General features: G+C 44.1%; 42 protein-coding genes, 1 non-coding gene and 4 pseudogenes across 68 annotated transcripts in view; 27 read left to right on the forward strand and 20 right to left on the reverse strand.

Moving 5' to 3' along the window:
• Nucleotides 1-4,074: 4,074 nt before the first annotated feature.
• Nucleotides 4,075-7,893, forward strand: LOC127784094 (leucine-rich repeat receptor-like serine/threonine-protein kinase RGI4). The gene is made up of 2 exons (XM_052311283.1): nt 4,075-7,020; nt 7,140-7,893. Exons 1-2 carry the CDS (start codon nt 4,146-4,148, stop codon nt 7,616-7,618), a joined length of 3,354 nt encoding a protein of 1,117 aa, XP_052167243.1. The 5' UTR covers nt 4,075-4,145; the 3' UTR covers nt 7,619-7,893.
• Nucleotides 7,894-9,453: 1,560 nt separating this feature from the next.
• LOC127784043 (heavy metal-associated isoprenylated plant protein 41-like) lies at nt 9,454-13,354 on the forward strand. The gene is given in 4 exon segments (XM_052311223.1): nt 9,454-9,823; nt 11,416-11,614; nt 12,143-12,293; nt 12,296-13,354. Coding segments are annotated over 4 exon segments (1,410 nt in total). The 5' UTR covers nt 9,454-9,471; the 3' UTR covers nt 13,004-13,354.
• A 3,953-nt stretch (nt 13,355-17,307) lies between these two features.
• LOC127785382 (uncharacterized) lies at nt 17,308-21,407 on the forward strand. The gene is made up of 3 exons (XM_052312817.1): nt 17,308-18,043; nt 19,486-19,684; nt 20,356-21,407. The coding sequence occupies exons 1-3, from the start codon at nt 17,365-17,367 to the stop codon at nt 21,191-21,193; spliced, it is 1,716 nt and encodes a 571-aa protein (XP_052168777.1). The 5' UTR covers nt 17,308-17,364; the 3' UTR covers nt 21,194-21,407.
• Nucleotides 21,408-21,763: 356 nt separating this feature from the next.
• Nucleotides 21,764-27,811, reverse strand: LOC127785381 (disease resistance protein RPM1-like). 5 transcript variants are annotated; one of them, XR_008019728.1, is made up of 6 exons: nt 27,278-27,811; nt 26,180-26,278; nt 25,854-25,977; nt 22,863-25,732; nt 22,221-22,500; nt 21,764-22,071 (listed from the first exon to the last, which is right to left on the reverse strand). XR_008019728.1 is itself a non-coding variant. In XM_052312815.1 (4 exons), the coding sequence occupies exons 3-4, from the start codon at nt 25,633-25,635 to the stop codon at nt 22,391-22,393; spliced, it is 2,883 nt and encodes a 960-aa protein (XP_052168775.1). In that variant the 5' UTR covers nt 25,636-25,732; nt 25,854-25,977; nt 26,180-27,811; the 3' UTR covers nt 21,764-22,390. The 5 variants fall into 5 exon arrangements, 1 of the variants encoding a protein (XP_052168775.1); XR_008019729.1 differs by having other exon boundaries at nt 26,180-26,281; XR_008019731.1 differs by lacking the exon at nt 26,180-26,278.
• Nucleotides 27,812-32,404: 4,593 nt separating this feature from the next.
• On the reverse strand, nt 32,405-38,318 carry LOC127785423 (disease resistance protein RPM1-like). Of its 4 annotated transcripts, none has more exons than XM_052312867.1 (6): nt 38,017-38,318; nt 37,809-37,929; nt 36,687-36,733; nt 36,321-36,440; nt 33,342-36,206; nt 32,405-33,038 (listed from the first exon to the last, which is right to left on the reverse strand). In XM_052312867.1, the coding sequence occupies exons 5-6, from the start codon at nt 36,109-36,111 to the stop codon at nt 32,947-32,949; spliced, it is 2,862 nt and encodes a 953-aa protein (XP_052168827.1). In that variant the 5' UTR covers nt 36,112-36,206; nt 36,321-36,440; nt 36,687-36,733; nt 37,809-37,929; nt 38,017-38,318; the 3' UTR covers nt 32,405-32,946. The 4 variants fall into 4 exon arrangements, with proteins under 4 accessions (XP_052168827.1, XP_052168826.1, XP_052168828.1 ...); XM_052312866.1 differs by having other exon boundaries at nt 36,677-36,733; XM_052312868.1 differs by having other exon boundaries at nt 33,379-36,206; nt 36,321-37,929.
• Nucleotides 38,319-41,869: 3,551 nt separating this feature from the next.
• LOC127785274 (ATP-dependent 6-phosphofructokinase 2-like) lies at nt 41,870-43,267 on the forward strand. Its single transcript, XM_052312709.1, has one exon. It carries the CDS (start codon nt 41,870-41,872, stop codon nt 43,265-43,267), a length of 1,398 nt encoding a protein of 465 aa, XP_052168669.1.
• Nucleotides 43,268-44,496: 1,229 nt separating this feature from the next.
• On the forward strand, nt 44,497-53,239 carry LOC127785445 (subtilisin-like protease SBT5.3). The gene is made up of 11 exons (XM_052312897.1): nt 44,497-44,648; nt 44,731-44,846; nt 44,938-45,035; nt 45,136-45,300; nt 46,983-47,097; nt 50,120-50,651; nt 50,725-50,822; nt 50,915-51,160; nt 51,505-51,619; nt 51,734-51,947; nt 52,099-53,239. The coding sequence occupies exons 1-11, from the start codon at nt 44,544-44,546 to the stop codon at nt 52,710-52,712; spliced, it is 2,418 nt and encodes an 805-aa protein (XP_052168857.1). The 5' UTR covers nt 44,497-44,543; the 3' UTR covers nt 52,713-53,239.
• Nucleotides 51,257-51,330, forward strand: TRNAI-AAU (transfer RNA isoleucine (anticodon AAU)). Its single transcript has one exon. It is a non-coding gene; the product is annotated as a tRNA-Ile (tRNA).
• A 4,376-nt stretch (nt 53,240-57,615) lies between the features above and the next one.
• On the forward strand, nt 57,616-58,524 carry LOC127785460 (uncharacterized). The gene has a single exon (XM_052312912.1). The coding sequence runs from the start codon at nt 57,616-57,618 to the stop codon at nt 58,102-58,104; it is 489 nt and encodes a 162-aa protein (XP_052168872.1). The 3' UTR covers nt 58,105-58,524.
• Nucleotides 58,525-64,073: 5,549 nt separating this feature from the next.
• On the forward strand, nt 64,074-66,284 carry LOC127783868 (uncharacterized; annotated as a pseudogene).
• Nucleotides 66,285-71,975: 5,691 nt separating this feature from the next.
• On the forward strand, nt 71,976-76,101 carry LOC127785345 (probable galacturonosyltransferase 4). Its single transcript, XM_052312777.1, has 7 exons — nt 71,976-72,274; nt 72,398-72,472; nt 72,670-73,082; nt 73,634-73,929; nt 74,074-74,431; nt 74,534-75,109; nt 75,578-76,101. The coding sequence occupies exons 1-7, from the start codon at nt 72,145-72,147 to the stop codon at nt 75,851-75,853; spliced, it is 2,124 nt and encodes a 707-aa protein (XP_052168737.1). The 5' UTR covers nt 71,976-72,144; the 3' UTR covers nt 75,854-76,101.
• Nucleotides 76,102-76,222: 121 nt separating this feature from the next.
• Nucleotides 76,223-77,164, forward strand: LOC127785346 (uncharacterized; annotated as a pseudogene).
• A 2,204-nt stretch (nt 77,165-79,368) lies between these two features.
• LOC127784201 (uncharacterized) lies at nt 79,369-80,125 on the forward strand. Its single transcript, XM_052311391.1, has one exon. It carries the CDS (start codon nt 79,422-79,424, stop codon nt 79,707-79,709), a length of 288 nt encoding a protein of 95 aa, XP_052167351.1. The 5' UTR covers nt 79,369-79,421; the 3' UTR covers nt 79,710-80,125.
• Nucleotides 80,126-82,534: 2,409 nt separating this feature from the next.
• On the forward strand, nt 82,535-83,664 carry LOC127783518 (nuclear transcription factor Y subunit C-6-like). The gene has a single exon (XM_052310705.1). It carries the CDS (start codon nt 82,644-82,646, stop codon nt 83,247-83,249), a length of 606 nt encoding a protein of 201 aa, XP_052166665.1. The 5' UTR covers nt 82,535-82,643; the 3' UTR covers nt 83,250-83,664.
• Nucleotides 83,665-87,749: 4,085 nt separating this feature from the next.
• On the forward strand, nt 87,750-89,592 carry LOC127784224 (BURP domain-containing protein 15). Of its 2 annotated transcripts, none has more exons than XM_052311411.1 (3): nt 87,750-87,901; nt 88,042-88,174; nt 88,756-89,592. In XM_052311411.1, exons 1-3 carry the CDS (start codon nt 87,854-87,856, stop codon nt 89,364-89,366), a joined length of 792 nt encoding a protein of 263 aa, XP_052167371.1. In that variant the 5' UTR covers nt 87,750-87,853; the 3' UTR covers nt 89,367-89,592. The 2 variants fall into 2 exon arrangements, with proteins under 2 accessions (XP_052167371.1, XP_052167372.1); XM_052311412.1 differs by having other exon boundaries at nt 87,765-87,901; nt 88,774-89,592.
• Nucleotides 89,593-95,235: 5,643 nt separating this feature from the next.
• LOC127784021 (phosphatidylinositol/phosphatidylcholine transfer protein SFH6-like) lies at nt 95,236-99,962 on the forward strand. 2 transcript variants are annotated; one of them, XM_052311198.1, is made up of 15 exons: nt 95,236-95,366; nt 95,765-95,803; nt 95,897-96,182; nt 96,270-96,369; nt 96,477-96,743; nt 96,882-96,959; nt 97,040-97,141; nt 97,224-97,273; nt 97,389-97,485; nt 97,639-97,740; nt 97,845-97,958; nt 98,092-98,263; nt 98,462-98,814; nt 99,409-99,495; nt 99,578-99,962. In XM_052311198.1, exons 2-15 carry the CDS (start codon nt 95,797-95,799, stop codon nt 99,596-99,598), a joined length of 1,836 nt encoding a protein of 611 aa, XP_052167158.1. In that variant the 5' UTR covers nt 95,236-95,366; nt 95,765-95,796; the 3' UTR covers nt 99,599-99,962. The 2 variants fall into 2 exon arrangements, with proteins under 2 accessions (XP_052167158.1, XP_052167159.1); XM_052311199.1 differs by lacking the exons at nt 98,092-98,263; nt 98,462-98,814; nt 99,409-99,495; nt 99,578-99,962 and having other exon boundaries at nt 97,639-97,745.
• Nucleotides 99,963-100,667: 705 nt separating this feature from the next.
• On the forward strand, nt 100,668-101,342 carry LOC127784024 (photosystem I reaction center subunit V, chloroplastic). Its single transcript, XM_052311201.1, has one exon. The coding sequence runs from the start codon at nt 100,741-100,743 to the stop codon at nt 101,164-101,166; it is 426 nt and encodes a 141-aa protein (XP_052167161.1). The 5' UTR covers nt 100,668-100,740; the 3' UTR covers nt 101,167-101,342.
• Nucleotides 101,343-101,512: 170 nt separating this feature from the next.
• On the reverse strand, nt 101,513-104,901 carry LOC127784022 (WPP domain-interacting protein 2). The gene is made up of 2 exons (XM_052311200.1): nt 103,579-104,901; nt 101,513-102,425 (listed from the first exon to the last, which is right to left on the reverse strand). The coding sequence occupies exons 1-2, from the start codon at nt 104,642-104,644 to the stop codon at nt 101,779-101,781; spliced, it is 1,713 nt and encodes a 570-aa protein (XP_052167160.1). The 5' UTR covers nt 104,645-104,901; the 3' UTR covers nt 101,513-101,778.
• Nucleotides 104,902-105,775: 874 nt separating this feature from the next.
• Nucleotides 105,776-107,164, reverse strand: LOC127784829 (probable caffeoyl-CoA O-methyltransferase At4g26220). Of its 4 annotated transcripts, none has more exons than XM_052312222.1 (5): nt 107,001-107,164; nt 106,823-106,902; nt 106,557-106,701; nt 106,396-106,476; nt 105,778-106,266 (listed from the first exon to the last, which is right to left on the reverse strand). In XM_052312222.1, exons 1-5 carry the CDS (start codon nt 107,109-107,111, stop codon nt 105,961-105,963), a joined length of 723 nt encoding a protein of 240 aa, XP_052168182.1. In that variant the 5' UTR covers nt 107,112-107,164; the 3' UTR covers nt 105,778-105,960. The 4 variants fall into 4 exon arrangements, with proteins under 4 accessions (XP_052168184.1, XP_052168182.1, XP_052168180.1 ...); XM_052312220.1 differs by having other exon boundaries at nt 106,342-106,476; XM_052312221.1 differs by having other exon boundaries at nt 105,779-106,266; nt 106,366-106,476.
• A 6,661-nt stretch (nt 107,165-113,825) lies between these two features.
• Nucleotides 113,826-118,329, forward strand: LOC127785183 (uncharacterized). 2 transcript variants are annotated; one of them, XM_052312609.1, is made up of 2 exons: nt 113,826-114,432; nt 114,597-118,329. In XM_052312609.1, the coding sequence occupies exon 2, from the start codon at nt 114,671-114,673 to the stop codon at nt 117,656-117,658; it is 2,988 nt and encodes a 995-aa protein (XP_052168569.1). In that variant the 5' UTR covers nt 113,826-114,432; nt 114,597-114,670; the 3' UTR covers nt 117,659-118,329. The 2 variants fall into 2 exon arrangements, with proteins under 2 accessions (XP_052168569.1, XP_052168568.1); XM_052312608.1 differs by having other exon boundaries at nt 113,827-114,432; nt 114,588-118,328.
• Nucleotides 118,330-118,773: 444 nt separating this feature from the next.
• LOC127784029 (uncharacterized) lies at nt 118,774-119,453 on the forward strand. Its single transcript, XM_052311206.1, has one exon. The coding sequence runs from the start codon at nt 118,774-118,776 to the stop codon at nt 119,350-119,352; it is 579 nt and encodes a 192-aa protein (XP_052167166.1). The 3' UTR covers nt 119,353-119,453.
• A 455-nt stretch (nt 119,454-119,908) lies between these two features.
• On the reverse strand, nt 119,909-124,318 carry LOC127784795 (probable WRKY transcription factor 2). 2 transcript variants are annotated; one of them, XM_052312171.1, is made up of 6 exons: nt 123,591-124,318; nt 122,408-122,885; nt 121,819-121,989; nt 121,121-121,659; nt 120,846-121,040; nt 119,909-120,725 (listed from the first exon to the last, which is right to left on the reverse strand). In XM_052312171.1, the coding sequence occupies exons 2-6, from the start codon at nt 122,861-122,863 to the stop codon at nt 120,185-120,187; spliced, it is 1,902 nt and encodes a 633-aa protein (XP_052168131.1). In that variant the 5' UTR covers nt 122,864-122,885; nt 123,591-124,318; the 3' UTR covers nt 119,909-120,184. The 2 variants fall into 2 exon arrangements, with proteins under 2 accessions (XP_052168131.1, XP_052168132.1); XM_052312172.1 differs by lacking the exon at nt 123,591-124,318 and adding an exon at nt 123,332-123,515.
• Nucleotides 124,319-130,944: 6,626 nt separating this feature from the next.
• LOC127784914 (uncharacterized) lies at nt 130,945-133,810 on the reverse strand. 4 transcript variants are annotated; one of them, XR_008019618.1, is made up of 6 exons: nt 133,522-133,810; nt 133,361-133,397; nt 133,150-133,271; nt 132,840-132,903; nt 131,405-131,543; nt 130,945-131,266 (listed from the first exon to the last, which is right to left on the reverse strand). XR_008019618.1 is itself a non-coding variant. In XM_052312330.1 (5 exons), exons 1-4 carry the CDS (start codon nt 133,762-133,764, stop codon nt 132,841-132,843), a joined length of 465 nt encoding a protein of 154 aa, XP_052168290.1. In that variant the 5' UTR covers nt 133,765-133,810; the 3' UTR covers nt 130,945-131,266; nt 132,840. The 4 variants fall into 4 exon arrangements, 3 of the variants coding, with proteins under 3 accessions (XP_052168290.1, XP_052168291.1, XP_052168289.1); XM_052312330.1 differs by lacking the exon at nt 131,405-131,543; XM_052312331.1 differs by lacking the exon at nt 130,945-131,266 and having other exon boundaries at nt 131,287-131,543.
• A 524-nt stretch (nt 133,811-134,334) lies between these two features.
• Nucleotides 134,335-137,601, reverse strand: LOC127783891 (plant UBX domain-containing protein 10-like). The gene is made up of 4 exons (XM_052311040.1): nt 136,731-137,601; nt 135,691-135,906; nt 135,412-135,594; nt 134,335-135,077 (listed from the first exon to the last, which is right to left on the reverse strand). The coding sequence occupies exons 1-4, from the start codon at nt 137,298-137,300 to the stop codon at nt 134,847-134,849; spliced, it is 1,200 nt and encodes a 399-aa protein (XP_052167000.1). The 5' UTR covers nt 137,301-137,601; the 3' UTR covers nt 134,335-134,846.
• Nucleotides 137,602-137,797: 196 nt separating this feature from the next.
• LOC127783888 (heat shock protein 81-2) lies at nt 137,798-152,842 on the reverse strand. Of its 3 annotated transcripts, none has more exons than XM_052311038.1 (3): nt 152,616-152,841; nt 140,602-141,024; nt 137,798-139,555 (listed from the first exon to the last, which is right to left on the reverse strand). In XM_052311038.1, exons 1-3 carry the CDS (start codon nt 152,739-152,741, stop codon nt 138,005-138,007), a joined length of 2,100 nt encoding a protein of 699 aa, XP_052166998.1. In that variant the 5' UTR covers nt 152,742-152,841; the 3' UTR covers nt 137,798-138,004. The 3 variants fall into 3 exon arrangements, with proteins under 3 accessions (XP_052166998.1, XP_052166997.1, XP_052166996.1); XM_052311037.1 differs by lacking the exon at nt 152,616-152,841 and adding an exon at nt 141,424-141,668; XM_052311036.1 differs by lacking the exons at nt 137,798-139,555; nt 140,602-141,024 and adding exons at nt 148,978-150,745; nt 151,794-152,216 and having other exon boundaries at nt 152,616-152,842.
• Nucleotides 144,971-147,386, forward strand: LOC127783890 (aspartyl protease family protein At5g10770-like). Its single transcript, XM_052311039.1, has 2 exons — nt 144,971-145,243; nt 145,953-147,386. Exons 1-2 carry the CDS (start codon nt 145,054-145,056, stop codon nt 147,218-147,220), a joined length of 1,458 nt encoding a protein of 485 aa, XP_052166999.1. The 5' UTR covers nt 144,971-145,053; the 3' UTR covers nt 147,221-147,386.
• LOC127783892 (uncharacterized) lies at nt 147,210-148,135 on the reverse strand. Its single transcript, XM_052311041.1, has one exon. It carries the CDS (start codon nt 148,012-148,014, stop codon nt 147,676-147,678), a length of 339 nt encoding a protein of 112 aa, XP_052167001.1. The 5' UTR covers nt 148,015-148,135; the 3' UTR covers nt 147,210-147,675.
• Nucleotides 152,843-154,603: 1,761 nt separating the features above from the next.
• Nucleotides 154,604-160,757, reverse strand: LOC127784974 (sodium/hydrogen exchanger 6-like). Its single transcript, XM_052312404.1, has 22 exons — nt 160,412-160,757; nt 159,628-159,679; nt 159,462-159,521; nt 159,358-159,382; nt 159,170-159,255; nt 158,967-159,078; nt 158,826-158,888; nt 158,707-158,726; nt 158,532-158,626; nt 158,333-158,361; nt 157,592-157,623; nt 157,470-157,517; nt 157,331-157,391; nt 157,116-157,213; nt 156,972-157,047; nt 156,847-156,866; nt 156,599-156,696; nt 156,406-156,515; nt 156,188-156,274; nt 155,527-155,630; nt 155,205-155,302; nt 154,604-155,036 (listed from the first exon to the last, which is right to left on the reverse strand). Exons 1-22 carry the CDS (start codon nt 160,755-160,757, stop codon nt 155,008-155,010), a joined length of 1,749 nt encoding a protein of 582 aa, XP_052168364.1. The 3' UTR covers nt 154,604-155,007.
• Nucleotides 160,758-162,384: 1,627 nt separating this feature from the next.
• Nucleotides 162,385-165,547, forward strand: LOC127784293 (wall-associated receptor kinase 2-like). Its single transcript, XM_052311496.1, has 3 exons — nt 162,385-163,318; nt 164,015-164,149; nt 164,260-165,547. The coding sequence occupies exons 1-3, from the start codon at nt 162,394-162,396 to the stop codon at nt 165,210-165,212; spliced, it is 2,013 nt and encodes a 670-aa protein (XP_052167456.1). The 5' UTR covers nt 162,385-162,393; the 3' UTR covers nt 165,213-165,547.
• Nucleotides 165,548-169,883: 4,336 nt separating this feature from the next.
• Nucleotides 169,884-175,359, reverse strand: LOC127784291 (CO(2)-response secreted protease-like). 2 transcript variants are annotated; one of them, XM_052311495.1, is made up of 6 exons: nt 175,061-175,359; nt 173,243-173,674; nt 172,241-172,775; nt 171,894-171,997; nt 171,545-171,772; nt 169,884-170,928 (listed from the first exon to the last, which is right to left on the reverse strand). In XM_052311495.1, the coding sequence occupies exons 1-6, from the start codon at nt 175,270-175,272 to the stop codon at nt 170,025-170,027; spliced, it is 2,415 nt and encodes an 804-aa protein (XP_052167455.1). In that variant the 5' UTR covers nt 175,273-175,359; the 3' UTR covers nt 169,884-170,024. The 2 variants fall into 2 exon arrangements, with proteins under 2 accessions (XP_052167455.1, XP_052167454.1); XM_052311494.1 differs by having other exon boundaries at nt 171,527-171,772.
• Nucleotides 175,360-176,060: 701 nt separating this feature from the next.
• Nucleotides 176,061-180,629, reverse strand: LOC127784294 (tRNase Z TRZ2, chloroplastic-like). 5 transcript variants are annotated; one of them, XM_052311500.1, is made up of 9 exons: nt 180,138-180,629; nt 179,405-179,567; nt 179,257-179,327; nt 179,038-179,133; nt 178,854-178,967; nt 178,147-178,215; nt 177,936-178,010; nt 177,733-177,835; nt 176,061-176,939 (listed from the first exon to the last, which is right to left on the reverse strand). In XM_052311500.1, the coding sequence occupies exons 1-8, from the start codon at nt 180,555-180,557 to the stop codon at nt 177,746-177,748; spliced, it is 1,098 nt and encodes a 365-aa protein (XP_052167460.1). In that variant the 5' UTR covers nt 180,558-180,629; the 3' UTR covers nt 176,061-176,939; nt 177,733-177,745. The 5 variants fall into 5 exon arrangements, with proteins under 5 accessions (XP_052167460.1, XP_052167458.1, XP_052167461.1 ...); XM_052311498.1 differs by having other exon boundaries at nt 176,062-176,939; nt 177,737-177,835; XM_052311501.1 differs by having other exon boundaries at nt 176,064-176,846; nt 177,737-177,835.
• Nucleotides 180,630-180,878: 249 nt separating this feature from the next.
• Nucleotides 180,879-185,646, reverse strand: LOC127783595 (putative BPI/LBP family protein At1g04970). The gene is made up of 6 exons (XM_052310784.1): nt 185,036-185,646; nt 184,216-184,355; nt 183,209-183,563; nt 182,322-182,570; nt 181,857-181,982; nt 180,879-181,502 (listed from the first exon to the last, which is right to left on the reverse strand). Exons 1-6 carry the CDS (start codon nt 185,438-185,440, stop codon nt 181,311-181,313), a joined length of 1,467 nt encoding a protein of 488 aa, XP_052166744.1. The 5' UTR covers nt 185,441-185,646; the 3' UTR covers nt 180,879-181,310.
• A 3,002-nt stretch (nt 185,647-188,648) lies between these two features.
• Nucleotides 188,649-192,948, forward strand: LOC127783498 (uncharacterized). The gene is made up of 12 exons (XM_052310685.1): nt 188,649-188,843; nt 188,984-189,045; nt 189,454-189,522; nt 189,668-189,749; nt 190,230-190,300; nt 190,905-191,006; nt 191,096-191,185; nt 191,825-191,899; nt 191,995-192,027; nt 192,102-192,182; nt 192,319-192,378; nt 192,471-192,948. Exons 1-12 carry the CDS (start codon nt 188,789-188,791, stop codon nt 192,645-192,647), a joined length of 957 nt encoding a protein of 318 aa, XP_052166645.1. The 5' UTR covers nt 188,649-188,788; the 3' UTR covers nt 192,648-192,948.
• A 16,792-nt stretch (nt 192,949-209,740) lies between these two features.
• LOC127784080 (fasciclin-like arabinogalactan protein 7) lies at nt 209,741-211,627 on the reverse strand. The gene is made up of 2 exons (XM_052311267.1): nt 211,415-211,627; nt 209,741-210,821 (listed from the first exon to the last, which is right to left on the reverse strand). Exon 2 carries the CDS (start codon nt 210,793-210,795, stop codon nt 209,992-209,994), a length of 804 nt encoding a protein of 267 aa, XP_052167227.1. The 5' UTR covers nt 210,796-210,821; nt 211,415-211,627; the 3' UTR covers nt 209,741-209,991.
• A 4,917-nt stretch (nt 211,628-216,544) lies between these two features.
• LOC127785371 (uncharacterized) lies at nt 216,545-217,259 on the forward strand. The gene has a single exon (XM_052312801.1). It carries the CDS (start codon nt 216,622-216,624, stop codon nt 217,033-217,035), a length of 414 nt encoding a protein of 137 aa, XP_052168761.1. The 5' UTR covers nt 216,545-216,621; the 3' UTR covers nt 217,036-217,259.
• An 8-nt stretch (nt 217,260-217,267) lies between these two features.
• On the reverse strand, nt 217,268-220,202 carry LOC127783806 (UDP-glycosyltransferase 88F3-like; annotated as a pseudogene).
• Nucleotides 220,203-223,822: 3,620 nt separating this feature from the next.
• On the forward strand, nt 223,823-224,773 carry LOC127785372 (uncharacterized). The gene has a single exon (XM_052312803.1). It carries the CDS (start codon nt 224,157-224,159, stop codon nt 224,568-224,570), a length of 414 nt encoding a protein of 137 aa, XP_052168763.1. The 5' UTR covers nt 223,823-224,156; the 3' UTR covers nt 224,571-224,773.
• A 46-nt stretch (nt 224,774-224,819) lies between these two features.
• On the reverse strand, nt 224,820-226,487 carry LOC127785370 (UDP-glycosyltransferase 88B1-like). Its single transcript, XM_052312800.1, has one exon. It carries the CDS (start codon nt 226,370-226,372, stop codon nt 224,963-224,965), a length of 1,410 nt encoding a protein of 469 aa, XP_052168760.1. The 5' UTR covers nt 226,373-226,487; the 3' UTR covers nt 224,820-224,962.
• Nucleotides 226,488-239,844: 13,357 nt separating this feature from the next.
• Nucleotides 239,845-241,618, reverse strand: LOC127784822 (UDP-glycosyltransferase 88B1-like). The gene has a single exon (XM_052312214.1). It carries the CDS (start codon nt 241,502-241,504, stop codon nt 240,071-240,073), a length of 1,434 nt encoding a protein of 477 aa, XP_052168174.1. The 5' UTR covers nt 241,505-241,618; the 3' UTR covers nt 239,845-240,070.
• A 3,688-nt stretch (nt 241,619-245,306) lies between these two features.
• On the forward strand, nt 245,307-245,878 carry LOC127784825 (uncharacterized). Its single transcript, XM_052312217.1, has one exon. The coding sequence runs from the start codon at nt 245,343-245,345 to the stop codon at nt 245,757-245,759; it is 417 nt and encodes a 138-aa protein (XP_052168177.1). The 5' UTR covers nt 245,307-245,342; the 3' UTR covers nt 245,760-245,878.
• Nucleotides 245,879-246,540: 662 nt separating this feature from the next.
• On the forward strand, nt 246,541-253,350 carry LOC127783807 (uncharacterized). The gene is made up of 10 exons (XM_052310965.1): nt 246,541-246,649; nt 247,268-247,475; nt 247,643-247,709; nt 248,081-248,113; nt 250,075-250,446; nt 250,857-250,948; nt 251,055-251,359; nt 252,189-252,396; nt 252,514-252,580; nt 252,988-253,350. Exons 1-10 carry the CDS (start codon nt 246,547-246,549, stop codon nt 253,030-253,032), a joined length of 1,500 nt encoding a protein of 499 aa, XP_052166925.1. The 5' UTR covers nt 246,541-246,546; the 3' UTR covers nt 253,033-253,350.
• Nucleotides 249,984-250,735, forward strand: LOC127784824 (uncharacterized). Its single transcript, XM_052312216.1, has one exon. It carries the CDS (start codon nt 250,063-250,065, stop codon nt 250,483-250,485), a length of 423 nt encoding a protein of 140 aa, XP_052168176.1. The 5' UTR covers nt 249,984-250,062; the 3' UTR covers nt 250,486-250,735.
• A 717-nt stretch (nt 253,351-254,067) lies between the features above and the next one.
• LOC127784826 (uncharacterized) lies at nt 254,068-254,481 on the forward strand. Its single transcript, XM_052312218.1, has one exon. It carries the CDS (start codon nt 254,068-254,070, stop codon nt 254,479-254,481), a length of 414 nt encoding a protein of 137 aa, XP_052168178.1.
• Nucleotides 254,150-256,944, reverse strand: LOC127784823 (lysine-specific demethylase JMJ32). Its single transcript, XM_052312215.1, has 2 exons — nt 254,942-256,944; nt 254,150-254,477 (listed from the first exon to the last, which is right to left on the reverse strand). The coding sequence occupies exon 1, from the start codon at nt 256,404-256,406 to the stop codon at nt 255,327-255,329; it is 1,080 nt and encodes a 359-aa protein (XP_052168175.1). The 5' UTR covers nt 256,407-256,944; the 3' UTR covers nt 254,150-254,477; nt 254,942-255,326.
• LOC127783808 (zinc finger protein ZAT3-like) lies at nt 256,757-257,753 on the reverse strand (annotated as a pseudogene).
• Nucleotides 257,754-267,455: 9,702 nt separating this feature from the next.
• On the forward strand, nt 267,456-268,580 carry LOC127783592 (uncharacterized). Its single transcript, XM_052310779.1, has 2 exons — nt 267,456-267,619; nt 267,766-268,580. Exons 1-2 carry the CDS (start codon nt 267,605-267,607, stop codon nt 268,201-268,203), a joined length of 453 nt encoding a protein of 150 aa, XP_052166739.1. The 5' UTR covers nt 267,456-267,604; the 3' UTR covers nt 268,204-268,580.
• Nucleotides 268,581-269,531: 951 nt separating this feature from the next.
• The window catches only part of LOC127783590 (E3 ubiquitin-protein ligase UPL5), a 6,490-nt gene continuing 2,661 nt past the window's right edge, over nt 269,532-273,360 (reverse strand). Inside the window, exons 2-3 of one of the 2 annotated variants that reach the window (XM_052310778.1) lie at nt 272,036-272,574; nt 269,532-270,777 (exon numbers count right to left, since the gene is read on the reverse strand). In XM_052310778.1, coding sequence (XP_052166738.1) covers nt 270,514-270,777; nt 272,036-272,574 — 803 coding nt within the window. In that variant the 3' untranslated portion in view covers nt 269,532-270,513. Of the gene's footprint in view, nt 270,778-272,035; nt 272,620-273,360 lie in introns of both variants that reach the window. The other variant, XM_052310777.1, reaches the window with a different exon arrangement.

Genomic DNA, 273,360 nt, shown 5'->3' on the forward strand with positions numbered 1-273,360 from the left:
ATACCTAAAACCATAAAGATAAAGGCCATGGATGTGTGCATTAAGAGGAACAAAATCCTGAAATTAAGGACTGAAGCATCATCTCCAGCCAATAGGCGTTTGTGCGTACGTAGGGAGCACTGAAATGACCCAAGAAAGTGAGAGCAAATTAAACAGATTAAAGCTCTGCAATTTGCAACCAGTAGTAGCAGGTAGCATCAACAGATCACACTGTTCTTGCTTCTTGGCATCCACTCTGCATAATAATAATAATAAAGTTTCAATCTTGCAATGCAAACATGTAAAGTTCAGGCAGTGATACAGATGGGGCCTCCTCTTGTGAGCTCTGAACTCTGATGTTTGTGTGGGACAAGTCGATCACTTTGCAACGTTTTCTCCGGGAAAAACACCAAACATGGGGTAGTGCCACCTGAACTACCCCAAGTCCACATCTTGCTGATAGCACAGATGCATCATAGTAGTATTGTTTATGATAATGTGATCATAATTTAGGACAAGAGAAATGTGAAATGTCCTGTTCCTTTCTGATTGAATCAAGGCATCAGATTGATCCATGCCAGTGTCACATAAAGATTCAGGTCAAATATCTTGTTCTGTGTAAGCATCAGCTGACATGAAGTGAAGAGCTACAAATTAATCTTCAGGATTCGTGACAGATGCATCTTGTTCTTATCTTGATTTCTATGACCACTAATTTGAACTGAATCTGTTGCATTCTTACCATGGAGTAGGCAGCTCTAGGCTACAATTGGAGCTAGTAGCAAATTACTAGGACAGACTATGAAGGCCCAGAGAGGCAGACAGATGCTCCGAGCTCATAAATTTGTGCTCAGCTTTGTTCAGGCTAGAAAAAATTGCACGGCTATCAGGCTATGTCTAGCATTTCATAGGTTGGCACCACACATTACAGAGTAACAGTAACTGGATGAAAGAACCTAGAAGAAGTTAAAAATTCCATTCTTCTGCCATTTTTAACTGTTGCAGTGGTAACAGGATGTTCTTATCTGACAGAAACCAGCCTGCTTGTGGTAGTAAAAGAGTACTGCTAGTCTGCTACACATACTTTTTTTTTTACAAAAAAAAAAGAGTATTTACAAACAAAGCTTTCAACCGTTTGATTTACAAACAAAACACATACTACCAGTAACCACCACTAGGAGACTAGGAGCATTGCTTGTGGTAATTTGGCTTTCTTGATCTATGATTGTAGGTACCCTCAAAGAGGTGACAAAATGTGAGACACTCATTTTTACCCCCTGTTCATAGATGTCTTAACTGTTTTGATTTCGGAGAATGTGACTAAAATAGCTATATATAATAGTGAATTAGTAGCTTTAACAATGTACAATAGCTTAGCTTAGCTAGATGCTTCAATATTTTGGTGGCTACTCCTAGCATTCCATAGGCACTGCCTTTTGCAAACAGGAAATGACTGAATGTGAAAACTGAAGTAAAAAAGACGCATTATGTCTGAAGCAACATTTTTTTTAACTGTTTCAACCTTTCGGTGACAGAATATTCTTAACCGACAATCAATTCTAATTACCTTTTGACAGTGCATCCAGATGCATTCTCCGATTGGATCTATCCGCGTAAGCTCGATGCAACTGTGAAAAGAAATTAGAAAAAAAAAGTTGTTGAAGTAACAGACGGCATATGATCAGATCTTGGCGGCAACTGCAACCAGGCCTGAGAAATGTCATAATTTGTCAGAGAACTAACGGAAGAATTAGCTGTGAAAGAACTGCATCGCAGTCACAGGTACAGGTTTTATCTTAGTTAATCAGGTGATAAGTCCACCTAAACTTAACCATGTGCTGCATATGCCTCCGTATTGTCCTCACACCCTTGATGGGATCTGAATTCTGAATCGAAATCATCCTCATATATATTCCCCTGCTGTTACCATCTCCAATATTACTCAAACATTATCAACCATGTGTGACACCTAACATGTCTCCTCATCACCCATGTGACCGCATTCTAACCTCAAGTTAGGCGCGAGTGATGGTGGATTAGTGAGAATTATTTATCTGTTTATACTTTACATCGGTACGAAACATAAAAAAAGTTAATTCGAATAGTTGACTTGAACTTCAGGCAATGTGCTATGTTGTTGCTGCTGCTGCTTCTTGATTGTAATTTTTCAGTTTTGTAAAAACCATCCGCAAGGAAATTTCGAAGTGTAATTTGGTTCAAATTAACAGATAGAAAAATAGTTAAAAGTGCAGCAATTGATTGAAACCACAATGCAGAGAAGATGGTGAAATAATTGGATCCACCAAGCAGGGGTGAGAAAAAAACTTTTTTTTTTCAAGAATTGTGCTTTGGATTATAAAGTTGTAACTTTGATGTTGAAATGGTAATCACTCAAACCCCACAGAGATCTACCAGCCGTAGTGATGGTGCTAGGTCGAGATCGACCGATCAATTTAACTAATGACAAAAGTAAAGGATTTTGACAAATGGGTATTAAACTGAACAAATGTTATCTTAAATATCTTATTCCTCATTGTCCCTTCCACTCAAAGACATGTACATGTTCTTGCTGAAAATTTTTCAGTTTTTTTTATCAGCTAGCATCTAATCTTTCTAGGTTACTTTCCAGCGGTTTGCCAACTATTCACATGGGTAAGTTGCTAAATTTTTTTTGACATGAGTATGGCACTAACCTTCACCTCCCTTTACTGTCATGTGCAACATAAGGTTCCTCTCTTATTCCCCTCTGCGTTGCTGCTTTAATTTAACCAGGAAGCCTCTCTCTGACGCCCATGATGAGTTCACAGCAAGTAATTAGGACTGATTACCTGTTCTTGTATCATCCTAGTGTTCTTTTTCAGAAACTTAGCCATGTGACATGAGCATGCTTTCTGAACCTGAACACACCTATTAGGAAGCTGCAGAAAGAATAATTTCGGATCAGAGGACGGATTGGTGGTGAACATTAACTGAAAAAGCACTTGAAATTTTGAATTAAAGAAGCGCCTAAACATTAACTGAAATCTTGTACATGTGAAATGAGTTAGTTTTGTCAAAGTAAGTAACCTAAATTGTCACATACTAGCATAATCATATATTTTATGGTGGAATTCTGAGCAAGAGAACTAAATGAATTTTGAAGAAGAGAAAATACTTATGCTGAATTGGCAGTAAGGTAAGTATGTTTATTTTCTTGTTGGTGTAGCGCTAATGGGGCAGCACTACAATTCAACTTGCACTTTTTTACAGTTGTACTTACCTCACTGTCACTGTAAAGTACTAGTAGTTAATCTTCAGTACCACCGTCTTGCAAAGATAGAGCCGTAAAGCAACACTGAAACATTCAGAAGGTTTACACGCAGAAAAGAAGCATGCATGCATGCATGCAAAAAAGATTAAAAGAGCAGTAACAGCCACTGTCAACCCCTGGAGCATAAAACACAGCAGCACAAAGGAACGAGGTTTAACTTAACTGACACTGAAAATGCTCTCTTCCATCTAAACAGTGGATAAAAAGTTGGATTACCGAGAGAATTAGCAGCCTGTTTTCTCACAGAACACGAGAAAGAACCAGAGATGTTTTCATCTCCAAGACAGGAATAGTAGCTAATTAACTAATCAAGAGACACTGTAATGGCAGCAGTAATAAGTACTCCAACTTGGGATAAACATGTGCAGTAGTACTAATGCAGATGATGGCAGCAACCACACCACCTTCCTTTCAGCTTCTCATCACTTAAAAAATCAATATAACTTGCATTATCCTCCTCTGAATAAAACCTCCAATAACCAATTTTTATTTTGTTTTGCTCAAGCCAAGATCAGATCAGAGATCATCAGACTGATCAGTGCTATACTTAGTGCACACACCAACACTGCAACAACCAAATCTGTTCTTTGTACAAAAAAAATACAAATAAATAATGTTTTTTTAAAAAAAATTGCAGTAGCCATTAGCCATTAGCAGCTTGATTAGTGGTCATTTGGATCCAGATCTCCTAAACTTTTCCTGTATAAACAAATCATGGGGTCTCCCCCTCTACAATCCCAAGGCTTTGCTTAGTTAGCAGCAGCAGACGCCACCGCCGCCACATCACCAACACATCCACCGCATTGCCACCCTCGCCTCGCCGTCGCCGTCCACCTCGCCGTGGCGCGCGCCGCCAATGCCGCCGCCGCCGCCGCCGCCCGTCGCAGCAGCAGCAGCAGCAGCGAGGCACGCGCTTCTGCTCGCGTCCGTCGCCGTCGCCGTCGCGCTGCTGCTGGTGTCGCCGTGCCACGGCGTGAGCGAGCAGGGGCAGGCGCTGCTCCGATGGAAGGCGTCGCTGCGGCCGTCGGGCGGCGCGCTGGACTCGTGGCGGGCGTCGGACGCGACGCCGTGCCGGTGGCTCGGCGTGTCGTGCGACGCGCGCACGGGCGACGTCGTGGGGGTCACCGTCACGTCGGTCGACCTGCAGGGCCCGCTCCCGGCGGCGAGCCTGCTGCCGCTGGCGAGGTCGCTGAGGACGCTGGTGCTCTCGGGCACCAACCTCACCGGCGAGATCCCGCCGGAGCTCGGCGAATACGGCGAGCTCGCCACGCTTGACGTCAGCAAGAACCAGCTCACCGGCGCGATCCCGCCCGAGCTCTGCCGGCTGTCCAAGCTCGAGTCGCTGTCCCTCAACTCCAACTCGCTCCGCGGCGCCATCCCCGACGACATCGGCAACCTCACCGCGCTCGCCTACCTGACGCTCTACGACAACGAGCTGAGCGGCGCGATCCCGGCGAGCATCGGCAACCTGAAGCGGCTGCAGGTGCTCCGCGCCGGCGGGAACCAGGGGTTGAAGGGCCCGCTCCCGCCGGAGATCGGCGGCTGCGCCAACCTCACCATGCTCGGCCTCGCCGAGACCGGCATGTCCGGCAGCTTGCCGGACACGATCGGGCAGCTCAGCCGCATCCAGACCATCGCCATCTACACCACCCTCCTCTCCGGCCGCATCCCGGCCTCCATCGGCAACTGCACCGAGCTCACCAGCCTCTACCTCTACCAGAACTCCCTCTCCGGCCCCATCCCGCCGCAGCTCGGCCGCCTCGCCAAGCTCCAGACGCTGCTCCTATGGCAGAACCAGCTCGTCGGCGCCATCCCACCGGAGCTCGGCCGGTGCAGGCAGCTCACCCTCATCGACCTCTCGCTCAACTCCCTCACCGGCAGCATCCCGGCCACCCTCGGCGACCTCCCCAATCTCCAGCAGCTCCAGCTCAGCACGAACCAGCTCACCGGCGCCATCCCGCCGGAGCTCTCCAACTGCACGTCGCTCACCGACGTCGAGGTCGACAACAACCAGCTCACCGGCGCGATCGCCGTCGACTTCCCGCGGCTGCGCAACCTCACCTTGTTCTACGCGTGGAGGAATCGTCTCACCGGCGGCGTTCCGGCGAGCCTCGCCGAGTGCCCGAGCCTCCAGGCCGTCGACCTCTCGTACAACAACCTCACCGGCGTGATCCCGAAGCAGCTGTTCGCCCTGCAGAACTTGACGAAGCTGCTGCTGATCAGCAACGAGCTGTCCGGGCCCATCCCGCCGGAGATCGGCGGCTGCGGCAACCTCTACCGTCTCCGGCTCAGCGGCAACCGCCTCTCCGGCACGATCCCGGCGGAGATCGGCGGCCTGAAGAGCCTCAACTTCCTCGACATCAGCGACAACCACCTCGTCGGCGCCGTGCCATCGGCGATCTCCGGGTGCAGCAGCCTCGAGTTCCTTGACCTCCACTCCAATGCTCTCTCCGGCTCGCTGCCGGAGACGCTGCCGCGTAGCCTCCAGCTCATCGACGTCTCCGACAACCAGCTCGCCGGCGCGTTGAGCTCCAGCATCGGGTTGATGCCGGAGTTGACGAAGCTTTACTTGGGGAAGAACCGGCTCGCCGGCGGGATACCGCCGGAGATCGGTTCTTGCCAGAAGCTCCAGTTGCTTGACCTCGGCGATAATGCGTTCTCCGGCGGCATCCCGCCGGAGATCGGGACGCTCCCGTCGTTGGAGATTTCGCTTAACCTCAGCTGCAACCGGCTCTCCGGCGAGATACCGTCGCAGTTCGCCGGACTTGACAAGCTCGGCAGCCTCGACCTGTCGCACAACGAGCTCTCTGGTGGCCTCGACTCGCTGGCGGCGCTGCAGAATCTCGTCACGCTGAACATCTCCTACAATGCCTTCTCCGGCGAGCTCCCGGACACCCCGTTCTTCCAGAGGCTTCCCCTCAGCGACCTCGCCGGCAACCGCCACCTCATCGTCGGGGACGGCTCCGACGAGTCCTCCCGGCGCGGGGCCATCTCGTCGCTGAAGGTGGCCATGTCCGTCCTCGCCGCGGTCAGCGCGGCGCTCCTGGTCGCCGCCACGTACCTGCTCGCCCGCATGCGCCGTGGCGGCGGCGCCGGTGGCGGCGGCAGGGTCGTCCACGGCGAGGGCGCGTGGGAGGTGACGCTGTACCAGAAGCTCGACATCTCCATGGACGACGTGCTGCGCGGGCTGACGTCGGCGAACGTGATCGGGACCGGGAGCTCCGGCGTGGTGTACAAGGTGGACACCCCCAACGGCTACACCTTCGCCGTCAAGAAGATGTGGTCGACGGACGAGACGACCACCGCCGCGTTCCGGAGCGAGATCGCCGCGCTGGGCTCCATCCGCCACCGCAACATAGTGCGCCTCCTCGGCTGGGCGGCGAACGGCGGCGCCAGGCTGCTGTTCTACGGCTACCTCCCCAACGGCAACCTGAGCGGCCTCCTCCACGGCGGCGGCGCCGCCGCCGGCAAGGGCGGCGCGCCCGCCTCCGACTCCGAGTGGGGCGCGCGCTACGACGTCGCGCTCGGCGTCGCCCACGCCGTGGCGTACCTCCACCACGACTGCGTCCCGGCCATCCTCCACGGCGACATCAAGGCCATGAACGTGCTCCTCGGCGCCGCCTACGAGCCGTACCTCGCCGACTTCGGCCTCGCCCGCGTCCTCTCCAAGCTCGACTCCGCCATGCCGGCGCCGCCGCGCATCGCCGGATCGTACGGCTACATGGCACCAGGTGGGGTCCAAATCACACCAAAAATTCTCGTTACATTTCCCGCGCTTTTTCACAAATCCATCATTATTTCGATGTATTTTTCTGAATTTTTTGTCTGAATTTCTTTTTCTTTTTTTCAGAGTACGCGTCGATGCAGCGGATCACGGAGAAGAGCGACGTGTACAGCTTCGGCGTGGTGATGCTGGAGATGCTGACGGGGCGGCACCCGCTGGACCCCACGCTGCCAGGCGGGGCCCACCTGGTGCAGTGGGTGCGGGACCACCTGCAGGCGAAGCGCGACGCCGCGGAGCTCCTCGACGCGCGGCTCAGGGGCGCCGCCGCCGCCGCCGACGCCGACGTGCACGAGATGCGGCAGGCGATGTCCGTGGCCGCGCTCTGCGTGGCGCGCCGCGCCGACGACCGCCCCGCCATGAAGGACGTCGTCGCGCTGCTCAAGGAGATCCGGCGCCCCGCGCCGTCCGCCGCCGGCGACGACGCCAAGCCACCGCCGCCGCCGCAGCCCACGCCGCCGCCGTCATTGCCCACCACCGTCACCGCGACGCCGGCATCGCCGGTGTCGAGCTGCTCCTTCGCCGCCGTCACCGACTACTCCGTCTGAAATTTTTGCAAAGCTTAGTAAAAACTAGCGAGCAGTAATTAGTTAATTACCCTCCCATAATCTGTTGATTAGCCAAGAAATCATCAGCAGCAGCAACTCTGTACTTAGGTGTAATTTTCCCCCACTGTACATTAATCCAAGAAATGCCATTAGCAGCAGTAGAAGAACTCTGGGCATTCTGATTGCTGAAGATTACATCTCGAATTTGTGGATGAGGCGGCGTCGTTGTCGGATCACGAACAGAAAAAAAATGAACAAACAAAGCGATCGATGATCTGTATACCCAATCATTTGATGGTCTGTGAATGATGCAGATTGATGGGGGCTGAGCCAGGTGACATGCTCCTGATCATGTGTGTGTCTCATTGTGTGCGTCTCGTTCTCGGAGACAGGTCACACGTCCATCTCACGCCGACGAGGTGAGGTGATAATTGATTGGATCTTTTGTTGTCCAACCGAGTTGCCATTCTGCATGCTCTACTATTGAAGCTAAACTCTTTTTTCGCAAGCGCACAAAAAGTTTGCACGTCAATATATTAGAATAAAACATAGTTTCATGGGCAAAATTCAGATTTCACAAGTTCAGTTTACACGCAAAATAAAATTTTAAAAGAAGGCATTGCAGTATATGAAATAGTGTCATGGTAATTCGATCGAAAGAAAATACATAGTAGGGAATGTGATGAGCAATTGAGCATAACTAACTACAACTAGTTAGGTTTACTTCCATTTGTTACATATTGAAAAGGATATGAGGGTTCAGCTGAGTGCTAAAGCACTTTTTTTTGAAAGACTTTGCTGGACAGAAGCAAATGCTGGTCGTTAAGCAGATTTATTTTTCAGATAATGTGTTAAGCAGACTTGACGAACAAATTGCATTGTGCAAGATAAATAAATCCTAAATAACAAATTTCGGTCAGCACAGCAGTCTTTAAAATTCTAGGAAAACATGGCAGTATATGCAGCAAAAGATCGTGAAAGCAAACTGGAGTAGCTCCAAACCAAGAATACGTAGGCCCACCAGTTGTGGCCCACGTACGTGGCAATCCCTTCAGGCCCACCTATTATGGGCCTGGCCGCAAATCCCCGTCCAGCCCATAAATAATGGGCCTCATGTTTAGCCCCGATTTCCGATATGGCCCAACTTGTGCCGGCCCAGTGATGGTGCCGTGAGCCTCCTGCCAAGTGGACCCCATGCGGCAGAGGCTCGCCCTGAATTTATCACGTTTTGATCATTTTAGAAATTTTTATTACCTAAAAAAGTTTATTCAGAATACGATCTTTTCGAGACGCTAGTGTCATGCCTGGTTTTTCTGGCGAAAATTTTGAGTTTGATCGTAACATCGCATATACAGACACATATTTAAAGTATTAAACGTAGTATAATAATAAAATAAATTACATATTCCGTCAGATAAGTGCAAGACAAATTTATTAAGCCTAATTAATCTATTATTAGTAAATTTTTACTATAGCACCACATTAATAAATAATGGTGCAATTAGGCATAAAAATTCATCCTGTAATTTTCTGTCGAACTGTGTAATTTGTTTTTTTCCACATTTAATATTTCATACATATGTCCAACATTCGATGTGAAGAGTGAAAAATTTTTATTTTAGAAACTAAACCGGGTCTCATTGACGCCGTGATCTAATATAATGGTAAACGTTGACGCCCTGAAAAAGAATAAGTTTTTTTTATAGGATTTATATGTAAAATAAACTTTTTAAAAGGAGCAAAGGGTGAAAAATCCAGGAGCCTCCGCCACGCGTCGAGCTGGTTTGAAATGGGTTGGACTTGACCAATGGACATGGACTAGCGTTGCGGACGAGGCGACGAAACGGACACACATGGCGGTGGCGCCGCCGGAGGTAGGGCACGCCGCGGCGGCGGCGGTCGCCGGCGGGAAGAAGGAGGTGCGCGCATTGGATGGAGCGTCGGCGATCAGTGAAGAAGAGGAGGTGGAGGTGGAGGTGGAGGAAGAGGAAGAAGCGGAGGAAGAGAGAGAGGATGAAGAGGAGGGGGAGGAGGATGGGGGCGATGAAGAAGAGGAGGAGGAGGAGGGGGTGAAGTGGCTGAAGCATTACTCCTCGATGCAAAGCATCTTGGTCGTCGGCGACGGGGATTTCTCCTTCTCGCGGGCGCTCGCCGTCGCATTCTGCTCCGGCGAGAGCCTCGTCTCCACGTCTCTTGATTCCTATGGTATCTTCGATTGCTTCTTCTCTCAACTCTAGCCTCTCACTTCCCCTTACTCAATTGATTCGGATTTTGTTGCGGATGCCGCCATTTTTCCGCGCTTAGTAGGATATTGACAGTACCTTTTCTAGAGAATGTCAATAAATTCCAAAATCCATTTCGTCGCCCAGTAGCTACAACCGTTTTTTTAATCGGTACTGCAGTAGCTCTTTGGTTAGGTATTGGAGCAACATTACCCATTGAAAAATCCTTAACTTTAGGTCTTTTTTAGGGATTTTTCAGTTTGATTCATTCAATCGTGAAGTACCGTGCATAGGTATCTAGGAAATAGTTACTTCCAAGTGAATCTTCCCTAGATACCTATAATCTATTTTATTATGATCCATTTCGCGAAAATATAGATTGTCCCAAAGATGCAAAATTGTTTTCTTTTTTCTTTTTATTCTAACTCGAAAAAGAAGAAGAGGAAAAAATTGCAATGGATTTAAAACTAGAACTTATTCTTAGGTAAATCCATTGGGAGATGCTTCTCTAGAGTGTCCCATATCTGTTTTCCATCTTGCATACGAAAACTGTCAATTCTCATCAGATCTTCTTCCATCTTACTCAAAAGATAGTACACTACTATGAGTGCGATATGCCTTTCTTGCCTTGTATGCCTTGAGATTTTGGCCTGATAAAAAAAAAAGAAGGCGAACTTTACTCCATCAAGAACTTAGTTTACCTTAAATTGGTGCGTGTGCAAACGTAGGAATAACAATTTTAGCAGGCTAGATAATACTAGGGTATACCTGTATGAAATTTATGTGTCGACATCCACAAACATGGGGTTGTCCTAAACCTTTTGCCCCAAAACCTAGGTTCCTTGAGAAGAACCCGGGTTTTCCGTTAAACTTGGGGTTCTATGAAATGTATTCATTCTGTTAATTATTTGTGGGATACCTTCATGTGTTCTTGGTTTTGGAAATAAGCTTTGCTAGTTGGTACATTTTACTGAGGATAATTATAAAGAAAAATGTTCTCTACTGTTAGAGTTGCATGTTATTGAAGGAACACTCATATTGAGCACACTATTTCTATCTTCAAGGTATTCTGCTCTCTGTTGTTGTTGGAACACAAACACTATAAAATTGTGACTTACAGCCGTATGGTTCAAAAGTTCTAGGTCGGATTATCATTTCATATTGGTAATGGCGTCCATTTATTTTATTTTTTTTGACGCAAGCGTCCATTTATCTGTTTCTCTGATCAGTTTTTAGGTGTAATCTCTATGTTACCTTCATATATCATTTTTGCGCCTGCCAGCACGATATTATTATGTTGTGTTTAATCATCATCTTTGTTTCAAGTTTGCTTTAAGGTACAGACATCAAAGCAATCGCTAAGGGGCTAAATGGAAACATATGTGAACCAGTTAAAACATTGTTATTCAACAGAGAAAATATATCAGGAATAGGATGTTTCATAATTCTTTTTTTTTAAAAAAAATGTATGCATTGAGCTGCCACTGCTTACCCGCTTACATTACATGCCAAAAGGGACTTTATTGTTTGATTTTTGTGCTCATTTGTACTTCATGTGAGTACCCTGTTGTCCAGAGGCTTTGAGGGGGAAGTGTGCCAATGCAGAGTCAAATATAATGGTACTGAAATTGATGGGGGCCACAACTTTGCATGGTGTTGATGCAAAAACAATGAAGCATCACACTGACCTAAAGATGAGACGGTTTGATCGAATTGTCTTTAATTTGCCTCATGCTGGATTCAAAGCAAAAGAGGGCGATATGCATATGATCAAGTATGTGATCCCTCTTGTCATGATTATCTTTGTTACCGTCAATGTTTGATTGTTCCTAGATCAAGGAAGCTTGTGTTGTTTGCCATATGAATCAGTCGTTTCACAATTTGTGTTATAGAGAAAGTGTATATGTCTTGTACGGCAGTACAAGGAGTTATGCTGTTATGTTGATTTTGTTGAGAAGAAGTATTCACGGATGCAAATGGCTTTAGATATAATCTCTAGGAAGCAGTTCTCTTTTCCAAGTTTAATTCTAGTCAGTTTTGCTCACTGCTAATAGCATAAACCATAAAAACACTGGAATGGATCTTAGCCTCTTAGGTTGTAGTTATGATGTGTGGGAGGCTCTGGCCAGCAAAATAACCTTTTCATATATGATGGTCATTATTTTTTTAGCTGATGGCCTTCTTGTTGCATTTGGTGAAGGCAGGAACCTGTTTAGAATGTCGTAATGCTTAAACAGGCTGCTGCTTTTGGATATTCTGTTTATTGGTTAACTTTTTATTAACCATTTTCTCTGACTGTTAGCTTGCACAAGGATCTGGTCAGAGGATTCTTCCGCAATGCAAGATGCCTGCTTCGGCCTTCCGGTGAAATCCATGTTAGTCACAAGAGAGGAAAGGTGTATGAAAACTGGGAGATCGAGAAACTAGCCTCTGAATCTTCACTTATTATGGTTGAGAAAAAGTTGATTTCCATATAGAAGACTATCCTGGTTATAACCACAAGAGAGGAGATGGTCCAAGGTGCGACGAACCTTTCCCTCTAGGTCCTTGTTGCACTTTCAAATTCTCCATCAGAAACCATAAGAAGCAGAAGAAATGTCATTCAAAGAAGATTGGTTCAATCCCATCCCTTGGAGGCAGCCATGTCCATCCTGAAATATTGGCAAGTGACTGGAGTCCATCTCAGCCGCTTCGACCAGTCAATGCAGTTAACATGCCAGTAACTTTCGACCCATACTCACTCAGAATTGCTCAAAGCCATCAACCGGGTTTTCCTGTCAATTTTGTTGGCTTATGGACAGCGGCTGCCTGTTCTCTTCAGCATTGCAATATCCACCCAATGCTCAACATTGTAAGGCCATCGCTTCATCTTTTGCCCATTGCGTCCATCATTGCTCCACAAATGGGCAGAATAAGTACCAGTCTCTTTGCACCTCAGGAGCAGCCGAAACCTGTTCTTAGGCCATTGCAAAGCGTTAGCAGCTACGACCTTGCCAGGGAACACCAAATGAATCTGCGGAGGGAGTTTGAGATGAGAGGACAAACAATGCCTGCAGGAACCAGCTTGGATTACTTCGAGTTCCTGGAATATCTCTTCAGGGATCCTGCTGAGAAGGAGAAGTGGCTGCAAACTATGATTACGTTGCACGCTACACGGTGGTGATCAATGATCGTTGGTTGGTGACTTGGTGTGTATCTTTTTGAGAATTTGACCTGCTAAGTGCTAAAAGGATCAGCATTTCTCTAGGATAGAAGAACTTGGCATTTCATTTCAAGAGGTGCTGTGTTAGATGGATGATGTCGAAAATGTACAGGTAGGATCGTTTTGTGTCTCAAAACTCTGACTGACCACAACAGCCAAGTTCCTTTTTTGTAATGCAGGTGCCGTTTGGGACTGAAAAAACCCTGGTTATCTTGGCTTTACTACAGTTGTAAGCCCAATCTGAGGGCTGGTTCTACTGAAACACTGATTTCTACTACTACTTGACATTCTTGCTGTCGCATAAAATATTGCTTGCTGGCATAAAATAAGTCCAATCCTAGAGGTGAATCCTGAGAATTAGTTTTTCTTTTTATAGAGAACGTATATGCGATCCAAGATTTGCATGTGTATGTTGCATTGATTGGGCATTCAGTTGGATGAATATGGGCTTATAGTTAGCCTTACTATTTTCATTTATCTTCATTTAACTCTAATAATATGGACTTATAGCTAGTCCAATCTTAGAGCCAACACTCCTTAATTTTTTTTGGCTGCATTTGTTGCATAAGTTCCCAAACCCCTCCCGTGTTTTCTACGTGCACGTTTTGCAAACAGCTAAATGGTGCGTTTTTTTTAAAAAAAAGTTTCTATATGAAAGTTGCTGAAAAAATCAAATTAATCAAAAATAGCTAATACTTAATTAATCACGTGCTAATGAACCGCTCCGTTTTCCGTACAAAGAGGATGGTTTCCAATCCCAACAATCGAACACAGCCAAAAGTCTCTCTCCTAGTACATACTATATGTGCCTATCCTTCTTGCTTGCTATTACACTTGCTCTCATGCAAGCAAATAGGAGTACAGTAGTACCTGTTGATCTTATCCTGAGCCAGCCATATACTCCCATATGGAGTATAACTTCGAATTTTTGAAATAATTTCACGAATTTTGAAATTGTTTCAGAAGCAGAAAAAAAAAAAGATGTGTGCCTTCTTCCCTCTGCCCTTCCGAAAGCATTGTTGCTCCATTCCCTACATGGACTGATTCCCTCTCTCTTCCTGTGTGTGTTGCTTGGTGCTGAGAGCAGATGGCTGCTCTCCCGTGTCCGACTCCAGAAGCAGCTTGCTGCTACTGTGACCTGCCACTACTGTCTACTGTACACCTTTGAAAAAAAGGCTGAATACTTTCTCCTTCCCAATGGTGAATTTAGATGATCAGTTGTTCAGATTCATACTCGATTCATTTTTTATAGAGGGAATACTGTCAGGGCCGTGCGCCCGTGCGATCGTATAGGGCCTCCAAATTTCCAGGGCCTAAAAAAATCAACCCAACCGAAGAAGGCCCATGTATTCGTGTGAGGCTAGAGCGCCAGAACCCTGTTCGAGTCCGCCCATATCTCCGCGTGGCGACTTTGCGTGTGTGTCGCTTCGTATTCTCAACTTCGAGCCCTGAGGCCCCACGGTGTTTTGCATTCTCTTTCGTTTTCATATCTGTGACTTATTCATTTTGTCTCGAGTCTCAACGTCTTGTCTCCTCCGAGCACTAGGCCGCCAGCCGGCTTATCCAATTTCACATTTTCATTCAACCAGCGAATAGCAACTTAGGAAGCAACCAACAAGTAATGCACTAGGCAGCAAGCCAACAAAAACAACGAACATTCTCCGTTTCCAGTTTGACAGTTTCTGATTATGCAAAACAAGAGTTAAAAAATATACTATTCTTAATATATCGCATTTGCTCTGCGGTATATACATTATTTTAGCTATATTTGGTACTTGATTTAGGTCTCGCTTAGAGCCTTATATAGGGCCTACAAATTTGACGCACGGCGAATACTGTACTGGAGTACTCAACACCCAGCAGGGTATGCCCCGTTGCATCATGAGTTCATGACTTCTAGCTCTGCTACTAGCTCCCGGTTCGCAATAGATTGTGGAGGATGGATGGTAGATTATTCTGATTTTATGGTAATTATTGTTAACCATTGTTAATAAGAACAATATTATCTGTGGGCTAGTACGTATTGAATACTACATCTGTTCTAAAATATAACAACCTAATATTAGACGAGACATTATTACGAATCTAAACAGGGGTTGAAGGTAGTAGCTAAAACTGAAGTATTAATTTGTGAAAAGTATAGTTTATTTCAAGACAAAATTTAAAATAAACAAAGTGATTTATATTTTATATTTATTTTGAAGTTGTTTTTCATCGGTCGGCTCTTTTCACGCTAGGCCGACGTGTCAACAGTTCTAGGTGTCCCCCCTCTATAAAAAAATAACTTATTTATTTTTAACTCCTCTTATTTGTTCTAAAATAAGTATCATTTGATATTTGTTCTAAAATAAGTATCATTTGATAAAGTAGAGGTATTATAGTATTTTTACTTTTATTGATATGCTTGAAGTGGGTAAAAAGCAAACTTATTTTGAAACGAAGAGGGTATACTTAAAATTTATCGCTCGCTTTCGTTTTACATTCCACATTCCTTTCCTACTATTGAGAGGATATTTTAGTATTTATTCCTCGCTACTACATTCACTAACCGAGAAAATTTATCCGTTATATATTTCTTATTTCATCCTATCCAAAATATAAGAACCTATAACCAGATGTGATGTTGTTTTGTAGTAGTACAATGTATCCAAATATGTTGTACTGAAAAATATTTTTATTCTCCTAGTTCTTATATTTTGTGACGGATGTAATACGTATTATAACAATATGTGGCTATGAAATTTAGAAAATGAGCGTAAAAGCAGGCTGTTTACCTGAGAGACGTGACCGTCCATCACCGTGCAGGTCGTGCACGTTCTCCGGTAAACTCTCCTAGCCTGAAGGCCCTGAGTGAACGTTGCCTGCACGCAACCTCTCCCATTGGTTTCTCCTGCTTTTTCCCTTTTTCTTTTACGTGCCATTTTGGTTGGCTACAAAACAAACAATGAGGGGGTGGAGTGTACCTACTGGTATGTGCTCCAGTGCACGGCGTGATGCAACAGCGTTTGTGCTACACCGCCTCACGTTGAGAAATCAACACGAGTATAAATTGATATATAACGCACTTGATTTTTTTACCAACATCTAATCATTCGTCTTATTTAAAACTTTTATATAAATAAAAAATATTTATGTCATTCTTAAAACATCTAATGATAAATTAAGTCCTAATAAAAAATAAATGATAATTATATAAAATTTTTAATAAAGATAAATAGTTAAACATATATTAAAAAGTCAATAGGGAGGGAGCACTACTACTACTCGACAACCAACACGAGCAGTAGTAGTATTAACTAATGTAAATTTAAGTCGGGTTTTTTTTTTGAAACACAAGCACTCCAATTTGGAGGGTTTTACGTACTCTCGTCGCGTTTAAAAAATAAAAAAAAGTGTTCAGAAATCAAAATAAATGCAAAATCTATCGAAAAGATTGCACTCGCACCTCCTCATCTTTTCGCTTATGCTTATACTTATCAGCTAAAATTTAAATTTTTAACCTTAAATTTAGAGTTGATTTTGAGGTTTTTTTTCATCGAAGTTTATTTTTTAGTCTTTGCTCATAGATCGCTAAGAACATGTATATAAAATCCAGTCCATCCAACTGATTTTGCTTTTTTGCTTTTAAATTTGGAGCGAAGTGAGCGTAGATCAACTGATTAAGTTTCTTGTGGTGGAATCAGCCTACCCCCGGTTAAAACACTAGATCATGAGTGCTTGCATTTACAGCTAATTATTCTTTCAGTTATAGGCGATGTACCCGTCAACAACAAGACGCCCATAAAGACAGGGTGTGAGGGTGCTCGTATTTGCGGCTAATTATTCTTTTAGTGGCAGGCGACGGCCCATAAGGACAGGGTATGAGTGTGCTCGTATTTACGGCTAATTATTCTTTCAGTGATAGACGACGTACTCATCGACAGCGAGACATCTATAGGGTGTAAGTGTGCACATGTTGTGAGCGCTTGCGTTTGTGCGTTGTTTTTTTTAAATATAAGTTTTATTTATAAATTGCTATTTATTTATAAATTACGTCATATTTACAAACAAATAATAATTTATAAATAAAACATATTTTTTTAATAAAAGCACGGTATAAACGTAGATGCTCATACTACTAGTGCATGCCCTCGTGTCACTGCATGTGGGACCCACCCCTTCCTCGGGAATCCCGCGAGTTTTTTCCTCCGGGAGGTCAAAAGCATCCTCTCGCCTCCGCCGCCGCGTCCTGCTCCTCCTCATCCTCACGCGCGGAAACTGTTTGTACTCGAGCCCACTCCAACTCCACTCCACTACGCCGATCGTGTCACACGCACGCGCGCATGGCGGCGGTCGCGCTGCTCTCGCCAGCGGCGGCTGCGGCGGTGGTGACAGAGGGTGAGGAGAAGCCGCCGCTGGAGGAGGTGGAGGTGGTGGTGCGGGCGATCGTGGCCGACGGCGACGGGAGGGAGGCGAATGCGGCGGCGCCGGGGGCGAATGGGTGCGGGGAGGAGGAGGTGCCGGCGCATGCAGCGGAGGGGGGCACGGTCGCCGCGATGGTGGACGAGAATGCGGCGGCGCCTGCAGCGGAGGGGGACACGGTGGCCGCGGCGAAGGGGGAGGCGCCTGCAGCGGAGGGGGACATGGTGGTCGCCGCGAAGGGGGCGGCGCATGCAGCGACGGAGGGGGACACGGTGGCGGCGGCGGCGGTAGCGGGCGAGAACGAGGCGGCGCATGCACCAGCAGCGGGGGGGAACACGGTGGCCGCGGCTGCGGATGTCAAGGGCGAGGCGCTTCAAGCGATTCCGGTGGCCGACGAGGCGGCGGCCGTGGCGGAGGGGGTTAACGCGATCGCCGCGGCGGAGCGGGAGGAGGACGACGAGGGGGTGAAGTGGCTGAAGCACTACTCCTCCCTCCAGAGCATACTCACCGTCGGGGACGGGGACTTCTCCTTCTCGCTGGCGCTCGCCACCGCGTTCGGCTCCGGCGACAACCTCGTCGCCACCTCGCTGGACACCATTGGTTCGACCCTCTCTGTGCTTCCTCTCTGCTTCTCGTCAATAATGGTGCAGATTTTATGGGCGCAATTAGCATTTTGGTAGGGTTCTTCTCGCCTTGGATATGGGAATCCATAAATGGAACAAACAATGGGGGTGCATGCATGAATCCATGTGCCAATTTTTGTAGATCCTAGGATAATTTGGTAAATAGATCTGGTGCATTTTACCCTGTTAAGATCAAGGTGTTATATTAAAAAAGGGGGTTCATTTTGAGTGTTAAAAATGCCACAAAATGAGGAGAAAGGAATATCACATATACATTCAGATATATTACTACTGGTATCGTTAATGATTTATATGTGATCTCTTTATGGAACACTATTCTCCTGCATATATTGAAAATAAATAATTGTTCCAATACATGAATGCTGGGATTGGGAATGCTATAGCTAAATCCTGTGAAGGATTTATTTTGATACGGAGAGACTATTTGTGGCATATTGTTTCTCACTACTAACATGTAGTATGTCATGGAAGGAACATGCATGCTGAGTAAGCATTACTGCCACCTTTAGCATTTTTTTTCTGCATTTTGCATTGATAGGACCTGTCGGCCTGAACAATGTAAATTTGCTAATTTGCTAAGCTCAACCTATTTATGGACCTTGTTGGTAGTACAGTTCAATTGGCCTAGCCGACTAGGTTGGGTACCCAGTGTTGTCTTTTGACAATGATTTTGGGCGAGATGGTTTGATGATCATCAGTTTGGCATGGCCTCGCCTCTTTGCTTTCTTATAGTTTGCTTTTTGAAGCTCAACGTGGCAATATGTTCTTACAATATTTAGCAAATTTGTTATGATATGGTTGACTCAAGAGTCAGTACAGCCAGTAAAGAATTTAGGATCTGAAAAGGATTTCCTTAGAAGATAAAGGACAGAATTCACAGTTAGAGCTTTAACACACAACAATAAAAAACTAACTCACAGAGTTACCCTGATTTAACTCCATGTCTCCATGTAACGATGGCTGTTTGTCGGTTTCTATAGATTTTTTTTTAACTCTCAATAGTCTCCATGTTTCCTATTTGCTTCATTTCTAATTCTTACTTGAGACCTCCACATGCATCAAACTTCCCCTGTATATCTTACAACCTCAAACCTATAATACTGTTGGTAAGTAGTAACTTCCAAATTCAGAGAAACCCTGGATTAAAAGGGGCAATCCTGAGCCAAATCCGTGTTTTAAGAAAACAAGCGGTTCTTGAATTAGAATCCAAAGGAAAAGTATAGGTGCAGAGACTCAATGGAAACTCTTCTAACGAATCAAGTTAATAACATTGTGTTGATAGTGGAACTCCTTCTAAATTAGAGAAAGAAGGGCAATTGATAGATTATAGATAATTGTTAGCTGTGTTTATCCATTTTCTCTGCAATATGCTAATATTTGTGCATTACTTGTGAACAGAGGACCTGAGGGGCAAATACAGCAAAGCAGAATCAAATATAATGGAGCTGAAAAGGATGGGGGCCACTGTTTTGCATGGCATCGATGCAAAAAGGATGAAGGATCACACCAGCCTGAAGCTGAGACAGTTTGATCGAATTATCTTCAATTTTCCTCATGCTGGATTCAAAGGAAAAGAGGATGATTTGCGTATGATCAAGTATTACCTCTCTCAGTTTTTTTCCTCTGTTGCTTTTGTTGCAGTCACTTGATTTTGTGTTCATCCTTATTACCGTTCATTATTATTGCAATACGAATAGCCATGATGTTAGATATTATATTACACAGTTAATAGCTATCTGTGCTGCATAAATGGTTTTAGACTTCTGCACAATAATTAAGAAAACAACTCAAATCACTTTGTTGCCCTTCATTTATACTGCATTGGAAAAGATAAAAGGTAAAACAATGGAAGAGAAGATGAAAAGGTGCCTAGAAGTTTCGAAACGACTTACATTTAGGAAAGAGTCAAGAAGCCTAAAACGATTTATATTTAGAATCGGAAGGGGTATCAAATAACCAAAAGTGGACCCCTCTGGCAACCTTTAGTGCAGGAAGAATAAACTAATAACATTTTGAATTGGGTTTCTGGACCCTTGGATAAGCATCTTTTTGCTGCACTAGTGAACTCCTTTTCTAACAACTTTTCTGTATCTAATCTCTACTAACAAAAGGCATTTCAATTACAGCATTAAATTATTCTTTTAACTTGTAAGCATAAGACTTTTCCATCTGTAGGTTAATGAGTGGCTGTAAAGTAGTTAGCTGGTGGTTTATTATTGCAGTTAGTTAACTTGCTAACTTATTACATCCTTTTGCTATGACCTTTAGTTTGCACAGGGAGTTGGTATGGGGTTTTTTTCAGAATGCAAGACACCTGCTTCGACCCTATGGTGAAATTCATGTTAGCCACAAGATAGGATTGCCATATGACAGGTGGTGTATCGAGCATCTAGCATATGAGTCTTCTCTTACAATGATTGCTAAAGTTGATTTCAGAAAAGAGGACTACCCAGGTTACAACCAAAAGAGAGGAGACAGTGCAAAGTGTGATCAACCTTTTGAACTAGGTGCTTGCTGCACTTTCATGTTCATGAGAGATTTGACGAGGCTGAAAAGGGCACGTCGGAACAGGATCGATGCATCTTCACTGGGAATCCAAGCCCAACATGACATGCCATTTCACCCACGTCCGCTTGTTCCAGCATATCCTCAGCCACATTTCCCTTCACAAGTCAATGCAGCTCACAGGCAAGTTCCTCCAGAGCATTACCCCCTCGGAATTGCTCATGGGCAAGAGCCAGGTTTTCTAGATAACTTTGGTGGCATAGAGAGGTATCCTTACCAGCGTGGCGCTATCGGGACAGTGATCGGCATGCCAGGCACTCCTTCACCAATGCGCGGAATAACCAGAAGTAGCTTCCCTGCACCTCAGGAGCAGCCTTGGCGTCAAGAGAGATATATTATGGATCCAGAAGTAAGAGATGATCACTACCATTTTGCCCGGGAATACCCGAGGAATCTGCAGGAGTATGAAATGGAGAGGCAGGTGATGCCAGGAGGAACCAGGTTGAGGTACGTCGATTTCCTGGAAAATCGTTACGAGGAATCTGTTCGGAGGCAGGAGCACCTGCGAAGGCTGATTGCAGAGTATGGTGGATACGACTGATGGTCTTCAGTGTATGGGTGTATCTTTTATCTGCTTGTAGAACAGATGAACTCGCCCTTTCAAGATGTGATATGCTAGGTCTGATATGGGTATTGAAAGATGCTTTTGGGTTGAAGCTGTACAGGTAGAGGCATTTTGTGTGGCAAAGTATCGTCTAGCCACAAAAACATAGCAGCATAAGGAAATGCTCTTTAGTGTAAGAAATCCTATACTTTCAGGCAATAGTTGCTACCTGCAACAAGCCAACAACTATCTTCAGCGCCATTCCTTTGTTTTTTTTTCCTTTTTCTGATGTCATTTACTTCTATGTTTATGCTGGAGAAGCCTGTTTGCAAGAGAATTATGCACCTTTCTTTTGCAAGAAAAATTGCAGTAACGTTGCTTCCAGTATTTTTATGGATCGTTTATGATTTGCTCACAATAGCTCCTCACAGTGACACGAAAAGGAAAGCAAATATCAGCCATTGTAATATTTTGATTTGACGTACAGTCCAAACATGACCAGCTACGTAAATTATTTCAGATAAACACCAAATGGTTCAGTTCATTTTGGTGAGTGAATGGTGATAGACTGATGCATCTACAAATATGGGTAGTCCATTTCGGACGCTACACTTCGTATCGCATAATCATCTTGACCAGCAAATGGTCGGAGCGAAAAAAAAAAAGAGCGAGAACGTTATTTGCAATGCTAAATATGGGATAATAACACGATAATTTTCTGAATGTATCAATCTTCTATTTAGTAGTTATCTTCCTGTAAATCGGCATGCAGCAGGTAGCGTGATCTCTTCTTGCAACAATCATCTGGAATTCTTGATGCTACCATCCAGTGGAGGAAACAAGGCGTGGTCGCAGAAAGAAGTTTCTGAGTTGCTCTGACAATGGAGGAGCAGCTTTCAGTATACATGGCCACGGAATGACAAAATGCCACTGGCTCTTCAAGTTACTTCAAAAATTGCAGAGAATCTGACACTGTTCTGTTGTGCCAAGAGAAAGAAAGGATGGTGATGGAGACATAGCTTACCAGAAAGCTTTGCTTCCAAATACTAAATCAGAGTGGAAGTGCAGCACCGATTCAGCTCCAGTGTTTACTTCAGTGAACCAGGTGTACACAAACATTGCAGCAGAGGGAAATGGTTATGCACTGTTGTCAGGTCGAAGTGTCGAACCAGCAACCTAGCTCCGCAAATTGGATTAGATGAAAACCCAGCCTGATCCACCTAAGATGCGCCATTCTGGGTTTGTGTTGGTCATGTTGGATGCTCCAGGCAGATTAGCAAGTCCAGTGAGATCCGTGGACACCCCTGCAATTTATGTAGAAAAATGAAGCATACTATGAAGATGCACACGATCTTGGATGCAAAACTCTGGTATCTGTACACTTCGTGTCAATAAAAATGTACTACCTCCGTCCCAAAATATAACAACTTTTGGCTACGAATCTGGATACACAGTTGTCCAGATTCATAGCTAAAAATGTCTATATTTTGGGACGGAGGGAGTATTTGTTATGCTTACTTACAAAGTGAATTCATGATTGCGCACAAAACTACTTGCAGGTGAGTAATTTTCAGTTATAAACAGGTTATGTTTGTAACTGGTTAACATTGTGGAAGACATGCGAAATCTAAGCAATGTATGGGTTGAGAGAGTGATCAAAACTCACCTTGTGTTGACCAGTGGACCTTCGGGATATGGCTTATCTTTCCTGTTCGTAAATTCCTTACAAAATCAGAATGCATCCTGGTAAAATACGCCTCTTTCACTGAACTGAGAAACTCAATACCGACAGGGATGTCACGTAGTTCCATGAGGCTATCGATGTGAAGATAATGCAGGTTGGCCAGAGCTCCCTCCTGTATAAATATTTGCTTCACTTGCTGCAAATCCCACAAGACGGCTTTCTTTAATTTCGGGAACCAGTTTGCAGGAAAGTACAGCCAAGGCCCAGTGTACACCCTTGTAAGACGTAACTCGGTTAAATCCGAGAACTCTGCAAGGCGGGCCACTGGATTCACTGTGAGCTTACACCATGAAAGTTCAATTTGCAGGAGTTTATATCCATGAATAGAGAAAAAGGGAGATTCCAAGGTTCCTTCTGACAACTGGCCTACCAGTTCAAGCTTTTCGAGAGGGTTTGACAATGTGAAATCATCCAGCAAGAGCAGCTCATCTTCATTGCGTGCTCTTATGTTTAATCTTGTGAGATGTTGCATCTTTGATAAAGAGTTGCACGATTGCACACAGTGACTACTCCTTACATAAGTAATGCAGAGGCTCCTCAGCTGGGATAAATTTCCTAGATTTGAAACAAAGGCTTTAGTTGCACGAACCTCATTCAAATATTGCAATTCCTTCAAGTCCCACAAGCCCTCAAATGGCTCCATAGATTCCCAGTTATTCAGACTTTTGTATGTAGCATCTACTAACTTCCAAACAAGCAGATGGCGCAATTTCTTTAGATTTGAAAACCCTCGTGGGAAATTCAACAACTGGGTACGTTCAAGGCTCAATGTTTGTAAATTGCTAAGCTTCGTAACAGATTTTGGGAATTCCTTCACATTGGTGTCGTTGAGACACAAAAACCGAAGGTTAAACAGCTCCCCAACTGAATATGGAATAATCTCAATAGGCAAGCCTGACAAGTCTAATACATTAAGGTACTTAGATTCTGAGAAAATGAAAGAAGACCATGAAGATAATGCCATGGTGGTGTCAAATGCTATGAAGGTGTGAAGCCTGGATGGATCTATGCTTGATCTAATATCATTGTTGCATCGAAGCACCGAGACACGACGAGAGTCTAATCCCACTTGTGCCACTCCATGAGTGTCATCATAAATTGTACAGAAACTTTCTTTCTTCGATTGGAAAATGGCTAATTCACGCACAATGTCATGCATTCGAAGACACTGAACCCTATCAAAACTGTTACATGCTACAACTTGAAGCATGCTTCGTTGGACAAGCTCTGCTAGGTAACCTTCAGCGACATCTTCTAAGCTGCATGCTCCTTTTTGTTCTATAAATCCTTCACTGATCCACAGTCTAATTAATCTCTTTCTGTGAATCAGATAATCTTCTGGGAACATAGCACAATATAAGAAACAATACTTCAGATGGTTTGGCAGGTGCTTGTAGCTTAGATTTAGAATTTTCTCCACCCGGTTTAAGTTCTCATTATTGTGTACCTCTGAAATAAGTTGATTGTAGAAAAGCCTCCAATCTTTATTATTCTTTGATTTGAAGGACAATAAACTCCCTATTGCCACAAGAGCTAAAGGCAAACCGTCACATTTATCGATAATGTCCATACCACACTGCTCTAATTCTGGAGGGCATATATGATCTTCAATTTTTGGAAATGCTTTCCTACAGAAGAGAAGCCATGCATCATGGTTATCTAGAGGCTCTAAACTGATCTTACAACCATTCTCAGCTATGGAAGCAACTTCCTCAATTCTTGTTGTGATTATTACTCTGCTTCCTAGGCCATTATCAACAAGAACCTCTCTAATCTTTAAAAAATCTGTAGCCAACCAGACATCATCCAATATGATCAAGTACCGCTTTTGATCCAGAATTTTAGTTAATTCCACTTTTAGTTCTGTACTGCTCATATTTTCAGCATCAAACTCTCTGCTTTCTTTTCCACAGAGCTCTTTCAGCATGTTTCGCCAAATATCAAGTACTCTACATGACTGAGAGATAGAAAGCCATGCACGGTAATTGAAATTGGATACTGTTGCTTCATTTTTGTAGACATTGTTGACAAGAGTGCTTTTCCCAAGGCCACCCATGCCCCAGACAGCAATGATCCGAAGAGAACAATCTTCCAAACACAATGATTCAATCAAGGTTTGTCTATTTTTATCAATTCCTACAAGCTCAGCATCAGTAATTGAATAATCATGTCCAGGTAGATACAACTGTTGTTGTTCAGTGTCATATTTTGTTGCAGGAATACTACCCCCACTCAATATCGGTTGGGTCCAACGTCCTAGTCTTTTAGAAAGCTCCATAAGCTGTCTGTTTATCCTATCTGCTTTAGTAGCAATTTCATCAAGTGAAAATAAAGGTTTAGGTTTCTTGATAATTTTCTTCACATAAGCTCGTGACTCTCTCTCTTTGTTTTTGCCAATAACATACATAAACTCATCCACAACATCTTCCATATCATGCGCCAACCTCCGTACTTGCCTTACCCAAGTTTCTACAACTTCACCTTTGCATCCATTCATGCCAAGTTCCTTCAGAAATGCATTGATAACCTCAAGTTCATCTTTTATCAGTTTCATGTTAACTGGAAGTGCTGTTACTAGCTCAGCTTTCTTTAACTCGGTTTTGTTTGCAAGCAAGGGTTTAGCTAGCTTCAGTGTTTCACCTGCCACGGCTATTCCTATCTTTTTTATGACAAAAAGAACGATAATTTCTGCCATTTCTCTTTGTGCGGTTTGACTTCAGTATTTCAGTGAAGTATAGTTGTAATAATCAAAGATCGATCTTCTGTACCAATCCAATTCTTGTATATCAAATCTATGGGGAAAAAAGAAACTCTTTTATCAGACAGGAAATCCTAACTAATGAGCAAATATGTAGTGGTTAAAGGGCTAATTTATACAATTCACATCTGCTAACAAGATTGTTGCTGAAATACCTGCAGTGTTGCTGATTTTTTTAAATGCACCTTATGCTTGGATCAAAGGAACTTGCTGGAGATAAAGATGGATCATTAATAAAGACCGAAGTGGATGGTATCCATAGCCATGTTGCTCCTTTATCTGTCATAGTGATTTACGAAGGGGTGGGAAATGGAGGAATTGTGTCAGTTAAAGATAAAAGTACCGGCAAAACAATTGAACTGTTTTTCAAATTGGGAAAATGATAGTATATTAAAGAAAAGCAACATACTAAATTTCCAAGTTATCTTTTTTTCCCTTAACAAACTAGTGAAGAAATCACATGTAACTGTATCATACTTACATTGTAAATTGGTTAACGTATTGCTCCGAGACAAGTGAAGGAGCTAAAGGTGAAGAGAGCTTGCAACTTTACACATTTCATCAGACTCTCTTCATCATCCTGCTGGTGTGAATAAATATTTAGAGTTCCCAAGTGTGCAGAATGGGAAGGTTGAGGGAAGGCAAGAATACAGAAGCACTACTGCACTAGTGAGGCAGTGGCCTTCTCCTTTTTAAACTCAAAGGCTGGAGAATTTTTCTTCTATTACTATAGAGGTACATCATCATTCATCAACACGAAATCTAAGACCAAAGGTCCAGTTGACTTGACTAGTTGACTCCTAGAAAGTAGAAAGTGTCATCCTAATTCCTTAGTTACTCATACACGTTTCCTAAACACATGAGGTTAAATAATTACATAATCATTTTTTTTGGATGAAAATTACACATTCAGTGTGACTCATATTAATTTGAATGGGAACTATACACCCAATGCGGCTCAAATATTTTCAAAGAAATTGCGCAGCCAATGTGGAGACAGATTTATGACTTGGTCCATTCAAATACATGAACTATGACAGCTTTTTGTCTGGCTTAGTTTACAATTTTCGTTTTATAGTCTATTAGTTTTCAAGAAGGCAAAATATCATGGTTGTACATTAACCAATTTGCAGGCCTACTATAAATTCTCACGGAAGCAATATTTTTTGGAGTTCTCCTTTTTAAACTGGTATAGAGGTAGCATGAACAGTGTTAATGTGTTATACAGTAGGTGCATCTTGCACTAGGGACAACAATTATACGCATAGATATAGAAAGGAGGGCATCAGAGCCATTGGGGGGGGGGGGGTGATTTAATAACTGAATTTCCTTTCACTAAAGAAATGGTGAAGTCTCTTATGCAGCATAGGAGTACTTCCGGCATGAAGAAACAGTCAAAATGTGGACAGATTGATACACCGACTGAAGCAACTAAGTTAGGAAAGAAATGAGCTTGAATAATCAGTAAGCTGAAGGATGTGTTGTTTGCAACTTGCAAGTTGACCCTTTTACTTGATTTTCTCCATCCAATGGATTTTCTTTTACCGGGTTTGCTTAAGTCAAAGAAATCGAGATATACCTTCTTCTAGACAGGCGCGATGGCGAATATTCCATCAGAAAGAGGAGGAGGAGGTGACCTCCGGCGACGGTGCTTGTCGGCGCATCACACGGCCATTACATCGAACAGCTCACGTGCAGCACCGGAGATTGAGCGCACGAGAGCGGAAAGCCCGGTGACGGCGGCGCCCACATCTCGACGGTTGCGGCGGCCACCGCCGCCGCCGCCGCTAGCTTCTGCCACGGCGAAGGCCAGGGTGCCCCCCGCGTCATCTTCCCGTTCGCCGGTGAGGCGGTGATCGCCGGTACAGGAGAAGGGGGAAAGACGAGAAGACATATTTGCGGACAGGTCTCTGGAAAATCACATAATTTCCTCTATCGGACAGATGAATCGTGACAGCGTTTTTCCTTTCTTTGTTTCTTTTTTATTTTTGAGATTACATTTACACGACATACGCACACACACCACTACACTCACACCTCCGCGAATGCGTCACCTAACACATGCTCTAAGAGACGGAAACCAGTGGCACATTCATGCGCTTCTCTTGTTGAAAGCCCCCACATGACCACTACACTCACACCTCTGCGAAATGACCACCACACTCACACCTCTGCGAATGCGTCACCTAACACATGCTATAAGAGACACCTCCGCGAAATGACCACTACACTCACACCTCCCAGGGGCGTCCTTAGACCCGTGCGGGCTGTTCGACCGAACAGGGCCCCTAAATTTTAAGGGCCTCTAAAATATTAACTATGTCCTATATATATAATAATATTAGAGGTTTTAATTTTGTTAATTTTTAGTCCAAATAGTAGTAAAACAAGGCCCAAAACGCTGCAGAAAGTGAACTCTTTCATCGTACTCCTGTCCAGGCATCCGCGTCGTCGCGTATCGCCGAAGTCCCGGCGCCGCAGCCGCTTTGTCTCCTCTCCCCAATCCCCTCCGGCCTCCGCTTCTACTTCATCACTGATGATCGGCTGATCGCTACATCCTTTTTAAATTTTACTATAAAAAATTACTAGACTACTAGGGCCCCATTTTAATATTTTGCACGGGGACCCGATTTAATCGGGACGCCCCTGCACCTCCGCGAATGCGTCACCTAACACATGCTCTAAGAGCGGAGGTTGACGCATTAACACATGCTCTAAGAGACACCTCCGCGAAATGACCACTACACTCACACCTCCGCGAATGCGTCACCTAACACATGCTCTAAGAGCCGGAAACAAGTGACATATTCATGCGCTTCTCTTGTTCTCTACGAATGCGTCAACCTCCGCGAATGTGTCACCTAACACATGCTCTAAGAGACGGAAACCAGTGGCACATGCTCTAAGAGACGGAAACCAGTGGCACATTCATGCGCTTCTCTTGTTGAAAACCCACCTGCATGTGTGTAATATTTATGGGCACCAGGATTTGAACCCTGGTGGATAGAGTCATGCACCTACGACTCTACCACCACACCCCTAGTGTTTCCCCCGTTTCTTTATTTCTTCCCACGCAAAAGAAAAAAAAACATCAAACGCGAGAAAATTCATGCTAATGTCCTTATCCATTCTTATGATGAACAAACACATTCTCTCTCCTGAGATGTTAAGTATGTAATAGTTTGTATAGGTGAGGCGTTTTCTATATGATTGAAAGAAAATCTCTCTTTTGAACAAACGAAACTAAATTAGAAAGAGACCTACTCCGGTGCCCTCTACTTGAAGTAAAAAATAATCTGAACCGTTGATCTCATTTGATCATAGGGTTCAGATCTATTTCTACTACCATCACACTTAATGGTTGTAGAATTGTGGAGGGATATTTTTGTTAAAAAAAAATATTTGCGGAGGGATATTTTTGTCTTTCCCGGGCTTCAGCTGCCGCCGCCCCGCGTGCTGCTCCTCCTGCTGGCCATCCATGGCGCCACCGCCACCCGCTCGCCACCGCGACGACTCGCAAGGGGAAGCCTTTGTGGACTGGATTGTTGGAATGGGTTTCACGCAGAATTCCAACGAGATGGGCCTATTCACGTTACATTAGCTTGGGTAAAGAGGAAGCAAAGCACAAATTTCTAGTGCTTTGTTTGATACAGCTCTAGCTTATACTTAATTCTCGAGGATCACTGAAGAACTATACAAAAATATCTATCCTCTTCTATTTGAGATCGATTAGAATCAAAATTCTTATGAGTTACCAATTCAATTTGGTCAGCAGAAGTCGTAACAATTTAATGTAAAGCATGAGCTTTAGCTGACGATGACTTTTATAAATGTGACGTACCAACCTGATGATGAAGGCAACCTTGAAATTGCACAATCTGTCCTCATGATCATAACCAATGCTCACTGTAGACCCTCTTGATAAATGCACCATCAACATCGATTTTCACTAAAGAGAATTGACCTTACTGATTATGTTTAGTTTTGACCTTACTGATTATGCTTTACGGTAGCACCTACATAATTTTCAATGTGTCCTTGGACTTGAGGACAAGAAATCATTGACCTTAAAAAAGAGAATTGACATTACTGATTATGTTTAGTTTTGAATCTTTTTTAATAAAATTTGAAAGATAAAACTTCCAGTAAGTTCAATTTTATAAAGGTTCATTTAATAACTTACTAGCTTTTTTTGCATTTTATAAAAATAACAACAATGTTAAAATTTTTACACATAAATTATTATTACGTAGAATTCCAACCTACCATTGAAAAGGATGTAGTTTTATGACGAAAATAGAGTTGTTTTTTTTTTCTGTGTGTGATGGATTAAGAGTGTACCATGTAAGGCGCGACATCAATAATTGTTACGCTGAAGGGACAACGGACAAGCTAGTATGCCAAAACATGGGTTTATGGTTTTGTCATAGAGTAGATGAGATGATCCAGTGTATTTCTACACATAAAAATAACTTATGTTGAATAGACTTTATCTTCTTTTACTTGATTAAATTTACCTTTTATATTTGAATTTTTAATGTAGGGCTGCAATTGCTTGAAAATTGTGACAATACTTTTAATACTCATCTCCTCTAAAAAGAATGTATAGTAACATTGCATCTAAAATATACACAAATGTAAGGTCAGAGTCCAGAAGACCAGCTCAAAGTGTGCACTTAGTGAATTTAATTAATTCGGAGGCATAACGTCAACCTAATATATGGTCCTCTGAATTTCAAAGTAAACATAAATTGAATAATGTGTCAACTTCAACTTAAATATGTACCCACTGGTTTTCAAAGTAAACATTAGACTTACATCAAATATTTTGCCTACTGCTTTTCAAGGTACACGTGCATTGAACTGTACGAGAAAGTATGATGTGCATATGAATCCTGCGCTTTCCTTCCCAAAATGTAGTACAAACAGTCATGAAAAGAAATCATGAATGACATTAATACAAAATTTAAACTCCAAACTTGATCTTAAAAAGAGAAGTTCTACACAAATCGGAATCCGGAAACAATACCGACAAATGAATGTTTTAAAAAGAGAAGTTAGAGAGCTGCCGTCTAAAAAATAAGTTGATTTCTAAAGTTCAAATTTTATCCCAAAATAAAATCAAAAAGTTTCATCCCTTCAATACACATTACTTTGAGCATTTTGGTATTTTTTCCCCCTCCCTTATTTTAGTAGAAGAGGGAGCACTTGTTAAAAAAGAGAAGAAGAAGCAGAGAGAGAGAGCTACTGCTTATTTAAATCCACCCTTTCTTTTGCTATGTCCTATATTAATTAGGTCACATCTCAACATCGAGCAGCAACTGATATGCAGGTATAAACTCGTTTTCCCTCAGTCAAATCCGTGTTTACTTGAACTCTTGAAAACTTGAAGTCTTGAAGTCTTGTGGTGATGACACATTACATATATAATTTCCTCTTCTTCAGAGGAAGTACTGTACTTAATTAGTCTGATTAATGCAAGCACCCAATTGTCGTCATCGTGAGTTCATGTCTCAGACTTTCAGTCCTACCATATGCATACACACCTGCAAAGGTCAAAGAGACAAGCTACAACAACCTACAAGAATTATCAGACTTTAGCTCAGAACAATTAAGTAGCTTGACGCGTACTGACCGAGCAAAGTGTCAACGTGCATTACATCAACCGATAGATGGCTCTTAATTCTCCCTTTGTTTTTTTTTAACATTTCGTTTCAAAACTAGAGTGGGTGTGCGTTTTTATTGTGTACATTTTAGTTATATATATACCGGGAGACAAGAGTATTCTCAATATGATTGTATCTTTTATTATAAAAAGGTAAGTTGTACTAGTAAACAGCGGCAGCTGGAGGACAAAGATGACCGTGCCTTCATCATCTGCTCTATCATTGGTTGAGAGGCTGCAGCATATAGAGTAGTACTCCCTTCATCCTAGAAAAAAAAAACTACTCCTAGCACTGAATATTGACATAGCATAAAACCAGATTTGTAGCGATGAGTTTTCTTTTTTTTTTTTGTGGGAAGGGAGTAGGGTAGTAGCAGCTTGCAGGGACTCCCTTTAAAAATTGGCATGCAAACCAAACATGACCATTGTCATATAAAAGTTCTAGACAAAATTTAGGTGGTTCAGTTCATCAACAAAACAGATGAAGAGCAGTTCATTTCACACGCTATTATATGCTTCATTGTGTCAAAACATCTTGATCAATAACTGGATACTGTCAAATATATAGCACCGAAACCCCGCAAATATCTAATGCACAAAATCACTCAAATTTTTCAAATTTTTTAAATTGTGAGTATATACCTAGTTATAATAATTTGATTCATACCTATACTTATCAACAAAACAACTCAAATTTAAATTTATTTTACAATCCATGATTACATACCTAACTAATTATATGTATGGATGCTATATATCTAGAATCAAAATCTAACAAAAACAAGTTCAAATTCAGTTCAAACTTGCTTTAAACTAGTTAGTAAAATAGTTAATGTTAATACCTAAGTAATTGAAAAAGTTTCATACTCATTTGAATTGGGTATATACTCAATTTCAACAATGGTGCCTGGGCACCATGGAGCACCAAACAAATATATATATATAGTAAATTTGTTTGGTGCTCCATGGTGCCCGGGCACCATTGTTGAAATTGAGTATATATATATATATATATATATATATATATATAGCACCGAAAGAAACTGAGAACATAGTAAATTTGTATTGCTAAAGCACGGGACAGCAACATTGACATTTTTCAGAATATATATTGCTTAGTTATCCTCCTCTAGATCCATATGGAGGTAGTATGATCTTCAGGTTCTAGACTTCTAGTCAGGGTCAGGTAGCAGCTGCAAATCCAGTGAACGCTGGAACATTGTTTCTGAGAGTTCTGACAAAAGGGGACTGAGGGGAGCTGCTTCTGGTCAAGATGCCCATGGAGGAAAATTGTTCCTCATGAAGTTTACCGTGATAAATCCCAATTGACATTATAGTTACCTTCCCAGTGAAATAATGTAGAGAAGTTGCCACTTGCCAGTATTTTGTTGTGGCACCAGAAACAAAAGATGGTGACCAAGTACCTTGCCAAAAGCTCCATTCGCAAAGAAACCGGAGGGAATGTACACTATCGATTCACAATCTCCAATTCAGTGAGCCAAAGATGAACACCGTTTCAGTAACGGGAGTAGATTCTGAAGTTTTTGTCACAGTGAACCAACCAGGATCCTCTGCAAACTGGGTTAGATGAAAACCCAACCTGACCCTCCTAACATGCGCCATTGTGGGTTGGTGCTGGATTCTCCAGGCAGGTTAGCAGGTTCCGCAGACACCCCTGCATTTTATGTAGAACATGTGCATGAAACATTTTTCGAACAAAGGCATTTTATGTAAAAAAGGAGTTATAAATAGAGATGCACATAATCTCAGGATGCGAAGTGGCCTATGGTGAAGTATTTTGATCCTTTCTTATATACAGAAAATTGCGCAAAAACTGTGTCAGAAAGTAGATTGATGGTTGCACTCAATCCATTTGCAGGTACGTAAATTTCACTTGTACAAAGGTGATTGACAACATTGCAGGAAAAAAAGTAAAGTGTGACCATAATCTATTGACTGACAGGTGATTGAAACTTGCCTTGTGTTGACCAGTAGACCTTCGGGATATGATTTACCTTTCCTGTTCGAAGGTTCCTTACGAAATCAGAATGCATCATAGTAAAATATGCCTCTTTGACTGATCTTAGAAATTCAATGCCGGTGGGCACATCCCGAAGTTCCATGAGGCTATCAATGTGGAGATACTGCAGGCTGGACAAAGCTCCCTCCTGTATATATATTTGATTGACTTGCTGCAAATCCCACAGGAGTGCTTTCTTCAAATTTGGGAAGCAATTTGCATGAAAGCTTAGCTGTTGTCCAGTGTACACCCTTGTAAGACGTAACTCTGTTAAATTTGACAACTTAGAGAGCCATGCTACAAGATTCACTGTAAGCTGACACCTCGATAGTTCCAATTGCAGAAGTTCATTTCCATGAGTAGTGAAAAAAGGAGATTCTAAAGTTCCTTTTGACAATTGTCCTAGCAAATCGAGCTTCTCAAGAGGGTTCGGCAACATCAAATCATCCAGCAGGAGCACTTCATCTTCATTCATTGCTCTTATATGTAATCTTGTGAGATGTTGCATCTTTGATAAAGAGTTGCACAGTTGTGCACAGTGGCTACTCCTTACATAAGTAATGCAAAGGCTCCTCAGCTGGGATAGATTTCCTAATTTGGAAACAAAGTCTCTAGTTGCACGAACTTCACATAAAGATTGCAATTCCTTCAAGTTCCACAAGCCCTCAAATGGCTCCAAAGATTCCCAATTATTCAGACTTTTGTATGTAGCATCAACTAATTTCCAAACAAGTAAATGACGCAATTTTTTCAGATTTGAAAACCCTCTCGGAAAATTCAGCAATTGTGTACGTTCAAGACTCAATGTTTGTAAATTGAGAAGCTTTGTAATAGATTTTGGGAATTCTTTCACATTGGTATCATTGAGGCATAAATACCGAAGGTTAAATAGCTCCCCAACTGAATATGGAATGGTCTCGATAGGCAAGCCGGATAATTCTAACACAGCAAGGTACTTGGATTCTGAGAAAATGAAATAAGAAGCTGAAGATAATGCCATGCTAGTGTCAAATGCTAGGAAGGTACGTAGCCTGGATGGATCTACAGTTGATCGAATTTCACTGTTGCATTGGAGCACAGAGACGCGGCGAGAGTCTGATCCCACTTGTACCACCCCATGCGTGTCATCATAAACTGTAGAGAAACTTTCTTTCTTTGATTGGAAAATGGCTAGTTCTCGCAAAATATCATGCATTCGAAGACACTGAATCCTATTAAAACTATTCCTTGCTACGACTTGAATCATGCTTCGTCGGACAAGCTCTGTTAGGTAACCTTCAGCAACATCTTCTAAGCTGCATGTTCCTTTCTGTTCAATAAATCCTTCAGCTATCCACAATCTAATTAATCTCTTTCTCTGGATAATGTAGTCTTCTGGGAACATAGCACAGTATAAAAAGCAATTCTTCAAATAGTTTGGCAAGTGTTTGTAGCTTAGATTTAGAATTTTCTCCACCCGGTTTAAGTTTTCATTATTGTGCACCTCTGAAATAAGTTGGTTGTAGAAAAGCCTCCATTCTTTTTTATTCCTTGGTTTGAGGGACAGTAAACTCCCTATTGTAACAAGAGCTAAAGGCAAACCACCACATTTGTTCACTATGTCCATACCACACTGATGTAGTTCTGGAGGGCACATATGATTTTCAGTTTTGGGGAATGCCTTCCTGCAGAATAGAAGCCATGCATCATGGTTATTTAGAGGCTCTAAACGGATCTTACAACCATCCTCAGCTATTGAAGCTACTTCCTCAATTCTTGTTGTAATTATTACTCTGCTTCCTAGGCCATTATCAACAAGAACCTCCCGAATCTTTAAAAGATCTGCAGCCAACCAGACATCATCTAGTATGATCAAGTACCGCTTCTGACGCAAAATTTTTGCCAGTTCCAGTCTTAGTTCTCTATTGTTCATATTTTCAGCATCAACCCCTCGGTTGTCTTCTCCACAAAGTTCTTTTAGCATGTTTTGCCAAATATCATGCATTTTAGATGATTGAGAGATACATAGCCATGCATGGCAATTAAAATTGGATACTATTGCTTCATTTTTGTAGATATCATTGACAAGAGTGCTTTTCCCAAGGCCACCCATACCCCAGACAGCAATGATCCGAAGAGAACAATCTTCCAAACGCAATGATTCAATCAAGGTTTGCCTATTTTTATCAATCCCTACAAGCTCATTGTCATTGATTGAATAATCATATCCAGGCAAATACAACTGTTGCTCGCTATTATAATTTGTTGGAGGAACATAAATCCCACTCGATAATGGTCGGGTCCAACGATCTAGTCTTTTGGAAAGCTCCGCAAGCTCTGTGTTTATCATATCTGCTTTAGTGGCGATTTCATCAAGTGAAAATAAAGGTTTAGGTTTCTTGATAATTTTCTTCACACAAGCCCATGATTTCTTGTGTTTGTTTTTGCCAACAACATACATAAATTCATCCACAACATCTTCCATATCATGTGCCAACCTCCGAACTTGCCTTATCCAAGTTTCTACAACTTCACCTTTGTACCCATTCATGCCAAGTTCTTTAAGAAATGCATTGATAATTTCAAGTTCCTTTTTTATTTGTCTCATGTTAACTGGAAGTGCTGTTACTAGCTCAACTTTCTTTAACTCGGTCTTTTTTGCAAAGAGGGGTATAGCTAACTTTAGTGTATCTCCTGCCACAGCTATTCCTATCTTTTTTATGACAAAAAGAACGGCAATTTCAGCCATTTCTATTAGTGCAGTTACTTCAATATTTCAGTGAAATGCAGTTGCAATGATGAACAATCAGTCCTAAGTACCAATTCCACCCTTGTACATCATATCTACAGGGAAAAAACTTATTCATCAAACAGGAAATTCTAACTGCCGAACAAGTTGCAATGGTTAAAGCAGCAATTATAGAAGTGCAATCTGCTAAAAAGATTGTTGCTGAATACCTTCAGTATTGCTGAAAATTGTTGAAATTATTTTTTTCTTGAAGTACACCCGCTTGATGGAGAAAAAGGAGAGATGAATAATAACACAGGAGGACACGTGTGTGTATAGCCGTGCTGTTCCTGTATATGTCACAACAATTTGGCAGGGGAGGGAAATGGAAGAATTTGTCAGTTAAAGATATAAGTACTGGGAAACAATTAGATTGTTTTCAAACTGAGAAAATAATGCAAAAAAATATATTGTGCTTGAGTAACACATTCATTTTCCATGTTAGCTATATCACGCTTACAGTGTAAATTAGTAAAAAGCACTACTCTGAAACCGTAAAAGGAAGAAAAGGAGAAGAGAGCATTACAACTTTATACATTTGATCAAATTTTCTTCATCATCATGCTGATGTGAATAATCTTCCCTGTTGAGCAAGAAGGCAGCATCATCAAAATTGCCGAGTGACAGAATGGCAAAGCTGAAGGAATACAGAAGTAAAGAAGCAGCAGTGACCTTTTATTTTGAAACTCAAAGGCCAGAGACATTTTTTTAGTAATATAGATATACACATCAACAAGAAATCTAAGAAGGGTCCAGTTGACTTTGTTGACTCCTAGAAAGAGCTATCCAAATGCCTTATTACTCAAGTAAAGCTATAAATAATTATCTGATGACAATGTTGACATCCTAATACATGTATGCTCAACACATAGGGTAAATAATTATAAACTCAAATGTTTTGGATGGAAATTTCACTCATTGTAGCTCAAAGTATGTTCATGGGAATTTCACTCCACTACACAGTCAGTGTTGTGGTGTCACAGTCAGGTTGGGCTGTAGCTAGTAGGCCCAATCAGTAAGAGAGGATGTTAGGTAAAATGTGTGGCATCTCTACTATACTTATCGAACTGGAAATACACAAATAACCCATTCGTGGGTCCAGTATTTTTTTCCGTTTGCTTCCTGTCAGAGCTCCACGGTTGTCTTTCATTAGCAAATTTAATAATTAAGATGTACCAAAAGTATGCAGAATTGCCTAACAGCTAGTTGATGGTTTCTTCAGAACAAATTGCAGCTGTCTGAACCTTTGAATTAAGAAGTTGAAAATAACTTTGGTAGATTTACGCAGTTGATGATATTATCATCTAGACTTCTCTCATGATGCAATGCCATAAAAGCAAATCACAGCAGGCTGAACCATAAATCAGTTGAGAAACCAAACCCTGTATTGGTATAAGTAAGCATACAACTGAAAATTTCAATTTTAACCAAAAATGAGAGTAATAAAGCAATGAAGTATATCCTGAATGAGTCTAAATTTTTTTTTTGTAGGTAATTATGTTTTGGTGCTTTCCTTTCTAAATCGACATAGAGGTAGCATGATTCTCAGCTCTAGTTTGTTCAGACTCTGTTATACGCAATGTTACGCGGTAGGAACATTTCGCTCTACCACAGATTTCTTTTAGGATGATTGTTATTGCTTTTGCTGGATCTTCTACCTTCCATCCTCCATCTTCATCGGGGCATTTAACTTTTTGCCAAAGTCAGTACCCCTAATTGTCCAAATATCTCTCCATCTTCTACTGAAATGAACTCTGCTTCCCCATGAATCCTATCATGCTGGAACATCAATCAATCAATTACTAGCAAGCAAAGCATAACAGCAAACAATGAGGAATCGATTGGAGGCTCGAAGTCGAAATGTACCTCCGCGGAACGGGGCGGCGTAATGGCGAAGGCCGCGGGTGGAGGAGGGAGGGGCTTCCGGCGAGGGCACTCGCGCCGCCGATGGCGCCTGCGCCTGTACAGTCCACCCTGCCTCGCGCATGCCGCGCACGGCCGTGTCAGCGAGCAGAGCGCGCCGGCGGCGTGAAGGTGGCCGGCCGGTGGCGGCGGCGGCGGTTGTCGCCTGCTGCTGCAGCCTCGGCGAAAGCCTGGGTGGTCGCCGGTCATCCTCCGGCTAGCCGCGGAAGGGGTCGAGGTGGGAACACGGCCGCAGAGGGAGACGGCGACGGCGACGGCGAGCTAGCAAATGTGCAGAGAAGCCCCTGCGAAATTACACAAACTTCTAAAGGTCCTTACTAGGGGCCGTTTGAGTTCACGCCATTAGCACAAGACTAAGGCCCTGTTTGTTTCAGCTTATGATTATTATAATCTAGATTATTAAGCCAGATTATAATAAGCTAGATTATAATAAGTTGACATATAATAAGCTATGAGTTGTTTGTTTGTCTGGATTATTGGAGGTATGGATTATTGGGTTTGAAAGGCTAAAGTCTATAATGCCCTTAGCTATCTGTTCGGTTGATGGCATAGGTGGGTAATTTTTCTCAAGTATGTAGGGGTAGTGGGTCTTTAGCTACTCAATAATCTGAAAAAAACTCCTCTAGAGCAGTTTATTAGATTATAATAATCTGGCTTATAGATTATAATAAATCTTCTATAATAATCTACTTGTTTGTTTCAGCTTACTACTAATAAGCTAGATTATAATAATCCTAAGCTGAATCAAACAGGGCCTAAATGAATTTTAATTATTCCAAACTTAATAGGGTTGTGTCATATAGGTCCCTAAACTCTCAAAATACATATCTAGATCCCAGAACTTGTTAAAGTGTATCATCTAGGTCCCAAATCGACACATCCCCTCTAGGATCTACGTGGCGCTGATGTGGCATGCCACATGGACGTTACGTGTCCTTTTCATTTTTTTCTTCTTTTCTTTTTCTTTTTCTTTTTCTTTTTTGTTTTCTTCTCATTCTACTTTTTTTCCTTTCTTCTGCTCGGGTCACAGAGAAAGAAGAAGAAAGGGAAAAAAAGAGAAGAAAAAAGAAAAAGAAAAAATTTTAAATGGATCCCATTTGTCAATCAAAATGATGCCATGTCATGTCCGTGTGGCAATGCCACATCAACGCCACGTAGAATACTGAAGAGGTTGTGGCGATTTAGGACCTAGATGACACACTATGACAAGTTTTGGGACTTAGATATGCATTTTGAGAGTTTAGGGACCTAAATGACATACCCCTATAAGTTTAAGGACCGCCCGTACACTTTACTCATAGATTTGTCTGATAGCAGTTTTTATATAAAAATTTTATCGTACGAAACGCACCGTTTAGTAGTGTGAAAAACGTGCTAATAAACACCCAGGTAAAATCTGCATCTTAATCAGAAAAGAATGTTGAGTGGTATGACAAACAAAAATCAGTTTTGAAATAGTAGATTACAGCAAGTTTATTTCAAATTTTTATTATTGTTTTTAAAATAAAATTCCAAATATATACAGCAAAATGATCATGATTTTTTCTATAATATAGTTGTGTTTATTGGTGCTACATGAGGTGAAGTGTAAGTAAAGAGTAGCACAATTTTAACGAGATGAAAAGGTAAGTGAAGGTTTCTAACAATGTGTCATGTATCTATAAACTTACAGTGAGATAGAGTAAGAACTTTCAATGAAGCTTCTAGCCAATTCCTCAGTTCCAAATGCTACCATGGATGAAAATAAAAACCCGCATAGTAGTGGTTTTTCATCTCTTGGGTTTCCTTGGAAATTCCACCATAATGTGCATGCTCTAAGGATGGAGTAGAGATGAGATGAGCCAATGGTTAATAAGAAAAAAACACTGTGAGTTGAATCAACTGTATTTTCCAACCAATTGATCTTGCGTAATTAAATTTTTGAAGAGGTAAATAGCTGCACTTGCTTGTCAATTGTGTATTTATGTGCAATTGACATAAATATTTGACATTTTGGGCAAGATTTAATTAAAACTTTGATATTTGCTATTTATCGAATGCTTAATTAAAAAGGCATATATTCCTTGGAAACAACTCTCTCGTAATATCATGGAATTATTAGATTTTTTTAAAAAAAAATGTCCTAATATAAAAATGAAAGATCAAAATTTCACAGGTTTGACTATTTTTTTTAAATATTTATAATCGGAGGTCACCTAAAGCACACCAACAAGATCAAAGGTCCAGAAGACCAACACAGAAAATACTGAGTGGACAAGGTATATCTGTCCATTGTCTTAAAGTAAAGACTGAGTGCATTATTCATCAACATTAACCTGATAATTACTCCGATCAGTGTTGCCAATTATAAAGTCATCCGCATACACACATGCTAGGTCAAATAGACCACAATTGACCAGCTAGACAGCTAGTTAAGAGTATCCACTGACAAAACAAGTGTTAACATCAAATTGGTGATACTACTACAAAGACACTCAACACAAAGAGAAAACTTGACCACAGATGGAGTAAAAGAGGAGATATGATGATCTGATAATTAATTACACACGCTCTGTATAATCTTACAAAAATATCTCGATCCGCGTTGAACAGACATACAGATTTCTTTCACCAATCAATATGTGATCGATCTGTTGTTATTTAACTTCTTAATTAAGTAGGTCTGCAATTGCCTATCAATTTGGTGCTAATTTCTGTATCAGACATGCACTACCACAAGAAGCACTCGAAAGGGCAGTTAGTCAGAGTGAGAAGACTAACTGAAGTTTACTGATTGCATTGTGCAGTGTCAACGATCGATCGGCTAAATTTATTAAACAATGCCAAATAAATGTTTACACACTTGAAGTAAGTAAGTAGAGTAGCAGTTGCGAGTTGCTCAGCAACTTGTAGCATTGACCAGTAACCTCAATGAAAGATGCATGGTATCAGAGACCACAAGACCAGCTTAATTAGAGGCTTGGAGCTAGTAAACACTAACAATGTAACATAAAAACACGTGTTAGCATCAGCCTAACACCTGCCCATTTCGTCCCTTTTTTTTTTTTTGTTATTGTGTTGCGTTTCCTCCTAGTAAACAGTGTATTCTACTTAGTAATTTACTTGGCTTGAATTTTTTTTCTGTTCTTTTGAGTCAAATGACTTGGTGTGTGACCGTGTGAATCAACAGGACCAAGCAGGGTTCGTCTTTCCAATTGAATGGTAGATACCGACCCTATCAGTATGACATTTTCTGCCAAATTTCAACAAAATTTATTATTCCAAAGTTGGGCTCTCGAAAACCATTTTAAATTTCACTCACAGTATACTTCTGTCCTACATTGAAACATCGAAATTTCGTCGTTTTTAATCCGCTTTCATCGAAAACATAAATCTGTGGGACCAAGAGAGTCGGCTAGTAACTGACGACCAGACGAATTGCGATTGCGAGCAGCCTTCCGGCCCACACAATAGTCCACACCGGCCATAAACGCGAGCCCACTAAAAGACTCGGTCCATTACTATACTAGCCCAAGCAAAAGACTCGGCCCATGGATAGCCCAAGTAACCAACGCGTATGCTTGGAAGGCCCATCAAAATCGGCCCAGCAGGCGAGCGTGACGTGGACCGGTCGTTTCGCGCGCGAAACGTGGCGCCTCACATGCTCGCGGTCGCCGCCGCGCGCCACGTCGCGCCTTCACCAACACGTAGCTCGGGACACGGCGGCGCGCGCCGCCGCTGCACGCGTCCACAAAAACCCCACCTCGCCGGCGGCCGCACATGACCACCACCACCGCAGCAACGCTCGTCGACGGCCATGGACGACGACGGCGAGACGCCGATGCCGTCGCTCGAGCTCCACAAGCTCCCCACCCTCGCCGGCGCCGCCATCCCGAACCCGATCGCGCGCCACCCGCTGTACCACCCGTCGCCGAGCTTCTTCATCTCCCCCACCGACGTCGTCCTCCGCGACATCCTCTTCGACGCCTCGCCGGCGTCGGCCGCCGGTGAGCGGCGGCGGCGGCATGTCGCGGCGTACCACCGCGCGGGCCCTCGCCGCGAGGTCGCGTTCGACCCGGCGACGGTGCGCGCGGCCATCTTCACCTGCGGCGGGCTCTGCCCCGGGACGAACACCGTCGTGCGGGAGCTCGTCGTCGGGCTGTCCGAGCTCTACGGCGTGCGCGGCGGCGTGTTCGGCGTGCGGAACGGGTACCGCGGCTTCTACTCCGACGAGGTCGTCCCGCTCGACCCGGCGGCGGTGGAGCACTGGCACAAGGCCGGCGGGGCGGCGCTCGGCACGTCGCGCGGCGGGTTCGACCTCGCCAGGATCGTGGACGCCATCGAGCGGCACGGGTTCAACCAGGTGTACGCCGTCGGCGGCGACGGCACGATGCGCGGCGCGGCGAGGATCCACCGCGAGGTCCGGCGGCGGGGGCGGCTCGCCGTGGCGGTGGCGGGGATCCCGAAGACGGTGGACAACGACGTCGGCGTCGTCGACTGGTCGTTCGGGTTCCACACGGCGGTGGAGGCGGCGCAGCAGGCGATCGCCGCCGGGCACGTGGAGGCCGAGAGCGCGGCGAACGGCGTCGGCCTCGTCAAGCTCATGGGCCGGAGCGCCGGGCACATCGCGCTCCACGCCACGCTCAGCAGCCGCGACGTCGACTGCTGCCTCATCCCGGAGGAGGACTTCTACCTCCGCGGCGCCGGCGGCCTCTTCGACTTCCTCTACCGCCGCATCAAGGACAACGGCCACGCCGTCGTCGTCGTCGCCGAGGGCGCCGGCCAGCGTCTCATCCCAAGAACCACCACCACCTCGGCCTCCGGCGCTGGCGCCGGCGCCGACGAGTCGGGGAACGAGACGTTCCTGGACGTGGGGGCGTGGCTGAAGGCGGAGATGAGGGCGTGGTGGGAGGAGGAGCACGCCGGCGAGGTGTTCACGGTGAAGTACATCGACCCGACGTACATGATCCGCGCCGTGCCGGCGAACGCCGGCGACAACCTGTACTGCACGCTGCTGGCGCACGCGGCGATCCACGGCGCCATGGCCGGGTACACCGGCTTCGTCTCCGGCACGATCAACGGCAACTACGCCTACATCCCCATGGACGAGGTAGCCGAGGCGAAGAACCCCGTGGACACCAAGGACCACAAGTGGGCTTGGGTCAGGTCCATCACCAATCAGCCCGACTTTATCCGGGCCGGTCCGACGAGCTAGCCCAACAGCCCACCGTATCTACTTAATCTTTTTGGTTTGGGTTGAACCAGTCAATAATTAGCACTCAATATGTATACTATCTTATATATTATTCCTTCCGATAAAAAAAATCCAATCTATGGTTAAAATGGGATATAATTTAGTACAACGAATTTAAATGGGAGTCTGTCCAGATTCATTGTACTACCCCTATTTTAAAATATAACAAGTTTTAGCTATGAATCTAGACATAGTTGTCCAGATTCATAGCTTAAAATGCTTACTTTGGATTTTATGGTAGTACGGAGGGAGTAATTTTATGCTTACTTTGAAGGCTACCTAATTTGGCTTTGCAAGAAGAACAATGCTTTCAAGTTTGAAAGAATGAAAGATGATTGGTGTTTAGGCCATAAATGATAAATCAATGCGTAAGAACAAACCCAGTTGAAACATGTAGAGCGAATTCTGAAAGTTCTGTTTTAGTGATGATTCTAGGGGGAAATCATGAAGATACAATTTGTGGATCATATATGTATAAGAGAAGAAAACCCTGAACCCAAAGATAGTCTGCATTGTTAAAAAAAAAAATTGAACATGACTACATAACTGAAAGTTTCAGTTGCAGATCAGCAAATCTGTCACCACATGGTGCATGACGCCATTGACAGAAACTAAAATGCGAACCTTTAGTCTGAACTTGGAACAAAACAATTCTCTCTACACTCCACTGAAAAAGAAAACTCTGGAGAAATGTAATCTCAAAGAGATAGTCACAGGTAGTAGAAGTGATTATGCAGAAACAAATCCACACTTCCTCCTTGAAACAAAAAGAAAAACCTAGTATTTCCAATGGGTCTGCAATGTGCATGCAGATCAACACGTTTTATCATTGACTAAAACACCATCATATCTCCAGTTGAAAGCGGCCACACTCCCAAAAAGAAAATCCCCATTCTTCAGTCCAAAACTGAAAACGTTTTTCACCATATGCCTGGGCCAAGGGTGGGGAAATAACTGAAAGGCACGCTTCTTTTCCCCCACAGAGAAAAAAAAGTGTCTTTTGGGAAACAGAAAGCCTCCACTACTTTCTGTTAGGCCAGGAGACAGTCAGACACACACACACCCATCTCTACACCTATAAAATACCAACAGTGCCCAAGCACATTCAGAAATTCACCTTCTCTGAACTCTGAAGAATCCATCACCCATTCCATCCACTCCAAATCCCCCCCCCCCCCCCCCCTCTAGCATTTGACCACTAATCCATAGAACAATCTGAGTAGACTCTGTGTGTAACATGTGTTCCTCTCTGAAGAATCATCCCCCTGCTCCTCTTCTTGCTCTGGCTCTACTGATCGGTAGCCTTGTGCTCCTGCAGAGACCAGCCTATGCTGAGAAGAAGGCAAGTGGTTTCTTGATCGTTTCTGTTGCTGGATTGGGTTTTTCTCTTTGTATTTGGTGGTGAAAACTTGCTTTCTTTGCAGTCGTTTGTTGTCTACCTCGGCGGCCACTCGCATGGAAGGGGAGGAGCCGCCTTGGCCTCCAGCCAAGAACGCGCCAAGAACTCCCACCACGAGTTCTTGGGCTCTTTCCTGGGAAGGTAAAGGACCACCTATCCTGCTGTTTAATCTGAATATGAAATCTGCTGCAAATGCAAGTGAATCTTACGATTTGGTTGTGTTTGAATGCAGCAAGGAGAAGGCGAGAGATGCGATCTTCTACTCCTACACCAAGTACATCAATGGCTTCGCTGCTACTCTGGAGGAGGAGGAAGCAATGGAGATATCAAGTACTAGTCTAATAGTCTTGTAATTCTTTCTCTTTATTTCTTGTGTGATTTTTGTACGATTTTTTCTTGGTTTGGTGATTCGTCTGGTTCTCTATCGCAGAGCATCCAAGTGTCATCTCGGTTTTCCCAAACAGAGGGCATAGGTTGCACACCACCCGTTCATGGGAGTTTCTTGGGATGGAGAAGGATGGCCGGATTAGGGCCAACTCCATCTGGGCCAAGGCGAGATTTGGAGAAGGCGTCATCATTGGCAATCTAGACACTGGTAATCTCACTTCTGCATAATCTTTCCAGTTACAATTTTCAGATTTTACCATCCCTTTTGTTCAGAGAAGTTGGAAAAAAAACAACTATCCAATCCACCTGAACCTGCTCATAGGTCACAATAACATTCAGATTTCAGACATAGTGATCGCTCTAATTTGCTTAAGCATGTGTATCACATACGATATTTCAGAGTGGTGTGTTGATAGGACCAAAACACAAGTCCAAATTATGCTTCTCTAAAAAGAGAAGAGAGTCCAAATCCTGCTGCCTCGCAGCTGGAGAAGGCAGCAGCTGATGATGATTCTGTTGGCTTGTGAGGCCAGTGCAGAGTTCGAGTGAGCTCGCTGCAATTGGTTAGGATGTATCTGTCGAGACGCGAGCGTTGGTTTGCAGCCAGCCTCGATCGAATGAATCAAACCCTGAGCATTTTGCAGCAGCTGAGGATTAATTGTCCCTTGCGCTTCGCGTCGTCGGTTTTTATGGCTGTTGGGACTTGGAACTATATGCGATCCAAATTCCAAACATCCAAGCTCATTTTTAGTAGGGCTGTGTTTAGGTGGTGTTTGGATCCAGGGGCTTAACTTTAGTCCATGTATTTAGACACTAATTTAGAGTATTAAATATAAACTACTTACAAAACTAATTCAATAAATAAAAGCTAATTCGCGACACAAATTTTTTAAGCCTAATTAATCTATAATTAGAGAATGTTTATTGTAGCATCACATAGGCTAATCATGGATTAATTAGGCTCAATAGATTCATCTCGCGAATTAGTCCAAGATTATGGATGGGTTTTATTAATAGTCTACGTTTAATATTTATAATTAGTGTCTAAACATCCGATGTGATAGGGAATTAGAAGTTTTAGTCCCATCCAAACAGGGCCTAGATCCAAAGTTTGGATCTAAACTTCAGTCCTTTTCCATCACATCAATCTGTCATACACACATAACTTTTCAGTCACATCATCTCTAATTTTAACAAAAAATCTAAATTTTGCGTTGAACTAAACACAGCCTAGGCCTGTTTGGATCGTAGCAGGATTCAGCCAGAAATGGTTGCAGTAGCACGTACATAGAGCATAGAAACCTCACAATGTTATTTGACCAATGCTAGCACAACTGCAGCATTACAGCTTGATACACCGTCCTAGACAAGTACGGAGTACAGAAGTAAACCAAAAAATAAAAAAGCACAGTAGCACTATCTCGTTGTACGTTTGCTCAATGACCTGAATGTAATTTTTTTCCCCCACTGGTTGTTACATTAGCAATGGAAGCTAAACCTTTTTCTTTTTAGCAAGATTACCCCGTTTCTCGTCTTACTACAGAAACAATAAGATTAGTAGCAGCAGGAGTAGTAGCACTAGCACTCTACTAGCAGGCTAGCAGCACAGTTCATGAGCTGTGTGAGCAGTGGCGTTCGTTCAAAGCATCAAAGGAGAGGCAGCTTTCCTACGCCTGCAGGCTGCGGCTGCTGCAATGCAGCCTGACGCCTGTGGCCGCCGTACGTGTGCACCGGCGGCGACAGGGAATCCCCGAATGTAGAGTCAAATCCCTCATCGGCGCCATTGCCATTGCCTCTTGGTTGGTTTACAGTATTCGCAGGGCCATGCTCTCGCGTGCCTGTGAGCATGTGAAATTAACAAGGATTTGTTGCTCGCGCGCGTGCTTGCAGGGGTGTGGCCGGAGGCCGGCAGCTTCAGCGACGACGGGATGGGACCCGCGCCGGCACGGTGGCGGGGAATCTGCCAGGACCAGGCCTCTGACGACGCCCAGGTTCCTTGCAACAGGTCTTTCTCAGCCTCGTCTTTTTAGCTTATGCTTATACTCCCATCGTAAATATAGTTATAGATTTCTATATCTAACGTTTAACCATTCGTCTTATTTAAAAAATAAAAAATAATAAGTCACACATAAAGTATTATTCACGTTTTATTATCTAATAACAATAAAAATATTAATAAAAAAATAAATAAGACGGAGGGTCAAACGTTAGATATAGAAACCCACGACTGCACTTGAAATTGGACGGATGGAGTACTTATCAGTCAAAAATTTGAATTTTCAACTTTAAATTTGAAGTTTATTCGAGGTTTTTTTTCATCGTAGTTTATTTTATCCTTTGCTTTTAGATCGCTAAGAACACGTATATAAAATTTTTATTCATACTTTTTTTCATTTGCAAATATATCATTTCGCTTTTTACAAATGTGTCTCTCCCTCTCTCCTTTTTACCGTCTCGTCGTTCGCTCTATACAAAATCAGTTGCTGCTAAAATTTAAATTTTCAGTTTAATTTCAGTATTTTTTTGAATGTAGTTTTTTTAATGTTGATTTTTAAGTCAATAATAAAGTTTTATTTGTAAGTACTAAATTATGTCTTCTCTCTCGGTCTCGGACGCTGTGCTGTGTCCTTAACCTGCGTGCCTTCTTCGTCTGATCGGCTCACGAGGGGGAGGTTTATCCTGCGTGATGGGGGAGGGTTTGTCGTTGCTGATCGTGTTGTTTATACTGCGTGCCTTGTTTACTGCTTTTGTTTAATCCCTAAGCAATAGGCGTGCATCTTGACTCTCCTGTGTTTCTTGTGTCGCATTGAAGAGTGTAAACTAGAGTTTTCACAACTACTGCACTTTTGTTTAGAACAACGAGGGATGGCTACAAATGCCTACGGAGCAGTCAGAGCTGGACTTTGGTTCCAGAGGCGTGTCTGGTCTTGCTAACTTGGATTTGTTCTTCAGAGAGATGGGCTTTGTCTGGACTTGATTAGTTTAACTTGGTGCTTAGTGCTATCTGGATAACTCTCCTTGGAAGCTATGCATATATAATGCCAAGCTTACATGACTGAGAGCTCTTTTTTTTTTCTTTTTTTAACTAAGTAGTAGTGTAAAACAACTAATCGAGCCAAAAACTAGTTCTAATTGAGAAAAGAAAAGGAGAACTCTAGCAATTGTTTCTATTTGTTCTGAATTTTGTAGCATATGTGACTCTGAAAATCCTTTAATCCTTCCCTTTCATTTGATAAAAAAAAAAGTTTTATAGCGTTAGCAATGTGTGTTGTAATAAGACATAATTTTTTAGCAGAATAATCAAAACTGCATTTAAAAAAGTATGTATAACTTTTTTTTCAAAAAAAGACAAAAGATTGGGAAAAAAAGTAAGTAGAATTAGGTTCAAGATAAAGAAAGTTACTAGGGCAAATATCACAAATGTATGATGTCAGCACTTTAGCGTTTCCTATTAAAATGTGATAAATGAACTGCTCTGCCTTGCAAGGTTGAGATAATTAGAGATTAGAAGAAAAAAGAAAGAGCTTTCTATCATGGGAGAAAAAGAAGAAATAGTGGTAGGTCGACTATTATAAATCATGAAATCTTATGGAGTAAAAACATTCAGAGACTAGCTCATTTATATAGATGTAAAACAAAATGTAAAATGGATAAAAAGAACAGAATGTGAAATCTCTGTAGAGTGTAGTAGACTTTTGTCCCCCTTGCCTTTTAGCTCTGGATCTCTCATTCTCTCTCTCACTCTCCCTCCCTACCGGCCAATCCATCCAGTCCACGCAGTGAATCATGTGATGAGAGATCAGATGACCAGAGCTCATCCTCACCTCACCGGCCGGTCAGTCACTGGAGCATTTCTTTCTCTCTTTCTTTCTTTCTTTCTTTATTAATTTCTTTCGCTGTTGCTGTTCTTGGCGCCACACAGATTGCTGCCATGATTCCGCAGAGATTAGAGCCCAAAATCCGCCCCCACCCTGGAAAGATTTCCCCTCTCTTTGTCGTCCCCTTTCCCATGATTACATATAATCCCCACACGATGAACCCTACCTCCCTCTCCCCTCGGAGATCGTGCTCTCTGAATTTTACTGTGGCATCACACTATGTGCCAAATTAACCTGCTTGTCCCATGTAGTAGGAGTATGTGTATCCCAGTGTGCACTGTGCAGTGAGCTGTTTGTTTGCTTGCTTGCTTGCAGCTTGTGGATTCATTCACATTCAGATATCGACAAGCAGCAAGCGGCTAGAACAGCACAGTGCAGTGTGTGTGTGTGTGTGTGTGTGTGTGTTTTATCTGAAGAAAAGGTCAAAAAATGTGCGAGTTTTGGATGGATGGATGGATGGGTCTCCATGAAGCCATGGGCCATGGCTGTCTTGCTCAAGGCAGCAGCATGGTGCAATGCAGTGCAGCACAGTGGTACAGTCAAAACCTGAAGAAATGCATTCAGGGAGAGATGAGATGGGATGAGAGATCAGACAGACTGGTTGTCGTCGACCTGTGCATGGACCATTGCTCCCTCCCTTATCCCAAATCTCTGTTTGCTTTCGTCAGGATTCTCTTGGTGCTTTGACCACACCATTAGCTTAAGTGCTTGGCAAGTACTCCATTCATTCTCCAAATAGTTGACACCGTTGACTGCGGTCATCTCACGTTAACCATAAATTAAATAATTAGAAGAGGCACTAATATTCTGGAGCCCATCACTTTGTGGAGCTAGCCAGGAGACTCCTGGGTGTTTCTCATAATACAAAACATTTTCAAGTATTTATAACTTTTGTGAAAAAAAGAAGACAAGCGGTCAAAGTTTAAACTTAATAGTATCACGGTCAATTATTCAGTAACAGAGTGTAGAAATTTACAAGTGTTAATAGTATCACGGTCAATTATTCAGTAACAGAGTGTTGAAAGTTAGTACAACTTTGGTGATGAACTGTTCCTTCTGATCGAGATGCAGAATGGAGAGTTCAGTGTTTCACAGTTCAGAAGTTGATCAGTTGATGAGGTGAATGAAATTTGTACGGATTTGATGCAGGAAGCTGATCGGTGCGAGGTACTTCAACAAGGGGTACCTGTCGACGGTCGGGCAGGCGGCGAACCCGGCGAGCACCAGGGACACCGACGGCCACGGCACGCACACGCTGTCGACGGCGGCGGGCCGGTTCGTCCCCGGCGCCAACCTGTTCGGGTACGGCAACGGCACGGCGAAGGGCGGCGCCCCTGGGGCGCACGTCGCGGCGTACAAGGTGTGCTGGCGCCCCGTGAACGGCAGCGAGTGCTTCGACGCCGACATCATCGCGGCGTTCGACGCGGCCATCCACGACGGCGTGGACGTGCTCTCCGTGTCGCTCGGCGGCGCCCCCGCGGGGTACCTCCGCGACGGCGTCGCCATCGGGTCGTTCCACGCGGTCAGGCGCGGCGTCACCGTGGTGTGCTCCGCCGGGAACTCCGGCCCCGGCGCCGGCACCGTGTCGAACACCGCGCCGTGGCTCGTCACCGTCGGCGCCAGCACCATGGACCGCGAGTTCCCGGCCTACCTCGTCCTCGGCAACAACAAGAAGATCAAAGTAAATCGAATCATCTGTCATCCTACCAATCTTTTTTCAGTCCTGATTACATCAGAATCTCACCGTGTCGCAGGGGCAGAGTCTCTCGCCGGTGCGGCTCGCCGGCGGCAAGAACTACCCGCTGATCAGCTCCGAGCAAGCCAGGGCGGCGAACGCGACGGCGTCACAGGCGTAAAGACGAGCACGAACCAATCCTCGAGCTGAAGCTGCCATGGATGATGCCATCTCATCATCTAAATGCTGTGTGTTCGATGTGTGTGCAGGAGGCTGTGCATGGAGGGGTCGCTGGAGAGGGGGAAGGTGGAGGGGAGGATCGTGGTGTGCATGCGCGGGAAGAACGCGCGGGTGGAGAAGGGCGAGGCAGTGCGGCGCGCCGGCGGGGCCGGGCTCGTGCTGGCGAACGACGAGGCCACCGGGAACGAGATGATCGCCGACGCGCACGTGCTCCCGGCCACGCACGTCACCTACTCCGACGGCGTTGCGCTGCTCGCCTACCTCAACTCCACCAGGTGTGTGCTCCTATTTGAATTTTTTATTTTGAATTATAGTCCTATTTGAATTTAAGTCTTGGTATTTTTGGAAATAGTTTGACGCAGCTACCAACTGGCCTATTAGCTCAGCTGGTTAGAGCGTCGTGCTAATAACGCGAAGGTCGCAGGTTCGAGACCTGCATGGGCCAATTCTAATTTTTTTTATATTTTTTTCAATATTTTTGGGTACATAATAATTTTTTCTTACATTCTTTTGTTATTATCTAAAAAAATTCTTTTGTACATTAATTTTTTAGAATATCTTAATGTTTTGCCAATCTTTATTAGCACAGTATTTTATAGTTTCCGTCCCAATAACGCAGATCGCCGTCGGGCTTCATCACCGTGCCGGACACCGCGCTGGACACGAAGCCGGCGCCTTTCATGGCGGCCTTCTCCTCCCAGGGCCCCAACACCGTCACCCCTCAGATCCTCAAGGTCCAAACCTTTCTCCCAAATTAATTTCGCAACACACTGTCACTCACTCACTCTCACTGTGTCCATCGTGTCGAGATCGCCGGCGAGCTTGACCTGTGTGTGTGTTTGGTGTAGCCGGACATCACCGCGCCGGGGGTGAGCATCCTGGCGGCGTTCACCGGCCAGGCCGGACCGACGGGGCTCACCTTCGACAGCCGCCGCGTCCTCTTCAACGCCGAGTCCGGCACATCCATGTCGTGCCCCCACGTCGCCGGCGTCGCCGGCCTCCTCAAGGCCCTCCACCCCGACTGGAGCCCCGCCGCCATCAAGTCCGCCATCATGACCACCGGTAAGCGCCCGTTGCAGAGGCCAGAGACGTAAACCATTTTCATTATGGCCGAAGACAAACCATTTCTATTATCTATTTCTGCATTGCAGAGGCCGAAGATGTAAACCATTTCTTCCGTGGAGTAATTTATAAGGTGTTTGTTTGGTTGCAGCGAGGGTGAAGGACAACATGAGGAGGCCGATGAGCAACTCGTCGTTCCTCCGGGCGACGCCGTTCAGCTACGGCGCGGGGCACGTCCAGCCGGGGCGCGCCGCCGACCCGGGCCTCGTCTACGACATGAACGACACGGATTACCTCGGCTTCCTCTGCGCGCTGGGCTACAACTCGTCGGTGATCGCCACGTTCATGGCCTCCGGCTCCGGCGCCCAGCCGCCGTACGCCTGCCCGCCGGCGCGGCGGCCGGAGGACCTCAACTACCCGTCGTTCGCGCTGCCGCACCTGTCGCCGTCCGGCGCCGCGCGCACCGTGACGAGGAGGGTAAGGAACGTCGGCGCCGCGCCGGCGGCGTACGTGGCGAGCGTCGCCGAGCCCCGCGGCGTGTCGGTGGCCGTGCGGCCGAGCCGGCTGGAGTTCACGGCGGCCGGGGAGGAGCTGGAGTTCGCCGTCACGTTCCGGGCCAAGAAAGGGTCGTTCCTGGCCGGGGAGTACGTGTTCGGGCGGCTGGTCTGGTCGGACGCCGCCGCCGGCGGGAGGCACCGCGTCAGGAGCCCGTTGGTGGTGAGGGTCGTGGACAAGAAGGGGAAGAATGGCTTGCCCATCTCTTGATGAGTTCTTGCCATGATTTTTGTAAAATCTTTTTAGATAAGTTCTTAGTTTGCGTGTGTTTTTTTTTTTTGGGTGGGATGGTTTAGCCTGACCAAAGAAGGTTTGGCTAGATTGGTGAACAGACTTACAAATGATAAACTGAAACTTACAAATCGCCCTTCTATCACCCACATACATGTGGATTAAAACTTTTTTTAGAATATTTTGCTGATAGAGTTAGAATAGCAATTCATGTCATCGAAAACGGTGACATTAAATTGGTTATTCATAGTATCGATGACATTTTTTCGCGAAGTCTAGGTGGCATTTACTTCTAATCGGGGTGTAGGATTTATCAGCGGTCTTAAGTGTGTGGGGTTGTTTGGTTTGTACCTTAACATTGGTGGTGCGTAACATATAGTTAAGGGTGGACAAAAAGCTCATGGCTCGGATAAGCTCATAGCGAGCTTGGTTCGGATTGACTCGAACTTGTAGCCTTAATGAGTTGAGCCACACTAGGCTTTCAACTCACGAACTACTCATTTAACCCGTTAGCACAAGAGATCATCATATCTTCGTGTACTTGGTTCTTCTTAACTAATATTTAGTCACTTAATTATATCCAATCTATTTGTATTCAATGACTTGTTTAGTAGTTAGTGTCTATTGTTATGTTTATATATGATAAAATAGTAAATTTAAAATTATTAGAGTTTAATAAGCTCACTAGCCGAGCTAGATTTTTAATTCGTTAAGGTTAATGAGCCGAGCTGAGCTTTAAGATAACGAGTTTAGACGAGTCGAGCTGACTTGTTATCCTCTCGATTCATGGCTAGTTAAGTCTTTTGTGCTGCGTAATCTGCAATTAATTACCTCATGGAGGGTTTGCAGAATTGCAGACGGAGGAGTAGAAAAGATCGCCACTTCTTCCGTGCTTTTTTGGCCGGTTAATTCCACAAACACTTGTGGGGGGCATTCATGGCAACGTCGCCGTTGCAAAGCCAAACGGACGTGCAAGGCAACCAAACCCCAACTTTTCGGTGGATTTCCCACCAATCCATCGGTTGTACTCCAACTGCTGCTTGACCATTCGATCGCAGAATCGCAGCAGCAGCAGCAGCAGCAGCTGTAGTAGGCTAGTAGCATCTGTAGACATCAGTGCACAGCACTTCACCCAAATGGATTCGCGTAAACGTCACTGAATCCCAATCCGGTGGGGAAAGCGCCTGTTGACTAACTCGTGATGGCGTAGTTAGGAGTATTATCTGGTTGGTTAATTGGTTTGGTTCGTGTGTCAAGCCGAACCCACCCACATGCTCCGGTTGCCGTCGCCGGAAGCGGGAGGCAGATGAACGGACAGGCGAGCGACCAACTCCGGCGAGGCCTGGCCGGTCATGTGCGCCGCCTCGCGATTCAGCAACGACGAGATTATGATACAAGATTATTTGCGAGTAATCAATCAAGATGCCCCGGTTTGTCCCGGAGCGCAGGCAGGCACGCCAACCAATCACACATGGCGGTTTTTTTCCCCAAAGAAAAAAACGGACAGGAATGGGAGGAACAAGAGACCAACCATTAATCAATCAATCCATGGATTGCAACCAAAATGCAGGTGGAAATAAAATAAAATCAAATCCGGCGAATTCTTCTTTACAAACGATTAGTACTACTACTACTCCCGGTCTCCCCTACTATCCCCCATGGATAGATCTCGGGAGGGAGAGAAGAGAATAGGAGGAGGGGCTAGCTAGCTAGTACGGCGGCGGCGGCGGCGCGAAGAATTGGTGGGCGCGGAGGGAGCCGGCGGCGGTGGAGGAGGCGTCGTGGATGCTGCTGGTGAGCTTGTGGAAGCCGCGGGTGTAGACGCCGAAGCCGAAGACGATGCCGACGGCGACCAGCACCAGCACGATGAGCGTGCAGATGCAGCACGCCTTGCTCGGGCAGCAGCACATCTCGCCGGCGGCGGAGCACGAGAAAGGCGATGCGCTTTTGCGTGTTTTTTTTTTCTCTTTTTGGTGCGGGAGCTTTTGCCGTGTGGGCGTGCGTGCCCGGGGACGCGCCGCACCGCGCGGCTATAAAGGGTGGTGGCTGGGTTGGGGGATCGCCGAGTCGGGTGCGGACGCCGGTGGGTTGGGTTGGGTTGGGTGGCGGTTTCCGTCTCGGTCCCGTCCCGTAGGGGCGACGCGACTCAGACGCTTTGGCTGGCGGGGGCGGCGCTTGCCTTCCGTTCCCTGCGATGAGAAAAATACTACTCCCTCAGCTTCTCATGTTTATCTTTCTTTTTTAAATATGTTTAACCGATCGTTTGTTTATTTAAAAAATTTAAATAATTATTAATTCTTTTTCTATCATTTAATTTATTGTTAAATATTCTTTTGTGCATACATATAGTTTTACATATTTCACAAAAAATTTTGAATAAGATAGACGTTCAAACATGTTTGAAAAAGTCAACAGTTTCAAATATTTAGAAACGGAGGGAGTAATAATATTTTATGGACGGAACATGGTCTACACCCTACTCGGGTCTAGGGAGGAAACGGCTATGGCAATGTGAAGCAGAGGCAAGGTTGCAAGGACGTGATTCGTTGTCAGATGTGGGCCACCAAGATGTGATTGGTTGTCAGGTGTAGGCCATCGGTTGTAGATGGGCTGGAGCGGGACGGCGACCTAACGTATGGCCGTATGGGTCGTCCTTCTTGAAAGTTGGGCTGGAAGTGGATCGTGAGTTAACGGGAGTGAAGCGATTGGCCTGGAACAGAAAAGGAATAACGCAAAACCTAAACTGCATCCCTTATTTCTTGCTCGTGTTTGAATAGTCATCCATAAAACCGGATCTAACGCCTCCTCCATCTTCTAAAACTGGTGCAAGGTTTTCTGCTGAAAAAAAAGTGGGACCCATGTGTCACCAACCTCTTTCTCCTCCCCTCTTCTCTCTCCCTCCCCCTTCCGGCCATGGCGGCTACTACACGAGCGTACTCGGCATGACGGCTCCTTGCAAGACAGCAACAAGCTCGGCGAGAGGACGAAGAGCCATCCCACCTCCCTCCCTACGCGGCTACGCTGCACCCGTCAGCCTCCTCCCCCACCATGTTGCTACTCCGCGCTCCTCCTCCCGTAACGACAACCTCCATGCCATCACCACCTTCGAGCTCTTCCATTGTCGTCCCTGGTGAGCCTCTCTGAGCTCACCCTGTTGATGGCCTCCATGTCGTGGGGGTCGAGGTGTCGCTGCCTCGTCAAGCTCTGCCTCCGCCTCCTCAAGCTGTCCCCTCCCCAAGCATTGCCGCCTCCTCGAGCTTCCCCCTCCCCAAGTGCCACCGCCGCTTCCCCCTAACTAGTGGTACCACTGCTTCTCCACAACAAGAATCGCCTCCTTTGTCGCGGTGAAAAGAACAAGATAGAGTGAATTCTCTTGGGGGAGATATAGGGGGTGGAAGAAGGAGAAGGGGTTGGCTCCTCCTTCACAACCTAGCCCAGCCATCGCCACCACTACCTGGTTCGTTGCCCAGATATTACTCGGGGCGGCATGATGCGGTCGGTGACTGGCAGCCAGATGCGGAGCTCAGCAGTGGTGAAACCTCGTTGAGTCCCCTAATTTCGAGGATACGAGCGGGACACTATGGCTCACACTGTTGCCGCCGAGGTCCATTGACTCCTCCGTCCAACGAGCACCAATAGTAATGGTGCCAGTGAGCGTGGGCGCGAACAAAGGAGATAGGAATAGAGGCGAAGAGGACAATGCACCGTCGCAGAGGGGCTCGCGGGAGACGACATGGTGGACTTGAGGTGAGCTCGGAGGGGCTTGCTGACCACCCCCGTCATGCCTAGCTTGGTTGGGGAAAAAATAGAAAAGAAAGAGAGAGAAGAAGAAGAAGATAGGAAGCTGACACGTGGGCCCTATAGTTTATTACATTTTTTTTTCTTTGTCACTTACATATGATACCATGTTTACACGTCCGCGAGTCCGACCACGGCCAACCTGCCACATCAGTAGGAACCACTTTCCAAACCATCAAATGAGTTTGTTTGTGTTGGTTTTTAAAGTTAAAGGATGTGATATACTCATTTAATGGTTGAGAGATGCGATATACTTGTTTTACGGTTGAGAGATACGTTTGACGAAAACAATAGTTAAGGGAGGCAAACATAGACTTATTAAAAAAAAACAATGGACCGAATATTCGTTCTCTTGGACCGTGCGAGATGAACAGAGCACTACACCACGTATCGCCGTTCGATGTTTGCGTCCTCCGTGGTCCGGTGCAGTGCTTGGACGATTCACCGAGCCCCCGGGCCAGCGACAAAAATCCTCACGATGCTTAGCTACTCGTACAGCTAGCGCAGGAGAAACTGAAACCGCTCACTTCCCTGACAGCATCGCAGCAAAATCTCCTCTGTACCAGCTAAAATTTGGTTTCGACAGAAGATTCGAGAGCCTTACGCCCTTACGGCCGCCCGCCCAAGTGCACATTTCCTTGATCCCTTGCTAACATTCAGGCATTCAGCATGAAGCCATGAACTTCGGAGCATATAACCAGATATACACAGGCCTCTGTTCTCTCTCTTTCTGAATTCTGTCAGTTGCTCACGCACACCTGACGGCGCCTGAGTCCCGACGGCCACCATATCCTCGCGCGTACGTCCTCCTCGAGAGATATATAGCAGCGATCGATCGATCTTCTCTTCTCGTCTTGATCATCAAGTAGGTAGGTATCCATGCACGTTACGATCCGTGCATGCAAGAAAGGTTTCTTCGGTTCTTTGTTCCTGAATTATTCCACTACTGTTTGCATTTGCATGCCTATCCATCCAAAAGAATTGTGAAATCTGTGGTTCTTGAGGTGATCAGATCAAGAGTTCGGAGGCTGAATCGAATCAATGTTAATCCGTGGGCGTTTGCATGCGTTTCTGTGTAGAGTGCATGGATCGTCGGCGGCGGGGGCAGCCGGAGCGCAAGGCGGCGGCGGCGACGACGAAGAAGCGCGGGAGGGACGAGGAGGTGGCGGCGGCGGCGGCGCCGCCGCCGTGTGGCGCGGTGGATTTCCCGTTCGAGGAGGGGGACGAGGAGGCGGCGGCGGCTGACGTCGTCGGGGATCAGGCACCGGGGGTGTTCCGGTTCCCGTGGCAGAGCTGCCGCGGCGGGCTCGGGGTGGTCGCCGCCGGCGGTGGCGGAGGAGGAGGGTGGGAGATGCGGGACGTGTTCTTCCGCTCCCTCGTGGACGGCGGCGCGGCGGCCATCGGGGTGCCGGGCGACCGCCTCGTCTCCCCGCCGCCGCCGGCCGAGCTGCGGCGCGCGCTCTTCGACGACGTGGGCGCGTGGCTCGCCGCCGCCGGCGACGGCGAGGTGGACCCCGTCTGGCGCTCGGCGCTGCTGATCGAGGGCGAGCCTCCCGCGCCGGCGACCGTGTGACGACGACGACGTGGACGGAGGTGGGCCCCACCTGGCATACACTGCGTAGCAGCATGATGGTGACGTGGCGTCTGGGCGCCGCCACGTGGGGACTCGAGTGCTGACGATTACGATGGAGGATATCTACAAAGCGAACGTCACTCTCGTCTCTCTGTGACAGAGTTACTTCCCCTTAAAAAAAAAAAAGAGTAAAATGCACGGTGGGTCATTAAACTTGTTTAAGTGTGTCATATAGGTCACTCTACTTTTAAAATGCACATTTGAGTCACTAATGTGAGGCAAGTGAGTCACTTACTCATCTAACTATCCACGCGAGCATACTTTGTACACATGGCATGTCATGTAGGATTGAAAAAATTGCATTTGTATATATGCAGGAAACCCCCTATGCATTGTGATTAAATCTAACTCATATATACCAATCCCTAAAAAAAACTGACTCATACCATACGCAATAAACAAATCCCGAATTCAACTGACTCATACCATACGCAAAACAAATCCTGAATTCAGCGCACGGCACGTTCGCAGGAGGCGTGATTTGCATCCTTGCCGGAGAGGCAATACACACCAGATCATAGAGGCATTCTGTGACTCATATGCAGGAGGCGATCTGAACAAAGGAGCACACGTTGTGATCCATGGCGCCGCACATTCGCGTTGCAGGCAGTCCACCTCCAGAGCACAGTGAGTTTCTCTTAAGATCGATATCTTTGTTCTTGAATCGATTTATTTGTTCCATAACTTGTTGTTTTGAAACAAACACAATCAGTAAAAGTGCCACATTTGTAAATCACGTTATGTATTTAGGTCCAAAGGATGGCTTGTTCTCTTTAGAGATTATGCATGGTGGTTTCTTTCAAGGTGAAGGTTCTGACAGGGGCTATATTAGTGGCAATTTGGATTACTTTGATGGATGTGAGGTAGATGCATGGTCAATGCTCTGGATTGAAGATATATTGAAATAACTTGGACATGCAGAGGTAGATGATTTAAAAGTTTTCTGGTTACTTCCTGGGAGGGGATTGGCTAATGGGCTAAGAAGGGTGAAAACTAACGTGCACACAAATAGTATGGCTGCTTTGGCACCTCGATTCAGGACCCTGAGGTTGTATGTTCATAATAATGTCATCACCGAATTTGCTGAGATGGATTCACTCGGAAAACATGAGTTAAATGCAAATATCAACTTTAGAAAGGCTCACATTTCAGAGAACTACCAAGTTGACAATATAAGTGATAATGATGATGAGGGTGCTGAGTTTACTGACAGTGATTATGAAATAGATAAAGGTGATGATGATTTGTTTGAGAAGTGGGTGGACAAGGATGTCGTTGATAAGCTAGTTTCACCAAAGGGCAAACAATTGTCAAGTGCTGGCAAGGAAGATGAAAAATGCCATCTATCTAGTGAGGAAGGTTTGGATCCTTGTGATACTTCTAGTCATGATGAAGAGGCGCAACTAAAATTCAAGAGTTTCATGCCTGAGGACATGACAAATCCACAGTTTCATGCCTGAGGACATGACAAATCCACAGTTCTTTGTTGGCATGGTATTCCCAACAGTGGAAGCACTAAGGGATGCTATAAATGAATACAGTGTCAAGAACAGAGTGGCTATCAAGATGCCTTATAATGACAAAGATAGAATAAGGGCTCATTGTGATAAAACCTGCCCATGGAAGTTAAATGCTTCACATGATAGACGATCAAAATGTTTCATGATCAAGACTTATATCGGCGAACACAGATGCAACAAGAAGTGGGAGCTAAAGACATTCACTGCCAACTATATTGCTAACAAGTATGTGGAAACTTTTAGGGCAGATGATAAGATGACTATAAAAATTTTTGCAAGAACAGTGCAAAAAGACTTTAACCTGACACCATCTAGAAGTAAGCTTGCTAGAGCTAGAAGAATAGCACTCAAGAAGATATATGGTGATGAGATAGCTCAATACAATTAATTATGGGACTACGCTGCTGAGTTGAGAAGGTCTAACCCAGGGAGCTGTTTTTTCTTGAACTTGTCAAATGGACGATTCAATACACTATATGTATCATTAGATGCTTGCAAGAGAGGATTCAAAATCGGTTGTAGGTCACTAATTTGCTTAGATGGTTGCCACATCAAGACAAAGTTTGGGGGACATTTGCTCACAGCTGTTGGAATTGATCCAAATAATTGCATTTTCCCTATTGCCATGGCTGTAGTGGAAGTGGAATCAAGGAGCACATGGACATGGTTTCTTCAGACCCTAAAGGATGATTTACATATAGTTAACACAACTCCATATACAATCATGACTGATAGGCAAAAGGTGAGAATATGCATGTATTATCTCATATACTTTATGTCATACATGATTTAATTTTTACATTCATGTAATCAGTGAAATCCTATTCATTTGTAGGGATTGATACCAGCTGTTGGGGATGTGTTCAATGATGCTGAACACAGGTTTTGTGTGAGACACCTCTACCAGAATTTCCATGTGCTATATAAGGGGGAAACCTCGAAGAATCAACTCTGGGCAATTGCAAGATCAAGCAACGTAATTGAGTGGAACAAAAACATGGAGAAAATGAAAGCTTTAAACGTGCAAGCACATGAGTACCTAGAAGAAATCTGTGACGACCCGCGCCGTCATTACCAAAATGACGTCACTAGTCCATGGATTATTATTCACCATAGCCGCACTCTAGCGAATAATGATCCACATCAGAGATAGCAGCAGAATAATAGCTAGAAGGTTCAGATAACATTACAATACCATACCACGCAGGGCTAAAGTCTGAAACAGGGCCTTACACATTCACCCATTAATAATACAAGTTTCAAGCAGGAGCTAGCAATACTTTGGTCACTAGGTGCTCCAATATTCCAGGTTCACTGACAAAGCTACTAGACCAATCCCCTGCATACATCTACTCATCCCATCCTCCATAATACATGTCATAGTCATAAACAACATCCCCTTGATTTTCAGCACACCAAGGGGCATAGTACTGATCCTCCAACCCACCACTTAACTCACTGGCTTGCCCAGAAATGTTTGCATCTAAACAAGGAGGGTTAATAGCAAGGGTGAGTACAAGTACTCAGCAAGCAATATTAATAGCAAGGATATATGACATGCAATTTCATAAATCATATCAAGTCATCAATTCTCAATTATAATTCCTTTTAAAAAAATGATTCTTGTAAGAAAAGTCCATATTTAATTTATAAGAAAAACAACTAATCACTTGTATAGTGAGAAAGAACCGCAATAGGCTCCCGTAGCCTCTAATCCAAGAGACAGGCGTGAATCACGATTTAGTTGAGCACTGCGCAGGCTTGTATCACTGTACCCATATTCACTCTATATATTACAAGTCGCGTATTTGTAATATTTAGAGTACAACGCACTTCTCTTATTTCAGCACATTACACTCCGCTCCACCACATGTTACTATCTTGATGGGGTTTACATCATCTCCCATTCAAGTACTAACGTTCTATGGGGTTTATATCATCTCCCATCTTACCACTATCTATCATTACGCACCATGCGGAGTGTAACAACTTGATAAGATACAAAACGTTGCTCGCCTTGCGACAAGGATATGGTTGACACGATTTTTATATGGCACACGTATACAAGTGAGAGTGATTTTTAGTCCTTATATTATAGCCATATGTAAAGGGTCCCGCTTCCAGTCAATCTCCATCCATGGGCACCCTCTACCCTTCTAGTAACTTAGTAAGTGTTGGAAGGTCAGTTGCTCCATCAACTGTCCCCTCCCAGCATCTATCATTCTCTCTCTATATATTCCGGCTTATATTTTGTTAAATCAATTTTATGCAAGGCGACAGTATCATGAAGCAAAATAATTCAAATCATCATGATCAAAGGTTCGCTTGCCTGAATCCTCGTAGTTCAAATCGAAACTAGCTGGCACTCTCCCAGGCCGAGCCCACTTACATCTGGTTTACGCAAAATAATTCAAATCATCATGATCAAAGGTTCGCTTGCATGAATCCTCGTAGTTCAAATCGAAACTAGAGGTCATAGACTGCCCTCACAGACTAACACATGTCTTTTCTGCAAGACTTTGTCCTCACTCGTGTGCACCCGGGAAGAATTTCCCGGTCGGTCACCCATCCCAAATTGCTCCAAGCCAAGCACGCTTAACACTGGAGTTTTTTGGAGATTGGCTTCCGGAAAAGAAGTTGCAACTTGTTGATATGAGTATTCTATTAATCTTATTAAGCCCTAGGCCGGGATGTTACACCCTCACCCCCTTAAAAGAGATCGACGCCCCCGTCGATCAACCCCAGGCCAGGAACGTCCTCTCTTGGCCACGTCTGAACGTCCTCTCTTGGCCACGTCCATGTGTTGTCCAGTGCCAGCGCATGTGCCATGTTGTGTAACCACTCCCGATCTACACTAGCCATGCGCACCATGCCTGCGTAACTGCGACACACGCGTCTCTTGGCCACGTCCATGTGTTGTCCAGTGCCAGCGCATGTGCCATGCTGTGTAACCACTCCCGGTCTATGCCTGCGTAACTGCGACACACGCGCCCGTGAAACCGCGAGAGTCGGCTCTGATACCATTTTGTAACGACCCGTCGATCAACCCCAGGCCAGGAACGTCCTCTCTTGGCCACGTCTGAACGTCCTCTAACTGCGACACACGCGCCCGTGAAACCGCGAGAGTCGGCTCTGATACCATTTTGTAACACTTTGTCCTCACTCGTGTGCACCCGAGCACGCTTAACCCTGGAGTTCTTTGGAGATTGGCTTCCGGAAAAGAAGTTACAACTTATTGATATGAGTATTCTATTAATCTTATTAAGCCCTAGGCCGGGATGTTACAACTCCCACTGACCTAACTCCGCCTCTAGTTCTCTTCCTGCATTCCGTCAAACGCGTCAAGATTTAATTAAACTATACGAATAGAAATACAATAATTTACAATTACAAATGTGCTTACAAATTTGTAACCTTTTTATTATACCGAAACTCCAATTGCGATGTGCTAGATAATTTATCTAAAGTATACTTGGACTGCAGATTATTGGGTCCCTATGCTCAAGTTGGTGTTCTGTGTAGCCTACTAATGTGCATCTAGCAATTAGTCCACCTTTCCTTTTCTCCTCTGTTCTCACCTGTACAGACCTCTCCCCTTCTCTCCCCTCTTATGACTCGTACAAGTAAAAGCATCAGCTAGCTAATCCCCTTCTTCCTTCCTCCATTTGCTGCTAGCAGTGGCTATCTTCTCCCTCAAATCCCCACTCTAGTACTGTTGCTGCTGCCACCATGTTGCTCTCGGCAACCTCAATGCCCAGGCTACCAACAAGACCTGCCCTCCTAATCCTCCTCCTTGAGCTCTCCAACCCACAGCTCAAAGAAGTGGACTCCCATGGCTAGAATGGAGTCACGCATGGAGCTCTAAGCCCAGATGCCCTGACCAGTGCCCCATAGAGCTCGACATCACCGTGCAACCATCCCCTAGGTAAGTGCTCCTATTCCTTACTCCTCCATTTTATCTGCTGCTGCTGCTGCTCCTTCTTTCCTATTAAAAACTGAACTAAGGTGCTAGGGAAAACTACACACTGGTGATAGATTGTTTTAAGTTTAATTTACTTGGGAATGTGGTTGTGGTAATATAGGGAAAATCACCTGCTCCTTTCTGTTGGTGGGTGATATTTTCTTGATTGATCCCCCACAAGTTTGCAGCTAATGAGCTTCACTCCTCCCCCTGCAGGTCCAGTTCTTCCCCAAACCGGCAGTCCTCCTTGCTACTCTCCCTGTCCTCCTCCTAGCCGAGCTGATGGTGGTGCTCTACGTCACCATTTTCAGGTTGATTGGCTACAAATCTTGGGAATGGTTGGCAAATGAGGTGAAGGTGGAGAGGGGTTGTGTTGCTCGATGTGTTCACTGGTTGAAGGTGATCGTTGTGCCCCTATCTATCTCACCTACTTCCACCTTCTCTTACTTATTACCAGGAGGTGTTAGGAATGCTGCCCATACTTCTCCCTGTTGATTTTCACTATCATTATGGGTATGTGTCACAAGCTCACTAGGTGAGAGTTTTTATTTACTCTTTGCACTGGGGTCACCTTGACCACCCTTGACTGGATAAAGAAAACATGGCTTCTTTTATGGTGGTACCAATTGTGGCCGCAAGGGTGAAACACAAGTTAGTGGCTAATTCGTTAGTTGAATGATGATACTCAACACTAGCTTAAAGTGTTGATCTATCCTTGATGGCATTGATACCTCTCTGAGTTAGCAGATGAAAGTTGCAGTTTATGGGTGTGACAGCTAATTTGTAGCTAGTATGAACCTCTTATATGCTTATGTATTCAGACCATCTACATTTCTAATTATTTAATCGAATGTACTTCTAGACATGTATTGAAATGCTTTGGGGTTGCTAACCAATATATATGGGATTCTGATTTAATGCATGGGAAACTAAGTTGAGTGCCTACATGTGCACTGCTTGGTTCCTTTTAAAACTATAATTATGTGCATAACTACAGATTTATGATTTAACTAAACTGCGGGTTGTTTCAAAATCCCACCAAATACGTGGTGTAGAGCATTCTTTAGTGATTTTCCGAAGTGTGATATATTGTTGAATAATAGTTGTGAAGTTTTCAACAAGTGAGATATATTTTTCCTAATTGTACATGTGTGCTTTCCAATTAGCATTATCAATAGTATTAACATTTCCTCTTTCAATCTGTAGGTACATTCTTCATGCAAGGGAACTGCCAATATTGAGCATGATTGAGAAAATAAAGACCTAAATCATGACTAGAGTGTACATGAAGCAAAAGGAGGTTGAGGAGAAATGGAGTGGAAATATATGCCCAAAGATAAAACAGAAACTAGAGAAGAATGCCGAGTTAGCCAATACATGCTACACACTGCCTGCTGGGAAGGGTATTTTCCAAGTCACCGACAGAGATCACCAGTTCATAGTTGATATCAATGTGAAGTGTTGTGATTGCAGACGCTGGCAACTCACAGGAATACCATGTAGTCATGCCATATCATGCTTTAGGAATGAAAGGATACAACCTGAGGACATGGTATCTCCATGCTACTCATTAGAGTCATTTCGTGCTGCATACAAATACAACATAGTGCCTTCAAGGGATCAGTCTAAATGGGAAAAAAATGAATGGTGTAAATGTCCAACCTCCTAAATATGAAAAAAAAGTAGGGAGACCAAAGAAAACTAGGAGGAAGCAACCCATTGAATTGGAGGGTGGTACAAGATTGTCCAAGCATGGCATGGTTATTCATTTTAGTTATTGTGATGGGGCTGGACACAATAGGAATAATTGTGAATTACTTGGTACAGCTAAAAAGATGAGACCAAAAAGGAAGAGGAGTGTACAAGTAATGCAAGATGACAAAGATGTTTACATGAATGAGGTATAGTTAACTATATCCTTTATGTACTGTCACCTTCGGCAAGCATTTCTTAATCTTTTATGTCAAATGCAGACCTCGTTTCCAATTGTTCCAGAAGAATTAGTACAAGAGGGCCAACATAGCACTTCAGTGTTGACTACTTTATTAGAACAGGTTAGTTGCATGCATGGTTTAACATTTTTCACTGTCACTATCTGCTACCTACTCATGTTTCATACTAATTTGCTTGTTAGGCAACATCAACTCAATCCTCCATTAACCAGCTAGGCCCTTTACCGGATTCAGTCTTCATTGAAGCCAATAGAAATACACTACCACAGCCAAGAGCGACAACATCTACACACGTGGGCAGAGCAAGGATGAAGAGAAGCAACACAAGATCAACAACGGCCAGATCATCTAGACCACCTAGCCAGAAGAAAAAAAAATAGAAGTTATATGGGTGCTTTCTATCTTGTTTTTTCAATGTTGCAAAATGCAAAATAAAAGGTGCACAATTCAACAATTGGATTTATTCCACTTTTGAAATTTATGGCTTTTGGTTAGTGGAACTTAGTGTTGACTACTCATGGATGTTATCAGTTAATGTAAGATCGTTTTCTATGTGATTTTGAGATGTGGAACATCATTAAGAAATGTTGATTTATGAAAGCCTGTAGTGTCTCTGAAATTAAAAGTAAAAGTACAAGCCACTATGGCAAAACATGCATGCCAACAAATTGGTGAATTCTTATGCCATACAATGGTCTAGTATCCGTTAATTTCCAATGGTCTAACACATCCATTAAAAAATTGATCTCACATATGCATTCAGCGGGAATAAGAATATTGGCAGCCTCCTACGAACGTGTCATGCACTGATTTCAGGATCTGTTTACTAGTCAATTTATTTAGGGAATTGATACGAGACGATTTAATCACAATGCATAGGGGGTTTCCTGCATATTTCCAAATGCAATTTTTTCAATCCTACATGGCATGCCATGTATACAAAGTATACTCGCGTGGATAGTTAGATGGGTAAGTGACTCACTTACCTCACATTAGTGACCCAAATGTGCATTTTAAAAGTAGAGTGACCTATATGACACTTAAACAAGTTTAATGACCCTCCATGCATTTTACTCTAAAAAAAAGGGGAAAATTTAAACCATGCCACACAAATTTTGCAAAATTTGTGATATGCCACCCTGACCGACATATCATTGACTCATGTGGGTCCTACATGTCATTGAGATACGGGTGATATATCTCAAATTTTGCAAAATTAGGGTGGCATGGTTCCAACAAACCCTAAAAAAAATAATCTGCTGTTACTGAAATTTTGCTTCGGTATCTTTTTTAGTTTTTTACTTTTCTTGGTTCAATTTGAACTTTTGTGTAGATCGAGCTGAAATGTGCATGGACTGATTTATATTCTTCTCCTTGACGGCTTGAAACAATATCCCATCTTTTCAGTTTCCCCTTCAAAAGCATGACGAATAAATCATCGACTTGTAAAATGTAACTGTTCTGGAACAGAGAGCAGCACATGGCAGTCAGGCAGTGCCACAAAAATTCACACTTACGCGTGCATATCTCGGCAGTTGCACGTCGCAACAACCAAAATCATACAGTAATTTTGGATGTTCATGCCGCGCGCGTGCTCGCGTGAGGTTCATATGCTCGCGTCAACCGGCACGAGCAGACGACCTGCAGATATACACGATGCATATATGCATATATGTACACCTGCAGCCGCAGATCAGATCAGTTGGATCAGTATTCATCCGAGAGGGCTACGCGTCAGACGTCCGATGCTTTAGGAAAAAATCGGACATTGACGTTAGCGTCCGATTTACGTGCAAAACTACTTTTAAACTGATTTTTCTCTTAAATTACTTATCCAAATCATGATCTGATTATACTATTAAATTCGTTGCAATTAAATCTTCAAAACAAGAACACATGGATATATTCCTATGGAAAAAAATTAGCTTATTATTGAATTTTTTTTAAATATTGCACGATGTTCTACCAGGTATATCGGAATTGTTTCACTAAGTAGATCGAAAATGTTTCACTCGTTTAAATCTAGTGTTGTTTCACCTTATATAAAAACAATGTTTCAACAAATAGCAGAAGAATGTTTCAGTTCACTGCAACATTAGATCTATACATAGTGAAACATTATAAGTATACTAGGTGGAACATTTTTCGGTGAAACAAAAAATGAAACGAATTTCCTTAATAGGAGGTTTCCAAAATATGTGGGTTTTTTGTTGCAATAAAATATTTCAGTTCACTGCAATATTAGATCTATACATAGTGGAACATTGTGAGTGCACTAGGTGAAACATTTTTTGTGGAACAAAAAATAAACCAAATTCCCTTAACAGAGGGTTTCCAAAATATGTGTGTGATTTATTGCAACGGCGCGTTCCACAGCAACATTTGATCCGTACACAGTGAAACATCATAAGTACACTAGCTGAAACATTGTAAAACTACTGGTTGAAACATCAAAAGAGACCACATGCAACATTAAAAAAATCAATAAAAAAAATAAAATATTTTTTTGTCGAAATATAATCATGTGTGGTCTTGTTGTAAGGATTTAATTGTAACGAATTTAGGGGTGCAATCAGATCATAGATTAGATAAATAGTTTACGATAAAAAATCTTTTGAAGAAATAAGAAAAGAAAAGATTATTTGCATGCTGCAGTGGCAGACAGCTGTTAACAGTGAAATTTGGTAAGCCCAAAGGTACCATCGGTTTAGAGTCAGTATCGGCTTCAAAGTTCTAGAATCAGCCGATGGGAGTCAAGTCGCCACGATGTCGTGTTCTTGGTGGAGTCGAATCAATCAAAGGAAGCTTATCTAGAAGAGTTCGAGTTCAAGAAGGATGCGACATGACAGTTATCTATTAATTAGGCATAGTTTGTTAGTTTCTTTTTATCTTTAGGAAAGTGTGTTTAGTGTCCGATAAGGACTTTATCTTTTCCTTTTTAGTTTCTTTCTTGTCCGACGAGGACTAGTATCTCCCTATGGGTATAAATATGTACACCCGGGGTCATTGTAATCTATCAATCTATCGATCAACAATACAATTCGGCGCATCGCCACCCTTTTTACTTCTACTTTTGTTTTTTACGTTCCGGCGGAATTTGGCACCCGACGCGGGGCTGCATCGTCTTCGATCTCCGGCGAAGGGATAAGTCCAATGTTCCGTCGGCCCAGGCAATTGTATCGTCTACATCGGCGTCGTTCAAGGCTGCATCAGTACATTCGACCTCTTGGATTGCTGTGGTTTGGATGATATATTTGCCTACCTATTTATCATATGTCTCTGATAATCCAGTCTTAGCATATCAATTTAGCTCTATTGGCTGTCTCTCGCTTTAGGGTTTCTGCCGGTATCGGCTAAATCGCCTTGCTAGATTAGATTAGCATAGGCATCTACCACCCTGAAAATCAGTCATCGGCTTGATTGTCTAGATATTATGTTTCTTTTCATACTTACTGCTGCATCAGTTAAGTTTGATCTACTAAGTCATGCTTAGAACCATAATCTCTAGCCTGCTTATTGATTGCCAATAAGGGTTTCATCGGGGTTTCAGCCGGTGAGTTATCTGGACGTTGCATCGGCTCATGAGGATTGCATATACATATAAGTTGGATTTAGCCGATGACAACAAAGGTTTCACTGTTTAATTTAATCTTGTGGATTTCATGACATCGGACCTCCAGCCGATGTGTGCTTTAAACTTCGGATCGATGCTTATTTATCATATCATTGCTAGCCGATTGGTTTATACTGGATTATATTATTGCTATATTCTATCATCATCAGCCGATCGCCTTTATATCATTATCTACATTGGACATATAGCCGATTGCTTAAACCCTATCGCTATCGGCTGGTATCGGCATCGGCTATTATCGGCTATCGGCTGGAACCACTCCATTGGCTTGTCAGCCGATCGGTTGTTTTGATCTACTATTTGCATATCTTATTAGTTGCAGGATCAAACTGACTGGCACGCCCGCACCTCACCAAGATTTGGACCTGCACTGGAGCTAAGCAGATCTCTTAGGCCGGTGTGTTCGATTTTTTCGTCAACAACAGCGTCCGATTTTTCTCCATCCCGCGCGGTCGTCCGGGTGTGAGCATTTTCGGTATTCATCATCAGATCTAAAAAATCGATTAGTTGGTATCATAACATGTCTATCGGTGTCATAGTATGTTAATTATGCTTAGATCATAGTGTTATAATATGTGGATAAGCAGTTTCGCTATAGGTTTTGCCCAAAGTCGTCGGTGTCGCTTGACACCGCTCATACTACTGTGTAGATCCGCCCTTGATCATGGAAATCAAGAAAAATGCCAGGGATTGGGCGCCCGACACGCGCTAGAAAAATCGGGCGCTGCGCGCGCTCGCCGCCCACGTGCTGTCCCCACGCCGCACCACGCCCACCATGTGTCTCCACCACACATGCCATTGCAACAAATCACCCACATATTATGGAAACGCCATATTAAGAAAATCCGTTTCATTTTTTGTTACACCAACATGTTTCAGCTAGTGTAGTCATGATGTTTTACTATGTATGGATGAAATGTTGCAGTGAATTGAAATATTCGTTTGCAACAAATCACCCACATATTATAGAAACCCTCTATTAAGAAATCCGTTTCAATTTTTTTTTGTTCTGCCAAAAATGTTTCACCTAGTGTACTCATAATGTTTCACTGTGTATGGATCAAATGTTCCAGTGAATTGAAACATTCTTTCGCTATTTGCTAAAATATTGTTTTTATATAGGGTGAAACAACTCTCGGTTTTTTTGGAACCGTTGTTTCATACATTGTAGCAAAATATTTCATGAGGTGATTTGGTTGCGTTTCAGCTTTTTAAAAGACTGAAACATTTTCGATCTATTTAGTGAAACATGTTCGATCCACTTGTAGCAAAAAAAAATCAGACCCCCGATTTGTAGGCGCCTATCAATGCTTTAGAAAAGCTCATAGTGTTAGTTTTATTAGGCTGCGTTCAGAATACCTGTTCCTATCTTATACTCTAGTGTTTTCACGCACGGGCTTTCCAAACGGTTAAACACTGTGTGTCTCTATAAAATAATATATGATAGTTACTTTAGAAAATCATGTTTATCCATTTTTTAAATCTTTTTAGTTATACCTAATTAATTATTATGTACTGAATAGCTATCCTGTCTTTTTAGGGAAATAGATCATGGACCCTTAAACACAAACACACACTTTAATCGGGAGAGGTCCAGACAAAGAATACATGGAGGATATGGCGGACTAACCGGCGATGAGAGCTTCCTTGGCGAGCCTTGGCACTAGTGATAACCAAACTCCAATGTACATAGAAGGAAGGCTTTAGATGAATGACGGCGGTGGTGGAAGATCGATGATGGGTGAGATCAGCGGTGGAAAACAAAGGCTATGTGATTAAGAGGTGGAGAGCGACGATGATGGATCGAGGTGGGGGGGGGGAGGGGTGAGACAAGGGAAGGAGGTTGGAGATGATAATATTGGTAGCGGTGATGGTGTTGGAGGACGACGATGATGATGATGAGGAAGACGGTGGAGCGGTATCACAATGGTGTGAGACGGGACAAAAAAAAAATAGGAGAGATAAAAAGATCAAGGGCATGTTTGGTGAGAAAGTTCTCAACTTATACTCTCGTTTTTCACACGTGTGCTTCCTGAATTACTAAACTATAATGTTTTCTTTTATATTTTCATATAGTAAGAATTTACATTAAAAATCATATTAATTTATTTTTTAATTATTTTATGCTAATAGTTAACTAGTCATACGCTAATAATTCACACTGCATTCGGTGCTTAGACTGTGTTCTTTTCTATGAGTTGGGAACCCATGTCTTGTGCACGGAAAACGAGATGGTCTATTAGTCCGTGATTAATTAAGTATTAGCTATTTTCTTTAAAAAATAGATCAATAAGAATTTTTAAACAACTTTGTATAGAAACTTTTTGCAAAAAATACACCGTTTAGCAGTTTAAAAAGCGTGCACGCGAAACATGAGGGAGAGGGGTTGGGAACCCTAAGTAAAGAACACAGCCTTAAATATAGAGACCTGCACCAATTTTAAAGCAATTTGGGACAGTTATCAGTTTAGGGACAGCAAATAGATCTACTACTCCAGCTCACACACTATCTGCCCAAATTGGATGGAGAAAAAAAATTTCTACTTGTACTCCACGATATCCTGGGAATCCAGGGTGGAGCAAGCAAATTTAAAGTCGTACACACGCATATATGGGTCGGTCGCTCACGCTCACGCTCACGCCGTCACCCACGCCACGCGCGCCCCGAGATTTCGCATCCCCCCCCCCCCCCCGCGCGCCGCGCGTGCCGACGCCCAAAACCCACACACACACAACACATCTCGCCTCCTCCCAAAAAATAAGCGGCCGCCTCGGCTTTCGCTGCGCCTGCGCCCACCGCAAAACGCGACCGCCATCTCCTCCTCCTCCTCCCGCATCGCTCGGCGCGGCGGCGGCGGCGGCGAGGCGCGCGTGCTCTCCGAAGTGCAGGGAGGCGGCGGGAATTGGGGAGCCCATGGTGGCGGTGGCGCGGGGCCGGCGCTGCAGGGGCGTGGTGCTGCTGCTCCTCCTCGCGTCGGTGCTCGCGCCCCTCGTCCTCTACGGCGGCTCCCCCGTCTCCGTCTCCACCCTCCCGGACTCCACCGGTACGAACGGACGAATGCCTCCCTCCCCCCCCCCCCTCTCTCTCTTCGCCGACAATGTGGGGAGATCCGTGCTTGACGGGTGGTGTTTTTGTTTTTGTTTTTGTTTTTCCTTCTCTTTTGCAGTGGCGAGCGGCGTGCTGGATCGGGATGGCGAGTACGATCTGGTGGTGGCTGCCTCCGACGTCTCCCTCACCAAAGGTGGGGGTGCCTTCCGCTGTTTATCATTTTGCATTTTTTGTACTATCCAGTAGTGCGGATTTACATTCTCACTGTTTGTCTCAGATCGTGGAGGAAATGGTAGGCAGAGTAAGATTCTGTTCACGTTTTTTGTTGCGTCTAAACTGCCGATTGTTGTAGACTCTGTAATGTTAAGTTTGGGTGTGTTGGTGTTGTAGATTTGACGATTGAGAGGCTAGGCGAGCACAAGAACCGGGTGCTATCAGCAACCGAAGATTGGCAAGTGGTTGAGGCGGCGAGTAAGAATCCGGCATTCGAGAAACCCGATGCAAGTGTATCGAGGAAGGACCCAGGATCAGGGGATGCCAATGTGGTGATTACTGAAGGGAATGGTGCTGCTCAGTCGGGACGGGATGGCGTTATCTGGGAGGTTGTCAGCAGGGACAGAGGTGCAGATGGGTTTACTCAACCATGGGAGATCAACGGAGGTGAGGAGCGGGATGGTGAAAGGGTTGATAGGGTAAAGTTGGGTGTTAGTGTGGAAGAACAGAATGATGGAACAGGTGAAACAGGGGTGAACAACATTGCTGGAACGCACACTAGTGGAAACCTGAATCCATCCCTAGAAAAGGTAAAATTGATTACAGATGACCGATTGCATACTTGGCAAGGGTGATAAAGTTTCCTTTTAAGAATCATGGGTAGGGACTACTAACTAGAAAGTAAGACTTTAGACACCTTGTGCCATCAACACCTCGCAGCTATATATATTTACTAGCACCTAAAATAATGCTCATTTTAGGAATCAAGTAAGTGAGTGCTGCCGAGGTGGTGCAGATTTTTCAATGGTTTTTATTTTCTTTAATGAATTTACTATTCTGTTGTTCACCTTTCTTGCATAGTTGCATTCTTGCATAGTTGCATGTATATTACAACTCTATACACTTGAGTAAAAATGCATTTAGATGCCCATTCTTTTTGTGATTTTCCATTTTGTCACCCTTTTCTGAAAGCTGGACTGCTTATTTGGAATAAACATATTGTTTAGTGGTGTTAACATACTGTAACTTGTGTACTCAGTTATCCACAGTCATAGTATATGTGTTCCGTCAACCACTCAACCGTCAGTGATTGTCTTTCAGGTTATGCTATGAACTAACTGTTAATTGTTCAATTGTCCAGGAAAGGAGCACTGGTAGATTGTCTGAACAAGTTACAAAAGCTATTCCCAAAGAGTCTTACACACCAACAACTAACAGTAATTCTGCTCTCCCAACAAGTGTTAGTGCTGGTCATTCCACTACTTCCCCAGACGCTACCATCCGCACAATCAAGGACCAGTTGACGAGAGCAACGACATATCTGAGCCTTGTAGCTTCTAGAGGCAATCATGGTTTTGCAAGGGAGCTTCGTGCACGGATGAGGGATATCCAAAGAGTGCTAGGTGATGCAACCAGTGGTGGCCAGCTTCCTCAGAAGTACTCTCTCTCTCTCTCTCTCTGTGTGTGTGTGTGTGTGTGTGTGTGTGTGTGTGTGTGTGTGTGTGTCATCATGGTGCATTATTGCTTTTGCCGTACCTTTTGTTGAAATTGGACATCTCACCCTTTTTTATTATTATGCAGTGTACTTAGCAAAATAAGAGCAATGGAGCAAACATTGGGAAAGGGAAAGAGAATTCTTGATAGTTGCTCGGGTGCTCTGAACAGGCTCCGTGCAACCCTTCACTCAACAGAGGAGCGACTCCAATCTCATAAAAAGGAAACCAACTATCTAGCACAAGTAGCAGCAAAATCTTTACCAAAAGGACTTCATTGCCTTCCGCTGCGGCTTACAAATGAGTACTACTACACCAACTCCAACAATAAAAAATTCCCACATATAGAAAAGTTGGAAGATCCAAAACTCTATCACTATGCGTTGTTCTCAGATAATGTGTTGGCTGCTGCAGTGGTTGTAAACTCCACTATTATTCATGCTAAGGTACATCATTTGACCTTTGACATTAATCTCTATGAACTAATAGTTCTGCTACCCATTTTTTGTTATATTTAACGAGATGCATACCACTTTATTTAAATGCAGAAACCAGCAGATCATGTCTTCCACATTGTCACGGATAGGCTTAACTATGCTGCAATGAAGATGTGGTTCTTGGCTAATCCCTTGGGTGAAGCAGCCATTCAGGTTCAAAACATTGAAGAGTTTACATGGCTGAATTCTACCTACAGTCCAGTTATGAAGCAGCTAGAATCACAGTCTATGATTGATTACTACTTCAAGAGTGGGCAGGCCAGGCGTGATGAAAATCCCAAGTTCCGGAACCCCAAGTACTTGTCAATGCTCAATCATCTGAGGTTTTATCTCCCTGAAATCTTCCCGAAGCTTAGCAAGGTGTTATTCCTGGATGATGACACTGTAGTACAGCAGGACTTAAGTGCGATTTGGTCCATTGATCTAAAAGGCAAGGTTAATGGTGCTGTTGAGACCTGTGGAGAGACCTTTCATAGGTTTGATAAGTACCTCAACTTCTCAAATCCTCTTATTGCCAGCAATTTTGACCCGCGTGCCTGCGGTTGGGCGTATGGCATGAATGTGTTCGATCTATCTGAGTGGAGAAGACAAAAGATTACTGACGTCTACCACAATTGGCAAAGACTGGTGAGTACTTATGAGCTTACAATCATATTTATTTGTAAAAATATTTGGAGATGGTCTCTCTGCCATCCTACTGCTCCTCCTGCACTTGAACACCAGTAGATGTAAAATATTAAGCCTCAACCAGCAGAGACCATCTTGTCAATCTCGTTGTTGTTTGAAGAAAAGCTGTAGTGGGTCCGTTCAGCTAGTGTAATGAAAACTTGCACTTCTAACCCTGGCTGGAATTGAATTGAAAGCACCTGATCTAATGTTCCATACTTCCAACTAGGAATTGAGCATGTTATATTGTTATGCTTAGAAAAGCTGCTACAGTTAAACCAATGAACAACCTCAAATTCTCAACCGAAAATATGATTTACCATTCTGTAGTGCTGGTTTTTTTTTTCTCGAACGTGCAGGAGAGATGTAGTGTTGGTTTGTCCTATTGTTCTGCTGTTTATTTCACTTATTGATATCTGATTTCTGCAGAACGAAAATAGGATATTGTGGAAGCTAGGTACTCTTCCTGCTGGTCTCGTAACATTTTGGAACCGTACCTTCCCTCTTCATCACTCCTGGCATCAGTTGGGACTTGGGTACAACCCAAACATCAATGAGAAGGATATCCGGAGGGCATCTGTCATACACTACAATGGTAATCTGAAACCCTGGCTTGAGATTGGATTGTCCAGATATCGCAAATACTGGTCAAAATACGTCGATTTCGATCAAGTCTTCCTACGGGACTGCAATATAAATCCCTGAATGACAGAGTGTTGTATTATCCAATTATTTTCTTTTCACCTGGTAGATTAATTCTTTACGCTCTAGGTTTTATTTAAGCTGTCTAGAGCGATATTCTTTTATCTGGGCTCTTCTCTCTTGTAAAGGTTCCAGCAAGTTAGTGGTAGGCTTTAGATCAGAGACATGTTCAATCACAGATCACGAAAGCTGCATCACATTTTGTAGTCACTAATGTTAATATAGTAAATTATTTGATTGTATTATTCCTATGGAAGAGTATTTAGGAGTACCTTTATTAATCTTATGTGGCTCCAGTATTTCAGGTATACTACTTGGTCATTTGTTCACTTGAAAGCCATTTATTAATCTGAACAAAACCAATATTTGCTGACTCGAACACGAATGCATATACATGCCCGATCTCTCTTGAATTGATGTACACTACAAATGCATACATCAGTGCAGTTTTTTTCCTTCAGTAACATGATGATAGTAATACATACATTACTGAAAGAACAAATGCTGTAAGATTAACAGCAGCATCTTTAACACCAATGGAAGAGTTTCCAAATTACATGGCATTCAATCCAGAAAATCACCAGCTCTGTCACAGCACGACACTGCAGTGTGGGAGAAAAAACTATCCACTGTGCCGTCGTTGGGGGCGATGGCTCGGCTGCGACCTCGCCGCCGGCCACCGCTTAGTCCCAAGAACAATGCAGCGTTTGTTCCTTCTTCCTTCTTGGCGGCGGCGTCCTAGCTCTGCACCGCCGTTAAGCAACAGCCGTTCCGGATTCCATGGACAGATCAGATCAAATTCGTTATTATCTCCATCTCAAGAAAAAAATCTTGAGAGCTATATATATATCGCATCGCTCTTGCAGTACATTTTTCCATCCGTTTGCAATGGCGAGAATACTCCTCGCGTTCGCCGGCGACGCCGCGTCGGCGGCGATGGCGACGGCGACCGGCCTCGGGCGGCCGTGGTTCATGGCGTTGTGCATGGTGGTGGTTTGCTCGTTGACCGTCTCGTTCGCCGTCTTCCTCTGCGGCCACAGCTCCGGCGTCCACGACGGCGATCTCCTCAGGAAGAAGAAGCCTATGAAACCACCGCCGCCTTCATCCAAGAAGAAGAAGGTGTCCACGTCGATGTCCGGCACGGTGGTCGACACGACGGGCATGTATACGGCGGCGTACGGCGTCGCCGTCGTCGGTGGACACGGTGGCCATGGCGGCGGCGGGTGCGGTGGCGGCGGCGGTGGTGGAGGCGGTTGCTGCGGCGGCGGCGGCGGCGGCGGCTGTGGTGGTGGTGGCGGCGGCGGCGGCTGTTAGACTTGCCGGATCTTGCGATGGCTTTGCATGGACAGTGATGGCTGCTTGGTCATTGTAAGGTAGTCTTGTGATCTCTCCTGTGTTTGGCCTGATGTTAATCTTAGGAAATTTTTGTTACAAATATTTGTGTCAGTTTGTAGAGATTTTGATCAATGCTAATGGATTTTGACATCTTGTCATCTGTTCATGAGGTCAACAAAAAACAGAATCCTTGTGTAAACTAGGGGCTTAGGGGTTTGTAGTTCTGAATGTGTTCATGAGGTCAACAAAAAACAGAATGCTTGTGTAGGGGCTTAGGGATTTGTAGTTCTGAATGTGTTCGCTAGATTGTGACTTTTAAGTGCTTTACAGTTTGTCGTCAGGATATTTCAAAATGTGACAAATCAGACTTTATCGCTCGTTGAAATACTCACAAATATTCTCGCAAAAAAAAAGAGAATATACTACAATCATAAGATAATTTAATAGTTAGATACTAGATAGACTATCATTGTAGTATGCACTTGCAGTCAACAGTAAACAGCTTTAGTCAATTCGATCGCCCATTTGCCCACACCATTTGTTTCCCTAATATGTCAAACTCAATGCCACTACGAATCAATTGTACTCCAGTGCCAGATTCATAATCAGTGCACAAAGCAGAGACAAAAAGCCTTCACTGGATCACCTCTGCCTTAAATATCGCCTCAATACTTTGAACGACGACGAGCATGTTGAACATGCAGGCACTGCACATGGCAAGCAGGATTCAGTAGGTGAAATTTCGACGACGACGATGATTAATTTTCTAATTTCGAAGCGAACTCTGCTTCATTTAAAAAAACGCTGCACATGGCGGTCAGTGAAGGTAATTCAGAAGGTGAAATTTCGTCTGCAGTGTTGCTCTCTGAATTGTAGAATAATTTTCTCCTTCCAAAGCTTTGCTCCAGTTCATTCAGGATTATCGTACTTTGCAAGTGACTGTTCTTTACTCAATGTCCAAATCACTTTTCTAAGACCACGTTTCAGGCTATTGCTGCAAATGCAGAATGAACATTTTGGGTATAAAGCTGTCCAAAAATTCATCCTAAAATTTGCACACAGTTTTGCCACATCCTCTGAATCTGTAGATGTAAAGTCGTGTGCAGCAAAATAGCAAATTGAATGGCATACTCTGAATCTGACGAGTGAGTGAAAGCTGCAGTAGTCAAGCACGCAGACTTGCAGTCTAACCAGTTTCAGCCTTTCAGGTTTTGCTGATGCCAATAAAACACCTACCTGTTCCTTGCATTCTGACAAAATTTTCTCTGAACTGATCAACAACGAAATCCTTGAACTCCACTTGATCTGTTTAGTACTCCCTCCGTTTCGAAATGTTTGACACCGTTGACTTTTTATCACATGTTTTACCGTTCGTTTTATTCAAAAACTTTTACGAAATATGTAAAATTATATGCCTACATAAAAATATATTTAACAATGAATCAAATGATATGAAAAGAATTAATAATTACTTAAATTTTTTAAATAAGATGAACGGTCAAACATATGCTAAAAAGTCAACGGCGTCAAACATTTTGAAACGGAGGAAGTATTAGTATTTCTCTCGTTCCTTCGTAACTTAATCGTTAAGAAATCAGCAGCAGGTTCAGCACTCGGTCGCCATCACTCCATCAGAAAAATGATCACGATTGAATATGTTAAACCACTACTACTAAGCAAGCCAATCGGCGATTTGATTGCTTAGCTCAAAGTACGCTCAACTAACCGGGAAACCTACACCGTATTGACCCGGCCAAAATCTAGCCGTCTATACATCATTTTATCAGAATAAATTTATTCACATGATTAATTCTCAGAATATTTTGCTTAATTTTTAGCGCGATTCGTGCACAAATTCGTTGAAGTGCAAAGTCAAATGCAGAATCACACATGCAATTTGGCTTTTTTTTTTTTTTGAAGAAAGGAGACGTCGTGAGACCGGTTCTTCCGACGCCGGCCGGGCGGTGTCATCAGAGATGATCTGGGCCGTCCATTTCTGATCCGACGGCTGGTGGCGGCGAGGCGAACGAACACCACCCGCGCTAAGCAAAAGCAAAACCCGTCTCGTTGCGCGCGGCCGCGTCACGCCGTCGCGCGCGCGCGCGCGCGTGGCGCGCGTGGACGTCACGTCACCGAGCCGACCCCGGACGAACACCCCACCCGCCGCGGCTATAAAATCGAATCCGGTGGGCTTTTCGCTTCACCTCACCACGGGGAAAGCGAGAGCGAGAGAGAGATGAGCCCGGCGGCGGAGATGGGAGCACCTTGGCCGGTGGAGTTCATGGGCGCGGCGGAGGGCGGGTTCGGCGGGGAGGCGGTCTACTGCGCCGTCATCCTGTGGCTGTCCGTCGTGGCGTGGATCATCTTCACCTCCGTCGGCGACGGCGACGAGGGCGGCGGCCGCGGCTCGCGCCGCCGCCGCCGCCGCAGCAGCCCGGTGTTCGTCGGCGCCGCCGGCATCTGCGACGGCACCGGCCCCGGGTGCAGCGGCGGGTTCGGCCCCTGCGGCACCTGCGTCGACTAGCGTCGCCATGAGCCTGTGAATTTGCGATGTCGCGAGGCGAGTACTAGTAGCCTTTTAGCTCTAGCTGATGCTGCTGCGAGCCATGGGGATTTTGATTAGGTGTGTGTGAGATCATCAGCTCCCCTTTGTGAAGGCAATAAGAGGGAGCTCGCGTCCAATCCTTTGCTTTAGCCGCTGCAGTAATCAAGCTCTAAGCTTTCTCCTTTTTTTTCTCCCAAATCGATCGATCCTATGTAAATTTCTTGAAATCTTGATCTTTGATGCTCTTGCTTTGAACTCGCGATCATATGTAAATTGATCGATCAAGCTGATGTGCTCTTGGTGTTCTTGAGTATTAGCATGGAAGCTCATCAGTTCCTCTTCGATCAATCCTATGTAAATTCCTTGAAACCTTAATCTTAATGTTCTCTTCCTCACTTGATGCTCGTGCTTTCAACTTGCAATTCTATGTAAATTGATCGATCAAGTAGATGTTCTTGGTGTTCTTGAGTATTATTATAGCATGAAAGTTCATCAGCTCTCCTGAGCTTGTGAACCAATTTGTGTTTTGTTTGTTATCGATTAGTTTGATCATGTCATGTTCAGATTGGTCTGCCACTTTCAGGTGGCAAAGCACACAACTGGTGCAGCAAATATCTATCTCCAATATATCATTTTCAAGTGGGCAATTCGGAGTTGGGAGTTAGTTGGGGGGTAGGCAACTTTATTAGTAGATGAGCAGCTGAGCTCCCCTCTCGTAGTCTGAAGCGACTGCAAAGGTGCAAAGCCGAGCTAACACGCCAACGCACGCAATTCAGGGGAGCAACCCAATCAACTCCCGGAGTCAAAAAACTGGAGCTGCACACTGGATTCTGCGGCTGCAACTTCTTGATTTTCTTGCCTATTTTTCCAATCTATGTACAAAATCAGCCGTGAGTAACAGTGTGAGGAGTGGAATTCTGCAACGTGTATGATCAACTGCACAGCATAAATTGCTTAATTAAAACGTGTGGGGTCAGCTCCGACAAAAATTAGCACATAGAGTGGATATTCTGGGCTAATACTATTTACTTCATCCGTCCCAAAATTTAACTATTTTTAGACTCTGATACGGTCTACAAGATGCTACTTTAACCAACAATTGCCCTATAAAAATAAGATATTCTAAATAAAAAGAGTTACATATTATGATAGTTTTTTTTAATAATAAATCTATAAACATCAATTTTACATTATTGATCTTTTTTTTATTAATAGTCAAAGTTTAAATTGTTTGGCTCGTCACTATGCTAAAAATGCTTATATTTTAGGATGGAGGGAGTATTTTTTTCGCTAAGTGCATAATTTAGAAAATAAATTAGTATATGATTAGTAAAGCTACGGCTAATAACCTATGGAAAAATAAACAAAAGAAATGATATAAGGATAGGATTGGCTGGGTTAAAAAAACAAAACGATGAAAAATCACCTAACTGAAAATTACTAATTTTAGATGCCATTTACAATAAAAAGAAGAAGGGTAAAATCTAGGCAGACGGATGGCCCGGATCCATGCGAAGATTCATGACCCGATAAAAAATCAATGTAGAAAAGAAATTAATGAAAAACAATGCAGACTAGGGGTGAATAGCGAGCCGGCTCAGCTCGGTCTAGCTCGTTAGGATAACGAGCTAGAAACCCAGCTCGGCTCGGCTCGTTTGAAAGCTCGAGCCAGCTCGTTGGACTCGCGAGCCAATCCAACAAGACAGCAAGCTCCGGAGGAGGGGACCTGTGAGTGCGACCTGCGCCTTCTCCGGCGGCGGTGGCAGCGGCCCTAGCGCCGGCTGGGGAAGTGTGGCTGGCGGCGGCGGCGGCTAGGGAAGTGCAACGGCAGCGGCGACTCTAGCGGCGGTGGCCCTAGCGGCGGCGGCCTAGTGCCTGCTGGGGAAGTGCGGTGGCGGTTGGGGAAGTGCGGCTGGCGGCAGCGGCAAGGGCGACGGCCCTAGCGGCTTGCGGCAGCGGCGGCGCGAGCGCCTGGCGACGGCGTCGGCGCAGTCTCGTGCGGCGGAGCGATGCGGATGTGCGGTCTCGACTCTCGTCTCGTACTCTTGTGTGGTGCGGCGGTCGGCGGATGAGGAATAGGAGTGACCGAGTGAGGAGACCAGGAGAGGCCTAGGGTTTTGCTTTTGCTGTTGTCTTGGGCTTGGGCCTTTGCTATTGTATTGGGCTGGGCCTTTGTGGTTGTCTGATGAAGTCCTGGCTCGTTAAGGCTCGCGAGCCGGCTCGAGTCGGCTCGTTATCCCTAACGAGTTAAAATGCCAGCTCGGCTCGTTAAGAAAATCAAATGAGCCGAGCCGAGTCAGTCACGAGCCGAGCGAGCTAACAAGTCACGAGCTTCCTGTCCACCCCTAACGTAGACTATGTTTGTTCTCTTAGTTTGGAGAAAGTTTTGTAGTGCGCGTGAAACGAGAAAACTCAATGCACATAATTAATTAACTATTATAGATTTAAAAATAAATTATTTTTAAACAACTTATATGTAAGAAACTTTTATATAAAATTATACCATTTACCAATTCGAAAAGTATGCTAACGTCCAACGAGAAATTTGAAGTTTGAAATTGTTGAGAAAAACAGCCCTCAATATAAAACTAAGCTTCAAAATCAAATTTCCGGTGACAAATCCTTAGACAAAATTAAATAGACAAATCCATACATGCACTAGACATGTTTGAAGTGTGAACACAGGTGAGTTGAGTTGAGTGGCAAACCACAGAGCCCAAAGGGGATTAACACCACCACCATTTCACAAAGAAAAGGATAATAATAATAATAATAATAATAATAATAATAATAAACACAAAAACAAATCCATCACCCAAACCCAAGTGAAGAGAAGCAGCAAAGAGAGAGCTTTTCCATCCCCAAATCCCCTCCTCCTCCTCAAACCCTAGCTAAGCTCCGCTCGCAGCAGCCATGGATCCCACCAAATCCAGCACGCCGCCGCCGGTGATGGGCGCGCCCGTCGGCTTCCCGCCTGGCGCGTACCCTCCGCCTCCCCCCGCCGGCGCCGCCGCCGCCGCCTACGCGCAGCAGCTCTACGCGCCCCCCGCCGCCGCGGCGGCGCAGCAGGCGGCGGCGGCGCAGCAGCAGCTGCAGATGTTCTGGGCGGAGCAGTACCGCGAGATCGAGGCCACCACCGACTTCAAGAACCACAACCTCCCCCTGGCCCGCATCAAGAAGATCATGAAGGCCGACGAGGACGTCCGCATGATCGCCGCCGAGGCCCCCGTCGTGTTCGCCCGCGCCTGCGAGATGTTCATCCTCGAGCTCACCCACCGCGGCTGGGCGCACGCCGAGGAGAACAAGCGCCGCACGCTGCAGAAGTCCGACATTGCCGCCGCCATCGCGCGCACCGAGGTGTTCGACTTCCTCGTCGACATCGTGCCCCGCGACGACGCCAAGGACGCCGACGCCGCCGCGGCCGCCGCCGCGGCCGCGGCGGCGGCCGGCATCCCCCGCCCCGCCGCCGGTGTGCCGGCCACCGATCCGCTCGCCTACTACTATGTGCCCCAGCAGTAATGTATCTGATTAACCCCTTTCAAGCCTTTTCTAAGCGAAGGATGTGTTGTTGTTTGTTGTTGCTGTTGCTGTTCTTGTTGTTGTTGTTGCCGCGTAATAAGATATGTTGATAATTTATGGCTTCCCCTGAGCTTAAAGAATTTGAGCTTTTGGTTCTAGAATCCGGGTAAAATTGTTGTAATGGGGAAGACTGTATGACTGTATTTGTAGTGCATGTCTTAACTTGTCGGATAGTGTAATCCGATAATTATTATGCGGTTAGCTGGTTACCTCTCATGATTACTGTGCTCATGTGCTGTGCAATTTATGTTCTTTGTTTTGGATGTACAATGTTGTAACCAGAATTTGGTTGTGTAAGGAAACTATTAAAGGTTGTGCGAGGGCAGTGTGGCTATCGCTGCATTTTAGCTTACAAGTCCCTCGTATGCAGTAAGGTTTACGTGTTCAAAGCCAAATGCGGAAGCTTTTCGTCAATGAAGTTGACACACTAAACTTAAGTGCCTTATAGGTTTTTGCTATTATTGATGTGGTTGACATACTTGGTTGATTTGGTTTGTCATTGACAATTTAGCTCTTGTGTTTGGTTTCAAGGAAGGTTCTTTTTTTTGTCAAAACATGAAGAAACAAAATATCAAATATTGCCTCTCCAATCTTATACACCCTCCATCCACAAATATAAAGAATCTAGGTTGTTTAGAAGAGTTTAATGTTCAGGTGAAATTACTTTGATGCCCCTGGGTGTTGATTGGGAAAGATCATTCCTAGTGATGCAACTACTAGTAAGTAATAAATCCAAAATCCCTTATATTCGTGGATAAATTTTGAATCCCAAAATCCCTTATATTTGTGGACGGAGTGAGTATATAGTTACTAAACAATAGTTCCGCATTTCTAATTTTTCACCTATGGTTGTATGGGTTTGCAGAATTATGCAGTTTTCTTTTTGCTATTGTTTCGTAGGGCATAAAGAAGGTAATTAATTCGGTTCTTATTTATTTCCTTTACGCTTCTGTATTTTCAGTCCTCAGTGTGTAGAGTTTAAAGTAGTGATGTCATGTGTAAGTATGGATTTTCTTTTACCACTGAATCCCTCATGCGAACTTGGATATGTGGTCCTTTTCTGCACAGTTAGTTTATCAACACTTCTTGATTATGTAATTTGCAGCTACTCATGTGGAACAACCAGCACTACAAACATGCATTTGCAGTACACATCATTCATCTTAAACTGCTTTATCTATTGGGTTTGGTGATAATTATGGCTTTAAAGTTAGCAATGCCCATTTCATACTGTAACGGTTATTTGCTTCTGAAATCATATTGAAATGTGGCATGTTATGCTTCAGAACATCATTGTTACGTTCCAATTTGTTCATGTGACTTTCATCCTGTTCTATGTGGATCATCTACCCAGGCAGGAGCATTCCATGATACTGCTTGCATTTGATATTTGGAAAAGCTTTTGCTTTTAGCATTTGTTTTCCTCTCTTTGGAATAGCTTCCTCTGACCCAGTATCTGTATATTATTGGACTGCAGTTTATACCTTGTTTCTTCTGATTTTATTGGCTGAGACTATGCTCTTCCTGGAATGAAATGACAAGTAGTTATTACCTCTGAAGGAAAAAGTACACCGGTGGTCTCTCAACTTGTCATTCGGTGGTTTTGACCCTCAACTTCCAAAACTGTTCACTTTAGGTCCTTCGGTGGTTTTGACCCTGGTTTTATCTGACGTGGCGGCTGAGTCAGCGTGGGCCCCACCTATCAGGATGCCACGTGCCACCCTCTCTCTCCTTCCCCTCCTTTCACTTCCTCTCTCTCTCGCTCGCTTTTCTCCTCTACCAGGCCAGCCGGCGGGTCGTAAGGTCGCCGGGGCGAGAAGGGAGAGGAGAAGGCCCGACGGCTGGCGACAGGCGACGAGGCGGCGGCGGCGACGCGGGAGCAGGCCGGTTGGGGAGGAGGCCGGCGACACAGAGGCCGTAGGCCGTGCGGGCCGCCGCCAGGGACATCTCCACGGCCGCCGTCGTCTGGGCGCTCACGCACGTCGTCCAGCACGGCGACACCATCCTGCTCCTCGCCGTCATGCTGCTGCCGCACAGGGCACAACTCTGGTATACATGGCCATGCCTTCCTCTTGAACAGCTTGCCAATTTACAATGCCATTTTTATACTGTATGATTGAGCTCTTTGGATTTGTCTTCATGGATGAACTTTCACTAGTTCAATTACAGTTCTTTTCCTCTCGTTTTCAGGCAAGAAGTTCTGGGAGTTTCCGCTCTTTGCAGGGGGTTGTGCGAGCGGCCACAGGAGCGTGTTGATTCAGAATTCGGATGTCGCTTATTTGTGTAATCAAATGATGCTAAAACTTCGTGATTTTTATGATCCGAGCAAGGTACAAAAAGGAGCGCTGTTGTGTTTTTTCAGTTCAATATTCCAGCACAAGCACAAGCACAACAAAAGCACGATGGCAGTGGTGGGAGACGGCGGGGCGGTGGCCGTCATCGAGCGGCGGCGCCTGGGCTTGTTTTGGACGGGGGAGGGCCGGCGCGGGTAAGCGGTCGGAGGGAGGGAGGTGAGGAGGCGGACGGAGGGAGGGAGGGAGGCGGCCAGGCGGGCGGGGAGGACAGGATGATGCGGCGGAGGAGGGAGCGGAGGAAATCGGAGCCGGAGCCGCCGCCACCTCAGCGTCGGCTGCCATCGCCACCCCAGCATCGGCCGCCGCCGCTGGCTGCCCTCCCTCTCTCTCCCGCCTCGCGTCCGCGGTAGGAGGAGCCGTCGTCTCCCCTTCTCCCGCGTCGGCCATCGCCGGCCGCCGCCACCCCAACATCGGTCGCCCTCCCACCCACCTCGCGCCTGTGCTAGGAGGAGCCATCGTCTCACCTTCTCCCGCGTCGGCCGCCCCGCCGCCGGCCGCCCTCCCTCTCTCTCTCGCCTCACGCCCGCGGGTTCGGCCTGACCAAAGGAGTAACCTAGTAGAGAGGAGGAGAGATGGGAAAAAGGAGTGATGACGTGGACACACTGACATGTGGGCCTCATGCTGACTCAGCAGCCACGTAGGATAAAACCGGGATCAAAACCGCCTAGGGAACTAGCGTGACCGGTTTTGCATAGTTAAGAGACCTCGCATATTCGGTTTTGCGGTTCGAGGACGTTTTTTATCCCGATGACAAGTTGAGGGACCTTCGGTGTACTTTTTCCTTCCCCTGAAACAATGGGAAAAGATGGTAGATAGCCCATCTGGATGGGCCGCAGAGTATGCTTGTTGCTGCATGACATGGGCTTCTGAAATCTGAAATGTTCTATGGCCCTTTTGCTTTCGCGTTTTCGTGGTGAAATGGGACGAGAACTGGGCAAACATTCAGAATCATCTCCAGCCTACAATGTACTCTCTCCCATAATACAAGTGTCTCTATGATTCAAAATTTGTCCTACAATATAAACATTTCCAGCATGAAATCCATACATTAATTTTCAGCTAATCAGATGCTTGGAGGGAAAAATCTAAGCGATTCAATATTCAAAAATTGATCACTGAAGTAACTGAAAGAGAATATCTCGTTTTAACATTAGTGCTAGTATTTATTAAACAACTAAAAAATTGTTTATATTTTAGTACAAATCGAGTAGTAGCAGTAGCAGACGTCAGTGAAGATCGTGTTCCGATCACCTGAGAAACCGTCAGGTGGTTTGTCTGTGCCGTCCAGCCGATCAGAATTCGGAGATCCGCCGTCGTTTCTTTCCTGAAATCTGCAAGTCCCAGCAGCAGCAGCAGAGCAAGAGCAATGGCGTGCAGGGAGTTTGATACTTTGATGCACTAGCTAGCTACTAGGCGTTCGTTCCATGTCGCTCTCACGCCGTGCGAATGTGCCATGATCCTGCATGCATCATCGCCAAGATTATATTCCTCACATTTTTTCTTCCTATCGCTCCTAGTCTTCTAGGGTCTGTTTGAGAGCTTAAGATTCTGAGAAGCAGCTGCTGAGAAGCTAGCTGGTGAGAATCTGAAGAATTTGGGTTCTAATTCATTCTCCAGATTCTATAATTACAGATTCTTAGAATTTAGATAAAAAGCTGGACTGTTTGGAGAGCTTCTGTCAGCCGGAGATTCTGGGAGAAGCTGCAGCTGCTAGAAGCTTCTCCAAGCAGACCCCTAGTTGTACTCCAGCTGATCGATTCACTCTATTTTATATGCACCTTGCTCTCTAGCTTATCAAACGTAGCCAAGACTTGAATTTTAAAGCTTAAATTGATTTTGATGTTCTTTTCATCGTAATTCACTTACCGACCTTAGTCGGCATTTGGATTTTTAAAAATAATTTTTAGAGCTGATTTTGATTTTTTTTCAGCGGAATTTATTTTCACGTATGTAAAAGTTTTACCAATAAATTATTAATTTTCAGCGGAGTAAGCATTAGTGTTATGGATTATAATCATCTGGTATGCTTAAAATCTCTTTACTTGGACTTAGTTGGGACAATTGCTAATGCATTCTCGTGCCCATCTCTATAAATACGGCCTGCTAGCTTTGCTCTTGTATCTGCACACAAGAACTAGCTACAAAGTCCTCAAGGCGAACGGCCTCCATCTTCTCCTTCCAGCTCCTCCCATGGCGTCCCTCGTCGCCATCGCCATCGCCATCGCCATGGCTCTCATGGTGCAGAGGATATCCCAGCCATGGCTGAAATTAACTTGACGCATATCATCTCATCATCACTTGCATTTCAACTTCTGGATTGTGCAGACATGTTTAGCTGATGCAGTAAACGTTGCCTGTTTGAATTGGTCCTTGATCAGGTGGTTCAACCTGGCCGGCAGATGACTGCCTTTGCTGCTCGGACGTCGCCGGCGGCGGCGGCGGAGGCGTTCTGGCGCGCCGCCATGCCCGGCGCTCCCATGCCGGACGCCATCGTCGAGCTCCTCCACCATGGTGAATCCGTGAACTTAATTGTGTACACTACTTTAAATGATACTAGTATTAGTGATGGTCACTACTAGAAAACAAGTTTTTGCAGGCAGCTAGTAAATATTTCGCCGGTAGGCTAAGGCCTGCGAAAGTCGTTGATTTTTGCAGGCGGAGCCTCTATCCGCTTGCGCAGACGGCATCCTTGTATCACCCACTTGCAAAAAGTTTTTGGGGGCAAAAAAGAAAAAGATTAAAAAAAAAAGCAATTTCACTACATGCAAAGCATCCTATTCAAATCAAAATCAGATTCATTCAACAAAGAAACAACATCGAACAGGCAGCTACAATCAGATGCACTAGAATAAACACTATAAGCTGACATGTAAGATCCTCACATATATGAATGCTTTTGCTGTTATATATCTATTTTTTTAACGACGGTTATATATCTAATTAACTAACTATACTATAAACTTATCTTTTGTTTTTTGCTTTTATCTTTTATAATATCCGTTGCAACGCACGAATCTTTAGCTACTGATCATAAAATGAACAGAAATAAGAGATTATGTTTTTATACGTGGGAGCCTCTCTTACATGCGTAGCTGCATGCGTGCATGCAGAGCACGGCGTTGCTAGCGCCGGCGGCGACGGTCCACCGCCGCCGATGAACTTCAACTACGACGACTACAGGGCCCTGCCTCGGAGCGACGCCCCTTCCCCGGATGCATTGAACCGCGTCGCCGCCGTACAGAACGCCGACGAGAACGGCGTGTCCTCGCCGCCGCCGACGGTGTTCTTCCTCGAGGACGCCGTGCGCGTCGGCGAGAGCCTGCCCCTACCGCGACCGGCAGCCGACGCCACCGCCGCCGGCGCAGCGGCGGCCACGGCGTTGCCGCCGCTGCGGCTGTACACCGTCCGGTCGGTGAGGGCAATCGAGGGGTCCAGCTTCGTCGTGTGCCGCGGCGAGACCACGGCGGGCGCCGGCGTGTACGGGTGCCGCGATGCCGCCACCGGCCCGGCGAGGGCGTACGCGGTGGACGCGGCCGGCGGCGGCGGCGGGGACGCGGTGATCGCCGCCGTCGTGTGCCACGCCGACACGTCCCGCTGGGACCCGGACCACGCCGCGTTCCGGCTGCTCGGCGTCAGGCCCGGCGGCGCCGCCGTCTGCCGCGCCGTCGCCGACGCGCACATCCTCCCGACGAACAAGGATTGAGTACTTCTCGCCATGATCGAGGACTCCTCGATCGATTACGTGCTCGATCGATCTTAATCTTATTGCCATGCATAATTAGTGTGTTAATTACGTGCTTAATTGTATGTGTGAAGTGTGCATTAGTCACAGTTTGTAATGTAATAATGTTTCGCTTGTTCAACTGTATGATCTCGATTTGGGTGATATATACGTTGATAAAATAAAGGAAAAAGTTTGTGTTGGTTCATATGCACGATCACTTCTCTCTGATTTGCATGGGAGATCACTTGTTTTTTACATATATCCTGAGCTGTGCTAGGATTGTTCAAGAATTCGTGCTAACACTCCTCTTCGCCGAAATTTCGGCAAAAGGACAAGATATGATCAAATTTTGATTTCTGATCCCTGGTTGACAACCAAAAATTTGATCAAATTTCATTTGAAGTTAAAACTCCTTGTTTTTTTCATTTTGGTTGGAATTTGGTGCAAATTTTGTATATTCTCTTCCTTCTACTACCACTAAGGTCTAAAAAAATTCCAGACCAAATTACATGTCCTTACTCTTGGTGTGACCCCTTTCTACATCTATTTGGACTGAACAACTAGCACACTATATAAAATGTAATCCACCAATCCACAAACATATATATTCTACACTATCGACCACTCATCTTATCATGAACTTGAGGGTCAATTAGTATATCAGTGGTGGAATAACAATAAACACGAACATAAAACATGATAATTTATATAAAAAAACCTCCTCGATATAAGGTAAAAAATCCACATGACTAAATAGTCCACACCAAACTTCCATTATAATCAACAACACTAAAAAAAATCTTCTCTACAACATCTAGGAGTACATCGTAGCAACAGTAACATCATCGAGTTACAAACTTAGCACCATCAACATTAACTATAACAATTAAATTAATGAGAGGTATAGCAACTACAAACAAAGAAATATCAGAATCTATGCCTTCGGTTATGAGATGATATCTCCCAAACCACATAAGCAATCAGTACAAATTTGGTGGAAACAAAAGTCTATAAGTCCCTTCCAAGCTACCAAAAGATAAGCCCAATCAAACACCGTTTACTCTCCCTTATACTGACATTCCACCCAAATTAGGCTCCGTTCGGTAGTACAAGTTCCCAACTCCTCCTCCTCGTTTTCCGCGCGCACGTTTTTCAAACTACTAAATGGTGTGTTTTTTGCAAAAAGTTTATATATGAAAGTTGCTTAAAAAATCATATTAATCTATTTTTGAAAAAAAATTAGCTAAAACTTAATTAATCAAGCACTAAAACGCTGCTTCGTTTTGTGTACCGGAGAGTGAGGGTTCCCAACCCTCACTCCCGAACAGAGCCTTAATCATGCTGAAAATTGTAGTCACTCGAGCTGGCAATCCCTCACTCAAATATGGTGTTCTTAGTCAACCAATCCGACACAATTAAAATGCTTCAAGCAATGAACGAACTCACCAGGTTTGGTATTGATCCAATCATATTTGAGTCTCCAAATCGCAAACTTGATAAAGATCAAGCAAGAGCTACTGGACGGGACGAATTGCACCTCTTTTTCTCCCCTCCTCTCTTCCTCTCTTGAGTTCTCTGGCTGCTTTTTTTTCTCCAATGCTGTTGCACACTCTCTCAAAGGGGGGCTAGAGTTTTCTTTTTCTCACCTTTACTATGTGAGGCAATTCACCATTGATTAAGAAATAAATCAATAGCTCATAAAAGTTAGTTTTTTGGGCTACAGTGGAAGCTCTACGTAGAGGGAATTTAGCCCAACAATTAACATCACACACCATCCTCCAATTAACTAGCATTGTCAAGTTCATCACTCACAAATTACCCAATCCTACCATTTCAGGTGTCTCGTGCCTTTGAGAGGTTGTTTGATTGAAAGCCCTAACTTACCATGTCACACCTTCTTAGTAATGCGTTTGGCTTATTGTCGCAATTATGACTTGTCACACATTCTTAGCGTCTTCGCTCACTTGTCATAGACTCAAATCACTTGTTTAACTTCCCACAATGATGACTTACAATTAGTTTGCCACACGAAGTATGTCAGGCCACACTTGACTGGTGAGTTGTGGCAATGTTACATATAAACACACTGTTGTATTGAACTTAATGGACCGGATTTTTTTTTATTGAAAAAACTGGATGGGAATAACAGAAGTTGTAAAACCTATCCAAAACAGGGAAAGGGGTTTGATGCAGGCCTTTTCTCCTCTTTCCCACAACAATGCAGATCCATGTCTCCACTGTGTGCTGATTAAAATGAGACAGTTAAGAGAGGTTCAGAGACAACTTTTCAGTTTTCAGTCACTAACACTATATCCGCAACCATCCTGCTGAATTTTCTGCTAAACCTCAGTCAAATCAAACCGATCTTTTGGCTGATCACTGGCAATAAATAAACTTGTGGCAGTAAATCAATCAATCAATCAAACTCTCTAAAGCCAGCTTAATTACCTCCTGTATCTGTCAGCTACACGTCCATGGAGCATTCGAGAGTGGGCTGAAACCTGAAAGTTTTCTGAAACTTTCTGAAACTCTGAAGAGCTCGTGGTGGCTTTGCACCGCCATGAATAGGGTTTTGACTGCTTGCGACACCGGGGCATATGGATCCATTAACAAGATGACAAGGTGGTAGTAGAAAAAGCAGCAGAGGCAGGCAGAAAAGGAGAAATCAGAGAGAAAGCTTTCATGTAACTGATGATCTTATGCCTGAATACGGACCTGAAAAGGAGAAGAGGTCACCAACCAAAAGATGCTACTGTGCTTCCTGTCCTTCCAACAGTCGCAACGTGGAGTGTGAAATACTGATGATCCATGATTGATGAATAGCCGCAGTAGCTGCTTTGAAAATTTTCAGATCCTAATTCCGGTTCTTGTAAAATCCTATATTTTTTTCCCATTCATTTAAAAATCTCAGAACTTTTTCCAAGTAGTAGTAGGAGTATGAAGTTTCTGTTCCATAAGAAGCTCGCATATACAATACTTTATTTAGAGAGTGAAAGATCCATTTTTCGCAAGCAGTCAAAACAATAGTTTAATTTCATTATTCATACCGATATTGCTTAGACAACTTTTTCTAGTCCTACTTGTTAGCTTTTACGATACTATTTAATTCGTCCATATGAGTAAATCTTTTTCGCAAACTATCAGTACTCCTTCCGTCCCATAAAAAATCAATCTCGAATCTGGACATAATGTATGTCTAAATTCGTAGTACTGGGTTGTGTCATATCCGGTTCTATATTCGTTTTTTATGGGACGGAGGGAGTAGGCCTTTAGCATGGAGAAAAATAATTAAAAGTCTTTTGCAATGGAGAAAATCTGTGGAAACTTTGTGAAAGAAAGCCCTAACCAAAGAATCGTGATGGCACTGTATCATCGTTGAAGCTAAGATTGGCGCGTAGGGATGGTGAATTTTGTAATGAGGAGTGGAGAGAGAGACGACAGAGAGCACTGTGGCCGTCACGGGAACACGCGGTAACACGACAAAACTCCGGGGACAGAAACCACGTTACAACGCCAGTCCAAAACTACTTACTCCTCCTCCATTAATTTAATCAATCCGAGCTCCCATAAACCCAATAAACCCCTGCAAAATCCGGGCCCAATCTACCCCTAAACCAGGGTGGTCAATGGCGTGAGTCATCACGAACCTGCATCTCTCAGTCTGTGGTCTCTCTTGTTCGTCCTCCTCGTGACAAAGGACAGCATGCGCGGCCATGGCGGCCGGCGACGACGGAGCACGCGTGCGTTTTTTCTTTTTTTTACGGCGAGATGTGGCCGTGGCCAGTGGCGGAGCCAGCAATGTCATCAAGCCTAAACGATTAGAAGTATTTTTCGGTGATCGATTAATTTTTATAAACATTAATGGCTATCGACAGTGAAGATAGCAGCGCGAAGCCCGAGCGATTGTACGGCCGGCATGGAGGTGGCTCCGCGCACTGGCTTCGGCGACCGGCCGGCCATGCATGGTGCTCGATCGCTTTGCTCTGCCTGAGGTCGATGCAGTTTGCTTCTATGCTTTTTGCCTTTTTTTTTTTTGTTTATGTACTAGCTAGCTACTCCCTTCGTTCCATAAAATAGATGTGACATATTATATTATGATGAATATGAATAAACTCCTGCACAGATTTATTATACTATAAACCCAGATTCATTGTACTATAACATATCACATTCAGTCATAGGTTTGTTTTTTATGAAACGGCGGGAGTAGCTGGTTGTGTTACTCCTATATTGGTTGGAAAACATGCATGTAACGATTTATCGTTGATTTTTTAAAAAAAACTATGAGTGAAACTTTTATATACTTCCTCCATAAAAAAACACAAATTATGATAAAAATAGCCTTAAAATCAATTTTAAAATTAAATTTTAAATTAGACAAAGGCAAAGCACAGAGTTCTGCTGTAGTTTGGTTTGGAACAATTTAGAGCTGTGCACATTGCTAGGACTCCATTACAATCTAGACAGAGGACGTGTTTAATCCGATCCTGCTTATTAGGTCTGTTTTGTTTCCACGCAAAAACTTTTCATCCTACTTTTCATCCTGTTACATCGAATGTTTAGACACATGCATGTAGTATTAAATATAGACAAAGAAAAACTAATTACACATATTACGTGTAAATTGCGAGACGAATCTTTTAAACCTAATTGTTTAATGATTTGACAATATATTGCTACAGTAAACATTTGCTAATGACGGATTAATTATGCTTAATAAATTTGTCTCGCAGTTTACAGGCGGAATCTATAATTTGTTTTGTTATTAGTCTATGTTTAATACTTAAAATATGTATCCGTATATTCAATGTGACACGCTAAAACTTTCTACCCCTGGAACTAAACATGGCCTTATATTTTGGAATGGATGTAGTACTCCATCCTTTCCATCATAAAAGGGATTTTGGGTAGACGTGACATATCCTAGTATAATGGATCTGGACAAACCGTTTATCCATATTTATTGTACTACGATGTTTCATCCATCCAAAATCGCTTATATTATGGGAAAGAGTGAGCACCAAACTAGTTGGCTAGTTGCAGTACTGTAGTAACTACAGTTACCTCTTTCTAATCAACTGCAACCCTACAGTTGTTTTGTTCTAATCAACTGCAAACAGTTGGAAGGGAAAATTGACCACATTCATCTGACAGTGGACTGCTTGAGCACTGGGAATGAGTAATCAATCAATTTGCTGCTAAGTCTCCTAAACAAATTAACAATCCTGACATTTGGGTGGAATGGCGTGCCGTGAGCTGCCTAGGTTTTCATACTTCCACGCCTCATGTTCCATCATCGTTTCAACCAAAAAGATGCCATGTTTTTTCAGCCCAAACTACAATGTAGGTGAGGTGATGAACTGCAGAAGTGGTCCTCCTACCGACACATCCGTATATCTACAGGTATATATATATATATACAGAAATATATTCTATACACATAAGTTTTCCGTGTACACTCCGTACATACCAATTAACAAATATCACAAAAATTCTAAAAAATGACACATAATTCCAATAGTATTACACCTACATGCCTCAAAACTGTCAGATTTTTTATTTTTCTTACTACAACTAAAATATAATGAATTTGAATATGAGATTTTGCATATATGTGTAATACCGTTAGTAGTAAATGTCCAATTTTTTATAGAATTTTTCGTGATATTTATTAGTTGGAGTGCACGGAGTGTGTACGGGAAGCTTGTGCGTATAGGATATGTTACCGGTATATACACTGCTCCATACTGTATGCCACGTCACGTAAGAATACATGACATGTGTATCATTCATAATTAAAGAAGTGTTCTACTACTAGTACTATATATGATCAGTTATTTAGTTGATCACCGGCCACTCTTCTTCCTGATCTGCAGAGCTGCAGTCTCAGTCTGTCCTGCCGTCCATACAGCAACAGCAACGCAGGACTACAGGAGAGGTCGTAGCACTCTCGGTTTGTGCCGATTGGATCCAGAAAATGTAAATTTTCGCTCAACTGATCCAATCTCTTGCCGTTTGGATTGCTTTTGTTTCAATGGATTCCTAGCTAAGTCAGAGATTTTGTCCTAGCAAAGAGATGCAGTTTCTTTGGTTGTGAGTTGAGCTGTTCCTATCGGTTCTTGTTTCTTTTCTTTGGGAGATCCTAGGATCGATCCAATGTGGATGTGGTGCCACCTGCAAGTTTTTTTGGATGAGACTCAACAACGACCTTTCTATTCTATTCTCCTTTTTTTTGCCATCAAATCGCAGCAAATTCCTCTCGTTGCTAGAAAACAACTTCTGCTTGATTTATTTTCGTAGCTGTTTGTTGTACTAGAAAACACCATCAGTTTGATTTCTTCTCATAGCGTGAAATCGTCACATCTGTTTGATTTCAGTCAAGATCCAAATTTAATCCGGAAGCGAGACAATGTCAGGTAAGAGAAGCAGTTCTTGGCATTGAAACTTTTCATCTTTCTTTCTTTTTTCTTTGCGTTTGTCGGATGACACGCTCGTTGTGCTCTGCACAGTGAGCCATGGCGAGGAGCTCGAGATATCGCCGTGCGACCCGAACTCCGAGGACGACCGGCGGCGGCGCGGGATGGGGTCGTCGCTGCGGCGGAAGGCCATCCGCGCGCTCCGGAAGCGCGGCGGGCGGCGGCGGCGCCGCCGCGTCGACTTCCGGTACCCGGCCGCCATGTCCATCGAGGACGTCCGCGACGCCGAGGAGGAGCTCGCCGTCGCCGCGTTCCGCGACCGCCTCGCCGCGCACGCCCTCCTCCCCGACAAGCACGACGACTACCACATGATGCTCAGGTGGAGAAATGCCAAGAAAAAAGAAACAGAAAATCTATCATTTTTTCCCCCAAAAAGTTGCTAATGATAACTCCCGTTGTGATTCAGGTTTCTGAAGGCAAGAAAGTTTGATTCGGAGAAGGCGATGCAAATGTGGGCGGAGATGCTGCGATGGAGGAAGGAGTTCGGAGCCGACACGATCTTGGAGGTGATCAGAGATTCAGATAGTAACATTTTCACCTGATAACTTACAGTGTCTGAATAATTTTTGGATTGTTCATTTGTTCTTCATTTCTTGGGTTTCTTGTGGTTTAGGAGTTCGAGTTCGATGAGCTCGACGACGTGCTCCGGTACTACCCTCAGGGCTACCATGGCGTCGATCGGGAAGGCCGGCCGGTGTACATCGAGAGGCTCGGCAAGGTGGATCCCAACAAGCTGATGCAGATCACCTCGGTGGACAGGTACATCAAATACCATGTGCAGGAGTTCGAGAGGGCTTTCAGGGAGAGGTTCCCTGCCTGCACATTGGCGGCCAAGAGGCACATTGATTCCACAACCACCATACTGGATGTCCATGGCGTGGTATGTATGCCAATGACAAAGCTCCAACATTGGGTTTGGATATATGTGTGTTGTGTTGTCTTTAGTGTTGGATTTTTGTCAATCCTTCAGTTTTAATGTTGCTGTTGTTGTGTTGTTTTGTTTTGTTTGTTGTTGCAGGGGCTGAAGAATTTCTCAAAGACTGCAAGGGAGCTTGTTCACCGGATGCAGAAGATAGATAGTGATTACTATCCTGAGGTAATTTTGGATTTCCATGGGTGTGATGTGTGTAGTGTTGGTTAGTGAAGTGCACATTTTAATTGCACATGAATTTGCAGACATTACATCAGATGTATGTAGTGAATGCTGGCAGTGGCTTCAAGCTGATATGGAACAGTGTGAAAGGGTTTCTTGACCCAAAAACTTCTTCAAAGATTCATGTAAGTGACATGTTTGTGATCAATGAGGATTAGCATCTTACTGGTGTGTTAAAATTGGGTCTAAAATTGTTGTTTTGCTTAGGTTCTTGGTACAAACTACCAGAGTAGACTTCTTGAAGTAATTGACAAAAGGTTAGTATCAACTAGCTGCAACTAGCAACCATCGTTGAAACTCAGCTTGTATATATTTATACAGCTATAGCTCTTCAGCTTACCAAGATTTGGAAAATGCTTTGTGATTTCACAGTGAATTGCCAGAGTTTCTTGGCGGTTCATGTACATGCAGTGAAGGTGGTTGCCTTGGTTCTAACAAAGGGCCGTGGAATGATCATGTCATTTTGAAGGTACCTCTCAATTTGTGATCCTGACCATACTTTTGTACAAACAGCCCCAACATTAGAAATGCTGTCCATGGAAGATTACTTGTGAGTTGTGACAGCGTTCTAGAAATGAATATCCCTCTGAAAAGTAAACTAATGTGGAAGTTTCTTTTGTAGCTGATACACAGTATGAGGAGCAGTAGTAGTATGAGGGAAATCAAGCAAGTTTCTGATAGCGAAGACAGGAGCGGATCTTCCCTAAGGGCAGAAAAATTGAAGGCAAGGTTCTGAATGTCTCTTTTCCTTCAACCATTCCAAACTCCAATGAAGTATTGCTTCGTAGTTCCTGATGAACCTTTTGCTATTGTTTCTTCTGGAAGCAGGGGATGATGAGTGATATATCAAATGCTGAATCAGAGTCAGATGTTGATGAGTTCAGTTTATCAGCTGTCCTGAGGAGTACTGACTACAGTTTCCTTACTCCAGTTAGCGAAGAAGTATGTGCTGTGCTTATTTGTTGAACTATCCTTTACTTTAACTAAGATACATTATCTCCAGTTATTTTGATGCCTTGAGCTATGTTCTTGATACATTATATGAACTGACTCGATATCAAAATGCCTGCACTAGGTTAAGGGATCAGATTCTTCAACTTTCTGTAGTTGTGAGTCTTGTGACAGGAAGGGTCTCCCAGATGTAACTCCTGAATCTTCTCAGTCTGTACAACAATCTTCAGAAATGGTGCCAAACCAACTGGTCTCTCATGAACATTCATCCACAACCAGATGGATGAATAATTTAGGTACCTCTTCTTTTTCATAGCAAGTTAGTTGCATTTCAGTACAGTTTCCACTTTAGAACAACAAAAAGTGTATCTTCTGTTCAAATAATTCACCACACCAAATATCTCTTTCAGATTTTATCTTTTCAGCCACAGTCTTATTTTACTGTATAATTATTTATAACCACTTCTTTTGAATACCCATTTTTGCTCTTGCAGGGAACATGGCAATTAGTTTTCATGGCACTCTGACTGGAAGGACTTTGAGCAATTTCGTTAGAGTAGTAGGCACACTCATGATCAAGATACTAGCCGTTTTCAGCCTTTTTGTCAGTAGACGAGGAAACATGCTAGAGAATGTTCATCCTTCTAATGTAGAAGATGAACCTCAGCCTCGAAGTGCAACGGAAGATAACATGAGTGCTTGTTTACAACGTCTTGAAAAACTTGAATCATTATGCAATCATCTCATGAGCAAACCTCCAGATATGCCAAAGGAGAAAGAGTGTCTACTGCTACAATCGTTTGATCGGATAAAAACCATCGAATCGGATCTAGAAAGGACTAAAAGAGTAAGTTAGTTTGCAAACTAATTTGTCATGCAAATTTTTGTTAGTATGTTACTGCACTAAAAAATCCGACTTCAGAGGCAAAATGTGTTTCTCCATTCCCTATGATTGTGTTTTGTCTTCTCTTCTGTTTACTTTGGGTCTGCCCTCTTTTCTCAGCATTCATATTTCTATTTGTCTACGCACTGCATTTTATGACTTTAAGATCTTGGGGACATTTAAAATGGCAAATGGTTCAGAGAAACTAACATTTTTGGTTCCCCATATGCCTGGGAAACAGACAAACAGTAGTAGAGGCCCCTACAGTATATATATTTTATAGAATATATACAGAGTTTATGTACCTACAACAATAGGCCCCATTTTTGGTTCACCATTGTTCAATAGACTGACAAAACATCCTATCCCTTACATACCCTGAACTGGTAAATGTCTTTAGTAGAAGTTTCAGGCTTTTGGCATCCTTCCCTAGACCCCATCAGTGTGTTTTATTATCTCTTTAGATTTGTCCGATCGATCAGTCACACTGAACCATGTTTAATCTCTCTCTTATCAGACATACATTACAGTTCTTTCTCTTGCTGCATTTTCCATCAGGTATTGCATATGACCCTGGTCAAGCAGATGGAGATGATGGAGACCTTGGAAGCTATGCAACATCACCACCAATCTTCCAGTGTCAGGGTGAGTCAATCACAAACCTTCATTTTCATTTATGCATGTTAATAGAACTTGCCTTGTGATATTATCCTGGCTACTTTTGCAGAGGAGATTGTGCTGTTCATAAGTAAAAGACTGCTCTTGTCTGGCTGGCCTTGAGCGACCATGAAGACTGAAGCTGTAGCCTGAAAACCTTCTGCAAGTGCCATTTTTGACTCGGAGATCTTCAGCCCTGTGCAGAGGAAAGATCATCGCTCGCTCAGCTCTGTCGCTGGCTTGCTGCATCGCAGCTTGTGAATCCGTTTTGGTAGCTGTTAATCTCAACAATAATCCCTTTTTTGCCTCCCTGAACATTACCAATAGCAAGATCAGTGATGCATCTGTCAGCTGCTGTAGCTCTCTGCTCTGAATTGGAGGATTGAAGGGAGAATCTGTTGTTACATTGTCTGAATTTTTGTGATCCATATGCTGAAAGGACGTTTCATGGCGGCTGTGCTTCTTCCTTTGCTAATCTCCAGGCAAGTTCTTGTTTTTCTGCAATGGAAATGGAAAGCTCTGTCCTGCCTGAGGAACATAAACTAACATGACGAATTGCCAGGTTAATCTGAATTTCTGAACAAGTTCTTGTTGAGTTCATGCTGTAAAAAGAACATCTTTTTGCAAGCTGAACACTCCCTGAAAATGCAACATTTGCACAGCCACTACATTCACCCTGCCTTCCTAACCAACCATGTAATTTTTTCCTGAGCAACAGAAACTAAAGGTTAATAATCCTTTTTATCTGATGGAGAACGGTAGTTAATCTGAATTCCTGAACAAGTTCTGGTTGATTTCATGCTGTAAAAAGGAAAAAAAATAGCTTTCTGCAAGCTGAACCACTCCTGAACTGAATGCAATGTTGCACAGCCACTACATTTCACCCTGACTTCCTGACCAACCAAGTAACTTTCCAGTAGCAAAAGACAGTGAGATGCATAGCTAAATTACTTGAATTTCAGAAGAGAGTAGAGAGGGGGAGAAAAAAAGAAACAAAATTGCTATGGCTTAGAATATAGATACCTTATCCTGGACCCAACCAATCCCCACAACGCCTCGAAAATCCCCCTCCCCTCCACCACAAACCCTCGCATTCCCCCCGGCCCCACCATATCCGCCACGTCACCTCCCGCTATATACCCAAACCACCATTTACACGAGCTCGCGAGATCAAGAGAGCACCACCACTCGATCGCGGCGAGACCCACCCTCAAGCTCCAAGCTCCAAGAACCATGGCCGCCACCTCGCTGTCGCCGCCGACCGTGGCCGGGCTGCGGCTGGCGCCGTCGCCGCGCGTGCGGTCGCCGTCGGTGGCGTTCAGGGCGGCGCCGGCGAGGAGGAGGTCGGTGGCGGCGAGGGCGGAGCTGAGCCCGTCGCTGGTGATCAGCCTGAGCACCGGCGTCTCCCTGTTCCTGGGGCGGTTCGTGTTCTTCAACTTCCAGCGGGAGAACGTGGCGAAGCAGGTGCCGGAGCAGAACGGCAAGACGCACTTCGACGCCGGCGACGAGCGCGCCAAGGAGTTCGCCGGCCTGCTCCGGTCCAACGACCCCGTCGGCTTCAACCTCGTCGACGTCCTCGCCTGGGGCTCCCTCGGCCACATCGTCGCCTACTACATCCTCGCCACCTGCAGCAACGGATACAACCCAAACTTCTTCTGATCATTCTCATCTTGGATGGATGCAATGTAATCTGAATGGATCTCTGGTGTTTCTACGTGATTATGTATGAGATGGGTAAAAAAGAAAAGAAAAAAGGTTGATTAATTTGGAACAGTAGTGCAATCGCGTGTGTATATTGGCCGCATGAAATTTGTCAGTTTGATGATCTTTCTCTATGCTCATGTGTCAGTTACTTTCAGAGTTTCAGACTTCGTATGTGTGGCACTGGCACTTACCCAGAAACTCAATTACCAGTGCTCCATGATTCATGAATTGCAATCTTGAATTTGCAAATAGAGAGCACCAGGCACAGAAAAGTTTGAAAGTCAGTATGAAAATATGAGACTGATTTTGGAACCTATTTCCAATTTCAATTTATACGGTCTGCAAAGAAATACATTTATATAGGAACTTTTGACATTTACAGAATCCAGATAATCGAGAAGTACATTGGTGATTGAAGTACAGTAAAGATAAGAAGAGATTACTAGCAAAATTGAGTTGATGTTACAGACTTGAAAAATTATAGGGTGACCAATGCTTAGTAAATTACAATAAGGAACTTTTCAAGAATGCCTACACAAAGGCTCATTGGCGCCGGATTTTCTAACCTCAGGTAGGTACAAATTCAGAGGAAGAGGGCCATAGCCGGACGAGGAAGGTTCCGACGGCGATGAACAGCAGAACAAACTGGACGGAGCAAAACAGCGAAGCTCTGCTTGCTCTTGCCTGCAGCTTCAGGATTTCTGAAGTCCTAGCAAGATCTTTGCACTGTGCCTCTAGCTTCTCCACCATCTCCTCTAGCATCAGTGCCCTGTTCTCGGTGTGCCGTAGCTTAGCTTCGAGCTGTTTGTGATCCTCAGGTAGAGATTTCTGAATGTCAAAAATAGCAGCTTGATCCTCAGTCAGGGGATTCCAAGCTTGCGATGCTCTTGTCAGGATGAAGCATTGAGTCTCTGCTTCCATCTTCTCCAGGAACAGTTGATCCATATCAGATTGCAGAGACAGCAGCTCGGTATTGCATAGAACATGCTGCTTTGGTTGTTTGTGGTTGAGCACATCGAGTTCAAGTATTTCTGAATCCTTATCATTGATGAGGGTAGAAGCTTCGTTTAGCCTAGACTCGAGAAGCTTCAACTTCTCACTCAGTTCTTCTGTGGATTCGTCAAAATGGCATGAACTACTCCATTCAGTTTCACTGTGGTTGTTTGCAGAATTTTCACACGTTTCATTTCTCATTTCAATAAACTTCTGGATCTCTGTAACATACAATGAAGCAAATAGTTATTGAAAGAACGCTTTGACTGGGCCAAAAGGAGATTTAATGTTTTAATAGATCATATGAAATACAAATGATGTTATGACCATGCTGAAGTGATAAAGTAACAAGGCACTCAGAACTTCATTACAGGGAGATGGACTAAGGAAACTTCACAGAACATGCTGGGAAAGTATATGTTCTTAATTATGCGATGACATATTCTACTTTGGAAAAAGGCTAGAAGAATACAACAAGTCAACAAATGCTACTTTATTAAAAGGAACCAATTTCAAGAACTAAATGCCATAATGCATACGGTGCTAAACAGAAGATGTCCTTTTCTAACCAATGAGCAAATCAGCAATTTGCACTTTGCAGTAAATAATTGCCACAAAGGCCATAATTGCATAAAACAATTGTTTTATAGGCTGCAATATGTGAAAATGGTACAAGTCATCTAACCACATTTCCCTTTAGCAGTTAGACGCATGCCAGCACTTTAGATCTATTCATCTTACAAGTTACAAGTCAAACAAAAAAAAACATCAGCAAAGACCTTTTTAGCAGGATGTCCACATGTAGTGCGAGTTAATTCTATGCTAAAGATTTTTCATAGGATAAACTCATTCAAAAGTGCTGCCTCAACATAATCACCACTCACCACTTCGTACGAAAGAAGCATGCAACCAGTGTGAATTAATTTTTTTTCAAGAAGTTAGTATCTTAGATCATTTACAAGCATTATCTTGATCCTCTACAGATATTATGTATTTATGCATTGCCCCTTCATTCATTTACCATTATATGTTTAGGGAACTGAACTGATGAATCTCAAAATACAATAATTGAAACAAATATAGGTAGTACTAGCATTATGGAGGTTCTAAACTTCACCCACTAAGATAACAAGAGAATAGGAAGTGTTGACTTCATGCAGATAACACTAATGGATTGATCTAGACTATCAGGTCTTCCATCAAGCAACTAATAATAATTGGAACTATATATTCAATCTTTTGAGAGACTCTCCACAAGGCTGAGTTCAGCAACATATGTCTTCACAACCAAATAGAGAGGACATGAATTAAACTACAATCATGGAGTATTAGTTTTCATGAATAAAACTATGATAAAGGGGAATTCAGTATTACCATTCTCAATTGCTTCTTCGGCTGACCGGAGCATCGCGATCGACTGCACATACGGATCGAGACCCGAATGAATTTCCCCATTCTCACCCTTGCCTATACTCCTCTCATCGTATCCATGATCATCGGCATCGGAATCACTGCTGCCCTTTACCAATCTCCCTACTACACTTCCATTCTCCCTGTAGAAACCTCCTGCTCCAGAGCGCGCCGCCTCCTCGCTCGGAGGCTCGCCGTCACTCTGCTCGGCATCATCATCATCATCGTCATCATCATCATAGAGAACCTTGTGAACGCCATTGCTGCTTATGCCAGCACTGGATTGGCGCGCGTGAGCAGCGGCAGAGCTCCGGAGGTTGGATTCAACGCTGGAGCGCGAGTTCTCCGGCTCCACGATGGAGGGGGTCGGTGTGGCGGCGCGCGCGCCGTGGGCTCCGCGCGTGCGCGCCGTGCGGATGCCCTTGGCGTGCGCGGCGGCGCCTGGGGCGCGGGATCGCGGCCTGTCGCGCTCGCGGCCGAAGCCGCCGCCGAACGAGAAGTCGTGGCGCGGCGCGGCGGCGTTGGTGGAGGACTTGCTGGCCCGGTCGTCGCTGTTGTCCGAGTCGGCGCCGCCGGCGCCCACCGAGAACCCCGCCGAGGCGATCAGGAAGCCGAGATCCGGGTCCAGCTTGGTCTGGACCGGCGGCGACGGTGGCGCCTCCTGCGGCGCGAAGCTGGACTCCACGGAGGCGACGGGGCTCTCGCTCCCCACCTCCTCCACGGCAGCGGCGGCGGCGGCGGCCTCCTCCTTCCCCTTAGGCGCGTCGGCGCCGAGAGGGTGCCGGCGCTTGTGAAGCTGCGCCAAGTCCTCATCCGCGGCAGCGGCCGCAACGCTGCCGCCGCCGCCGCCGCCGCCGGAGCCAGGTGAACCCTCCTCGTGGTGTTCCCGGGGGATACGCCGCCACCGCCGTAGCCCACGCCCCTTGGTGACCGCGGCGGGTGCGGTGGGATTGCTCGCCGGTGAAGCCGGCGCCGGCGACTCCGCCACCGACTCCACCGCAGAATTCACGCTGTTGCCGCCGGAATCCATGGCGTCCAGCCGCCCGCAGCCCACGCAATTCCCGTCAAAACGCGGCGGCTTCGCGAGCCAGATGGGATCAGAGAACCGCCATGGGATCGCGGGACACGAGCTGTCGGGATCGGTGGGCGCGCATGGTGGGGGATCGGCCTCGATCTTGGAGGGATCCGAGGAGGAGGAAGAAATCAAGAAAAGAGAAGTACTAGTGGGAAGGCGAGAGGAAACAGAGTTGTCATCTGCTTGCTTCCCTTATCGTTTTTTTTTTTTTGTAGCTTTTTCTATAATGGCGTCTCATGTGCAGTAACATGATTAACCCTTTTTTTTCTATGAAAATTCAGCTGAAAATTAAGTCACTTGTAAACTTGTTGTCTCCAAAGAAAAGGTTTGTTTATTTTGCAATTTGTAAAAATTGATCATCTCAACATCATGTGGTTGCAACAGTCGCCTGTCTGAACCCTGAACTCTGAGGGAGGCAGTCACTATCCAAGAGGAATGACGAACGGGCTGGTTCAAAGATAGACAACATCACAACAAGATGGAATTTCGAGGCCATCAGAAAGTACAAAGTGTGACCTATTAATTAATTAGCGAGTAGATTATTTACATCTTCTAGAATTGCTCAATGCATTGGCCATTCTGCTCAGAGATAGGCCCTGTTCAGAGAATGGGTTGCATCCTAGGGTGTGTTTAGTTCCTGAAAAAAGTTGAAAGTTTGAGGAAAGTTAAGAGTTTAGAAAAAAAGTTGAAAGTTTATGTGTGTAGATAGAAAATTTTTTAATGTGATATGATGTGATGGAAAGTTGGGAATAGAGAGTTTTTGCTTGTAACGTTTGACCACTCGTCTTATTCAAATTTTTTTTTGCAAATATAAAAAACGAAAAGTTGTGCTTAAAATACTGTGGACAAATAAGGGCCGAAAAAAATTTTGCCCCTGTACGTCACATCGGATATACGGAAACACATTTAAAATATTTAACGTAATCTAATAACAAAACAAATTAAAGATTCCGCAAGAAAATGTGGACAAATTTATTAAGCCTAATTAATCCGTCATTAACAAATGTTAAGATTCATCTTGCAATTTCCTAACGAACCGTGTATTTGTTTTTTTTCTACATTTAACACTTTATATATATATCTTTGATGTGACAATATGAAAAAATTTATTTGAAAACTAAACAGGCTCTAAGGATACTCACATCATCCAAATTTTTATATTTTATGACTAAAAGAGTCCAAGTAGTAGCAACTTTTATTCATTTTTACTTTTACCCAACGCACTTTCTGAAAAGTACATCCATGGAGAGGGGATCGGTGTGTTGTGGTGGTCAGGCCACGCGGCGGCAGAGCATGACGCCGTCGGCGATGGCGAGCTGGCACGGCTTGACGCGGCGGTCGGCGGCGATCGCCGCGTTGAACTCCCTGGCGAGCGCGGCGAGCGAGCGGTCCCGCCCCGACGGCACCGCCTCGTCGGCCGCCGCCGGCGGCGCCGCCACCGAGCCGCCCCACAGCGTGTTGTCGTAGGCGATGAGGCCGCCGACCCTGACCAGCTGCAGCAGCCGCTCGTGGTAGCCGAGGAAGTTCACCTTGTCCGCGTCCACGAACGCGAAGTCGAACCTCCCCTTGTTCCCCTCCTGCACAAAAGAAAAAGAACAAGCAGATTACGAGCGGTAATGGTAATGTCGGCCGGAGGAGACGGTGTAGTGTACTGTAGCGACGAGCTCGTCGAGCACCGGCATGGCGAGGCCGACGCGGAAGTCGACCTTGTGCGCCACGCCGGCCTTGTCGATCACCGGCGCTCCGACCTCGTCGTAGCTCTCCCGGCTCACGTCGATGGCCACGATCTGCCACCATGGACGGACATCAAGAGAACAAGATGATTGCTATTGCTAGCAAAGGAACGAACGGTGGTAGCGATCCTGACCTTGCCGTCGTCAGGGAGCGCGAGGGCGGTGGCGAGCAGCGAGTACCCGGTGAACACGCCGACCTCGATGGCGTTCTTGGCGCCGATCAGCTCGATCAGAAGGCCGAACAGCTGCACCTGATCCGGCGAGGCCGCCATGACCGCCCTGCACGTAAGAAAAAAAAGCACGCGTCGCCCGTACAGACAAAACGTCAAACACGCACCGTGCAAGAACCGCACCAAGACACGAACAAAGCAAACACATCTCCTCGGAATCGGATCCTCACATGGGGTGATTGGCGGTGGCGAGGCGGAGCTCGTGCAGGCAGTCGGGCTCGCGCGGGAACACGGTGGACTCCAGCACGTACTGGCAGAGAGAGAGAGAGAAAGAGAGAGAGGCGTCGCTCGCCGTCGGTGATCAATTGTTTTTTCTTTGTTTGGTTGTTTAGATGGATAATTAATTACCTGGTAGAGCGGCTCGCTCTTGAGGAGGGTCTTACTGTGCAGGCTACCTCCGCCGCCGCCGCCGGCGACGGCGGCCGTCTCCTTGCCTTCTCCAGCGCCGGTGGCCGCCATCTGCTCTTCCTTGTGGTTCGTTGCGCTCGCCACCAGGCACCAGCTATGTGGCAGCTAAGGCATCCATTTCTTTAAAAAGATGCCATTTTTTTTTTAACCTAGGCCGAGTTTAGTTCCATAAATTTTCTTCAAACTTCCAACTTTTTCATCACATCAAAACTTTTCTACACACACAAACTTTCAATTTTTCCGTTACATCTCTTGTTTTAATTTCAACCAAACTTTTAATTTTAACGTGAATTAAACACACCCTAAGATCAAATGTGATATTTCCAAATAGAACGAATAGGACGCATTTAATCACCGGAATTTTCGTGAGTTTTTGTGGGTTGATGCAACAGTGGTAGCAGTAAGTTGGTCTACCATTGCCATCCAGTAGTAGTTGTTCATTCTGTTTTTCCTGCAAACTGTGACAAACATACGTGGCATTGCTTGCCCCGATTCGTCTCTCCAACAGCAATTGAGATCCTACTTACATGTGCAGAACTACTCTATGAGGGCAGTCCCAACCTATAAAACTAGACATGGTTTTTATAAACTCCACATCATCAAGAAACTAGTACTAAACATTACTCTTTCAATGCAAACACCACTATTTCATACTTTAATTTAATGCTACTTATCTCACATGATGTCTTGGATGTTGTGTAGAAACCATATCTCATGCAAGACATGGTTTCCTTCTCTTTCCTTATTTATTCACTTGTCACATCATTTTTTGTTCTAGGTGGCAACTTATTTAATGATATGGACACCATCCTAGTCATTGGGTTGGGAATGCCCTGATATATAGTCCCGAAGGGTTATGAGGCCCACATATAGTACTGCAGACGACATGCATCCCTCCAACAGCTTATTAGGAAGGGCATGGACAGGAAATATGGAGGGTGTGGTACTAACCTCTAGGGAAGGGTGGTTGTCATATGTTATACGTACAGAGCAGTGATTTAAATAGCGAGCTAAGACATTAAACGGTTGGACTTATTAAACAACTATAGTGAGCTAAATAGAGTTATAGTGGATAAATTATACATGAGAGCAATAACTCGACCCTTTCTGAAACATCTATAGTCGGAGATAGCAGCAGCTATAGCCAGAGATTTAAAACTCTGGCACAAAGTCTCCTGTGTGAGCAAAGTAGTCGAAGTAGCGCCTTGATCTTGTTAGCTCCTCCTAATCTTGGTGATGATATAGATCACAAAACCAGCCACTTGCTTATTTGATTAGATTCATATTTACATAAACACCACCCGTCTCATGAAAACAAAACCTCATGAAAATATGTGTGGTATCAATCTCTAGTTTGTTTTCAAACACCACATGTCAGCGAAACCATCCTCTAAAACTGCAGAGGGAGTCAAATTGCACCGGTTTTAATAGTAGGGGGTTGAGATATCCGGTTTGTGGTTCAGGATATGAATCAGATTCGGTCACTAGTTAAGGGAGTCAAAGAGAACTTATTCCTTTTTAAAAAACCACTTTAGCCCTAGTTCTGGCTCTTTTAGGCCCAGGACGGTGTGCCTTATTGGGCCTTCTTTTAGGCCCAGAGATGTGGACCGACAAATACGAAGGCTAACAGCTTTTCTTTTCTTTTTTCGACGAAGGAGATATACATAAGGTTGTCAGTTGCGACAAAAATACCCGGCACGTACTAATCACCATGGCCAACGTGCACTAGCTACTGCACTGCATATATTTATCACACTCTGTCTTTAATCAAGTCCTACTGTTGCTGAGCTTTCCTCTCATCTTTGTTGTATTTTTTGACTGGTGCCTTTGTCATCTGTGTACTACTCACCAATCTAAAAATCCATCAGGAAGTTAACGGTAAACCTGATAATAAAATTCTATTCTCTCCTGTTGATAATATTAAAATTTTAGACAAGGTTACTGACTATAAATAACACCTAAAATATGTCTTATAAAATGAAGACCATAGGTATAGGTTAATCTTTAAAAGTATTTTAATAAAAGTATATATTTATTGATATTTTTATATATTGTGATAAAATTAGTTTCAAAGTTACTTTTTTTAAAAAAATCGTGACATCAAAACGATAAGTAGTATTAATCTGAAGGAAGTAAATGTCACGTTGTATAACAGACCCATATACTCACTAGAATCATCTTCCAATTTGGTGCGCACAAAATAAAGCGAGCGATATAGCATATGGTGCTACATATGCTTATACGTATAAGCTAAAATTTAAATTTTTAAACTTAAATTTAAAGTTGATTTTGATATTTTCTCATTGCAGTTTATTTTTCAGTCTTTACTTTTAAAACGCTAAGAACATATATATATATATATATATATATATATATATATATATATAATTTTTATTCATAAATTACTTTCAGTTTACCATCATGCCGTTGGGTTTCTTCCATGAGTAGTCGGAGTTGAGAATCACTGGCACCACGGACGGATTCCTCCCCGCCGAGACTGAATTGGCGCTCACTGACGTGAGCCTTTCCGTCCCCAGCTCCAGCTCGCTTTGCCTTTGAATTTTGGCTTTACGAGTTCAGTCTTCGCAGTTGGCTGCGATGCATAATTGCGCTCACGCGTTTGAGGGACATTGCCGGCCGGCCGGGCGGTCCCTCGTTTCAGACAATCTTGTCTCATGCGATGGATGGATCGGCCGCAGAGGATCACAGCTCAGATAGGACGCCTCACATGCGATGCAAAGAATCAAAAAAATGTAGGTGGTGTTTAGAGTATTAAACTTAAACTACTTACACAACTAATTATATAAATGGGTACTAATTTGCGAGAAAATTTTTTTAAGCCTAATTAATCCATAATTAGATAATGTTTACTGTAGCATCACATAGGCTAATCATGGATTAATTAGGCTCAATACATTCGTCTCGCGAATTAGTCGAAGATTTGTTGATAGAAAACACGAGGCCTGGAAGATCTGCTTAACTCCAGTGCAGGTCCAAAGCTCGCCTTCGAATGTATGAGCGTGCCAGTTGATTTGATCCTGTAATCAACAAGAAATAGAGACAAAAAAATCGTGGTTAAATCTATAAATGATAGCCGATCGGCTAGGTGCCGATGACATATCATTTATCTTTGAGCCGATGTCATATATGAATCGATCGGCGGTTATAAATAGATAGTAAGGAACTAGAACTATTCGATCGGCTGTAGATATTAACAATATATAGTTCTTATATTAATATATACTTAAATCAAGTGATTGGGATAGATCGGTCACCATGCCGAGACAGTATAAATCACTTAGATCGAAATATATATTAATAACAGAATTATATATGTTTATAGCATAGCCGATCAGATCAGATAGATCTAGCATGTATCGGCTAATACTCCGATACTACTTTATATAAAGATATCAAAACAAATATAATATACCAAACAAAAGCTTAATATACTTAAATGCAATAGGCTCTTGACATAAAGGGCGGATTTAACATGTCATTGAAGCATATAGATCGAATATGGTTAAATCAGATAAGATCGGCTGAAACTCCGATACTACCCTAATCGGCAACCAGAGGACAGGCTAGAGATTGATATTCTAAGCACGACTTAATAGGTTAAACTCAACTGATGCAGCATTAAGTATGAAAAGAAGAACAATATCTAGACAATCAAGCCGTTGGGTGTTTCATAAAGTGGTAGATATCTTATATAATCTAGGACAACGTCACTATTTAACCTAATCAGTTGCCTTCTATTAACAGATGTTAGCCGATTGTAGGTTAGATGACGATATTGCCAAAGATTATGTAAGATATATGATAACTTGACGAATTACATAGATAAGATTAGAGTGTCATAAAGATGGAAGCACTAATCTCGAGAACACAAGTCGTCATAACAAGTTTTACCTCTTGTTGAAGATCGAAACCGATGCAGCTCAACCCGAAAGCAAGAACTCGTCGAAACAAAACTAAAGCAAAAAGGTGGCGATGCGCTGAAATTGTATTGAACGTGTGTGTTAAAAATTACATAGGGCTCGGGGTCTATTTATACCCGAGAATTACAAGATATGTCCATACCGGACACGACCACTATCTCTAACAAATTCTAAGATACCATAAGTCTTTGCGGTAGACTTTTGCCCAAACATATCTCTAAGGAAGTTACATAAAACATCCTAATTAATAGATACAATTGTCTTCTCAGGACTCTATCCATGTGCGGCAATCATATTGAAGCACCTCAATTCAACCCAATGTCATACACCGAATTATATTGTCAGAATCGGCTGCATCGGGTCACTTAGTCCGACTCAGACCCAGCCGATCCTAATTGTAGCCGATCTGGACTTCAGCCGATTCTTGCTCTGTTCTCGGATCAATCTCCGCCTTCGACTCTACCTTGATATAATCTCCTTTTCCAATGCTGATATTACCAAATTTGGTCGTTAACAAGATTATAGATGGATTTTATTAATAGTCTATGTTTAATATTTATAATTAGTGTTCAAACATCCGATATGATAGGGATTTAAAAGTTCTAGTCCCATCTAAACAGGGTTTTAGATGTCTTAGATTCTCAACTTCTCTACAACAATTTAGGTTCTCATATACTAATAGATTATAAGAACGTGTAAGGTAAAATAAATACTAGAAGCTGAAAACCGTCTACTAATCGGTTACTTTTCAGAATCTCGAGCTCGTCGACCAAAAGATTTTGCTTCAGAAGATGGATGGGAAATTGAGAATTTACAACATACTGCGTTTATTTCTCCAACAAGACATGGATTAAATTTTGGATACTCGTGACACGCTTTTCAAACAGTTAAACAGTGCGTTTCGTGCGAAAATTTTCTATGTGAAAGTTGCTCTAAAATATCAGATTAATCCATTTTTCAAGTTTGTAATAATTAAAAATCAATTAACACCACGTTATTATCATCTCGTTTTAAATGAAACACTTAATCTCTATCTTCCTCAAACACCATACAGTCAACGCACCGATCGATCAGCGATCGATCGAGAGTCGTCGTCTTCCCCACAGGAGAGGATTGGGTGATGCCGTGATGGGATTCAGGCGCCGTGCCCCCATCGCTGCAGCTCTGCATGTGCGAGGAGGCAGAGCGAGGGTGCTGTCTCTCTCTGTCTCTGTCCTTGCACGAGCTCTTGAATTCGTCGGCAGTAGCTGCGGAATTTGATGCGAGAGCAGTGCCATTTACTGGTCTCTGATCGAGTCGTCGCTCTCTCCACTAGGCTCCGGGTTTTTTCATTTTCCTGACACAAACCGTGAAAATTCTTTACTGCCTGTTTCTTTCCTGCTAGTAGCATTATTCACCTGCTGCAAGATATACTACGTACCCCTCCATCTCAGAATAAAATCATTTTTATTCCTTCAATAAAATTTTATTTCTAGTATTCATTCCACTAGTGTTTGTAAAAAAGAGGAGATAAATGCATTAGAAGTAGATAAAGAGAATAATAATTACACTGTGATTTGATAAAGTGAAAGTATTCTAGCCTTTTTAGTTTGTATTGGTACATGTGAGATGGGTGACATATACCTGTTGTTGTACTCTATAGTTTGTTGGAGAAATTACTCCATTGCAAATGTTATGGGCTCTGTTCCATTTAATGTTTCTTTTAGGATAACATTAGTAGGACAAATTTTGGTCAATTGGCATAACTTATGTGCTTTAATTGTGCAAATACAAATCAGAAGAAAAAGACATTTTTAAATGGAATTTTCATCAAAATGGTCAACTCATTTTTCCATTTATATACTTAGCCTTAATTAATAATGGTTATGTTGAGAGGAATAAGATTATTTGAAAACTTAAGATACCTCTTAAGATCAAGATTTTTTATGTGGTATTTGTTTAAAGATGTGGTGTTAATAAAAGATAATTTGGTTAGGAGGAATTGGCATGGAAGTATGAGGTGTTCTTTTTTTATGAAAAATGAGACGATACATCATTTGTTTGTGGATTGCCATTTGTAAGATTTCTTTGGAGAGCAATACAATTATCTTTTGGGTTATATTCTCCACATAATATATCTCATATTTTTGAAAATTGGCTTGTGGGTATCAATACAAAGACAAAGAAGCTTATTCTTGTAGTAGCGTCTGTTATATGCTGGGCTCTTTGACTTAGTAGCAATGATATGGTTTTTGATAGATCACCATCAAAATCTTATATGCAGGTACTTTTCAGAGCAACATATTGGCTCCGGTGTTGAACTCAACTACAAAGTTGTGATGACGACATCAAGCTAACAGAGAATGCATGTCGAAGACTTGAGTATACGGTCATGCAGCTCTTTGCCAACTTTAGGTGGAGATTCACAATTAGGATTCAATAAATTGTGGTTTCTTTATTTTTATGTTGGTGCTTATTAGTTTGTGCTTGCATTTTGTTAAATTTTGGTGTGTTCATGTGAACCCTTTGGTGTGCAGTCGTTTTTAAGCGAATTTGTGTAATAATTAATTGTAGCTAGTTGAGCAAAGGCCGGATTTTATTCCATTATAAAAAAATATGAGATGGGTGAAAAATAAATTTATTTTTGGAACAGAGTGAATATCTATCATAGCTCGGTTAAGAAAAAAAAATCCATCTGAGGTGTTCACCAAATTAAGCTTGGAAGTAGATGTGTTAATTGACATGCTTGGGGGGCAGTAAATAGTTATGCACGGCCAGCGATTAATCTATATATGGTCCATCCGACCATGCTGTGGCCATGCACGGTTATTTTCCCGGGACCAGGATGCTCATTCAAGTGAGAATCTGTGAATCACCAGTACAGCTACAGTACTAGTCGCATTTGATCTTTGATTCGATGCTTTTTCAGGGCAAAACACCACGACCACAACGGGCACCTGCCTGAGCTGCCTCTACCTGAATCTCTCTTTACTTTCCATGAGCAATTGACACCCACTGGTTGCATTGGTCTTGGTCACTGGCTTTTTTCACTGCTTTTCTCCTTTCTGAATATTTAGAAATGGCCTTGGTCTTTGCGGTTCTGGGCTTCTAGCACCTGCTCCTTTCTCTTTGCGCCTTTTGATGTCATGTGGTTAGCCACATAATTTGTTCTTTTATCACACCCAATCCCCCATCGTCAAGATTTTCACCTAGAACACTTCAAAGTTCGAACTGTAAAACTTCTTGACAAGTTGACATATAGATAGAGGGGCTCCAAACTCTCTCTCCTCCTCCTTGGGGGCAAGATCATATATAAGATGGTTTGAATAGGAGAAGTTGACCATTTTGAGGGTCCAAATCCAAGCCTTTTCACGCCTGTTTTGAATTTTTTGATACCAAGAAACCTTCTGTGGCATTGGATTCTTGATTGCTGGACTGCTAGTTGACCACTGGTGTGTTCCTCCAATCTGATTCTATTTTATTTTGCTGATGAGCTGTAGATTGATACTACTAAGTTCTTGCGAGCTCAATTTTTTTATGGCAGTTCTTTTTTTGATGAATTGCATGAGTATATGACTTGTGATTTCTGAATTGAATTTGCTGTCAGTTGTGTCAGGAAATGCAGGAGCACATCATGATGTTCTTGTATTAAAAAAACTGAAGATTTCTGAATTCGATTCGTTGTTAGCCATGGAGGGAGAAGAAAAAGTTTCACCATTTCTTGATGTGCCCAAGGATATCCCCATTGCCACCAAGTCCCTCACCATCAAGACGACGAACACCAATGGCGGGCGCGGCGGCGGCGACTGGTCGAACCCCATCTCGCCGGCCATCTCCTTCTCGCCGTACCTCAACTCGCCGTCGCCGCCGTCCTCCGCGTTCGTCTCCGCGCTGCAGTCACCCTACGTCTCCCCTCGCCTCGCCGACCCGCCGCCGCCGCAGCAGCCGCAGCCGCAGACGCCGCGACAGCGGCAGCATCGGGAGACCAAGGCGTCCGATGTCGCCGCGGCCGCCGCGTCGACGCCGACGTCGTGCACCGACGTGTCCCACTCGGAGGACACCGACGCGCCGAGCGCCTCCCGCGGCGGCGGCGGCGGCGCGCCGCCGCGCGGGTCGTTCACCTTCCCGGTGCCGCGCGTCTCGTTCACCCGGGGCATGGTGGCGTCGCCCATGTCCACCACCAAGCTCCGGAGCTGCGACGTCTACATCGGCTTCCATGGCGGCGCGGGCGCGGGCGCGGGCGCGGCGCTCACCAGGTTCTGCAAGTGGCTCAAATCCGAGCTCGAGCTCCAGGGCATCGCCTCGTTCATGGCGGACCGGGCAAGGTACTCCGACGTGCAGAGCCACGAGGTCGCAGACCGGATCATCTGCTCGGTGACCTTCGGCGTCGTGGTGGTCACCATGGCCAGCTTCCTCAACCCGTTCAGCCTCGAGGAGATCCGGTTCTTTGCTCAGAAGAGGAACCTGGTGCCCATCCTGTTCGACACCGAGGTGCTCGACATTGCCGGGCTGTTCGATGATGACAAATTCGAAGGTAACAAGGAAGGTGTGGAAGCATTTGAGGGGCTAATGCGATGTCATGAGTTCAAGCTCGAGACTGATGAGAGCAACTGGAGAGGTTGTGTGTCAAGAACAGCAGCCGTGCTGCAATCGAAGCTCGGCCGAAGGTGCATTGGTGAGAAGGAGAGCCATGGTGTTGAGTGCCTGCCATTTCCGCGGAACAAGCATTTTGTTGGAAGGGAGAAGGAGCTCTCTGAGATTGAGGGCATGTTCTTCGGGCGCGCAGACGATGCCGGAGAAGATTTCGGGTGCCCAAGAGGTGCCATGACTACTGGTGAATCAAGCGTTGGTGCTTCAGATGGTTTTGCTGATGAGGATAGTGACACCGTGAGGACATCCAATGGCAGGTTCATCAGCTTGGATTTGCGCAAGTGCAAGCAACCTATGTTAGAGGCATTTGTTGATCCTGTCATAGGGAAGTTCTCGGGTAAAGGGAGAAGCATTCTGAGGCAGAGATCAAAGAACAAGAAGTCAAGATTCAGGTGTAGCAGCAAGAGCCATGGCAATGCCGGTGTGATCTGCATCAATGGCGTTTCGGGCATCGGCAAGACGGAGCTTGCATTGGAGTTTGCGTACCGATACTCGCAACGATACAAGATGGTGTTGTGGATTGGAGGTGAGGCCAGGTACTTGAGGCAGAATATACTGAATTTGTCGATGTATTTGGGATTGGACATCAGTGCTGAGGCTGAGAAGGAGAGGGGCAGGATCAGGAGCTTCGAGGAGCAAGAACATGATGCATTTCAAAGGGTGAAGCGAGAACTTTTCAGGGATGTTCCTTACCTTCTTATCATCGACAACATCGACAATGAGAGGGATTGGTGGGAAGGGAAGGACCTTCATGACTTCATACCTAGGAACACTGGAGCAAGCCATGTCATTGTGACAACACGACTACCCGTTGTGATGAACATTGAACCAATGCAGCTTCTGCAGCTCTCATTTCCTGAAGCTGTGATCCTGATGAAGAGGAAAATGAAGGAGGACTACCCTTCCGAGGAAATTGAAGTTCTTCGAAAATTCGATGAGCGGTTGGGCGGACCGAGCTTTGGCTTGTGGATTGTCAGTTCTCTGTTGTCCGAGTTGATGATTGCTCCTTCTACGCTGTTTGAGGCTGTTGACCAGATATCGTTGAGCGATACCATGCTCGCTCTTGGTGCCAATGATGAAAGCTTATGGCAGAACAATTTGTTCCTGATTAAGGTACTAGTCTTCTGCTTTGCATTGATGGACAGGGTGAAAGGGGGTAGCCTTGCCTTGAGAATGATCACTGCTGGTTCATGGTTAGCTCCAGCTCCCATGTCATCAACCCTACTAGCTGCCATGGCCAGCAAGCTACCAACAAAAGCCAATAGCATTCAGTTGTGGGGTGAATCCCTCAAGACGGCATTGTTATGCGGCACACACTGCTTCCTAGCTCCACAAGCAAAGAAGGCTGAGGTGGAGTCATCCCTCTTACTAGTAAAACTCGGCTTGGCACGAAGAACAACGCATCACCCGGGCTTCTGGATCCAGTTTCACCCAATCATGCAGCTGTTTGGCAAGATCAGGGGTGGTTTGGCACCTGCAACTGCAGCTGTATCAGGTGTCATAAGGTCTAGAAACATATCTGTGTACTCAGACCACATGTGGGCTAGTGCGTTTCTTGTGTTCGGCTTCAAGTCTGAACCACCTGTTGTTCAGCTCAAGCCGGGTGACATGGTGCTCTTCATCAAGAAGATGGCGCTGCCCCTCGCAATCCAAGCCTTCATGACATTCTCTCGGTGTGGTTCAGCATTGGAGCTTCTTAAGGTGTGCACCAACATCCTCGAGGACGCAGAGAAGTCGCTCGCATCGCGGATACAGGACTTGAAGCAGGGGCCATTGTGCTGGAAGAAGAAGCTGCAGACGAACAGCCATGCCGATGAGTTCATCTGGCAAGAGGTGACACTGCTCAAGGCAACGCTGCTCGAGACAAGGGCGAAGCTGCTGATGCGAGGCGGGTTATTCGACAGCGGCGAGGAGCTCTGTAGAACCTGCATCAGCATCAGGACTGTCATGCTTGGGCATGACCATTCCCAGACACTGGCTGCTCAGGAGACATTGGCAAAGCTGGTTAGATACAGGAGTAAAATCTGAAACAATGCGAAAACCTTTCAGACTTCAGAGTTGAATGGTGGTATAATTCACGACACATTCTGTTGTGGGATCTAAAGAGTAGCGAGTTTTTTGAGATCATATGTAACTTGACTACATTGATCTGTACAGTTGTGCTCTTTGTATTCCACTACTGATTTTGCAGATGAAAAATTCAGGGAAAACATGTTATCAGTGCAGAAGTCTCAGCCCTTGGATATGTTGGGTGATGGCACTCATATGACTAGGATATGTTACCACTCACCAGGAGAAACTACTGCCATTCTATTTGCTGAAAATATATGTTTTTGCTGACCATTATGAAAATGACAGCAGTGCAGCATATTCAGCATTCAGCAAGCATCTGTATTTCCTTGAATGTGTGGTTGTTGCTGTTGAGTCCTCCAGCCGATCTTTTTCCTGTGTGACATTCACTAATGGTACATTCTTTGACTGAATAATGATGCTTTGACTGAAAGAAAAGCATAAACAATCGTTGCTTATGATGGTGCTTGCTTCCGAATCATTGCAACCTTGCACCTCGACTGATGAACTGAATTTTCTTCTTTTGAAGGAATGAATCTTTCTAGTGCTAGGCACATCTGACTTCTCAGCACAAAGCAAATTGCATCTGAGAGTACACAGAAATGCCAAATTGTCCGAGGATTATATATTTTTTTTTTCAAATGTCTGAAAAATAATCAAACAAGAACTGAAGTCATCTCCCCCTAATCAAGCAACATCACAAATCTCTTCTTGCACTGTCCGTCCAAGAAGGCGTATTCCGAGATGCCGCCTTCAGAGGCAGGTAGCAGATTTCAAATGTGGCGGCTTTCAGAGCAGCAAAAGCTGATTTTCCGAAGAGGCCGGTTTCTTCACCTTCGGCTTCCCTGAATTCTCTGTGTTCCATCACAATTTGCTCATGCGATGCTTCTTCCTCGCCGAGTACATCTGCGAAGAATGGCGTGTTCGTCCATGCCATTTCGTGTGAGGAGTCAAGGACAATGGCGGAATGGCCAAGCTGTGAGATATATACGCGCTGCCATGTCCATGTCCATGTCCAAGCTGGGCGCCGCCATTGCTGCACTTGCAGAGTTGCACTGCCTTAGCTACTCGCCATGGATGTGACCTTCGTGTGCGCGGGGGAGGAGAGCTTCAAGATGGAGGTGGGCTTCTTCGACACCGTCCATGACATCAAGCAGAAGCTCCAGAGCCGCAGGGGGTGGCCCGCCGCCGCGGTGTCGCTGTTCCACAACGGCGACGCGCTGGCGGACGCTGGCGGCGGCGAGGCCGCCGGCGGCGGTGCAGAGCGGTACGGCATCGTGGAGGGCTCCGTCATCCACGTCGAGCTCGGCGTCGGCGTCGCCGGCAGGCAGCAGCAGCTGCAGCAGAACGAACACAAGGGCAGGAGCAAGAGGCGGGACGACGGCGGCGGCGCGGCGGCGGTGCGCGTGAACGTGGTGTCGCGGTGCGGGCGGGGGCGGGCGGAGGTCGCGGTGGGCGCGCGGCGCGCGGTGGCGGCGCTGCGGCGGGAGCTGGAGGAGCGGGCGTTCCCGCTGCCGCGCGACGGCGCCTACTTCTTCATCCACCGGCAGAGCGTGATGGACGAGTCCCGGTCGTTCGAGTGGCACGGCGTGGCCGCCGGTGACGAGGTCGTCGTCTTCGAAGGCTCGGTGACCAGACCCCCGACCTACTAGCTCGTTCTCTGCTCTCCATGGACACAAGACAACGCATGCAGCAATCTTCAGGCTTCAGAATGTTCCACCCAAAAAAAATACTCCATCCGTTCCAAAATAAGTAGACGTGGAAATGTGTATCCAACGTTTAAAAAAAGTTTAAAAGATTTTTAAAAAATCTTAAAAAAAGTTAGTCACACATAAAGTACCATTCATATTTTATCATCTAATAACAATAAAATACTAATCATTAAAAATTTTCAAATAAAACGAACGGTCAAAGTTGTACATGAACCATACAAAACTACAAAACTGTACTTACTTATTTTAAGACGGATAGATGGAGTAGAGATTTTTTTGAAAATTCATGGAATCGGATCAGAGTCACAGCTGGTCTTACAAACCCATGCAAAATTGCTTCAAAAAAATAATTCACAGACGGATGGAGTAGAGATTTTTTCGAAAATTCAGAGAGATTTTTTATTTGGCATTGCAACCTGAAGCCAGGTTAGTAGATTACAAGCTGCAACCACTGAGCTCAGAATCTGTGATGTTCAGAGAGTGGAGAACGCATGCATTTCACACAACAGAAATGGTTTTCTTTTTTCACCATCAGCACTTCCAATTGAATGATTTTGCCTTTTGTCCTGAACACTACCACCACCTTTTTTTTCCAATTACAACATAAACAAAACGGGTAACATCTTCTGCATTCTTTGCTTCCAAAAAATAAAAGCCCAAAGAAAAAATAACAGGTAAAAGCTAGAACAACAAAGCTATGTTGTAGCATTGCTACCATGTATAGAAGCTGAAGCACATCTATCATTTTCTTTTCTTTCTTTAATATTATTATTTACATCTGAGGTCCAAATGATGGAGGCCTGTTCATCATCTGTTGGAAGGATGATGAAGATTGGTTTACCGCGGGGAAGCCGAGCTGCGACATGGGCTCTGTCTTCATCTCTCCTTCCGGAATCATGAGCCCCTGGTAGCCCTGCATGGTGGATGGATGACCAGCCATCTTTGCTGGAGCAAGAGACCCTAGAGATGGCATGGGAATCGCCATGCCTGGCGGGACCATCCCAAAGGGGAAATTGCTCGCCGATGGTCCAAATTGGTTTCTTGGTGGGAGAACTAAGGAGCTGAAGGGAGCCGCGCCACCAAACTGGCTGAAGCTGGCTTGCCCTTGTTCTTGCCTGCGCTGAGAGCCGTTAGATTGCGGTGCAGATGGAGCGTTTCCAGATCCAGAGCTCCCATGTCCACTATTTCTGGCAGCTGGAACTTCATGGTTGTGCTTCCCCTCGTACGTCGTGATGACGGATTTTAGATCATGCGATGCTCTCTCCACGTGCTTGCGCACCGAACACCCTTGGTGCGTACATTTGTAATAGCTCCTGCAGACAAATGAAATAATGTTACTCATCTCAGGATGGTACCAAGAATATCAAACATTAATCAAAGGATGCATGCCGCATGATCAATTACTGCAAGAAATGCAGTGACACTAAACTGACCTTGGGTTTGGATTTCCTTTAACAACCTTCTGTCCATACTTGCGCCAGCGGTAACCGTCATCAAGGATGTCAACCTCACTTGTTGTCTGAACAACAACACGAGGCTCCCGGACACCTCTCGATGCCGCAGCTCCCATGTCAATGTTACTGGTGGTGGTAATAGCAGCAGTTGCAGCTGTCAAAGCATCCAGCTTCCTGAAAAAGAACCAGATCCATCAGTGAATTATCATGCATTCATGCCTACATTAAGTAATTAAGTGGTAGATGGCATTAACCTTCTCTTGGAATCAGTCTCATCTCCATCCCCGTTGCACTCTATAGAAGCCGTGCCATGCGTTGCCCTATCATCCTCCTCATTAGATAGTGTTGACGACACATCAACTGCATCTTGGGACTCCATGATAGATGTATCACAATTGGTTGATACTGGAAGACAAGCAGCTGTTCTTGTTTCAATAACTTCACTTTGAACATCTTGAAGGCAGTCATTTTTGGCATTGTCCCACAAGGATGCAGAGTTATGGCATGTCTGTGAACCGCGGTTCTCTAGGACATTCACTTCTGGATCATTGGTATGTGACAGAGGGACACCTGAACGGTGGTTCGGAGGTGGCATAGAGTTTTCTCCATTTTGGTTAGTCTCATCATCTTGTTCATCAGAAGAGTGGTTATCACCAAACATGGAGTCAGATGTCTTTGTTTTAATGTTTTTTTCATCAGTGATATCTTTGACTGCAGTAAAGCTTGACTGAAGACTGGATTCCCGCTGATGGATATTCGACAGCGATTGGTTTTGGTGACAAGCATTGGGACCCTGTACAATAAACACAAAAGGATTAAAAGGAATGAGGTGGGTCATTTTGGCGGTGAAGTTTGCAATAAAAGAACAGAGACAGTATTACATAATACTGGAAGGAATATTACATAATACTGGAAGGAAAACTGAAATGGAGACCGACAGTCAAAGAATCACCTTTTCTGCAGCGGAGAAATTTGGCCGTCTCAACCCTACATGCGGTTGGAAGGAGAAAGTGTCATTGCCAAATGTGCAATCTTCGTCCATCTTGGTAGCTGACGGTATTGTTGACTTAGCATTTGAAGCCATCAAAAATGGCAGTGTGCCAGTGGTTGGAGAAGGCTGTGCCTGTATAGCAAATATCGCAACAGAAGTGCACAAACATATTTGTTAAGTTATGAATTAAAAAATAACTTATGCATAATAAATCACAAGACAAATGTCTAAAATTGTAAGATGTCATAAAATCATTTCTAGTAGTGTTCCTAACAGTAAGCATCATTCAGTACTTACTGTATTTACAAGCTTTGATACTGCCCACAATCATGTTCTACATAATATACATCAATCAATGTCCTCTTTACTGCCAAACCCCATGGTCTGTTCGTTAATAAATAAATAAGAAAAACTCATATGCCTGGTAATTGCAACCTGCAAGTCTTTGATACTAACTCAGTAACTCTAACTATGGCTTATCACAACCTTGCTAGAGACATCTTATCGGGGCATAATGCATAAACAAACAAAATGTGGAAACATGACATACCATTGCGTTGTAAAGGAAAACCGGTGACTCGAGAAGTGTTGTTGGACTAAGACCTGGTGGAATTGCCACGGGCGATCGAATTACTGTGGACGAACCACCACGGGATGTATCGATTTTCGGGACACTGAAACCAGCCCTCGCAGCCCTGCGCTCTGCCAAACCACCATGCGAGTTTGATCTCTGTGTAGGACTGACCAAGCTATGATCCAGGGAAGCATCCCTCTGGAATGCGGGTCTTGCGGATTGGGAAGGCACTTCCTTACTCAAATCCACAAGCTCTCTGCTTCTCTCAAACTGATCCTGGGGTTTGTTGCTCTCATGATCACTGAAAATATTGGAAAATGAACCAGAGACAAAATCTTCATTCAAGAAGCTTGACATGAGTGTTCTCGGGCTGGGTGTGGGTGGTGGCATCCAGTCCTCCATGAGGGATCCATGGTCGCTACTGCTGGCCATGCGACAGAGCAATCAAGTTTAACTGAAACAAGTATCAGGTAATACAGCATTAGTTAGTCCTGATTAAACATGGAATATCTCATAGCATAATTGATAAGAGAAAAAAACTGTTATCTCTACATAAAACACGAAGAAAAGCTTATCAGAATCACAGAAGCACAAGAAGTTAGCAAGAGACCAGACCACAAAGTCATCAATCCTACATGACCAGTACCCAGACAAACATCAGAAGTTCAGAACCAAGATCAGAGTAGGTTTGAACACAATAATGAAGAAAACCAAGGTGAGGAGCTCAAGAAATGAATGCAAAACGTTGGAAGAGTCCATTACAGAGCAAGTTGAAAACTTTGCATTTTTTTTCTAGATAACCATGGATATCCTCTCCATATATGCACGAGAAACTCAAAAGACACGGTTTAATATGAAATGGAGAAACCAATCAACTGAAACAAGAAAAAAATTCCCCACCACAGCAAACCAGGCCGCACGATTTCCCCCAAATCCCCAAACATGAACCCACAAAAGACGCAATTTCGCTCAAAATGGAGACATTCCACCACTGAAACAAGAAAAAATCCCGACCTAAGATGCAAACTTTACCCCCAAAAATCGCCGTTACCACAAAAAAAAAACCTGGTCAAAAAGATGTACCTCAAGTAGTAAGAGATAAGCACAAACCAGCAAAAACAAAAGCACAAAGAAAAGGGGGGAAATTTCCAACTGGTACCTCAAGTGGGCGGGGCCGTCGCCACCGAATGATTGCTTCCTCTCCTCTCTTCCCAAAAAAGCGAAACACCACCACACAAAACGAACAGCAAGTTGGGATGGATGAACTGATACGGACCGCGACAAGGCCCGTCAGAATCAGACACAGATCATGCGTTTGCTCTCTCCCTCTCTCTCCAATCAACAGAGAGAAACCGATATCAAAACCGACGATTTCAGAACCGAAATTCCGGCTTTTCTTGATCCGTTTCCACCAACAAACACCCCCACAAATGAAGGAAAACGAAGATCTTGCCTCAGGTTAGGCCTTCATTCCTCATCCCTCCCAACAACAAAAAACTTCAAAACACAAGAAACACAAGAAAAGGGGAGAGATTCTTCCACTAAGGGTACTAACAACAACTAAAGAGAAACGAGATTTGGCTCCGCCTACTCCCTTTCCTCCACTCTCCGGGTGCTACTAGTACTCTTTTTCTTTCTTTCTTTCTTTCTTTGTTTTTTTTCTCCCTCGGAGCGGAGGATAGGGGAGAGAAGAAAAGGCGGTTTGACCGAGGAGGAGAAGAAGAGGATGAGAAGAAGGTGAAGAGAAGACTAGAAGAGAAGCTGAAGGGAAGGATTTTGTTGGCAGTGATGGGCTCTAAATGGCAAAAGCTGTCCTCTACTGGATACAGCCTCCTCCTCGCTCCTCTCCTCTCCTCTCTTCCTATGGACCATTCATCAGACGTTTTCTTTTGCTCCTGTATCTTTGCTTACTGACAGTCTGGGACTCGTGTGTATGAGTGTATCAGCCTAGCTCGTTATGTCAAACAGCTAAAATAGCAGCTTGGCTCGTTTCAGAAACATAACGAGCGGACTGAGTTAACGAGTCACCAACTTTCCGTCCAGCCCTATGTATCATATGCTATTATTTTGTTATGTCTTATGAGAAATTACTACTTAATTTCCCACGCAATTTTACGTGGAGTTAGGATTTAAATTAGAGCCGGGTATTTATATGTGTTTATCGCTTTACTTACATAAGTTGCTTAGAGCAGGTACAATAGCATAATGTAAGCCAGCTATAAACACATATTGAGGAGATAAAAAAAGGAGAGAAAGGAGCAGCGGGCTACATATTTGTAGCCAACTGTACCACGAACTTCAAGATACAATGTATGTATGACATGTGAGACCATATATTAATAGTGTAATATATTTTTATAGGTAACTATTGTATGAATTGGCTATTAAGTTTACTATAAGTGATTTAGAGCTAGTAGTTGGCTATACTATTAAACTTGCTCTTAGGAGGCCATTGTATATTGCATATCGAGATTTATTTATGGTCATTTATTGCATTATACCCTGCATGCAAGTATTTATTTTGGTTAACTTTTTTTTCGTCGGTGTGTTATCTTATGAGATAGGGCGACTTCCCATGCAATTTTATATAGAGCTAAAATTTAATAATATAAATGGATATTTATATTTGACTGTCGTTTCGGCTTCTATAAACTTGAATTGCTTCTTTCGTTGTGTAGTAGTGTATGTTGCATAGTGAGAAGAGTGAGATATACATCAAGGTTTTATCGAATTATACTAGTAATAAAGTTATTGGATTACCTTTTATTACTGACATTGTGGGGCCCAATCATCAGTTGATGGTGGTGAGGTAGACTCACCGCCATCATCACTGGGAACATTTAAAGGGGTAAAGACAAAGTTATTGGATTTACTTTTTTTATCTAGTGTGTTAATGCATGAGAATTAATGGATTTTCCCACGCAACCATGTATATAGCTAGATTTTAAAAATAGAATCTCATTTTGATATACATTATTCATAAATATAGTTTTGTTTTGTATCAGTCAATCCACACCGTCATGCATGTCATATCTCGCGATCAAAATAGTGTATGTCATGATAATTTCTACACCGAGGAAACGTGGTGGCTCTTTTTCACTCTTTATTCGTAATACGATAGAAGTAGGTATTAAAAAGGAGCTTGATGCCATTTTTAAGTGAGAAGAAATAGAAATCTAAATTGAGCTAAAGAGTTTAAACTACCATGGTAGGTGTGCACACCATATTTCCTACCAACTGTGCTAGGTTCAATTTTCAATCTCCGATGTGTAAATGGTCAACCATTCAGAAAGAGTTTGACTAATAAAATTCTACTTGTCATGTGATGATCTAGATAGATGCTAGTAGAATAGGAAATGACAGAAAGCCATTGAAAAATGAAAACAATATGCATTTTCTGCAATAACCAAGCACAATGCTACAAAAAAATTATGAACAGTAAAACGGATCATTTATGTGATGGACGCACCTTAAACAATATGGACAAATAATTTTTAAGTCATTACACAATTATCTGTCAAATTAAGAATTTTGACGGTTAAAGTCAAAACAATAATAGTCAGTACGGAAAAATATTTGGAAAACCGCGGGGGGGGGGGGGGTATTACTTCGGTACCATCACCTTGCATTAATCAAAACCGTCAGAAACTGTAAGCCAAATATTTCTTTTTTTATGAGCCATCCAAATTAACATGAGCATGGAAAGTTTGATTGTAGGAAAAATAATTATGATGTCGACTGTGCTTCTGTGAATTATCCATGATGTACACAAAAAAAATTACATTGAGATGCCAACATGTGTCATCCAATATCAGCTCAATCATCTAGATATGCCCATTTGAAGTCTGTAGATTTGTGGGTGTGGAGGTCATTTTCAGAATTCAGATAATGTCTTATGTCCAACTGAAAATGGAACTTTTCTGATTCTGCCAGAAGTTTCAACAAATTAGGCCAGAAAAGGGCCTCTTTGGGTCCATGCCTTTCTCTTGTCATGGAAAATATGCCACTTGGCATGAGTGCATTTTTGGTGAATGGGCACCTTTTTTTTTTCCAAGTAGGAGTTCCAGTGTCATATTTTGGGGAAGAAAAGAAAAGGTTAAAGTTGGGTTTCATGATTTGGTAGCAAATAGAATATGTTAGGACTTATGACTTGCTCCTAACATTGGAAGGTTGGCTCTCAATTTCTTTTGCTGGTAGGAAATGCTATTCTAAACAAACATTTTGTTAAGAAAAAAAATTGAAATGTTGTTTAAGCTTCCTTGGATCTGGAGAGGGAACTTTGCAGGGATAAACAAACTGCACCAATTCCTGAAAATCCTAACTAAAACTCTCCGTGCAGAACTTACAGCTCATAGAGAATTTTCTTTTAGAAAAATGTACTATAATTCCCAAGCATCCTCAGGTGAAGCTGAATCAATGGAACAAACCCAAAGCTTGTGTGTACCAAATTTGAGAGAGACAGAGAATATCTCCCATGACACCAATTGTTCTCACTGGATTCGTCACTCCCATCGTCACTACCAGCATTCAGAGTTTATTTTCTATTCTCCAAAAAAAAATGAAGAAAATTGTAACATTCAATAAGAAAGGGACCTAACCAATCCTAAAACATGATCAGCTCCACTTAACTGAATCCAATTTCATCCAAACTTTTTAATTTTTCATGATTGAATTCTTAGAGAGATTTGTGTAACTATATTCAGTTAGAACGATTTTACGGTTCTTAAGGAGATAATGGTAGGTAACATGTTTCTTATTGCAAAATTTGGTACCTCTCCATACCTCTTGTACTTGATTTACACTAAAATTTTTTTGATACCTCTAGATAACTCTAAAGGACCGTAAAATTTCCCGTTCAGTTCAGAGCCTACCCTTGGAGAGAAACATGCAACTCAGACAAAGGCCGAGAAGCAAAAGGAGAAATCCGCACAAAGACAACTATACTACAAGACTCTGAAACAGTGGTCCAAATTCTCCATGCATGCAATGGATGGCAATTCTGCATGTTGCATTCGTCCAAATTAAGCTTCTCCGAAGACAGCAAGCTGGATCGATCAACACTTATTTTTTGGCGCCAACCATGGAGGAGTCTTGAGGACAGTTGGATGTTGGAGCTGAGAATTCCCTTCCATCTGACGCGTATCTCTGCACAAACCAACAGAGATTTGCCCATACCAGGATCCAGAATCCAGGGGTCGATCAAGAACAGCAACTAATTAAATATAAACTAAATTAAAATCCGAATGGATCATTGGCCTTGTAATCTACGTCTGATCTTCCTTGGAGCTACCAATTGATGGATCCCAGGAAGAGATATACAACAGATTGTACCATCAGATAGGGATCCTAGGAAGAGAAAACACGTTACTGAATATTACGCAGCAAAGGAGAAGAAACTTCTAGCTGATCAGCTAGTTTAATCAGGAACCATAAAAATAATTGCCACACGGTTAGTGATCTAACTATATATGATTGCATGAATATCACAGTTTAGTGAAATGATAAGTATAGTATTTGTCTTGTACAAGTCACATGAACACCGGAGGAGGCTAATCTGATGTGAATGCGATGGATTGACGCCGACTGAATATTGATTTACGGTTAAAAGGTCTCCTTAATTTGGTCGGTCCAATTAGCTGCCACACACATGGTGCAAGCGACTGGAGTTAATTTTAGCTCATCATGAACAAATCCTAGGTCACCAAACACTCCGATACCTGCTGAAAACGACACAAAACGTTTCATTTCAAACAAGAAAAAAAAATGCGACGAAAAGAAGCTGAAAATTCAGAGCAAGAGGAAAGAAACTGGACATGGTCAAGATGCAACATGAACAACGCGGATTCTGCGCACGTAAAACAAGCTGCTAGTTGCTGCTACTGCTGTTCTTCTGATCTTAAGATTGCCTCACGTGGGATCACATGAAAGTGTGTTAGATATTTGCAAAGAAATCTGCAATTTGCATCCCCTCTTTGCATTGTTAATCTCCTCGTATAATTGCTTGCGTAGTTCTTCAACCTAGCTACTCCATCCATGGAAAGACCAACGCCTCCTCGTCGTCGTCTTCCTCCTCCAGCTTCCTGATTGATTAATTATTCCCTTCCTTTTGGCCTGACATGGAACCAGATCCTCGCTAATCTGGCCGACAGATTGAGATTAGAATAACTAATTGACCCTGATTATTCAGAAGCAACCTGAGGAGCAGGGCGACCAGTGCACTCTCCTCTTTGCTGCTTTCCATGCAAAAGAAAATCAAGAATTAATCCGGCTCAATGATGTGGTTGGGTTTGCAATCCCAATTCCCAAAAGAAAAAATAAATACAGAAAGAAAGCACAATTTGGAAGCAACTACTCCGTAGTAATACTGTAGTAGTAAGATTAATCAAAGATTCTTTCTTTGAGCAGAGACCACCACCCAAATGATTAGCCATTAGCCCAAACACATCGCTGTAGAACTGTATACTGAATCATGCCCTAACTACCAGTGGCGAACTGATAGGATCATAGGAGGACCACCATTGCAGTAACATTCTGACGAACAATGCGATTGACATGAAAGGTGAGGTGCATTGCACAATGGATGATCCCAAAGAGCGATTGATCATGGCGGTTTGGACTTTGCAACGAAGAATCTGCAAGGTCCTGAGCTGATTATTACTACTGTTAGGGTGTGTTTAGTTCACACCAAAATTAAAAGTTTGGTTGAAATTGAAATAATGTGATGAAAAAGTTAGAATTTTATGTGTAGTAAAGTTTTGATGTGATAGAAAAATTAAAAGTTTGAAGAAAAAATTTAGAGCTAAACTCTGGCCTAGTAGTATGAACTATGAGTACATGTAGTACTACTAGGAGTAGTACTTGCAGTGCATTTGTCTTGTCAGGATTGCAGGACATTTCTGGAGAGTTGGAAGAGAATAGTACTCCCTGTGTTTGTTCAGTCACATGATGATCTGACACTGAGCAGCTGGGGATTTTCAGTTTGGTGTTTGGTGGCTGTCTGTCTCAGTTTAAATCCTTGCTCAGTGGATGCTGGAATTCAGAGTCCAGGAGTATCTGAGTCTCTACAGATAGGAGTACTCTCTCCGACCCATAATATAAGAGATTTTGGACAGACGTGATATATCCTAGGACAATAAATTTAGACGCTCACATACCTCCAAAATCCCTTAGAGCAAGTTCAATAGTATAGCCAAATACTAGCTCCAATTCATCTATGGCCAATTTAATAGCTCATTCATACAATAGTTACATACTATACTATTAATACCTAGTCCCACCTGTCATAGACACACTGCGTCTTGGAGTCCGTGCTACAGCTGGCTACAAATCTGTTGCCCGCTGCTCTTCTCTCTCCTAATTTATCTCCTTAAAATATGTTTGCAGCTGGTTTATAGCCTGCTATTGTACCTGCTCTTATAGTATTATAACACGGAGGGAGTATTTTTTTTAAGATAGGAGTATCACGCATGATCCGTCTTTTTTATTTCAGGCAGTGTCTCAACTAGGAGTAGTATTAGTAAATAGGAGTAACCCGAGTTGTTATAATAGCAGTAACTTAGTGACAAGTACTTAGAAATGGAATACCAGTCTCTGCATCCTCAAATATAAGGGATATAAACATTATGGACCATTTGATTTGGAGAAAAACATAGTAACTTTGAAGGATTTCAATCTTATAGAAAAAAAAAACCTATTGATGCCTTTGAAACAGAGAATCGAATCCCATCCCATCCTATCCTTTGAAAATCCTATAGAATGGACAATCTTATAAAGATTATGGAGGAAATTTAGAAAGAGTTTCAACCTCTTGAAAATTTTTCTTCGAGTCTATTTCTCTCAACCGATTCCTGCGATCCAATTAAATGGTTATTCTTATGTTTTGCAGTCCTCTGTTTTATATTTACATTCCTATCAGAATCTTGTTTTTTTTCTATTCCTTTTTTTTTTATTCCTACAATTCAAATGGGCCCTTAAATTTGTCTCCAAGTATAAGGGACTTGGAGTACTATTGGCCCAATCATTTATCTATTTTCTAATTTTCTTCCAGCCTTACCCCATCCAACTTTTCACTCGCCACACAGCGAGAGGCATTATAGTATTCTATCTTCATCCTTAGCAAGTTTCTCGAAAAAAAAAAAAGAAATCCCTTATATTCAGAGACAGAGTGAGTACTCGTATAAAGGTTTGTTGCTTTATTGGTTCGCACTTTTTTAGTCACGAGCACACTGACAATCGCGGTTGCTAATTCCTCTAAATAGGAGGCGTTGAGAACAAAGAAATTTTTGGAGCTATCATTTTCCTCTAGCATTAATAGATTTTCCTAGTAAAAATGACGTTCATCAAGAGAGACTCAGAGATACTAGCAACGAGTTGATTCGCTGAAAAAAAATCAGTCCAATACGTTGATGGATGAAGGGACATTTGGATAGAGCTTCCGTGCAAAATTCTTTCGGAATTCTTGTTTCTTGCTAGTACTCCACTCTACTGAGGATTAGGCACTGACATGCTTCGTCAAATACGTCCCTTTTTATGATGAAATACTCACCTTTTTCTGGTCTGAAACATGAGAGCAAGTTCAATAGTATAGCCAACTACTAGCTCCAATTTATCTATAGCCAATTTAATAACTCATTCATACAATAATTACATATTACACTATTAATACTTAGTCCCACCTGTTATAGACACACTACGTCTTGGAGTCCGTGCTACAGCTGGCTACAAAATCTGTAGCCCGCTGCTCTTCTCTCTCCTGATTTATCTTCTTAAAATATATTTGCAGCTGGTTTATAGCATGCTATTGTATCTGCTCTGATAGACAAGCCCAACTTCTCCCTGTAATTTGAAAGCAACAGTTTCCAGCATCATCAATTGCACCATCCAATAAGTACATCGGAGTAGGAACCAGAAGTGGCCTCAAACAACTTTTTCTCAAAGGAAAAGAGCGAATATAGTAGTATTTGATTTCAGTACATTTCAGTACAAGATTGTCGAAATGGTTTGTTCCACGGAGCTAGAGCCTAGGGTTGCAAACTGCTTTCTCTTCAGATACTCCTAGTTCATTGCTGCCCAAACATTTGACAGATTGACAAGAGCACTGAAATGGCCACAGCTGCGTTGCCACAACGCAAGATTTAGTGGTTCAGTTTTAGGATAAAAAACATTCCAAGAACCCTATTTAATGAGTTCACAAAACATAAAAAATATGACGCAAATGGGTAAGAACTGAGAAATCAGGATATCAGAATTTCAAATTGAAGAATTTGAATTACCATGACGCTCATTGGATGGATGACCAGTACATTTCGTGAACGAGCAGCCAACTTATACCTCTACCAGAGTACTGTCCACAGGAGCACACTGATGCAGTGGTATTTCAAATGTAACTTACCCCTGTCCAGATTCGTTGTACTAGAATGTGTTCCATCCAGTACAAGGTTGCTATATTTTGGGACGGATGGAGTAAACATCATTCGAAAGAGTGAACACAAATATAGGACTCAGAATAGCAGCACATCATTGCTACACCCTTTTTTTAAATAAACACACATAAAGGTGATACCAACAAGCTCAGAATCAGGAAAAGCGTCTAATAAACCTCTCCGTAAGTAGGTCCCGTCAGTACAGTTTTCAGGTTCTTGCGACTCGTGAGTGCTAGTAAAATAGAATAGTCTCAAATCATACGCATCTCCACAATCAAAATGTAGGGGAATTGGAGATCCCTGAATTTGTGCGATGTTGACCAGAAAAGTAAGGTAGGAATGTAGGATAGTGCATTCCAGCAGACTTGGTTCTTCAGCTTAACTTCAGAAATTCAGGTTTGTGCAATGTGCATTGGAGGGAGCCATTGACTGGTGAATGCCACTGCAATATACAGCTATGTTATGCCCACAGTGACAACCGGCTGAACAGGTAGTTCGTATCGTCATGAATGATACTGCCATACTAACTAGTGCCTCTGTTTTAAAATATAAGTGCATCTACGATTCAAAATTTATACCACAATATAAGCATTTCTGAGGCACTTCCGCACTTATTCCAATGCACGGAAATCTATACATTTTCAACCAATGTGATTTTTGGGAAGGGAGTTCACAATTTATTTATTTATTGAAAGAAGGCAAGAAGAAGCAATTCAAAATTTAACCATTGAAGTTACTGAAAGAGATTTTTTTTTTCTTTCACTCTACCTTGGTTTTTGCTAAAGACCTGGAAATGCTTGTATTTTGGATTGGAGAGAGCAGTAAGTAAAATGTGCATAGTGAATAAAACGGAAGATTTAAATGTGCTTTCAGTTTTCACCACAACTTTTCTAGACCTGAAATTTGTAAGATTTCAAATTTTACTGCATGACAAGATTTAACTACTGAGAGAGTCAGCAGCTACAGTATTCATGTATGGTGGTTACCTCAGAAGGCTGCAGGGCTATCATCAAGCTGCTTCTCATCTTCTATCTCCACTTCCAAGATTTCCTGCCCAAACAATAAATCAATAATCACTTCTCAGTTCTCACTCACTAAATCACTAACCTAACATTCTTAACAAGTCCAAAATACAAAACTTTCTCCAGCTCCACACGCAAGCAGGAGCCAAGAACATGACAGAAGTGAGAAAGATGCAACAGTATTGAGTTGCATATGCACCGACCAATTCAACCCAAAAGCTTAAACTGACGAGGAAAAACAGGCAATTCACTTTATACTCCAACGCATGCTCACCGGGATGCGGTTCTTGAGGTAGTTGCCGATCCGCGCGAGCACGGTGGCGCGGGTGTGCCAGAACTTGCCCTTGAGCCGGAGCTTCACGAACGGCCCGTCCAGCTCCGCGAGATCAACTTGCCCTGCCATCATCAACAGCAACGCAGATTACTCCCGGATTCTTGATCCGTGTTCATCGCAAGCAACGCAGGTTTGGACGATTGGGTTTCACCTGTGATTCCCACCGATGTGTCGAACAGCTGACCCAGCTGAGAGAGCAGGAGCAGAGGCGAATTCGCGCAAAGATTCAGAAAATCAGCAACAATGGCGTTCCAAATTCCAATTGGGGACGAGGCGAGGGAAGAAGAAGAGGAGGGGAGGACTCAAGCTTGCCTCGGCCTTGGCTTCGTCGATGGCGAGGCGGACGTTGTCCTCGTTGAGGTCGAGCGACGCGGCGATGGCGGCGGCGCGCCTCGGCCGCCGCCAGCGCCGGCGCTGTTGGTGCCGAATGCTGAGGCGGGTTCCGGTGACTGTACTGAGGGCACGGAGGCGGGTGCAGGAGGCGGCGGAGCGAAGCGGCGGCGAGGCGGAGGAGGCGGCGGCGGCGAGGCGCGCGTGGACGGCGACGAGCGCCATGGCCGCGGCGGATGTGGAAAGCAGAAACCGTGAGACTGACGGGTGGGGCCCCTATCTGTTCTGAAGGTAAGGTGCGGTTTTATTGGCGGAAAATGTCGACCTCAAATTCGACGGTCGGATCGCGCAGTGGTAGCGGACTAGCGGTCGGCTAGCCGGGGGCTATTTTGAACATACGATTTTGTGTTAGGGTGTTTTCTACAAAGTTGCCGGTCATCCAAATAATGGATACCGGTAACTTGAGAAAATTTTATTTACTTTTTCATCCTCAATGTATTTACTATTTCCTCAATATAGTTATCAGTCATCCACAATGTATTGAAAAAGTATTTACAAAGTTAGGGATTAAAGTATCGCTAGTAGCTAAGATAAATTGAGGAAATAGTAAATACTCTTAACTACTATCAAATCATAAGCTTATTACTAAATTATACTTTTTCCGTTTCATATTATAAGACTTTCTAGCATTACTCACATTCATATATATGTTAATGAATCTAGACATATATGTGTGCCTAGAATCATTAACATCTATATAAATATGGGCAATGTTAGAAAGTCTTATAACCTGAAACGGAGGTAATAGTAAGCATTTTGTAGTGAGTCCTACCTACTTTTTAATTGTGGTATGACTTATGTTTGGCTTTTCTTTTTTTTTTAGATAGTCTCACCTTATTACCCATTCTTCGCATATATGTAGTATGGTGTATCTTCAATCTACTATTACTATTTGGCACGGTTCACTTTACTTCTTGGAGTACTTTTGCAATAATCATTGAGGATGCCCTTACAACTACTACGCTGATCTGAAGCCACTTATATACAATCGGACGGTTCATATGCAGCCCAGGAAATGGAGGGTTGTTTTGAACTTTGAAGTTTCCCAACATGTAACATCATGCTCTGAACTTTGAAGTTTCAGGCCTGTGGCTTTTCCTTTGCAACATACTGTAACTTGTTTCGATGTATGCAAAGTGGCAGTACGCATTCAGTAGAGTTGAATGCAGAAACACATGCACATATGCAGATGTTTGTACGTAATTTGTTACACGAAATTTGCAGTCATCTTCATGGTTACAGCATGTTTACTGAAGCTGTTCAATGTACAGTGTTACACTTGGATAGAAGCCTGCATCTTGGAGACTCATCTCCAGCTGCTGGCGACCATAAGTCTTCCTTGGATAGCTTCTCACGAGCTGATAATTTCCGATGCCTGGTATGCCTAGGGAATCAACATACCTGTAGATTTCCCTGATGGTATCTGTATGATGGAACGCCTGCTGCCTTCTCTCTCCATTGGGAAATCTTATCATTATCTGCATAAAAAGTTATACAATTAATCTGGTCTTAACTCAGGGATGTTCCCATAAAAAGTTCTGCACCAAAGTTCCCATAAAAATCCTTTGCACAATGATACTAGTAGATGGATAACACATTAACACTTGATATTTTTATCACTGTAACCGGAGTTCAGACATCAGAAAAACCTGAATGCATGATCTGAACACTTGTCAACTGAATAACTAAACCCCAGAAATTTTCATGTTAAGTAATTAACTTTTTTTTCCCAAATATTGCTGCTAGCAGTTACAAATGCACTGTACATCTGTACACGAGGACAAGAGATAATCCTTTTTTTTTTGGTCATACCTTGGTATTTGCTTCTGCTCTGTGTGAAGCCACAGTTCCATTCTGATTCTGAGCAGGAGCTCTGGCCTGAGCTGCCTTGTTAGGCTCCCTTGCAGATTGACCAGGGTATCTTGGACGAAGCCCATTGCTCGCCTTTGGTTTCGCAGATCCCTCCTGAACACTCTTCCTGGACCTTTCTTTCTCCTGCATCAATGGAGTCAGTGAGCTCACCCTGATCAACAGGGCATGAACTGATGATGAAGAACACCACCTCAACATGATGAACATGCATGTGTCTACCTGATCCTTTCGAAGTGATTCGAGATAAGCTGCATCCTGCTCCTGTCTTAGCCTTAGAGCTACTGATCTCATCCTCTCTTCTTCATCAGCTCTTGAGGCTCTCACTGCTGCAGCTAGCTGCTCATCAGGCCAAGACTGTCTGGAGGATGCACGTTGCTCATCGATTGTTCTCTGAAGAATGTCCACCAGCTCTGAAGGCGAAACCGGGCCTTCTACCTGAAAGAAGATACAGTTTGTGTCATCTCTTAATCAATACAAAAACTTAAAATGCCAAGATAGATCGATGCAACCAATATGCTGTAGAGTTTAGTGTGCAAATAGGTTGACATAATTGTTAGTATTGTTGCTACTTGCTTTAGCGTTTCAAAATGCGACGATAACCGCTCAGTTATCACGGTTTCGTTGGCCTTGTCTAGCTGGTCTGCATTTAGAAACCGTTCGATAAACCGGCCAAATTAAAAAAAAAATCCTAAAATTCAAAATTTTGGCGCAAAAGAATTCGATTTCACTGGTTTTCGCTCAGTTATGATGGTTATGGATGAAACCACTAGAGACAATACTTGATTATAAGCTGTGATGTTTATTAACGACAAAAAATAGTTTGTGGGCAAATTTTTATTTGCGATTTAAATATTTATAAGTCAATGCTGAAAAATTAAACCAAATAAAAGAAACATCAAAATCAACTCTAAATTAAACTCTAAGTTCTGAAATTCAAATTTTCGTTGTATCTGATAAGATGAAGAAGAAACGATGGAGCAAAATACTCCCTCCATCCCTAAATATTTGCCGCCGTTAACTTTTTTAAATATGTTTGACCGTTCGTCTTATTCAAAAAATTTAAGCAATTATTAATTCTTTTCCTACCATTTGATTCATTGTTAAATATACTTTTATGTATACATATAGTTTTACATATTTCACAAAAGTTTTTAAATAAGACGAACAGTCAAACATGTTTAAAAAGATAAACGGCGTCAAACATTTAGGGAACGTTTTGGATTCTGTTGCTTCTGTAATATTATGGGGTTTTGTACTACCTGTTGCAGGACGACGATGCTCTCGCCGGAGACGGGAGAGACGACGGCGCAGAAGGGGAAGCTGCCGGGCCGCAGCGCCGCCACCATGGCCGCACCTTCCCCTCTCCCGGCGACAGCGCCCCACGACACGAAATTGGCGTCGAGGAACTCCACCACCACGTCGGAGCACAGCGTCCCCGTGCAGAACTGGTCGGCGTAGGGGTTTCCGCCGCCGCCGCCGCCGCCGGCGTCGTGGAGGTAGACGAACACCAGCCTCCCCTCCCGCCGCGCGATCCCCAGCGCCTCGGCTAGCCGGCACCCGTAGAAGAACGGGTGGCGGCCGCCGTACCGCCGCTCGAACTCGGCGAAGAAGAGCTCCTCCGGCAGCAGCGGCGGAGGAAGAGGAGGGTGAGGCTGGGTGTCGCGGGGGCGGCGGCTCCGGCGAGCCATGGACCTGGAGAGGCCGTCCATGATGCTGGCCGGCAGCCGCGCCAGGCTGCGCGCGAAGTCGTGGCAGGAGTTGCGTAGGGTATCGCCGGCGCCGGCGCTCCCCCTGGCCGCTGCCGACGCCGACGAGGTTGGAGACGGCATGATCAAAATGCAGCGGCAAATGGATCGCAGCGACAGGTGAGCATCTCAGTTTGTGTCGTGTGTGTTCTTGGGAGAGTTGGTAAAGCGGCTGCGTGTGGATGGACAGATTGACAGGTTAAGGAATGCGTTATGCTTTGCTTTTGTTAAAGCTGAGAGGCAAAGCGAGGAGCAGATTGGGCTGCTTTGTGCTTTGTTCTCTTAAGCAAATAACATGGAATCCTTCACAGATGTGTTAAGTGATAGGATTTTAGATCAGTCGAGAAGACACGAGCAGTGTACGACAAGCTATTCAGTGCCAACCAAAAGTAATCCAGTGTCAACAAGAAGCTCAGTTCAAAATAGCATATCAAAAAAATTGTATCAAAGATAGATGTACTACTACGATGTAAAGAGATGGGGGCAACAGAGAAAAAAAAAAGGCCCATTCAAGCTAAGAACAAAGTGGAGATAATGCAGAATCAAGAACAAAGAGTTACTATAAAAGGGCTAATGCAGAATAAGAAAATACAGATTCTGGATTAATTAACTAGCATATTTAAATTTAAAACGTAACTGTTTGAGCAAATACCACGAAATGTTCAGGAGCTAAGATACGGCAATACCGATACATCCAGCATAGCAAAAATGGCGAAGAGCACAGAGTCAGATAAAGCTATAGAGAACTAGGGCTCCAGGAGATGGGGGCCGAATGACAACCATGGCGCTTAGTCGACCTCCTCCATCTTGCTCTCGCCGGCGTCGTCCTCCAGCGGCGGCATGTCGGCGTCAGCCTCAGCAGACTCGTCCTCGTCGATGCTCAGGCCGAGCTTGAGCATGCGGTGGATCCTGGTGCCGAAGGTGTTGGGATCCTCAAGGCTGAAGCCAGAGGTCAGGAGGGCAGTCTCGAAGAGCAGCATCACCAGGTCCTTCACAGACTTGTCGTTCTTGTCAGCATCGGCACGCTTGCGGAGCTCATCCATGATGGAATTCTCCGGGTTGATCTCCATGGTCTTCTTGCTAGACATGTAGCCGGCCATGCTGGAGTCCCTCAGAGCCTGGGCCTTCATGATCCTCTCCATGTTAGCAGTCCAGCCATACTCCCCAGTGACTAGACAGCAGGGAGAGTCCACCACACGGTCAGAGACAACAACCTTCTCCACCTTGTCACCGAGCACCTCCTTGATCACCTTGCACAGACCCTCGAACTTCTCCTTGAGTTCCTCCTGCCGCTTCTTCTCGTCCTCACTCTCATCAAGCTTCAGACCTTCCTTGGTGGCAGAGACGAGCTTCTTGCCTTCAAACTCCTTAAGCTGACCAACAGCGTACTCATCAATGGCATCAACCATGTACAGGACCTCATAACCCTTCTTCTTCAGCTTCTCGAGGAAGGGGGAGTTCTCAACAGCCTTCTTGCTCTCACCAGTGATGTAATAGATCTCACTCTGGCCCTCCTTCATCCGGGTTACATAGTCCTTGAGGCTGGTCAACTCATCACCACTCTTGGTGGAGTGATACCTCAGGAGCTCAGCAATCTTGGTCCTGTTGGTGGAATCCTCATGGATGCCAAGCTTGAGATTCTTGGAGAAAGCCTCGTAGAACTTGTTGTAGTCTTCCTTGTTCTCAGCGATCTCAAAGAAGAGCTCCACGCACTTCTTCACAAGGTTCTTGCGGATCACCTTCAGGATCTTGTTCTGCTGGAGCATCTCACGTGAGATGTTGAGGGGAAGGTCTTCAGAATCAACAATGCCCTTGACAAAGCTGAGCCACTCTGGGATCAACTCCTCACAGTTGTCCATGATAAACACCCGGCGTACGTACAGCTTGATGTTGTTTTGCTTCTTCCTGGTGTCAAAGAGGTCAAATGGCGCTCTCTTTGGTACAAACAGGATGGCCTTGAATTCAAGCTGACCCTCCACAGAGAAGTGCTTGACAGCCAGATGTTCCTCCCAGTCGTTTGTCAAGCTCTTGTAGAAAGCAGCGTACTCTTCCTTGGTGATCTCCTCTGGCTTCCTCAACCAAATGGGTTTCTGCTTGTTCATCACGTTCCACTCGTGAGAGACTTCCTTGATCTTCTTCTTTTTCTTCTCTTTCTCTTCCTTCTCCTCATCAACATCCTCAACCTTTCCCTCCTCCGCATCCTTCTTCTCTTCCTCGTCTTCATCATCAGAAATCTCCTTCTCAGTTGTCTTCTCAGTCCATAGGGAGATAGGGTAGCTGATGAACTCAGAATGCTTCTTCACCAGATCCTTGAGGCGACGCTCCTCAAGGTATTCCAGCTGCAAGCAAAAATTGCAGTTGTTTATTAAACAACAAACAGCAAGAGAACACAAGAGACAAGAAACAAAACAAACAATACAAGTATTTATTTCAACAAGGTGTTATGCTGTTATGCATTCTGATAAGAACATTGGGACAAACGATATACTCCCTCCGTTTCGAAATGTTTGACGCCGTTGACTTTTAGCACATGTTTGACTGTTCGTCTTATTCAAAAAAATTAAGTAATTATTAATTCTTTTCCTATCATTTGATTCATTGTTAAATATGTTTTTGTGTAGGCATATAATTTTACATATCTCACAAAAGTTTTTAATAAGACGAACGGTCAAACATGTGCTAAAAAAGTCAACGGTGTCAAACATTTCGAAACGAAGGGAGTATATAAATTGATTAGCAGAATACAACAAAAAAGACAGACCATAACTATGTAACAATGTTAGCATACAAGGAAGTCATAACTACAGCACAAAAGAACAGAGACAAGCTGAAAAGCAGTAAATCTCAAAATTCATTTCATGTTAATGGAAAACAGTAAGATGTATACAACTAAATCTCAAAATTCATTTCATGTTAACGGAAAACAGTAAGATGTATACTACACCAAACATATATTGTTACAACTAACACTATTGTTTAATTAAGTGATTACTACCAAAGAAACCCATATCACTAGTTCAGAATTACGGTTTATCAGCAATGTTGATTTTCAGTAAATGTAACCAAGAGAACAAGATACCACTATTCCAAAAACTGCTGTACACCCCAAATCTATAAAATGAATTTATTGTGCTACAAAATGAGCACCATATCAACAAGACAACCTCTTATTAAAATCGCAAGAATATTTCTTCAGAACATGCTAACAGTCAAGAAAGATCATGTACACTGGTAGCATGCCAACTCAACCATACAGGCCCGAACTCATCCAATTGTCATATGTACAGAACATCTAAAGTTATGACAAAAAAAAACATCACATGACAGCAACATATATCACAGAAGTAATAGGAATTCACAAGAGGAATGTGCTGAATCTTTATACCTGATCATCCTTGAGGTAGAGGGTGATCTTAGTACCCCGTCCAAGCTGCTCACCAGAGGTATCACGTGTAACAGTGAAGGACCCACCGGCCTGGGACTCCCACACATACTGCTCGTCGTCGTTGTGCTTGGTGGTCACAACAACCCTCTCAGCAACGAGGTAGGCGGAGTAGAACCCGACACCAAACTGCCCAATCATGGACACATCAGCACCGGCAGCGAGCGCCTCCATGAACTCCTTGGTCCCCGACCTGGCGATGGTACCGAGGTTGTTGACGAGGTCCGACTTGGTCATGCCGACACCACTGTCGATGATCGACAGGGTGTTGCTAGCCTTGTCGGGGACAATGTGGATGAACAGCTCCGGCTGTGCATCGAGCTTGCTCTTGTCCGTGAGGCTCTCGAACCTAATCTTATCCAATGCCTGCAGAAACCACACACACCCATGTCACATCGAATTCATCACCCAAACACACAGATCTGTAAAAGCATCAGCACACTACCACACTATACAGATTACACGCACGGGTAAACACACAACCCTCGCTGATTTGTAACAAGTTTATGCTAGTGCTCAGATGTGGCCATATTCACATTTCGATGAGTAAAACAAACAAATAAACTAGCACAAACTCTACAAATCACGAGTCAACGCTCACACCTCATTGATTTGAAACAGGTCTACGCCCTATCAGTATATGATCCACAGATGCCGTCACGCTCACAGATCGACGCGTACAACAACAGCAAAGAGCACATAAACAAGCACCGATTTCGATTCCTCGACGAGAGGGGATTAATTTCGGGGGCGGCGCAAACTTACATCGGAGGAGTTGGAGATGAGCTCGCGGAGGAAGATCTCCTTGTTGGAGTAGAAGGTGTTGATGATGAGGGACAGCAGCTGGTTGATCTCGGCCTGGAAGGCGAACGTCTCGGTCTCCGACGCCATGGCCGCGCGCCTTGCGTGCTCCCGATCTCTCGCCGGCGGGAAGAGGAGCTCGCGGGCGGAGGAGACGACGCGCGGCTGCGGCGGCGGCTAGGGTTAGGAGAGGGTTTTGAGAGGGTGAGATCGTGGGGGTGGGAGATGCTTTTATGCGGTCCTCGTTGTTCTCGAACCTTCTACGTGGGCCTAGAAGCCGGCGAGGCCGCAGCGCGTGTTGACTAGTCGTTGCGGGTGGGCCAGGCCGGACCGGCAGTGAGATTTTGCGCGTGATTAGGTGTAGTGGGCGTATAGAAGGCCATAAAATTCTGAAGAAAATGAGGCCCATAAAGCCCATGAAGACAAGTGAGGGTCCAGTGGCCCGTAAAGCCCATGAAAACAAGCTAGGATCAAGTCGCCCATGAAGGCTATGAAAACAAGCTATGAAGCGAATTCAAGACAGTAGAGGGTCCAGTCGCCGGCGAAGCCCATGGAAACAAAGGGAGGGTCAAGAGGAGAGATTTGATAATTTAACCCTTTTTAAAATGGGTTTCGATTATTAGATATTCTAAACCACTTTAATCCACTCATATAGTCCCACGTGAAGCTGGAGATGGATATTTGCAAATAAACCCCTTCTACTATTATGGGCATGTTCAGATTGTAGCCAAAATAAACCTTACCAAGTTTTGGCAATACCAAAATTTTAGCAAGATGGTAATATTTCCAACATTTTGGCAGGATTTCTTATGTATTGACCAAATTTGGTAACAAACTAAACGTATATATTTTTTTTGGCAACTTTGCCAAAAAAAAAGTAATATGGTTGAAAATGGCATCAAAGTGAACAGGCCCTATGTGTTCAAGAGTATTAGTTGGATACTTCCGGCCTCATTGGTTACTCATATTTTCTAATAAGCCATTTTGGTTCATTAGATAATAAAAAACTAATTTATTGGTAAAACTTTTTATACACGTGTTCTTAACGATTTAAAAAAGTCGATGCTGAAAAAAAAACTATGTTGAAAAATATCTTTAAATCAACTTCAAAATTAAGTTTAAAAATTCAAATTTCAGCTTTTGCTTTGGCTTATTAAGGTAACCGATGGGGCTCTTCTTCTTTCTGTACAGAAAACGATATAGTTCATTAGTACATGATTAAATATTAGTAAAAGAATAAAAATAGATAATATGATTTTAAAAATTCAACTTTTCTATAGTAATTTTTTTTAAGAAAAACACAATGTTTAGTAGTTGAAAAAATATGCATGAAAAACAAGGGAGTAAAAAGTGGAAAAGTGGAGTGACCAATAGAGTGCGGTGTTTCTACCCTTCAACCAGATGCAGCCATGCAGGTCATCTGCAATATTGTACATGTAGTATTGCTCACTGACATGTGAACCCCATAGCCTCTTGGGCCCACGTGTAAGTGAGCAGTACATCTCAATTGCCCTTCAACCATCCTGTGGTCAGCACCACAAATGGACGGAACGAGAGATCGTGCGGTTGCACATGATTTAACGCCTTAATTAACTACTCCAAGATATTAACCGCACTAATGTCCTGCACCTGTGTTTGACTCGAGAGGGTAATTAGCGTGGACGTCACTAATGATGGTCGTCGTCTACTCGTCTTTCGTACTCAGTGCGATCGATGAAGTGACAGTAAATGTTAGCTAGCCATGCACTTTGTACAGTTTCTTCGCCCATTTCTGCACGCGGCTGACTGACCAGATGCAATGCACTTGTACACGTTTGGTAGGCCGTCTTCGATCCATTCCCGGTTAATCAAATGATATATGTAATTATGTATATCTTCTCTTGTATATATGCAGCATGCTAGTATAATGTTAGGTACAGTTCTTTTGGGTTATTTTTTTTATCTCGATTTTGTCATGGCAACTACGAGCAAACGCTGCTTTTCCTGCTTGTCCTACGAGCCTGAACAAACGGCAGGATGTTGCACAAAGTGACAGTCCTTGTTAGGTTTCTGCTCTTCTGCACTGCACTATCCATTTGCAAATATTTTGCATGGAAGCTAGCAGAAAATGCTATGTGTTGTTCATGAGTCTAATCAAAGTTAATTAATCAAATCTGGTGCTGTCTAAGGAGCATATTGGAATGCATCAATCATATGAGTGTGTGTAACTTATTGGTGCCCTTTGTGTGCCAATGTCTCATCCTCTGTCATGTCCTCAATGTATCAACGCTTTAACTTCTCAAGAATCAATGTTTATGTACTACTACTACAACTACATAGTTTAACTAACTCCTAACCAGGGCTAAACTGAACCAACTAAACAATTACGGAGTATTACTGAACAACAAGAACAGCGCTTAATTAGCAATGCGCATCTCACGCAGCAATGACACACGCTTGCAACGCACCAGCTGTGTTTGTGATCACTTTGTCAGTGCATCAGCAAATCGAGCACTGCATGCATACGCATTTCCTGCTTTCTGGCGTGGTGGAGGCAGGAAAGCAACCTCCAACATATCAGCATTCACCACCCAATATATTACACAATTTGTGACACAGGTCGGTCTCTCTGCCTGCCTTTCGGAACGGGAAGAGGTGTCATTTTCCTATGCCCATTTCGATCGTAGCCAAATTGATCTAGTTTTGAAATAAATTATATATATATATATATATATATATATATATATATATATACACACACACACCCACACATACATGGCAACGTAATCCTTCTATTCTAAAATATAAGTATTTCGCATTCAGATTCCAATGGGCAAGAATTCAAGCATTCTAATCAATCAGGTGCTTATACGGTGAATCCAGACAATTCGAAATTTGACCGGAATTCTTTTTTCTTATCCTTTATCTTTGCTAAACATCATAGGAACATTTACATTTAGAGCGATGCTGGTGATCCACTTAATTTAAGTGGCTCCGACTTGACGTACGACTGATCTGAACGGCAATTTACGCTCAGTCTGTGTTTAGTTCCATATCAAAATTAGAAGTTTAAAGGAATTGGAACGATATGATGGAAAAGTTGAAAATTTACGTGCGTAGAAAAGTTCGATGTGATAAGAAAAATTAGAAGTTTGAAAAAAAAGTTGAAATCTAAACAGGGCCTCCGTAGTGCGCGTGTTCGTGCTCGTGCAATCAAGTTGGATCGAGTTGGGAGTTGGAGTTGACAGTTCGTCACTAGCTCGATCGCTAGTCGTCGCCGTGTGTGTAATGCCATGGTGCTCCTTGATCGGACGCCGGCTAGTAGCTAGCCAGCAGCGTGTGTGGCGCACAACCTAATCTTTTTCCTTCGCACGGCCGGCCGGCTGACGGCGACGAGCCGCCGACGACGAGGAGGACGACTTTGACGCCCGCGTGTGGTGTGGACCAGGGCACCAACAGCAGTGGTGGTTTATGCGTTGCCAACTACTGACGAGATGCTATATAAGCAGCAGCAATGGCCATCGCTTCAGCTGCACGGACAAATTAAGCGAGGGAGTGAGAGCTAGCTAACTCAGGCTCAGCCAACTGATCGCGAGCTGGGACGAGGTGATCACCATGGCGTCCTCGTCGTCGCTTCTTGTTCGTGGGAGAGCGTTCGCGCTGGTTGTGGCTGTAGCTCTGGTGGCTGCTCCTCGCCGGATTAATGGCGGCGCCGCCGGGCCGGCGGCGAGGACGAACGACCCCAACTGGCACGTCTTCAGCGTCAGCTCGCTGCTGCCGAGCTCGGCCTGCACTGCATCGAAAGGTAGTGTCAGTTTTGCAGCCTGTCTCCTTTCGCAACTGTATCTGAAACTGAAGCAGTTACTGCGGAAAAATAATGTAACCTGGTCGGCCATTAACCATCTCGATCGAACTTGCTTTATATAAATCTCGTCCATTTGATCAAACTGAGGAATTGAAAAACCCAATAAGAAATCTGTTAGGCCAATTTGGAGTATGGTTAGTCTGTATCCTGCAAACAAGTATTGTGACTGAAGTAGCATCTGCATTATTCTGAAATTTTAGTACCACTGAAACTCAGCTACCGTGACAGCATATGCAGCATATATCGAATTTATAAGATATTCTAAGGGAAACATAATATGTTTTACAGTAGTATTGATCAGAATTACATCAGGTAATCTGTTGCTGATTGATGCGAGTAAACTTTTGGCATGCTGATGACTGATCACTACACAAAATTTTCAGTGCAGTAAAAAGCTTTGGGGCGGTTCAGATTAAAGCCATTTTTAACCATACCATTTTTTTTAAAGTTGCCAAAAATTATATACGTTTAATTTATTGCCAAATATGATAAATAAATAAAAAATTCTACTAAGATTTTAGCAATACTACCATCTTGCCAAAATTTGGTAAGATTTATTTTAGCTACAATCTGAACATTCCCTTTCTTTGCTTCGAGTTGCATTTGCACAAATTGCATTTCTCATTTTCCGATTCTGTTTTTCTTGCAGCGGCGTCCAACTCGTCGGCTCTCGGCGTCGTGCACCGGCACGGGCCGTGCTCGCCGGTGCAGGCTCGTCGTCGCGGCGGCGGCGGCGCTGTCACCCACGCCGAGATCCTGGAACGCGACCAGGCCAGGGTCGACTCCATCCACCGCAAGGTCGCCGGCGCCGGGGGCGCGCCGTCGGTGGTCGACCCGGCACGCGCCTCGGAGCAGGGCGTGTCGCTGCCGGCGCAGAGGGGCATCTCCCTCGGCACCGGCAACTACGTCGTGTCCGTCGGGCTCGGGACGCCGGCGAAGCAGTACGCCGTGATCTTCGACACCGGCAGCGACCTGTCGTGGGTGCAGTGCAAGCCCTGCGCCGACTGCTACGAGCAGCAGGACCCGCTGTTCGACCCGTCGCTGTCGTCGACGTACGCCGCCGTGGCGTGCGGCGCGCCGGAGTGCCAGGAGCTCGACGCGTCGGGCTGCTCGTCGGACAGCAGGTGCCGGTACGAGGTCCAGTACGGCGACCAGTCGCAGACCGACGGCAACCTCGTGCGCGACACGCTGACGCTCTCGGCGTCGGACACACTCCCGGGCTTCGTCTTCGGGTGCGGCGACCAGAACGCCGGGCTGTTCGGCCAGGTCGACGGGCTGTTCGGCCTCGGCAGGGAGAAGGTGTCGCTGCCGTCGCAGGGCGCGCCGAGCTACGGCCCCGGATTCACCTACTGCCTACCGTCGTCGTCGAGCGGCAGGGGCTACCTGTCCCTCGGCGGCGCCCCGCCGGCGAACGCGCAGTTCACGGCGCTGGCCGACGGCGCGACGCCGTCGTTCTACTACATCGACCTCGTCGGCATCAAGGTCGGCGGCCGCGCGATCAGGATCCCGGCGACGGCGTTCGCGGCGGCCGGCGGCACGGTGATCGACTCCGGCACGGTGATCACCCGCCTCCCGCCGCGCGCGTACGCGCCGCTCCGCGCGGCGTTCGCGCGCTCCATGGCGCAGTACAAGAAGGCGCCCGCGCTGTCCATCCTCGACACGTGCTACGACTTCACCGGCCACCGGACGGCGCAGATACCCACGGTGGAGCTGGCGTTCGCCGGCGGCGCCACCGTCAGCCTCGACTTCACCGGCGTGCTCTACGTCTCCAAGGTGTCGCAGGCGTGCCTGGCGTTCGCGCCCAACGCCGACGACTCGTCCATCGCCATCCTCGGGAACACGCAGCAGAAGACGTTCGCCGTCGCGTACGACGTCGCCAACCAGAGGATCGGCTTCGGCGCCAAGGGATGCAGCTGATTACAATCCGAGATGATGAATCAATCGATCATTTTGTTTTGTTACAGTGACATATATATGGGGAAAAAATAGTGAAAAAAACTGCAATAAATAAGCATCATCGATAGTGACATGGAAGAAGTTGAAAACCGTTAAAAATATTTTTGATGCAAACCAGTTCGGGCTAGTAACAGTATTACAGTGTGCCTGATAGTAGCAAATTTCAGGCTTTATTTAATTATTTTTTTATCACTCTCTCTCTGGACACTGAACAGTGAACACTATACTACCACAAGAGGCAGCAGCTCACACAGTGAAAACCGAAAAGATGTTACGGTGGTTTATGGTACGAGTGTAAGCGGCTAACGTGCGAAATCCACTTGTAGGCTAAAATAAACCGCGAATCCACTTATAAATTAAAATAAGTAGGTTCGCGGCTCACCGACCAACACCCATAGTCTACCCACTTACACCGTCTATGGCACGCCATGGCGATTGATGGCGTCGGTGGCGGTGTCAACGCGGCCGGTGCCGGCGGCGGCAGCGGCGGTGTCGCCTTGTTGGTGGCGGCGCTGTGTGGCGACGGGGACGGCGGTGCCGGGGATGGTGGGGGCGTCGGTGCCGCAGCCGCCGTGGGGGACGTCGGAGACGGGGAGGTGGCCGCGGGCGCCGTAGGCGCGCAGCTTGTAGTCCTCCAGGCCGTCGTCCTTCTTGTACTGCACGTACGGGCTGGTGTCCATCGGCAGCTGCACCGTGTCGCCGGCGTCCGGCTTCCTCTGCTGCTGCTGCAGCTGGGTCTCCTTGGTTGCCTCCATTGCAAGTCCTCCGCTTGATCTGCAGCAAGAGTGCAGCCTTGTTTCTTCTGAATGTGTACTTGACCTGGTAGTATCCAACACTGTTTATAATGGATGTTGCTTTTGGCCTACTACTAGTAGAATCCAAGACTAGTTTTATGTGTGTGGATAGAACTAGGGATTCGGGTTTCATGGCCACCTCGCCATGGCAGTGCACCAGGTGTCAAGCAGAGGAAGTACTCACGACGGGCAATCGACACGTACCTCTAACCTCTGCGTCCGATCCGATACAGATGCACGTGAGCTCAGCCAGCAGATCAGCCGACACGTACCTCACGATGTCCTCACAACGCAAAAACGCATATGTGCTCCATCTCTCAACCGGCGGATCAGTTCGTCAGTTGGCTTTGTGCTAGAGCGGAGGGGCAGAAATTACTGGTCCACTACTACTAAGTAGTACTCGAGGTCGACCAAAGATGATTGAAACAACGAAAAGATGATTGAAACGGAAACAGAAAGCTCTCGAGGTCGACCAAAGATGATTGAAACAACGAAATTCCCTGCAGATGGTTAATTGATCAAAGCAAGAAGACATTCGAGGCATTCTATCTTGCAGGCATCAACAGTGAACGAACATTCCATCACTCATTCAAACAAATAGCCTTGTACTAACAAATTGAAGTTCAAGAATACTGCAGGCTAAAAAAGGTCCATCATTCCATCAATTTGCAGCAACCAGGCATACTAAGCTTACCATCCACTATCTAGCCATACAATAACAGATGGAAGAAGTTCCAGCATACTGTGGGCAAACAATGGCCCATCATTCCATCAATTTGCAGCAACCAGGCTTATTTGGAATAAGTTCCAGAATACTGGTCGGGCTGCTCACAACAGCTACTTGGGATACTCAAGTACAAGATGGAAATTGGCACACTCCAAGGGATTCAGGCAACATAATTTGATAAAAAAAGACGTTATAAGTATGAATAAGAAGCTGGCATATACTTCGGCTAGTAGCATTGCAACGCAAACAGTATGACAAGGTACCACGCATTGTTTAAGAGCTAAGACAAAGACAAAACTGATGCATCCAACGTACCAAAAAGAAAGCGAACAGCAGCAGTCAGATAGCTATGAGAAGAGAACTAGGAGAGGGATAACTAGAAGGGACAGAATGGCATCCATGGGTCCATGACGTTTAGTCGACCTCCTCCATCTTGCTCTCGCCGGCGTCGTCCTCCAGCGGCGGCATGTCGGCGTCAACCTCGGCGGACTCGTCCTCGTCGATGCTCAGGCCGAGCTTGAGCATGCGGTGGATCCTGGTGCCGAAGGTGTTGGGGTCCTCCAAGCTGAAACCGGAGGTCAGCAGGGCAGTCTCGAAGAGCAGCATCACCAGGTCCTTCACGGACTTGTCATTCTTGTCCGCATCGGCACGCTTGCGGAGCTCGTCCATGATGGCATTCTCCGGGTTGATCTCCATGGTCTTCTTGCTAGACATGTAGCCGGCCATGCTGGAGTCCCTCAGAGCCTGGGCCTTCATGATCCTCTCCATGTTAGCAGTCCAGCCATACTCCCCAGTGACTAGACAGCAGGGAGAGTCCACCACACGGTCAGAGACAACAACCTTCTCCACCTTGTCACCGAGCACCTCCTTGATCACCTTGCACAGACCCTCGAACTTCTCCTTGAGTTCCTCCTGCCGCTTCTTCTCGTCCTCACTCTCATCAAGCTTCAGACCTTCCTTGGTGGCAGAGACGAGCTTCTTGCCTTCAAACTCCTTAAGCTGACCAACAGCGTACTCATCAATGGCATCAACCATGTACAGGACCTCATAACCCTTCTTCTTCAGCTTCTCGAGGAAGGGGGAGTTCTCAACAGCCTTCTTGCTCTCACCAGTGATGTAATAGATCTCACTCTGGCCCTCCTTCATCCGGGTTACATAGTCCTTGAGGCTGGTCAACTCATCACCACTCTTGGTGGAGTGATACCTCAGGAGCTCAGCAATCTTGGTCCTGTTGGTGGAATCCTCATGGATGCCAAGCTTGAGATTCTTGGAGAAAGCCTCGTAGAACTTGTTGTAGTCTTCCTTGTTCTCAGCGATCTCAAAGAAGAGCTCCACGCACTTCTTCACAAGGTTCTTGCGGATCACCTTCAGGATCTTGTTCTGCTGGAGCATCTCACGTGAGATGTTGAGGGGAAGGTCTTCAGAATCAACAATGCCCTTGACAAAGCTGAGCCACTCTGGGATCAACTCCTCACAGTTGTCCATGATAAACACCCGGCGTACGTACAGCTTGATGTTGTTTTGCTTCTTCCTGGTGTCAAAGAGGTCAAATGGCGCTCTCTTTGGTACAAACAGGATGGCCTTGAATTCAAGCTGACCCTCCACAGAGAAGTGCTTGACAGCCAGATGTTCCTCCCAGTCGTTTGTCAAGCTCTTGTAGAAAGCAGCGTACTCTTCCTTGGTGATCTCCTCTGGCTTCCTCAACCAAATGGGTTTCTGCTTGTTCATCACGTTCCACTCGTGAGAGACTTCCTTGATCTTCTTCTTTTTCTTCTCTTTCTCTTCCTTCTCCTCATCAACATCCTCAACCTTTCCCTCCTCCGCATCCTTCTTCTCTTCCTCGTCTTCATCATCAGAAATCTCCTTCTCAGTTGTCTTCTCAGTCCATAGGGAGATAGGGTAGCTGATGAACTCAGAATGCTTCTTCACCAGATCCTTGAGGCGACGCTCCTCAAGGTATTCCAGCTGCAAGCAAAAATTGCAGTTGTTTATTAAACAACAAACAGCAAGAGAACACAAGAGACAAGAAACAAAACAAACAATACAAGTATTTATTTCAACAAGGTGTTATGCTGTTATGCATTCTGATAAGAACATTGGGACAAACGATATACTCCCTCCGTTTCGAAATGTTTGACGCCGTTGACTTTTAGCACATGTTTGACTGTTCGTCTTATTCAAAAAAATTAAGTAATTATTAATTCTTTTCCTATCATTTGATTCATTGTTAAATATATTTTTGTGTAGGCATATAATTTTACATATCTCACAAAAGTTTTTGAATAAGACAAACGGTCAAACATGTGCTAAAAAAGTCAACGGTGTGAAACATTTCGAAACGAAGGGAGTATATAAATTGATTAGCAGAATACAACAAAAAAGACAGACCATAACTATGTAACAATGTTAGCATACAAGGAAGTCATAACTACAGCACAAAAGAACAGAGACAAGCTGAAAAGCAGTAAATCTCAAAATTCATTTCATGTTAATGGAAAACAGTAAGATGTATACAACTAAATCTCAAAATTCATTTCATGTTAACGGAAAACAGTAAGATGTATACTACACCAAATATATATTGTTACAACTAACACTATTGTTTAATTAAGTGATTACTACCAAAGAAACCCATATCACTAGTTCAGAATTACGGTTTATCAGCAATGTTGATTTTCAGTAAATGTAACCAAGAGAACAAGATACCACTATTCCAAAAACTGCTGTACACCCCAAATCTATAAAATGAATTTATTGTGCTACAAAATGAGCACCATATCAACAAGACAACCTCTTATTAAAATCGCAAGAATATTTCTTCAGAACATGCTAACAGTCAAGAAAGATCATGTACACTGGTAGCATGCCAACTCAACCATACAGGCCCGAACTCATCCAATTGTCATATGTACAGAACATCTAAAGTTATGACAAAAAAAAAACATCACATGACAGCAACATATATCACAGAAGTAATAGGAATTCACAAGAGGAATGTGCTGAATCTTTATACCTGATCATCCTTGAGGTAGAGGGTGATCTTAGTACCCCGTCCAAGCTGCTCACCAGAGGTATCACGTGTAACAGTGAAGGACCCACCGGCCTGGGACTCCCACACATACTGCTCGTCGTCGTTGTGCTTGGTGGTCACAACAACCCTCTCAGCAACGAGGTAGGCGGAGTAGAACCCGACACCAAACTGCCCAATCATGGACACATCAGCACCGGCAGCGAGCGCCTCCATGAACTCCTTGGTCCCCGACCTGGCGATGGTACCGAGGTTGTTGACGAGGTCCGACTTGGTCATGCCGACACCACTGTCGATGATCGACAGGGTGTTGCTAGCCTTGTCGGGGACAATGTGGATGAACAGCTCCGGCTGCGCATCGAGCTTGCTCTTGTCCGTGAGGCTCTCGAACCTAATCTTATCCAATGCCTGCCGAAACCACACACACCCATGTCACATCGAATTCATCACCCAAACACACAGATCTGTAAAAGCATCAGCACACTACCACACTATACAGATTACACGCACGGGTAAACACACAACCCTCGCTGATTTGTAACAAGTTTATGCTAGTGCTCAGATGTGGCCATATTCACATTTCGATGAGTAAAACAAACAAATAAACTAGCACAAACTCTACAAATCACGAGTCAACGCTCACACCTCATTGATTTGAAACAGGTCTACGCCCTATCAGTATATGATCCTCAGATGCCGTCACGCTCACAGATCGACGCGTACAACAACAGCAAAGAGCACATAAACAAGCACCGATTTCGATTCCTCGACGAGAGGGGATTAATTTCGGGGGCGGCGCAAACTTACATCGGAGGAGTTGGAGATGAGCTCGCGGAGGAAGATCTCCTTGTTGGAGTAGAAGGTGTTGATGATGAGGGACAGCAGCTGGTTGATCTCGGCCTGGAAGGCGAACGTCTCGGTCTCCGACGCCATGGCTTCCTCCTCCTGTGCTCCTGAGATCTCGGGGGCGTGGAGACGAGGAGAAGAAACGAGAGGCGGCTAGGGTTTGGAGGGGTTTCCAAGAGGACGCGAGATGGAAGAGGAGGGTGAGTATTTAAGGGATCCTGTGGTTCTAGAAGCATCTACACGAACCTAGAAGCCGGCGAGGCCGTAGTGGCCCTTGACTAAGTTGCCGCTGGGCCTTTTCTCGGGGAAGTCACGGGCCTTCAATAATCTGTGATCAGCTAGGAATAAGTCCACTTGCTGTCCCTCAGCTTTACGTCGATTTTCTATTGGCATTCCTAAACTGCAGTACAATAAATGATTTTTGCAAAACCATTCAAACCAGATCATAAGGCAGCACGAGGCATCGTAGTCAGAAAAAAAAATGATTCTAAGGTTTTCATAGGTTATGTATGATACCATTGACCTTTTGAGATACATTTGACCATTCGTCTTATTAAAGAAAATGTAATTATTACTTATTTTATTGTGAGTTGATTTATCATTGAATATTTTTTAAGGATGATTTAAATATTTTTATATTTTCTTAAAAATTTTGAATAAGACGAATGATCAACATTGATTCAAAATCAACAACGTCAAGGGAGTAGTATATGCCCTCTGCATCTCTAATTCTAGTACTTGATTTGGCGAAATATTCCTACCTCCTTTGATCTCCTCTCTCCTCTACTTTGCAGGTTCTACATCATGAGGTTGGAGGAGTGACCGCTCAAGTTCTGGACGATCACCCACCACGCAACGTGCCCCGGTGCCTTGGCTCGATAGGGTTGTTTAGATTGTAGCCAAAATAAACCTTACCAATTTTTGGTAATTTGGCAATATTGTCAAATTTTTGGTAGGTTTTCTTGTGTATTTACCAAAGTTTGGCAAGAAACTAAATGGATGCACATATCTAACAACTCTACCAAAAAAATTATATGGTTTAAAATGACATCGATCTGAACAAACCCCATGCCTCCATCGGCGACGAAGATTGGTACCTCGGCGTGGCAAGCCCTCGACCATGAAGGATGGGGCACACGAGCAGGGCGGTGGTGGGAGGCCTCCACCGCCATGGCGCACTTACAAAGCATGTCATGCCTGCCCAAGATGGCAAGATCGACACCGTGGCGACGCTGAATGACCTAAGCCTGCTGGACATGCAGGTGATGGCGGAGGAGAAGAGCGGGCACTGGTGGTTCGTGGGAGGTGGTCCACTGGTACCTCATGCAGACGGGCTCGTCGGCTGCCAGCCCTCTCTCCGCCGGCAAGCTGCGAGGGAAGAGAGGGGAGAGGAAGAGAGATGGGGAAGAGAGGGAAGAGGTGAGGAGTCAACTTACATGTGAGGCCATGTCAGTCAAAACAGACATCTATATTATCTTAGAACTTGACTTGAACGGTTTTCCAAAGATAAAGAGTGAAGAGTATAGTATTGCAATTTAGGGATGCCAAATAAACTCAATGTAAAGATGAGGAACAGCAAACGAACTTATTCCGATCCGCTATGGAAGCTTATGGAAATTGGAAATTTGGGAATATTCGGTGCTAGGCCATATAAAAGAAACACTTGTACTTCTTATAGATTTCTTAATATTAAAAACAATCAAATCAAATATGAAAAAAACAAATCTTCAGTACATATAAAATCATCAAATTAAGGCAAAAAGAAAAAAGGATGTGTAACACATTTTATAGAAAAAAAATATTTTTAATTTATTTTAGACTATATTGTAATATATTTTGACGTGACAGGAACTCTTGGTTAAGATATATTAGGGGGAAAAAAACATAAGTGGGGTTATTGTGACCGGAAGCCAAGTGCACGTTTGGAATAGAAATTTTTGCAGGAATTAATTAGGGTAAAATTCCCCAGAAAATCAACCAAAACATGCCTTGAAGCTACATCCTAGTATTCTCATAGGCTGATTCTACATAACTAAACGAAAAGCAATACTGTCAAGTTTCATCACTGAACTCCATGAAGATGCATGGCAACAGATCAAAAATAGAATTAGAGCAAAAGTGCCTTCATCAAACTTCATCGTTAAAGAAAGCAGATAACCTAGCGAATCTTACATTCCCACCTATGATCCTCTTTACTCACATACATGTCGAACTATCCTAGTGTGTGACGTATACATGGCTGATGGCTCAAACATTTGCTCTTGATTGGAATGCGCAGCTCTTGAAAAATTTTCGTGCGTCATGTTTGCATTCAATAATCATGAGTTCATGATCCTCCAAATCTGCAGGACCTCTACATATCCTCATTCCTCAATGATTCATCTGCTTGTTTTACCAGAACATATAGTTATTTACCAGGAATAAATGCTGAACGGAAAAGGATGGAGAAAAAAGTAAGCCAATACTGCTTTGCCTCTGATGAGGGAAAGCATCTTTGATATTGCTTGACTATAAAGTTAAGAGAAAGATGGAATGCAGGTTTGGTCTTACTGATAATATCCTCATCGCCGTCACTGTTATCGTCCTCGTTTTGAGAGGTAAAAATGGGAGTAAGGTAATGCTTGTCCAGTAAAGCGAAAGAAGAGGTGCTGTAATGGCAGGAAAATATATTTAAGCGATTAGGAGATCACCTGCTCCTCAGCAATACTACATAATAAATTATAGAAAGGTACCACTCTGCAACTAAAGGCTACTACTGGTTGGTACTTTAACACAATGAAATTTTTTAATGAAAAGTTCATCATTTTAGAAATCAAACTAAAGAAGAGCAATGAGTAGATACAACTTCAATATCAAATGTGAACTGCTGTACCTTCTCTGGAGCTCTTTGAGTTTCATTGTGAAATTGCTTGATGTTGATGTTTCTTCCCCGTAACGTTGCCCAGGGTAGCCAGCATTGTTCCCATCAAAGTTATGCTGCATATTGTAAGTACAGCATCAATAACTGGCAAACCACCGGAATGCTATGGTGTTAATCCATGAGCTGTAAGAGCGATAAACAAGGACGGATAGTAGCTACATAGTTAGGGTGCATATGGCATTCAGCAACACCAACGGTCCGTTAGTAAGTGCTCTTATTGAATAAATAATAACCCATGATGATCATTTAAGCATAACTATTATCTGGTTTTTTGTACGTAGAACAAGCAGGTTGCACCTCAAGAGAGAACCAATTAGTTTTTTTTTTAAAAAAAAGGAATAGATCTAATTCATTATGAACAAGAAAACGGAAAAAAAATCGTGACCATCCAAAGATTGTGTGTAATACCTATCTATCCAAATAAGCCCTTATGGGGAGAGTGCATGGAATGCAATGGAATTACATCCTCCATAGAACTGCAATGTCATTTGATATTTAGGCTGAGAATGTCCAGCAAATAAATAAGATTGCGTTGTTTAACTAACCTAATGGCAAACAAAGAGAAATATAATGTTTTTTGCATGTACTTATGATACGCGGTGTAAGTACTTGCCTCATATGGATGGCGATAGCGATTACTATCCCCAACTACTTGCAGGGATTCAAGCATTGTTCCAGTTGAGCCTCCAATTAGAAGCACCTACAATGTTTGCATAAAAAGACATTTAGAATGATTCATAGAATAGCATGAACTGATACATACAAAATCCTTTGCATAAAAATAGTCGTGGCTATTATGTAACATCACAAGAATTACAACCGGTAACCTACAGTTAGAACAACAATAGATGTGGTAGCGGTGAAAATTGTCTCGCCATGTCCTTCAGGAAGATCATGAATAGACTGAAGTGCAAGGGCAAAAGCCATTGCCCCCCTAAGACCTGAAAAAGAAAAAACCAACAATATTAGCAGTACAAACATGAAACTTATTTTATGACATTTTTGGGCATACATAATTACATACCACTATACCAGAGTGCCAGCTGATACTGCCTAGGTATTTGGCAGTGCACCGGTCGTGCCAAATTTAATATATATGCACAAGAGAAGACATTTGCAGCCCTTTAAAATAAGATAATATCAGAAAATCGGCACAATTATATAGCTATGGGGCTTAAGCTTGTATAAATACACAGAAAGCATCTCCAAAAACTCAGCAACTAGTCCAACATCAGACCAAAAGATAGACAGTTCCGTTGGAGAAGAAAATACCTTGCAAGTAATATAAAGATCTGGATGCATAAGCAAAAGGGAAAAAAATTAAGGAAACAAGAAGAAATTATTGTATTCGTAACAAGCATGGGTAAGAGTTGGTGTGTAATCAATGCGAAGGATACAACTGAGAAAAAAATGAATCCAATATGTGACCAGCTTTGACGCTCCATCGCAATATCAAATCCCATGTATATGAACCTGTGTAAATGCATTACAGTTTCAGTATTTGGACTTGTTAAATTATTGCACTTGAAGGTCTTTCTTACACGAAAGCCTCTGCTAGTGATGAAAGTAGATGGAAAAAACGAGCTGTAAAACGCTGAGAATCTTCTGATAAGTTATAGAAGGTGTATCTCTTCATAACCTGAAATAAAAATTCACTTCTTGTAAGCATGTTTATAATATCTTCCTGCAAAGTTGCTTATCTATAATATGTAATAAGAATAAAATCTAGAGAAAATATTGTCACAGGCTAACTTACAATTCCAGTAAACAGAATAGAGACAATGCCAGACAAACCAAAGCCTTCAGCTAGCATGTACCTAAAAACAACTGGCAATTATTTACAGCAGATATTTAAAGAGAACATGAAATGGAACAAATTTCAAAGATAGGCTTACGAGAAGTAAGGGAAAAGGACAAACAAGCAACTCTCCAGATTATGAAGGCTGGAAGTGAAAAAAAAAATAAATTAGCAGTTTATGTGTGGGGTACTAGTTTGGGCAAATCGGAATGTACTTACTTCTCAACACCTAGAGCTGCATACTTGAAGAGGTTTGATAGAATTAAGGACTGACAATTGAGTCTCAACGGGGATAACATAATATAAGCAAAAATGAAGTTCAAAAAATGCATTTGTTTTGTTTTCGCAAGAATTTTTTAAAATTTTCTTTTTCGACTTATTGTCGTTGGCAATGAAGTTGTTGATCTGGCCATGTACATAGCCTAGATATTGTTGCATGGTGGGGGTTGCCTTTTTTGTTCTCCAGAGTAAATGGAAAACGTTTGTAAATAGACCAAAAAGATGATTACACGTTAAACATATTGAATTTTCTTGTCAACCCTGGAAAGGTAATGCTCAAGGCATGCAACAATAACATATTGGTTTCTAAGAGGATCCAGCAGGAGTATTCTAGTTTTGATAGTAAAAAGTGGGAATTCAGGATGATTACATAGACTAAACCCCTCTGAGAGAGTAGCATTTAACTCTTTGCTTGAACTTTTGTAATTGTTTCCTCCTTTTCAATTTAATAAATCTTTAACTGTGGGGGCTTCCCCTACAGTGTTTTGGAACAAAAATAAATTTTCAGGAGGGTGCAAACAGGTATACATTTCTTTACAGATATTAAACTAATTTAATATATGTTATAAAAAACTAGGTGATACCATCACATACATGTAACAAGTTTATCAGTTTTACTTTGTGTAAATAAAAAATATACATTAGGTCTCTACTGATAGAAAATGTCAAAATAAAGGATATGAGGGCAGAAATGAATCCAACCCCAACACCTGCACATAAAAAAATGGAATTGAAATATCAAATGTTAAAGTACAAATAGATACTCATATATAATCATAAGTGCAAGCGAAGTCAAGAAATCCAATGGAAAAAGCAAAATACATAGGCGACTCGAAATTTCTTCTGCTAAAGGCATTTGTAAATATTTAAGGTACAGTACCTGATGACATTGAACCAACAAAATTCTCAAGAAACTTAAGGATAGCTAGAAAATAGTTCTGTCCAGAAGAACTTGTTCTCAGTGAAGCCATACTCCTGAAAAGTTCAAGGTGTTAATGACAGGATTCTGAGAAGGAGCCATATAGGCAGAAGGAGCTCAGGCAATACATTCTCACCTATACAAGGATATAGCCACCTTAATTTCCAAACCGTAGTTAGACACGAAGAAATATGCACATTTCAGTAGAAATAAAAAAAAACAGCTAGTATTAAATAATAATATGGTTATGCATACAGCATCATTGAGAACTGATTCTCCAAAAACCAGCGCATAGAGGTTCACATCAGTGCCAAGTTCCTGCGATTTGATGGACATTATGTGATCCTTTTATCTCAAAATTTGTAAATATAGTCTGTATAGGGATATGGAAGGAACCTGAAATATGGACAGTACAGTAACAGGATCAGTTGCTGACACCAGAGCACCGAACATCATGCACTCAACCAGAGGCAACTTATAGACAATGTATATTAACCCACCAACGTATCTGTGACAAATGGAAAAATATAAATTACATTTTTATAGATGAAATAAATATCAGCGAATAGGAATGGAGGCAATATAGAAGATACTCTTACACTAAAAGACCAGTGACAATAGAAGCAATGAAGGTTCCCAAGATTGCAAATGTTATAATGGCACCAAAATTTGAAAAGAATGGTTTCTATCAGGAAAAAATATGATATAATTAGCTGAGAATGATAGAATTTAACCAACGAAGAGTAGAATTTAACTAACTAAGAGGATCCAAGAATTCCACACTTACTGGTGCTAAGCTGAATCCAGACTGAGTAAGATTCAGTCAAGTAAAACATGGTAAATTTCCGTACAAGTAATTAAAAAACAAAATCAAGATACAAAAAAGGATATAATATAATTGGAGGAAGTAAGAAAAGAAGGAAGAAGTCCTCCCGAAAATTGAACCATCTCCTGAATTAATAAAGCAAATGAACACCACAAAATGTTCAGACTTAACAGCGATGTCATATTTTGCAGGGAAAAATTGTATACAGTGAGTAATAAGAAATATTATCACCTAATACTTCTTTGAGTGTTTGATATCTTAGCAAGGCCGCCAACAATCATCCCTGACAAGAAAAGCTATTAAATAATTTCGTAATAATATGGTGTCATACGATTCTAACATTTTCAATGTACCTCTAGGCTCTACAAACTATTAAATAAAATGGTAAGATCCATCTTAGCTAGGGTGTTTTATTTCCAAGGCAAATAGTATATGATAATCCACCGGATGATCCAAATAAAACGTAGCTAGAATAAACCCAAATGTCACATCACTTATCTTAGATAATCAGAAATCAGTAAAAGCTAAGCTACTGAAATGTAACGGAAATACGCTTATCTGAAGGAAAAGACATCTGTTTGCGCTACATGCCAACTTTTTAAAGGTTCATTTTATCCTCCAAAGCCCTCACCTGTTACAACCAATCCTCAACCATCGACAGTAAATTTTGGAAAAGCACAGCTCGAACTAGACTACAGCGCGCGTCGTGAATGCAAAATTTGTTCGTCTGATTTGTGCATAAACGCACAGTCGAAGCCGTTCCTCCTAATCACACACTCACACCGTTACTGCTCGCCACTAAACATCGTGTGAATAAACAGTTCATTCGGCGTCAGTAAACAACACCAAACACGATCACCCCCGCATCAAATGCGCTAGCTCAAAGCATCGCACGGCGTCGCAAATACACAACGATCGCGAAGTCAGACACATGAATCGATAGGACCCTCAGCGACGATCGGCATTCTTCAGTTTCCACAAGCCCAAAATGCTGTAACTGGGTGGGAACACATACCGATGAGGAGGGAGGCGCTGGCCTCGGGGATGTAGTAGACCTTGCGGCGGCGGAGGACGTGGCCGAGCACGAAGGAGACCACCAGCATCGATATCTGCAGCAGGATCCCCACCCCGGCCGCCTTCTGCTCGTCCACCGTCCCCGCCGCCCCCACCATCCCCACCGCCACCGCCGCGACGGCGTCATGCGGTGGAGCCGGCGCCGCCGCCACCGCCGCCGCGACCATTTCCCCCGCCGCCGCTCCCACTCCCCCTCGCGCTTGATCGATCGATCGCTCCTCTTCCTCTTCGCCTCCGACTCGATCGTCTCGCGTTCGCTCGCCTCGGCCGCTTCCCGTGCGCGTCATGCGGATGCGGGCGAGCGAGTCGCCTCCTCTCTCCTCTCCTCCCTCCCGTTGTGGGCTGGGCCCACCGCGGAGACGGGCGGTCCAGATGCGTTCGACTGTGGATCCGACGGGTCAGATTGGGCCTGGAATCGAGGGGCCCACTGGGCACTGGCCCGGTGCCTAGAATTCGCGGGTGGAATGGAATGGAATCGGCGGGAAGGAAGAGACGGGCCTTCCTTCCAGTCTGCCGCTGCCACAATCCCAAAACGATTTTGTTATATATTTGTCGACAAATTTGACAGATGTAATTACAGTATAATCGTAGTGTAATTACACTGTAACTTGCATTTACATATATGTGTGCTGTGATTTTTTTCTTCCTCACCAAAATAAATCTTGTAATAGATTTAACGATTTAAAATTACATGAAACTTATATACAAGTTACACTGTAGTTAAATGCAAGTTACAGTATAATTACATATAAGTTACAGTGTAATTACACTACGATTGTACTATAATTATATATGTTAAATTTTTAGGAGAAAATTTGTCAACAAATATATAGGTGGTCCCGTAGCTTCTTTTTGATAATTTGATATAGTTGTTAAGTTTTGCCGATTTGATCGAGTGCATGACTTGCGGAAAGTACAAGTAGTGTGATCAGTAACACCTTTTGGGCTAAATCATCATCTTTATCTGATCTGTAACTACTTACTAGTGACGGAGCCAGGATCTCTTCAAAAAATCATAACAATTCACGCAGATTTTAGCACTGATTAAGCCTTTGAGTTTTTTTTTTCTTGCACAACTTCGTGATTTGTTTTTCAAAGAACAAGGATGAGCTAGAACAAACTAGCATGTAACAGCAAATACTTCCTCTATTTTATAATGTAAGACTTTCTAGCATTGTCCACATTCATTTATATGTTAATGAATCTAGACATATGTATGTGTTTAGATTCATTAACATCTATATGTATGTGGGCAATACTAGAAAGTCTTACATTGTGAAACGAAGGTAGTAGTCTACTACTCCAATATCATCATCATCATCATCATCGCAACATTATACTCCCTCCGATCCTTCCCAAATTGAACATCACATAAGGAAAATCATTTTTTTTCAAAATGATCATTATATAACCATGTGGACATATGGATTTCATCATAATACAATTAATGTAACATCGGATAATGTGGTGTATGCTTGTGTTTTAGTCGATACCATATGCATCGTGGGAGAATGTGTGTATATTTTGTATGGTGTGTTGACTGATGTAGTTTAAATAATCCTTAGTCTTGGTGCACAAACAATATGATGATCAATTTGAAATGAAGGGAGTAACTATCTAGACACTCCCCATGTACTATTAAAATCCAGTCCCCATATACTGTTACTAGTAAAGTCACAAATTAAACAGCACGGTCAGAAAACGCGCCGTGTACTGATCTAGCACGATGACTGAGTGACTGATCGGATATCAATATCTCCATCTATGAAAAATCTGTGGTTGCCGAACAAAAGAAAATCTGTGGCGTGGCTTCACTCCTTCAGTCAGGTCAAGCAAAACCCGTGGACGTATATACTCTTCGTCTTGGGTGAGCCATTCTTCAGTATTTCTTCTGCTGATCGAGCCACTGAATCGATCAGCTCCATGGCGCCCTCTCCTGTTATCCTTGTTATGGCTGCACTGTTTCTCCAAGCTGCAACAATGGCGGCAACAACCGCGCTAACCGTATCGCTGCCGGGCTGCCCGAGCTCGTGCGGCAGCATGGTCATCCCCTACCCGTTCGGCATCGGCGCCGGCTGCCACCTCGCCGGCTTCGCCGTCACCTGCAACCGCTCCTACCACCCACCGAAGCTCTTCCTGCGCGACGCCGACGCCGCTGAGGTGCTCGAGATATCCCTCCTAAACTCCACGGTGATCGTCAGCAGCGCCGTCCGGTACGACGCCGCCAAAGGCGAGGGCGCGTGGGGCCGCGGCCTCGCCGGCGCGTTCCGCCTCAGGGAGCGGCGGAACCGGCTCGTCGTCGTGGGGTGCAACCTGCAGGCCGTCCTCCTGGACGGCGACGAAATCGCCGCCGCGTGCACCACCATCTGCGGCGGCGCCGGCGCCACCTGGCCAACAGCGGCCGACGGCGAGCTCGCGGATTACTCGTGCGCGGGCATTGGCTGCTGCCAGGCTTCCATCTACCTAGGCCTCACGTCGTACGGCGTTCGGCTGTCGCCGTTCGGCACAAGCACCGGGCCGCCGCCGACCTCCTCCGCCTCGTCGTCTAACCAATCGGATTCGGCTCTCGTGTTCGTCGCGGACAACGAGTGGTTCGGCGGGAACGCGAGTAAGCTCGGATCAGCAGCAGCGACGATGCGACCGGGCGGCGGCGGCATGCCGGTGGCGCCGGCCGTGCTCGACTGGGCGATCGGGAAGTCGGGGTGTCCGCCGCATGGGCCCGACGACACGGCCTGTAGCAGCAGCAACAGCTACTACCGCAACTCTACCAGCACCTCGCTTGGCGGCTACTCGTGCCAGTGCGACAACGGGTACCAAGGCAATCCGTACGTTGCAAATGGATGTCAAGGTAATTTGTTACTCCCTACTTCCCTAAATGTTTGATGCCGTTGACTTTTTAAAACATGTTTAACCGTTCATATTATTTAAAAACTTTTGTGAAATATGTAAAACTATATGTATACATAAAAGTATATTTAACAATGAGTCAAATGGTAGGAAAAAATTAATAATTACTTAAATTTTTTGAATAAGACGAACGATCAAACATATTTCAAAAAATCAACGGCGTCAAACATTTAGGGATGGAGAGAGTATAAGGGTGTAACCGTGTAAGTGGAGAAACAACTGGGGGTCTTCTGATTAGCTTCACAAGGTGGTGGGCTAGCTGTTCTGATGTTCTGGGTTCGATGCCTCACCCTTCTATTTACTTTGATATTAAATCATTTCCTAATATTTGAGCTTATAAGTGTGTTTAACGGATTAGTCATTTACACTTGAAGTTGCATAAGTATAGCCTCTCATCGTTTGCTTGCTAGATTATGAGCCGCGGCTAAAATTTAAAACCTAATTTTAAAGTTGATTTTAGTTTTCTTATTATAGTCAATCTTTTGCCGTTAAAATTTTAAACCGCTATTAATAGTTTTATTTATAAATTATTTTTGTTCGTTTAGTATATTTTTCTATGGCTTACCAACCATAGTTCAAATGATTAGTGGAATTTAGAACAGAATGGCACAAAATTTTTCTAAATTCTCCCTTTCAGATATCGACGAGTGCGCTCTGCCAGAAGAATATCCCTGCTACGGTGAATGCACAAACAAGCCAGGATCGTTTTCGTGCATGTGTCCGGGTGGGACGCACGGTGATGCTATGAACGAAGGAGGATGTGAACCAACGAGTACATAGAAATTTCTCTTCATTTCATAACTTAAATTTATCCTTGCAATCTTCTCTGCAAATCCTTGCACAAACAGGGTTCAGAAATTTGACCATATCTTCTGCTAGCAGCTCTCCTTGTGGCGATAGGAGGAACCATCGGCATAGGAATTCCATCCGTGTTCGTGATAGGCATGGCAATAACGAACATGATCAAGGCACGGAGGGCCAAGAAACTGAGAGCCGTATTCTTCAAGCAGAACCGGGGTTTACTGCTGCAGCAACTTGTTGATAAGGTGATTGCTGAAAGGATGGTGTTTACCTTGGAAGAGCTCGAGAAGGCAACAAATCGATTCGACGAGATGAGAAAGCTCGGCAGCGGCGGCCATGGCACTGTCTACAAAGGCACCTTGCCAGACAGACGTGTCGTTGCCATCAAGAAATCGAATATTACGGTTCGTAAGGAGATTGATGATTTCATAAACGAAGTTGTCATTCTTTCGCAGATCAACCATCGGAATGTTGTGCGGTTATTCGGATGTTGCCTTGAAACACAGGTTCCACTACTGGTCTACGAGTTCATATCGAACGGCACTCTTTCTGACCATCTCCATGTTGAAGGCCCTACATCGTTGTCATGGAAAAATAGATTGAGGATTGCTCTTGAAGCTGCAAGCGCTTTAGCCTACTTACATTCATCCGCTTCGGTATCAATAATTCATAGGGATGTTAAGTCTGCTAACATATTGCTTGATGGTCGCTTAACAGCAAAAGTTTCAGACTTTGGAGCCTCTCGAGGCATTCCGGTTGATCAAGGTGGTGTGGCAACAGTGATCCAAGGCACATTTGGATATCTCGATCCTGAATACTATCAAACAAGTAGATTGACTGATAAGAGTGATGTGTACAGTTTTGGTGTCATACTCGTGGAGAACATGCTGGAAAGGCTGTTAGGCGGTGACATTTTGCAAGGGCTTTCAGCTGAGCTGCACTGTCTACCACCTCAACTGAGCAATACCGACACTACTAGCAAGCTATACAACATGGAGCAGGATTTCTTGCTATCGTCGAGCTTCCCACGGTGATCTTACTACATGTGTACAAACTACATACAACTTTACCACTTAAAGTTGTTTAGCATGTGTTTGATTTGAAGATGAGGTGAGATGTGTTAGATGAATTGGGATCACCTGCAGTGGCTATAGAAAGTGATATCCGAAACCTTCCTGAATCAACTCAAAAAAAAAAAAAGAAATCTTCCTGAATACTGTTCACAAAAGACAGTACCAAGGTTTCTCCTGTAGGCTGTAGCTAGAACTGTAGCAGATAATGTTTAAAACTACACTGTATCGTCGGTTTCAGTCGTTGATTGTCTTGATCCAAGGATGGAAAAGAGTTTCTACTGGCAAAGATGCAGTCTCTGTTATGACTGCATTGGATCTTTATCCTGATCCCAATTATTCATTTGACACGAGTCATGACCTCGTGATGTAATACAACCCTACAACTACAAGCAGCTCTGTAGCATCAATGTTGCTGCCTCTGCCGCTGCCGCTTCCACAACTCCGATGGCTTTCTTTGTTGATCTTGCCTCTAGCAGTACTGAAGTACAAATACTGCGTAATTTCAGGTTGATACAGAAGATGTTCAGTTTTGCTATTTCCAGCGACTTGTTCCAAGTCCATGTCACATCGGATATTTGGACATTAATTTGGAGTATTAAACATACACTAATTACAAAACCCATTCCATAAGCTTGGACTAATTCGCGAGACGAATCTTTTGAGTCTAATTACGCCATGATTTTGACAATGTGATGCTACAGTAAACTTTTGATAAATATGGATTAATTAGGCTTAAAAAAATCGTCTCGTGGATTAGCTCTTATTTATGAAATTAGTTTTTTTATTAGTCTATGTTTAATACTCTAAATTAGCGTCCAAACATCCGATGTGACATTTGGTCGAGTAGATGCCTGTGAAAAGTACAAGTAAAGATCAATAATAGTATAATACCATTTGGGCTAAATCATCATTTCGATCTGATTCGTAATATGAACTAGATAAATACTCCGTCACGTTGTTGCAGGAAATTAAGTTGCACAATATATACAAATAAGATGAAATATGAATATTAAAACTAAAACAAAATGGTACTTATGAATTTTGAGGCCTAAAAATAATTGAGATTACTTGGTGTTATGAGAGAAGAAAGAAGAGACACTGGTCGTGACATTGTCGTGAAGTCGTGACACTGGTGACTTGGACAATTTGGAAGGAACGGAACAACCGAATCTTCAATCAACAACAAAGGTCTTGGACCGAAGTGGCGAAAGCAATGGCAGAGAAGGCCATGCTTTGGAAGTCGGCTAATCACGGGATCCCCGCTGTTTGGCCTTTACGAGGTCGTGGTAGCCAAATTTAGTGCGAGATATTCCTATAGTTTTTCATAGTATCCTGTATTGGTCCCCTGCTTGTTTTCCTTTTATCCTTGTAAATAACTTTTATTTCTCTTAATGAAAAAAATGCGCTCCTTGCGTATTCCCGAAAAGAGAGAAGAAAGAAGACAATTTGAACCATAGATCTATCATCCAATAGCTAAAAATAATTAGAGTGATGTGACTTAATGATAGAAGAGAGAAATAACATTAATTACACTTAGTGGGGATGAACTATATAAGCATATAGGATTCCACATAAAACAATGATTTTTATTGATTAACTATGCAGGATATTCTAGTAGCTGGTAAATCGCCAGAATAGCAGTATGCATGCGTACGAGTGACGCTTTCACGTTTCAACTTTCAAGCATTTCACTACCACACAATTTAAAAGGCATGCATCTAACAATAATACACCAAGATGAGTAAACACCAATGATGTTGGGACAGTGAAGAAACCTATACCTTTTGACCTTTCACTTTTAGTTTGTACTAAGGGCTTATTCACTTTGCTATCATTTTTAACTTTACCAAGTTTTAGCATTGCTAAATTTAGGTAAGGTTGTCAAAATTTTGGCAAGGTTGCCAAATTTTGGCAAATTTTCATATGTACTTACTAAAATTTGACAACAACTAAATGTAGCCACTTTTTTGGTAATTTTGCAAAAAACAAAAGGTAAGGTTGAAAATGGTAGCAAAGTGAACAAGCCCTCAAATTAAGTGGATGCTCGCAACAAACAATATAAGGATTTAGTATGAGTGTTAAACATATAATTTTACAGAGAACATGCAAACGTTGAAAATTATACTTATGAACAAACAACTCATTTGTGAGAAAAAAGTCAGCACACAAAACTACATTCAATAAGCGAGAAAAACATTAAGTTCATGAACATGTATGAACCATCATAGCAACGATCTGGCCTATCATGAACGCCTGGTAACCCAGCTGCTTTCTTAACAAAATGTGACTGGGTTTAAATCTACCTAATAAAAAAACACTGATGTGTTTACATATAACTAAGACAAAGTGATTTCTGTTAGAATATGATAGCCATTTTCATTTAGTGCATATCTTTGATCTATTTAACATATAAATATTTTTTCTTTAAACATTATATATTAATCTAGGGTTCTTATAATGAATATAGCAAGATATGATTTCTTTTAGTATTCTTTTTATGAACAATAAATAAATTGCCCACACATCTGCATAGGCTTCCTCTGTAGTTGCTAAAAAAACCTCCAAAGTGTTTGGGCCACGTCTTTTCCCCCTAAAACGTACCCCTTATGGCCTTCCGTCTCATAAAAAACTCAATCCTAACTACGAACCTTGACACGCATTTGTTTAGATTCGTAGTTAGGATTTATTTTTTAGACAAAGTTGTATATGCTAATGTCAGAACTAAAAATTATTTTTCAAGTTAATTTTGATGTTGTTATCTTACTTTTTTTTCTAACGTTGGTGTTAAAGTCATTAAGAATACATTGGTAAAAGTTTTAATCATAAATTATTTTTTATCGTTAAAATGTTGTTTGGCGTATCATTAGCAATTGGCCAACCAATGACAACCTTTATCTTTCAAAACTTTTAATTTTGTTTCTGTCGGATTTATCTTCCAAAACAAAAAGGAAAAAACAAATCAGTTTTTATCTTCCAAAACTTTCAATTTTATGACCGTCGACATTCGTTCCAGGAGAAAACAAAAGGGAATCAAACCCTCGACCAGCAAGTTGCAAAGTTCCATCTCTAGCCATCTGGAAATATGGTTGGTTTTAATTAGTTATATGCGAGTTACATATAAGTTACATTATAAATAGTTAAAAAATATAATTACATCTCATTTACACTATAGTTATATTTGAAAGGTTTTTTACCCTAAAATTATCAAATGTTTATATAGCTATTTGCCAAAGTGGTTAATCTCTATATATCACGTTTAGAGTTATATTACCATGTTTTGATCGTATTGCCAACATAGACCGAGGATGGAAAACATTCTCTTTGTCCCGTCTTCTCCATCATCTTCTTCTCAATCTCTCCTTAGAATGCACGACTGATAGTCTAGGAGAGCAACGGAGAACCACTTGCCTCCTCTCCTCTAGCTCCTCCATCTCTTCTCTCTCATGCGTGCACACCATTTCTACCTTATGTTGCTATTGTCGTCGTCTCAATCTTTATCTTGGGCCTCTTGGCGTCCTCACAAGGTGGCTATTTGAGCAGTGTAGGGGAGTTATTGGGGGTAGGGCGTGGTCACAGTCGTAAGCGAAGAGAGGAGATGAGGCGGCCGCTCGAGCCCGGTGCCGCCGCGTGCACAACTCCTTTCCCGTCGGTCGTCGGCCCCCAACCACTAACCGCTGCCCTTCTCCTCGGCGTGTGGCCGCCCTGGAAAGATGGGGAAGAGCGGGGAAACCAATAAGACAGGTCCTTGACATGTGGGGGTGACATGTCACACGCTGACTCAACCTCGCCATGTTAGTCGAAATTTTTAAGTTCTATACAAACTTATAACTTATGCCATACTAAGTCGGATATGTAAATTATTTTTAGAGTAAATCTCATAAAACTACAATTATTTTAGCCAAATTATCAGAAAACTACAAATTTAACATGATGTATCACAAAACTACATATTTAACCCTAAATTTATCACATAACTACATATTTAAGTTGGAATATTGCAAAACTACAAATTTAGTAACAAACTTATCACAAAACTACATGTTTAATGTCAATTTGATCGCAAAACTTGAATATTTATAACCCAAACGTAACATTGATGCTAAGGATTTAAACCGAAAAATCTATAGTTTTGTGATAATTTTATTATTAAATCTGTAGTTTTAAGGTAATTTGACCAAAGTATCTATAATTTTCTAAAATTTACTCTTATTTTCGTTATAAAAAAATCTAGTTTGTGGAGCCACCAAATAAGCTCTGAAACACAGCTAGACCCGTTAGACACTTCAACGATCAAACAATAGGGAAGTCTTCATTTGTGAAATCTGTGGTTGCCGACAAAAGAAATATGTGGCGTGGCTTCACTTCTCAAGTTTTAGATGGCGGGGCAGGAGCACTCAGGCCGTCAGTTGGGGAAGAGAGGTAGAGGGGAAGGAGGTTGGTCGGGGTGGGGGAAGGGGGGGGCTCACCTGCATCGTTGACCCCTTCCTGCCAGCCGACGAGGCTGGGTACTGGCGGAGTGTGGGGTGGGACGGCGAAGGCATCGTACGCGCGCGAGCTCGCGAGAGGTGGCGGCGGTGCTGGAATGATGAGGGGGGAAGGGGGTTAGGGATAGAAATATTACACACGAAATCAGAAATCTTAAAATGGTCCAACGGTCTAGAATTTGTATGATTTGTGAGATGTTTTTCTGTCATATGTCATCTAGACAGTCCCATATTTCATTAGAAGTACACAAGTGCTCTCTCTTGCACACTGATGTGTGTGATCTCACTCTCAGATGGTGACAACGAATGGGCTACGAACTGTATGCTTTCCATCCGACCACGTTATTGACCCAAACAGGTCCCCTTTGGCCGCCGCCGCGGCGTTCTTGCCGGAGAAGGACACCTGGAAACCCAGCTTCTTCACGCTCTTAGTGAACTCCAGCTTGCCGGGCACCACCTTCACGTCCAGGCCGGCCGGCGCCGCGACGGCGACGGTGTAGGTCGCCTCCTGCTGCGCGCCGACGTTGGTGACGACGCGGCTCACCGTCCTGGTGCCGCTGGCCTTGCCGAGCCCCGTGACGGCGATCGACGGGTAGTTGAGGCCGGAGATGAGGTCCTTGCTGTCGCTGGCGTTGCCGCCGGCGCCGCAGCTGAAGCCGCCGGGGAGGGAGGCGGCGACCAGCTTGATCTGGGACGCGTCGTAGCCGTAGTCGCAGAGGAACTGGAGGTAGTCCTCCTCGCCGAGCTCGTACACCAGCCCGGCGTCCAGCGCGGCGGCCGGGTTCACCTGGCCCGCGCCGTGGTCGTACGGCGTCGCCGGCGACCCCGAGTCGGTCGTCACGGCCGCCCCGTCGTTGTTCAGCTGGGCCGCCGTCGTCATGATCGCCGACCGGATCGCCGCAGGGCTCCACGCTGGGTTCCACGCCCTGACGGCGGCCGCCGCCCCGGCCACGTGCGGGCAGGCCATGGACGTCCCCGACACGAGGTTGAACTGCGACGGCTTCTCCTCGCCGGCCGGGAGCGTCGACGTCGGGATCCATGACGCCAGGATGTTCACCCCCGGCGCCGCCACGTCCGGCTTGAGGATGTTGGGCGTCTGCGGCGACGGGCCTCTCGAGGAGAAGTAGGCGACCACCGGCGCCGGCTTGTACTCCGTCACGGTGATCGTCGGCGTGATGGTCGCGACAGGCTCACTTTGCAGTTTAATTGATCACCATGCACGGAAGAGAGAGTGATGTGATGAGATCGATCGAGCTTAATTAATTCTGCCACTAATTAGGGTATATACTTCATCCATTTTTTTTAATATATAACACCATTGATATTTTAAGATATGTTTAACCATTCATCTTATTAAAAAATGATGTAATTATCATTTACTCCCTCTGTCCTAAAAATATAACAACTTTTAACCTTTAGAATTTGTCTCAAAATATAATAACTTATATATCAGCATTTTCTTCTCAACCAATTACAATCCTCTACCATTTAATTTTCTCACATACCTTCACTTCTCATCCAATCGTAGCCTAATCCTATTTAGTTATATCTATTTTCTAATAGTTGTGTTCAACTCTAAGAATATATGCTTATATTATAGGAGAGAGTATTGTAATGTAACTTGATTTATTACCAAATGTTTTATAAATATAACTTAAATATTTTTCTATTTTAAAAAAACAAATAAATAAGGTGAATGATTAAATAATTGTTAAAAAAGTTAACGACGCCATATATTAAAAAACGGAGGTAGTATATAATCGCTATAGTGTGAAGGACTACGTATAGTACCTGGTGGAGGAGATATACTTGTGAATGTCGGCGGCGGCGGCGGAGGTGATCTCCGTGACAGGGAAGTCGATGTAGGCGGTGGCGACGGCCTTCTCAAGGTCGTCGACGAGGACGGCGCCAACCGCGCCGGCGCTCTTGAGCTCCCCGACCTTCTCCGTCTTGGGCGTGTCGCTGTTCCGCGAGTGGTGACACAGCACGATCTTCCCTTTTATCTTGCTCGCATCCAGCGTCCCCGGCTCACAGTGACTACAAATTATTTTGTGGTTATGATTTGATTTTTGAGCATGAAACTACTTACTCAGATTCTGCTGAAACTTTCTGTTAATTTAATTTTGTTTCGTTACTAAGCTTGCCTTGTAGTACGTACCTTGCTGACTCGGTATCAGAAACTGAGCTGGACTTGGCTGATTCACCGGTGATCAATGGATATTTTGGTGATTTGTTCAAGTTGGAGAAGTTTATAGCTCCACCCTACAGATTCCATAAAAATGGGGTAGTTAAGATCACAAGAGAGTGCTCCCACAAGGATTTTAGACAGATGAGATATTTTCTAATAGATAGATGAGATTTTTTCTAATACAATGAATCTGGATAAGGAATATGTTCAGATCTATAGTACTAGAAAATATCTCATCTGTCCAAATTAATCCCTTATATTTTGGGACATTGGAGTAGTAACTATGCAATATGGATATTTAATTTTGTGATATATACCTTGACAGCGGTGTTGTTGCCGCCGAGCACGACGTCCGATTGGAAGTAGCGGTCGATCGTGCTCGCCGCGACGGTAAGGATCCACGGCGCCGCGTTCACGACGGTGGCGGCGTCCGGCCCTGCGTTGCCGGCGGAGCAGACGACCATGATGCCCTTGGCCACGGCGTGGAACGAGCCGATGGCGATGGGGTCGTCGGAGAAGTCCGGGCGGAAGTAGGGCGACGCGCCGAGGGAGACGGAGATGACGTCGACGCCGTCGGCGACGGCGTCGTCGAACCCGGCGAGGATGGCCGACCCGGCGCACCCCTCCCCGGAGCAGACGCGGTACATGGCCACCCTCGACGACGCCGACCCGCCCTTGGCCGTCCCCGCCGCGAGGCCGTAGTACGACGCACCGGTGACCGCGTTCCCGGCCGCCGTCGACGAGGTGTGCGTCCCGTGCCCGGCCTCGTCCCGCGGCGAGCTCCCGCTGCTCCGTGCTGACTGCCGCTTCGCCTCGCCGCCGACATCGTAGTACCTTGCTCCTATCAGCTTCCTGCATGCGCCGCCCGGGAAACATCAGGATATATACAAAAGTCATTTGTAATGACTTTTTTCTTAGTTAATTTTTTTAAGTGACCAAAATCAAACTACTCTAAATTTGACTATCTTTATAGAAAATAATTATAATATTTACAATACCAGTATAATTTCGTTAAATCTATAATTGAATAAATTTACATAATATATTTGTCTTGGGTTAAAAATATTACTATTTTTTCTACAAAATTAACCAAACTTAGAATTATTTAATTTTGACCAAATTCATAACCTAAAACGGAGGGAGTAGAAGTAGTAAATTTTCAATGTAAAACCAACACTGTATCAAAATATACGTCAAATTATGAAACTAATTTTGTATCAGAAATGTTGCTAATTTTTTTTATAAACTTAATTAAACACAAAAGTTTTAACTAAGAAAAAGAAAATCAAATTTCTCTGGCATAGGCGTCGGCGACTCACCGGTTGCAGCTGGAGGAGTTGAAGTCATCGCCGGCCATGCAGACGCCCTTCCACCTGGCGGGGACAGGGCCAAAGCCGGCGTCGTCGAAGCTCGGGGACTCGGGCCAGACGCCGGAGTCGAGGAGGCCGATGATGGTGTCGGCCGTCGGGGACGACGACGTCGACGCTGATGCTGCGGCGGCGCGGGCGCGGGGCGAGCGGCGGCGGCGGCGGGCGGAGCCGCCGGTCTTGACGTCGACGGCGGCCGTCGTCTGCTGCTGGAGGAAGTCCCATGACCTGGTGGTGTGGAGGTGGTAGACAGGGTCGGCGAAGACGGAGACGACGCCGGGCTTCCGGCGGAGCGCGGCGGCCTCCGCCGCTGACAGCCGCGCGGCGAAGCCGGAGAAGGCGTACTTGTACTGCTGCACCACCACGCTCTCCACTGGCTGCCCCCTGTTCGCGTAGTGCACACATGACACGGTTACTAACGTGTGGCACAATGACGTCGACGTGACGTGACACACGCAACACTCATGTGTTGCGTTGGTGATCACTTTGTGCTACTGAGGTTTCCTTTTACCAATAATATGCATCCCAATATCTTTGGGCAGAAATTCAGAACCGTTTGACGAAAATTCTCTATCTCCATATCTACTTCTTTATTTATCTTTATCTTTATTTTTTTCTATTATCAAAATTGAAAATAAATTTATCGGTACTTTAGTACGTTATCCGTGTTTTAGTCGGTTTTTAAATTTGTTTGCTTTTAAAAATATAGAAGAAGTCATATAAAAAATATCTTTAAAAAAACTCACATGCTAACTTGAGACAAGAGTCCGACTCCTAATTACAGCTCATTATTTTAAAAAAATATCTAAGTAAATTCTCACATTGTATTTCACCATAACTAAGCCGTATAACGATAGTAAGATTAAAATAATCTTCAACCATTGAAAATAGTTAAAGAGAAAGACAATGTTAAATTAATAAGAAGTGCAACACTGTAGCAAAGTGAGAGAAGTGTACACTAGGGTTTTTAAATTAACGTAACAATGTCTGCTTATTTTAATTTATATGGAGATTTTTTTTTTAGAAAACTGCTACCTCCATTTCACATTATAAGATGCTTTGTTTTTTTTAAGTCAAATTATATATGTTTGATCAAGAAAAACATATAAATATTTTTTATACTATACAATCGTACTATATTCAATATTTGGAAAAGCACTAGTGGTATGGTAGTGGAGTCGTGAGTGTATGATTCTACTAACCAGGGTTCAAATTCTGGTGCCCACGAATATTATGCACATGCATGTAGACTTTTAATAGAATTTTAGTGAAATCAGGGATATATCGATGGTCTGCATGTGCTTTTTAACAGGATTTTTGTTAGATCAAGGATGTGCCGTTAGTTTCCATCTCTTAGAGCATATGTTAGAATGCCCATTTGTGAGGGTGTGAGTGCGGTGCTGCGTATATAGTGGTGTGTGTATGTCTATCATGATTTTTTTTTAAAAAAATCAGTATTTAGATTGAATGGAACTAACTCAGTGTCGTAGAACTTGTTATATTTTTCTGTAAACTTGACCACACATAAAGAAATTTAACTTTGAAAAATTAAAACATCTTCTCATATATAAAGAAATTTAACTTTGAAAAATTAAAACATCTTCTAATATAAAACGGAGAGAATATATTTAATGCCATGCTACAAATCGGCAAACTACGAGCGAGTACCTTCTTATTGACTGACATGCATGCTACTACTAGCTAGTGCAACTTGAGAGACATTAGCACCAACAGGAAGAGAGTTAAAAATTAGTTTATTTTACGATGGACCTTTTGAGCACGGCGCCGATGAGGCGGAGATGGGTCTGCTGGAGGATGTTGGGCGAGGTCCGCGGTGGCACGGCGCCCAAGTACACCACGTATACCCCACGCCGCTCGCCGCCGCCGCCATTTCCTCCTCCAGCCGCGGCACCACCACCACCGCTGGCGCCGGCGGCGAGCAGCAAGGCCAAGACGAAGCAGATCAGCGGCAGCAACCACATGATTGCTCGTATAATTTTTATTTGTACTGCACCGGCCGGTCAGTTCAAGCTCTGCTCTCTCTCTCTCCCCCTCTCTCTCTCTCTGGCCACGAAACGATCGCACTATGTATGGCTGCATTTATAAGCGCGCGCGTGCGACGTCGTCACGTCCGTACGTGCCGGTGACGGGAGGTAATAAGAGCAGAATAAACATACGTGAAGGAGATAAGAGAGAGGAGAGAAGAAAAGCGGGTTATAGATATACATCGCTGTAGCACGAACTTTAAAATATATGTGTATATATATATGTATATATATATATATATATGTAGGGACCAATTATCATGGTGTAGTATATATTTGTTATTAACTAGTATAAATTAGTTATTAGATAGACTATAGATGATTTAGAGTTAGTAGTTGGCTGGAGTATACTACTCTTTCTGAATATATGTCTAGATTTATTAACATCAATATAAATATAAAAAATGTTAGAATGACTTCTAATGAGGTAGTGGTCGCCTGGTGGGATCGGATCGGATCGGATCAGCCGGCGCGTGCGCGTGCGTGCGCATGATATGTGGCTGCGCGCGCGAGGGGTAGGTTAATTGTGGATCGGGTGCGCCGTGATGGTGCGTGCACCACTGCGCTGCGCTGGCTAGCTACTCGAGTAGAGTAGAGTATAGTATATCACTAGTCTTGGAGTGCAGCCGCGCACTAGTGCGCGGTCTCACCTTCTGTCGAGCATGCGCCGAGCCTAAATAGCTACTAGTAGTATAGACAAAGTTACCTAGTTGCATTCTAGTACCATCCACATATTTTTTGTCAGTATTCAGTAAGTTCATCATCATATACTCCGCTAATGTCTGTACCAAATCCTAAGTGTAAGCAGGCTTATCATGTTTGACATCCTAACTAGTGACAACAATAATATCACAAGATGAATAGTATCCTTCAAGTTAGTTTGGAAACATCAATGACTTCCCCAAACCTAATCCAAAATAAGTGTTCTATCTCTCCTTTACGTTCCTTGATTCAATCACCATAATTCGTCCTACTTTGACATGAACAAGGTTTGACACAACCTAGTCTATGCAAAACAGATTATTTTACTTGCCCAACACAATACGGAGCATGGACATATATAAGCGCATTTGCCATGACACTATCGTTCATCACCAAAGAAGAGAGGGAAAAGATGGGCTCACAGAGCTGTTGCCATGCTAAAGCACTATTCAACAGAATGAAGCCCAGATGCCTTCAAGAGGAGCAGCAGCATAACAAGACCAGAACAGTCAAGGCAGAAATAAGGCAAAACACTCTTCAAGACATCTTGTATTCTCCTCAGAGCTTTCAGGGGGAGGCAATTGGAGCCCCATCACCTCGGAGGCACTCTCCAAAGGTTTGCCCAATTAACCCGGATTGTTCTTATGAAAATAATTCTCCTAACATCCGGGACAGCTTCTCCATCGATAGAATCTCTATTAGGAGCCAAAACAGCATGAGGAGAGTTAGCTTCAGATTACCTGATGAATCTGACATATTCATCATTCCCGCACGCGAAGATCCTGAAAGTTGCTCCACTGATGACGAATCTGTTGAACATGTAAGTGAAGAAGACATTGATGCAAGGAAAATCCGTTATGCTAAAACCAGATACTAGCAGCACTGCCACTGCTCTCATGTACCTAGCAAAAAAGAATACAAGAAAAGAAGCTTCAAAGAACAAATTCATTGGTTGATCTATTCCAAAGAAGATACTGATGTTATGCAGTAATATTAGTGTGTGCCTGCTTGGGTGCTTGTTGCTTCTCAAGGATTATACTGTACGACACTTCAGAACAAACTCGTAACTTATTTATTTTTCAAGAGAACGTACTCATGGTACGCAGTACACAGTAATAGAAGTGTATGCCTGCTTGTTGCTTTCAAGGATGAAACTGTACGATATTTTACAACTTATTGGATTTCATGCAGATGTATGCATTTCATGATTTCAGTTTATTTGGCCTTCAGATTCTCCAACGTATTGTAATACCCAGCTTTTTACACCTTTTCTTATTCTTTTTTTTAGACGGTTAAACAGCAGAATAGGCTCCTATTGTGATATATTAAAATATAATATGTACATGAGAGAGATAGTACAAGGGGGGGCGGGGGGAATAAAAAACAGCAGAAAGAGAGAGATTTTAGCTAACCTTTTCTTATTCTGGAAGTTGGAGTGTCAAGAAAATGTTATGTATGTTACTGAATCACCTTTGGCATGTATAATATAGATTTTTCCATCACAATAATCATTTAGTTATAATGCTATATAAACTTTATTTTCTAATATAGAAAGATAGGAGATATAAATGCCACATACAAAAGCCAAACAGCACAAACCTATTAATTCTGTCCCTTTTTCCTCATGAATGGCCAATTCCTAGTGTAAGTAACTCAAGTTATTCTCAGCAAGTAAGGGTGAGAAGCATAGCTGACCTACTTCTATACACTATCTATAGTCAGATTTGAAGCCTTCCGTCAGTGCAACAAGCTTTGAAGATAACTTTGACTGTAGTTTGGAAACAGCTTGTCTAATATCCTACAAAATAATCATTTGGGTCAGATTAGTCTAGAATCCGCAACTATTATTTTTAGGAAACACTGGATTCCCAATGATTTATAGGTTAGTGATTACATACCTCAAGACTATATCGATTTGAGAAATGTGTCAGTACAATGGCTTTGTTTCTAAACCATTGGGAGTGCTCCATTATCTGTAGACGACATACCAGATTTGCATTAATGCAGTAATACTTTATACAGACATCTCATTTAACTATCAGAATTGTCCCAAAGCTCATTAGAATCATAGCATGGCAGGGAGAAAGTGACAAGTGCATCATCATTTACCTCAGAGAGATGCATGTGGCCATGCTCCCGAGCATGATCAACATCAATTTGGTCATCTAGGAAGGTTGCCTGTGAAAAGGTCAAATAATGTTGGTGCCAAAGCATTCAATAGGGAGGACATTTGAAATTATTTTGTCATGTTTCAGATTTGATGGACCCTCTGATCAAATAAAAAGGAAGTTCTTTTGTTATTTTACAGTCTGAAGATGTGACAAATCAATATAATAGGGTGGTTTTACTTAGACTGCCTTTTACTGTTCTCTGATATTTCAAGACTATAGCTGTATTATACTACTCTCCCAATCCCATAATATAAGGCGTGGTCAATGTTGGCACGGTCTCCAAAACTAATTTTTAGCTTATAATTTCTCATATACTATAAGATTTGTAGCAACAAAATTATAACCACATGAAAGTAAATTTAGATCTCAATCTAATGATGTAATCTTTAACAAACAAAATTCATTTTCATATTATACTAAGTGTTGGTCAAATGTTTTAAAGGTTGAATCTTGAAATTCGTGCGCGCCTTATATTATGGGATGGAGGGAGTATTATACTTCACACCCTTTTTGCTGACTTTGACATGCCCCATGAGAATGATTACATCTCTAAATGTGACTGATTACATACAGCTGGAACAAATACTTTTGACAGGCTTGGGAGAAAGGGCAATAATCAAGGAAACTAAAATCTAAAGCCAATACCTCAGTTATAAGGACTTTTGCTCTCAGGGCATCTGCATTTCGTGGGTCAAGAATAAAATCAGACTTTGTGTCACCTGTAAAGGCAACTTCTGGATATAGTATAGTATCTGTAATCTGACAGAAAAGAAGGCAGTGAGTAACAGTGCAGAATATATTTCTTATATAGAACAGATTGCTAGCTGACCTCAGCGCCTGATTGCTTCATTTTCATTATTTGATTACCCTTCAAGTGAGCATACTGTTTTTTCAACTTTCTCCGAACAGAGTAGATGACATAACCCTGTGAATGTACACAACCCGCACAAGGGGCGAAATAGTTATTAAGCACTAAATTGTCCAAGAAAGGTGAGAACTAGAACTTTCGGCTTGCTAACTATACTTAAATTGACCTAGGGAGTTATACCTGGCTGGGTATAGCATGGTGAGTCTCAAATGGTCTGGCAACAAGGTCATTACGTATTTCAAATGTCTCCCCTGAATGCAATCGTACAAACATTAGAAATAAACAAGGAGAGAGAAACACAGAAAGAAGAGGTGAAACAAGCTCAAACCCAAATCAAGCGCAACCAATTCCACTTTAAGGTCGACTTGACTCATTCTACGATGGATTTGAAGTAGATCCTCAACATCATCCTTGATACATGGTGGTACAAATACAACGGGTGGCTTCAAATTATAGAGGCCACGAGTTGCTATGTACATTGGGAGACCACCCTGAACAATCAAAATAACAAAACTGAGGTGGATATGGCTGCATTTATGTTGTGATTCTGTTAGAGCAGCAAATGGAAAAACTGACAGTGAAGCATATTCGTCAGTTTAAAGGGAAAAACATTGGAAAATTCTCCCGTTGCTATGCAAAGGAGAAATATGTTGGCACAATCATGATTTTCTTGACACCGCTCCAAAGTAAAAGCAGGTATAGAGCAAGATGAGACTATTTATTATTTAAGAATTACACGCAGACTAACTTAGGCCAACTTATCAGAAGAATTGGTGATAAAAATCCTATCCATCACGAATTCACGATAGCATGTTGTTGAACAAATAAACTAAGCAGACATTTACTAAAGGCCACAGTCCAAATAGTAAATTAAGCAGGCATTTCCCCGGTGACAATTCCCTTGAAATTACTGAATCAATCCCCTTACATCAGCTTTTCTATGAAACTTCACCGATGGCGCACCCAAGCTTAGCTAGAGGCGCAGTTGCCTCTACACGAAATTCACGAAGCACAAGCAGCACAGGAATGAATCAAACCAGGACAGGGCTCGGGGCGCTCACGATGTGGTCGAGGTGGGCGTGGGTGATGAAGAGGTAGTCCTGGCTCACGGCGAAGAGCGGCCCGCGGCCGATGTCGAAGGCGACGTTGAGGGACGGCACGGTGACGCAGGTCTCGTGCCCGCCAACGGAGACCCCCTCGATGGCGTACCCCTCCACCTCCACGCCCTTACGCTGCACCTGCGCGCGCGCCCGGCGGTACTCCTCCTCGTCCGCCATCGCCCGGTCGAGCACCGACAGCAGCCCGCCGCCCGCTCCACGCCCCCCGCCGCCGCCCTCGCCGGTGCCCGTGGCGACGGCTGCCTTCTTCGCGGCGAGCGTTTGGAACTGGGAGCGGGAGGCTGGGGCGGACGACGACGCGGGGACGAGGAGGCGGTGGGTGAGGCGGAGCGAGGGGAGGGAGAGGAGGGAGGTGGCCGCCATTTCCGGCGGCGGAGGCGGAGACGAACGGTGGCGACGGCGTCGTGGGGTTTTCTGGGTTTTGGGGGGAACTCGACTCGAGGATAACGAAGAGTCATTTTTGCGGGGGAGCCCCTGTCTTATCCTAAAATTGTTTTTCCAATTGGAGGAGGAGGAGGAGGAAGAGAGTCACTGACCCCTGATTACTCAAGGCCTCAAGGATCTTCCTGTAAAATGCCAAATTCTATTTGTTTATTTATTTATTTTGATAGTGTAAAATGTCAAATTCAGCTACACTGAAAATAAAGAGACAGATCAGTTTGTGTTTACAGGTTCAGTGAGGCAGATTGCAGTGATAATTTATATCTTACCAATACAAGAAGTCAGGAATTGATACTGGAACGATGATACATTTCCAGATTATGGTTAAATACAGCAAATTCAGCATAGATTACAGAACTGAACACTATACAGTGGAGTGTACATTTTTTTTTTTGACAGAACGTGCACAAGTATATTGCCAGTTCATTTGGAAGAATTGTGGGTACATCACAACCAACCCACCATTTCTCCAGTATAGCAGCAGCCTATTTCTACAGTTCTATGGTTCCTAGATTTACATATGTACAACTCCTACGGTTATTTACAAAAGAACATTATACAGCAGAACGAAATAATGCTAACATGTTGAGGAAGTAGCACTACACGTTCCATGGGGCATGGCGATTTCTGATGCTTTGCTGATTGAGCAACAAGCCTACTTCTTGCCAGATGCTTTCATTGGCTTAAATAGGGAGTATGACCTCCGATGAAGGCAACATCAGAGCTAACAATTATTCTTGACTGGGAAGTGAGGATGTATGCATCGCTGATGGAGAACCCCTTGATGATAGGCAATGGGAAGCCTCTTTTGAGATATGAATTCACATAGGGCACAAACAATTTTTTCAACAAGATCTGCATCACACGCTGCCAATACAAAAATTAGAATCAATTAGACATTCAGAAGTTAAGAAACAAATGTTCACCAATGATAATAAAATACATGTGCAGCTCCACAATTAACAACTTCATTCAGAAATTAGGCCTTTCCGCTATTCTAGGTAAAAGAACTTTATGAAGAAGGCATTTTCAACCGAAATTACTTTTTTCTTTCCAATAGGATAACGCATGTCTTAGTTAGCCCCTCAAGAGTCCCTCTTGGAAATTAGGCATATCCATAAATATAGGATGAAGATTCCCAAGCTCACCTCTTTTCTATTACACCATCATAAATTACAAACTGTGGAATGTCATTAAATCGTATAATACAGGCCAAAATACCTGAACTATGAAGGTATGGAGTTTGCCAACTTTGCTCCACATCAAGGTGAATGAGAAATAATCTAACTCGACTCTTCCAGCAAGATTGTTCCCAGAAACCACTGCAGCTCCAGAGACAGTAACTGACTGTGGAAACAATATGCGACAACGGTATCAAAGAGGTGGAAATTGCACGTGTTTCCTCGTGTAGAAATGTTTATGTATAATGGAAGTCCAATTGTAAATCAACAGATGAAACAAAAAAAGAAAACATGAACACAACTCAATGTGCCATAGATTTCATTTCTAAAATTCTCAGTGGGAGAAAATATGAAATGCTGAAGGTCAAAGACAACACGGACAGTATACCAGTGCTGCCAGATGGTGCAATATTGTTACATTTCAATATGTTTACTTTCCATAAGTCAAGCAACTAGCTATGAAATCAAATGAAATCAGGAAAGGAAATTATTAGAAAAATCTCACCACTGATATGCACGCCACTGGAACTATCTCATCAAAATCCAAAACATTAACTGTGACATCTAAGTCAACTGCGGCATCAATCCTGCCCACATTAATCCTCACGGAAGGAGGTGAAGTAGCTGAAATATTCAGCAGCATATCATCATTGGGGTACTTCTGATATAACCTTGGAATCAAAAACCTCCAACTAGCAGTATTCAGGAAGAGCTGATCAGGAATTTTATCCACCATACGTTGTAGTGAACCAGCCTGAACAATCCAAGTATCATATCAATTAGAATATATATTTTTACAGCTATTAGCATATTTGTTACTCCCTCCGTCCCAAAATATAACAACTTTTAGCCCTCAAGATTTGTCCTAAAATATAACAACTTCTCCACCAACATTCTCTTCCCAACCAATCACAACTCCCCACCATTCATTTTTTCCACCTACTACCACTACTTAACCAATCGTAACCCTCCACCATTCACTTCTACCTACTTTCTTAGTAACCATGTCCAACTCTAAAAATGCTTATATTCTGGGACGGAGGGAATACTTGTTTCCATTCAAACATGAAAACGTGTTCAAGTTAGCTACTCTAGACGGACACAATCAACAAAATATATATCTCTCTTTTGTGTAATATATATATATTACATATATACATATGTAATATATATATATATGTATATACATATATATTATATATTACATATGTAATATATATATATATATGTATATGTAATATATATATATATATGTAATATATATATATATATATTACACAAAAGCAAGTTCAGATAATCCTTCAACTTTACACATCTGCAGTAAGGCTTTAATCCTTTAACCATGATAACAACCACTTTCTTATGAATTATGACTTATGAATTCTGATATACCTTGAAATAGAGAGCTGAAACAGAGTTGAAAACATCTTCATCCAACGAAATCCATAGCATTTTTGAAGAGCTACCAAGAGGTGGTACATATTTTACACCTCTAAAATGCATGTGTCTTGAAACTGCAGTTTTATCAGATGGAATGAACAGTCCATCGATATCAAACTCCACAGAGGAACTCTTGAAGAGTGGATCACTAACAAATGTCACATTCATAGCAGCGATGCTATCAACATCGATTTTCTTTGGAAGGCTTCCAAGGAATGAGTCAAGCTTTGATGCACCCTCCATTATTTTCTTCGTAATTGCATTTTCTACTGATGATCTGATATGATTACTGAAACCATCTACAAACCTAGAAAAGGTAAGAGGAATAATATCAATCCATGTGGGGTCAGATAAATATCAACAGCATTCAGGAATATATAGGGCAATTATTTTGACAAAAAAAATTGCATGATATTCTAGCCACAGATATAAACCATGTTTCCTATATATATTGCTGATGTACAGAAAAATAGAATTAGAATGGGCATGGCTACCCACATCGGGCAATTATAGGAGTCATATTTTGTTTTGTATTGTGCCACCGAATAAGATAGCGAGAAATCAGATCAAGAATGGAACCATTGGAACCTCCGACAGTACAAGCCCTTGTTCGCTTGGTTCTGGACCAGCCTTTCTTCTCACTTGATAACAGATCATCTAGCTCTCTTTTGTAGTATAACCAAAGTCTATCTGGGCACGGAAGCTAAGCCAGCAAAGAAAAAGTCTTAATAGGATGAGTGGGGAAGAAAAAGTATTCTCTTTCAGGATAAGGGCTGGAGGAAGCAGGGACTGAACCAGGGCTTGTTGACAGAGCAGATATCAAAAGCCTATGTTATCTCATTTTCAGGGACTGAGCAAGGGATGAGCGCCCTCTGATCTAACGACCAAACAAGCAATTTACAGAGCAACCTCAGTTAAATTGACAAGTTTTTGCATATGTAAAATTGTGAAGCACGTACCCCTGATAAAACCAAGATGCTCCTCCGTTCAGTGATATGTCCAAGCTCTTCATATTACAGCCACATTCTGTAACAAACAGCTTGAGAGACCCATTTTGATTCTTCATCCCCATGGAAATCCCAACATCCATTCCATCAACCTTAGCGAAAAGGAATCATGAATACATCTTGTACCTTCGTATATATACATGTCAAGGGTGTCTAGTACTCAAATAATACAGGTAAATAAGGTGTAAGTGCCATAGGTGACATTGTTTCGGTGTAAACTTTCAAAAACACAACTGAGACGTTTTTACTTTTTAAAAAAGAAGCAGCTTATAATTCCAACAAATTAACTGAGGAGCATATAGGATATCTATGTTATTGAAATGTTGCTTGCCTGCTGCAATGCTGCTATTAAGGTGCTTAGAATTGTAAACTCCATTGAGCTAAAATGATCTAGAGAAAAAGTTAAGATCATCTTGAAGTAAATCCTAAGCACAAATGCCAGCTGCTCCTAATAGGCAGCCCACATGTCACCCCAATATGCACCGTGCAACAAGTAACCAGCTATTGTGCCTATCAATGTAAATTACTCATGTACCAACTAAAGAACTAGATTTGAAAGTGTCTTCAAAGCTACTCAATTTCATAACGTGCTGGATTCTACTTTACATACATGTTTCATTCCATACATGCCAATAAGCGCAAATTCAGACACTAAACCACTAATTTTGAACATTAACTTGTCAATCATGGAAGTCCCCCTCCAATCTAGCATCATCTCTCGAACTGTGAAAAAAACAACAACAATTGAACGCATGAAGACCGCGACCCATACCTGAATCGAGGCATTACCGCTGTCAGAAATCGTGACGACCCAGGCGCTATAGGAGTAGCTCCACCCCATAGTCAGATTAACGCTGGACAGCGACGCGGCCACCACGATCCCGTCGTCCCCGACGGCGACGGTGGAGTCGTCGACCGCCACGCCGTGGAGGACGATGCCGGAGGCGACCATGTCCACGGTGCCGATGACCGGGATGCTCACGGACCTCTCGATGTCGGGCACCTCCAGGGGCACGATGGCCTCCGCGGCGCGGGACACGAGGAGGTCCTTGACGAAGTCGAGGCCCGACTGGGAGATGACGGCGGAGATGTGCGGCGACGCGGAGGCGGCGGAGAGGAAGGTGAGGAGGAAGAGGAGGAGGGGGAGGGTGGGGAGAGGGGCGGCGGCTGCCGCCATGGCGACGCCGGCGCCGGCGAGGCGAGAGAGGCTAGGGATTGGGGAGGAGGAGGTGGAGGCGGTGGCCGGAGTGGGAGTGGCGTGAGGGAGAAGGCAGCGGCATGGGCGCCGCCGTCGGGTAGTCGCGGCGGGTTTGAACGGTCGTCTTCCCCGGGGAGTGGCCGTGGTGACGTGGCAGAGACGTGGCTAGGCGGGGAACAGCGGCGGTAAATGCCTGTCCATGGGCTCATGCCGCGTATATCCTCTTGAAAAATAGGAATTCCATATTTCATGATTGAGGCTGTGTTTAAATGCAGGGGTAAAGTTTTAGCGTGTCATATTGGATATATGAACACATATTTAAAGTATTAGTAAAAGTACCCGTGCGTTGCACCGGGTGATTACGGAGTGTGTATATTGACCAAAAGTGTTGTTTGGTTTAGCAAAAGTGCCCGTGCGTTGTAACGGGAAGCGTACATATCAGAAAAATATGCAATTAATTAAAATACAAATTCGCTGAAATATTTGGAATTTTTAAGTAGGTATATGTGTATAATTAAATAAATTTATAAGTAAAGCAAGTGTGAGAAATAACTATAATCGTAATGCTTCTGAAAAAAATGAGCACTAAACATGAACTTATTCTCTCTTTTTTTCGGCCCGAGGGACCTAAAATAGAATTATTTCCGGCCCTTGCCGGTCGGCCCACGGCCTTTTGCGCACGCGCGGGCTCACTTCCCCTCCCCAGGCCGCAACCTGGGCTTGGCCGGAAAAGTGACCTCACTCTCGATCCCTCTTGGGCCGATTTCGGCCCGGATGACACCGGCCGTTCGATCTCTAGGGTTTTGATCGGACGGCCGAGCGTCGATATCGGGGAAACAAAACCCCCCCTCTCAGCCGCCAAAACCCTAGTCCATTTCCCTCCCCTCCCTCCCATCTCACTTCGCCGCCATCCCCTCCGTGCCCCCGAGCGGTGGCGGCACCCCTCCTCCCGTGAGCGGCGGCGGCCCGCGGCGGCGCCCTCCCCCCGAGTGACGTCGGCGGCAGCGCCCTCCCCCCCCCCAGCAGAGGCGGCGCCCTCCCCCCGCGAGCAGCGATGGCGTCTCCCCCACCACCGGCGGCGCGGTAGCGTCCTCCCCCACCACCGGCAGCGCAGCGGCGTTCTCCCCCACCACCGGCGGCGCCCGGGGAGGCGATCCTCTCACTCAAAGCCACGGCGGCGCCCCTCCTCCTCTCCCTCTCGGGTCGGCGGCGGCGGGTTGGTGGCGGCCGCAGCGGATCCGAGGGTGGGGGCGGCGGCTCCCTCCACCCCCTCTAGCCTCCCTCCCGCGGCAGATCCGGCAGCGGCTGCGGCTCCCTTCTCCCCTCTCGCCTCCCTCCTACCCCAGATCTGGCGGCGATGGCGGTGTCGATGGCGTCGGCGGGTGGGTCCGTCGGCGGTGGCGGCGGCCGCGGGCCGGCGGCGGGTCCCTCCTCCCCTCTCACCTCCCTCCCGCCCTAGATCCGGCAGCGATGGATCCGGCGGCGGTGGCAGCGTCAGCAGCGGCGCCCCCACCACCCACAGCGGCGTCGGCGGCACCCTCCCCCACCACCGGCGGCGGATCTAGCGGGAGGAGAGGTGCCCCGCGAGCGGCGGTGATGGCGCCCCTCCTCTCGCGAGCGGCGGGGCGGCGGAGTCCTCTCCCACCACCGACAACGGCGGTGGCCCTCTCCCCCACCACCAGAGAGCGCCTTCCGCCGCCGCCGCCGGCGGATCTAGCGAGAGGGACCGGCGGCGGCGGCGCTCTCCCCTCCACCGGATCCAGCAGAAGGGAAGCCGCCGGCGGCCAGCCGTCCCTGTGGCGGCGACGGCGACGGCGGTGGTTCGACAACAACGGCGGTGGCGACCCCCTTGGATCTAATTTTTTGTCTTGATTTGGATATATATGTGTACATGCATCATGATTGTGTGATTGAACTCCGATTGTGATTGTGATTTTTTTCCGGGGTTTGATTGGATTCGGATTGGGATTTTGGGGGAGGGGGGGCGAAGTGGGACGAAAAACCAGTGTGACAACTAGAAAAATCCGAATATTTATATTAGTTATAGATTAAACATAACTAATAATAAAATAATTACAGATTTCGCCTGTAAACCACAAGACAAATTTATTAAGCCTAATTAATCCGTCATTAGCAAATGTTTACTGTAGCACCACATTGTCAGATTATGGAGCAATTAGGCTTAAAAGATTCGTCTCGCAATTTTACACGCAATTTGTGTAATTAGTTTTTTTCGTTTATATTTAATACTCCGTACATTTGTTTAAATATTTGATGTGACATGGTGAAAAATTTTGCTAGAGGATCTAAACTTTTTCGTTTATATTTAATACTCCGTGCATGTGTTCAAACATTTAATTGCTAAGGTGATTTTTGAAACTCATATAGTTAAGACGAAGCTTAAGTGTTTATACAAAACGAGATGGTATTAACGTATAATTAATTGAGTTTAATTAAGTATTACAAATTTAAAAAATATATTTATCTGATATTTTAGAATAACTTTATATAAAAAGTTTTTACACAAAACATACATACCGTTTAGTAGTTTGAAAAGCATGCTATGAATATCCAAATTTTCATCCAACCATTCCAAAGCTTACTTCAAAATATGGATCTTTTGACCACGCTATTCCATCCAACGTGGCAATATAACATTGACACGTCACCACAGCGGGCGTGATAGTTTTATTCTTATCATGTTAAGGTGACGAGACCATAACGTTGTCATATCTGTTAGGCCGGCGTGACCAAATAATGATGTTACATTAGGCAGACCGGCATGACAGTATGCGTAGCTAAAAGATTCAAATCTTTAAAATAAGTTTTTTCAATTGTTTTTTTAATTAAAAATAAAAAAGGTTCAAGACATAACAAAAAAATCCACGCTCAGGCCTCACGCAGTAATGCCGTGGTACGTGCACTGATTGGCATACTAGAGCACAGCGTGGCATGCGCTATCCCCGTTCAAATACCCCAATGGGTAAATCCGGTCCGTCCACGTGTAAACCGGCTCGGGTCGGGCTCGCCAAACCATCGTCAGAAGCGAAGCCGGGTCCAACCCCACCACTCGCCCAGTTGTCCGCGCACCCCTCTGACGTGGTCACTGACAGGTGGGCCCGAGAGCGGTGGGGTCCACATGTCAGTCACTACGTTCCTCCGCCTTCGCCGTCAGCTTTCCCCTTCCCGAAGCTTCGCCAATCTCCCCTCCTCTCTCTCTCTCGCTCTCTCTCCTCCCCGCGGTCGCCGACGACCTCGCCACCGACCCCGCCGCCGGACGCGAGGAAGAGACGGGGGGAGCCCCGGAGGCAGGAGCGGCGGGAGGGGATGGCGATGCAGACGGGGTTCGCCACCTCCAAGGTCCTCATCCTCGTCGGCGCAGGTCTCGTCACCGCAACCTCCCCCTCCTCCTCCTCCTCCTCCTCCCGCTCTACTATTTTTTCTAGCATCGATTCGAGATGCGGATCGCCCCGCTGTGTTCTGATCCTGATGCGGTGGTTTTTGGCCGGCGTCGAGCTGCAGGGTTGACGAGCTCGATCGTGCTGCGGAATGGCCGGCTATCTGACGTGTTGGCGGAGCTTCAGGTCGGTGGATTGCCTGATGTTTCTTGAGTAGAGTAGTTGGATTCTGGGCATCTAATTCTGTTGATTGCTTCGCGTTATCGATCGTAAGCTGCCAATACGCTAATATAGGCGCGTCAGTGTTGCCCGTGTGTGATTCAAGCGATGTTGTGATTTATATATCTGTTTGTGGGACTCCAATTTATCAAATGCATTACAGCTACATTTCACCGATCAAACGTTGGGCGTGCACATGAGCATAACTTTTTGTCGCTTAATTTCAATGTCGAATCATTTCGATGCACCAATTGGAATGTCATGCCTAAGTTAATCACCCAATGGCTATGATGATGCGTTCTTCATCTATAATTTGTAGTAACTCATAAAATCGCAGATGTTTATTGAAGTAGATGGTTTTTTCCCTGTTTTTAGGAGCTTATGAAAGGTGTAAACCAAGGAGAAGGTTCGAGTGCCTATGACATCGCCCTTCTTCAATCTCAGGTATGCATCGTTTCATATTTTTCATAGAATCAACAGTTGAATGGAAGTTACAATGCAGACTTCAATTTCAATAAAGTTGCCAGTTTCAGTAAAAACCACTGCAGTTTGTTGTTTTTATTATTTGTGTGCTGGCGCTTGACTGCAGATTCGAAATTTAGCACAAGAAGTTAGAGATTTGACTATATCAAGGCCTATTACCATATTGAGTGGCAACTCCGACTCTGGAGGTTTGTTCTTGTTTGATCCTCTCCTTGTTCTGTTTTCAGTTTCACTCTTCTAGCAGTCATGCAAAGAGTCTATCAATATAAAGCTTTTGTTACATCTTTTTACTTAGATTATTCGTCAATCTTAAGGTTTAGATAGACAATTATTGGCTTGTATCAGCTCCTCTACAAGGCTACCACCCCTTGGTGAAATAGTGGCCAATAGTCATATTTTTGCTAAAACTCGTTAAAGAGTGTCAATCTCTATTCTCTAATTCAATATTGAGTAATTCATGAAGCTGAAATGCTTCAGCGATTACAGTTTGAATCATGTTGATTGGTCAATAATAGCAATTTAATGACAAATGGGATAGGAATGCTGGTACATTCAGCTGTTTCTCACAACATTCATGAACATATCTCACTAGCTACTTGTCCCCATGTGACATGTATCTTTTTCTTACTCGTGTTGTTTATTCACTAGCATTTGCATCCCTTTTGCAGGCAGTTTATCCTCCTACATACTGCCTGCAGCTGCAGTTGGAGCAATGGGTTACTGCTATATGTGGTGGAAGGTAAAATCAGGAATATACAATGCCACTTTGATCTATCAGCTTTTATATTCTGATTTTTCTTCCTTGCTTTCTTTCTCCACAAACACTCCTTACTATCCTTTTCCTTTTATTATACTTACAGCCTTCAATAAATTAGTGACTGAATGAAGAGAGTAATATGATGTTCCCCATTTGCTTGTTTACCTTGTTTCTTGTAATTATATGTCTTAAGAACTATGCTACCTAAGTCTCCCTGTAAAGTATTTCCATGCAGTCCCAGTGGTTCTATGTGGATCCAAGTATCCAACTTTGATATATAATTGGCATTTGGCACCCTTGTATGTATTTTGAGACATCATGAATAAACCACATTCTTTTTTTTTTGGGCGGGGGATTAAATTGCTTTCTTAGTCATGTAATAACACCTCTCTGATTCTGTGACCAAATATTCTATCAAGAATCACAGTTTCGGGTTGAGAGACTCTTTTCATGATCCCTAGGCCCTAGTATTTAAGTAAAACCATCAAATCTGTCTTGTCCTAATGGTGTTTTGTAGACTAAATTACTAGTACAATGATGAACTGTATGTGTTAAACTTTTCTTACATTATAGTATCTTCCTGCAGGGATTGTCCTTATCGGATGTCATGTTTGTTACCAAACGCAACATGACCAAAGCTGTTGAGAGTATGTCGAAGCAATTGGATCAAGTGTCTTCAGCTTTAGCTGTATGCTTTACATGCTGAATCGTTACATATTTGGAGTAGTTTTCCTTCGCATATGCTGACTAGTGTTTTCTAAATTCAATTAATTTCAGGCAACAAAAAGGCATCTAACTCAGCGCCTGGAAAATTTAGATGGGAAAATGGATGAGCAAGTGGAGGTCTCCAAAATTATTAGAAACGAGGTTTGTTGATTTGTGATGCTGCTAGCCCTTCAACTTTTTACACATGGAAATTTTTGAAGTTCCTTTTTTTTTTCTCTGGAGCAATAATTATTGTTTCATTTTTTTTCATTACATCAAGTCTAATTAGCATCTGATAACTTTATTATTAAATTGTGTTTCTACCTGAGGTGCATAACTCTTATTAGTTTGATTTGTGTAGTCGCATCTGAAAAGGTGGATCAGGATTTTCTTTGTCATGCCAATATTGTTTCAAGCTAAAAACTGTGCCCTCGATAAAGCCAGGAAGCACTTGACATGGCTATTATAGGATATGCATTGAAATATGGTGGAATTGTTGGCTTTTACTATAATCATTGACAGCATATTCCAAGTGATCGATCTTGCCCATAAACCATTAAACAACATCATGAAGCCAAGAATATATACAAGCGCAAGCATAAGCATAATGATATTTGTCATCAATGAATGGTCTTTAGTTGCATTAAAATATACCTTCTTAAAAATAGCTACTGTAAATCTGCAAGTACTCATCTATGGAAAGATAAATTTTACAGCATTTTTCATTTTCTTCTCGAAAGCAGAAAAGTTTTGTTCTTCCCAATGTTATGCAAAAGACATGATTCTGTTCTCTATGCACAGGTGAATGATGTCAAAGATGATCTGTCTCAAATTGGATTTGATATTGCAGCAATCCAACAGATGGTTGCTGGATTGGTGAGTTTTATTAGTTTATAACCCTTGAGCATGAACCTGTGTCAGAACACTTCTTTGGTTATCCTGACCTTTATGTTCTCCTTTGACATTATCAGGAAGGGAAGATCGAGTTGCTTGATAATAAACAGGTGGCTAAACATACCCATCAATATTTAACGTGCTGATTTTTTCCTTTTGCCTAACCTCTTGTGTTTACCGACAGGATGCAACTAATGCTGGTGTATGGTACCTCTGCCAAATAGCTGGAGGTCTAAAAGATGGAATAAATGCCAAGTTTTTTCAGGTGAGTAGATATCATTTATAAAGGTTCAGGATTGCATGCAAGGTCTAAGGATGCCTTATCTTGGATAGTTCGCTTTTCTTTTGGCTCATACTGCTCATTGTGCTGTAATGATCCTTCTATGCTCTCCATTCCACAGGAAGCTAATGAAAAACTCAAGCTCACAGAGTTGGCTCAGTCTGAAAGAAAGGCAGTGAAGGTAATACACAATTAATATGCAGATGTTTGTCCTCCATTCAGGTAATTTCGGTTTCTTTATGCCAATCCATATCTGTGTTGTGCACATTTTAGGGGCTTGAATCTGTTCTGGAGAGCAGTAAGGAACAAAAGGCAATCGACTCCAAACAAAATACCACCGCGATAATTGACGCCGAAAAGCCCGTGAAAACGGTCGATGGGCCTGTGAAAAGCGGCGCGGTGCACAGGTGTAGCAGAATCTCATTTCGGAAGGAAGGCCTCGCTTTGTGATCAAAGCAAAGCGATCGTAACCAGCCCGCTCTCGCGATGTACATTGTCTGCCTGATTGTTTTGTTCGATTAAAAAAAATATAAAATAAAACCTGTACCTGGAGTTATTTTGAGTAGGCAGGTTGATGCACTATTCTGATTCAAAAGTGTATGTGGTTCAATCCACGTACGCTCTTTTTCTTGGATTTTGATTCATGTGATCTCATTTATTTTTATTTGGTGTGAATGTTTGTGCACAGTTGGTTCGAAACATTCCTTGTGCCATTGTGAGAGTTCCCTTCGGCCTGCATGCCCTTGTCCCATATGTCCATATCACCCTGTGAATGATGCCCTCTCCTTCTAGTCCAGATTTGCAAGCAGTCTGTAACTCTGGATGATCGGATTTTACTTGCAGACAGGCACAGGGCCACGGTAGTCCCTGTCCTGGATAAATTCTGCTCTGTTCGTGTACAACATTTTCTTGTTTGCTGCACAAAGTGTAAGCCGTGAAGCATAAACAGGATTACATGCACTAGTTACGTACACGGTGAAAAACATGGTCCTCACTCCTCAATGCCGTATACCGTATGCCCGTATACAACAATTACTACACATGTACAGCAAATCATAGGTACTCACGAATCACAAGCTGGTGACAATCAGCACGGAAGAAGAGGATCTTCTCGCCTCCCTGGAATGAGATCCGTACCCCTTTACTAGCCAGGACGCGATAAGATGGGAGTATATATGTTCCTTTGGATGTCAGATTTGTCGGTTCCGTTTGCCTGTCGATCGTACGTACGACAGGTGAAAAAAAGAATCAGATCTTCCGTTTTTTTACAGTCGTCAAGCAGCTGCTTCTTGGGTTGCATTCTGTCACGGTGTCACCGTTGTGCCGATTCGAGTAAAAACCCTGTGTCCTTTGATATGGAAAGCCAAGGCGATCTAGCATGGGCCATGCCCTCATCAAACCGGATACGTATACGCCTCCAGAGACGCACACTGTACGTTGCTGTACTAACTGTACTGGTGTACGTGTACCTAGCTCATTACTCACTCTATCCCAAAAAAAAAAAAATCAATGTTAAAGAGGCGTGACTCCTCTACCATAAATTTAAATAGATGAAGAGATTTGTTATATTAGGAAGGATCACATTTCTCTTCTAAGTTTAGTTTTTTTTGAATAAAGTAAGCCATAGCCAACATTTAAATTTAAATTATTCTATGTGTTTTTATTGTCTTCTTTAGTCTTTGCCTTTAAATCCTCAACAGCATGTAAAAGTCTAAAAATAAAACCTAACTTTTATTCCATTGTCACGCTTTTTTACGGGTTATTGACCGGAGCGAAATAATGGCGTACATCTTCTTCTCTTTCTTCTTTTTTTTTTGTTTTTTTTTTCAAAAAATGGTAAGTAGCTAGCTAGTTGTTAGGGTGATCACCTTTCTTCTTCGCCGTCGGTCGCTAATATAAAAGGTGGTTGGCTGATTATGAGACAGTCAAGATTAACAAGGCATGATAAGATACAGACTCTTAATAGAGGTATGGCCATTTCAGTTTATTCTTAATTGATGTTTGAGATATCGATGAAGATGAACATATTAGGTGTACTAACTCATGATCAACGCTGCACACTGACAGTCTGACAAAAGCACGGATCCCTATCAGTCCCAAATTAACATGGCCACGCATGGATCATCAAACCAAGGAGATCTTACGCCTACAGATGCAGGCAGAAAGTCAATGTGTTGCGCGAAGCAAGCCGCAGATTTTTGAAACAACAGTGCTAAGCTATAATTAACGAGGCCCATCTGACACAGAACACCACGAGATACTAGAATAATGCATGATGGATTAAGAAATAATGAAGCAGCTGAGATGCATACAACCGAAGTATTCAAGGGCTAGCTAGCTATCTGAACGATCCAAACACTGTTAATATTTCATTTTGTGTATGTGTTTTTTTTACTGATATCATAGGAGTATCTATCCTAAAAGCTAGCGTCAAAGCTACCAACCATTCAAGTCTCGGACACCAATTCTCATGACATATATCTCGGTGCCAACAAAGTCAAAACCAGCAGCTCAACAACACAGGGGGCACATAGGATTAGATAGCTTGATTAAAGAAATCAATGGTGATTATAGTAGTAATAGTATAGTATGATAGTATGATGCTGTGTAAAGCTAGCTAATTAGCTAAACCATATCAAGTTGGAGTAACGATCCATCTTTGTTGCTGGGAGTAGCTAATTTCACGGTGCCGCACGCATGCTCGGGAAAAAGAACGGATCCCGAGGCCACTGAATTCCGGACGGTTTGGTCAAATGCCTCTTTGGTTGGGCCTGAAGGTTTCCTACCAATGCCAAAGCGTGCAGCCATTGGCCATGGGAGTATTGGATTATGGCCGTGTTTAGATTTTAATTTTTTTCTTTAAACTTTTAATATTTTTGTTATTAGACACATGTATGTAGCATTAAATGTAGATAAAAAAACAATTGTATAGTTTGCATATAAATCGTGTTATGAATCTTTTAATTACGTCATGATTTGATAATGTGATGCACAATAAATATTTGCTAATGACGAATTAATTAGACTTAATAAATTCGTCTCGCAGTTGACAGACGGAATCTGTAATTTGTTTTGTTATTAGTATACGTTTAATACTTCATGTGTGTATCCGTATACTTAAAAAAATTTTGACACATGAACTAAACACAGCCTATATTGCTTCATAATGACACCATCATTATATATACTGATATGTGTGATAATAGGAGGTAGTGACCCACATACCAATGACTGTAATAATGCTGATGTTATGATAGATGATCCTCACCCGTATTGGACATAAGAGCAAGTTTAATAGTATAGTTAACTACTAGCTCCAATTCATCTATAGCCAATCTAATAGCTCATTCACACAATAGTTATATACTACACTATTAATACCTGGTCCCATCTGTCATACACACTGCGTCTTGGAGTCCGTGCTACAACTGGCTACAAATCTGTAGCCTGCTTCTCTTCTCTCATCTCGTTTATCTTCTTAAAATATGTTTGCAGCTGGTTTATAGCCTGCTATTATATCTGCTCTAAGCTTCACGGTCACAGTAAAAAAGAAGTTTCTTATTGGTCTATAGAGGCTCTTTGAAACAAACACAAGTGTGTTAAAAACGCATAAGAAAGGGATAAATGTACGAGTAGAGCGCCATTTCCAACTTGATCTATAGGACTCCAACACGCATAAATAATATTTGGAGCTATATATATGGAGCACATGATTTTCTTTAGAATTAGTTTATTTTCAATAGTAAGGAAAAATTCGTAAGAGCAGAGAGAGAGTGAGAGAGTGCATTGGGGTTATGATATGGAAAATTCCGTACGGAATGGAGGTATATAAAATAAACTTTTAGGATTTTGTCAATCATATTCTCTCGTGCAAAAGGACGATCTGAAAATTGAAAAAAAAAAGAATGACCTTATAGAAAAAAATCCCAAGGATTGAAATCGTCCAAATTAAATTTCTGAAATTCAAAGGAGACCTAAAATTGTATACATGGCTCTAAAAGCATGTCCTAAATATAAAATTTGGTAGTACTATTTAAGAATTTGCATGCTTCATTTGGAAGGAAATTAGGTTTTCTTTAGGGTTCCTTTGGAGCGTATGAATTCAAAAATACAGAAACAGGAAAAATGTAGGAAGACGTGGCATACTAGCTAGTTGATCCATAGGAGTTTTAGAATGCAGAAATTGTGTGAAACTTGTTGTTGGATGCTCCATAGAAAAAGTATAGGATTTTGGGAGAGAGATAGACCTGAGAAAAGTTCTCATGAGATCCAACCCTCATGTTAAGGGCCACATTGAGGGCTCCTTCGGATTGTAGTAATTTTGTAGGAAATATGGATGATTTCAATTTCTATTGTATTTGGCACTATTCGCTTGTTTGGAATGAAGGATTTGGGCATAGGAAAGGTAGAGGGAAATTTTCCTTTGCTAGAGATTCCATATGAATTCGAACATCTACCAAGCCCTATTTTTTTGTTTTCATTTATTAGCTAAGTCCAAGCTAAATAAAATAATGAAAGCTCTAAAGAACCATAATTTGAGGATAAATTGACCAACCACATTATGATTCTTGTGTTTTACTAAGTTCATATTTGTTCTAAACAATCTATCTTGCTCCCTCCGTACTCGTAAAGGAAATCGTTTAGGACAATGTTTAAGTCAAACCATGGGAATATAAATCATGAATGAATAACTCTCAAGTTGTTGAGTTTGAAAATATAAAAATTATATGAATAGATTTGTCTTGAAAAATACTTTCATAAAAGTATACATATATCACTTTTCAATAAATATTTTTATAGAAACAAGAAGTTAAAGTTGCATTTTGGAGACCGTGTAGCTGTCCAAAACGACTTCTTTTACGAGTACAGAGCGAGTATATTTTTCCTACATTTTTCATCTCTGTTTTATATTTATACATGCAATCCTATACTCCCTCCGTCCTAAAAAGAGGGGTTTATAGGTTTTAGATTTGTCCCAAAGAGTGTCTTTTTAGTTGTGGGTCCACTAGACCTCTTAATACCATTTCATCCTTTTTATTTATATTCTGACTTTCTATAACAACAGTCTTATTGGATGAAGTTTTTTTTTCTTATTTCTGTGTTTTAAAGGAGCCATAAATATATGATTTATGAAGGATGGCAATGACCCCTGCATGTACAAAGCACCATACCGACACTAGAGCTAGGGCATCCCTTTCAAATTTCAATTCGGAGCTTTTTCTCTCATGTCATTATCATGAATTCGTTGATTGCCAAAGAGTTAGATTCTGTTCATGGTACAATATACCACGTGGGATAAGGCTCCAAATGCTCACAGGCTCACAGCAAGATATATGGTTTTTACCCCCTAACTATGATTAGATCAAGTGATGCTATTTTGGTGTAGCCTTGAGATTAAATTGTAATCCTGGTGTAGAGACCAAAAGTAGTTATATACCTTCAATCCTTCATTATTAGAAAAAAAATGCAACTAAATTGAATATATACGCGTATTCGTACAATGTATTACTCGAGTATGCAGTTAAAGAAACCACTCTAATGGAAAGGATTCAGAATGTTTTGGAGAGCAAGCTACATTCAGCAAGCAGTACAGAAGAACACAGCAGAATTGTGTCCAGGCCTAGGCGCCTAGATACTCATGCACTAGAATGAATATATAATCAAAATCAACAAGTACCATTAGGTTGGAACTTGGAAAGAAAAAGAATTGCATCAAAAGGGTGCAATAATAGAAAGTACGATACAAATATATAATTACACTCGAGAATTGTAGTAGCATTCGTCAACTACCACCTAATCATGAACTTCTCCCAACTGAACATCAATGGTACGTGGTACCGGGGTGCAATAGTCAAGAGCGAAGGCTGCACGCTAAAGGCACCTCAAAAATCCAATGACAAAAAAGAAAGCAAAGACAGATTGGAACACAAGTACCAGAATATATGGCAGTACTACCACATATTTTTGCTACATTAATGGTTCTTTCAAGGACAATTGATCCATGAACCATGATGAATCTAAATGCAGCACCGCAAAATCTGACCGGAACTGTCCATGATCTCTGTAAATTATCTCCTTCTCTGTGCGTTAATTAATTAACTTTCTGTCAAACGAACATACTAGCACTCTGAGTGCTTACCGACACCGAAAAGAAACAGTAGTAGTGACTGTGCAAAAGCAGGGATTCGTACAACAACAACAACAACAACAAACACAGATGATGAGATGAATTGGACATACATTAATTCTTCCAATAGCTACGTATTGGTTAGAGAGAGAGAGAGAGAGAGAGAGATCTGAAAATGCATAACAATCTAGAAGGAAGGAATCAATGCAGATATACAGTGTGACTGTCGTCTTAGCATGATCTTCATTGACCATCTGTAGCAGAAACTACTACTAGTTAACTTGCCTAGCTAAAAAAACCGAAGTAATTAATCAACCTCAAGAGTTAATTAACAACAGAGAAAACACATGAATAATGCAACCGTTTCTTTTTTCTTCCATGGAGAGGAAAGCTAAAGGAAAGGTAGTACTTGGAACAGCAGAGAAAATGCCTGGCTTTCCCTTGTATGCCGCATTGCAGCGCCGGCCGTCGACCGAAAACCCACCACCACCATCACCATCACCAAAACTCCCCTCCATATTTCTTCGCCTATATATCGATCCTCCCTATATCCTATCTTGGATTCAGCTCACCGGCCGGCCATCCCAGTGTCGCCGGCGACTCCTGCGATCCCAACGATGGCATTGGGCCGTTGCTGCTGCTGCTGCTGCTCCTCCTCCACACCCTCCTCATCCTTGCTCATGAGAGTAGCGAGGCCGTGGAAGAAGAAGAATGGTCTCTCTCTCTCTCTCTCTCTCGTTTTCTCTGCGATTTTATGATTGCTGCTGCTGCTGCTGCATTGGAATAATACTCGGCTTTCAGTGGGTTATAAAGAGGGGGGAGAAAAAACCGGGCGCGAGCGATCGAGGTCAGCAGCAGCTGCACGGGGGCATGTCCTCGCGCGTGCCAGCGGCGTCGGGATCCGGACCGCGCATCAATGCGTGCGAACGAACGAACGAACGAATGCGTGCGCAGCGTGCGTGGTTGTCAAACGGAGGCCAACAGCCACGTTAAATTTCGTAGCGTGACAGGCAGGGGCGGGGCAGGGGCAGGGGCAGGGGTGGATTATTCGCGGATTGCGCGTACGTCGTACACCGATCGATACGTTCGTACGCGCGGGGCGCATTTGGTAGAGATGGATCGATCGATCCGTCGGTGGGATGAGAAGATTACGTTTGTTTGCCACATGAGTTGGGGAGTACGAGTACGAGTACCGTGGAGGTATTATGTACTGGGTACCGACGCTTTGATTTCGCTGCGGGGGGATTAAAGAGCCGGGTTTACATGGGGCCACGTTAATAAAGAGAGAGGGCGAGGAGGAGGGAAAAAAAAAACGTCTTGTCGGATAATGAACTCCTCCACCAGGGACCCGTGAGGCCTCCCTTTGTGAGTTCGACCGGGGGCAGCGGGTGAGATTCGAGGGCTTGGTGAGCGGAGCTGTGTGATCTTGAGGGGGTTAGGCTCCTCCAAGACGATGAGACAAAAGAGGTTTATACAGGTTCGGCCCGCTATGAAGCGTAATACCCTATTCCTGTACATGATTGATTGAATGTAGAACACCAGTGCTTGGGGTTGCGAGACCCAAGCGCCAGTTCGCTCGGAAGTCCCCTCCTCCACCACTAGGCCTGGACCTCCTTTTATACCTCAATGGGTTACCACATGGGCCCAACAACCTAACCTAGCTCTGGTGGATAAGTATTATAATCTTTGCATTAAATGCATGTCTTGTCTCTTGATTTGGTAAGCCAAGCACATGTCGTCTTGATGATGGGGGCTGTCAAATCTTGCCGCCTGACACAAGGGTGCCCCTGTCAGTCACCATTTAATGGGTGAAGACTTCTGGGCTCCTATTACACCGGGAAACGGGAGCCTTACTTTGACCAGAGCGGGAGGACCGACTCCGGCTGGGATAAGAGGATGATAACTTCTCACCATCATTATTTGATGGGATATGTCGGGCTGCACGTCGCCTGACACACGCGATGGTGCGCCTAACATCTTGGGTCCCATCAGTCATTCGACCGGTCACAGACCAGTTGAGTGCACTGCACACCGCATTAAATGCGGCGTGGCGCGACCGCTCGGGACACCATAAATGCAGGTAGGTGGGCACCTAGAGGCGGACACCTAACCCACCGTACGTGGTGACCTAGAGAGGGGGTCGGGGGAGCCCGACCCCTAGTCACGGGAGGGGGCGGCCTTCTCCCTCTAGTCTCGGCTAGGGAGTGGCCGCCGCCCTACCTCGGGCCCGACCCTCCTCGGGGGAGTGCCACGTGGCATTGGAGGGCAGCCTCCTCCATCCAGTATCTGGGAAGGAGTGGCCGCTGCCCTACCTCGGGCCTGACTCCATTCGGGGGAGGGCCACGTGGCATCGGGGGGCAGCCTTCTCCGACTAGTCTTTGGGGAAGGAGTGGCCGCCACCCCACCTCGGGCCTGACTCCCCTCGGGGGAGGGCCAGGTGGCATCGGGGGGCGGCCTCCTCCCTCTAAACCTGATACCCCCGGGCCCATATCACCGACACGCCTCTTTATCTGATCTCCATGGTGAATAAAAAGAGTGTCCAAACCGGCTGTAAGTTTATAGCCCGCTTCTCCTCTTTCTCCTCTTTTTTCTCCTCCACCTTAGCATTTAGCTGGCTTATAGCCTACTATTATACTTGCTCTGAGTGATGGGAGGCTACCGCGCGGACCAGCGAAGCACCGAAGGCTCCTTCGAACATTGATGCTGCTGGTCGCCTAGGAGATTTGGAACAAAAGGAACCGCAGGGTTTTCCAGCAAAAAGAGCTCTTGACGACCAGCCTAACAGCCAAAATTAAGGAGGAAGCAAAAAAAGAAAACATGAACCTTGTCAGGCGCGAAGCATTTCGATAGCTGACTTACATTTCAGCTAACTCGGACCAAAGGCCTTGAGCCTGCACATTTTTTTTATTCTTACGTCTTGTGCCTGTACAGTTTTACTCATGTATTCAATGAAATTGGCAGTTCGCCGATTCGTTAAAAAAAGAGAATATGATGAATATATCAAAAATCATAAATCTAGAGACAAAAACAGTTGTAAAATCTAATTTTGATTCATTTTAGCTCAATGTAAGTACTACATCCGTCCCAAAATATAGCTATTTCTAACATAGTGTCTTGTCCCAAAATGAAGCTATTTTTCCACCTACCTCCTTCTATCAACCAATCACAACCATTCTCATTCACATACCTTTTCTTTTCAACTCACACACATTCTCCAATCATTCTCACATACTTTTTTAATACCCGTGCCAACCTAAAAATGTCTACATTTTAGGACGGAGGAAGTACTTTGTAACTAAGTTTAAGTGCTCTATAACCAAGTATATAAAAGTGCTCTGTATAGGAATACGAATCTTGATGTAAAGGTGAAAAATTGAAAGGCAAAAACCTAAAAAATATATCGTACTAGGTAAAATAGCAAAAACGAAAACAAAAAGATGAAAAATGGAGACGGTTCGTTCTTATATGTAGACATGTAGTACTAGTGTGTAGTGGAGTACTAGTGTGTACTAGGCTTGTGGTGAACTGGTGTGGTGACCTTTCGTCCCTGCTCATCAAAATCTTTGTCCTGGAAAAGCGTGGAAAAGCACGCGTGGGGTGATGCCGTACACCAATCCTTAATACCCTCCCAATGCAAGTGGAGTACTGCATGCAAAGTTGCAAAAACCACTACTGCACCAGACACCAGTACCCGACCATCGATCGCCAGGATAAATCTCTTTACTTCCCCACTGGACCATTCATTGTCTGTGTTTGCTTAGCTCTGATGCAATATCCCCACACGATCCATCGATGATGACAAACAATGGCCCGGGCTTTGTTTGATGATAGATAGCATCGCGCCCCTGTTGATGTTGATCAACGATGGCGGGTCCGCCGCGCAGAGGGGAGCGCACCACCAAGCAGCTGATGCTGCTGCTGCACAGATCGATCGATGGACCACACCACCACTACCACTTCAGCAGTTCAGCTCGCTGCGCCACACCACATGGATGGGCGTCTTGGCTTTGGCTGTGTGCGTGTGGGCGAGGCTGCCTAGCGTAGAGACGGACGGCGAGCGTTTCCAGCGCGTGGTGGGGCGCGGTGCTCTCACGTGCGGGTCGCGCGGGCGCGGAGCAGCCGGGGTTGGTCGTACGCTGGCGGGACCGAATCCCGCAACATCGGCCCGGCTCTTGCTCCGATGCCTCGTCGTCGTCTCGTCCGCGGCTTCCATTCCGTTTCGGGGGCATTCACCGCTGCGCCCATCTCGATGCCTGCTGCTGCTGCTTTTTTTCTTTGAACGCGTAAAAAGATTGCACGTCAATAAATTAAAAAAATAGAGTTTTAATATACGACGCACTCAACCAAACCAGACTATGCCAAAGAAGCAAGAAAACAAAGATAAAAAACAAAGAAAGGAACTCTAATTTGCTGCTGCTGCAGCGCTGCTACTAGCGAGTGCAATAGTAGTACAACCTGGACTAACTATAGGAGAAACCACTTCAGCTATAGTAAGGGTGGAGCTAGAACGAAATGGGAAGAAATACCACTCACTTGCTTTACTCTATTTTAGGCTGAGCTTAGTCTGATATGAGCGTCTGAGTTTGGATTGAAGGGGTGCATATATGATAAAAATAGATGAACTATAATTTTAAAAAAATTTGTTGATCAGGTTCCTGGGCACCGCCACTCTTCAATGTAGCTCTGTCCCTGAGCAGTGGTAAGCTGTATGAGAGAGGAGAGAAGAGGAAAGGAGAGACAAAGTGAGAGCGGACGATTAGCATTGGCTTTGCGAGAAAAGTGATGAGTGCAGAGGGAGTGAGCTACTCCCTTCTTCCCAAATTGATTATTATACTCCCTCCATTTACTTTTGATAGTCATATTTCCATATCTGAAAAATTCATTTTTGATAGGCATATTTCAATCCAACAACCTATTATCTTAATGACTTTCTCGGATTTAATGCGTGACTCTCTATTCTTCCACACAAGATTGGCTACATGGGCATCGAGAAATGTAAATATTAATGAATCGCTTGTTTACGAAGAATGACTAGTAGCATGTTTAAATAGATGATAAGTAGAATTACTTATTCTTGGTCTGTGTGCCAAGATGAAATATGACTATCAAAAGTAAATAGAGGGAGTATATATTATGCACCGAGAGGCAAGACCAAGGCCCTGTTTGGTTCCATGGGTTAATTATTAGCCCCCACCTTTTAGTCCTGAATTAGCCCTCAATGATCCAAACAGGTGGGCTAATTTGAGGCTAAAGTGAATTAGCCCCCTCAAAACATTAGCCCCTCCAAGGGGTGCTAATAGGGCTAATTTTGTGTGGGGACCATAAAAAAGCAGCTCTCTCTATCTCTCCCTCTGTCTCCACCTTTTAGCCTTGAATTAGCCCATGGATCCAAACATACTACCCTAGACTAATGTTTAGCCTACCAATTCATGACTAAACATTAGCCTTGGGCTAATCTTCCAAACAGGGCCCAAGAATTATTTAAATCACATCAATTAAGACATCATGCACATATTCTCCCACAATATATGCATCGATTAAAACACAATGCCAATCACAACTTAGCATGCGTACATTTTTTCATGCTACATTAATTGTATTCTGATGAAATAAGTGTCCATGCGGTTATATGATAATCAATTTGAGAAATTTTGAATTCTATTATACGATGATCAATTTAAAAAGGAGGGAGTACATGTGTGAAAGGAAGCTTAAGTTATTTAATATGATGTGAAGTTGGTGTGCCGAGCATTATTACAATTTACTTATTGTATTCATAAGTTACTAAAAGAGTTACACGTGAGTTGGATAAAATTGAGGCAGCTGCCTACTCTACGAGTATCGACCTTACTCTACGAGAGGCTGGAATTAGAAAACGAGCCGAGCTATACAATAGAGAATCTGGTAAGCAACCAAATCTTTCCTTTTCACGGAGCAGCCCAGCCTTCCCTTTTCCTCCGTTTTCTCTAAGGTGTATGAGAAAAAAAGAAACATACTCAACTAAATAATACCCCCACTGCAAAATAAAATAATTAGATGCAAAATATCCTACTACTCTATCCGTTTCGAATTATAAAACGTCCTTATTTAAAAAAAATCAAAATCGGTGACTTTCGACTAATAATCAATATCTACAACAAGTATTACATATGTTAATAATAAGATTGTATTTTAAAATACTTTCATGTAATATTAACTTTATAGTTGTTGATGATATAATATGAAATAAATTAATGGTCAAAGTATGTCGTTGAAGACTGTGTAAAAAATATAGGCATTATAATTTATACTTCCTCCATCCCAAATAAGTACAGCTTTACACTATTCATGTCTAACGTTTGACCATTCGTCTTATTTGATTTTTTTTTTACGATTAGTATTTTTTATTGTTATTAAACGATAGAACATGAATAGTATTTTTATGTGTGACTATTTTTTTAAAAAAAATTCATAATTTTTTTAGATAAGACGGACGGTCAAACGATAGACACATATATCCACGGCTACACTTATTTTGGGACGGAGGCAATAACAAATAACAAAGGGAGCATAACGAATCTGGATAAGAGTATCGTTAGAGTTTGTGTCGAATATGTGTATGTAGTCGGTTACAGTTTAGGACTTAGAGTTATACTAGGTATAGGACTAGAGTGAGAGTTGGACTCTATCCTAGGATCTCTCATAAATAGAGGGGCGTGCCTGTTGTAACCGCATGGCGACTTAGCATAGCGAGAGGGAGCGGCTGCCGGCGGCGACCGGCCGTGATTCATTGTAACTTCGATACGCTGTATATGCTGGATCGGGGAGGAGCGCCCGTAATCAGTGCCCCGGAGATGTAGGCTACAGTTAACTCTGTTACCAAATATCGTGCCTCGGTGTCGTCATCGTGTTTGGATCTCCTATAGCGTTTGAAGGATCGAAACACAAGAACTAAGCCAACCAGAGGGGGGGGGTGAATGGTTGGTATACCCAAAAACCGAAATCTTTTAGCGGAAATAAAAGTTACCCTCGAATTCGATGGATCGTGGTCTGACCAAAGTGGATGCGCCGGTCTGACCGCCTGATAAACGTCGGTCTGACTGATGTAGATCGATTGGTCGAACCGCTGAGATCGCCTGCTGCCGACTGAAGCCGCCGCCGGTCTGACCGCCCTTACGCCGCCGGTCTGACTGCCGCGATGCCGCCGGTCTGACCGCCGGTGGGTCGCCAGTTAGACCGTCGAAACCCGGTGAAACACAAATTGAAGAACTCTCAAAGTAGATGACAACTTTATTGCTTCTCTCTGTGTTTACAAAGTGCAACAACAGCGCTCCTTACAAAAATCTCGACTAAACTCGAAACCCTAACTAAACTATAAACTCCACGCTCTGAAAAGCGATACAAAGCAATACCGGGAAGACTCACGCTCCCCCTCTATTTATACATGAGGTAGGCAGCCTAAAGCCACAAACCAAACTCATACTAAGAGTCCTAAACACCTTAGGAAACCCTCTAGTACAAGAAAGAAACTTTACATAACCAATCGTACCAAATTTGGACTCCGCATCCCATACGCACACAATACCTCCATCGTATGCCATATAGAATCTTCACCAACCACGTGCATCAACTCTAGCCTTAATATCCCGCATGATATTTGACCACCACGGACATCGTCTTACCACCAAGCCGACTCCCGGTCTATCACCGCAAATACTCTCCCGAGGCATCGAGTCACCTACACATGAAACAAACAAACAAACCATATTCCGAGACCAAGCTATCCCCAACTTGACCCATTAGTAGCAAACAACAGTATTACATACGTATAGAATCCATCTAGAAGCTATAACCATGAAACAATCACGGATATCCAAAGAAACAACCCGAAACCGAAACCGACTCAGCGTCGGCCGGTCAGACCGCGGGCCTGGCCGGTCTGACTGCACACATAGCACCGGTCTGACCGGCAACCTCCACCCGGTCGGACCGGTCACATAAAATAACAGTGAATCCGATCATCACCTGAAAATTGATTATCTCCAAAACCACTTCGACGATAATCTCCAAATATCAAAACCAATAATCACAGATGCCAATTGTTTATCACAGAATAAGAATCAAAACACACATTGATCTTACAGCGTTTTCTTCCGTGTTTGGTTTCTGATGTGATTTTGGAGCCGGTTTTATAATAAGTATGTCCATACTTATTATACTATGTTTTGTTACATCCAACTCTAGGTTTGTTTTTTTTTACAGAAGAAGTAGGCACTTACTTTATATCTAAAATTTGTAGTACTATAGTATGTAATATCCAATATTAATTTTATTTATTTCGATACGGAGGAAATATTATTCAGTTCTGTTTTTTCAATCGGTGAACCCAATAGACCCTTAACATACCGCACTTGACTTTGACGTGCATTGCGACCTAATTTGATTTCGAATTTTCGAATATGATTTTTTATAAGTAATTTTAGGTAGATTAACAAGCAACGAAAATGAACGAAAATTACTAAGTAAACCACTGAAATCAATCTGAAATAAAATTTTAAAACTTATATGAAGATTTGCCTAGCAACACCTTAGTTTGATGCTGATGGCATTAAACGGGTATGCAGATGCCCATGCTCCAGAGTCCAGAGGGCTATTAGTGCGTTTAATTTCCATACCTCTCTGTTCGTGCGAATATGATAGTTGTGGTGTAGATATTTTTAAATAATGAAATAGGCGTCATGTGTAGTGTAGAGATATGGCATATGTGAAAAATGTGTCAAGCCGTGCTCTTGGAAGTACAATCCTAATCAATAAAAACAGAAACTTGCATGACTGTACGATCTCCAGTTCTCCTTTGGGAGTAACTAGTTGGTTTGAGTTTTGTTTTTTAATGGGTTTGACTTGATTCATTGATTGTGATGCCCTTTAATCATTGTAGTCTTATGATGTCATCATACTCACCCATGTTTCATATTAGACGTCGTTTCAACCTTTTCTACTAATTATTTTTTAAAGTTTCATCAAGTTTAAAAAATATAGCAATATTTTAAACACAAAACAATGATATTATTAAAAATATATTCAATATTAAATTTAATTAAACTAACTTAGTGTTGTATATGTTGCTAAATTTTTTCTATAAACTTGATCAAATCTAAAAAAATTAACTGGATAAAAATAGATAAAATGACTTATAATATGAAACAGAGTTAGTACGGTGTACTTTACTCCTTTAGATGTTTTACAGTCATACTTCCATGCGGATATTTTCCTTGTAAAATTCATGTTGAGCATCCAAACAACTCAGTTGACAAATTACAATGTTTTAAATTTTCATATAATAGCATATGCCATGACATTTAATTACTATGTTTTTCTTCTTTTTTTGTGATTTTCTACTCATGTGTTCGAAAGGAGCACCAAATCAAACAGTCCGCACCGCACGTTAATACTGCTAGTCTCGCGAGGGATTCGGAAGTAAATGAATCAAAGAACCTTTCAGCACAAGTAGCTCTGGGCAACCGGCCTAGTCACAAAGATCAGGGAGAAGCCCAAGGGCCTCAGAAAATTGGCTACTTGGTTGACTAGTCACTAGCTGGGTTTAAGGATCTAGCATTTACTTTTGGGAGTATCTAAAATACCGCCGCAAATTTTTTTAGTGAAGAACTTTTAGAAGTAACTATAGTATAATAGAAATATAACTGTATTGTAATCACACTGTAACTATAACTACACCAAACTACGATATAACCTATATAAAACTTGTATTTAACTATGATTTGATTGACTATCATTGAGATCTTACACGTGACATGTGTGATAATTTTTTCTAGCAATTTTTTCTCAGTATGTACAAATCTCGAAGCGATCCGATGACCACAAATCTGCAAGCTTTGAGAGAAAAACTTATGGAAGTTTTCTAGCAATTCCGTTACTTTTTCTCCTTTTCCTTACTGTACAGTTTGTTTATATTGACGCTCCTCCATTCGTTTTGAAAAAAAAAAAAGAAAGAAAGAAAGAAAGAAAGGAGCCCTCAACCGGCAACGGATGGTTCACCCGACCAGCCCACGGCCCGCGCGTGTCGCTGCCTCTGATCCCGCGCGCGGCAGTGATAAACTTCCGGGAGTTTGCACATGGGCCTCCGTTCGCGGACGCCACAGGCCACAGCCCCTGTAACAGCCACGCACCATCATCTCCGTCCCTTTCGCGGAAAAAAGGCCCCCACGGCCTCGTAACCGCGACTGTCTCCGCGCCGCGCGCACGACACCGCCGGTGTGCGAGTGGATGCACGAGGCGCGACTCGCGACAGACGGCTCGGCGCCGACGACCGAAGAGTCGACGCCGGTGTTCGCTTGCTTGCTGCTGCTGGTGGTGGTGATTTCCGTAGTAAAGTTAGTATGGAGCCATCGTTTCATGAAACGGTATATCTGTAAACGAAAAATAATTACTTACGTGTTCATAGCGATAAAAAAAAAGGCTAAATAATAAATTTCGATGAAAAACTCAGAATCAACTTTAAATTTAAGATTAAAAATTTAAATTTTAGCTGATAAGTATAATCATAAGCGAAAAGCGAAAAGATAAGTACCTAGAGTTATAACCGGGCTTGCTGTAGTAAAGTTAGTAAAGTTGACTTGAGAAACGTACTTCCCGAGTGTTTCACTGACTGACTGCTACTAACATACTCTTACTCCAGTAGAGAAACGAACACATGTTCAAAAACTTAGACTAATAATTCACGAGTCAAATGGAGATCGAACCGAAGATCTGAACTAGTGAGAACATTAATTTCTCACCGGAACAGAATCTCTGGACACGCAAAAAAACTAACCGCATGTGAGGAGACGAGCACACCATATGCTCGTCGCACATGGTTGGCCTCTAAATTTCTACGGACGATCGACACGCCAAAGGCAAGCGAAGAATCCTTCAAAATTTCGAACATAAACTACGTGTTCCTATAGTCCTATCTGTGAATCTTTCAACTCGGCACAACCACTCGCCAATGACGGTTCATCTCACACTTGTTGTTTATGCCAAGATGGAACAACCTCATCAATCATCAGTGTACTGTAGTAGACTGAACATATCTTACCGTGACATGGCTCACGTGGCTGGTGGTGGTGAGCATCAATGGGAGTGATTTGAAATGAATCATTTCGTACATGGAAGGGACTGATTCATCAAAGAACTACACTGTCGGTCGCAACGGAGTACTCCATTCGTCAAAAAAAAAAAAAGTAACCGAGGATATCCCTCCCTAGTATAACGAATTTGGACAAATTACTAGGAGGGGTTAGGTTGCTTTTTTTGAGACGGAGGGAGTAGTAGTGATCTTCCTTTCCTTCTTGAAAAATCAATTATAGTAGTACGTAGTTGTTTTTCTGAATAATGAACTAGTGAAATGTCATCGTCAAACAGAGGAGCAGAAGAGATGTAGTAGAAATGTAAGAGAAACCCCTTTTCATATTCATTCATCCATCAGCAGATGAGTAATTATGAATTATGATCGTAATACGTTGTAAAAAAAATACTCCAATTCGATCCTACAAACATTGCCTACTATGTCCAAAAGAATGGCTCTTTCAAATCAATTCAAAATAGAATCAAGTGTGGAGAAGCATGAACAATGTGCTGCTGTTGCAAATTTGACTCCAAGAACTCTCTCTCTCTCTCTCTCTCTGATCATCACCACAGGAGCATCAAGCTACCAGCCAATGCCATTACCAAGCCATTGACGACGCCGGCGCCGACGCCGCACGCGGCGCTCGTCGAGTCCGCCTTGCCGCCGCCGGCGCCCGTCTTGCCGGACGCCGGGCCGGGCGCGAGGTCGGACGCCCCGGACACCGGCGCCGGGGCGGGCGCCGGCGCCAGCGGCGGGTCCTTGCTGAAGATCTGCATGGGCAGGAGCACCTTGTTGAGCGCGTACACCGCCACGGGCCTCGTGGCGTACACGCTGCTCGAGATCTTGGGCCTGGACCACATCGACTGCACGGAGATGGTGCCCATGTCGTCGGTGAGGTTCAGCGTGTACGGCGCGCCGGCGAACGTGTTCACCGGGTTGAGCTCGCTGAGGTTCTTGAACTCGGCCAGGGAGTAGAACTTGGGGAACGCGTGGTACAGCAGCAGCGTCTTGAGCTGGTCGCCGGTGAGGTTGGAAAAGGTGGACTGCTTGATGGCGGCGAACGCCGAGTCCTTGGGGACGAAGATGGTGACGCCCTCCTTAGTCTTGTTCGCCTGGCTCTGGAACGTCTCGATGACGTTCGTCTTCTCCAGGTAGTTGAGGAACGTGTGGAACGGCCCGGCCACGCTGAGGAGCTCGGCGAGGTCGACGTAGTGCGGCGCCGGCGCCGGCGCCGGAGCCAAGCTCGGTGGAAGCGACACCGGCGACGGCGCCGCCGGCGGGCTCTTCTTCTGAGCCAATGCCGGTGACGGCGACGATAGGAGGACGGCTACGACGGCGGCCGCGAACATGGCTGCTTTGAACTCCATCTTCTCTTCTCCTCTGATCCTGATCCCTGAGATCATTTAAGCAATGTACATTGTACAGTGATCAATGCAAGATGAATTTTCTTGATCATAAAAACCAAAATGTTTGTTTGTTTTTTGGCTGAGATCTATCTGTATTTGAACTGAACTGCTTAGTGACATCACGATCATTAGATCTAGTTTAGGTGGTCACATTATAGTAGTAGTCTGATAGTGTCACCTACCAAAATCAGGACACATGATAAACTGGTTGCTTCAACAACAAAAAAGATACTTATGTCTTTTAGATCTCAGCACAGCACAAAGACAAAAAGAGAAGGACCAACTACCAAAGCTGAACATTCAAGAGTCTACACCAAGCATACACAACAATCTTCGCTTCGACTTAAAGAAAAAGAGATACCCTCATGTGCTAAAAAAAATCTTAATTTCTCAAGATCATTCAAGAATTACATATGAAAAAGATCAAAATATACCATAAGCATAAAAGTACATTCAACAATAAGTAGCCCCAAGCTATTAACCACAATGACTCAATGAGATGAAACTATGAAATTTGCAAAAGGTAACAACAACTCCAAATTGCATTGCAAATGCAGGGGAGAATTCAGATTCTGCAAACCTGAGCAGAGCAGGGGAAGGAGAAGAGAAGAGAAGAGAAGAAGAGGGCAACTGGCCGGCAAAGAGTGTTGAGACTTGAGGGGAGGGGATGCTATATAGAAAGGTTGGTGTTTGTGTGGAAAGGAAGAGAATAAATTATGAGATTCATATGGGGGGTGGCGGCTGTTGCGGCCATTGCATTGCAGGTCAGTAGGCACCACCACGACCACACCTCTCAACCAAGAGGTGCATAATGAAAGCTGGCCAGGTATTAGCTGCCCTTTTCTTTCTGTCCTAGCTTTCTTCCCTCCCTGTTCTTGAGTAAATTGCACTGCTTGTTTAGTGTTAGTACCATTATTAAGTGCTTGTAGAATTAGTTTTAAGTTTTTGTACCTCGTGCATATCGTGTACGGATCACCGATACATAAGTGTACACGATAGTTTCCATTCTGTTTGTTTCGATTTATTTGAGAGAAATAGGGTAGCATTTATCTCACATTTACTGATAAATTCCTCTTCACATTTGATGTTTGTAATGTTTTGCCTTTTCTTGGTGTCTGTAATATGGGAACAAATGGCGCAAACGTGTATTTTTCGCACTCTTTTTTTTTCCCTGGAGTGTGTACTGTCTGGCCAAGATACTAGTTTTAATGTAAAGTCCAACTTGTAATTGTGCAGTGTTGTATTTCTCGCAAATCTGACTTCTCAAAACCAACTTGCAGGCTTTGGCATTTTTTAATTGTTCTTGTTCAAAACTGTAAGATGACTAATGTAATTTTTCTATTCACTGTCTGGCACCTAGATCCATTAGACAAACAAAAATATTTTAGCATATTTTGCAAGTACAGATGCAGGCAGGACAAAGAAGATTGCACAATGTACTGAGAAGTAAGGGTGTGTCCTCAAAGGTCAGAGCACAGAAATTCCAATTTGAAGTACTATCTGCAGTGATAGGGAATCACTCTTTGCTGGAGCTCAGACCATGTACTGCAAACTTCAGAAGACACTGATGAGTATAGTATAGAAGTTGATTATCAAGGCTATTTCTCGGAAGAATCCAATTCAGCTTAGGCCTTAGGGTATCATGTGTGGTTTATAAATTTGACAACGCAACCAATGCTCCATTTCTATCAAGGATTCCCCCAACTTGCTTGATACTCAAAGTACTAAGACCAAACTCATTTTTTCTCCTTAAAGGAACCAAACATAGAACCTTTTTCCATGAAAAAATGTGGCAAACTGCTATCAGCTAGCTTTTTTTGCTTCCCGATAATGATATTTCCAGAAAAGAAAAGAATACATCTCTTGAATAGAGTTCATGTTAAAGTATAATCACATTAAAAAGGTACGATAGCTTCCATTTCTAGTCACCTTTTCAACTGCACCCTATGTGTAACTGGCAGCTTTTGTTGCAGATTAAACAGAAAATGCCCGGCGACAAATTAAATATTGTACACTTTTAATTTTCATAGAGTATTGTTGTGATTAATTGTGTACTTCTTTCTTGTGAACCCCCCCCCCCCCCCCAAAAAAAAAAGCAGCAAGGATAATAAAATATACTGAACATAGTATATAAAAATTGGATTCGAATAATTGGAAATCATAACCGAATGAGCTATTTGAGCTGATTTTGTAGTGTCGGTGAGATGACCACTTGACTCGTGTGATGGCCTGATGCAGCTTGTATCTGGTGGGATTAAGCATCTTCCCTTGCATCAAATGTAGAATAATAATTGTTCAGCGGTAGGTAACAACTCGTTAATCATCCGAGAAATGAAAACTCATTTCTTGAGCTGTCATTGCCAATTAGGCTTTAAGAAAAAATAGATTTCGTACCGCTTCGTCATTTCCAATCAAGTGAGATCCTTAAAATCCATTGACTACAAAATCGACGGATCTGACAGCATATTGGAATTTTCATATCTATATCGATGACTCAGTTAAAAATTACTACCGACAGAATGATTTTTATTCCTATATAAAAAAATATAACTTTGTGTACAGACTATCTCCAATACATTTCAACAATATCATATCTTTTGTGCATATCAAGCTACATTGAGATTTCTTAATTAATATATCACATTGTGGAAATAAAATTCCTTGGAGGCCAGCAGGTTATAATTAATGAAACCCATCCAATTTTCAACTTGTTTTTCTCCTTTCCAAGAAACGTGAACATTGGTTAAAATGTACTATTTCTTCCATTTAAAGTCATTCTGCCAAGAACAGAGCCCTTGTTTTTGTTTCTTCTAGAACTGCAGTAAGCAATGCACTACTTAATATTAAACAATCAATGCCTACTTCAAGATTATACTAGTACTCACTACTCAGTAGCATAAAGTCACCTTCTCCTTTCACTACCTCTGACTTCTCTAATGAACTTGAATAGAACAGTTGTTTTAAGTGGTTGCGGCCCTTATGGATCACTTCTAGTTAACCTACCCCCTTAAACTGTAGGGTGATGCAATCCCTGAGAACTTCGCATGTAACCTTCTTTCTCTTTTTGACTATCCCCAAAATCTTTAACATCATATTCAGGTCAAATTACGGCCATCAGAAGGAAACAAATCACTAAACAATTACTACATCTCCTAAATAATCGACTCTGCATTTTCGTAGCAGGGATGTTTGTCCACATGAAACATGATTCCCATCACACCGAAGAAAAGCATTGCATTTGATAGCTTTGTTTAATGAATCCAAGACCAGAAAAAATAAAAAAAACTAATACTATGTGTTTCCATTCCATGCAGATGACGATGCCTTATTCTTCAGCATGGCAGGAGATGTCCCTGGAATGCAATTATTGTGGACTAATGACACGATAACCACCGGAAAATGAACACGGGAAAAGGAGAGGATTGACGTAGAACGGGGAGAAATGGTTGTCACGAAGCACACGCTTTGCTGGACAAACATCCACATCTGCCGCCATCGTTCAACCAATGCATCCATCCACGCAAAGAAAAAGGCAAATCGAAAGCAATTTTCTTTCTCTTGCAAGGCATGCCATGCCTGTCAATTCAGACTTCAGAGCATCAAGGAAGCAGGCTATTGGGCTCACAGATTTTTGGGCTTTGGGGACATGGGCTTTTGCAGTCCAGTTCTATTTAGTAGGCCGTGTCCGAGGCCTACGCAAATGGATTCCAAATTTCCAATACAGCCCACGTGCATAAACTTTCGTGGCCCATTTGTTTCCTGCCCGTTTTCCCTTTCCCTTAGGAGGCCCGTTGGCCCATGGAATTTGAGTGGGTTTATACTAGCCTAACACGTACACTACTAATTTTTGCATAAATTTTATACATTAAAAATTTATGTATAAAGGGCTGGTTTGGTTTGTGGCCTAAATTGGCCTTACCAATTTTTGGCAATGCCAAATTTTGGTAAGTTTTGGTATGACTAATTTTGGGAAGGTAAAGTTGTATTTGGATTGAAGCCAAAATAGCCTAAGTTAACTATTAAAATGACATATTTTCTTAGGCATGCCAAAATTTGGCTTTAAACCAAATAGACACTAAACACTATTGAAATTGTCAAATATTGGTAAGCCAAATTTAGGCCTAAAACCAAACCAGCCCAAAATTATTCGATATATGCACTTTGCTAATGAATTTTAGAAGAATTTTAAAACAATTTCAAAAAGAAAAAAATATATTCTATGAACTTTCTATTGTGGCGTCTAAACTACCCTACGCACACTTTTAGGGCGAAATTGTTTTAGGGGCAAACTGTGCCAAAAAAAAACAAGATGCGTGGTAGACATTTCATTCATTGGCATGGTTTAATGCAAACAATTTTGGGGACCAAAATTTAAACCGAATATTTTAAATATAAAAGTCAACTTGAAACAATTTTTAACTGAATATGTATGCTTTTGAATTGACAAATTGTAATTTTATGCCAAAAGCACATCCTATCGGGACCCACAAACAAACCCAAAACGATAAGTAATTTGTGAATAAAACTTTTACTTACGTGTTCTTAACGACCTAAAAGTAAAGGCTGAAAAATAAACTTCGATGAAAAAAAAAATCCCAAAATCAGCTTTAAATTTAATATTAAAATTTAAATTTTGGTTAATAATTAAACATAAGCATACATAAAAGATGGGGCCGTAGGAGTCCTATTCGTTGGTCACCGTTTGGGCCTCACATGATGAGAGTACATGGGCATCAAAGAAACTTCTTGAAATCGAGAGAAACCAGTGGCCGATCGAGGTGATGTCTGTCGGCAGACCAACCACAAATCGGCACAAGTTTAAGGAGTAAGGACCATCGGTGTGGTAAAGTGGGCTTGGCACATGCTGTTTCATTTCATGGTATCCTCTATCTCGACCAACTTGCTGCTGATGCTGCTGCTGCTGCTTGCCTGCTTCTGCCGGACGCCTTTCCTCAAAGTGATGAAGTTGCCAAACCTGATTTGAGCTACGGACCAAAGTTAGCTTGCCAATTACTCCCTCCGTCCCCATAATATAAGAGTTTTTAAGTTTTTACTTATAATGTTTGATCACTTATTTTATTTAAAAAATTTGTGCAAATATAAAAAACAAAAAGTTATGCTTAAAATACTTTGGATAATAAAGTAAGTCACAAACAAAATAAATAATAATTCTAAAATTTTTTAAATAAGACAAATGGTCAAACAGTATAATTAAAAACTTAAAATCCCTTATATTATGGGACGGAGGGAGTACTATTTGGCTCGACTGCAACTGCACGTACTATATTCACATGCTAACATAAGCTTTGCGTAAGTGCTTGGTTTTACAACAATAAATGAAGGAAAAGTTCTTCGCTTCTTCTGCCTCTGCAGCAATGCTAAGTTTAATTTAACCACGCACAGAGCAAGGCGCAGATTCGCCGCGTCCTGTCAATGATATTCCAACTCACTGTCACTGTCATATGATCTGCAACCTGCCTAAACCGGCCCGAATCCATGGGCTTCCTCTCCTTTTCTTTATACAACAGCTAGCGTATCTCCCTCGAGGCAAACAAGAACTTTGCTTACGTTTAGCATTTCTTCACTTGGCGAAAAACAACTCGTCAACATTGGCACATCCCACAGCATATTACCAGGCCAAAAACCATGCGCAATAATCTGATTAATTAACGCGTTGTAGACACGCGGATTCGACAGTATAAATAGCGGCAACTCGTTCTCACATCTCATCAAACACCTACAACACCTGAACCAGCTGAGAGCTAGCCAAGAATTCGATCGGGCGAGATGAGCGTGGAGATTTTGGATGGGAGGACGGTGGAGAGCTTCGTGGAGGACGAGGGGGCCTTCAACTCGACGGTGGACGACCGGTTCGCGGCGCTGGACGGCGACCGGGACGGCAGGCTGTCCTACGCGGACATGGCCGGTGAGCTGATGAGCCTCCGCGTGCTGGAGACCCACTTCGGCGTCGACGGCGCCGCCGCCACGGACGCCGAGCTCGTCGACCTGTACCGCGGCCTGTTCGCCCGGTTCGACCGCGACGGCGACGGCGCCGTCGACCGTGAGGAGTTCCGCGCCGAGATGAAGGAGGTGATGCTCGCCGTCGCCAGCGGCCTCGGCTTCCTCCCCGTTCAGATGGTCGTCGAGGAAGGCAGCTTCCTCAAGAGGGCCGTCGAGAGGGAGCTCGCCAAAGCTGCCTGATCATCGCCATAGCCATCGCCAGGCGTCAGAGATTCTGCCTACAGATTTGCAGGTGTATCGAGAGATTTTTGTAGTATTTACAGAGTGTATACTAATCAAGTGCGTACTGTCCTCTTGCTGAAATGGCCTTTCAGCCTTTCAGCTATGTAATCCGGGATGGAAAATTTTGTTTGATCTGAATTATTTGGTGTCAGCAATAAAATCAACGTTTCGATGAAACGATTTCGAGTACTACAAACATGATTTCAGTGGGAATTGTGAAATTATTTTCGTGTTCTAAAGTGGAGCTAAACGCTGACACTACTCTGCTTGCCACGGGCGTCGTCAATGTCGGACAGCAGCTGCGCGAACGCGGCGCGCGACGAGCCGCCGTCTTTCCAGGCCATGGCCGTGGCTTCCCTGTGCGCCTCGACGCGGTCTCTCAGCTTCCTTCCTTGCTCGGACTCCATGACCAGCCTCACCTTCGCCTCCACCTCGCCGGCGGTGACACGCCCTTCCAGCCATCCCTCCATCTCCACGCCGACGCCCATCTCCTCCACCCATGAGCACCTTGTTCATCCTCTGTTCCGCGTACAGCGGCCAGCAGAGCATCGGCACGCCCGCGGTGATCCCTTCCAGTACCGAGTTCCACCCGCAGTGTGTCACGAACACGGCGGCGGAGGATGCTCGGCTGGGGCTCCCAGCTGTTGACGACGAGGCCGTGGCCGTAGGTGCGGAGCCCAATAGACGAAGGGGGTTCTCAGGCACCTGGTCCAATTTTTAGATTTAGTACTTACCCCCCCTATTTTCATCACATGGGAAACCCCTCGGCCTAAATTCGTGCATCACCCGTGACCTATGAGCAAGTCGTGGAAGGTCTAAGGCCCATGAAAACGGCGCCCCGTTTGGGCTACTGGAAGCGAGACGACGCCTCGGAGCGTCAATCACAACCACGCCGGCGCCGCACACCTTCTCGACTCCCGTTTTTCGCTTTTGTTTCTTTCTTTTTCCTAACCGCAATACGGCATCTGTACGGCTGTGTGTCTGTTCGTCTTTGATCCAACACAATCTCCTCTCGCCACTGCTCATCGAGTCGCCGTCTACTCCTGCCACTCACGCTCAGGCACTCATCCGTTGGTCGCCGACTCACCATTGCTCGCCATCCTGGCCTGCTACTGGTCGCCCTAGCCGGCCGCTGGCAGCATTACAACTAGGACCGTATATCTGATTTGACACTCTAAAACAAAAATTTTTGCCATCTAAACCGAGCCTAAGTCGAGGCATGAACCCTGAGGTGCCTCCTCTTCCCGAGATAGACACACTCGTTCCTTACTTTCTCTTGTAGTAGCTGACGAGGGTGTCGTCCACCACTTTAAGCAAACATGCGAGTTAAAATTCAACTCATATAATTCTAAACAAAAATAATAAATTTGACCGTGAATTACACGTTCACTTCATAGTCAAATTTGTTATTTTTGTTTCCACTTGTATAAATTGAATTTAAATTTGCATGTTTGTGAAGTGGCATATCACATATTGGTCTATCCTATCAAATCTTTTCAAATTTTTTGATGACTTTTTAAGTGACATGCAAAAATGAGAGGATTTCCCATTAAGGTATGATTTGAGTTTTCCGGATTCCTGCACGATATCGTTCTCACCCTGCTCGATTCAAGGGTGCAGATGTAACGCTCCGCTTTTCGTGAGACGTTAAAAACTAATTCGGCAAAATGCTAATTGCGAAAATTTCGTTCTTTGAGTGTGAGTCTAAGTCGTGCCATGGATCTCAATTCAATCTCCATCGTTGTTCCCTCTCGTCGCCATCAAAATCGCCCACCTCAAGATTCCAATTCCGATTCAAGTCTCCAAATCAAATTCCAAAATTCAAGTCCTCTCTTTGAAATCCTCGCCAAATCTTCGCCCGACCCCAAAAATATCCAAAATTTCCCCTTTTGATCACTTCCTAGACCCTTCCTCTCATCCAGATCCCAATCCAAAAGTCCAAGTCAAATTCCATGTTCAAATCTTCTCCAAATCAATTTCTTGGAAGAAGTCTATTTTGCGTCCCTCTATTTTGGATGGACCAATTTCGCGCGCTGCCGCTCTGCCGCTGCACGCCGCTAGCATCCAAAACCGGGAGGCAGAGACCTCCGTGGTCACCACCGGCGTCACCCCCTGTCCGCTGCTCCAAGCCGCGTCATTCCAAACAATGGAGGCAGAGCTCCTCTCCTTCCCTGTCCCCACCCTCTCTCCCTCTCCCTCTCTCTCTGTTTCTCTCTCTCTCTCCCGACGAACTCCCCCCGGCGCCGATTCCCGCCGCCGCCTTTTCGAATTTCGCCGCGCCCTCGCGTCGCGCGCGCGTTCACCCGCGCGTGGCCGACCGCTCGGTCGCCGCCGCGTCTGCCCTGGCCGCCTGCGCCGCGCAGCAGCCCATGCCGCCCTGCCACTCGCTCCACCTGTGCGCGCGTGCGTCCAAGACGTGGAGGCAGAGCCTCGGCTCCCCTCTCTCACGCGCTCTCCCTCCTCCCTCTGCTCGCCCAAATCGGCAAGGAGCCGAGCTCCTTTCCTCTCCCCTTTTTGCTTTTTCCCTCTCAGCCCGGCCATCCGTGACCACCTTCACTGCCGCCGCTTGGCCGCTAGCTCCGAGCACGATTGCCAGCTGAGCTCCCTTGACCACCTAAGTCGGTTTCCTCCCCCTAAACCGACTTCCCGTGCCTATAAAACCCAAGCCGAGCTCCTCCTCCTCTCTATCCCTCTCGTCTTCGCCTGTCGCGCCTTGTCGCCCTGCTCGGCTCGCACCGTCGCCGTTTGTCGCCAAGCACCAGGGAGGCCGGTGCGTGCGTGGACGTGTGACGAGGAGCTTCGGGCACCTCTTCTTCCCCTTTCCCGGCCGCTCCCGGAGAGCTTGCTCCCGCGCCGCCGCCGCTCGTCACGGCGCCCTGTCCCGAAGCAGTAGCCCTCCGTTCCTCTTCCTCGCTCGCCCTCCTCCTCCTTTAACTCGCGTGGTAGCTCGGTTAGCCTTCTGGTGGTTCGTAGGCGCCGCCCCAAGCCCCGCCGCCACTCGCCATGGCCTTGCCGCCGTCGGCGCCCGCTCCCGGAGGCCGCCTCTCGTCGCCGGACCTCCACGGCGCCTCCCCACCCCATCCGATCCCAGAAACAAAACCCTTGAGCCCCGGAGATGCTCCCATCCCTTTGAACCGAACCCTCGTCGTCTCGTCGTCGTTTCCCCCTTTGCTCGCCGCCGGTTGCCGCCGCCGCGATTCGCCGTCGCCGGCTACCCTCCGGCGAATCTGAGCCGTTGGCTCACTCTCTCTTGTCCTCCTTGTCGTTCCAATGTGCTCCCCGTCACCCTCGCCGTCGCATGGTGTCCCGGTGAAACTGCCGCCGTCCGCCGTCCATCTCGGCCTCCCCTTCTTCCTCCTCCCGCCGGCCCGCGTGGCTGCCACGTCGGCGCCACCTCGGCTTTGACCGAGCCGAGCCAGTCAGCCGCCTCCTCCCTCCCCCACCCTCGCGTGCGCGGTCCACAGTGCGCCAACCGGCTGCGCGTGGGCCCGCCGCATCCCTGGTCCATCCGGTGCACGCGCGTGAACCGTGCTCACCCGGAACCCTAGCGTCGCCCTCATGCGCCGCTCCCACGGTGAGCCGCGCCACCGACAAGCGGGCCCCACTCGGGACCCCGCAAGGTGGACTCGGCCCACCGGCCCTCTCTCTCCCTCACTCTCCCCGCGCCCCCTTGGGCCGCCTCTCCGGGCCGGCCGGCCCATTAGTTCGGCCGAGCCGTGCCTCTACTCTCAAGCCGTACCCAAGCCGCCCGAGGAAGTCTAAATCATATCCCTCCTTCAATTTCTTTCAAAAAGGGTTTAATAAATTATTACATCCTTTTTCCTTTAGACAGAAATTCCTTAATCCTTAGAGAATCCATATCTTCTCAACCGCTCCTCCGATTGACTCCGTTCCACTTCCAATAATTCCGTAAAATTGAGATCTATTTAATGGCACTATTATTTAGCCTAAATAGGGTCTTTTTCTTGGTCTTTTGTCTAGGTTTTCGATTGTTTGCGTATAGTTGCGGTTACCGGATTTCCGCCAATCGCGGGTTTTCTCAAAGATTCGTGAAGCTTCGTGAAGACCTTGAGCAAGGCAAATCACCCTTTGACCAATTGCTCCTATAATTGGAAAATCATTATTATTTTGTTTGCAACTTGCATTATTAGAATCACACAGTTAATTTGCTTGGCCTCGGTTTGCTTGCCAAACCGACAGACCTACCCAGTAGTCGTAGTAATTCCTGTAGGTTGTACTACCCTGATTCCTTGTCGCTCCACCCTTGTGGTACTTCGGTATCCATGCTCTCTGAGCGCGTGTACCAAATATCCCACATACACCGTTGATTGTCGAAAACTTAGGAAATGGGTTTGTGAAGCCTTCAAAACCCGACATGTGGTGTCGGTGTGTTTGAAAATAAAATGAATTGCGAAAACTCGCGATGCGGGAGCCGTGCCTACGTGGCGCTGTCCCGTATTCGCATATAAGGACCGATTCCTGTGGGAAACTCATCAAGCATAATCAAAGTGCAACCACAAGGTGGAATGGGACACCCTGGCTAAGTAACTAGTCAGTTCAGGGAAACCTCGCATGCCAATAGTTGGGAACGCCGGGGCGGGGTCGGACAAACCGGGTTCCTGGTAAGGCAAGGACAAGAAGCTTGTTCACTTACCGATCAAGGTGGTTGGAGATAATTTGTGAACGCCTAAAATGGCCTATGTTTACGTGAGGATTTGATCCTTCTATGTGGCATGAGGTATCCCTGGGTCGGCTTGGGAAAGGCTTTGTCGCGAACCTCTAACACCGGCCAGTGTCTGGAGTAAGTTCGTGTCTTGTGGGTAAAGTGTACCCCTCTGCAGAGGTTAACTAACTGTTCGAACAGCCGTGCCCACGGTCATAGGCGGATGTGAGGTGGTTCCCGTTGCGTAGATTTGTTTGCCTGTGCTTTGTGAAAAGTTGTTGTGGATTGGGAATCGTAACCAGAATCAGCCTATGTGGCAGATGGATGACCTGAGTGGTCAGAAACGAAACTGTGTGATTCGGGATGTCTGCGGGCATCATAGACTAGGCTTCCCGAGTGGAAGCGGATTGCTTAGTTGCTGGGCAGCTGGACTCCGGGAGTCCGCAAAAATGAAAAAGGCTCTGGAAGCCGCCTAATCAAGTGAAATGGCTCTGGGAGCCGATAAGTAATGATCTGACCTGGGAGGTTGGTACATTACCATTTGAGTTGTTGAAAAGTATCTCTTAAGTCGATTTGAGACGCAAGTATCTTTTCGACCCAAACTTAAAAAGAAATAAATCACTTAGTGATTTCAAAAATGATTTCAAACAAAGGATTTGCAAAACAACCTTGCCTCTCTTCCAAGCTTGCATTAAACACCTAAGTTCCCGTGACTTGCTGAGTACGAAAGTACTCACCCTTGCTCTATATAAATATATATAGTTCCTCCGTCCTGAAGCTGAAGATGAAGTGAATTGAAGAATAGGGTTTCGTCCTGGTTCCCTGCCGTCGCCTTCGGTGTTGGGTGTTAGACTGTTGGTTCCACTGCTGCTGCTGTTGCTGGTGTTTCCTCGTCTGTGTCTTCGGTTGTATTCTCAGGCTGTCCTGAGCTGCAACCTAAGTTAAGGTAAATAAGTCATCTATTTATTTTAAGGATTTGCAATGATTCATATTTGTCACCATGGGTACCAGCACTATGTCCTGGGACTGATACCGAGATCGCGGTTTCGTAGCAAGCGGTTCGCGCCGTTTTTCCTACGACACGCTCCTATCAGGTGCCGTTGTACGGCGGTGCCGGATTGGGGTGTGACAGCAGAGCTAGCGGGGTAGCTCGTGCCCTACTCCCTCCTTGCTAATCGATTTAGAGTAGGTACAATAGCAAGCTATATGCCAGCTATAAACACATATCGAGGAGACGAAAGAAGAGAGAGATGAGCAGCGGGCTACAAATTTGTAGCCAACTACAGGCAGCATAGGCTCCAAGACAAAATGTATTTATGACGGGTGGGACCATGTACTAATAGTGTATGAATTGGTTATTAAATTAACTACAAATAATTTGGAGCCAGTAGTTGACTATACTATTAAACTTGCTCTTAGGTGCATTATCCTCCGCTGTATCTACTCGCCAACTCCCTATCATCCACTTTGCTACGAGTTTGCTTTTTCTCTAATTCAACAATTTATCATCCACTTTGCTTTCTTTATAATACGATGTTGACTGTATCAACTGTTTCTTCATTCGTCATTGAATTGGATAATTTAAAATAAAACACTTAAAACACCCTTCACTACATTTATAGTATATGGTTGGGCAATTGATTGACCAACTAACAGTTTTGAAAAAAACAAAACTTTTGTGCAGGCTCTTTTACACAATGTAGAAGTTTATGTTTGCGTTTGAGGAATTTTTTTCGTTTTTTAAACGATGACAGCTAGCCAGCGGCCAGCAGATTAGCACAATAATACTATGAAAAGACCAAAGTGACGTGACCAATGTCATCATACAGTAACAGCACAAGCACACACTACACGCACTCATTGTTGTACGGCTAAACAGGTGCACTGGGGCCGACTGGGTATGCGTTGCCCACGGGAATAAACAGCACGCCGACATGGGTGCCTGGGTGCACCGATCCATGGGCCCTCCTAGTTCCCACACCCACACACCCACACCCACACGTCAAAGACCCACGGTTTCCAACCGAGAAGATTCATGCGCGGCTGCCCACTCCGCATATTCCGCGTGAATCCTCTGCTCTCCTCGCCCCGTTCTGCCCATTTTGTAGCTATCAACCATCGCAAACCACCGGCCCAGAGCCGCATCATCGTTTGGCTTGGATCCGCATCACTGATTCACTGCACTTCGCCCGCCGTCTGCAAAGTCACCGATCTGTTTGGTACTTACTTGTACCTTTGCTCACATGGTCAGACACGCTATGTTATGTACCGACTTGCAAAAATTCCACTGCTACGTAGCACACTCATCTATAAATTGCATTCACCCGCTTCACACTTTCGCCAAACAAAACCAACCGAAAACAAACATTCCTCTGATAATTAAGTTATATTATACTTCCAAAGAATCATCGCCATCATGAGTGTGGAGATCCTCGACGGCAAGACGGTCCTGAGCTTCGTGGAGGACGAGGGCGCCTTCAACTCCTCCGTCGACGGCCGCTTCGCCGCGCTCGACACCAACCGCGACGGCCTCCTCTCCTACGCCGAGATGGCCAACGAGCTCATGAGCCTCCGCGTGCTGGACAAGCACTTCGGCGTCGACGAGGCCGCCATGGGCGCCGACGAGCTCGTGGAGCTGTACCACGGCTTGTTCTTGCGGTTCGACCGCGATGGCAGTGGCGCCGTCGACCTGGAGGAGTTCCGGGCGGAGATGAAGGAGGTGTTGCTCGCTGTCGCCAATGGCCTCGGGTTCCTGCCCGTGCAGATGGTGGTCGAGGAAGGCAGCTTTCTCAAGGTTGCTGTCGACAGAGAGCTGGCCAAAGCGGCTTGAAATATACCTCAACCGGCGAGAAAATTAATTTTCACATGTCCATTTACGATTTTGGATTGCTTCTTATTGTTCTTACTTCTTGCATTTGTTGAGCTATACTATGTATCGTTTTGATATTTCAGATGAAAACGGTACATCGATAGAACACTTGAAAAATCCTGTACCATTTTTATTTCTATTTCATTATTATAAATAATCGGAACACGACAACTGATTAAAAAACGAAAAAAGTATTTCCTCCTTGTCAAAATATAAGAATTTCTGGGTTTCAAAATATAAAAATTACTAGCTATAAATCTAAACAACTGCATATCAAGATTCTTGTAAAAAATTATTATATTTTTGAACGGAGTAGTAAGATACAATTGGGAAATTCCATACCATTTTCAACCTTACACGTTGAGCAATTCAGACATGAGACGGGCAAACGCGACACGCGACGAGCCACCATCTTTCCAGGCCATGGCCACGCCATCTCTGTGCGCCTCGACACGCTCTCTAACCTTCCTTCCATGCTCGGACTCCATGACCAGCCTCACCTTCGTCTCCACCTCCTCGGCGGTCACCAGCCCTTCCAGCCATCCCTCCATCTCCACGCCGACGCCCATGTCCTCCACCATGAGCACCTTGTTCATCCTCTGCTCCGCGTACAGCGGCCAGCAGAGCATCGGCACCCCCGCGGTGATCCCCTCTAGCACCGAGTTCCACCCGCAGTGCGTCACGAACGCGGCGGTGGCGCGGTGGCGGAGGATGCTCGGCTGGGGCACCCAGCTGTTGACGACGAGGCCGCGGCCGCTGGTTCTTGCGAAGAACACCTCCGGTAGGAGCGCGTCGAGGTGTTGGGTGCTGGTTGCCCGAACCACCCACAGGAAGCGGTGGCCGGACTTGTCCAGGCCGGCGGCGATCTCCTTCAGCTGCTGGTCGGACTGTTCACATGCGTCGGCGATGCTCCCGAAGCAGAGGAACACGACGCTGCGGTCGGGTTGTCCGTCGAGCCACACGAGGCACTGATGTCGGCTGCTCTCATCACCGGCGGCGGCGGCGGCTTTGTCGACCAGTGGCCCCACGGCGTACACCGGCGGGATTACCACGCCGTCGGGGCAGCAGCGCGGGTCGGCGAGAGCTCGCAGCGCCCGCTCCTCCAGCGACACGGACGTGTTGATCAGGATTCCGTCGAACTCCGCCTTCATGCGCGCACCGGCAAAAATCATGGCCTCGAAATCCTTGTTCACCTCGCTAATCGGCCCAAAAAGGCCAGCCAAGTGAGAAGCCGACATGGGTCGAACACCCAAGAACTCGACAGGACTGGTACTATCTCCTCCCAGATGCTTCTTGAACCCGTCAACAAGCAGAGGAGCCTGCAAGTTAACGGCGAGGTGGCCGGCGTTGGACGGGTAGAACATCAAGACAGGGACTCCCAGCTTCCTCGCGGCTTCATGGGCATGGGCGCACGATGCGTCGATGACCACGGCATGGAGGCCCCGCACGGAGCGGAGGAAGTCGTGGAGGTGCTCGTTGTGGCGTCGCACGAGGTCGAAGTAGTTCTTGAAGAACTGATCGTTGAAGGCGAGCGAGGGAGGGTCCGGGATGCCCGGGAGCGTGTGGAAGGAGATGGTGGAGCTCTTGGAGGAGACGGCGCGGGCGACGGCGGCGGCGAGGTTGGCTTCGTTCTCCATGACCGACGGGTCGATGAGCGCCACGGCGACGGCGTAGCCGTGGTCCAGGAAGACGTCGGCGAGCTCCATCATGGGGTTCAGGTGGCCGACAGCGAGGCCGGGGTAGAGAACCACCGTCTTCTTCATCGCAAACGCACCGACCGGGAGGGTGGAATAGCTCGTCCTTTCTTCGCGGCACTGAAGCGCAACCTCTCGAGTTCTCTGTTCTTACGAGGAACTGATGAAACATGACTATGACAGAAAGTGCATCCTGATATCCTCATTATGTAGGTTTTCAGGCTTCAGCAAATTTTCTTTCAAAAATTATCGAACGTATACAGTATAACTAGTTGGGCGGTCCACGCAATTACGTGGCTAGCACCCAAACAAAATCATATATTATTTAAATATGATTTTACTTAAAATTTATTAAATAGCTATCTCATTGTTTTAAGACTTTGAAAGACCAAACCTTATCATTCTCGTCTTTCTAATTATATAGTTTTTAAAAGTCACACCAGTTGCTACCCCTTATGTCATCTCCTTCTTTATTTGCTTACTCGATCTACCACTATTTCTATTCATTCTTCTTGGAACCTTTAAAAATTAGATTTTATAGTTTTTAGAGTTTATTGTCACGTTGGGTTTCATTTTTATAATTTTTAGATGTCCCATCAAACGTTGCCATTATACTCCTCTACGGCATGTCCACTGTTTCTTCTCTTTATTGTCATTGAGATTTTAAAAATCAAACATAATTATCGTTTGGGTTCATTTGTACTTTCTAGAAGTCCCGCCAAACCGTCAGCGGCTTTGCCATTGTACTCCTCTACGGCTCGCCCGCTGCCTTCTTTATCGTCATTGTGATTTTAAAATCGAACATGATTATTATTGGGTTTTTTTTTTACTTTTTAGGAGTTCCGAACCTTTAAAAATTAGACTTGTAGTTTCATTTTTTATAATTTTTAGAAGTCCCATCAAATGATGCCACTACACCCCTCTATAGCCCGTCTGCCGCCTACTCTTTATTGTCATTGTGATTCTAAAAATTGAACATAACTATCGTTGGAATTCATTTTTTATTTTCTAGAAGTCCCGTCAACCGTCCACGGCTCTGCAACTATACTCTATCTGCTGCTTCTTCTTTTTATTGTCATTGAGATTTTAAAAGTCGAATATGAATATCAATGGGGTTTTTTTTTACTTTTTTGAAGTCCCGGTAACCGCCTTACTTGTTTGCTTCACGGCCTGCCTGACGTCTCTCTTTTTAATCGTCATTAGGATTCTATTTGGTGTTTTATTAACAATTTTTATATGTCGTATCAACTGCCACCACTCTACACCTTTATATGCCTGTTACTTAATTTATCTCGTCATGTGTTTTAGATGTTCTTTTCTTTCAATAGTCTTTATTTTTATCACAAACTAGCTAGGTGGCCTGCGCAATTGCGCGGCTAGCACCCAAACAAAATCATATATTTTTTAGTATGATTTTTACTTAAAATTTATTAAATAGTTATCTTATTGTCTTAAGACTTTGAAAGAAGAAACCTTATCATCCTCATGTTTCTAATTATATACTTTTTAAAAGTCACACCAATTGCTACCCCTTATGTCATCTCCTTCTTTATTTGCTTGCTCGATCTACCATTATTTCTATTCATTCTTTTTGGAACCTTTAAAAATTGGATTTTATAGTTTTTAGAGTTTATTGTCACATTGGGTTTCATTTTTATAATTTCAAAATGTCCCGTCAAACGTTGCCATTATACTCCTCTACAGCCCGTCCACTGTCTCTTCTCTTTATTGTCATTGAGATTTTAAAAATCGAACATAATTATTGTTTGGGTTCATTTTTACTTTCTAAGAGTCCCGCCAAACCGTCAGCGGCTTTACCATTGTACTCCTTTACGGCTCGCCCGCTGCCTCCCTTCTTTATTGTCATTGAGATTTTAAAATCGAATATGATTATCATTGGTTCTTTTTTACTTTTTGGAAGTTCCAAACCTTTAAAAATTGGACTTGTAGTTTCATTTTTTATAACTTTTAGAAGTCCCATCAAACGATGCCACTATGCCCCTCTACAGCCCGTCCGCCGCCAACTCTTTATTGTTATTATGATTCTAAAAATCGAACATAACTATCATTTGAATTTATTTTTTATTTTCTAGAAGTCCCGTCAACCATCGGCGGCTCTGCAACTATACTCTTATACACCCCGCCCGCTGCTTCTCCTTTTTATTGTCATTGAGATTTTAAAAATTAAATATGATTATCAATGGGGTTTTTTTTTTTACTTTCTAGAAGTCCCGGCTACCGTCTTACTCGTTTGCTTCACGACATGCCTGACGTCCCTCCTTTTAATTATCATTAGGATTCTATTTGGTGTTTTATTAACAATTTTTATATCTCGTATCAACCGCCACCACTCTACTCCTTTATAGGCATGTTTCTTAATTTATCTCGTCATGTGTTTTAGATGGTCTTTTCTTTCAATAATCTTTATTTTTATCACAAATTTTAGTTATTTATAAATTATATTCCTAATTGAAATATTTTAATTTTTTCTAATTTTAGATATTATTTTATTTTTATTCTCAATTTTAATTAATCTCGTAATGGGTTCTTATATGGATTCTTCTTTCAATATTGCTTATTTTTAATTCTGAATTTCAGCTAATTTTAAATTGTATTCCTTCATGAACTCTTCTTTTATTTTCTTTTGCTAATTTTGGAATTATTTATTTTTATTTCAAATTTTAATTAATCTCGTATTGGGTTCTTATATGTACTCTTCTTTTATTATTACTTATTTTTAATTCCGAATTTCAGCTATTTTTAAATTGTATTCCTACTTGGACTCTCATTTCCTTTTCTAATTTTGGATTTTATATTATTTTTGTTTTTAATTTTGATTAATCTCGTATTAGATTCTTATATGGAAACTTATTTCAATATTCCTTATTTTTAATTCCGAATTTCAGCTATTTTAAATTGTACTTCTACTTGGACTCTCATTTTCTTTTTTTCTTTTCTTTTTCTCTGATTAATGTGGGAATTTCTAGCTCCCAGCGAACATGGTGCCTCCTTTCAAAGCTATTTTAATAATATAATAGATATTAGTTATTTATAAATTGTATTCCTAATTGAAATCTTTTTTTCTTTTTCTAATTTTAGATTTTTTTAAAAAAATTAGTTAATACTGTATTATGTTATTTTAATGTTTTATTTTCAATTTCGGTTGTTTCAAAATCGTATTCCTACTTGAACTCTCTTTTCATTTTTCTAATTTTGGATATTATTTTATTTTTTATTCAAAATTTTAAGTAATCCCGTAATGGGTTCTTATATGGATTCTTCTTTCAGTATTGCTTTTTTTAATTCCGAATTTTAGCTATTTTTAAATTGTATTCCTACTTGAACTCTTCTTTTATTTTCTTTTTCTAATTTCGGATTTATTTTTATTTTTATTCTGAATTTTAATTAATCTCGTATTGGGTTCTTATATGGACACTTCTTTTAATATTCCTTATTTTAATTCCGAATTTCAGCTATTTTTAAATTGTATTCTAACTTGGACTCTCCTTTCCTTTTCTAATTTTGGATTTTATTTTATTTTTATTTTGAATTTTGATTAATCTCGCATTGGGTTCTTATATGGAAACTTCTTTCAATATTGCTTATTTTTAATTCTAAATTTCAGCTATTTTAAAATTATATTTCTACTTGGACTCTCATTTCCTTTTCTATTTTTGGATTTTATTTTATTTTTATTTCGAATTTTGATTAATCTCGTATTGGGTTCTTATATGGAAACTTCTTTCAATATTCCTTATTTTTAATTCCGAATTTCAGCTATTTTTAAATTGTATTTCTACTTGGACTCTCCTTTTCGTTTCTAATTTTGGATTTTATTTTATTTTTATTTCGAATTTTGATTAATCTCGTATTGGGTTCTTATATGGAAACTTCTTTCAATATTGCTTATTTTTAATTCCGAATTTCAGCTATTTTTAAATTGGACTTCTACTTGGACTCTCCTTTTTCTTTTTTTTTCCTTTTTCTTCGATTAATGTGGGAATTCTTGCCCCCACGGCAAACGTGGTGTCTCCTTTCAAAGCTCTTTTAATAATATAATAGATTGTGAAAACTACATCGTAACTACCTATTGTATAATATAACTTGCATCGCGTGTACTCTGATCTCCGTTTATTGTTATTTATCGCTTTGACTTTTTCTATTAAGTTTTTTCAGGTTTAATCAAGTTTATAGAAAATGTTAGCAACATGTATAATTCCAAATTAGTTTCATTTCATCTAACATTGAATATATTTTAATAATATATTTGTTTTGTTTTCACTACTCACCTTGACATTTTACCCTTTCCGGACCGCTACCTGGGTTTCCAGTCATTTCGGCAACTGCCAATATTTTTGGAGGAAATAGTCGTTGTTCCTGATCCTTCTAGTCGGGAGCTTCATATCTTCAAGGATTGGGTGGAGATGGCGTAAACAGGAAGGAAAAAGGAATTTGAAATCCGTCCCTTCCCACGGAATCATCGGGCTTGACTTTCTTTACTTTCCCAGCCCCGCTCTTGTAAAAAAAACTCTTTTGTTTTGAGACTAGCTAGTCTCTATGGTTTTTGGAAAACTCTTCTCACTCTGGTCTCACTTCGAGGAATTTCTCGAAAAATAATGCTACATTTTTCTATAAAATTGGTGAACATAAAAAATATTTGACTAAGAAAAAAGTCAAAGCAACTTGTAATATGAAACAGGGGTAGTTTTATATATAATTTTAAACCGTTAGATTTTGCTTCGAGATTTGTATAAGTGAAAAAAAGAAGCAAATCATAGCGTATGCATACGCGAGGGAGTTTAATCCGACGTCTTCACAATGTATCACATAATTTTAAAGTTATATACATGTTACATCGTAGTTACGTATAAACTATGTAGATGTACTGTAATAAAAAAAGTGACTGCCAATTGATTTTTCGATAGATTTGAAGCTTGAAATATTACATAATTTTCAACCAATGAATACAAACCATTTTAATAACAAAAACAGAAGGACAACCATGTCAAAAATCATAAGTCTAGAGACAAACACAATTGTAAAACCTAATTTTAGTGTATTGTAACTGAGTGTATGTGCTCTATAACTAAGTTTAAATGTTTAATAATCAAATATAAGTACTCTATAATTGAGTGTAGCTACAAGTTGAATCTCAAGTAACATAAATCTTCATGCAAGATCCTACGGATAAAAGATAATAATAAAAAAACAGTAGCCTAAGATCTTTCACTCTATGGAAAGATGTGGAGATAGGCCCTTGTATTCCTTGTCTAAAATATATGACTAAACAAATTTAGGCCCTGTTTGGTAGAGCTCCAGCTCCCAACTCCTAATTAACTCCAAACTCCAACTCCACTAGGAGCTAGCTCCACTGGGAGCTATAGGTGGTCTAAAAGTGTTTGGCTAACTTACTCAGCTCCAGAAATCCTGAAAGAGAGGATAGGGGATAGATAGACAATACTATCCTTGTATTTTTTTCACTGTTGGCTTAGGATTAACTAGTAATTTGTCCGTGCTAACGCTACAGTTATATTTAGTTTTATTTGGCAAGTCATATAAATGGAGTTTTAGCAATGACACGAAATAGATGTGGGGTACCATAATGTTCAACTTTTGTTTCAGCAATATCTAAATTTCCATCCAACTTTTTTTTTTAGAAACGAACGGGACCATAATGTTCAATGATTCATACAAAACAACATAATCCTGAAGCTTTGCTTTCTCCTTGAGCATGATCTAAATAACTTTTCCCCATGGCCTCCGCTTGCCTGAAAGATTGAACAATTTACCATTGGTCAAATGCCTAGCTGCTGCAATGTTATCTACAAATGACAAACAACTATATTAAGCAGGGATCTTGTAAATGCTACCAAACACATATTTTGCCACAACTTCGATTTGAGCAAAGCGTGTAGAGATGGACATGGGTGCACTGTAAAAACAGTAATAACTTGAGTGCCAAACGCTGCATTTGCAGCAAGTTTCAACAAAAGAGTATATTTTTTTCTGACCAAATCTTTCTAGAAATGCAGTGAGAATATGGTTGAAGTATAAAAACTAAAAATCAAGCAATAATAGACACACAGATCGGGAGAAATTTTAACCAACATCTAGGCAATCAATCCCCCCAAAAAAGAACCAGATTTGAGGGAGGGAGTCTAGGGTTTGGGGTTACCTTCTTCTTGCACCAAATCTGCTACCCGCCGCCATTTTATAGCTCCTGCCGTGCGCCTCCTCGCTGTGGGGAGCCACTCCCGCTGCCAAGTGCCGCCGTGAGGTCTCAGCCGCCAAGCCCAACCGTCGTGCACCGCCCTAACCTCCGCCCAACGCCGCCCAAACCTCTACTCGGCGCCCTAGCCGCGAGAGAGGAGGCAGCCGCCACCACCGCCGCCATGCGCCGTGTGCCGTCACTGCTACTGCCGCCGCCGCCTTAGTCCTCCCTTCCCCTTCTCTCTTCGCGGCCTTGCGGAGAAGAGGCGATGCGCTCGACCACGGGGATGCGCAACTCGGCTCGATGCGGATGGGGAACGAAGGGGTAGTGCGGTGGCATTCTGCGTGTAATTTCTTTGAAAAATAATGGGTAGCGCTGTAACCAGTTGAGAGTGAAGTTGTGGAGTTGCGTTTTTGCCGCTCAACCATGCTAGTGTAATTTTTTGGAGCGATCCACACCGCTCCGCTCCCAGTTTTGATGAATCCGAACTGTTTGGCACAACTCCAGCTCCAGGTAAGTTGGAGTTGGGAGCTGGAGCTGTGCCAAACGGGGCATTAATGTGGAGCTAGATTAAATTTTATTTTAATAATCTGCACACATCTATCTCAGGTACGTCATGTTTATTCCCAACTGGAAAGATTTGGACTGTAATGAACATAACTTTCTAGAAGTAATTATTGACACTGAATCTCCATCAATCTCCATCAATCGCGGATGCAGCCTTCATGCTTTGAATGGCCTTGGTTGTTTGCTTGATACGGCTTATAGAAACTGAGTACAATTTTTCAAGAACCAGTCGTTATTAAAGTCATAAAACACAGAGAAAATTGTGTGATCTTGTAGTCATATTCAAAACAACAGTCATCTGAAAAACATTTTTGAAAATATTTCAACGTACTGGTAGGCTGAGTTATTTTGTTAGAGCCTGTTTAGTTCCAAAAACATCACATCGAATCTTTAACATATGTATGGAGTATTAAATATAGATAAATTTTAAAACTAATTGCACAGTTAAGGTGGAAATCGTGAGACAAATCTTTTGAGCCTAATTAGCTCATGATTAGCCATAAGTGCTACAGTAACCCACATGTGCTAATTATGGATTAATTAGGCTCAAAAGATTCGTCTCGCGGTTTCCAGGCGAGTTATGAAATTAGTTTTTTCATTCGTGTCCGAAAACCCCTTCTGACATCCGATCAAACGTCCGATGTGACATCCAAAAATTTCCTTTTCGTAAACTAAATAGGCCCTTAGCTTTTCCAACTCATCCCTCTTATTTTCCGCATGTACGCTTTTCAAACCACTAAACGATGTGTTTTTTTTAAAAAAAAATTCTTTACGAAAGTTGCTTTAAATAGTCATATTAATCCATTTCTAAACGAATACTCCATTGCGTATGATGATTGCTGAGTAGCTAATACTTAATTGATCATGTGCTAAGTAGCTCCATTGTGTGTAGGAGGCATTAGTTCCCAACTTCCAGTACCGAGCACAACCTTAGTAACTTGACTAGCATAACATCTCGTCATCTATGCTTGTTGACTTATTGGGCGCAAAATTTAACTTTTTAAGTTATTTTTAGATTTTAAGGGTTTAGTTAATCGAATACTTGACTATATTCGTTTATTTTTCTAGGACTGATCGATAAGCCATAACTTAACCAATTATAGCTGAGCTTTAGCAGTTACTAGTATTTTTATACTTGCTCCGTCCCATAATATAAGTGATTTTGGATGAATGTGACACATCCACCCGACAATATACTTGACTCTTTGCATAAACATGACATCCATCGCATATGAAGCTTAGTGTCTCACCCCGATCTGGCACCGCTGTGCAACGGCACCTGACCGGAGCGCGTCGTAGGAAAAACGGCGCGAACCGCTTCCTACGAAACCGCGATCTCAGTACCAGTCCCAGGACATAGCGCTGGTACTCACGGTGACAAATATGAATCATTGCAATCCTTAAAATAAATAGAGGACTTATTTACCTTAACTTAGGTTGCAACTCAGAACAGCCCGAGAATGCAACCGACGACGCAGACGAGGAAACACCAACAACAGCAGCAGCGGCGGAACCAACGAACTAACACCCAAACACCACAGGCGACGGCTGGGAACCATGACGAAACCCTAATCTTCACTTCACTTCATCTTCACTTCAAGGCGGAGGAACTATATATATATTTATATAGAGCAAGGGTGAGTACTTTCATACTCAGCAAGTCACGGGAATTTGGGTGTTTAATGCAAGCTTGGAAGAGAGGCAAGGTTGTTTTGCAAATCTTTTGTTTGAAAGCATTTTGAAATCACTAAGTGATTTATTTATTTTTTAAGTTTGGGTCGAAAGGAGACTTGCGTCTCGATTCGACTTAAGAGATGCTTTTCAACAACTTAAATGGTAATGTACCGACCTCCCGGGTCAGATCATTACTTCTCGGCTCCCAGAGCCATTTCACTTGATTAAGCGGCTCCCAGAGCCATTTTCATTTTCTCGGACTCCTAGAGTCCATCTGCCCAGCAGCACAACAATCCGCTTCCACTCGGGAAGCCTAGTCTATGATGCCCGTAGACATCTCGAATCACACAGATTCGTTTCTGACCACTCAGGTCATCCATCTACCTCATAGGCTGATTCTGGTTACGATTCCCACACCACAACAACTTTTCACAAAGCACAGGCAAACAAATCTACGCAACGGGAACCACCTCACATCCGTCCATGACCGTGGGCACGGCTGTTCGAACAATTAGTTAACCTCTGCAGAGGGGTACACTTTACCCACAAGATACGAACTTATTCCGAACACCCGTCGGTATCGGAGGTTCGCAACAAAGCCTTTCCCAAGCCGACCCAGGGATACCTCATGCCACATAGAAGGATCAAATCCTCACATAAATATAGGCCATTTTAGTTTTCACAAATCAAACTCCAACCACCTCGATCGGTAATCTGGCAAGCTTCTCTTCCTTGCCTTACCAGGAACCCGGTTTGGCTCCAACCGACCCCGCCCCGGCGTTCCCAACTATTGGCATGCGAGGTTTCCCTGAACCGACTAGTTACTTAGCCAGGGTGTCCCATTCCACCTTGTGGTTGCACTTTGATTATGTTCGATGAGTTTCCCACAGGAATCGGTCCTTATATGCGAATACGGGACAGTGCCACATCGGCACAACCCCCGCATCGCGAGTTTTCGCAGTTCATTTTATTTTCAAACCCACCGACGCCACATGTCGGGTTTTCAAGGCTTCTCAAACCTATTTCCCAAATTTTCGACAATCAACGGTGTATGTGGGATATTTGGTATACGAGCTCAGAGAGCACGGATACCGAGGTACCACAAGGGTGGAGCGACAAAGAATCAGGGTAGTACAGCCTACAGGAATTAGTGCGACTACTGGGTAGGTCCGTCGGTTTGACATGCAAACCGAGGCCAAGCATGTTATAGGAGTGATTCTAATAATGCAAGTTGCAAACAAAATAATATTGATTTTTCAATTATAGGAGCAATTGATCAAAGGGTGACTTGCCTTGCTCAAGGTCTTCACGAAGCTTCACGAATCTTCGAGAAATCCTTGATTGATGAAAATCCGCAACCGCAACTATACGCAAACAATCAAAAACCTAAACAAAAGATCAAAAGAAAGACCCTATTTAGACTAATTAATAGTGCGATTAGATATATCTTAATTTTACGGAATTACTGGAAGTTGAACGAGTCAAACGAAGCTATGGATCGAGAGATATGAATTTTGGAAGTTTAAATGGATTTTCTGGACAAAAAATGATTTATCGGAATTTATAGAAATAATATTATCAAGAATATTATTGGCATTCGCTGATGTGCGGGACCAAAGGAAATGATTTATGGAATCTTGGAATAGAGAATTGATTTATGGAAAAGGGAAAAAGGATTTATCAATTCCTTTGGAAAAGGAAAGGAAGGAGGGATGCGAATTTGACTTACTCGGGCGGCTTAGGCGCGGCCCAAGGAAAGGCGCACGGCTCGGCCGAGCTACTGGGCCGGTGCGGGCCCATTAGGGTTCGGGAGGGGGGGGGGAGACCGGCCGGGTGGACGCGGTCCACCTCGCGGGTTCCGGGTGGGGCCCATGTGTCGGTCGACACGGCGCATGGTGCGGAGGGTGCACGCGGCGCGGGGGGCTAGGGTTAGGGTCGGAGTGGCGCATGGTTTGGTGCACCGGGTGGACCGAAGGGCGGCGGGCCAACGCGCAGCCGCTAGGCTCTCCGTGGACTGCGCGCACCGAGAGGGAGGAGAGAGCGGACCCGCCTTGACTCGGTCTTTGCCGAGGTGGCGCTGACGTGGCGCCTCCGTGGGATGCCACGCAGGCCGGCGAGAGGAGGAAGAAGGAGGCCGGCCGAGATGGACGGCGGGCGGCGGGGGTCTCACCGGAGCACGGATCGACGGTCTTCGGTCATGGGGGAGCACACCGGGACAAAGAGGCGGACGAGAGGGGACGATCCCATGGCTCGGATGCGACGGAGGAGGTCCGACGGCGGCGGATTGCGGCGGCGACCGTTGGCGGCGGCAAAAGAGGGGAATCGCCGGTGGTCAACGAGGGTTCGATTCGAGGCGGCGGGAGCATATCCGGGGCTCGGTGAACTCATTTCCGGCGCCGGATGGGGCAATGGACCTCCGAGGGAGGCCGGCGACGGCGAGCTACCTCTGGGAGCGGGCGGCAATGGCGGCGAGGCCGCGCCGGGCGGCGGCGGGCATTGGGGCGGCGTCTATGCGCGTTCGGGACGGCTACCGAGCTACTGCGCAAGCTAGAGGGGACGACGATGAGCGAGGAAGAGGAACGGAGGGCTACCGCGTCGGGACAGGGCGCCGTGACGAGCGGCGGCGGCGCGGGAGAGCTCTCCAGCCTCGGGCCGGGGAAGGGGAAGAAGGGATGGCGCCCGGAGTCCTCTTCCGCTCCGCGCGCACGCCGGCTTCCCGGCATGCGCAACAGCGAGGATGGTGACGGCGACGAGTGGCAGAGATGGCTCGGCGTCAATGGCGCGGTGGCGATGGAAGCGAAAACGAGAGGAAGGGAGATTGGAGAGGGGGCTCGATTATAAAGGGGGCAATGTCGGTTTGGGGGGGGGGGGGGGGGGGGGGCGGAACCGACCTTGCGCGGTCAAGGAGGAGGAGCTGGCGGTCACGCTAATGGCCAAGGCGGCGGCAGGCGATGACGCGGGTGGTGTCGGGCAAAAGTGGAAAAAGGAGGGGGAAAGGGGGGCTCTGCACTTGCCGAAACGAGAAAAGGAGGAGGGAGAGGGGAGCGAGGCCAAGGGCTCTGCCTCCATCCCTTGAACGCATGCGCACAGGCGGCAGCGGGCCGGGAGGCAGCGCGGGCACAGGCGGTGCTAGGGCTTGACGCGGCGGGCGGCCAGGCGGTCGGCCACGCGCGAGCGCGCGCGCGGGCGCGAGGGCGCGGCGAAATTCAAAAGGCGGCGGCGGGAGATCAACGCCGGAGGGCGAGAACGAGAGGGGAGAGGAAGAGAAGAACGAGAGAGAGAGAGAGAGACTCTCGGCTTGGCGTCGGCGCACGCGCGTGCGCCACACGTGCGGAGCGAGGGAGGAGGACGGCTGAGGGGAGGTGGGCCGAGGTGAGGGGATCCGGCCCATCCAAAATATGAGGAGGTAAATAGACTTTCAGAGATTGAATTGGGAGGGATTTGGATTTTGGATTTCGAATTTGATGCTTGGTCTTAGGGACACAAGGTGGAGTCAAGGAAGGAACTAAAATGGGAATTGGGAACAGGTATTTGGCAAGGATTCAAAGAGAGGGATTGAATTTTCGGAATTTGATTTGGAGACTTGAATTAGAAGAGAAATTTTGAGGTGGAGGATTTTGATTTTGATGAGAGAAAACAACAGGATTTGAATTGAGATCCACGGCACGACTTAGACTCGCACATAAAAAACGAAATTTCCGCAATTAGGATTTTTCTTAAACTAGTTTTTAACGTCTTACGAAAAACGGAGCGTTACACTTAGGGATTTAGTTGATGGGGCCTAGGACTCCAATTAATTTTTACATGTAAGATGTATACCTTATATGTATGACGTATGGGCCCCCACACCATCTAGGAAGAAGGCCCCACTCATCTGTTTTCATTCTCTACCAAGAATTGAATCATTTACTCCCATCCCCTCAATCTAATTGGCAATCAACGTCAAATCAAGATGGAGAAGCGAAAAATTGATGTGTCCTAAGCTCACAAAATTTTTTTGCGTTTCCACGAAGCCTACAATCACCTTCAGGAGGAGGAGCAGCGCGTGCAACAAGTGGCCGCCTAGACGGCGGATGAGTCGCCACTCACAAAAACTAGTGAACTGTGGTACTTCCTTCGACTACTCCCTGTTTGGCAATAGCAGTGTATCACCCTGCTCACCAAGTCGCATCGCACATCATGACAGATCTGTGCCGCCACGCCCTAGTCGGCTAATTGTTACTCGGTGTGCCTAAATTCTAAAGCCCTTTCCATTAGCTATGAAGTTGTGGTTCAACGTAATCCCTTCCTCACTCGCCATCACATCACCCGATGTAGGTCCAAGCATAGAATGCTTACACTAGGTGCCCCGGTCAATTTTTATCATGTGCCTCCCTAGCTACCTGATTTTTAATTTAACAAAATGTGAAAGAACAATACATATAATTATGTCGATGGATTATATTCTAATCACAGGATCCATACCTATACGGTTTGTCTGGAGGACGTAGAGGTTGGATGCTATAAAAAGAGCAAGGGAGCCAATGATTTGTATATAGGTTCAGACCTTTTGATGATGGGTAATAGTCCTACTCTTATTGATCGGAGTTGATGTTACCATTATATATCAATATCTCACAGGTACAAATAGGATGGAAATCTAATCCAATTTGCTAGTATATCAACTTAAAACTTGGACATGGTGGTTGATGGTTAGCTGTTGTCTAGTTTCTTGAGAATCGACTGGTGAATTTGGAGGTGGCTCTAGATCTCTCTTCGCTCGTATTAGGCTTGCCTTGTAGGTCTTGTCGTCTGGTATTTATACTCCCGGATGCCCTTTTGTTCAAATAGAACTAAAAAGGTAAAATATTGATACAATCTGAGTAGTTCTGATCGGGCAACAAATGTTTTCTTGAAAACCGTAAAGCTAGCAAAACCTTATCAACTATCGAAACATTGCAAAATATCGGAATAGAACCTCGGATACGTTGCACCCTTGTGAAAAGCGAACTTCATGTTAAGGAATTTTGCCTCATATGCAACTATTAGTGAGGATTGAAAGTAAAAAGAAAATAATTTAGATACTTAATGACCATGACATTGCTTCAAAACTAATACTAACACATAAGGATTACATCTAAGTTTTATTACATTTGGATGGGCTGTCTCCATTGACGGTTATTTATTTAAAAAATTCGGATAAAATCAGTACATCGATAGATGAAAACCCATATAACATTTTCATTTCGATTATCGATATTTCAAAATATAGGAATAATACAATCAATATAAAAAATCAGTACGTACGGTTGAGAAATTATGCACTACTACCATTTTCATCGTTGTGCATTGTCCAACTCGGTCATGAGTCGGGCGAACGCGACATGCGACGAGCCGCCATCTTTCCAGGCCATGGCTGCGCCATCTCTGTGCGCCTCGACACGCTCTCTAAGCTTCCTTCCATGCTCGGACTCCACGACCAGCCTCACCTTCGCCTCCACCTCCTCGGCGGTCACCCACCCTTCCAGCCATCCCTCCATCTCCACGCCGACGCCCATGTCGTCCACCATGAGCACCTTGTTGATCCTCTGCTCCGCGTACATTGGCCAGCAGAGCATCGGCACGCCCGCGGTGATCCCCTCCAGCACCGAGTTCCACCCGCAGTGCGTCACGAACGCGGCGGTGGCGCGGTGGCGGAGGACGCTCGGCTGGGGCACCCAGGTGTTGACGACGAGGCCGCGGCCGCTGGTTCTTGCCAAGAACCCCTCCGGTAGGAGCGCGTCGAGGTGTTCGGTGCTGGGTGCCCAACGAACCACCCACAGGAAGCGGTGGCCGGACTTGTCCAGGCCGGCGGCGATCTCCCGCAGCTGTTGCTCCGCGTGGTTCCCGCCGATGCTCCCGAAGCAGAGGAACACGATGCTGCGGTCGGGCTGCCCGTCGAGCCACACGAGGGACTCGTGCCGCCGGCTGGTCTCGTCACCGGCGCCGGCGGCGGCCTTGTCAACCAGTGGCCCCACGGCGTAAACCGGCGGGAGCACCACGCCGTCGGGGCAGCAACGTGGGTCGGCGAGAGCTCGCAGCGCACGCTCCTCCAACGACACGAACGTGTTAATCAGGATTCCGTCGAACTCCGCCATGACGCGCGCTCCCGCGGCCACCGTGGTGGCCTCGGGATCCTTGCTGATCAGCTCGCTCAACGAGCGCCCGAACAAGTCCGTCACGTGAGAAGCCGACATGGGTGGCACGCCCAACAACTCGAGGGGAGCGCTGCCTTCTTCTCCTCCTCCCAGTTTCTTGAACCCAGCAAGAAGCGAAGGGATCTGGATGTTCACGGCGAGGGCGCCGGCGTCGCAGGGGTAGAGCTCGTAGGCCGGAACCCCGAGCTTCCTCACGGCTTGAATGGCGAAACCGCACGACGCGTCGACGACCACGGCGTGGAGGCCCTGCACGGAGCAGAGGAAGTCGTGGAGGTGCTCGTCGTAGCGGCGCACGAGGTCGAAGTAGTTGGTGAAGAACTTGTCGTCGTCGAAGGCGAGCGAGGGAGGGTCCGGGATGCGCGGGAGCATGTGGAAGGAGACGGTGGCCGAGCTCTTGGAGGAGACGGCGCGGGCGACGGCGGCGTTGAAGGCGGCGTCGTCGTCCTTGACCGACGGGTTGATGAGCGCGACGGCGACGGCGTAGCCGTGGTCCAGGAAGACGTCGGCGAGCACCATCATGGGGTTGAAGTGGCCGACGGCGAGGCCGGGGTAGAGAACCACCGTCTTCTTCATCGCAAACGCACCGGAGTGGAATAGCTAGCTTCGGCACTGAATGAAACCTCTCGAGTTCTCTCTGTTCTTCGTACGAGTAGCACTCGGAGGAACTTCTTCCTGCTTACCCTCTTGTTATTTACTCCCTTCGTCGAATAAAACAAATCAGAACTGTATGCGATATATGTTAGTACAACGAATTTAGATAGATATATGTTCACATTCATAGAATTAGGTGTATCACATTCAATACGGTTGAGTTTTTATAGAACGGAGGGAGTAGGTTTCAAGTTTCCACAAATTCTCTCGAAACAATCATCAAATGTAAATTACAATGTAATTTCAATTTACACGTAAGTAGAATATAACTTGTACGTAGCTTTTATATAATTTTGAACAATTAAATTTACTTCGAGATTTATGTAAGCAGGGAAAGGAAAACATCTACTACAACGTGCACGTACGTGGGAGGATTCGATTCCACGATCTTCATTTTGTGGAAGCAACGTGTTACCAAGAGATTTTTTTAAGTTATATTATTATTATTTATTTAAATTACAATATAATTGGATATTTGTCGACAGAAAATATACGGCTCAAACAACAATACTAACTAGCCATGTGGAGCTAGAATAAATCTTATTTATATACTCGTAATTTGGACACACCCACCTCACGTACGTCGATACTTGAAAACAACGTATCAGGAAGATTGATCTGGACTCAAATGAACATCGTTTTCTAGAAATGGAGTAGTTAACACTGAATCATTGATGACGCTCACACTCCTTTAATTTAATACTACAGTTGTGCTGACACTACTACATAATCGATTTTTTCTATCGATAAAATTGATTTTTGCAAATGGGTGGGTGGCCCTCTCGCCATGGCCTTAGCGCTTCCTTTGAATGGCCTAGGTGTTTATTTGATACGGCTTATAGAAACAACTTTTTTCAAGAATCAGTCATTAGACTCGTAAATCAGAGAGAAAATGTGTACTCTCTAGCATATTCAACATACTAATCCTCTTAAAAGACATATTTGAGAATATTTCTACGCATGCTAGTAAGATTAATAATATAATGTCTCATTATCTGTTTGTTGACTTATGAGATGTAACTAAAATTTAAAATTTTAAACTCAATTTTAGGTATTTCATCGTAGGCTATTTGATATGATGCATTTCTTTTAAACTACTAAGAATAAAAATATAATAATAATCCACAAACCATTATAATTTTTTGGTTTATGTTTTATGGTTGATCGATAAGCCATAACTTAACCTATCAAAGCCGTATATATTAGAGTGGCAGTCCATTTTCTAAGACATTATATTTAATTATCCGCACAAAAGAAATCAATATATAATAAAAAATAGTGATTACCGTTAGTAAATTTCATACTCCTACCATTTTTTATCCTCATGCGTTGTCTAACTCGAATATGAGTTGCGCAAATGTGGCACAATAACGAACCGCCATCCTTCGAGGCCGTGGGTTCTACGTGATCATCTCTGTGCGCCTCAACGTGCTCTCTAAGCTTGCTTTCAATGCTCGGACTCTATGATCAGTCTGATCTTCACCTTCACCTCCTCAGGAATCACCAGCCATCCCTCCATCTCCACGTCGATGCCCATGTAGTCAACCTTGAGCACCTTGTTAATCGTCAGCTCCACATACAGCGGCCAGTAGAGCATGGGCATACCTATAATGATCCCCTTTTGCACCAAGTTCCACCCGTAGTGCGTCACAACCGTGTCGGTTGTAAGGTGGAAAAGGACATCCAACTGGGGCACCTGTGTATTGATGAAATAGCCGTATATATTTTCTCCTTTAGATATAGAGGCGAGATTTTTATTCACTATTAAAAAAAAAGTATTGACAACGATGCCCTCCCCACCGACCCCGAACTCCTTCGGTAGGAGCGCGTCGAGGTATTCGGTGTTGGCATCGCGAACCACCCACAGAAGCAGTTACCAGACTTGTCCAGGCTTATGGCAATTTATCACATAGGAAGGTCCCTTTGAATTAAAGAATTTACGGAGAAATTTCATAGGATAGAAATCCTATAGGAATTTTCCTATTTGGCCTTTTGATTCAAAGGATTAGAGTTTTCCAAATCGTATAAAATTCCTATAGAATAGATCATTACATATAGATTTTGGAGGAAACTTAGCAAAATGTTAAACCTCTTGGAAAAATTCCTTTGAATCTATCTCTCTCATCCGATTTCTGTGTTTTTCATACGGTCCAATCAAACAACTATTACCGTGTTTGGAATCCTCCGTTTTACACTTATATCTCTGTCAGAATTTTATGCTTTTCATATTACTCTTTTTTTATTCCTACTGTTCATAGGAGAGATTTCAAATGTTTTGCTCGACAGGTAAACCCTTAGATCTTGTCTTTTTCACTTGACATGAGGTTGCGACAGGACGCACTGTGCCAGCATAGTCAAGATTTTTTACCAATAAGAAAATACCAAAGTGACAAACATGACCAGGGCACTAAAAAGTAAACAGTAAACAATCAGTGCTCATTTGAAAAACAGGATTTTCAACACACAAAATAGAAGAAGAAAAAACAGATTCAAGTGTCGTATCTCAAATCCTGTTGGATGGAAAAGCTTAGAAAAACTATAGGAAAAATTGTTTGGATGGAGTCGTATGAAAAATACAGGAATTACACAAAATAACGTATGAAAAATGCAAGAATTAGAAGAGATTTATAGATACAGAGTAACGTATGAAAAGTATAAGAATTAGATGACACAATGTAAATTTTTCAAGAGGTTGGATCTTATGTTGAAAAACTTTCAAAATCCTTATGATTTGAGAAAATCCTAGGATTTTGAAATGACTATTCCTTTACTCCGAACAAACATGTTTATAAACATTCCACGAATTAAACCCTGCAAAATTCCTCCAAAATTCTTTTTTTTCAAAAGACCCTCTAAGTAAGGGCATGTACAATGGTTGTTAATAGTGGTCTCTTAGCGTTGCTAATTAGGAATACTTATTGATATGGAAGAAAGAGAAATAGGAGAGACAAAACATCGTTGTTATGCATGACAACAGCTTAACAACGACTCTTAATCACTATAATATGGAAATATGGTTGCATGAGGGTAAAAAAATGGAAAGAATATTAACAAATGAAATATTTTTTGAGTTAATGATTAAAGCCTTTATCATCTCAACTATTATAAAGACATGGTCTCTAAATAATCTTATATTGTTTAAGAGACCATACTTGTCTCTACCATTGAACATGCCCTAACTAAACCGGGGAAACTATTTTAATTACCCGGGTGATTAGAATCCATATTAGAGCAGACCGCTCTCATCGAACTTTCCCGACATTGGGTGCGCCGGCGCGGCCTTGTCCGTTGGGGTATCATCTCCACATACAAGCCACTAAGCCCACAGTTTCGGGCCGACGAAATCATTTATGCGCGTCTGGCTGCCCACTCCGCATATTCTGCGCGATATCCTCGTCCCGTACGTGTTGCCCATTTTGCCGCCACAACCGTCGCAAATTCGCAAACCGCCGGCCCGGAGCCAACCAACCAACGGAAGCATCGGTTGGCTCCCTCCACTACACTGTACTGACTTCGCCCATAGCACCGGCAAAGTCACCGATCCGCTTGGTACTGAATAAATTGGTCACGCACGCCATAGTAGTGGACTAGTATGGTGGTAGCTCACCATCGCCGACTTGCAAAACCAGCTGCTACGTCCGCGTACTTTTTCGCTGAAGATCGAGCACCTATAAATTCCATTCACCAGCTTCACTATGATTCATCAACCAAAGCCAACCAAAAACTTCCTCTGCTGCTTAGCTAAAGAATCATCGCCATCATGAGTGTGGAGATCCTCGACGGCAAGACGGTCCGGAGCTTCGTGGAGGACGAGGGCGCCTTCAACTCCTCGGTCGACGGCCGCTTCGCCGCGCTCGACGCCAACCGCGACGGCCTCCTCTCCTACACCGAGATGGCCGGGGAGCTGATGAGCCTCCGCGTGCTGGAGAAGCACTTCGGCGTCGACGACGAGGCCGCCATGGGCGCCGACGAGCTCGTGGAGCTGTACCGTGGCCTGTTCGCGAGGTTCGACCGCGACGGCAATGGCGCGGTGGACCTGGAGGAGTTCCGGGCCGAGATGAAGGAGATGCTGCTCGCCGTCGCCAATGGCCTCGGGTTCCTGCCGGTGCAGATGGTCGTCGAGGAAGGCAGCTTTCTCAAGGTGGCCGTCGACAGGGAGCTGGCCAAAGCTGCTTAAATTAATATACCTGAACCGGCGAGCATTTAAATTTTCACACAGCTACGATTTTAATTGATATATCTTGTTCACAATATTGATCATTGTTATTTGGTAGCCTCTGTTGAGCTATATTTCATTATTACTTGTGTAACTGTGCTCTTTGAGAGAGACAAAGATAATATGATATAAAAAACCAGTTTTGATCAAGAGAATCGGTTTGAAAGCTTGTGTGTGTCTACTAGATACCAGGGTTTCATCTTTCGGTTTGGTCATTTGGACCAGGGTGCCCGAAATATCGAAATTTCAGAAATTTCGGTTCGAAATTATATGAATTTTTGAACAAAATTTGATTAAATTAAACAAAATATTATCAAATTTACAAAAAAAATGAAAAAAAAATCGGTCGAAATAATGTCGTATCTGGGTTCGATCCGAAATTTTGAACCCATGCTAGCTGCCAGGCTTTGGATTCTGAGCGTCACGTCAGGAACAATAAAATATTTGGGCCTCTAACTCTTCGTGGGCTGATCTGGGCCGTAGGCAGACGAGAGAGCCCATGACACGATCTCATCAATTCCGTAGTGGCCACGAACTCACGTAGCGCAAATGCCGCTCCCGTTTCCGAATCGTGCGATTTATCTCCTTTCTGTTTCCGAATTTTATTAGTAGTTGCGATATTATTAATACAGGTTTCGTAGCGGCCGCGTCTCCTCCTCCCTTATATAAAGGCAGCGTTTCTGCAAGTTATTACCCAAATCTACACGAGAGAGAGATCGTTCGACGCATATAGAGAGAGAGAGGCAAGATGCAGATCTTCGTGAAGACGCTGACGGGGAAGTCGATCACGCTGGAGGTGGAGAGCATCGACACCATCGACAACGTCAAGGCCAAGATCCAGGACAAGGAAGGTAATATAACACGATATCAAGATGATATCCCTAGCTTCTTCGTTTGCATGTTCATCTTGTTTAATCGTTGATGTCTTGATGTCGTCTCGCGATGATCGACTGCACGTACGTACGCCGTACATTTGCTGGCATTGCTCGTCCCGTTAATTTAGTGACTCATCCTTTGTTTCGTACGTCGTGCTCTTGTGCGTCTAGACAGTAGAAATCATGTGTTTTGCCCTAGATGCGTGGTGGGTTGATACTGCCGAAATTGTTCAATATTGTAGTTGTAGATTAGATCGATTTGATAACCAAAAAGGAAGCCTTGTACTTTTCCATTACATTACATAGGTCTAAGCATGCGTGTGTTTAGTCGCAGTAAGCACGGAGCAACAAATCCAATCTAGCCATCTGCTTATAGTTCGTCTTCGCTGTGTACATGTTTCTATTCTGTCTTAGTAGTTTAAAATGATATGCTAGTATCTTTTATCTCTTGATAGGGAGTGCCTTCATCGATGACATTGCTGCATAACTGTAATTAAAGACTCTTTTTTCTTGTTTTCATGGATTAATATTACCTTCCGAGCCCATTCGACTAGCTAAAATTCATTCATATCTCTTTCACTGTTGTATATATAGGTATCCCTCCGGACCAGCAGCGCCTCATCTTCGCGGGGAAGCAGCTGGAGGATGGCCGCACCCTGGCCGACTACAACATCCAGAAGGAGTCGACGCTGCACCTGGTGCTCCGCCTCCGCGGCGGCAGCAGGGGCGGCTACACCATCCAGGAGCCCAGCCTCCTTCTCCTGGCGCTCAAGTACAACGAGAAGAAGATGGTCTGCCGCAAGTACGAACTCATTTTGATCCTGTTTGACTAATGCTATATAATTTTTTTTTAAAAAAAGAAACTTTACGGAATGCTTACTAACAAAGATCTCAGCTTTGAATTTTAACGCTTAATTCGTACGTGTATTCCTGTTCCACGATGCATCCTAATTAAGTTCCTAACCGCAGGTGCTACGCACGCCTTCCCGCCAGGTCTACCAACTGCCGCAAGAAGAAGTGTGGCCACACCAACCAGGTGAAGTGGTCCTTTTACTTAGTTTTGTCGTCAAAGAAATGTTTTAACGTTTTTAGATAGTTTGTTTTCAAAATTGGTCGTTTGGTTGCATCAGTCATGTACACGGATTCGTGTTACTCCCTCCGTTTTATATTATAAGGCTTTTTTAGCATTGTCCATATTCATATGTATGTTAACGAATCTAGACATATAACATCTATATGAATATGGACAATGCTATAAAGTTTTATAATATGAAACGAATTTTTTTTATATAATAGATATAAAATCCATCCACTATTTGTACATGTTATTTTTTTCGATTTGTATACATTGCTGTACGTTGGTTGTACGGCTGACCTAATGTTGTTTTCTTCCATCTGAATTTTCAGATTAGGCCAAAGAAGAGGTTTATATCCAAGACTGCCAACTGAATAAAAGAGTTGTCATGCATCAGTTGAGTCGAAGAGTCTTCCTATTCAGTTATTAGCTCATATGTTAGCATCAGTTGAGTCAAAGAGTCTTCATAAATGTTAGCCTGGCTGTTTATGCCATTTCTGTTTGTGAGATTTGGTTTGAAGTTTTTACTGTTCAAATCTCTATATACGCCCCTACTTTTCTGTTTTTGAGATTTGGTTTGAAGTTTTTACTTGTTCAAATCTCTATATACGCCCCTACTGCGAGACACCTAATTTCGTTTACGGTTGCTTAATTTCCTTTCTTTTGCATGAATGTTACGAGAAACTACTTAGAGAAGTTTGATTTAGAACCTCTTATATATAATATAATAGGAAACGGAAGGAGTGGGCATGTTCCAAACTCACATATATAATCCCAGCGTAGACTAGCAGATGCGAAGATCAGGAATAAACCTTTCGTGGTTTAGCCGATTTGATCGGACCTCACCAAAATTTCTGAAATTTTCGAAATTTTGAATAAAATTTAGTTATATTTGAACAAATATTACCAAAATTTACGAAAAAAATAAAAAGTTAGAAAATTTCAGCCAAAATAATAATGTATTGGAGAGGTCTGAAATGACCGAAATTTCTAACTTTGGCCCAGATAACTTGCCTGATCTCACAAAAGTGAACACATTCAAATTAACCAAGGTCATCAATGGCAAATGACTAATCCAATTTTAAATAAAATTTAGTTGAATTTGAACAAATATTACCAAAATTTATGAAAAAAAATAAAAAGTTAGAAAATTTCAGCCGAAATAATAATGTATTAGAGAGGTATGAAATGACTGAAATTTTCAACTTTGGCCAAGATAACTTGCCCGATCTCACAAAAGTCAACACATTCAAATTAACCAAGGTCATCAATGGCAAATGACTAATCTCACTAAATATAATTCAACACATTCGAATTAACTGAGGTCATCAATGATAGATTATTAATCTCAGTAAGTTCCTAGTGATAAAAAAAATAATCTATGACTCCAGTACACAAATAATGCTTCCGCCGTTTGTTTTGCTGGCAACCCCACGAGTGCTTCCCCGTTTCTATTGATGGCGGCGTGGCGCTAGGGCACTAAACACCATGAACGTTTGCCATAAATGCTTCCCCTGTTATTTTTTTTGCCTCACCATGAACGTTTGACATATATAGTGTTTCCCCTGTTATTCTTTTCTTTAAGGCTAGTTCACAACATATGTTCGTTTGAGAATTTCGGCAGGTAAAACAAGATTATTATAGTACTATTAGCTATTACTGTAAACATAAAACATTGATGTGGCTCTATTTTGTGCGTGTGTTTTTTTTCAAAAATAATGTATCAATTCCTTGTTTAATGTATCAATTCCTTTTAAGAAACATACATAAAACCGATCCAAGTAGCTATTAGAACTCGATTCCGCTAGTTGCAACAGCCACGCCTACTCCGTACTTACTAAGGGAATCATGTTCAAAATTCGGCTAATCAATCCACAGAAATCCTGGCAAAGATCACCAGAATTTCTACTAAGTCATCCAGATCCCAACCGTGACCGACTCCTGATTCTCGGTATCTACACAGATCAGTGCACGTCAATACCGACGCAGTCGTTCGCCTATAACATTGGTTGCTTTCCAGGCAAGTCATGTGTCTCATGCCCATAGCATACGACTCTCTCCAAAAGACCAAAACCCATTGGCCCGTCCCACGCATCCACTAGACCACCACGCGCCAAGCCGAAGCCGGTCGGCAATTGGCAGCTAGCGTACCACTCGATCAATTCCATTAGTAAACTCTCCCCTATATAAACAGCACTCGCAAGCATCGATCTCCACTCAAATTAGCCACTCCACTCCAAGCAAACCGAGTCTCACTTACTCTGAGCTTCTCTACACATCCAGTGCTACTCCAGTTTAATTAGCATCCGCCACCATGAGCGTGGAGATCCTCGACGGCAAGACGGTGCGGAGCTTCGTGGAGGACGAGGGCGCCTTCAACTCCTCCGTCGACGGCCGCTTCGCCGCGCTCGACGCCAACCGCGACGGCGTGCTCTCCTACGCCGAGATGGCCGGGGAGCTGATGAGCCTCCGCGTGCTGGAGAAGCACTTCGGCGCCGACGAAGACGAGGCCGCCATGGGCGCCGACGAGCTCGCGGCGCTGTACCGCGGGCTGTTCGCGCGGTTCGACCGCGACGGCAGCGGCGGCGTCGACCTGGAGGAGTTCCGGGCGGAGATGAAGGAGGTGTTGCTCGCCGTCGCCAACGGGCTAGGGTTCTTGCCGGTGCAGATGGTCGTCGAGGAAGGCAGCTTCCTCAAGGTGGCCGTCGACAGGGAGCTCGCTGGAGCAGCTGCCTAAACTGAACTAATTACAGAGCAAAAAAGGAGTTTCATATTTTACACTTCCACGATTTTGTTGTGATTCATTATTTTTTTTAGATAACTAGAAGGCCACTCTATTGAGTAATTTCATTGATACTTAATTACTTATATATACACGGAAGGATACACGGTGTAATAATGCATTAGTTTTTTCATGTTATTCTCAAATCACTAGTCTTTTATTATTATTATTTTGCCTAGGATAAAAGAAGATAGTTGATCTTGTACGGATGTCTACGTGAGGAAATGAAATACCAGTTTTGGGATTTTGGATTACATCGGTAATATAAACGGTGAATTCACAAGTTGAACTCCGTGACTAAATCAATTTTCCAAATTTTCTTTTAGAATTTTACTGCACAATTTAAGCTTTGCTCCGTGTCTGCTTGGGCCATATACACGGACCAGCCCAATAGCCAGAAGCCTGTAGCTCTCCATGGGCCCGTACTCGTGCCACGTGTCAATCCTGTGGTTCGGTTTCGTGGCCGTTGCGTTTCCTCCTCTCTCTTTTCTTTTTCATCTTTTTTTTTCTTACGACATTTATAGGTTTCGTAGCGGCTGCGTTTCCTATTTTCCTTTTCTTTTTCTATTTATTTTTATGGGATATTTCGCTTTCGTGGCGGCTGCGTTTCGTCGCCCATATATAAGAGCGGGTGACCACGACTGCGGCGCGGCGCACCACTCCACCACCACCACCACCACTCCACCGATCGGCGAGAGCGCGGGGAGATCGTTCGACGGCGGCAAGATGCAGATCTTCGTGAAGACGCTGACGGGGAAGACGATCACGCTGGAGGTGGAGAGCAGCGACACCATCGACAACGTCAAGGCCAAGATCCAGGACAAGGAAGGTATGCTCGCACCGGCCATGGTCGCCGACTCGCCGTCTCTCCATTCCTAGCCCTCCCCGTTCTCGCTGACCTGCATTGATTGCTGCTTTGTTTGGTGTGCTCGATATGCTGATATGTTACTGTGTTTGTGTGCAAATCTGTGGGTTTAGTGGAGTTTATGCGCTGTGGATATAGGGAATTGCTACACGTCCGACTGATATGTACAACTTAGCATCCGACCAGTACTTACCTGCTCCTTGCTCTGGCCTACATGGAGAGCAGCTGGCTCGTTGGAGTAAATTGATTAGCAGATACGGCAGGGTCGGACAGGGGTCGAACAATAGGGTCGGATGTATAGCAGTTGCAAGTTTTTATGGGTTTAGTGGAGTACTGAGCAAAATGCGTGAACTCTAGTAGTATCGCCCATCCAATGTTGCTGCTTTTCTACCATTTTTTTAAGATCTGTAACAGAGTAGATCCATCTTGAAAAGCGTATAAAAACCCAAAACCTTCCGATTGAATAGTTCCTTTCCAATTTCTCTGGAGGCGATTTTTTTTTTTATAACTGTCACGCTATACTGCACGGTTAACTAGATCTAAAAGGTCCCCTGTTTTCTTGTTACAATAAGCAAAAAAGTATGTTGTTTTATAATCTGATTCGAACTACTTGAATCGATTCCTAAAACGTTCTGTATCCTTTTACATGCTGTATTGATTTGATCCTCCGGTAGTGTTAATTTCATATCACGCTCTGCTAAGCTGGAAATTGTTGAATCCGTGTGTGCGCATGGTGGAATCTCTCTGCTGTTTAAGCTGATGAACTGTATCCATCTCTGCACAACCCGTACAGGTATCCCGCCGGACCAGCAGCGCCTCATCTTCGCCGGGAAGCAGCTGGATGACGGCCGCACCCTGGCCGACTACAACATCCAGAAGGAGTCGACGCTGCACCTGGTGCTCCGCCTCCGCGGCGGCAGCAGGGGCGGCTACACCATCCAGGAGCCCACCCTCCGGGCTCTTGCGCTCAAGTACAGAGAGAAGAAGAAGGTCTGCCGCAAGTACGAACTCACGCACGCCCCCGCCCGCCCGCACCTTGATTCCAGATGATACTAGCTTTGCATCCGCGGCTAACATGAACTGATTTGATTTCAACCCTGTTCCATCTCCTGATGCAGGTGCTATGCACGCCTTCCCATCAGGTCTCACCACTGCCGCAAGAAGAAGTGTGGCCACAGCAAGGAGGTGAGCATTTCTAAAGTTCCTCTTCGTATGTGAACACACCATTGTTCATGTTCTTGGCTTTGCTTTGGTCTGAATGCTGGAGATGAATTTGTCTTAGATAGTTGTCATACTCCTGTACTTTGTATTGGAAATTTGAAATCGTCATTGGTTGCCTCCGTGTGCGCTTGTCACGGATTTGGAAATTTGGATAGAGTCGCATCAGTTTGAACACCAATTCAGTTCAGTGGTTTGCCTTTGAATTGTGTTTATTCTAGTGATTACTGTGTTCTGCATCGGTTGCAATACACGCTGTACAGTTTTTTTCCCCTCACAAATGCAGAGCAAGCCGTACAATTACAGTGTTTGTTCAACTTTGGTCGGAAACTCGGAATGTCTGATTTGTTCCCATTTCTATTATTCTTTTTCAGCTGAGGTTGAAGAAGAAGTTCATCAACTCGCTTTCGATAGCGTGAGGCACTGGAAAGTGTTCACCAGCTGAATCAATCTCTTGGATCTCCGTGTGCGCAGCTACCATGTTATGTCCAGTTTAGAAGTACTCCGTAGTTGTTAATCTCTTGGAACTTCGTATGCCCAGCTACCATGTTATGTCCGTAGTCTAGAAGTAGTTGTGGTACTTAGTACGCTTGAGAGCTCTGGGTTGTTGCTTAAAGAAGTTGTAACCCTGCGAAGCTGCGACTGGGATGTTGAACCCTCTATCATCACTCTGAATGAAGAAGTTATCGTTACTAGTAGTAAATTTTTAATCTCCTCCCTTTTATTCATGCTGTTCTGGTTGATCTGGTTATTTAACTCGTTGCCACATCTGCCAATGTGATGAACTGTTTGCAATGACGAAATTGCGGCCAACTACGTATGAAGCATTGAGCAACCTGTTAATCGGACTAGTAAATCTAGATAAACTATTTTAAAAAAGGGTTAATCTATAATTATCAGCCGACATGGTAGAATCTAGACATTCCAATTGAAAACTGGCAAGCAAACACTATCAGAATCCAGCAGAGTCCAACCGGGATTGACTCTTGTGGTCACGAGTCCAGCAGAAAACGCGGGCGTCAATACCAGTGGGCTAGGCTTTACCGGTGCATCTAACCACCGACTTCTTAAGGCATCGTCGTCCATCATTTTTGCCGCTTTTAATGAAACCAGGTGCTAACACATCCATTGGTTTAGAGGCAAATCATGGCGTAGCACACAAGTACACAGCCGAATCTTCCATTTGAAAGTGTAAAATCATCAACAACGCCGAAGGCAGTAGGGGTTGGGAACATTGCACTGGAAATGCCCCATACCATGTTGCCGGTCATAGTGGCTCCAAAACCAGCTGCTACGCCTCTCTATATAAGTAGAAGTTACAAGCTCAACATTTGCTCAAACCAAAGTACTAGAACAAAGACACAAACATCTCTGATACAACCACATTTTGTAGCACTCATCTGCTACACACCAAAAACATCTCTGAGACCGCCACATTTTGTAGAGCCGGCAACATGAGTGTAGAAATCCTTGACGGCAAGACCATCAGGAGCTTCGTCGAGGACGAGGGCGCCTTCAACTCCTCCGTCGATGGCCGGTTCGCCGCCCTCGACACCAACCGTGACGGCCTCCTCTCCTACTCGGAGATGGCAAAGGAGCTCATGAGCCTCAGGGTCCTTGAGAAGCATTTCGGTGTTGATGAGGCCGCCATGAGCTCCGATGAACTCGTGGAGATGTACCGTGGCTTGTATGCGCGGTTCGACCACGACGGCAATGGCACGGTGGACTTGAAGGAGTTCCGGGCCGAGATGAAGGAGGTGATGCTCGCCGTCGCCAATGGGCTCGGGTTCCTGCCTGTTCAGATGGTGGTGGAGGAAGGCAGCTTCCTCAAGGTGGCTGTGGACAGGGAGCTGGCCAAGGCAGCCTGAAGCACAACAGTTTTGCAGCAATATTTTTTTTTACATGTCTACTATTTATAATTTTGTCATTGCATTCTTATTCTGGATTGAGCTATTTCATTTGCTAGTTATTATTGGCACACGGCAGAAACCAGGAGGTTGTAATACTGTACTTTACATATCACACAAGCTAGCTGAACAAATGGAAATGTTGTGCGGAATGCTCGTGAAATCCTACATTTGGGAATAAAACTAACAGTTCTGGAAATTGCACAGTGAATTATCTGATTGTTGAGTAATAGAAAGCATTGCATGTTCACTTGTTCAGTAATAAGGATGACAATATGTTATCACAACAACAGGTAAACAAAAGACCATGTCTAGGAATTGAAATTAAACTAGTTCTCATAAATAGGAGTAAAGATGAATATAGTATGTATTTGCAATCTAGAGTTGGCAGCAAGTTTATGATACCGGACACAACACTCACAGATTCAGAAGATGTAATTGCTTGATATTCATTCTGTCAACATCTGATCCATCTGGCACTAAAACATGCATAATTCACATAAGATGGCCATTTCTCAGACCTGCATAATGTAAGCATGACTAGTGGAGAGTAAATCTTAGACAAAATTCACCTTCCTATATCTGAATAAAAAATTTTAAAGTTGACATCAATATGTTGACTCTGAAACTAAATCAAACCTGATAAGCCATTTGGCCCTGAAAATTGGTACAACATAAACACAGGTTATCAAGATCTATGCCCTGACCTCTGCCTCCAAAACATTAAACTGACAATGCTCACAAGTCACAACAATTGAATCAAGTTATATTCTGCATAGATCCAGAATTACCGCAAAAATTTCAATTCAATCATTCGTCTCCTCGAGATCGTCTTCCAAAGCATCCGTCTTTTTCGACGAACTACCATCGATCTCCAATGACCTCAAGAAGTTGAAGTAGGCATACTTAATGTCAAACTGCATGTCATACCAGTAGTTCACTGCAATGGTGAGCCCGTTCGGCCCGGGGCTCTGGCTCACATGGTGAAACCACATGCTCGGCAAGTAGAGCATCTCGCCGGCGCGCACCGTGCAGCGGATCGGCCTCGGCCCCTCGAAGTAGAGCGGGAAGGATGACGCCTGCGCGGCCGCCTCCTCCGGCGACGGCGGGTAGGGGTCAACGCTGCTCCATGGCACGATCCTCTCGGGCTCCTCCAGCTCCAGCTTAAGCCTCAGCTCCGCTTCATCTTCCGCGGCGTAGTGGGCGGCGGGGTAGTCGCGGACGTAGAGGCGGTGGTGCTCGGTGGGGGGCAAGAGGAGGAAGTGCTTCTCGCCGGAGACGACGACGTAGATGTTGTCGTAGTGGTCCTTGTGGAAGGAGGTCTGGGAGCAGGCGCTGCCGATCCAGAGGTTGACGGCCTCGGGGAGGCAGCCGAGCGCGTCGCTGGCCCAGGGCACGTGCGCGTCCACGTCGCCGGCGACGGCGGCGTACTCCCCGCGCAGGCAGTCGTCCTGCTGCTGCGCGTAGGCCACCAGGCCGGAGGCCAGATCGTAGCTCCGGATGAGGCGCACGGCGGTGGGGAAGTCGACCTGGCGGACGTGCGCGGAGGCGAAGCACTTGGCGCCGGGGTGGCTCGGGCGCGGGTGCGGGGCGAGGGCGTCGGCGCGGCCGTCGGGGGTGAGGTGGAGCGAGACGGCGGTGGAGCGGAGCGCGTCGGTGAGGTAGGAGTCGGTCGGCCACAGCGAGGCGGCCGGCCAGTGGCTGGTGGCGGCGGAGGACACGAGGAGCGGGCGCCCCGGCGAGACGTGGTCGCGGAGGAACGCGAGCGGCGTCGGGGGCATCTCGGCGCGGGGCATCGCGACGTCGGCGGCGGCGGCGTCGTCCGGGGAGTGGAGGCCCAGCAGGTCCCGCGACTCCGCCCACAGCTCCCGCACTGCGCGCTCCATTGGTCCCCGCGGCGAGCGGCGGCGATTCTAGTCCGTATGCTCCGTTGGTTTTGTGAATCCCGGCGGCGGCGGCGGCGGCGCCACGCGGTTCAAGAGGCAGGCAGGCAGGCAGGGCCGCAGCGGAAGCTGGCCGAGTGGGCCAAAAGTCCTCCTATATCTATGGCCCATGGGCTTTAATTTGATGACATCGAAGATTGGCCTTTAGCAATGGCTTAGACCTTAGGCATTCCCCTAAGGAAAAAGTACACCGGAGGTCCCTCAACTTATCACCGAGGTACAAAATCGTCCCCTAACCGCAAAACCGGATATAACACGTACCCCAATTTACAAAACCAGTGTAAACTAGATTCCTAGTTGGCTTTGACTCTAGTTTTGTCTGACGTGGCAGCCCAATCAGCGTGAGACCCATGTGGGTCCCACATGTCAGCCTCTTCTTCCCTCCCCTCACCATCTCTCTTCCTCTCTCTCCTCCCCTCTCCACGGACCACAGGCGGCTGGCAGAGAGCAGATGGGCGCGGCCGCGCGGCGGGCGCGGGCAGCGGCCGGCGAGGGAGGAACTGCCACTGGCGGCGGGTAGTTCAGGTCCAGCATGGCCTCCGGCGGCTGCGGCACGGTGGCGCCGCCCGAGTCGTCGACGTCGGCGGCCGTGAGCACGACGGTCGTCGTGCCCGTCTCGCCCCTGTGCCGGCGCATGTGGCCGCCGAGCGCCTGCCCCATGGAGAACTCGACCCCGCGCACGCGGCGCACTCGTGGATGCGTGCCCTGTCCCTCTCGGCCGCTGCGGCGGCGGGGTCGCTCAGCAGCTTCGCCTGCAGCCGCGTGTGGCTTGTCCGGTGCCCGCCCAGCCCCTGGAGCGACGGGAACGACTTGTTGCACGTCTTGCACTCGAACACCCCCTCCGCCCCCAGCGCCCTGCTGCCCGCCGGCGTCGACGACGACGTCGGTGCCATCGACGTGGCCACGCGGGTGACGACAGTGAGAGCAGCGCGCTGGCGTGCACCCGTAGGCTCTCAATCTTCTTTTGTCATGAATCGTGATTGTCAACAAACCAAAGAATTCCAAGTAACTTTCTTTCGCTCTTAATGACGAGCTAAAAATTCCTTTCACGTCGGTGAACGTACTCATTTTATATAGAGAGTACGCGTTTCTTACTTTATTCCTTAATGGCGAGCTAAAAAATCCTTTCACATGTCGCGCCCACGACCACCGCCCGCAGCAGCGCGGCCCTCCGCCCCTCGTACGCCTCCTCCGCTGGCGTTGGCTCTCATCCCCAGCCCGCGGCGACAAGCCGGCGCTCCTCGGCTGGCCCTGCGTCTTGCAGAGCCTCTCGGCGATGGTGTGCCCCATGTGCGCCTCCGGGTGATGAGCAGCCTCGTCGCCTGGGAGCTCGCTGCGGAGGATGAAGACGACGCCGACGCCGCACGCGAGAGCGAGGTCGCTGCCCGCCTTGCTCGCCTGCTCCGCCGTTCTCCTCGTCGCCCAACGCCGTGGCGCCCGCCCGCGCGGCGCCGCTTCGCCGCTGGCTGCGACACAGCGCCGTAGACGCCGCCGCCGCCCCCTCTCCCGCCTCGCCCCAGCGGCCTCCTCCCTAGCAGCGCCGGCCGGCTTGCCCAGACAAGCCGCCCGACGACGACGACGACGCTCCCGACGCTGAGAAAGGGAGGATGCGGCGCGAGAGCAGGCCGGGGCTCCGAGTCCAGCTCCACGGTGCTCGACCCCGCCTCCACGGCTCCACCTCCGCGGCCACCGCCGCGGCGCCCTTCCCCGCCTCCACCTCCGTGGCCAACACCGCGGCGCCCGCCCGTGCGGGGCCGCTTCGCCGCCGGCGGCCACACATCGCTGTCGACACCATTCGCGACCGGCCGCCGCCCTCGCCTTCAGCCGCGTTGCAGCAGCCACCGCCTCCTCTCCCGCCTCGCCGGCCGGCTTTCCCGGTTGCCCAGAGAAGAGAAGAGTGAGAGAGAGGGTGCTGACGTGGGCATCTTGACATATGGGTCCTACGTGGGTTCCATGCTGACTCAGCTGCCACGTAGGATAAAACCAGGGTCAAAACCACTAAAGGACCTAGATTCAACGGTTTTTGTAAGTTGAGAGATGTCATATATCCGGTTTTGTGAATGGATGACGATTTTGTAACTCGATGACAAGTTGAGGGATCTTCAGTGTACTTATTCCTTCCCCTAAAAAAGGTAGGAAAGACTTTTTATGGCTTGATTAGTGGGCTGGGTCCAATAAGCGACCGACTACGCCACATCGGCCCATCTATAACTGTCTATTTGTCGTCACTGAAACTAGATGATGTTCTAGATGAAGCTTAGGGATACGGTCTGTTAATCTGTTATAGGGAAGGACTCATCTGTGATGGAGACTCAGCACAAAACATATTTGACGAGCTCACATATAGACCCGTCACAGATGATCTCTTGTGTGTTACAGGTGTTGAGTTTACACCCGTCACGGATAAGGTACTCATATGTGATGAGAGTATTTTTGAACACGTTAGTAATGACCTAAAAAATCAAATAAAAACAACTCCCCTCCCTTAATGAGTCTCTCTCTCCCTCCCCATCTCGTCCTTATCCCTTCTTCCTTCGTCCCCTCCTCTCTTTCTTTCTTCCTCCTCTGCCCCTAAAGGCTTGAATCCTCTTTCCCATCCACCATGATGCAAGTGTCGCCTCCTTTGTCCCCCGACCATCGGATCCATCCTCTACGAGGTCAGGGTCAGGGGACATAGATTTAACCGCTAGACACCGCCTCCTCCATCCCCATGTGTCGCCTACCGGTGTCGACTCCTTTATCCCCAAGAGCCTCGCCAGTGTCGTCTCCACCACCGTTGTTGAGCACCAACGGCATTGCATTCTGGCTCTACTCCTAAGCACGGTCCGCCGCCCTAAGAATCGCAGATCCAACCTTCCCGAGGTCAGAGGGACACCTGATCTTATGGCCTTCGACCTCATGGTGGCTCGAACCGATGCTAGGCTCCTGTCGCCATCTCTCAACGTCCCAGCACCATCCCCTCCTCTACCCCTAGCATCTCTTGAGGTGCCCAGATTGTCGATTCGTAATCATTTTCCAGAGTGCAAATAAATTTATGGTGTGATGTATTTCTTGCCATCCTTCCTTTGTGAATTTGTGATCGTGACAAATGCAATGGCAACGAGCCCGGATTGTGATGTTCTCTTTTTTTTAGGATAAGTCCATTTTACACCCTCCAACTCTTTGTCTTGTCTAAAATACACCCAAAACTCTAAAACCAGATATTTCACCCCCTCCATCTTTCAATACCGTTCACTTTACACCCTCAAGTGGTTTTTCAGCTGGTTTTTGTCTACGTGTCAATGATGTGGAAGTCTAGTCAGCAAATAAAACTAAAAATAAAAATTAGAGCCACACGTCAGTAGCCACTTCTTCTTCCCCCATCTCCTCTTCCCTTTCTCTCTCCAGCCTTCTTCCTCCCAGACAGAGAGCAGCGGTGGAGCTGAGCAGGAGATCGGTGGCCGTGGAGCAGGGAACTCGTTGCGGCGACGGAGCTCAAGCACATCCCCAGCCTTCCCTTCCGCGCCGACCACCGACGAGCACAAGCTCAAAGGTCCACCTCTCCTGCCGCCTCCAGGAGCTCCATGACTCCATCTTCTCCATGAATCGAGCTCGCCGGTGGAACTCGAGCTCGACGAGGCGACGGCGGATGCAGAGCTTGAGCTCAACTTCGTCCTTGACCAAGCGGTGGCGGCACTGCATAGGGATGACTCCTCCCCGCGCGTATGGCTCCGGCGAGGTTGGCCTCTTCCGCGAGGGGCAGCAAGCTCATGATTCGCAGCGCTGCCGGCCTCACACCAGCTCCCCGCCGCCACCACCCTCGCGGCTCCAGGCCGACGCTGCAGCCGCCACCCTCGCAGCTCTACGCAGCCGCCGTAGCCGTCGATTTCGCAGCTCCGCGCCGCCACCGCTGCCGCCAACAGTTGTGAGAGAGGAGAACGAACAGGGCAGGGAGGGAGAGAGAGATAGAGAGGGAGAGAGAGAGGGGGAGAGAATATGGGCTTGGCCCATTTTATGTTTTGCGCTGACGTGGCTAGGGCTGACGTGGTATCCGACGTGGCAAAAACCACGGTAAAAACAGTCTGGGGGGTTAAGTGTCCGGTATTGACAGTTCGAGGGTGTATTATTCCGGTTTTGTAGTTCGGGGGTGTATTTTAGACAAGCACAAGAGTTCGAGGGTGTAAAATGGACTTTTCCCTCTTTTTTTTTTCTCCATCGGTAATCTGCACCAGTGACGGATACTAGCGTGTGAGCTGAATTTTGTTTAACCCATCATATGCATATATGATACTAGGTTGTAATTATAACCCACCTTAGACAAGTGTCCTCGATGGCAAGCTAAAATACCATCCCATCACAGGTGAACAGCCTCATTGTCGGGTGTTTGTTACTACTCATCACAAATATTTACCTCCACTGACGGGCCTTCATCCATTAAAGGTGAGGTAGAGTCATTACTAATCAGTCATCTCTGACGAGAGCCTTACCTGTCACAATTGACGGTTTGGGCCATCAGTGCTGATTTGGCGCAGTGACCTATAAATGTGTGTGAGGGAAAACAAATCTCATAAAAAATATCATGATTTCAATATCCTAAATACAGACAAATTTCTTTTTTAAAAATTTTAGAAAACAATACCACAAATCTCTATTTAAGTTGAAAGAACTGACTTTAGTTGCTATTTCATTTTCGAGCAGTTTTTATAGCAGTTGACTTAGGCCAAGTGTGCCAAAGTTGTCACGGCCCTCTTACATCTTGGACCACTAACTGCTACTCCTATGATCTATAGCTGTTTGACTACTTAAAATGACGGATTAAACGGCTGCATGGATGGAAAAAGAAAAAGAAAGAGAAGAACAAAAGGATTCATCAATCATCATTCGTTAGACAACTCCATTATTTTGCCCTGGCATAAATAAGAATGTTATCCTAATTATGCCTTGTCGGTCAGTACTCAATAGAACATGCAAGCTCCCTCTTATCACCTATGGAAATACTTATTTTGATTCATCTATTTGTTTGTGAAAGCCTATAGAAAATAAGGTAGTTGTAGGTATGACCTACTTACAGTGAGCTCACTCATTGTCCAATGGCAACAGGAGGCAGTTGCTACACTGACATATAATGGTGGCTACGTTGGAAACGTGTCAGTGTGCCATAAGCTTGTAATTATAAGTTTTTAGTACACTAAGCAGGAGCTCAAGGTCAATTTAGGGCCTGTTTAGCACAGCTCTAGCTCTAGCTCCACCCCTTCTGGAGCTGGAGCTCAGCCAAACAGTTTCAGCTCCACCAAAATTGGGAGCGGAGCTGGGCGGAGCTCTTTCACAAAATGAACTAGAGAGGTGGAGCTGGGTTTAGGCAGCTCCACAACCGGAGCTAGGCGGAGCTCTCTCCACAGTTGTGGAGCTGCCTAAACCCAGCTCCACCTCTCTAGTTCATTTTGTGAGAGAGCTCCGCCCAGCTCCACTCCCAGTTTTGATGGAGCTGAAACTGTTTGGCTGAGCTCCAGCTCCAGGAGGGGTGGAGCTGGAGCTGAAGCTATGCTAAACAGGCCCTTAATTACATCTGAGCAAGTACGTCGTATATATAGTTGTGTTGACTTCACCTAATGTCTAGAGAAAAGGCAAACATAGGAAAATACATCTCAACTCTTGATTGGATTTATTATGCTAGCTAGTAGATGAGAAGAGTTAAGAGTAGTGCAATATGGTAGTGTCAAGGATAAAGCATATCTCCTATATACAGGTTCACGGTAAATAGAAATACCATATACAGTAGTATACAAGAATATCCTTTAATTAAGGAAATAAAGCGGATAAAGAAGAAAATTATCTTCCCGGAATAGAAGGTGTGAAAGTGTTAGAGTCCTTATCAGGAAAGAAAAGGTTTCCTTAACCTGTATCATGTTCTATTTCTACGAGTTCTACTTGGATAGAAAGATGATTTTCACTATTAATACAAGACCCACTAGGATGAGAGGGAACACACCGACAGAAGACAAGCCAATACAGATCTAGACAAACCCAATGTCGAAGCCACAGAGACCGACATGAGGGATCTAGAACTACATCCAATCTCGCCAAGTTTATGTTAGAGGAAGAAGACTACACCAGCCGTTGAGTATGTGCAAAAGCTCGATGCCACCAGGCCGATAGAAAATAGATTAGGTCATCCCAAATATTGTATTCGTGTGATATTGATATATAAAAGTAACACCGGCTTTAGCCAATAGGAGTATGGCTATTACTCCCTCTATATTTTATTGTATGACGTTGTCAACTTTTTGATATACGTTTGACCATTCGTCTTGTTAAAAAAAATTATGTAATTATCATTTATTTTATTGTAACTTGATTTATTATCAAATGTTCTTTAAGAATGATGTAAACATTTTTATATTTAAAAAAATTAAATAAGACGAATAGTAAAATATTGGTAAAAAATCAACGACGTCATACATATTTAATGGAGGGAGTACCTGTCAGTTAAGGGGCATGAACTTGTCCTATCTCTTTTATTTCGATCTCGCGTATACCTTGGTTTCAATTATTCTCATACTATACAAATACCGTCTACGGATATAACTTGTCGACAATGATTTTCATGAGATTCTAAGATTAGATGGGCGGGTTAGCACTTAGCAATAAACAGCAAGGAGGTGGAGCAGTGAGGCATGGTGTCACCGCCACAACCATAGAGGGGAAGTGACTACGCTGCCTTACATAAATGGTTAGTTGGCAGTATCAATAACCAATCTACCATAAATCTTTCTATTTGTATGTGATTCATTTCTAACTTTACATATAGGAATTAAGGAATATAAATATTTTATATTAGACCAACCGTGTCCCAAAATTCCATCCATAAAATTTTAGAACCTAAACAGAATTTGAGGGATTAAATTTTTTTATCTCTCAGGAGATTGGCTAAAATTAGCTTTTTAATAACTAAAAGGTGAGACTCCTAGGAAATTACTCCGATTGGAGCTGAAGTTTGTCCCTAGACTATAATTGTAGGACAGGGAATAAAAAATATTGGGAATGAGATTAGGGAATCATGTAAAACTGATTTTTGATTAAAAAAATAAAAAATTACAGGATAGGGAATGATATTAAAATACTGTTGGTGAATATACTGTGAGGCTTGTAACTCTACCATAAAATTTTCCTCGTCGCTTCTGCAGATGAACAAATTACAAATTACTGGTAGGGCCGCTATAGTAATTGGAGGTAGAGGCAGGATGACCTGGACGCACGTATATTGGCAGCATTACACGTCATTCACAAGGGCAACACCCGAGCAAATCAATTCAGGAGCACTGTGAAGTGGGGCCCTTTCCACCGACCCTAGCTATGCCGCCACGTCAGTATCTGCTTCCGGGTCATGGGCTCCAATTATGCCTCACTGTTCTTTGTGGCAAGCAATTTCATGGCCACCAATGTGGCGCGGCAGCAAAAGGATGAAAACAAGGCATTGTCATATAGTAGTATATGTTCTTCAAAAAATCAAACGGTTTGAATGTAATCTTTCATCTACACTTCATGGTTTGTAAACCTTTTCATTTAACTCTTAGCATCACCAACAGATTAGCAATAATCTATTCCCGAAATTTAATTTTGGATTTCCTAAACTAAAAATAGAAAGTGAAAAAACTCATTCCTCTAAAAATTTAAAAAAGTGGACCCTTCTGTTAAACTATCAATAGAAATTTCTGTTATTTTCCTTCCACGCGCACAGAAAGAGATCACAATAACCCACATGCTCCCAACAGAAATTTCGGCCCTCATGCGGAAAGGAGAGAGAAAAGGCGATGGGAACTCCAAAACTATTGCAAGGCTTTTGGAAATATGTTGGATATGACTTTTATACTAAAAACCCTCAAAATCAGTTTTGGAAATGAAATAGAATAACGGTTGGTGATGCTTTTACTCTAGGTAATCAATAACTAATGTCTCTAAAGTAGCACACAACAAAACCATTGTTTTTGTTAAAAAAACGGAAGTAACCATGCGTAGCATCAAGGTTGCTCAAGAGAATTAAATTGGAGGTGGCAGAGCTATCACCAATTACCTTCGAATTGAGCTCAAGGTTTACAAAACCGTACGGTTATCACGCAGTTATAACGTGTGCTAACCTTTTTAGTTTTTCAAACCACAGTATATCTTACAGTAACCGTGCTATTATCGTAGTAACCGTTAAACTATGAGTTACAAAGTTAGTCCTATTTCAAACGGTTTGGTAAATCATGATTGACCTTGAACTGATGAAAATTATATCCTATATCGTCCTAGGTTGGTCATTGGTGCAAAGTGAAAGTACCATTTAAACCTGGTGCAAACTAAAACATGAATCGCAACACAACACGCAAAGTGCAGTTTAGTCTCCTCTTGATCAAACACAAATATTATTTTTAGCGGAAATTCGCTCTCAATCTAGCCTAGCAATCAATGAGGGTCTCACAAATTAGCTCATCCTAGCAGAAAAGGCGGCCGAAAGAGAGGCGATGCCACGGGGGATCCGGCTGGATGTGGCACGTGGGGCCCACACCGACAGCCGGCCAAGTCGATATTTTCATTTTCCTCGAGTGATTTGGCACCAAACAGGCCATCCTACTGGGCAATGTTGGACGATCGGTGTGGACTCTACCCCCGAAAGCTGCTCATCATTGTACACTTCATTCATCAACTCGATCAACATCTCAAATGGACGGTTTAAAGCAACGAAAACGACACAGAGACAGCAGGGTTTTTCTTCTTCTTTTTTTTTTCAGGGAGAAGAAAGCTGCCCCCAGCTTCAGTATTCTCTGCAACCACTAGCTAGGACTTCTGAACGAATCAATTTGAAAAATTTTACTAGTGCAGTGGAAGAGGAGTTCCTGTTGAACATTTGAAATCACCATGCACAAAGATTTATCTCTTTCTTCTTTTTTTTCTTTTCTCAGAGAATACGCAAGAGAACCGCGCATCATCTTAGATAAGTTAAGCGAAATCGTGATCTGGATTTTGGTATGTATGAAATCAAAGGGTATTTAGCCTTCCCTTTTTTTTTTGTGAAACATCATTTTTCCTTCTTGAACACTTATGGCAGGAGCTGTGCCGATCGATTGAGAGAAAGAAAAAAGGCATAGTAGATGAAACACCTTGAGCAGCTAACATTATGCATCACCATTATGCATTACTAGATATGCTTGTTTGCCGGTGACAATGATGTGGCATTGTGCCCCCACGGCAATGTAGTGCTACTGCAGACGGCTCTGATCTCGCTGTCTTGCTGATGATATCCCTCTTGCCTTTCTCTTTATTTTTGCAAGACAAAGTTGATCTACGGACAACTACTCCTGAGGTGTTGTACAATCGTCTTTGCATATTTCTATGCTAGCTTTTCAATAAAGGCGTCTAAAGCAAAGAGGACGAACTCCAAAGTTTATAGAGGTCTCCATTTGCTGTAATTATTGTGGCTGATGAACTCTCAAGCATCACACATGCAACCACTTAACCAGGCACAGGATGCTAGTTGTAATGGTGTTGATCAAATGGGGAATTTCAAAATGTACTCAGAAGACTGTACAGTTTACTCCTTCTCTATTCAATGAAATTGGCGGCTCGCTGATTCGTTTAAAAAAAATGTACTCAAAAGAAATAATGAATCCTCTGAGTAAATAAGTATAGTTGATCGGTTTTAATACTTCTCGCGTCATTCTTGGTCTCGTTTTAATAACATTTACTTCAGCAAAACATCACGCACAAGTTATTTCCATTATCTTGAAAATGAAAAGAAAAGGAAGACTTTGATGCCACATGAAACAATATATGATTCTTGTAAAATTATCAGGCATGTCCCAAACAAGGCATTGAGTAGAATAACAACCATATCTCAGAACAAACAGAATTAAAGATCTTATCTAACCCACTAAAAAGTATATCCATCAACCTATAGGTGGCCACCTTGTGAGCTAAGCTGAATTCCCCAAATCACATCAGCCACTGTTCAGGGGCACATTCACTGGTTCCAATTGCATTGTCCTCACGCTAACCCGACAATACCGTCTCTGTTCATGCCACCACTATTTAATCTCGTACAAAACAAACCCTAATCAATTCAATCGTCTCCCCGATCAAAATTTTTACACGATCAAAATTTTTACAGATCTCGATCGAATCTCAGACTGATTTGGGGCGCAGGCAGAACGTGCAGGAACACTGAGATGTACACCTCAAAGCCCTGCATGCACTGAGCACAAACAGCTTAGTTAGTACCCTCTCCGTCCATAAACAAAAGCATTTCTACCTATGCACAACTATATAGCAAGAAATATTTATATTTAGGAGCAGGGGAGTACAACTAGGATTCATAGTTTCGACATAAACAAGCTGAAAACCGTGGAATTTTAAGGTTTCAACGCAGGATAAAAGCATATTTTGATGCAATTTTCAAATGTTTTTTTAATAAATTCAGAACTGAACTGCTACTTTCGAGCAAAATTTAGTCAAAATTTGTCAAATTCATAGAGTCGGGATCCGACCGTCCGTCGGAAAGATAAACCTGGGTACAACTCAAAAGCTATATCTCCAACTTGCTGCCACTGTGGCCAGGCTAGCTGGTTAGCCAGCTCTCACTTGGCCCTTTTCTTGGGCACACTGATCGATCCATCTGTGACAACTCTGTACCGAGTGACTGTGTGTGTATGCATGCCATGTATATGGATCTGTGATGATATGATCCCTCTGATCCATCACACAAATGTTAGTGAAAATATAGTGAAATAAATAAACAAACAGTACTCCCTGCACTGTTGCACCCTTTTGGACACTTTCCATGTGCCATGACTCATGGCCAACTTTTGGTTGCATTCTTGCATGACATGTAGTACATGTACCAAAGATTCCTGATCATGAATTTGCATGAGATGGATGGGAGTTACAAGTTGAGCTTAATCCTGAATTATTTTAATCCTTTGGGCATGGTGTGTTTTTCCCATTCTGACCCTTGTGAGGGCACTATATATAGCCCTCCACCTCAGTGCAAAGCTCCACACACACAAACTGAGCTGGACACTTGATCAGTTTAGCTCTCTTGCTCCTCTAGCTGACCACTCTACTATACACACACATATATACTTTTCTCTCGGTGTATTAGTAAGCACACCTCCTCATCGACATCAATGGCCACCGTAGAGGTAATTAATTAGCTCGTTGATCTGCTTGTTAATCATCATTGAAAATGGTTAATTATTGATTAGGCTAGGAAAATATGTGAAAATTATGTGATCTTGCTGATTGATCATCGTGTTGTGCTGATCTCGTCGCGCGGATCGATGTGTAGGTTGAGACCCCGACCACCGTGCTGGCCGAGGAGGCGCCAGTGGAGGCGACGCCGGCGGCCGCCGCCGCCGAGGTGGAGGCGCCGAAGGAGGAGACGCCGGCGGCGCCGGCCGAGGTTGTGGCCGAGGAGGCGGCGCCCGCCGAGGCCGAGGTGGCGGAGACCAAGGAGGCGGAGCCAGCTGCGGCCGAGCCGGCGGCGGAGGAGGTGAAGGAGGCCGAGCCCGAGCCGGCCGAGCCGGAGGCCGAGCCTGCCAAGGAGGAGGTGGCGCCGGAGCCCGCCGCCGCCGCCGAGGCGGAGGCCAAGGAGGCCGAGCCGGAGGCGCCGGTGGCCGAGGAGGTGAAGGAGGAGGAGGCGGCGCCAGCGCCGGCCGCCGAGGAGGTGAAGGTGGAGGAGGCGGCGCCGGTCGCGGAGCCGGAGGCCGAGAAGGCCAGCGAGTGAGTGCATGCCGGGGAAGGCTGGCTCGCCGTCGTCGTACACCGTGGAGTACATGCATGGCCCGCGCGCGCCGCCGCCGCCGGCGACTCGCCGGAGTTGTACGTACGTGTGCGTGTAGCGAGTGATGAGTTGAGTGAGCTGGAGTGGTAGTACTCGACTCCGTAGGTGTGTGTGGGTACGCGTGACGTGGGGCTAAATAAAAGAGTTTGTCATCGAGGGCGGTGGGGCCCAGCGTCAGTGACGCGGTGCCCCTCTCTGGCCCCCACATGCCTCCGTCGTCGCAGGCGTTGTTTGTCGGTCTTTTGTGCTTTTTTTTTTCGTGTTTGATTGGTTTTCATCGTGTAATGGGTGCGTTTCTGAGAGTACATTGTCTGTCTCTATGTGTGTGCGATCTCAGCCGTTCATGGCCGTGTGCCAACCATTTCTCGCCGTCGGTGAACCTACCGTCTTGTGTGTTGTTGTTTTGATCGGTTCGTCGTGTATATATGGGTGTGTCACGTTCTGAGAGTACATTATCACTGTGCTTTGTGTGCCCGATCTCATCCGTTGATGTGCATGTGTCAATCATTTCTCGCCGTCGGTGAACCTACCGAAATGTCGAAAGCGAAGCGACCAGCAATGGTGGCAGTGTATGCGTATGATATCTTAAGATAAATCGAGCTCCATAAATACTTCATGTTTAGGTCTCTTTTTAAACACGGGATTGAAAAAATTAGAGAAATAGGAAGGATAAGCTCAAAACATACAAGAATGATTGTTTGAGTAGACAACATGAAAAATGCATTAATCGGATAAGAGACATGTTGAAGCTTCTTCAAACTTTTCTCCAAAGTCTTAGGATATCCTACGAATTTCAATGAAAATGATTGGGAAATAAACGACTTCCTACTTTTTTTATATAGGATTGAAATCCAAAAAATCCTATGATTTTCTCTACATATAAAAATGGGCCTTATTTGAAATATGGGAATTTTATTGGGTTTTCACAAGAATAGCTCATTTCCGGGTTCATGAATCAAAGGTGCCCTTGATCGTGAACCCTACTCCTTCCGTCCAAAAGGAATTAAATTCTAGCTTTGGGCATACCTATAGTTAGGAGTTGATTTACTTTAGTACGGTGGAGTACCTATTTAAGGATGGCATCATGATGTTTGTACATTAATCCCATGCAATCTGCTCTTGCTCTGTGATAAGCTAAGGTGATCAATGCAAGTGTTTTTTTTAGGGGGAAATGCAGGAGCTCTGCCAATTTCATTGAGGATAGAAATGATTCAGATTCACCTCTCAAAGGTTCCACAGAAGAAATCACAGGGGGATCAATGCAAGTGTCATGTCAGAATTATGAGGCAATTGCGTCATATCAAAATTATTCGGCATTTGTGTTTCAGCGCTGCCAAGTAACTGCATTTCATTGGTTGTACAAAATGTTGAAGAGGGGAGGAAGATGTGTGAAATCAAAATGAATCAGAGGATAGATGATTAGAGTGCAGCAATGATCTCTCCATCGGCGGCTCGCAAAGGTGGAGAAACTGTAGGTGCAACCGTGCACAAGCATCCCATGGAAATTTGCCAGAGTTTCAGCGGGATTTGGTATGGAATTTCTCTCACAGATGCAAAACATTTGAAAGGTGTGAATACACATCAACTAGGCATCCGATTCCACCGGGTGTAGTTGTCAACATATAATTGTGATTCATATACCAAAGACATCGTTGGAATCCATATGTTCAGGCAGAGTATGGTCCATATCACTTGTCAGCTGCTGAGACACCGGTTTCTGGCTGATTCCCAGAAAATTTCTGCTGCCTGCTGGTACTAAACAGCAAAGCATATCCGAGTTTTAACTTCACATTAGCAGAGTCGCATACCTTCAAAGTTTCAGTGACCGATTTTGTCCAGATTCACAAACAGATGATCACTTTAACTCTACTCGACTCTATGCAGAATTTCAGCTCCACCAGGAACACCAAGCCACATGGCTACTACACGTTGCAATTACCTTTATGACATGGTTTAAGCCTTAACTGGCTTCCAGAGCTTGTGAGCATAGCACGATGCAAATGCTCCCACCACACTTCTCCAGAAAGTATATGAAAAATGGAAGCCTGGTTCAAAAGAGGGAGAATGAAAGGAACCTGCTCTCTTCTGATTATGCCTAACTAGATTAAATGGCCCAGAACACTTTAAATATGTACAAAACAAACAAAAGATAGCCTATTGCTTTTAATTTCTAGCTTCAATTGAGGCAGGTAAATCGACACTAACTTGGGTATGTACAGAATTTACCATATTGGATTACCATAAGGGCGGCATCTACCATGTGCCAAAGCTGCAGCTCACATGCTCTTGTGTGATCTTCTGCAGCTGGTTTCTCGTCACTTTCAAGGATGGATAAGCAGGCAGGCAGAGCCGGTAAAAGCAGGTATGTGACGATGGGAGACGGTCAGCTGACTCAGATACCTTATATATGTACAGTTTTGAGGCCAGCCCACCAAAACCATCTGAGGGTAAATATTTAACTGAAGTCCAAAAGAACAGCAGCTGCCTCTGTTGCTCAATTGACAAGCTCTCAACAGCCTGCAGTGTGAATAAACAAGTTTTCTTAATTCTTATCAAGCATACACCAAATCAATCGGAAACATACAATGGTTATGCTAGATAAGTGTATGGTTATGCTAGATAAGTCTACAAAGTAAGTTTCTATTGAAATTCTAGAAAAGTGCATGCAAGATTTAAGGAGCGTATTTGATTTTATGTCAGGGTGTGTTTAGTTCACACCAAAATTGGAAGTTTGATTGAAATTGGAATGATGTGACGGAAAAGTTGGAAGTTTATGTTTGTAGGAAAGTTTTGATGTGATGGAAGTTGGAAGTTTGAAGAAAAAGTTGGGAACTAAACCAGGCCTCAGTGTAAAAACGATGACAAAGTGCAATATTTGCCACTATACTTTATTACCTACTCATTCCACTGTATTTAATATGCTACTCCATAGCTAATATTGGCAGCAGCACAAGCTCTGGGTTATGGAACCCCAGATTGATGCGGAACTAAGTTAAGAAAATTGTTTCATTGTTCTCAGCATTTCACACAAAGGAGCAACAACAATTGTATCAAGTAACAGAAGTTCCATGAAATTGGAAAGAGTGGTTGTTGTACAGCTCCTAGAAGATAAAATAATATTGGTGCTGTAAGGTAGAGAAAAACCCACGTCTATGGTTAACTGAGACTTGACAGAAAACCCAGTATAGGATATCATCGATTGACCTCAACTTATAGGTATACAACAGCGCCGGACCAGTAAAGTGAAAGAAAAAAAAAACACAAACAGTTGTCATCAAAACAGTGACAAATACAAGGATCACGTTGAAACAGCTTCAATGTTAAAACACCAAAGAGACAAACAAGATTTAACCTTAGTTTCATTTACTTTTCAGAAAGTAATAACATTTTTTATTCCATTTGATGCCTACAGGTTCAAATTTCAAGATATGGCATTTGTGAACAAAAAAGACCATAATAAGACTCCACATGATCCCACAATATAACCTGAACAAGACTACAGGACAAAGTGGCTTAATATTTTTGGCGCAGTTTGAAATCTTACAGGTTAAGGTTTCAGAATCTGTTGAGATTGTGAACAGAAAAACATGAAAATGATATGGCCCACATTCAAACTCCTTATTGGTCTTCAATGATAATAGCAGCATTTTCCCCCATAAGTCTAACATGCATTCAAAGCCCTCATTTCTTACAATGAGCAAAGTAATCAAATAATATCAAACTGATGAAGAAAAAATCATGGTTGAATGCATTTGTACAATGTTACATGGCATACCTTCCAGAACCAGATAATCTGGCGATCTTTTTCTTTGTAGCCGTTATATTGAGTATGTAATTTCCAATCTTCCAGATTTATAGTTTTGTTGCTTCCCCCTAGCATTCCGTCGAAGTCTTCTAGATCCAAAAACTCAAAAAATACTTTCTGGAGTTCCGGATCAACTAGAATGTCACTAAATCCGCGCACGAAATGGGTTAACTGAACTGATATGGAGTCCACGAAGGTACTCTTAATAAGAAGGTCAATATAAAGCTCTCTGTTCCTGATATTTACATGGAGATCCTTCCCTCCTGAGCAAAGCTCAATAGTCTTTCGAGACCCTAATTCATGAACATCTCGGGAAAATGTTAGTTCAAGACCATCAACAACAGCAGCATCCATCTCTAAAATTCTTTTACAGCTTGCATACATGACAGGGTCTGCAGCAGAAATATCTTCCAATTTAATACTTCTCCCAGCAAGATGCAAGAATAATGTGCGGTCCAATGTGATCCCTACTTGAACTCTATGCATCAATGCTAATCCAATTATTCGTCCTGAAAATATGAAGTATTTCAGGTGCAGTGGATCCACAGCAGATGCTGCAACATACAATAAGCATAAAAAAATTAGAAGAGATTCAGACATTCAGTGAACATACTTGTAGACATCAGCTGTATCATGAATAATGAATATATAAGAATCGATTAAATATAATTAAGAAAAGTGAAAATGGCTCAAACAGCTACAGCTAGAATAAACTGCCAAGCTAAAAATTATGGTATTCTCATAGAACTTTTCAAGATAACATACTAATTGCATATTGTGCCAGCAAGGACTTATCCTCCTTTTTGCATGAAGCATGCCTCACTTTCAACCTAACAGTGTCACGTTACCTCTCTGGCCAAGCTTAGGCTTATCAAATAAGCCAGCTTTTATTTATCAGCTTGTAGACCAAAAGTTGGAAATTAGCATTTTCGTTAGCAGCATAAAATAGAAACTCATCTTAATATCTATGTACCTATTCCATTTGTCCCTTGTGCACATAAGAGACACATTGGGGAAGTCTATGGTTGTGCAGCTGTGTCACAGGCTTACTGCATTTCCCAGAGCTCCTTTAACAGTGTGACACAATTTCCAACAACTGCGGTGATACTTTTCATCTTGAAGGTTGTTCATCGGAACTTTCTGATCCAGTTGGCAAGGATGATATCCACAAAACTGTTAGCATAGCCTTGATATGTTGGACTGTTTGGAAAGTCTCAATGAGGAATGAGCATGTATTGCAGCTGACCAACTAATGATTCACTATTTCTCATTCCATGCACGTTAAACTTCACTAC

The sequence above is a fragment of the Oryza glaberrima genome, chromosome 9 (genome assembly GCF_000147395.1).
Source record: "Oryza glaberrima chromosome 9, OglaRS2, whole genome shotgun sequence".
Lineage (NCBI taxonomy): Eukaryota > Viridiplantae > Streptophyta > Magnoliopsida > Poales > Poaceae > Oryza > Oryza glaberrima.

What these genes read in the sequence shown, in the direction of transcription:
- LOC127783807 (XM_052310965.1), top strand. Translation starts at nt 246,547, where the DNA reads ATGCAGATCTTCGTGAAGACGCTGACGGGGAAGTCGATCACGCTGGAG. An exon ending in AAGAAGATGGTCTGCCGCAA is followed by an intron (nt 247,476 to 247,642) that starts GTACGAACTCAT and finishes TCCTAACCGCAG; the next exon opens with GTGCTACGCACGCCTTCCCG. An exon ending in AGTGTGGCCACAGCAAGGAG is followed by an intron (nt 252,581 to 252,987) that starts GTGAGCATTTCT and finishes ATTCTTTTTCAG; the next exon opens with CTGAGGTTGAAGAAGAAGTT.
- LOC127783892 (XM_052311041.1), bottom strand. Translation starts at nt 148,014, where the DNA reads ATGGAGGCAACCAAGGAGACCCAGCTGCAGCAGCAGCAGAGGAAGCCG.
- LOC127783518 (XM_052310705.1), top strand. Translation starts at nt 82,644, where the DNA reads ATGGATCCCACCAAATCCAGCACGCCGCCGCCGGTGATGGGCGCGCCC.
- LOC127784826 (XM_052312218.1), top strand. Translation starts at nt 254,068, where the DNA reads ATGAGTGTAGAAATCCTTGACGGCAAGACCATCAGGAGCTTCGTCGAG.
- LOC127785370 (XM_052312800.1), bottom strand. Translation starts at nt 226,372, where the DNA reads ATGAAGAAGACGGTGGTTCTCTACCCCGGCCTCGCTGTCGGCCACCTG.
- LOC127785274 (XM_052312709.1), top strand. Translation starts at nt 41,870, where the DNA reads ATGGACGACGACGGCGAGACGCCGATGCCGTCGCTCGAGCTCCACAAG.
- LOC127784294 (XM_052311500.1), bottom strand. Translation starts at nt 180,557, where the DNA reads ATGGCGGCCACCTCCCTCCTCTCCCTCCCCTCGCTCCGCCTCACCCAC. An exon ending in TGAAGCAATCAGGCGCTGAG is followed by an intron (nt 178,968 to 179,037) that starts GTCAGCTAGCAA and finishes CTTTTCTGTCAG; the next exon opens with ATTACAGATACTATACTATA. An exon ending in CAAATCGATATAGTCTTGAG is followed by an intron (nt 177,836 to 177,935) that starts GTATGTAATCAC and finishes ATTATTTTGTAG; the next exon opens with GATATTAGACAAGCTGTTTC.
- LOC127785381 (XM_052312815.1), bottom strand. Translation starts at nt 25,635, where the DNA reads ATGGCAGAAATTATCGTTCTTTTTGTCATAAAAAAGATAGGAATAGCC. An exon ending in GGTCCACTGGTCAACACAAG is followed by an intron (nt 22,501 to 22,862) that starts GTGAGTTTTGAT and finishes CATAAATTGCAG; the next exon opens with GGGTGTCCACGGATCTCACT.
- LOC127783890 (XM_052311039.1), top strand. Translation starts at nt 145,054, where the DNA reads ATGGCGTCCTCGTCGTCGCTTCTTGTTCGTGGGAGAGCGTTCGCGCTG. An exon ending in GGCCTGCACTGCATCGAAAG is followed by an intron (nt 145,244 to 145,952) that starts GTAGTGTCAGTT and finishes TTTTTCTTGCAG; the next exon opens with CGGCGTCCAACTCGTCGGCT.
- LOC127784974 (XM_052312404.1), bottom strand. Translation starts at nt 160,757, where the DNA reads ATGACGCGCACGGGAAGCGGCCGAGGCGAGCGAACGCGAGACGATCGA. An exon ending in GTCCTTTTCCCTTACTTCTC is followed by an intron (nt 157,392 to 157,469) that starts GTAAGCCTATCT and finishes AGTTGTTTTTAG; the next exon opens with GTACATGCTAGCTGAAGGCT. An exon ending in CTATTCTGTTTACTGGAATT is followed by an intron (nt 157,214 to 157,330) that starts GTAAGTTAGCCT and finishes TTTTTATTTCAG; the next exon opens with GTTATGAAGAGATACACCTT.
- LOC127785382 (XM_052312817.1), top strand. Translation starts at nt 17,365, where the DNA reads ATGGCGGCGGTCGCGCTGCTCTCGCCAGCGGCGGCTGCGGCGGTGGTG. An exon ending in CACCTCGCTGGACACCATTG is followed by an intron (nt 18,044 to 19,485) that starts GTTCGACCCTCT and finishes ACTTGTGAACAG; the next exon opens with AGGACCTGAGGGGCAAATAC. An exon ending in GATGATTTGCGTATGATCAA is followed by an intron (nt 19,685 to 20,355) that starts GTATTACCTCTC and finishes TATGACCTTTAG; the next exon opens with TTTGCACAGGGAGTTGGTAT.
- LOC127785183 (XM_052312609.1), top strand. Translation starts at nt 114,671, where the DNA reads ATGGAGGGAGAAGAAAAAGTTTCACCATTTCTTGATGTGCCCAAGGAT.
- LOC127784201 (XM_052311391.1), top strand. Translation starts at nt 79,422, where the DNA reads ATGAGCCCGGCGGCGGAGATGGGAGCACCTTGGCCGGTGGAGTTCATG.
- LOC127785460 (XM_052312912.1), top strand. Translation starts at nt 57,616, where the DNA reads ATGGATCGTCGGCGGCGGGGGCAGCCGGAGCGCAAGGCGGCGGCGGCG.
- LOC127784224 (XM_052311411.1), top strand. Translation starts at nt 87,854, where the DNA reads ATGGCGTCCCTCGTCGCCATCGCCATCGCCATCGCCATGGCTCTCATG. An exon ending in CCATCGCCATGGCTCTCATG is followed by an intron (nt 87,902 to 88,041) that starts GTGCAGAGGATA and finishes GTCCTTGATCAG; the next exon opens with GTGGTTCAACCTGGCCGGCA. An exon ending in CGTCGAGCTCCTCCACCATG is followed by an intron (nt 88,175 to 88,755) that starts GTGAATCCGTGA and finishes TTACATGCGTAG; the next exon opens with CTGCATGCGTGCATGCAGAG.
- LOC127784822 (XM_052312214.1), bottom strand. Translation starts at nt 241,504, where the DNA reads ATGAAGAAGACGGTGGTTCTCTACCCCGGCCTCGCCGTCGGCCACTTC.
- LOC127783595 (XM_052310784.1), bottom strand. Translation starts at nt 185,440, where the DNA reads ATGGCGGCAGCCGCCGCCCCTCTCCCCACCCTCCCCCTCCTCCTCTTC. An exon ending in GCATCTTGGTTTTATCAGGG is followed by an intron (nt 183,564 to 184,215) that starts GTACGTGCTTCA and finishes TACCTTTTCTAG; the next exon opens with GTTTGTAGATGGTTTCAGTA. An exon ending in CAGTGGCGTGCATATCAGTG is followed by an intron (nt 181,983 to 182,321) that starts GTGAGATTTTTC and finishes TTGTTTCCACAG; the next exon opens with TCAGTTACTGTCTCTGGAGC.
- LOC127784094 (XM_052311283.1), top strand. Translation starts at nt 4,146, where the DNA reads ATGCCGCCGCCGCCGCCGCCGCCCGTCGCAGCAGCAGCAGCAGCAGCG. An exon ending in GTACGGCTACATGGCACCAG is followed by an intron (nt 7,021 to 7,139) that starts GTGGGGTCCAAA and finishes TCTTTTTTTCAG; the next exon opens with AGTACGCGTCGATGCAGCGG.
- LOC127784291 (XM_052311494.1), bottom strand. Translation starts at nt 175,272, where the DNA reads ATGTGGTTGCTGCCGCTGATCTGCTTCGTCTTGGCCTTGCTGCTCGCC. An exon ending in ATCGGCGCCGTGCTCAAAAG is followed by an intron (nt 173,675 to 175,060) that starts GTCCATCGTAAA and finishes CTACGCGAACAG; the next exon opens with GGGGCAGCCAGTGGAGAGCG. An exon ending in TCTGATACCGAGTCAGCAAG is followed by an intron (nt 171,773 to 171,893) that starts GTACGTACTACA and finishes AATAATTTGTAG; the next exon opens with TCACTGTGAGCCGGGGACGC.
- LOC127785445 (XM_052312897.1), top strand. Translation starts at nt 44,544, where the DNA reads ATGTGTTCCTCTCTGAAGAATCATCCCCCTGCTCCTCTTCTTGCTCTG. An exon ending in CATTGGCAATCTAGACACTG is followed by an intron (nt 45,301 to 46,982) that starts GTAATCTCACTT and finishes GCGTGCTTGCAG; the next exon opens with GGGTGTGGCCGGAGGCCGGC. An exon ending in TCACCCCTCAGATCCTCAAG is followed by an intron (nt 51,620 to 51,733) that starts GTCCAAACCTTT and finishes TGTTTGGTGTAG; the next exon opens with CCGGACATCACCGCGCCGGG.
- LOC127785372 (XM_052312803.1), top strand. Translation starts at nt 224,157, where the DNA reads ATGAGTGTGGAGATCCTCGACGGCAAGACGGTCCTGAGCTTCGTGGAG.
- LOC127783891 (XM_052311040.1), bottom strand. Translation starts at nt 137,300, where the DNA reads ATGCCGTCTCCAACCTCGTCGGCGTCGGCAGCGGCCAGGGGGAGCGCC. An exon ending in AATCACTTCGAAAGGATCAG is followed by an intron (nt 135,595 to 135,690) that starts GTAGACACATGC and finishes CCATTGATGCAG; the next exon opens with GAGAAAGAAAGGTCCAGGAA. An exon ending in GAGCAGAAGCAAATACCAAG is followed by an intron (nt 135,078 to 135,411) that starts GTATGACCAAAA and finishes CTTTTTATGCAG; the next exon opens with ATAATGATAAGATTTCCCAA.
- LOC127783888 (XM_052311038.1), bottom strand. Translation starts at nt 152,741, where the DNA reads ATGGCGTCGGAGACCGAGACGTTCGCCTTCCAGGCCGAGATCAACCAG. An exon ending in TCATCTCCAACTCCTCCGAT is followed by an intron (nt 141,025 to 152,615) that starts GTAAGTTTGCGC and finishes TGGTTTCTGCAG; the next exon opens with GCATTGGATAAGATTAGGTT. An exon ending in TCTACCTCAAGGATGATCAG is followed by an intron (nt 139,556 to 140,601) that starts GTATAAAGATTC and finishes TTTTGCTTGCAG; the next exon opens with CTGGAATACCTTGAGGAGCG.
- LOC127784795 (XM_052312171.1), bottom strand. Translation starts at nt 122,863, where the DNA reads ATGGCCAGCAGTAGCGACCATGGATCCCTCATGGAGGACTGGATGCCA. An exon ending in TTTTCCTTTACAACGCAATG is followed by an intron (nt 121,990 to 122,407) that starts GTATGTCATGTT and finishes TTTGCTATACAG; the next exon opens with GCACAGCCTTCTCCAACCAC. An exon ending in AAAGGAAATCCAAACCCAAG is followed by an intron (nt 120,726 to 120,845) that starts GTCAGTTTAGTG and finishes ATTTGTCTGCAG; the next exon opens with GAGCTATTACAAATGTACGC.
- LOC127784914 (XM_052312330.1), bottom strand. Translation starts at nt 133,764, where the DNA reads ATGGCGCTCGTCGCCGTCCACGCGCGCCTCGCCGCCGCCGCCTCCTCC. An exon ending in TCGACGAAGCCAAGGCCGAG is followed by an intron (nt 133,398 to 133,521) that starts GCAAGCTTGAGT and finishes CTGCTCTCTCAG; the next exon opens with CTGGGTCAGCTGTTCGACAC. An exon ending in CACATCGGTGGGAATCACAG is followed by an intron (nt 133,272 to 133,360) that starts GTGAAACCCAAT and finishes TGATGATGGCAG; the next exon opens with GGCAAGTTGATCTCGCGGAG.
- LOC127784029 (XM_052311206.1), top strand. Translation starts at nt 118,774, where the DNA reads ATGGATGTGACCTTCGTGTGCGCGGGGGAGGAGAGCTTCAAGATGGAG.
- LOC127784825 (XM_052312217.1), top strand. Translation starts at nt 245,343, where the DNA reads ATGAGTGTGGAGATCCTCGACGGCAAGACGGTCCGGAGCTTCGTGGAG.
- LOC127785371 (XM_052312801.1), top strand. Translation starts at nt 216,622, where the DNA reads ATGAGCGTGGAGATTTTGGATGGGAGGACGGTGGAGAGCTTCGTGGAG.
- LOC127784024 (XM_052311201.1), top strand. Translation starts at nt 100,741, where the DNA reads ATGGCCGCCACCTCGCTGTCGCCGCCGACCGTGGCCGGGCTGCGGCTG.
- LOC127785345 (XM_052312777.1), top strand. Translation starts at nt 72,145, where the DNA reads ATGGTGGCGGTGGCGCGGGGCCGGCGCTGCAGGGGCGTGGTGCTGCTG. An exon ending in CACCCTCCCGGACTCCACCG is followed by an intron (nt 72,275 to 72,397) that starts GTACGAACGGAC and finishes TCTCTTTTGCAG; the next exon opens with TGGCGAGCGGCGTGCTGGAT. An exon ending in TGAATCCATCCCTAGAAAAG is followed by an intron (nt 73,083 to 73,633) that starts GTAAAATTGATT and finishes TCAATTGTCCAG; the next exon opens with GAAAGGAGCACTGGTAGATT.
- LOC127784823 (XM_052312215.1), bottom strand. Translation starts at nt 256,406, where the DNA reads ATGGAGCGCGCAGTGCGGGAGCTGTGGGCGGAGTCGCGGGACCTGCTG.
- LOC127785423 (XM_052312867.1), bottom strand. Translation starts at nt 36,111, where the DNA reads ATGGCTGAAATTGCCGTTCTTTTTGTCATAAAAAAGATAGGAATAGCT. An exon ending in GGTCTACTGGTCAACACAAG is followed by an intron (nt 33,039 to 33,341) that starts GCAAGTTTCAAT and finishes CATAAAATGCAG; the next exon opens with GGGTGTCTGCGGAACCTGCT.
- LOC127784829 (XM_052312220.1), bottom strand. Translation starts at nt 107,111, where the DNA reads ATGGCGGCCACCGGCGCTGGAGAAGGCAAGGAGACGGCCGCCGTCGCC. An exon ending in CGCTCCCTGACGACGGCAAG is followed by an intron (nt 106,477 to 106,556) that starts GTCAGGATCGCT and finishes CCATGGTGGCAG; the next exon opens with ATCGTGGCCATCGACGTGAG. An exon ending in TCGACGAGCTCGTCGCTACA is followed by an intron (nt 106,267 to 106,341) that starts GTACACTACACC and finishes TCTTTTGTGCAG; the next exon opens with GAGGGGAACAAGGGGAGGTT.
- LOC127784293 (XM_052311496.1), top strand. Translation starts at nt 162,394, where the DNA reads ATGGCGCCCTCTCCTGTTATCCTTGTTATGGCTGCACTGTTTCTCCAA. An exon ending in CGTTGCAAATGGATGTCAAG is followed by an intron (nt 163,319 to 164,014) that starts GTAATTTGTTAC and finishes TCTCCCTTTCAG; the next exon opens with ATATCGACGAGTGCGCTCTG. An exon ending in AGGAGGATGTGAACCAACGA is followed by an intron (nt 164,150 to 164,259) that starts GTACATAGAAAT and finishes TTCTGCTAGCAG; the next exon opens with CTCTCCTTGTGGCGATAGGA.
- LOC127784021 (XM_052311198.1), top strand. An exon ending in TACTGGATGTCCATGGCGTG is followed by an intron (nt 96,744 to 96,881) that starts GTATGTATGCCA and finishes TTGTTGTTGCAG; the next exon opens with GGGCTGAAGAATTTCTCAAA. An exon ending in ATAGTGATTACTATCCTGAG is followed by an intron (nt 96,960 to 97,039) that starts GTAATTTTGGAT and finishes ATGAATTTGCAG; the next exon opens with ACATTACATCAGATGTATGT.
- LOC127784824 (XM_052312216.1), top strand. Translation starts at nt 250,063, where the DNA reads ATGAGCGTGGAGATCCTCGACGGCAAGACGGTGCGGAGCTTCGTGGAG.
- LOC127783498 (XM_052310685.1), top strand. Translation starts at nt 188,789, where the DNA reads ATGGCGATGCAGACGGGGTTCGCCACCTCCAAGGTCCTCATCCTCGTC. An exon ending in ACGTGTTGGCGGAGCTTCAG is followed by an intron (nt 189,046 to 189,453) that starts GTCGGTGGATTG and finishes CCCTGTTTTTAG; the next exon opens with GAGCTTATGAAAGGTGTAAA. An exon ending in CCAAAATTATTAGAAACGAG is followed by an intron (nt 191,186 to 191,824) that starts GTTTGTTGATTT and finishes CTCTATGCACAG; the next exon opens with GTGAATGATGTCAAAGATGA.
- LOC127784080 (XM_052311267.1), bottom strand. Translation starts at nt 210,795, where the DNA reads ATGGAGTTCAAAGCAGCCATGTTCGCGGCCGCCGTCGTAGCCGTCCTC.
- LOC127784022 (XM_052311200.1), bottom strand. Translation starts at nt 104,644, where the DNA reads ATGGATTCCGGCGGCAACAGCGTGAATTCTGCGGTGGAGTCGGTGGCG. An exon ending in CGAAGAAGCAATTGAGAATG is followed by an intron (nt 102,426 to 103,578) that starts GTAATACTGAAT and finishes TGTATGTTACAG; the next exon opens with AGATCCAGAAGTTTATTGAA.